Here is a 288,358-nt window from a genome sequence, read left to right on the forward strand (position 1 = left end):
GAGCTTAACTGTGGTTATAGAGCGCGCGCGCGCTCGAATTCATAAACCTTCCTACTGAGGGGACGTATACACCAATGGGGGGCACACAGCCTCTGGGTAGTACGCTCTCGTGCTCTTTCTCTAATTACAGCGCATTTCATCGGGGACACCCGGGGACGGGCGGTACATACCAGATAAATTCATCAATCGGCCACGCCACTAACACTTTGTAACGGCGGACCGGTTGGACGTTCACTGACGTGGCGCTGATGACGCGATTAATTGGTGGCTAGTAGCGGTGAGCTGTTGCTGGTACAACGGACAGGATGCAGACCGAAACACCCAGCAGGACATGCCACCCACGTTTTGACACACGGCGCGGTGATTTGGATCGAGCTTTGTTGGTGATCCTATGAAACATAACACGCACTGCTGTTCGCGATGACGAAAGGATACACGTGGTCAATCATTCTACGACGCCACATCTGTTTAACATTCCTGCTTTCCGACACCCGACACACACGCGCGTTCTCTTTTGGCACCGGATGGAAGGATCACACACCGCGAAAAACGGATCACTTTGTTGCAAATTATTGCGGTCGATATCTTCGTCTAAGCACACACACACACATATACGGCGTGGTATCGTAATTGAGTACCGTCGGGTTGATACTTCAGCTAATGCAAATACTTGTCTCGAGTTGTGTTGTCTGCAAAAAAAAAGAAAGAAACTTCAATTAGTTACACGACCCAACAGGATGATGTAGTACAACTATACTTAGCGCAGCAAAACACACAGATGGTACAAGGCCCATTCAAACAGTTGGTGTGTTTTTGGCACACTAGTCTTCAGTTCCGCTGTTGACTGGCGGGTGTTGTCTGTTATCGCACTTTTATGCGCACAACTTCCCTTACACCATTCACACAAACCCGATCACTCCACACTGCTTTATGATTTATGGGTCTGCTACCATCTTATCAGAACAACAACGTACGACATGCATCAGCTGCCGACGACTTCTCCGACAGGAATCACCAGGATGTGACGTCGGAAAGGTTCTATTTTTGGCCGACATGCAGACATAGACTTCAAGATATTACAACCAAATATGACCCACGCAATCAAAACCGGTGGGGCTTGCATATCGAGAGGCCTTCTCGCGAGTGTTGCTGCTTTCCCCGAGTTCTCCCCGTGAGCTATGACGTGTCGTGGTGATGATGTTTGCGGAACGTGGAGACGTGTTAACCGACACACAACATAATCGCCGATATCGCTTCGATGGCTTCGTTTTCCATCAATGAATTAAGCACACGTCACTACTTGTACACACATGTGCGTCATTGCGGCGGTCAAACGTGTTCTCTCCGGGAAGTGTTTGATTTTTGCGGGATTTCCAAACCTTTTCCTTTTTGCGCTTCTTCGAATCAACGCTGTTTACTTTCCAGAAACATATTGTTGCACATCGCCGGATCAAACTGTGGGTCAAGAAAGGTGGCAGCTTTAGTAGATTGGTTTTTAATTCTGGAATCTATCGTCCGCGGCCAGGCACCAGGCCACATAAACAATTAAACGTGGCTGTGTGTACTGTTCCCATTTTAAAAGCCTCCCTTATCTAATCACAATGACCGCAAAAACAAGCAATCTAAACGGTAGGTCCGAATGTGTGTGTTTTTTTAGGGGAAATACCCTCTGGCATCATTATCTGTCCATTTAATAAATAAACTATTGAGCACACCCGGAGCAAAATTCGTTTAATTCATAAGGGTTAGAGCAAAGGACAATAAAAGGATGTTACGAAATGTAAGAAGAGAGCGAAGGAACAAAATATAATTTATTCCACTAGCTGCGTATGCGATTCCGCTATTTACATATGTAAAGCAGACACATGCCATAGGAGTCAGTGGAGGGTCTAAGGATGATCTACCTTGAAATGTTAACACAGACGATTCTCCCTTAAGGCGAAAAATCTCTGGGAAGTCAATTTCAAGGATGCGTGCGATAATGAATATGCACGCGCGGCGTGTGAGAGAGAGAGGATGTGAGTGAAAAGGGGATTCGAACTCACAACCACCGGGTGGGTAAGAGCTATTTCTCATTCACTCTCTCGCTCTCTCTCATTTAAGTACAACCGATTCGGCTCACAGAGAGACACGAACGGATATATACACAAATACACGAAGCGTAGTGGCGCATCACATTACACCATCCGCTGTGTTACGATTCGGGGCCGCAATAATTGCAATATGAAGCTCACCACCCGGCGTACCAATCCGTTTGTGTGCTATATTTACCATTCTGGGTTAGGATTGAGGCAGCACATGATGCATGAAGAAAACCTACAAATATACAAACAAAATCGCGTACACTCGATACGGTAGGAGAGGAGATTAGTACTTATCCACGGCAAGGTATTAAGCTAATTTTCACCAATCGACATTCCATTTGGGAGTTCAAAATCCCCACGGCTATTACAGGCATTTTTGTACCCATTTATATCATACGCACCACCAACCGCGAAACCGTAGGAGGACCTTTGAGTAAATTTAATACCATTATTTATGTATCCAAATCTATGCCTATGCTCTCTTTCTCTCTCCTTCTCTCGGTGCTTTTTGGGCTCTTTGTCCCGATCGACATCGTTGTTCCTTCCTTGACGGTGGAACGATGATCTGGCGCGGATTTCTGCGACGCTATACGTCGTAATAGCGATAGCATATGGTAACGACACTGATTAATAATCCACACTTGGCCAATGCATTAGGGCTAGTCGAGCAGTTCTTCTGGTAGAGCTTGGATACAGTTTACAAAGAGGAGCAGAAAAACACGAGCAGGCCGGCATTAGCGCACTCAATCACGTTCCTTCCTGCTTTCGCATTCCATGCTCGTTACCGCCACTTAGTGTATTCGGTTCGGTGGAGTTCGGAATGGCACCCCGGAAAGTGTTGGAGAAATTCCGTGTTCCTCGCGAGCTGCAAGCTCCAAACTGTTCATGATTGATTAGGTTCGACCATCTTCAACGGTCCTGTCGCTGATACACTTCGTAACAGTTCATCATCTACTGCAGAGTACAGCCTTGGTAAAACAGAAAAGAAACAAAGCAGCCCCTGATTATCGTCCCTACAAACGAATGCGTTGCGGGTGTATTATATTGCGCATCGAGAACATCGCGATGCATCGAGAAAAACGGAGGGTGCGAAATCAGCTGGACACGAGCATCCCGCCGGCCTCGCGGAACCAGCTGCAACCGCCCTGCGTGTGGGCTGCGCACACTTTCGAATGCCTTGTCTAACAGCCCGTTTCTCCTCCTACGCCATACGCAGCATCACCTTCTTCACCGATTTTTGCTGGGCTCTCCGTGAGAGTTGCAGCCTTGACTCGGCCGCCTTGCACTTTTATGCAATTTATGTAACGCCCATCCACCAACCACCTCACTGGAAGCTGGATGCACCCTGAATGTCCGGTGAAAAAACTACACCATCAGCAACCGGAGGCTGCCATATGTCACGAGCTGCACTTCATCAAAGTGCGTCTTCCAGATGGTGGTTCCATGTATGAACCGGTGTGTGCACATGCACCGGCTGCTGTACAAGCTCTGCCAGCTAACATCCAAAGAATCAAAAAGCACACACAATTCCCACACTACCGTACACATAATCAGTACTCGCCGAAGGACATTTGTGAAACTATGGTAATCTTCACAGCTACTCTCGATTTATAGCAAAATTACGCGCACACACTCACTCACAAGAGGTTCAATTTCTTCTTTCTAAGCAGGCGTTGCGTTGCGTTCAGGTTCCGGAAATTCTTCGAATGACTCACGGTCACATCGGGAACCGCCGCGATATTGTACTGTAGGGACGGGTTTCTACTCGCATAGGCCACACACAACATCTATTTCCGAGATTGGAAAATCTGCTCGGCCCTTATTGCCACGCCAATATTGTCGTTCGCCGCACAGCCGCATAAACACAGTCAAACACATGCGCATCCCTTATCGTCTCCGAGCCGTGGTGCTTGGATCGGTACGGAATTCGCTCTTGCCACAGCCTCTTGCAATACGTTTTTTTATATATCGTTTCATGCTCTCCACACACACACACACGCACACAACTCTGGCACGCAATACTCTTGCGATTTCTCTGGCAGAAAGAAATAAATGCAAATAATTCCGGGAATGCCGCTGCTTTTGACAGATGGATGCTTTTGTTATTACAATTCGCGGAAGGACTTTTACTGACTGGTCCTGCTGGGTGGGGTACGTACGGCCGGGCAGGTGGGAAAGTGCATCTCCATCTGGTAGGACGATGATTAATAGTGGGCTTAAAGTTTGCAACGCTCCATCATGTTCGATTTCGGTTAGTAACCGTCCGATTCTTTGACTACAATATTCCACAAGGGAGACTATTTGATGGAAGACTCTGCGGACATCGAATTGAGGGCAAAGCAGCAAGTTTCCCGGTGGATAATAAAACTTTCCATCCGCAAAAAGATACACTCGCCCATAGATCGGTCGTGAGAAACGCCCTCGCGCACATATGGAACACATGCACATACACTGATACGTTGCGAATTTTCACAGGTGTAGCTCGGCAGGATGCACAACATGCATTCCCGTATCCTTTTTGCCTTCCAATTGCATCACATTATGATGTGCACTCCATTCGAAATGGGACACACCCGGGATATACGCGCAAGGTTGTCATCCATCACCGATTGCAACTTTGCAGTCCGAGTTTTCGCTCACCGCCGTACATACAAATGCCCGGTGCACATATCGTTTTGGCGTCCGCATGCACACCACATCCTGAATTTTCGTTACTCATATTTTCACCGCTTACTTACTTCAATTTACACAATCAACGCTCTACTGCTGGTTGCAAACACGGCCGCTCGACAGCTTGGCCATTTATTTAACACTCACTAAACACACACACGTACAGTTTATACGCCGAAATTTTCACCAATTTCCATCTATTTTTCTCGCATATTTTCTTCCCGACGCGTTTGACGCTCCCAACTAGCGAAATCGACACCGTTTGACATTTGGACTGTGCCTTCACCAGTGTTGCCAAACAGCACAGATATTCAAAATCACCGTACTTTTTCAGCCAATTCGTGTACAACCGATCGGCGAATCGGTGGCATTGTACGCTATTGTTTTAAATAATAAAAATCAAATTTTCTAAGGCCTAACTCAACCAATCTGTCCACAAAAGCAATAAATGTTACAATATAATCGAAATAAAATAACCACACAACGCCGTCGAGCGAGAACGTTGTCCACTGTGAATGTTATTATTTGACCAGTATGAATTATGTTTACATTACCATGTAGAGCGCTTCACACCAGATTGTAAACTCTGCGATATGAGGAATAACAGAATAACAGAACTAATTTAATCATAATTAATTATAAAACAGCACAATTTCAGTTCAATCGTAATCTTTATCCAATGCTTGTTTATTTTTTAAATTATAAATCAAAACTATAGACAATTCTGATAACCTACATTGGAAGTTCGCCTTTCGTGCACGCACCGTTAACGGTTTTTCCGCACATGTTTGACTTTTATTGATTTTGAAAATGTTCTTTTCCAGTGTTTTAATCATCTAGATTACCAGAAAAATTGTCTACGATAACAAGAATAATAATGCAGTAACGTCATATATAAGAGTTCCTTAGTTTGTGAGTTTAATATTCAGTGCCTGAACAGCTCCCTTCGATTCACTACGAGCAACATTTCTATTTCCATCTGAAATCTGAAGCAAGGATATTGCTGACAATCGAATGTTGCCGTTGTTCTGTTGGTGTCCTTGGTAGCCCTACTCGTACCGGGTACTACGGCAATCAAAGGCAAAAGATCCTGTCGCTGTCCAAAGAATTACGATTCCGTTTGTGGAACCGATGGAATAACATACGCAAACGCCTGTTTATTGAAGTGTGAAGCTGATAACGCTCATGGACAAAGGATTAAACTGCCATTAATACTTATCGCTTGTATAGTTCCACCAAAAACCATTAATACTTATCGCTTTGTATAGTTCAATCAGATATCAAGCTATTCAGATCAGATATTTTCAAAACTTATATACACGACTTCCAGCCTATTTTGATACATTTTCCAATAATATTTTTTATAACTTTGCAGTAAATTTCCTTGAATGTTGTCTTCTTCGTTATCGGTACAACTACCTCAGGTGGTCTAGGCCTGCCATTTCTGGCTTTCTACGACTTGACTACGGAGGATTGGTTCAGATGGAATTTTGGACCGGTCTATATTTTTCTTTATACTCAGAAGTTCCCCACTTATCCTAAGACTAAACAATTAATACAAAAAGCATTTACGCGTTTTATGCTCTAAAGAACCTGGGCTATTTGGTCTTGATCCTCGAATAACGATACGGAAATTGTATTCAGCCCGTAAATCTTGTTTAACGCAATTAATGTACTTAGTCTCCCTTAAACCCTTAACCATTACGTCCCATACGGCGCGCTTCGATCTCGTCTCGTTAATCCCTGTCAAAACACGGTACGTAGTTCGGCATCAACTTCGTTGTGGGTTTTCCTTGTTATTCCACGAGCAAGAAGTTGTAATTCGTGCCGGTACAATTTCCCAACAGAAATTTTTAAAAAAGGAACGAACATGCCTAGCTCTATTTGATATTCACCTTTTTCACACACAAAATCATTGTTTGTATACAATGCAATAGAGTTATGTGTAGCTAATGGGATACATCACACGTGTACGTTGGTCAAGATAACAAATACGATCGATGCAATACCATCAAGTATAAAAAGCTTCTAACTTAGAGCATTCCATAGTCAGTACTTGAAGGCCTTCCTAAGAATAACAAAGATCGACATTTGGCGCAGAGTGACCATCGTTTATTGATTCGTTATCTAAAAGCTGAAGCAAGGATATTGCTGAAAATCAGGATGCGCGTGATAACCGTTGCTGTTGTGCTGTTGGTGGCTTTGGTAGCCCTACTCGTACCGGGTACTACCGCAATCAAAGACAATGCATTGTGTGCCTGTTACGAACACATCGACCCCGTTTGTGGAACCGATGGGAAAACATACGAAAACATCTGTTTATTAGAGTGTGAAGCTAGGAAAGCCTCCGGTCAAGCTATTAACTTACGACTTCTGCATAAAGGGAAATGTGACGAAACGAAACTTAAAATGATCTAATCAAATTGTAGAAAACAACTCAATGACGTTCGATACGTAGCTAACGCATGCATCAAAACAAGATTTCGAAAAGTGATGGAAATAAACAAATTAAGATAAATAAACGCAAAGTAGCTTGCTAGTATCCTATGTTTAATAAGACTTCTAAAAAACACCTCCCTAGAAAAGGTAACCCAAAACATATATGTTACGCTTTAAGTTCAGCCTCTGGACACTTGAGTCACCGCTGACTTGACACCGCTTTTTGTTGGTCTCACTACATTGGTCATCATTGTTCATTAATTCGTCGATGGACCGATACGACCCTGTATTCAACGGTCAATTTGAATGCGACAGTTGGCTTCGACTGTTTGACGACAGAGGGCGCTACACCCGGCGGCGAAATCAAGCGAGCTGAAGATACACGAGCTAAGAGGATCAACGATCGGGGAAAATTCGTACTTAATAAAAAACCCGACGACCGGGGACGTGATTTGTTTTGGTCCCTCAAATAACAGGTTGGCTGATAAGTCCCCGGTCTAACAAAGAAAAACACATTTTTTTGTCAAAATTCGTTTTTATTATTCAACATAGTTCCCTTCAAGAGCGATACAACGATTATAAAGACCTTCCAATTTTTTGATACCATTTTGGTAGTACTCCTTCGGTTTTGCCTCAAAATAGGTCTCAGTTTCGGCGACCACCTCTTCATTGCAGCCAAATTTTTTCCCTGCGAGCATCCTTTTGAGGTCTGAGAACAAGAAAAAGTCGCTGGGGGCCAGATCTGGAGAATACGGTGGGTGGGGAAGCAATTCGAAGCCCAATTCATGAATTTTTGCCATCGTTCTCAATGACTTGTGGCACGGTGCGTTGTCTTGGTGGAACAACACTTTTTTTTTCTTCATATGGGTTGCTTCAAAAGTTGCTTGACAAAAGACGCTCTGTCTCACAAACTAATTGACATACAGACGTCAAATTTTGACACGAATCATTTGAAGGTTGGTACTATATAAAAATAATATGCATTTTATACTAGCGGCGCCATCTATGTGTCAGAACGGGGACTTATCAGCCAACCTGTTAGCCAAATCTGAGCCAACAACACGAAATCACAATTCTGTTCGGTAGAATTAACCATGGGGAAGAAGAAAATTAAGAAATTATCGGATTATGTCCAGCTTTAATTCAAATGCACAAACTCGGTATTTTTAATTCGATGCACTGTTTGCAATGTATCAGAGTTATGTATAGCGAATGTGATACATCCACGCGTTCGTTGTTGAACATAACAAGATCAATGATGCGATAACTTTGCATATAAAAGGTACTTTAGCTTGAGCGTTCAGTATTCAGCATTCAGCACGGAACAACGATCAACATTTGGCGAAAAGCTGATACAAACATATTGCCAGAAACAAGGATGCGTGTGCTAAGCATTTCTATTGTGCTGCTGGTGGTGTTGATAGTTCTACTCGCCCCCGGAACTACCGCAATCAAACACAACGATAAAATGGGACAACAAATATGTGTCTGTCCGCTGAACTACAGACCCGTTTGTGGATCCAATGGGGAAACATACCCAAACGTGTGTGAGTTCCAGTGCCAGTATTACAGTTCCTATGGAATAGCTGTAAATTTGCAACTCCTGTATGAAGGAGAATGTGACGATGCGAAAATCAAGTACTGGTAGTACTAACCACAAAATGAGTGATCTTAAAGACCTGTGGAATGCAACGCAAGAGCATATCATGTGATAATAAAGAATAAAAAGTTAATCTCTCTACTTGCTTTATTCAAACTTTGAAGCATCATTTCTATCGGATTTTCTTCAGTTACTGTGACACAATAGAGCATAATAATAAATAATAAATATAACATAATAGATAGCAGTTTTGCATTAATATTCCTGTAGTTCAATACGCAATAACTTTTTGTATGGTTTTTACGTTTAACTCAGTTTGATTTTAACTTGATTTGAGCTTCCTGCCCTGTGAAGACCGGCGTCGCAAACCAATACTGCACCTGATTTGTTAGATACTTAACGAGAGCCCTGTAACTGGACCTGATTAACTAGTGAACAATTGAAGCTCACAGTTAACAATTCCTGTACACGAAATTGCGATACTTGAATTCTAATGGTAGAATTTCTTTGTAGACAATACTTTGAAGAAATGATGGAATATGACCGACAGAAGATACCCCTGTGCGTAAAACCCCTTAGTTCTTCTGGTTTATAATTGCTTACATTTAAACTAATTGCAGTTCCCTTATTTCAAATTCGTGTCAAAAATACAAATTTGTTATTTGCATATACCAGAGCTGCCACATCAAACGTAATAACATTGTTGCTCAAATGTCTTGCACAATTTCAGAAGCATTACTTCATGTCTAAAAACTTCTGCTACGAAATTACACGACCATTAACCTTGCCTTGACTAATTCAATCCCATGCCTGATTGTATTGCTGCTGTGGTAATCATTTTATGCATTTCTTTGTGCACCAACAATGAACCAATGTCGTTGCGAGGTAAATTGCTACATCTTCCACTAATCAGGACTTGCGTCTAAAAAAAAAAAATATCAGATTATCTGAAAGGACATCTTCGTGCGAAAGTTCGTTATCACTTTTCCGCTTGTGAGATACAGTTTGCTTGAACAAGTTGCGCATTACATCCATAAAGTGCAACCCATGTTACATGCACGTTGTAACAATAAACCAACAGCAGTTTGCTTGCATTCAATGGGGATCCACACAGTGTTGGTGTGCGTAGCTCAAGAGACGCCATCGGCTATTCAAGAGTTCACTTATCGGTCTGTCAGATAGCAGGTTTGCTGGTGCGATAACGTCTTTAATAAAAAGCTCTTTACTTACAGCACTCTATGTTCAGTGCTTTAGAAGCCTTTCCTCCGAACAACAACGATCGACAGTCGTCCATCATCTCCCAGCTGAAACGAAAGATCAGCGCTAAACTTCAAGATGCGAGTGCTAAGCGTTGCTGTTGTGCTGTTGGTGGCGTTGGTAGCCCTGCTCGTCCCGGGTACTACCGCCATCAGAAGATACAAGGAACTGTGTGCCTGTCCGAAGATATACTGGCCCGTTTGTGCTTCCGATGGGGAAACATACGCCAATACCTGCGAGTTCCGGTGCAAAGCTAACAGTTCCTACGGCAAATCAGTGCAACTGCGGGTCCTGCACAAAGGAGTTTGTGACGTATAGAAGACCGCTGTAATACCCCAGATCGCCCAGCTGATGAAATGCTGTAAAATGAGAGACTGTGCTGCAAAAACAAATATAACGAAAGATCTTAAAACATTGTGCAATTTACCCCCTACAGAAACCGGTATGTTGTAGAATAAAAACGAACGGTGTACAAATGTGGATTTGTTGTGTGATTTTTAATACAATTACACAACCAATTGGTTAGAAAAACAGATTGTTGAGATTCTCTTATCGGCCACAATGGAGTCACAATGGGGTAATTAACAGTCGTTTAAGTGTTATTGAGTGTGATTCATTAGATTTGCTACACACCAAATGTGCCGTTGGCCGTTGTGGGACTAAATGTACTCCAGACCGGCGTGAGGGTTTGTTTTGTTTGCCATAAAGTAAGAATTTAAGGCTTATCAGGCCCATCACTAGGCGATTGGCGGAAAACGAATGCTTCTCGAGCAATTGTAGGACATAAATTCTCTATTTCTAATACGAATGTCTCATTGTTGCCTCTCATTCAAAACTCACTGTTATTACGCACCTAAAGCATACAGATTGCCACACCACAGAGCTACCACATGGTTGCATTTTAAAAATAGATTATTCCCAGAATGGACTCCACCAGCTCCCCACCGATCATGCTGGTAATCATAAACACTTGCCCATTGATAGTGTTTCGTGCGTTTCGCACGTCCCCACACAGCGGCTGAGCCCCAATTCCAGACCTCGATCCACCCGCAACCCATTAACCTTCGACACCATGACCTCATCACTGGCGGACCAAAATGGCGCAGTATGTTCCATCCTAAGTGCAACCCAGCATTTCACCACCGCAAAGTGACCTTGCTGTGTACGGGGGACGACATTTTCTACACGTTTTCATCCCACTCCCACTGCTCAACCCAGAGCCAGTGGGATGCTGCCGAGAGAAAGGTGCCCACTGTCTACTCCACACGAATGTTATCCGCCAAGCAAGCCCACGTGTCTTTATTTATGTATTGATTTTTCGCGAATTTTCCCCGGCGTACGTTGTGTCGTTGGCTGCTTGAGTTAATTCGTAAGGGCATTGTTAGACCATCCGCAAACGATTAAAGACTTTTAACCATATTCGTCTTTTCAACCATCTACTGTGTGCTAAATAAAAAAAAAGGAAGACCAAAACAACACAACACAAACGGCTGCCGGGTTCCGGCTGTTGATGAATTTTTAAATTGAAACGGCTAACGTTCGAGAAGGGGTGAGACCGTGCCGATTCGCTCACGTTCAAGTGCCCGTTTTTAAACGCACTCTCGATTCTCTCAACGACCAACGTTGGTTTATGAATCTATGCGTAAAGGGCAGGAAAGAGATGCACATTGTCACGAACTGGTGGGTTCGTTTTACTCCGACGGTGACAATGTGCAGTGTTCATGAGCAGCATAAGCGTCTGCGAACCCCTAGCGGGCAATGTTGAAAGTGCGGTTTACTGGAATACAAATTTTATATGCTAAAAAGTTGTGGAAGTAAATTTTAAACTTTGTATTAAAATTTTAAAATAATATTGTAAAGGAAAAATCGATAACAAAACTGATTGTAAAACTATGTCTTCTTGACAGAAAATGTAGTTCAAAGAAATGAGATAATGAAAGGACAAAATTGTGAAAAGAAGTTAGGAATTAAGTGTCAATAATAAAAAATCCTCAATGGTAAAAGTAAAATTATGAAAAAGTTCCATAAACATGAAATTATTTAAAACATTTTACAAAAACCAAAAAACAAAGATCATTACTAACACACTCCTAACAAAATGTTACAAAAACAGTACTAAATTATGAAAAGAAATTAAAAATTTAAAAGTTTAATACAGTACTCCTTAATTAAATAAGTTAACTTATAAAAATACTCCATTAATATACACATTTATTGAAATATTTCACAAAAACCAAAACCAACGATCACTACTAACACGTTACAAGAAAAAATAACAGTTGTAACACATTGCAACAGTTACAACATAATTCCACCCACTGTACCAGTTCCAGCAAAACAGAGAGAGAGAGAGAGAGAAGGAAAACCCAGCACGCTTACCGAGCTGCAACCCGATGAACCTTCCATGCGAACGTTTATTTCTCTCCCGTCGGGCATCGAAAACGGTCACGGCTTTGCTTGTTCGTTAACTTCCCCACAAAACAGTGTATTGTCGCAGGTCGAACCGATTGAGTGTTGGTAACGGTAACGCAAAGGGAAGGAAAAGGATATTAAAAGTTGTGCGACAACTACAAGCCTAACGAAAACAACACCTGCTGTAATTTGGTTGCGCAAACCCAAGTCCGGGAGTTCTTTACATCTGCCGCCTATTTACTTCGCAGTAAAAACGGTTCCATAGCGTCATTAGTCGCTACGACACAAAAGTCCTTGAAGGCGCTTGTTATTGATCTGTTACAGTGTGAGCTGGTGTTCGTTTATCCCTGCGCCACAAGAGAAGCTCCATTTGTGTTGTGCTTGTGTGGTGAGATAAAGTTAAAAACGCACTAAAAATGTCAGCCGATGCGGAACTATCGTCCATCCTGAACCGTCGCCAGCAGATCAACGAAGCATTGGACAATGGACAGGCGGTAAAGCCCACGTTCAAAGTGGTCAACATCTACACCGAGTTTCACGAGTTCTCGCGGAAGGAAATCAAGGACTACCAGGCCACCTTCAGCAAGTGAGTAGATTTGTGCCCGAACGTAACAAGAGGAAGAGAGAGAGAGTTTGAAAAAGGTTCATGGCCCACGTTCGTGGCAGTCGAAGTCACATGTGCAGAGGTCATCTGTGTGGCTATCGGTACACACCAGCCACCTTCGCCAGGCACGACGGCAGCCATGCTCGGATGCTGGGCTTAGAACAAATGGTACAACCCAGAACTGGTTTTCGGGCTTCCGAACCACACCACGCAAACAGCAAGGATGCCAGATTCCGATGCATTATTGCAGTTCGGTGTGCGAAACAAAGAGAGCATAACAAAGACTGCCGCCACCGCCGGGAGACTGGCGATGGTCCGTGGGACTGCTCTCGTAAAACTGCAACCGAATCGGTGCACAAAACCCAACCGGACGATAAAGCGCACAGTAAAAGAAAGACCTCAAAACCACACCGGACACAGCGAGCTTACAAACGGCGCATTACTATCGATAATGACGGCAAGACGCGATGGCCCTGTGCATGTCCCGCAGCCCCGGGGGAATGAGATTATTGTTTTTGTTTTCATCTCGCATTTCCTCCCTTGCCTGTGCGACGGAGCTCCCGTTTTCCATTCCATAATCAGCTCGATTATGCCGATAGGTCCCCGCGTTGCGTTTACCTTGCAGTGATGCCAGCCATGTATCACAGTTCAAAGCACCCAGCGATCCAAGCAACCACGTGGAGTGTCATTGAGTGTTGAATCGAAGGAAACATTGAAACAAAAACCTTTCGATTATGTTGCTCCGTCTCCCCAAGCTGCCCTTTTTCTCTTGGCTGAACTTGCCGCATTGCCTCCAGTAACCGAAGCTGCAGCCAGACATCTGCATACGAATCTCTCTTTTGCGTATCGCTGTGCAGGTCGGTTGAAAGGTTAACGACTTGCGCGCCAACGCACAATGTGACAATACGCGCGAGCTGTTGGAAGGGTTGGCGAAGCGGAGGGTTGGACAGCGAGGGAAAAATCACAATGTCTAGCAAACTGACAATGTCATGTGAAAATTAACCTACATTTTCGAGATCCCACCGTGTGGCACGTATCGATTGTACGGTGGAGTGAGTCCATTGAAGGGTTTGGTAGCCCCTGAAAGATGCATGGTCTAAAGAATGATCTACATTGCCTCGGGAAACATAATCTTCGTTATCTCATCCGCTTTAGTGGCGTGGTACACCATTTAAACCACTGCTCCATAAGATGGTCGTTAGAAAATGTTGAGATGGTACTTAAAGTGTGGACTCCTTTGATGGACTTACTGATGTCTTTTACCTCGACTCCAAATAGCTAAAGATGTGCAAAAAATGTGTTGAAACATTCTTAACTCATCAAGAATTCAACTCTTGTTGCGTCTCCCTTTGAAAGGTGTCAAAACGTTTCAGAACTGCTTTTTAACAATCATTGGACTAACTGACTGATTTTAGCTGGTTCTGATGTTGTAAATATAAGATACAATTCAGTAGGAAACCAATATCAATGACCAAACCAAAAGACATGGTTTGGTGACATTCCTATTTCTTGAGTTACTACAAAGACTTTTAACAATAGATTAGCGTAAGAAAATATAGTCGCAGTACAACAAGCCTGTCAAAAGTCTTTTCCTTGATAACTTAATTCGATTTAGTTATAGGTGTCTAATTCTAAGAGACTTACCAAAACTTCAAGAAATCCCAATTGCGATTAATACAGTCTAGGTATTTCAGTTGAGAATTTAACTCAAAACATATAAATTGTCTAGAAACCTTTCAACGACATTGCCCTCTTGAAATAACATTCCTAGAGTAACTAAAACTACAGTCAATCAGTCAATAATGCCCTCACACTACAGACATCGGTGACATAAGTTGATACCAGACAGTTGAAGGACGACATCAAGACACCCATCTATCTGTCTATAGCGATCTGCTACATAACTACTATCGCTTCACATAAATGCCTCAAAACATATTTCCAATTAAAACACAGTCTTATCACCTCACATCATACATCATCCGGAAGGTATGGTATGGTAGGCATGGAACACGGCGTAAACTTAATGCGGAGTGGTGGTATCTCACATCGTGGTAGCATTTTCTTCTCATCATTCCATGAGTCGTGTGAGACTATTTTCTACACCTTCTCACCCGAACGATCGCGCTGGTTTAAAGCAACCTCGGAAGCTGCCACTATCATCATCGTCCCGGTGCCCACCATGGTCGACCGCGGTGATCGATGGTTCCGGTGAAATCTGACCCTCATCGTTGGATCGCTACCGCACGGACCTGGTGCGGTCAATTTACTCCATTTACGTACGGTTCCACACCCGCTCAAATGCGGGTGGTGACCTTCAGCCAAATCTAGAACCACCTGAACATACAATCCACCCCTATACCGAGGCGGCACTTGTGTTTGTGCTGAATACCGCCACCAAAGTCAGGCCGCGTCCAATGCGTTGTCCAATCCACATTCTGTTGGACAAAAAAGTGGTAGCGTAGCACGCTGCTCTTGATCGTGTGACAATTAATACGCAGCATAAGTTTCGTTAGGTAGGGGGGCTCTCACTCGGTACGCTCGGTTTGTGGTACTTTGGGTGTATATTTATACCTCACGATCTCGACCGGTCTGGAGCGTTCTGTTTGGTTACGCTATCCAGCTGTAAACCGCACCGTATCTCTCTAAATTTCACTCTCATCTGGAACTGCAAAGATGGATCTTTCCACGAACGTAGCGTCTAAACGTTCTGTTTGTCGGATACGTGGATGGTTGTACGATAACAACGCCAACAAACGATAACTGCCCAGGAACGATGGGATGTTGTTTGACGTACAGAAACATACAGTAACGTACGCACAATGCGTCACTTTGTGTAACACACGCAGCAACGCACCGAAGGTGAGCAATTGTTTAAATGTTTACTTGAACAAACATGTCGCCCACGGAGGTAAATGGCCGACGGGGCCACGTGGCTACGCGAAATCTAATCTACTTCCCACTAGCGAGCGCTGCCCCTATTTGAGATCCCCAATATTAAAGAACAGCCCCCCAAAACACTTCCCGCACTCGTTCTGGTTACTGAGGTTACGATGTTGTTGCGACGACGTCCGCACACGTCCGAGTGACTAAAAAGCGTAGTTCGCCGCGTAACGCAACGGTGCGTTGCGTTACCCTCTTGAAGGCTTATGCGTTTTCGCGCTTGAATTGCATCAATTCTTCCCCTGGCGGTGTTATGGCTCGGATGCACTCGATAGAGGAAGGGAGCAGCAGCAAGGGAAACAGAAAAAACGCCAGCCATATAAATACGGTCATTTTCCATCAAAGTTCGGTCTTGGTTTTGTGCAATATCTGGAGCACGTACTTGAAACGTTTTGTCGATTCCGATACGATACGGTGCGTGTGTGTGTGTGTGTGTTTGTGTGCGCATATTACCCTGCAGCACTGCAAGCTAGTTTGGTTTGTGCGGTGATTCTTCACCCTCGTCATCCAAGACGCAATCGATTAACTAACAGATTGTGCATTGTGCATCGATCGTAGGAATGCCACGGCAAATGCACATATTGCGCAAACGCTAACCGCAAAACCACGATCTGTACTTGATGTTATTGCCACCCCATGTGCCCGGTCCACCGGGATGGGATCAACTAATGTGACCTGCACAATGAGTAATTCCCGCCCGGGTTCTAGCCGGTGCGCGCTTTCCAAAAGAGGCCACCGGCATGACCTCGAGGTGTGAAAACGTGACTGGACATTGGGGTGAGGTGCCAGTGTGTGCGTGCGTGTGTGTGTGTGGAGAGTTTTCACCACAACAATATAAGGGGGAAGCCTCGCTCGGACACACTTAATTAAATTTAAAAGGCGTCGCGCCGTCCGGGACCTTAGCCAGATTCTGGTTGTGGTTTTTATTGATCTGTTTTTTTTTCAACCCTCCTTGGTGTGAAGATCGATTTCTGCATTGCATAATAGGCCTCCCCGCGCCGCAGTAACGCACCGGAGGGATTGCAAAAGCGATCTGCTTCGCATTGATAGCTTCGTGTGGACTGTTTGCCTTCCTGCTAGGGCATGGTCGGTGTCTCCATAAAATGATCACTTTTCATTTTACACACCTCCCCCAGCATAGAGGCATGAAAAGTGCGCCATGAAGCAAGGTGAATTTAATGATTCCGTGCCGGATTTGCCCGCCCTCGCGGTAAATGTAGGTCGGCCAAGGGGATGAACGTGGAATGGTTTAGTTTTCGGGGGGTTTTTTTTTACTACTATCGATTTCTACAGACTGTCTAGCAAAGGAGGGTGGTTAATCCACTTGTCCATTGGCAGTGGTCGTCAAACACTTGAAATATTTCAGTTTAATACCTGCTAAAGGCGAACACTCGATCATGGCCTGCTAGGATGTCTGCTTTTGTCTGAAGATTATCACAAGTTATGTGAGAAATTTTGGTTGGAATTTGGTATGGAATGTCCATTCTATTTAATTCTAATACTTTTTGTACTTGATAATGGCTAGTAGATGGCTGTTACTATTTTCCATCATCGGATTTCTAGTTGATCTGTCAAATCGCTCATGTCCGAGAGATATTGAGAGGAACAGAAGTACACTAAGCCTAAGATACGTCATAAGGTGTTATAATAGCGTTGATATGCTCATTCGGTGTTATTCTTATTCTCTCAACTACCTCAAAGCCATTATTTTGAGCCACATAGACAGCCTAAGTGGAATGAGCTAAGCAAGTTTAATTACTCACAGTTTTATTCTTTAACTTTTTTGGAACAAAATTTGAAATGGCTTAGACACTTTTCAGAGCCAAATTCGGGCTTTAACACCCTGGTGTGAGAGGTACCGCCAAGAAATTAAAGAGCCTCAACGTGCTGACCACTGCACTAGACCATTAGAGCACTAACTAGTGGAGTCAATGCCATATGGTCTGGCATGGAAAGAGAAATTCGTATAGAGAAGGTCATGTACTAAAACCAACGTACAATAAAAAAAAAAACGTAAAAACCTCCAATCTATCATCCAGCACGAGAGAGTAATTTATGTACATTAGCAGGTCAACCTGTACTACCATTAGGGTTTTGGTGCACATACGCTCTCTAGTCGGACGAACTAACCAGACGAGCGAAGAGTGAGGCGTTTGCGAAGGCAGACAGTTCAAATCACTGGAAGCATCCGTTCCCTTGGACAACATAATTTCCCTTGAAAGTGAAAACCCTTTTGCCGAAATGGCCAGTGAACGGTAGCCTTCGTTTCGTTTCGTGGTTAAGGAAGTTAATCTCTACACCGCGGGCACATCATCGTGCGGTGCGTAATGTTCGTCTTCAACCAAATCTCATCTCTTTCGCTTTTTTTCCCCCGCTACGGATGAATGAAGTGACCACGGCTAATCGAAATATGATACCATAAACTGTTGCACCATGGGGAACCATTAAGTGCATTAGTGACGTTTCCGAAAAGCGTAACACACTCGACGGGGAATGACGTTTAACGGCTTCGCTCCAAGGTAAAACGAACACCTTCACGGGGGGAAGGGAAAGAGATGTTTAGTGCAGTCATTGGCCACATCATCGGGATCCCAACCGGAAGATCGTATGAGACAAATTTTATTGACACTTTCCAAGAACCGATCGATAAAAACCCCCTCAAGCGAGAGGATTATACAAAACCCCTACGACGAGAGAAGGTTCATTAGTGTTATGTTTAGAACAGTTAGTCAACGCACGTAGCGAATTGTTTGTCTCGCGGCAAATCAACAAAACACACATGTGACCACGCAGTAATCCTGGTCACGGCACCAAAACCGAAACGGCTCGAAGAGTGTCCGTACTAAAGCGAACGAGGGGTACGAGTGACTCGAAGGGGGGATATTTGTACGGATGAATCATACATTTGCATGCTACCTTTAATTAATGGTAGCTCGGTTGGCCGTTTACCTTCAGCTTTACAGCCGCGAACCGGGCGCTAGTCGAGGAAGTTTCAATATTCAATGCAACATAGCGAGCAGCAATTGCGAACCGTACTCCCCTTTTTTGTGTTTGTTATCACACAAACCGGACCAAATACAACGCGCGGGTGACGAATGCGTACGGTCGTACGGGAGGAAAGGACGCCCGCGTTTACGGCACCAACCAGGCTGCCGTAGTACACACGGTACGCACGGGTGTAACAGTCGGCCGTACAACAAAACAAGGAAAGCGACGCTGAATCATCCGACCAAGAAGCGTGGCGCGGCTACGCTTACATGCTTCCAAAGCACTCGAGGACAGAAGGAAATGAGTGATATCCCTGCGCAAGTTACGATTTCTGGGTCTTAAATCAGAATTGGCACCAACTCACCCCCTCTTCTTTGTGTTGCGAATGATAGCGCTAACGAATGGGGTTTGTGATGCAAGAAAAACACTTACTGGCGCTATTATTTCATTGACGGTTCCCTCCCTTCCCGGAGTGGCGATCGTGCAATATGCGTGACTCACATCGCATTTTCTAAACCATTTACTCAATTTGTTATTCCAGGCGTTATCCTTGATGATGGGACCGTTGCGACAAAACCCAACGGTCACAATTTGAAACTTTAGCCTGCCCGGTCGGTTGAAATCACCGAAAGCAAACCGGACCGTTTTTCTTCTTCCGCATTACCTTCTTGGGAGGGGGTGGTTGGTTTCGATTGGCCCAACCGGTGGCTTGAGAACTTGGTTGTGCGGAACCGGTTGTGGCGGCTCGGGGAACTCACCACGGCACACTCTGCCAGTCAATCTTAATTTTGTACCGATGGTTCGTTGTGCTGCTGCTACCGGCGCGATCGTGGACGTGTTTCACATGACAAGTGACGCGAGGTTCGGATCGGTCGATTACATATCCGAAACCCCCCCCCCCCCCCCCCCCCCCCCCCCCCCTTGAAGATGTCGTCCGCAATGGAGTGCGATTTGCAAATTGTGTAACACAGTTTGTCCTGGCTTGCCGGCGGGTGTGATGACATGAGTTGCTAGCACAAAAACAAACCCACCATCGCTCGATGTTCGATCACGATCTTAGTGACGGGCGGGTGATAAATGAAGGGATTGCAGTGGGTTCGTACCTCGAGCTACTGCCCTTTCCTTTCTTTCCGGTGCGGGAAAGGTTGATTGTTTCATTTGGGCGTGGGATCCAACAACCGAGGTAGGAAATTAGTTTTTTTTTCCCCAAGTCTGTTTTCAGGTTGCTTGCTTCCTGTCACCGCTGCGAACTTCACTTGTCATGGGAAATGCATGCGTTCGGTTTTGGTTGGCTTATGCGCTATCGGACCACTGCCCAACTGGGGCCCCGTGATTAGATACATGCAAGTGCTTTGTCGTGCGTTATGAGCAGCACGTACATTACGCCACTGTGCAGTGCTGCCCTTATGCTTTGTCGCTTCCTGCACATAATGTGCCATAAGAAATGCATGACCATTCGGTCAACGGTCACATCGCCGCTGTCTGTCCCTTTTTGTAGTGTTCGCGTGCGCTTTCTTTTCGAACTTTCTTCGTCTACGCTTCCGTTCCATCCATCGTGGAGTTTCGTTGTATTCAAATTGTCCAGCAACGTTTGCTGCGCTTCTTTCCGCTTGGGTCTGGCAAAGGCACACGCCGGCGGGACAATTATTCAATCGTCCAACGTTACAACCGAACCGGTCGGTCAAACGGTCGATCGATCGATCAACACTGATCGCTTGGGTAGCCGGTGTGTTTGGGGGTCGGCCCATTCCCATACGGCATACCAATTATGAAACCAACTGGACCGTTTCGTATCGTATGCCTTAAACGTCGATGTCGTCCTCCTGCTCTCCCGCCGGGCTATGGACCGATTGCGATTTTAAGGAATGGATGGCACTTCCAACCCCCCCGAATAGTGGCACTGTGATGACTTGTTTAACATTAATGCGTTTCTTATACCTCAGGATGGAAACGGGGGTCTTGGGCTTACGTTAGATGCATCTAATGCTTCATTTCTAATTCGAAATTCCCGACCCCGAGGCACACGCGGTACGGTGTGTGCAGATCGTTAGATTAGTTGCGTAAAAAATTTGCGTGCCTACTACCGATTTCCTTCCCAATTCGGCCCACAACCAACCAACCCATTCGTCGTGAAAGTTGTGGAAGGTTTTAGCGCATCATCACCACGGTCGAAATCGAACTGCGGAATTAGATTGACCATTTTCCACCGCACGCCGTATAAAACGTGCGTATGTGACTTTTTCGATCACACAAGCGTTTAGCAAATGCGCGTTCCGACCATGCCGAACCGATGTAGTGCGCGTAACTTATGTGTGACCGCGTGAAACGGACCTGCCGACGTTGCGGCTTTTGGGGTTTTTCTCACGACGAATTTCCATTAACCATCCACGAAAGGCAATCGATTGCGGGTCAATCCGATGTGGAAATCTTTTGGGAGGGGGTTTTGAATTGACTTTTCCATCTCGGTATAGTTTAGTGTGAAGTTCATCTTCCGTTGATTGAGCTTCGTGGGAAACTGATTTGAAATTTCATCGGATCTTTACCTTTAAACAATGGCTACAGTTTGGACGAATGTGAAAGTAGTATATCGTTGTGATTTAATACATTGGTGACTGTTCGAAGTTGTACACTAGCTGTCGAACTTTATCATTTTAGAGGAGATCTTCAATGAGAAGAAGTCTGTGTGGAGCACGAGCAAAGAGAAAACTTCAAGAATTGAGCGATCGGAGTTGTCGTCCATTAGAAACCTCATGAAATACTTACAAAACTCAGGAAGTTTTACGTTTTTCTGCTTCCAAAAGCGACCATGCCTCAGAGACTTACTTGAGTTCTTCAAGATATCATTGTCTTGTGTGTTTTCCAACATAAATTTCGATGTAGGAGTTGAGTTTTGATGTTTTAGATATCCCAAAAAATCGCTTCAAGTTTTGCTATGAAAGATCATCTTTCTCGCAGTTCTTCGAGCTGCATCTGATGCTGCTATGATTACACCTTAGCCGACTCACAATTTTTCTTTATCGGCACAACAACCTCAAGAGGTCTAGGCCTGGCATTTTTGGCCTTCTTTGGTGTCAGTTACCCGAAGCTTGATAGTCAGTCCTGCGTATGGAGGATCACTCTGGATGGAATTTTGGGCCGGACCTGTCATGTGAAGACCAAATGAACCACCTTTAGACCAACCAACATACAAAATATTATCTCAAACCTACTAATTTTGCCAATAGTAAATTGTTCAACTAATATTAAAATGTACCACTAATGAAACTAAAATGAGGAAAGTAGCAATTCAATACTATATCCTCTAAACGATGCAATTACCAAATGAATAAAAAACAAATATTCACTAACGCCATCTTACGTCAAAAGCTAGGAACCTTACATCTGTCACTAGTACTAGTATATAGGTTTCTATATGAAATGTCCATGTGAACTCATGCAAAGCTTTAAGATGCTAGATTATTGAAATGATTCATCCACTAATTTCGTCACCTGTTCGCAGAAGTTCGTAGAATTTACGACTTCCAATAAACCTCCTCAACACCTTCATACCGCACCAGCTGTGCAAACGCAAAGAAAACCTGTTACTCATCACAAAAATGAAGAAAAACAACTGCTCATCACAGATAAATTGCATTCAAAAACTGAACAGTAAACACATGAATGCCTCCTGCATACAGTCGCACACGCGCCAAAAAAAAAACGACGACGATAAAGCTCTTGCATGCGCGACTAACCAATGCCAACTACCAAAACGGTCACATGGGTGCGATCGCACGACTCGCAAGTTTATTGGTTCGCGATCGTCCGTCGTTTTGTCCGCACGAGTGTCACAAAAAGTGACCAACCGTGAAGCGGGAAGGAACTGCGCTCGGTAGCGACCCCACTGTAACGTTCGGTAAGCTGCGAACAATGTCGAATGCCGGGGTTAGTCGGGAAGTGGTGTGCTCATCCATAGTTCCGCCCAGGAGTTGAAGGGTAAAATGCATAATTGTACGGCGCGGGATCGCTGAATGTGGTGCCGACCATGCCGCCAACCAATCCAACCCAATGGATATCAGCACCAAACAGCCCTAAAAGTTTACCACTCGGAATTAGTCAAGGCCTTCTTGGGTGCGTTCAATTTAGATTATGTTCTGTCCAATTAATCGGTCCGATCGATACTACGATCGGCAAATGTCACATCATTAAAATTAGAAAACTGGTTTCGGATTTCGAACGTTGACATTCTGATGTCCAGAGGACCATGGCTTTGAAGATATGGATCTCCCAGGGCAAGGAATTCCTTTAGTAGTCTAGAGAAGTAGAGCCACTGTTAGACACGCAACAGGTTACAGGGAACATAAATAACGCTTAAGGCAAGGAAGGGAGAAACACCGAGTGCGTTTTATCACCTTCCACCGAGGTTCGCACTTTATTCCAGGCCCTCAGGCAAGGTTACTTCACTTACGGCGACATGAGTCAGCCGCTTGACATGAAGAAGTGAAGAAAAAAGGTGGTAAAAGCTCTGGCAAATACCACCGAGCAGGATTTACGGTTCATTCACGACATCCATCGGTTGGGGCCGTTGTTGAATGAGCACGATCACGATCGACGCACGCTTTTCTTCGGTTAGCAGATTTGTGTTTTCACACACTGCAAAACAAACACGGAATAAACATTTAAAAAAACCCAGGTGACACCACTGGCTTTTGCGGTTGATTGGGGCACACGCCTCACTGTAAACACAGTGCTGTATTTCATGCACAGGCGATAAATGGGTGAGGTGAAGAATTTCTTTCACAACAAAAAATAAAGCAAAGCAGGAAATTCCTCCCTGACATTCTATCACATCGGTACTGCTAGGGGAATTGTTACTGAACGAACGGCGACGCGAACAGTACAGTGATATCATGCGAACATGGTCGTCCATAAAACTTGCGGGCTTGTGGAACGTCGTTTTGATTTAATATTCAAATCTCGTGCTCGGTGCTGTAGACATTCGTTGAATAAATCTTGTAACTGAGTGTTCGTTTTAGTGTTGGGAATTCAATCCTTTCGACCGTTGAATTATGAACTTATGGTAGAAATATCGTAAAGTAACTAACCTCGTGGGTCGTGTTTTACGTTCTCTGCAGGTACGATGTCGGTAATGATGGATATCTCGATCTGGCCGAGTTGAAGATCATGATGGAAAAGCTGGGCGCTCCACAGACGCATCTCGGCCTGAAAGGCATGATCGCGGAGGTGGACGAAGACAAGGATGGGAAGATTTCGTTCCGCGAGTTTTTGCTCATCTACCGGTAAGTTGATTTCACTTCCCACATGTGTGACACACACACACGAAACTCCCACTATCGGTGGCTCGGAAGATTCATTCGGTTTCTTTTTCCCCCCCCCCCCTTTCGCACCACAGTAAGGCACATGCCGGTGAGCTCATTTCCGATTCCGGGCTCGGCCAGTTGGCCCGCCTGACGGAGATCAACGTGGACGAGGTGGGTGTCGGTGGGGCGAAGAGTTTCTTCGAGGCCAAGATCGAACAGCAGCTCCGGACGAACAAGTTCCACGACGAGATCCGGCAGGAGCAGGAAGAACGGCGCCGCATGGAGGAGGAGCGTATCGTGCGACGGCAACAGTTCCAACAGCGGGCGGCCGTTTTCCAGTAGAACCTATCGTTGATGAATTCAATGTTTTTAATACTTGTATGCATGTGTATGTGTGTGTATGTTTATTGTAAAAAAAAGTTTAATTTAGAATGTTGATAAGGGTGGAGAAAAGGATACCTCTTGAACCTGTTCTCCGGGAGGTATAGAATTTAAAGCCGTAAAAGTCACTTCACACAGAGAGAGAGAGAGTGTGTGTGTTATGATTTATGCATCAGACCTAGGGGTGTTTGCTTTAAACAAGAAAAGGAACCTGCTATTATCATCACAAAGGATGAGGTTTTAAGTTGCCACTACGATTAACTCTTTAGTTGCCACTGAAATAACGCCAACAACACAAGTGTCATTGTGGTTCCCTTGGTACAAAGGGAACACGCTTTTCAATGCACAGTAATGCACCTTCAGCATCTCCTTAGACATCCACCTTCAATATCCTGCCATATCGCAATCCTGAAGCAGTGACACCACAAAAGCAAATGCGAAGCATATTAGGAGCGATCGGTGATCCTACAGACAGCTCAAAGACCCACAAAAATAGGGGGGAGAAGATAGCACGAGGATTTGAAACAGATCAAAACCGCTCCGTAGTCAACCTTTAGCCGACTTTTGACCTAAAATTACACAGTAGAGACAGAGTTAGTAGATCAATCTAAAGCAGAACAGCAAAAATAGCATACTTATACAGAAGGACTTGATTATGCGGATCGTTGTGCGAGGTGACGGCACCGTTCGTTAACCAATCTCAGATGGAAGATATATTTTTGATAAAGTAGAGAATTTGTGGGATTCGTTGGGTTTTAAACGGGGAAAGGGGAGCAATGTTTAGGGTTTGCAGGAAGGTTTAGGATAGCGAACAATGGGTACGGCAAGGAACCTACAATATTTGCATAAATGTGTTTTAGATGTTACAAACAAAAACCTGTTACAAAACAAAGGTAGATTATACTGTAAAAAAAAAACAAATGTTCACCATTACCGTCGTTCCGCTTGTGTTGTGCCGAGACTGCATCCGTTTCTTTCAAATTGCATCCGAACACTTCTCTGCTTTTCAACGCTTCATTCCGGTCGTTTATTGTATGCGTTTTGACTAGCAACCCGAAACCATGCTCGGATCGTTCAACCGGGAATGTCTACATCGGGTCATGTCAGCCTTTAAGGCGTACTCATGGCCACAGGTTGGGCACTGGAACGGTTTAATCTTCATGTGGATAGCACGCACGTGCTGGCTGAGACCACACTTCCGTTTGAACACCTTCGGGCACTGTTTGCAGTTGTACTGGCGCAACTCCGAATGTGTGAGCTGGTGCTGCCACAGATGCGATGGGCCCGAAAAACATTTGCCACACTTTTCGCAAATGTACGCCTTCGTGCCTGTATGGACCGGTTCGTGCACCTTCAAACCGCTGTACGATTGGAACATTTTGTCACAGGTCGGACAAACGTACAGTAGATGATGGGAGGCAGCGGGTGGAGCGGAAGTTTCGATCGGTTTTATAATATCGCTCAGTGCGGGAAGATCGGCCTTCGGCACTTGCGCTTCCGTGCTTGAAACAGCCGACCCGGTACCATTGCCACAGGACGCAATCTGTAAATGTTTCTTCAAATCGAACAATTTGTCGAAGATGCGGAAGCATACGCCGCACTTGTGGTTCCACTGTTCCGGTGGCCGATGGGACGCGAGATGCCGCCGTAAGTTTGATGCATTCGCGTACGATCTATCACACATTGTGCAAGAATTCTTTTCTGTGACAACCGTACCCCGATTGGACTCTATCCGCTCCAGCCCCGTCTTATCCGTCTGCCGATGTTTTGCTCGGGCAAGATTCCTTTTCCATTTGAGACTCTTTGTTTTTAAGGCCCTTTTTGCGCACAAACACATATGTACGCGTGCTTTCGCCCTGCTGCTGAACTTACGACGACAAAATGTACAGCAAAAAGACTGCTTTTTTCGCCCGGTACTACAGTCCCACAGCCGGTGGCACAACATTCGTCGGTAGTGGGGAAATTGTCGCTCACAGTACCTACACGACCAGCAGGATATTTTTTTCGCCGGTAACGGTTCGTTCTTTTGTGGCGTTGGAATTTCCGTCGACACGAACCATTGCCCGCTTCCGACGGGCATATCGTGGAAAATCTCATCCTTATTATCATCCGCTTGGATTGGCAGCTTGGTATAGCTGTGTTCCTCCAGTGTGTTGAGGTAAAGAAACTTTTCCGGCAGATAAAAGTCTTCCGGTTCCGCATCCAATTCGGTTGTGTTTTCCACCTTCAAGCTGCTCACAAACTGTGCCGAACTGGCACTGGTAGTCGGTAAGGATGAGTATGTATCCGGCGCAGGGGTTGTGGTAACCGATGGCAGTGTAATTTCGTACGGTTGCACTTCCGTCACCGTTGTACTGGTAATGTCCACGATGGGTGGATAAAGGTTCACAATTTCAAGTATTTCGCAGTTCTTCGAAGATTCACGGGCCTGTTGTTTCATCAGTGAGGTAGCTGGGGTAGCTGGGACGCCCGTATTATCCTGACCGGTATTGTTAAACAGATACATTCTGTTTGGATCGCCAGATACTGCTTGATTCTTAATAATCACAGGTCTTTCGAACGTTTCCTCCGGCGGCACGAAATCCTTCTGCCGTGCGCTATTGATAGCGTTTTCAGTTTTTTCCTCCTTTATGTTCAAACTCGCAATAGGTTCCTGCTTAATGTTCATAGGTTTTCCCGCAACCATTTCCTGCTGGGTGTATGTTTCCGCAGGAAAATGATTCATCGGAATGAAAGGCGCAAAAGCTTGCTGTGCAAATCGATGCTCCAAATCGGACTGGGCCCGCAGCACACTGTCACTAAACTTGGAAAATCCATCTACCACCTTCGCGCAGTGTAGACATATTTTGCGCGGCAAATTCGGCAGGTCAAGGTTAACGAATGGCAGATACTTCCTTACCACGTCTTCCGAGTGTGCGAGATCGTTCAGTACGCTATCCACGGCGCGGCTGAAGATGACTCCACAGACCCGGCAGGTAATCTCAGCCAGTTGAATATCACTCTCATACTCCTCAACGCTTTCCGAAGCTATTACAGGGCAAAGAGTACCACTCAGCCCGGCATTGTCCAGATCTTCAGGAAGGTAATCCATCTCGTGACGCGCAGGTGCCACCTCGGACCAGACCGTTTCGTACGATATTACGGGCAGTGAGAGATCACCCGATTGGATCTTGCATGCTGAGGGACGAACAGAAGGAACAGCCGATGACAGTAGTATTTTTCGGGAAGCACATCCCTTAAAATCACTCGCCACAAAGTGTCTACTGCAAAGGGCACTCCACTTCGTCGGGTGCCAGTTCTCATCGCGTCCGGTAAACTGTATCCACTGCTTGAGAAGTTCCGGTGATCGGAGAGGAAATCTATAGGAAAAAGAAGTTACAATAAGCGAACTATTCTAACCACACGGATGACAAACTTACTTGTGGAATGAAACATCGTCGTTATGCGTGTATTTTAAGTCGCAATCGGGTATAACGCACGATGCAGGCATTGTGGATTGCTATCTGCCACTTTATACCATTCTGCACGATATCAAAACACTGACTAAAACCGTTCAATTTTCGGATTCCATAAAATCCCAAACCGGAAGCGCGTGCCTTTGAATTATACGACAACTATTTTCAGTGTTTCTTTCGATTTTAACTTAAATTTAATGAAATAAATATGATTTAACAAACACAAAAAGCTGCTTCTGTTTATGTTTTGTTTACGTTTGCACAGCACATCAGCTGTCAAGCGAACGCACACATCCACGATGTTGCTGCTGTCAAACTTCGTGCTGGTATAACAACCAGCTGTCATACTGTGTACCAGTTCAAATATCTCAACAAAACAGTTGGAAATCACAGGTAGCACTGGAAAATCGAACTTTTAACAAAATAATAACGCTTTCGCTAATATTCTCAAAAACGTCAATCAAAAACTTTATTTGGAGCATAAGGAACACTTTATTCTTGAAATTATTCTTCCATACAGAATAGAATAACACCGAAGGGAGGAATCCTGTTTTTTTTTTACAATTGGATACAGACTGTTTCGGAACAATGGTTAAGGAAGGTGAATCGTATTCGAACCATTCATAAACAGACACAGCTATCGATAAGATGTTCCAGAAGTCTGAATTACTGCATCCCCCCCCACAGTTGGTATATGCATCTTCGGAAACGGAAACAAACAATTCGTTTATTTAGAAGCTTCGATCACCGGTGAATGTAGCTTGCTATCTATAACGTCCACTTTCGTACCTTTCGTTCTGCAAAAATGTGCTCTACTAACAAACGCTATCAGCCGCACACCTATTCTCGTTCAAAAGTTTGTTCAACTTTACCAACAACAACTAGCACCAAGCTACCAAGTTTGCCAAAAATATATATCACCGCCACCTTGCTGTATTTGCTAGCATCTTCCGCTTGAAAACAACAAACCGAACCAAGCGTCCCTATCTACAATGGTTGTCGTTGAAGGCCGCACAAGTTAGGCTCAAAATGTTGTCGCAAAGAAAAAGCTTCTTCTCGCCCCGTAAAATACCTCATAAATTCCTCTTCTATCTCCTAGCACGCTGATTCTTCGCGTGGAGATCAAAACCTTTAAAACCCAATAGCGAAATAAGAATGAGTTACCGCTTTTCGATGTGTTTGTCGTTATACTGGCTACGTATATAATCCGTTGTCTGCATCAATTAATTGACGAGTTCGTCTTTCTCGTTTAAACACGCGTTAAATAGATTGCAAAGAGGAAAACAATAAGGTCTACACTACCATCTGTCTAAACCGGCCTCACGTAGGGTAAGGTATCCGCTTTGATTTCCTTTGGTTTTGTCTTATCACATTCGCATGCAGTTTGTGTGCCTTGGGTTTGTTGTTTTCATTTTCTTGGTTTGTCACCGGAACAGGTGCCGGAAAGGCCCGCGATGGATGGATGGATGTTACATGCCACACAGAAACACACTCATACACACACATACACACATGAAACACACATGCACATTCACGGGGGATTAAGGTACACTAGAGTGAAACACCAGAGAACCACCGTCCCATCCAGGAAAAAGTACGTTTTTGAAAGCTTTTCCACACGCACACACACACACACACATTGCACTGATTTTTACACGCTCACACCACAGTTGGTAGTGCGCGCTTCGATCCATCAGTCCGTCCACTCCTCGACCGTGTCCTCGTCCTCGAACAGCTCGCTATCCGTCGAGTCCGACCGTCAGCTGTGGCCGGCAATGCGTGCCTGTATGATGGCACCCTTCGGTGGACGGGGCACGCGGATGGTGGTCGTCTTCGCGGTGGACATGCTGGTGATGAGCGTGGTCTGACCGCTGCCGGGTCGATCCAGACACAAGCAGCACCAGGTATCGCACCGGATAAATAGGAACAGTCCTGTGGAAGAGCCCATGGTAGAGTGCAATGTACGCAAGACTTACGTGCTCCAGGCTGGAACACACACACACTAACCTGCCATAAACCACAACAGTAACGCTGGCCAGGACTGGGCAAAAGAGGCGGAGAATAGGATGAACGATCCTAGCACGGTTATGACGCAGGTCATCATGGCCGGCGCGGTCGGTGTGGAATTCGCTTGATCGTAGCGCGGAAATAGCAGCAGGATGGTCGCTGGAATGAAAACCACTGCGAAACGCCCGCATTAGTCATCACGCCAGGGAGCTCGGAGTTCAAAGCACAAACCATTTACACCGGCAACGATCATGATCGTGTCCCACAGCATTAATCCGGACGCTGTTATAACGCTTCCCAGCACGATCAGCACGATGAAAATGATCGCCAAGTACCAGCTGTTCGCGGTGGGCAGCCTTAACGTATCACCGTCGGATGTATAGCCTGCCGTCGAGACGGTCACCTTCTGCCGGTACTCGTCCACAATCGCATCGATGTCCGTGGAGCTATCCTCGCTGTCCATGTTCTCCGGTTTGGCCAACGCAATACACTCGATGTCGGAGATTTGGTCGGACAGTACGGTTGACTCGACCGCACTTCCCGGTGGACTGTGCGGTGGGCCCTTCGGGGAGGATGGTTCACCCAGCAGTAACCACTCCCGCTCGTGTTCCTCCCGGTTGGAGCCGTTCGAGTGTGCCATTGGGCCACGACTCCCGGGAAGCATGTGGTGCGCCAGGGCCGCCTTGGTCGTGGTACAAAAGTTGGACGATTTGAAGCACCACAGACGGTCGAGTCGGCGTCCAACACGAAGACCGTTGCTGGTGCCGTTGGACGACCCGGAGGTGGTGGAAGGTTTGCCCGTGTTCAACCGGCTGTATCCAAGGCTTGAGTCATCTGCAACCGATACAAGATGGATGGCTCTATTCGATCAGTGCCGGTTGCGATTAACCCGTGGTCCATCCACGACTACTTACTTTGCTGTTCGAGATAGTGTGGCCGGAACGGTAGGTAAAGGAAGTGGAACGATCTCAGCAACGTGGCCAGCACGTTGCTCGCCGCCAGTATGTACGTGAGATTCTCGAGCGGGCAGGCGAACGCCAGCATGGCACACAAACTGCCACCGGTAAAGATCGTCAACGTGGGGCTGCCACTGTCCCGATTTTCGTACCCGATCTGTTTCGCCAGTATGCGCCAGTCGGACGTTGTCAGCTGCACGATTTGGGTGTACATCTCGGGGAACAGCTCGAGCAGGGCGCCGGAACAGGTGAGCACGAGCAGACAGGCAACGGCCGGGATTAGCTTGTGAAAGTCCTTCAGCTCCAGGATGGACAGTATCGGGACGGCTTCGTAGTCGTGGCTAGAGCTACGGCAGACACGGACGGAAAGTCGGACGTTCACGGTTAATTGAAAGCAAGCGACACGAGCTTTGTCTTAATTTTGTGCAGCGTCACAAAATTTATCGCCTGTGCTTTCGGTGGGGGCCCGGGACGGGCCCAGCAAATCGGCACTAACCTGAATTTTATCAGCATCGTTAAGCACGCACCGACTAGTTCGCTCGATAGTAAAACTAGCAGGATAACGACCAATCCCAGAAGACGTTTGATGTAATTACCGTTTAGTAAATCGTTCGAGTAGGTGAACGTTGACAGAGCCGTCCCGGTAAGGAGCTAGGGCGCAACAAGAAAAAAAAAAACGAAATGGCCACAAACGGTAAGAAAAACTTCATTAGCCAGCCTTTTTTTTTTTGTTGTCTCTCTCGTCCATCGAGGCTTGCGGAACGTTTGCCTGCAGTTTACTTTAGCCTCACTTACCCCAACCACACCCTTCGGAAGGATCGGCTCGGTACGGAACAGGGCCGGATTGCCGCGCAGCCCCGTGATGATGACAATCAGTGTACCGACGAGCAGCACGCCCGCCATCATCAGCAAACCAAAGATTCGGGTGTTTTCCAACCCCAGCATAAACATCCCGGTCACGATGAAGATGACCACCACACCGATGACGTCCGGCCAGGGTTCGTTGGCGGGTGAGTTGCGGCCTGGTTCAAGGGTGAAAGGAAAAGGCAAATTAATATTGGTCCCTTTTGTACGTAGTTTTGTTTCCTTGCCATGTGGGTTGAAATGAAAATATCCCTGGAGTAATTAAAATTTCACACATTTGCTACTCAATATGCAAAAACAGGGCCATTGGTGCCAGGCCTATTGCAGTAAATTACCATGTTTAGAAGAGCTGGATACAAAATGGTTCAAATTAAAGAAGACTCGTTCAGTTTAAATTAAAAATACGCCTAAAGGTATGCAAGCCGAATAACAAAGTGTGATTATCTCATCGTTTTTGAGTTTATGGAGTTTCTGAACACTTAAGTGCGTTAAATTTAGATCGTCCAACCCCTTTTCTCTTTGTTCACTACTAGGAAACAACCATCTTACAAGCTAAAAGACTACTTAATCCATCACTGATTACCACTGTACGGTGATAAAAAACAAAACAAAACCGTTCGCAGAATTAATTGCCTCAATCAGTTTGAATGCTGCTGCTTATGGCTTTATCGTTCAACCTTGCCCTTCGCCGGCGGTAATTTTGTGTGAAGAGATTAACCCCCGTACCCATATCTGTTGTTGCAAATCTCCGGAGAATAAGCAAACCATTAAATGCTTGCTGCTTGCCGTTTTGCTTCCATGCTTTTGTGCCACTACAGTAACGGAGGATGGAACTTTCATGCCGCTGTTGTGTCGTATAAACAAAACACATCCCAGTGTGACAGGAGATGCTTTGCTGAAAGGGAATAAACGCACTGTTAACAAGGTAATTTGAACATACCGCAGGTAGAAATACGCCTGAAGGTATGCAATCCGCAGCACAAACCCTACAGAACCGGCAGGAGTTTGGGTGAAAGCTTGTTTTCCCACGTTTTAAGCACATTTTTAATTATTTAAAACAAACTGATGATGTTTGCTGTACCTTAAGACACATTTTGGGTATGCAAGTAACAAGTTTTCAAAGCTACACTTCTTCGCTATGATGTCACGAAATAAATTTCACCACTTTTCGTCACGACACGGTCCACAATCTGGCCAGGAATATGAAATATTTCTTCCCCTTCGCACGGCACACGACAAACATGCGGCTCATCTTGCTCCTTTTGCGCGTTATTTCATTATAACGCAATCATGGCTAAACCAACATTAAACCGTTTACCACTCATACGGCCGGGGTATCTTGTCTCGAACGTCTCGACACCGTTCGGCGGGCAATTTATCATGCGTCTTCGCTTGCTCCAATTTCTAGACGGCAATTTCTCAACGCTGTGTGGATATGGTTTTGACGCATAAGGACGCACACTTACCTAAAATATACATCCGCGCCAATCCACCGGTCATGGCATCCAGGCAGGAGCTTAACGTTCGCACCAGCACCGCACAGGCTGAGAACAGGGCCAATATGTCCATCCACTTGGCGAGAAACAGGCAGAAGAAGTCGACCCGGTGCGTGGTGCGAATGTAGGAGATCTGTAACGATTTGATGCCCGATTTGCACGTTCCTGGAAGGGATGAGGCATACGAAGCAGGCGTGGGAATGCAAGGCATACGATCATTGAAGCATGATTTGACAAGTGTGTGTGTGTGTGTGTGTGGATGTGTGCCTTGCTACTTACCGGCAAATGCGGCATACAGGGCAGCGAGAGCCATCCCTATCATCAGCCCAGGACCGCCCGACTCATTGTACGCTATCAAATGCGTGAGGATGAGCGTTCCCACCATCCACCGGCTGCCGGTTCCACTGACGACGCACTCGAGTACATTCACCATCGCAAAGCTGTGTTCCGCCTGCTGCGATGTGAAAGCAAGACGAATCACACCGTTAGAAGGAAATATGTTTTAAAGCATTTTCGAATGCTTCCCAGCCCCATCCACCACGGCGTTTGGACGATGCTTTAAGGTAGCATAAACGTGTAATGTTATGCGTGGACGTGAAATGTGATGACGGGCAGGTGTCGGGTTTTGCTCTTAGTGTCTCTCGCAAACACCGTTCGATTACCGTGCGGGCATGTTTTGCATGGTAAAGATTGTTGGAAAGCAAAAACCCGCGACATGGTGTGGCAATGGCGGAATGGTGCAAAAGAACAACAATTCCCCAGATCGGTAAACGAGCGGTATTGAATGTCACGCCGAGTCGTCAGGAGACTTTTTGAGTGTTCTGAAATAATGAATTCACCAGGTACGTTGGTTCAGGGCCCAAGTGATGGAAAATAAGGTCTTGCGTTGTTCAAGCGTACTTGTTGATTGACTGACAACAACCAGAACGCTCAATGTCACATTAATGTCGATAGAGGCAGGTGAGTGAATTTTGCGACCTTATACGGTTTTTGTATGGGGAATTCGTGTAACTAAAGTTTCACTTAACAGTTAGCCTGAAAGTATGCAATTCGTGGTACACATGATGCTTTTCAAACCATTTTAGCCGTAAAGCTTTTGATAATCTATTTTAAAATGGGACGGCAAAAAAAAAAAATGCTTTATGCTAAAATTGCGTTTCAAACTTTTCTTCAATGTGTTTGTGCAAAAAAATCACCTTTTTGGTTAGCTTAACTTTGGAATAGATTTTGTGCGATAGCGCCTAGAGGTATGCAATTTTTTAAAAGAACCCACTCTCAACTCACTATATCTGCTTGCGGTCTTAAGGCGCAAATAACTGAATAACTCGAATAGTGTAAAACAAGTGTTTTAAACCGAGTAGACAATCCTGACATGATCACTGCGAACGATTGCATACTATCAGGGGTGGCTTGTAGGTGCGGCACTAGAAGGATGTTATCGGGCAGCCCGATAAGGATGTTATCGGGGGGAGAGTAGAAGAGTTTTATAATTATCTACGAGGTATATAATGAAGGATCAAACAATTATCTCGAACTATCATGATCACTGGATTATTAAAAAAAGAGTACAGGTAAATCCGTTAGCAAGCAAGTATTTCCCCCAGTTCCTTATAAATTCATACAAATGTTGCGCTACCGGTGTTTTGCTCGTGCCTAACAACAAATTGCCCTGAAACAGTGCGAGCAGAAAATCGATCGACCCGGGGCAAAACCGTACAAAAAGCCACGATAAATCTGCGCAGCTTGTTTTTATTTCACGCAAAACGTATTGTATTGAAATTAGAGAGCTCGTAATTCGTGCCCCGAAAGGCAAAAAGGCAGTAATGCTTTTCTTTCGCTAATGAGCTCTAGCACGAAACCACTGTTCTACGCCGTTCCACGCAGCGGTCTCAGTGGCTGCCATGCATGCAAAAAGCTTTGTGTCCTTCGGCGAAGGAAACATTGTTTTCAAAACCATCCATCACCGGAACCCTCCACGGGTGTTGGTGTGTGTCCCGGGTGTGGAATGCAGCAATGGGGTTGGGAGGTGGTGGGAGGCGGGCCCCAGTGGCCGGAGGGTAAGGTTCCTTTTTCAGCACTCGATATTTTTACCGATCGTGTGGCTCGTCAGCAACATTGACAACATAATTAGAAATGTTTCTTTACGAAGGTGGAACAGGCCAGAGAACAAGAAGTACACTCGTCTCGTCTGAGCTCTGGCCGAGGATTTGAACAACAAGTGACGGTGTTGCACAGGTTGGCTGCACAATTCGGCAACAGTTTGGCCTTGCTTTTGAGGTTCCAGTTTTTGATGGTTCAATGACAGGCAATGTTGTAATGTAATGGTAACATCATACATCAGCGGAATGTGACGAGTGAAAGCATACACAGCAACAGCGATGTGTTTGTTTGGTGGTTTCGGAAAGAAAAACTCACAAGTAACGCTTCTGCACGTGACGATTGAATACTGCTTTGTGTGCCCTTTGACTGTGAAAGCCGTGACCCGAGATGGTACCGAAAAAACGAACACAGTATTTACAATATTTCAGAAAAAGTTGTGGTGGTTTAGTTAACACAGTTTTTTTTGCATGTATTTGCGTGTCAAAATAACACATAAAAATCGTAAAAGACTTCTTCCCGGCATTTAAGCAAAAAATAGGAAAATGTGCTGATTTCACTGCGAAATCTGACTTTTTTACCCAACAATGTTGAGCATTCAGTCATGAATAAATAAATTCAAAGATAAGGCAATAGCTTTGTTGGGTCTGGTGAACATTTCGCCCTAAACTATGCAAAACGGATGACAAAACCTTTTCCTTGGTATGGTACGTTTTTATCGGTGAGTGCGCCTGGAGGTATGCAATATATTTTGTTTAATCGCCAGCTACCCAGCGAGATCTTGGGAACATTCAGTGTCATTGACTGACCCTTTGGACTGCTAAAAGAAGTTATAACAATTATGATAGCATACCTTCGGGCGTTACAAAACGAACCTTGCTGAGGTGAGGAGATACTGCGAGGAAGCACCAATTGCTACATAAATGAAAGAAAACTAGCCTTTTTTAAAGAAAAAAAAACACCCGAGAAGTTTGATGGATGGCAAAATAAAAACAGCATTGAACAAAACATAACGCCTAAAGTCATGCAATCTGCATGACGCCATTTGCTTATTACGGCTCTGCGTGCTCTGTTTTAAGTTGCAATTTCAAATAAAGTAAAAGACCTCCATCCAATTTAGCCTGCCCGTTCTTAATGTGCTGAGAGAGCGCAAATTAGCTATCATAATACAATAACAACTAATCAACTTGACTGAGACCGACAGAGACCTCTAAGCGTGGCCGGATATATTCCTGCTGCTTCCCATCCACAACAGCGCTGATCACGTAACTCTTCGGCTAGGATGGAACGGGGAAGCTTTAACCAAAGACTATCCACAAGCACACACATAGTGTGTGCACACACAAAAAAAAAACACTCTACCATCTTCCTGCCTTGCCATGCCAAGGACCGTGGCCACATACGCCGAAAATCGATCGATAAAGATTATAGTAGTTTTCCGTACGGCAGCTTAGCCATTTTCCTGTGTGGGTAACTATTTCGCTGTTCGCATTTTTTTGTGCATGTACTTCAACAACAAGAAAATGCGATTCATTGTACTATTTTGTCGTGGTTTTTTTGTCTGTTTGTGTTGGGGATGGGTAACTTACTACCGGTTATTTACGTCGTCTAGTGGCATCTATGGATGTCCCACTAGTACGGCTCCAAGACAGACAAACAATTCTATTGCTCGCGGGTTTATCGCTTTGTGGAAATCGATTGTGAAAGGTGCTGTATCTATAAACAATAGGAAAAACATGCTCCCACACACACACACACACATACGATTAATTAATCATCGTTATTGAGGAGGGGTTTGCCGCACACTACACTATTGATCGTTCCGACTTATCATCCCCAGCGTTAATCTCTGGCAGCAAACTGAACTGATATCGTACAAAAGCACACGATACGGTGATTGCAGGCTGCTCCTTCTATCCCCGCACCGATGGACAGTCCGATTTTTCCCGTGCGCCGCCCGTCTACGGCCATAAATGACGACAAGCTGACGACACGGCAAAAATCACGTACCAATCACGCCCGATTGATGGGATTTTGTTGTTTTGCGTTCACACACTTCGGCTGTGCCACTGGCGTTTACCCACTCGCACACACTGTGTGGCCTAATTGTCGCTCGAACCCGTCCGCCCAAGGGTTGGCGAACGATCAAACACTTCTTGAGGACATATCGGGCCCCCCCCCCAAAAAAGGTGATGCACAATCAATATATCGTTCCCATTCCCGTTGGACCGTGAAACACTTCGAGCTATTTCGTTTTGTGATTTTTTTTTGTGTGCTTCGAGTTCTTTGTTGCCCACTTTTGGCCGTCACTTCACTCACCGTTTTCAGTTCGATTGCCTGGTGGCAAGGAAGCAGCCGAAAAGGACTCTCTGGACGTGGAGCGTCCGGTTTTAATGGTAGAACCCCACTGGTCGCGATGTTCGCGTTCTTTACGGATTGCAAAGCCCGCACGGGGTGGATTTTCTTTTTGTGTGTGCCCTAATGCACACCAGCCCCAGGGTGGAAATTCCGCACGGATTTCCCGGACGCGGTGACCACGGTACGCGCTGTCTCGATACGAACTGATGGATCACAGTGGGGATCACCGAATCGTGCCGAAGCCCTCAACCGAACCGACGCGGGGGACATTATCCTTCGTCCGTTTGTTATGAATTCACACAGTGCAAAACACATTAGGAACGGCGTTCGTATTCTGGTGTTCGGGTGCGGTTGCGCACATCGTGCAACGATGGAAATAGAGGCCGGAACACCGGAACACCCTTGCTGTGCCCTGCACGCCTAGTAATTGACCAAATTTTGTGCATGCTGGGGATAAACCGTAGCCTTTCCGTACAACGGGCGATTGTAATTACCACTGGACTTTTTGGTACGTGTCCTGATATCAATGTGTCCCTTGGGAATTCAATGTTTTCCACATGGAGGGAACATTTGGCTGCATGTCCGGTCGAACCTGCTGCTGTCGTCTGGGAGCCTAATAAAATGAATAAATTTTTGAAGCACGTTTGTTTTGTGGATGAGAAAGGTGATAAGATAATGGTGTATCCTTCCCACCGGCTGACACTTATGCGATTCTGTTCGTTTTTGCTGAATGGAGCTGTATGGGTAAAATGGTTTTGTGGCTGGTTTTACATAGAAAAGGCTCCATGGTTTCAATGTGTATTTTCATTGAACTTTTTTTTTTAATTTAGCGTTCACATGCGACCAAATTCCAGTGGACATAAGATTTTTTTCATGAATTTACAAACAATTATTAGTTAAGTTTTCATGCATCTGAAGCAATTGAATACTATTTCGATGTATTTAAATTATACCAAATTGCCCTAATAATAGACCAAGATTAGGAATCTTTGTTTCGTGGAAAAAACGGTTTTTTTAAACTGGATCTATCAACTGCATGGATTGAAACCCAGCTTGAAGCCAGCTTGAGTGTGTTTATACCTGATGGTTTACTTTGTCTCAGCGCTTTCAACGTGGATGTTGTCTACCCCATGGAATGACTTTATTATCATTTTAAATGAAAGTTTCAATGAAACCATTTCTAAACTTTTATTTTGTATAATAAATACCGTCCAAATGTAATAAATCGCATAAAAATCATTTCAAACGCAAATGACATTTACATTGTGATGGATCTTCCGTCGCGCTCTTGCAGTGACAATGTTTACAAACAAACCGGCATTCAAACAGTTGTGGCACACGTGCGGCACGGTGTAAAATGTTTAAATTTACCTTTCAAGTAGAACCGGACGAAGAAACATCATCGGTGGCATTAAAAGGTACCGTAATGTACGTTTAAAAATTGATCTAACTGTACGTAAAATACCAATCCACGTTACAGATGAGAAGACCAAGTCATCTGCCGAAACAAAAGGAAGCAGCACCACCACGGAAGAAACCCCAGATGTATATCCATGTGAGGAGCTTACCTTTGACACCAGCGTACTTCAAAATGCAGTTAGTCCGGACGTAACGAACACATTCATCCTGACACCCGATTGCTCGATAGAATATCTAAATCATCTTGCCCTGCTGGATGAAACGTTTACCGACGATATAGTGACGGCAGAATCCGACCATTCCGATCTGATCCCGAACCGGTACGAAGGTGGACTGAAGGTGTGGGAATGTACGTACGATTTGGGGCAGTTCCTAGCTGCATCCGGTGAACGGACGGCTGAACTTCACGGGAAGAAAGTGTTGGATCTTGGGTGCGGTGCGGGCATCCTTGGTATTGAGGCACTGCTGCTCGGGTCCAGCTGTGTACACTTCCAAGACTATGTGCGTCTCTTTGAAGGCTACTTGTACGGCTGTATGAAGCTCTCCAATAATAGAACCTTCTCATTATCCATAGAACAAAGATGTGCTGACGAAGCTAACGATGGTAAACTACGATCTAAACTGCCGCTCAAATGAGACCGACGAAGCAACCAAACAAAGTCCCACCGTGAATGTCAAGTTCTACTCAGGTGATTGGGGTTGTTTTACGGACAAATACCAACAGACATACGATCTCATACTTACCTCGGAGACGATCTACTCCACGCAGAACTACGCCAAACTGTTGGCACTGTTCGATCGGAAGCTGGAACCGGACGGTGTCGTGTATCCTTTTTGAATGTTTTGTACGCACATTTTCTTTCCATTTCACCCAATTTCTTCTTAACGCTTGCACTGCTTTAGATATTTAGCGGCAAAAACGTACTACTTCGGCGTTGGTGGTGGTGTCCGGTTGTTCGAACAAGCCATCGATAAGGATGGTCGATTTCGGTACGAGGTCGCGTGGAAGTGTGATACGGGCGTAAAGCGTGAGATCCTTCGAATCACCCGAAAATAATAGTAGCAAACAGGGTGGTACGCAATATTTCTGTTTTTGAAAGATATATTTAAAATATATACTCTACTAAAGTCGTAAATGTAAGTGTATTTTGTTTTGTTTTTTGTGTGTTTAGAAGTATCGTTTTCCTATCTCGTGTTTTTTTTTCACTCTTCTTCGCAATTTCCTTGTTCTCCCCTCTGGCCCCCCTGGCTGCGTTTCCTTTTCCTCATTTATTCACCCCGTAAAAATCGTAAAAGTAGAATCTTAACAGATTTATTAGCTCTCTTGGTAAGTTGTGTGTTTTTATCCGTCTCTTTGCTCTATTGTTGTAACTTCCATCGTCTTCCGTCGACGGTTATGCTTTATCGTTTTGGGATTTTCTATTTATACTCTTTCAAACAAACAGTTTATTACTTAAACGTATCTTTTCTCTCTCAGTGTCTCATTTTTCTAATAAACTTTGCCTTGCTGTTCCGTTACCCTTTGCCATGCCTTTGCCGTACTGGTGCAGTTTTGGTTTTTGTTTCTAGTGAATGCATTGTGATGCACTTGGGATAGGTAGGTTTATTTCCATTTACACATCAATTTTGCGTTAGCCAAAAACAGTTACAGATTTTCACACTACGTTGTTGGTTTGTATTGTTTGCTTTGCTGCACGCAACACACATCTAGCTATTGTTCGTGATTTATCCATTTACTAAGCTGCACCCCGTGACGAGGAGATTACTATTACCATTTAACACTGATAAGCCGTGTGTGTGCTGTGCCCTTAAATCTCTGCGTGTGATTGATAGTAATGCAATCCGTGTGCTTTTCGGTTGTAGCTTCTTTGCATCCCTTGTTAACAGGAGCGTCAACATAAAGCGACAAATACTGATTCAAGCGGGATGAGAGTTGTGGGGTGGTAACTGATAACACGCCTTGCTCTTGCAACGATTTTCGGCATTTTCACATACACACAGAGACACATATATTTGTAACATGCATTGCACAGGACATGGAATGGCCACACCTAGCAGAAGAAGCGCGTTGCTGGCGCCAGGGCAAGGAGCAAACAGATGAGAGCAAGTGTGAGAGATCGAATCGTCCTTGAATGTTCCGCTGTTGTTGTTGTTTTTAAACAGAACCACACATACTGTTTTTGTTTCTGTAAAAACAAAACACGAACGCAGCAATGGAACGTCGTACGTGCGTTACGTTGTGCAATCCAATAGCAAGAGCTTCAGTTATGCTTGGTATCTTTTGGGAATGTTGTTAACTTTGGTATCGATTTAACATTACTTTGCCCCTGTTTTTTTTTTGTTTTAATTTTAATTCGTCAGCAGGTAATTGGGACTGTCGGAGGTGAAGGTTTTCGTTTTGGGGTTGGTTGGTGGAAATAAAACAAACTAAAAGCTAAACCCTTACATTCTATTCTAAACTGTCCATATCAGTTGATTAGTTACGTTCATCCGTTCGTCCATGTGTTCCCCCCCCCCCCCATTGCACTTCACCTTCGGTTCACATACACGCAAGTGAGATAATTTTGTCCTAATGTAACCACTCTCGGTCTCTCAAATACAGGTTTCGGTATAGAGTTTTTCCCCCCCCCCCCCCCTTAAACACACCTAGACGCGAGTGGATAAATACGTTTTAGAAAGGCAGTTGAGGTTTGATTTGTTTTACGTTTCCGTTCATACTAACATCCATTTGAAAATACTATAATTCGTACCGCGGTGATCGCGTTCTTGTGGTTGGTTGCGTTGCCCTACTACAAAGAAGGTGCGAGTACGAGCAAAAAGTTTGTAAAGTCGAAAAATTCTTTTATCTCCCCGTAAAACGTTTGCCCATTTCGTATAGACTTGGGAAGGGCGGAGTTTCCATTTAGTCGCCATTTAGTCTTTCTTCAAAAAAAAAAAAAGAATCGTGTTTCCTCACTATTCTAAACTTAAAACCGAAAAGAGATAAATTGGATCGTAAGCGCGGGAGATGAAGCGACAATCAGTGGTTCGAGAGCGCAAAAATCGTATCATTTTCTTACCCTTGCGGGGTACCCTTAACATGCTTAAGTAGGTTTGAAGTAGGGATCACTAGCGCGCAAGGACAGCTAGCCCACACACTTTTCCGTGCTGTTTGCGCTGTGGATCAGTCCAGCTCATAGCGCATCCTGCCCCGAACGAACCCGTTTAAAGAGAACCTGCTTTTTAGTCGTTTGTTTTTGGTACACAAACACGGTGTGCTTCTGGCCTTTAGTTGACACCGCACTACTTCCGCTACTGCTATCCCTACCACATGACACTGCTACGTGTGTACGGCCTATTTCTACCAGCAGTAAACAGTGTTTTGTATGCCGTTAAGATTGCATTATTGCACATATGAAACATAGTGTGTGGGTGTGTTTTTAGTCGCTTCCCAGCATCTCCCAATTCCCATCGGATTTTGTCTCCGCTACGCCTACGGGCAGGGGATATCCCTGCACGGGCTTATCTCACATATACTTACACGCTAAGGACAATCATATTTATATTATCTTTTGCTTTGATTATTTGGTTTCGCTCTCTTTAGCAATAGCGCCGCACCTGCCCGGTTCCAGTCAGCACAATGTGCGCCCGTGTTGTAAAATGGGCATTTATCTGCTGCTGCATATTCTAAATGGTAATTGACACTTACACCACATAGCGTGTTTAGCTAACGTCTTGTAGACTTGTATTTGAAACGGACACTGAACGATCATACTTGAACGGGGGGCTGGGGCTGAGCGTGTATAGTACTGGTGCTTGCCACCCTGCCAGACACAGGACAGAATGTGCAGCATCAAAAGGCGTACAGCGACGTACACAATATTATCATTTATATACAACAGTCTTTACACACTCGCGGAAAGGAAAGGGGGGGCTACTAAGAAAACGACACGCTGTCCATTCGTCTAACCATCATACTGTTCACCTTATGCAACTATCAAGTAAATACTTTCGTTTTTTTTCTTTTATGCCTTTCCTTCCGTTCTGCTGCCTAAACTCATTGGTTTGGGGCGCTTAACTATTCACCTATCCGGTGATTGCATCCCGTCTAAAAGGTCCTCTAAAAGTAGACTGAAATAAATAGAACGATGTTAGACGGGCGTGTGCGTCCAACCATCCGCATGTTGAATAATGCCAACGTGCCGCACGAATCACTACACGGATCAACGTGTATTCGAGCGCGTATCGAACGATGCTTTAGCCTTGGCCACGCATTGACCACACGGAGACAGTAACAAACAATGTAGAAAACAAACAAAAAAAATAGACTGTACAGGAGAAAACGGCTTCTTACGCCGGTAAGGTAAGGAGGCTACGGCTAACTTAGTAGCTGTCGGTTGATTGCAAACAAAAAACAAACAACTGTTCCGAAGGTGCTTCGCTTCACGCATTCTTTCGGTTGGATTTAGATCGGGTCGGCCACCGCGGTCGGTAAGCATTCCTTCAGTAGGTCGCGTAATCGGAGGATCTCTTTGCCGGCGGCAGCCAGGTCACCTTGTAGCGATAATTCACGTTCACGTAGACGCTTGATGTCACGTTGGCAGGTCTAAAATGAGGAACAAAACAGCATGTGAAACGATCTCGTGTCGAGGTCTCGCGTACACCAGTCCACTGCTACTTACCACATTCTGCCGAAGGAGATCCAATTTATCACATTTCAGGCGCGTTATCTCTTGCCGCATGCCTTCCACCTGCTGGAGCGTTTCCTGCGCTAGCACACCCTGACCCTGCACACCACCGACCATACCGCCGCACCCGGCACTGGCCGTAGATCCCGTGCCAGAGCTCGCACTACCACCACTGTTCCGCAGCTCCCTAGTAGTGCCGCTGCCGTCGATCGTAACGCTTGCGCCACTGATGCTAACGCTAACGACGCTACCACCCCCGTTCGTGGAACCCGTACCGTCGAGACAGAGCGAACAGGCCTTCGTGGTGGCATCCGCCGATGACATGGATTCGAGACCCGTGTCGCTATCGATGTACGTCGCACCAGCATCTACCGTTGGGAGAAAAACTTTAAATCATAAATTGAAAACGCAACAAAAAAAATAACGCAACAGTAACGGAAAATTAAAAAAACAAAATGGGAAAAAGGACAAAATGGAAGTTGGTTAGTATGGTTGAGTTGCGTGGACTGCACTACTGTTACTACTACGGGGCGTAAAGGTTAGTTGCGCAGGAAGGTTTCACTACAAAAGACACCACACAACACACTTACCCATCGGATCGAGATCAACACTGTTCAGGCTGGAATCGTCACTGGTTTCGGACATGGCGACCGGGCCATTGTTGTTGTTGCCAGCGGCGTTGGCAGTACCGTTGCCGGCGCCATTGCTGTTCGCGTTACCGTTCGCGTGGGTCTTTCCGATCGTGTTGTTGTTGTTGTTGTTTGGAGCGTTACTGTTGTTGTTGTTGGTGAGCGTGGGATTGAGGGAGCATCGGGAGGTGATGTCCGGCGAGGATGCAACCGAATCGTTGGGCGATTTGCGCGATCCAGTAGTGCTGCTCTTTGACAGTGACCGTCCAATCTACAGAATTAAATGACTATTAGCAAAACCCGATCACAAACTCTGGTCGTAGTAGCCGCTCATACTTACATTGACCGCTCCTCCCGGACCGCATGGTATATCCGACACGAGGCTGGTACCGTCCTTGGACTTCTTCATGGAGTTGTGATGCTTGCTGGTGGTGTCGACACTACTCGCCCCGCTACCGTTGTTGGTGGGGTCCGAATTTTGGGAGCGTAACCTCGCGTTCAGCGCCTTCTTAACCGTGTCGATAAAGCGAGATCCCGTAAATCCACCCTCCGACTTGGGTGTCTCCGGTGTGGGAGATGTGGGCACACCGCCCGCACCACCAACCATATCCGCGCCGAGAAAATCGCGCGTCTTCTCCTTCAGCTCATCGACGAGATTCTGCAGCAGCGAGGACCTCGTGCGCAACTCGAGCTGCGCAAACTTGTCCGCCTTGTAGCAGGCGTTCTCCGCGTTGATCAGCTTCGTAAGGAGGAACTCCTTCAGCTCCGGACCCTTCTTGAAAACGGACGGTTGTGGTAGCGTTGGGCCAAAGAACGGCACATCATCCCGTGCGGTCACCGATATCTTGTACCGACAGTTCGGCGTGTTTGGTTCGATCGGTTGCACCACGATGAACGCGTGCAGGAAGTGGCTCGCGATCATGGCCGGCGAGAAGGGTGTGTTCTCCTCCTGGAACACGATCGCCACGATGTCGTTACCGATGTGGCGCTTGCGTTGCAGTTGCTGCGGGTCGGCCTCGGTGTACGGCAGCAGGGTCGAGACGTGGAACATGATCTCACGCTCCTTAAACACGTCGTACACCGCCGTATCGCCGGTGTGCCCGTTCTGGATGTCCAGCCCACCGCGGTAACCCTTGTGATCGCGCAGCCGAATGCGCTGACCGAGCACATCCAGGAACTCGTCAAAGGCCGATGTCGTCTCGCTGTTGCAGAACAGCTCCTCCTCCGTCGTCTGGCCGAAACGCTGGTACAGCACGCCGAACTTGAAGTTCGTCACCAGCACGTGTTCGTCGTAGCTCGCGATCAGTGCGGACGCTTTCGGGCACAGCACCGGCATGAACGTGTCCACGTTGATCTGTTCGTTCAGCAGCCGTGCCATCTTGATCGGGGACGGACTGCTGCCGAGACAGGACGCCGGGATCAGCTCATGCATCGTGCCGGTACGCAGCCGCAACAGTATCCGGATGTGTTCCTGGCTGGCGACGTTCTCCGACTTGATGGACAGCAGCACCGGCCCGAGCTGATCGTCATGCCCGACCAGGTTGGAGTGCTCGCGCGAGATGAAGAACCGTCGGTAGCATTTGGCCGTGTCGTCCGACTCGATCTTTCCCACGCGCCAGGTCGTATGGGCGGGCACCTCGTACGAAGCGTCATGATCCGTACCGTCCACCCAATACCCGCCACTGTTCGGCACGACGATCATCGGATGGGGTGCCGGTTTGCTGAGCGCATCCTCCAGCAGCCGCTGGACCGGCGGCACGGTCGAAATGATCGACGACGACTGCGAGCTCACCGATGACTGCGACTGATACTGTGGGTGCTGTTGCTGGTGGTGGTGCAGGCTCCCGACACCGTTGCTGTGATGCAGATGGACGCTGGAGCTGTTCGACAGCAGGTGCGGCGAGGCCGGTGTCGAGTTGGAGGTCGAGTGCGGATTCGACGACATGCTGTTCGAGTGGCGCAGCAGTGATCGCGTGTTGCCGCCACCCATCGACTGGGGTATTTGTACGGTAAGGTTGTTTGTCGACTCATTCGCGCTGTGCGGGTTCGCGATTCGTTCATCGGCACTCCGTGTGTTCTGGGTGGGACAAAAAAGCAAAAAGAAACATCGATCGATTAAACGGTTGTCCATGCAGGCTTTACCCGATGCAAAGCGTGAGTCAAAGTCCCTCTCCGTCGAACGCGCACCACCTCGTGAGATTTTACGCAAACCAGTTTACCACACTATTACATGGAGTGTAGGTGTGTACAGGGTGGCCTTATTTAAATATTATCGCACTCGTTTCGCCTAACAGGTGATCGGGATTGCAGCTTAACCACACTGCAAGAAGGCCAACTACCACTCCACTCGGTCCCATCCAATATTAACTTCCAATTACTTTTATCGATTCGTTACCGATCCACCCCACCGCCCGGGTTACCGTTTAAGCGGGTATGCCGAAATCAAATCGTGGCAAATGATCTTACGCCAACAGAGAACGTCACCACAGCGAAACTGTCAATCAAACTGGGCCTGACCATCAAGTCTCTTCTCGGTCATTTAATCGTCTCGCTAAAGACTTCCCATCACCAACAAACCTAAGCAATATGGAAAAGAGGGAGGGGGGGGGGGGGGGGGGGGGGAATTGGAAGCTGCTCCCAAAACTGACCAACCCCAGAGATCGACACGGTCGGATTTTTTTTTCCCGAATTAGTTGCGTGAGTATATTTACGATCGTCTTTGGGTGGTGTTATTAGCCACAAACCGCCACTAACAGGTTTCGCAAACAGTTTTAAAACCGCACAAAAAATACGGTCCCCAACCGCCAACTTTACGAATGTTGTCTTTAAATGGGGAAGAGACGGTAATTTTGCAAGATGCGTGAGTCTCGAAAGCAATTTCCTCGCCTCAGTTGACACCTCGTTTTTTTCTTGTCTTTTAAGGTGCAGAGACCCAAATGACATCGAAAATGGGACAGAGTGTGGAATTCTTTCAACCCTAATGGCATCCAGAAGGTGGCAACCGGAAGGTGCTAACTGAAACATATTATTACAACGCTGGAACTGGATCGTGCAAATTGTCCATAATGTCCATTCCCGGCCCGTCTGAACATCATCATCTTAACGAGAAAATGAAACAGGAAATGCACACAAACGGTCGTCTCGTCTTCTGTGCTGAGGTTGTGGCAGCATATATGCGGTGACAAATTTATGACCAGCGAACCAAAACTTCCCCTGCACCGTCGGGCGTCGGGGGCACTGCACAGAATGGCACATTCTACCCGGGTCGTACAAGGGTCATAACTACCGATGCACTCACCAACCAAGACGGTGACTACGCTTCCACGAACCTCTTAATGAGCTGCACACAGAGTGCGTAAGGCAGGCAACATGATACGGCAAACACTCGACTGGATGTCACGAACCCACTCAGCAGCAGGGTGATCTTTGGCAGGCCAACGAGCGATGCGAAAACGTACGATGCGCCCTACCGAAGAGAAAACCCATCGAAAGTCACGTCTTAGCATCCGCCAACGCCACACAACGTGGCGGTTTCGTGTTGCGCGTTGCACGGTAGTTAATTTCCAATCCCTGTGTGTCCCTGGTGGGGTAAAATAAACTTACGTAATCTGGCCTGGTGGATTCCACCCACGCGGCCCTATGACTAATCACAATTTTTCCTGCCCTCGCTGTGGGTTGAATTGGGGGCTTCGCGTTAGAACAAATGCAAAAAAAAAATGGCACCCCATGATGGGAAGGGTCGAGAGAATTTAAGCTCCAGAAAACCGTCGTGTTTCCTGTTTTATAGCGGGAGCAACCATTCGGATTTACGGGCCGAAGCGGTAGTGGCACACGACCGAAGAAAAAGAGGATGAAGGTACACACGCGATTCTGACCGGTCGTTGCGCGGTTCAAGGATTTTTAGCACACACGTACACACACACAATGATCCATCCAATGTAGGCCCCCGCGGGGGGAAGGGATACAACAATCCACCCCAAAACGATAAAGAAAATTATCGTGCGACAACACGGTCATCATTAGCGAACTCTTGAACTCTGCGCGCCTCGGTATCCTTCCGCTATTTTAAGGCCGTTAATCAGCTGCCGTAATGTCCGATAAGTACTGGCCGTGAGCTGTCCGGGCGCGGTGGTTCATCGATCAGGCGTTGTATGTCTCGGGTGCCCCGAAAACGGGGGTGAAGAAACAGCACCCGACTACTGACCATTGTGAATTCCCGGGCCACATTATCGACCTGGTTGGATGAGGGATGAATTATTCAGATCCGCAAGCTCGCAAGGTAATCGCCTCGTGGCACCGTGGTTCTCCAGCGCGAGGTGAGTCTCCAGCCCGGTTGGCGTCGTACACAAAACACACGTTGCGCTCGAAAGGCAGGAATTTTCCAGCCAGTGTATAATAATAAATCCATTAACAGAAAATACGATTGAGCCGCGGCAATGGGTGACATAAAACACAAAGTAAGCAAACCAGAACGACATCCGGCAGTGAGGAACGTAGGGCAGTACGCTGGGCAGGAGCGTTTTTCAGCTAGAAAAGTGGAACACCGAAACCCCGAAAATCCGTTCCAGGTGAAGGAAATAAAGGACTCCCCCGTTTAAACAAACAGTAGCGCCCATTCTAGTTGTTACCCGAAAGGCGGCCTGTCCGTTCGGTTGTGTTTTATTAGCCAGCGGTGGCGCATTCGTTTTCGGTGATCGCGGTACGCGCTGACATTTGTGCCGTGCCGCCGTGTGGTCCATAAAGCGAACTGGAAATCCCCATGGGGCACGCCATCCACCGATTATTATGATCGATGAATGGATGGTGGATAAAATGGCTTACAATTTATTCCGGATTAGTGACAACTGGCAGAAGTCTAGCTAAATCGCGGCAGGAGTTGTTAAATGCTAGCGGGATGCAGAGTTGTCAAACATCGGTTGTATTGTTGATAAAATGGGAAATCTTACTCAAAAATGGCACCGTTTCTGGCTTCCTTTCAATTTATTTACCCTTAGCTGGATAGTTAGCCCTGCGTACGGTGGATTGGACCGGACGGGATTATGTAGAAGTCCTTTCGAGGTTGCTACCAAATAAACCACCAAGCCGCCCCAAAAAAAGGTAAATAATGCAGTTTAAAAATAGTTTTTAAGAAGTGTCAACATTGTTTTTTTTTTAAGGAGAGTATAAATAACCTAAAGCTTAAGACTTAAATTCCCATTAAACCATTTTTCCGGAACGGTTCTCTCTGCGACACTCGTTTAGAGATAGTTCAAATTTCCATAGAAATTTAGCCAGAATAGCCAGAATTGATAGGCATCTAGGCGTCATGAGGTTGTAGTGCCACGATAGAAGAACAAGTCAATCCGTTAAAGCTAAATACAAAAAAAAGGCCAAGATAATGATCAAATAATTAACCAATAAAATACGCCAGATGTGTGATGTACAAGTTGCTATAGTTTGACCAGCAATAATAAGCCCCAAATTGATGTATTTCGAACCTCTCATTAGAGTTTGACAGCACTGTTTTGCCACTGAAAAATTAATTGAAGCGGAGAAAAAAAGGCAAACACGTTTTATACTGCAAAAAGCACTACCTTTCTTAGCCGCGTTCGTTTCGTTGCCGTGGGTCGGAAAACTCAACCCAACCGTAACTATCTGCCGACGGAGCTGATAGTGGTGTGTGTGTGCTTTGGGACGAGGTTTTGCAATTGTTTATGTAAATCGTAACATTCTCTTTTTTTGAGCGTTCCGAACGACAAAAAAAAACCTACCAGATTTACATGAGCAAAAGGAAAATATCACTCCATGCGGTGGAACATTATGAATGTCGCGCGAATCACAAATGTCCAACCACACTGTTGCCTGCTGATCGGTTGGTGTGTTTTGCCCGTTGTGTGATAAGTTTGAAATGGTGTGTGAAAATGTGTAACCAACGTGGTACTGTTCGTCATGCCCCGGTAAAATGGCACCTAGCACTCGATTAGCGAGCGACTCTCCAGGATGATACGCCCGAACGTGTTCAAAAAAGGTGTTCAAGAAAATGAAGAGAAAATGGAACCACTTCTGGTTCCGCTTCTGGACGGAACCCTTTGCGCGGGACCATGCCGTCCTGGTGGCAGGGGGACAGGATAGGAGAACAAATTAAAAGAATAGTCTCGACTGGTGTCTCAGGTGGTGGAAATGTTTTTTTTCGCTCTTACTGCAACCAGCCCCACTTGATTTTAAATGTCCGACTGTGTTGATTCTTTTGGGGGCCCCGGAACTCACCGGACCGTGGCAAGTGGTTTAAGAGAAGTAATTATAAAATCATACTCCTTCCCGTCCATCACCACACGGCGTTACGGCGAAGGGATGGGTTTTGCTTTCTGGACCGTGATATTGCAGGTTTTGCGCATTAAATTGTGCCGTTCCTGCATCGAGCCTGAGCCTGAATATGCAGTTTCCCTCCGGACGGTCCCGCGGGAGACCCAGTGGGCCGAATCTTCCATCCCTTTTCGTAAAGAAAGGGCTTGCACGGGAGGGAGATCCAACGCCTAACAAAAGGGATGGGTGCGTTGCGGTGCTAGCAATTAATCAGCAGCTAGAAGGCTAAACAACACCCGTCCCTACCGACCCAAACAGAAGACCAAGACGAGATCGGCCAAGCGCGATAGCACGTAAACTTCGGGGTTGCAGAAGTCGACGAAAGTTAAACCTTTTTTTTTCTTGAAGCCGCCCGTGAACCGTGACCACTGTGAAGGGCCCAAACCCGACCCGACCATCGGTCAAGCGGGGTGGGAAAATATTGCAACCGAACACAATTCCTACCGATCTGCATAATCATAATTGAATGTGGGAAAACGCCCGTCCAACGACCCAGCGATCGGATCGGCACCACAACCAGTGCGCCTCGGTTCAGTCGGTACAGAAATTAATGCGGATCTGTTCTTGTTCTCTGTTCCCGTCCCGAGAAGCCTTGCATGTTACGGGAGAAAAGTTATATTTTCGCTTCGCTGAGCAAAGCAAAGCAGCCGGCGACTTAGGGGTGTTTTGGAGGGAAGATGTATGTCTACCGCGTCTACCTTCAGCAGAACAGAACGGCACTGGACAGTCGGGCGAAATTCTAACAGGCGAATAAGCTTATCTCGCATACACTGCACACACTTTTTGCATTCTAAATGTAGTCTGCGTCCAGATGGCGGGGGGGTTGGTGTTTGCTTTTCCTTCTTCCGTTACCTAACGTCAGAATTGTCGTCACTGTGGCAACGGGCAAACAGCAGCACGTCGTGTCCATCGTAAACATGTTTTTTTTCCCAAAAATAACAACCATCAAATATCCAAGTTCGGTTGTGTCGGTGTGTCTGTTACAAGGTAACCACCGCTTGGTGGAATTGCACCTTTTTTTCCTGTCGCTATTTTTACACACGCCACACCGAACCGCTTTTCCTGGCGAGGGGGCAACAAACTCCAGAAATAAACAGCAAAACCTGCGATGTAAAATATGCACCAAATTTAACGGTTTGATGAAAAATGACAACCAAACACGCCTGGATCACCGAGATGCATTTGGGGGGGGGGGGGGGGGGTTTCCATTTTCCTGGTGGAATGCATACAAAATGGTTCCCTTTTTTGTCGCTCCCCACCTGTAATGTGTAATAATCCTTTACAAACGATCCGTTTAAGGAGTTTGTTAACATATCGACGGCTCTCTATGGGTGGAGCTGGTAAAGGTACAAAAACCTGCCACAACTTTCACAAAACTGGGTGTCAAACAAACAAACAAAAAAACTACACCAGACGACTGGGAACGGAAAAATGTTTGATTAATGGATTCCTTCCATTTGCCGTCCGTCGCCGTTAGAACAACCCCTGTGTGAAGGGTTGGTTTTGGGTTCGGCGAGCCTTGAAGTGCCTACGTTCCATTCCCGTGTGCTTCTCTGCCTAACGAGGCCAAACCATACAAACACACACACACGTACACCGTTAAGCACCCATGTCCTTCCCTGCCTGCATGCATATTCATCCTTCATCATGCATTTCTCCTTTTTCTTTTATGGCTCGTCCTTGTTTGCTGGGTGCTTCCCGTGCACCAAAACCCCTACCACCACATATTACCACTTCCGGCGACGGGCACGTCGAAGTTGTAGCGAAGGAATTAATTTCTCTATTCCCACGTCCACCAACGCGTCACATCCTGCTCGGTATGCAATCCACCACCGATCCCGTGTCTGTTTGAAGTGGTTTTGCAGGTCGGGATATTATTGCCAACATCCGGGGCATTTTTGCCACCGAACCGAACCGAGGGTATGGTAATGGTGGGCACACAATGAAGCGAGCGGGACAAAATTATACACAGGAGAGCCCTCCCTGGGTGCCTGGGGTGGCGTGTCATCTTTAGCATTGAACGATTCCCATGTGCGGATGAGCCGGTGGTAGGCTGCAGCCAACACATTTTCCGGTCCTCAAGCAATAAACTTCCACACGAAAAAATCACGAACGCTTGTGGTGCGGGAAGGTTCACACAATAGCAACGTGAACCCCGGGACCCGGTGGGGTGGACGGGTGGCCTACGGTACGTGACCGGTTTGCAGGATATAAGATCAAGCGTGCGATTCTGACGGGAGAGGCCTCGATGCAGTGATAGGCACACCCGCACCACCGAAAGTCCGGGGGAATACCGTGCCAAGGGGTAGCTTTTTGGCAAAAGAATTGTGGAATCAATATTAATGCAAAACCCCCCCCCCCCCCCCCCCCCCCCCCCCCCCCCGGCATGGTAGCTTTAGAGGGTGATTTGTTTTATTGGTAGATTTAAGGTTATTTAAAATGAACAAAAATGGGTGTCGCTGATGAAGATAGGACCGGCAGGAGCCATAATGGTTCCGGCTTGCGAAAGAGTTCTGCTGCCAATTTGTCCTTCCCTTCCCTAGTGATTACCAACCCAACAACCGATTAGATCATCGTTCTTTTCTTGTGTTTTCGTTGCAGTTTGGTTGCTGCTGCAACGCCATAAGTGCATAGGTGGTAATGGGACAGGCTTCACCAGAGGGCCGGTACGGTCTCTGGCCTGGATTGTGCAGAAATTAGGTCGACCAGAGCAATTTGTTCATTTACGATTTTCTTTTACCATCCATCCACCGACAAGCTTCTACGGGGTTTTTATGTAGCTATCCATTAGAAAAAAAAACGGTCCCACATTTCCCGCACAGTGACAACCACGACAGGCAAATGAGCAGACGCCCCCGGGGGGAGGATGGTGGTTGGACCCTTACTCAAACCAAGAAGTGCAACGTACAAGAAGATCGGGCTTTAGATTTATAGCGCACGGCCTGCATATGCCTGCCAGTGCAGACCCGTCCGCTGTTGCATACAGAAAGAGCAAAAAGACACCCACAACAGCTCAGCACAGCACAGATTCGACTGGGTCGTGTTTTTAGCCTCCCCACCCCATCTCCTGTGAGATATTAAAATGAAAAGAAGACGAAAACCGTCATAACGACGTACATTTGCATAAGGCAGCGAGAATGTGCAGCTCCTGCCTAAAGTGAAGCATCGTTCCAAGTTTGATGCGCCAACACGGGGAAAGCTATAGATGGGAGGAAAATTTACGACCCTAGATCAAAATCACCCAAGACCCAATGCTATTATCTGCACGACTTGGCACGACTAAAGCCACCGACTATCGCAAAACTAATTTATCATAATTTCCAACAAAACGAAACAATAGCAAACTAGTTTGTCGTTGGTGCAGAATGTATGTGATTAACGCTAAGGTCATCCCGGGACCTGGTTTTTTGTTTGTGAAGTCTTAGGTTTAAGACATGCGAGAGTGCAACATCAAGGCGGGACGGGTCATCAACGAAATTTTGCATTGTCTCTCTTCACTGCGAATGCAGCAACACGCCAGTCTGCACGGCACTGGGCAGGGAGGCTCAGGAAAACTGCAACACCGAATGTCGCAAGTTCCGAGAAGGGGTTGTAATTAAGTTATGTCAGATCGTCGACTCCACCCTTGAGAAGATGGCCGAGTACGAGCGTTGTGTGCCCTGTGTGTTCGTGGGCTAATAATTCTGCCTTCAGAAGTTTGAGGACTCGGCAGCGGTATCGTCATGCGTGGCCCTGAACACGGACAGAGTACCGCGCAAAGGTGATGTTTTTTGTTGGGTTCTTGGCGAAGACGCCGCTGGGTTGGGTGCAAGCACGCTACGTAGCCAACGAAGCGTACTTCCTTCGGGGTGGTGCGCCTGTCGTTAATCATCGTCGTTGGATGTCGTCTTTGAAGCGCGTACCCGGCCTGCTGCTGTACCAAACCGGGAGAGACATGGTCCGGTGGTGGGTGGTGAAGGTACATCAGCAGGTCGTCGTCATCCACGATCGGCGATCGGCAATGCGTCCTGACCGATGAGTGTGTATACCCCGCAGGATGCTTATTTATTACTACTTTTTTCAATCTACGACGAGGAGATGATTCGCCATATATTCAAGAGTTAGAAAACTGTTTCCTTTTTATGAGCAATTTTTCATGTCCATATATAGCAGAATAGGCGAATAACTTCAATGCTTAATTGAAATTTATCGCCCAAGGCCAGTGGTGGACAGAATTTTTGCCGACTAGTGACTCACCCTTGAGTTTATGTTGCAATATTTAAACATTTAGCTATTTTTTACAAGTTGTGTGAGAAGTAATAGATAAAGTAATAACACATTTTCGCACAGTGATAATTAACCAAAAAGGAGAAAACAAAACTTTTTTACTCACTCAAGAGTAAGTCACTGGTCGGCACTGAGTCACTAGTCGCCAATGAGTGAGTGTAAACACAAAACAGTAGTAAAAGGAGTCTGAAAAAATCTTCGTGCTGAGTCACATCCAGACATTCACTTTAACTTCAGGTCTTAACTCACTCAGACACTCTTACTCTTTGCTCACATCCCGACACCGAACGTCGTTGATAGAATCTCATCTGGACCGACGACCTCCAGCATTAAAAAAAAAAAATCCCAAATGTTTTCCTCATGTTTTTATCGTGTAATCAAATAAATACGACCTTGGTCCTATTTTATTATCAAATTTTTGAAAACATCTTCCCAAGTTAAGCTTGTCAAACCCTGTAGGTTCAGGGTGCCGCAAAAATACCCCCGACGACTGGTCATAATCATGGTCGCATGTAGAAGTAAAACACCGCTTCAATAGCAAATTTACGATCGCTTTTTCGCCGCTGGCCAGTTTGCCGGTGTGGATGCGCTTACATAAAAGCCGTCGGTGAACTTGAACGCATCGAACCGAAGCCGGGCGCACCGGTTGTGTTTGGACGCTTCGCTGCGGTGGAAACAGGAAAATCGAACTTCTCGTTTTCCGTTGCGTTGTTTGTTTCCAGGGTGGGTTTTTTTGTTGCTGTTGGTGTTGTTGTTTTGTTTTGGTTGTTGCTACACCGCCCAAAACAGACGAGTGTTCCTTGATGTACAACGAAAAAAAAAACCGCTCCCGTGGCCACATAAATTTGTCTACTTTTCCTGCAAGCTAAAGTTGGAAGCGCTTCGGGAAGTTTGTTAACGTACAGAAAATCAGGAAAAAAAAGAGGGAAAACATCAACAACCACAGCAAAATGCAACGGAGAGCACTTGCAGTCGGAAGGGAGAACGGAGAGAAAGCGCATACAGTTTTTTTCCGGTACGTCTGGAAAAGGAAATAAGGCAGTAGGGGGGAGGGGAGGGGTCTCGTCTGCGTTTGGCATAAGTTTATTTTCAACTTAAACACCACAAAGTAAGGTAACCACCCTCGATACGCTTCCCTCTTCGTCTCTGTTCGAGTGATGAATTTTCTAAAGGTAAACAAAAAAGCAAACAAAAAGTCCCCACAAAATGCAAACTGAACCGATTGCAGGGCGCGCATCGTTACTGTGAGGACAGGAAGAGTCCACGCGTGTTGCGCAATGTCTTTGGCGACGGAAGAACAAAAAGCAAAGCAACGCAAAGCCGGCTGATGATGGGCAAGGAGTTTTCGGGGACGATTTCAACCTGCCACAGCACGGCCAGGAAGCACTTGAAGAGGAATGGTTGTGGTTGCGCTTGATGCACCCATCCCGCTTACGAGAGTTCTGGAGGGATTTACACAAAACCGCAGCCCTAGTTTGCGGTAGGGCGAACCCTCGTAACAGGGCACCTTCTTCCGCACTAAACGGATTCAACTCCTTGCCGTGGAACATGCGGTCGAAACAAATGACCCGCCATGCCGCGCAGGTCCTTTGCCGGAGGTTCTCACGTTTGCAACAGTAACAGCCTCGTCCAGGACAGCTCGATGCGTTGACATTGATACGGTGTGACGCTGGTTTGGTGTGAACGGAAAGGGTTGGCCTCGGTGCATCCGCTCATTCGCCCGCTTTATCAACATGTCAACAAAGGCGATTGATTTATTGATGCATGCAGAACCCGACAAAACGCGATTCTTCCTATCACGCCCATATGTTTTGTCGTGTCTTTGCCACATGCGCGCCCCGCTTCAGGGGGTGCGGAAGACGAAGAAGTTCTCACTCGCCAGCACGGGTGTGTAAACAGTTTACACCGAGACCGGTTGGCACAAGCGTTAGGCAAACAGATTCGCACCGGTTCCATCCAGCTGGGGGTAATATCGGCGGGGTTGTCAGTATAGTGGGGTGAGGTGATACGGAAAAGCACCCTTCGGAAAAAAGGGTGGTCTTCGGTGGTAAGCGCAAAACCAGCATTTTCCCCCGATGACGACACATCGCGCTGTGGCCACTGTGGTGCATTCCCATTTTCCGCTAAATTAACGTGACACAGTTGCGGCCACAGCGTGATGCTCCGATTACCGTGCGTCGATCAGACATGATCGACAGGGACCCCCGCTGAAACGCTGCGAGGTGATACTCTATACAAAACCTCGCATCCGAAAAAATAGAATCGCCCTATTTCTGGGCCTGGGGAGGGTTTGATGATGGACACGTTTCAGAAATTTCCCACTTTTATACCAGCGTGTGGGAGAACGGGCCCTTTTAGAGGAACTAGAGGCGGCGCACGAGGTTACCCTTCGGGAACTCAGTTTATTGACTCGAAAGGAGTGTACACACCTTACCACCTCACTGGTTTGCGTTATTCACACCCGCTTGCCGTGTTTGATATACTTTCCATTTTTCTATAAATAACACGATATGTTCGCTCCGTTTTGCTGTCTTCCCGCGAGGACCTCTCGTGGTGAGATCGGTCGTCTTTTTTTCATTTTCTTTTAAGCTTGGTTCATGTCCGGTTTGGCAATGGGGCACACACACAACTGCCGCATTGCACGAGAGTTTCAACTCGTGCTGTTTTTTCCCGAAACAGCTGTGATTATGGAAGAACGGTGCTATAATTTTCACCTTTTCCTTCGGAGACATTTCACCCCCCTTAAAATCCTAATGCACTTTATGACACAGTTCGTGGCAGTGAGTGCTTTGGGAGCAGCTATTTTTATGATTCGGAAGCAAAACAAATTTAAAACAAAACTGTGATGGCATCATTAGTACATCCGCGCGGGGTGGGGTTGGGGGGTTTCGTGTCCTCGCATGCAAATAGTCACCGGCGCGCGCGGACCCGAACGGGTTTGCTTCATCGTCACAGCCAGCAGTAGACACAACATCAGACCTTACCTTACAAGACCATCACATCAGGATGATGGATTAATGGCGGCAACATTCAAACGCACCCGCAGGAGACAACCGAACCGAACCGACCAACCCACCACCACGCTGGGTGTTCTCCTCCATTTTACACGCATGTTACTACTGCGGGCCGATGGGCCCTTATTGCTCCCGAAGCGGTGTGATTGATTACGAACCACATTTCATCATCGGTGTTTTGTGTCCGTGTGTGCTGTATTTCTCCCGTCGTAACTCCCCAATGGCATGGTCGGGTCAGTCAAGCCAGCTAGGGAGTTTTTTGAGTGGTTCCACAGTAGGAATCGGTTCAAACTCATATCACCATCATTCAGCTGCTGTAATATTGCGGGTAGTGCACCATATGTCATCAGTTGTCCAATGGGGTGGGTGGTTCATCATCAGCGTTAAAAATAAAACATAACAAGTCGTATCTCGACTAACCCCTTTTCAGACCACCCCCGATACTGATTTAGAGAGCGAAAAGAGAATTAAACGGCAAACCCGAATGTGATAAGTTCCAATGCTCTTGTAGGCTTCGTATCTCTTATCACAAATTCCCGGTTGTGTATTTAATTCTTTGCAGTGGAGACTTAACATTTGTTTGCTATTTAAATTTACCTACGGATGTTCGACTTTTTATTAAATAAATAAGTGGCCATAAATTTATCAACAACAGATGCATTCAAATATTTTTTTGGGAGCTCTTTACCAACTTCTACCAGCAATGCTCAATGACCGAAAGGGCATGATATTTTGATAACCTTGGGCACGTAACACCGTCAGCGGAATCAGTCGAGAATTTGTCACGTGTTGTGCCGGCCATTCCAATAACGAAACCATCTGGGCGAACGGACATCGGAAGTCGGACCGATGTTTTGATTGCTCCAGCCAACTTCACTCAACCATATGGCACGGTTTCCCGCGAGGTAGTAGCATGTGTGTTTGCGCATCGAAAGGCGAAGGTCACACCCTGCAATGGTTGCATTACTCACAATTGCTTGCCAGTTTGCTACGCATTATAAGTTCATTAGTGGGAGGTTGTTGATTAGAAGCTGACATCATAAGCGTAAGGTACTTTAGTAAGTGCACCCATCAAAAAGGGTCATTAGCGGGAGGTAAGTAGTGGGTTTCGACTTGAATTTCTTAACTACTCCCATCGATAAGCACACCATAAAGCAATCCCACGGCCGAGGTTGACAAAATTACCCATACAAAGAAACACCAAGAACACCGAGGAGTTCTTGAAGGTGTTGTTGGGCCTATTAAAAGTCCACCCTACATAAGAACTACCCTGACAAGGTTAAGGGGAACAACAAGCCGAAGGTTCTCTTATCACACCTGCAGCTAAGCACCGCGAGCTTGGTGGGAGTTCTGGAAGTTCTGGGAGTTGCCAGTAACAGCAAACAAGGGTCATCAATGACAGTTATTCTACAGGCAATTCTGTCCCCCTTTGTTGGAATTCTACCCTTCCCGGGGGGTGAACACGAAACCATCGTTCATTGTTCCTGTCATTATCCGACGCTCTGTCACCTTCCGTTGCACGTGTTTCCTCAGTGGAATCGATTTTGTTGACCGAAAGCCAAGGCCAAAAATGGGATTCGAACAGCGCTTGTTTGGAGGGTTTTCGGTGGGTGTTCGTTAAAGTCATTTGCGGTCGTCAACATTACGTAATGTAACTATAATTACACCAACACCAACCATACTGTCCGGTGATGTTGTTTCGGTGTTTTCCTGTTGATGTTGATGGTCACGATTTGGGGGGTGGGTGAGGGTGGGGAGCTACTCCAAACCGCTGGAACACTTTCACAACTAATTGGAAACCCATACCGGTTGTCGCCCCGCTATATATGTGACACATCAAACACATCACACACATACACACTTGTTTGGACACAACTTGCCATCAAAAAATGGACGAGTTATTCCGCGGGACCATTCCGCAAACGATGAACGCACGGAGCACGGAGAGGCCATTGTTTGTTTGAGTTGCAATTAGCAACACGGGCCCCAACCCGACCCAACCAAGGAGGATATGCTTCTCACGACAATGTTACCCATGCGGCACAAGCGTCAACGAGCGTCAACCGGTGCGCGGTGCTCCTGTGTGAAATGGTGGCCGATTAGAGGATGATGGGCGCTGTGGCACTATTTTTAGACAAAAGAAGTGCACACCCATATCATCTTTCCTCTCCCCTCGTTTCGGTTAAGCTGCAGTTGGACAAGCCCAACCTGCCAACCAGCTAAAAACGTATGCTGCTGAACAACACAACAACAACGGAAAAAACCGTGATGGTGCCCGCGTGAAATGAATTTAATTGTTTCCAGCTATTCGCATGCAATGTTTTGGCTTTGGCGGGGAGCAGCTCCTTTCTCCGGAGTGGGCTGATGGACCTCGCACAGAGTAGTGTTCGCGCTGTTGTTCAGTTTTCCCATAGTGCACACCGCACAATGGAAAGTTGCTCCCTGGCCCCAACCCCGGGCCAACCGAACGGTGCGCGAAGGATGAAAAATGGCGAACAGTATTTAGCTCATCGATCCATTATGCTTTATTGCAGGTGATGCCACCCCTATGCCGGTGAAGACACACACGGACATGTACAGCCCCACTCTTGCTAACCATCATAACCATCATCATTAGCCGATCAAAACCAGTGCCTGCGACCGTATGCTAACCCCCCAACAACCGGGTGTACTCGTCTTCTTCCGCGCCGCTCATTAGGGGCACACATAATTAAGGGTGCGTTTATTTTGCCATATATGCACTACACGGTGGCCACTTATGCCATCCCCATCTTTTCCTTTCGTTCGCTTTCTCCCTCGACCCCCCCATCCCTGGGGGGGGATTATGTAAAGAAAAAGCTTTACAGTGGTTCATCTTCCTTTGCTCCCGCACTGCCAAGTGCGCAGACACGCAGCAGCAAACGGGAGCGATCACTTTCGGGCTCAGTGCATTGCGTGAAGCGATCCAAAGACTGGTATCACACGTGCGCAACAAAAAAAGCCCTGAGAGAAATGCACCTTTTTTTTTTTGGTTCGTTCATTCTGCACCGTGTGTCGTATCGTTTCATTTTCATTTGCTCCCAGTGAACTATTGCACCATTATCGTGTGCACCGAGCTGCATTACGGGTCCGAGAGTGCGATGCACTTTTTTTTCTCCCCCCTATTCAAAACGGAGTCTTTCACCACCTACCGGTGGGACCATCGTTCTCATGCGCGGGTTCTCATCTTTTCGCGGTGTAATTGCAAAATTGTGATGCATTAAGATGGGCGAGAAGGCAAAAAATCAGACCCATTTTAAGGGTGCGTATATACGGTTTTACCCTCTTCTCTCTCTCTCCCCCGAGTTGGAGATAAAGTCGCGCAATATACAATGCGCTTATTACGCGAAATGTTGGGACGGTTCTGCTTTTTGCTGTGGTTCTCTACTGACGGTTAAAGTTTTCAACTGACTTCTCGCTTAAACTTTTGCCAGATGGGAGTTTTTTAATGAATGTTGCGTGGTATTTATTTGTTTCACTTCTAGAAAGCGGAGAGAACCGGTAAAACTAGCAACAATTTAGCTCTGCTACTGACGATACTATTTCCGCATTGCTTTTTTTGCTTGCTCGAAGGAACCGGGGGGAAAAAACCAGATTAAGGCTTCAAAACTACTTCCATAATGTGTTATTTCTTTACCACCCCCCGGTCGCATGTAATAGTTGGCAAACTGCCAAACATTCGTACGCCGAGAATTTCGGGGGTATACATTAAGGGATGAAGAATGGAAGAGCCGAAAGAACATAAAACATATATCCTCCTGCCTGGGAAAACAAAAGTCACGTACTGGACATTGAGTCCTAGAAGGCTTCTGGACGACAATGTCCACCTTAAAAAACCACAGCCTGCAGTACAGCACCGAACCAATGAAGTGCATTTCGCTGTCGGCAAACTTATTGCCCTTTGCTGTCCGTATTCCATCCCTCCCGGAGTGGTCGTTGTTGAAGTTGGTCTGAAAAACTGATTTGAAATTGAATTTATTTTTCCAAATCCAATTTTTGGTACTTTCGGTCACAAGTGCCAGATGGGGGAGGGGGGCGGTGGGAGACATAAAGAATTGTGTGTTCTATCCCCAAAAACCCAACCGGAAATTGCCAAAAAGGCAAAAACAAAAATTTATTGCACCGTGGCGCAAAAATACACGATCACGCTACAGATGAATTGTTTTATTCATTGCAAAAACAAAACAAAGTTTTGTGTGGCGCAAAAAAAAAACACACACAACAAACGGAAGGCAATTCCGGGGACACTGGTACTGGTACAGCGTGGAAAAGCTGTTGCATAAATTAAGGGACATAATACCATTTGGCCATACTCCTTTCAGGTAGTGGTTTGGGACAACGGTGCGACCCTGCGGTGCGGGGGTTGGTTGGCCACGTTATACAAGAATATTTCCTGCAGAAGCATGGCCACTAGTGATACCTCTTCCGCGGGGGTACAATTCAGTTTGGACGGGGGGGTGGTGGCGAAAACAGCTACTTACAATGCAAACCATTCGAGTTTTTGTGCCCGTGCTCACGGTACGCACCTGTAACGAGAAGGAAACAGAGGCTTGTTTTAGTACACGACAGCGCAAAGGAACTTGCTTCACTTTCAAGCAACTATCATCCCCCCTCCAATTCGACGATAGGGGGGTGTTTTCGGAAAGAGCATTAATTTCATGTTCGTACGCATGTTTGGACATCGGCACGATTTTCACTGTCAGCAAATATAACGCTTCCTACAGCACGGAGAGCAACCCGAAGATGATGATTTGAGATGAGAGGGGGGTGTTGTTTTTTCTCGGATGATCGTTCAATGTAATCTTTTAGTTCATGCACGAAAAATTTAATTAGCCTACTTTCCGGAGCATGGAAAACACCCATACTACTCTCACCGCGCCATGGGTAATTTTCGAATCGTAACGTAAAAACCAAAATGCACCTCACTTTCTTCAAACTCATCAAACACCCCAGATCTAATCGTGTGGCCAAAATTACTCATCTTTTTCCCTTCCTCTCCAAACTCCTACTCTGGCTTCGTCAGCGAACGAAACGGTTGCCGTCAAAATGCGGGTCGAGATGTAAAACACAACAGTGTTGTAAAATTGAGGCAAAACTAATCACGTACCAAAGCGACTGAACTGGCGGCCCCGAAATCTCCGAAAGCTGTTCCCAGTGGGGAAAGCCAGTGCAAGCCCGAAATCCCTTGGCGGAATGGGTTTTTGGTTTAAAACAACCCTCAAGCCAATGCGCAATTTGGGCTTTCCTCCATGCATGCATCTTGACCGGGTTTTTGGGGTTTGAAATTGATTTCCGTCCTTTAAACGGTGTCAGGTGGAAAACGAAACTGGACCTGGACCCCATTAAGTTTGTGCGAAGGAATAAGGTGGTTAGGGAAGGGTGAAGGGAGAAGGATAAGTTTTAAAAACACTAAACCATCGCCATCTTTTGTCGACATAGTTCTCTGATAGATCGAATTTTCTGCGTCCATTTTCTAATGGCCACCATCACCACCATCTCCACCATAAAAGGGTCGATTTTATTGTTTGTTTTGCTGTGAATCACCCATGCCTTTGAAACGAGTTTGCAAAACAAGCATTAATGGTGATCAAACAGAGACCCTAGGCGAGTGTGTTGTGCCCCAGCAAAGCGCCAAGAGATGCGCTGCACATTTGCATCACCCATCGGCAGCTAACCATTTTGGTCGCCATTTAGACACCAGCATCAACGGAATGTTTCACAGGGTTTAATTAGAGGGTGAGCGCGGAACCGCCCGCTCGTTGTTCTGGGCCACAGTCTGTTGCAGTCTTTCCGCTGATGGTGCATTATTTTGTTGTGCAAACCGCTCGCCCCAAACGGACCATCGCCGAAAGTTGCATCGTTCATTTGGACCCCATTGTGTTTGGCGCACGTGTCCAAAAACGCGGCGTAAATGTTGTCTTGTTGTTATTGCTAAAAGGGTCTGTGATGATTGATTTTTCCAACGATTGACCAAAGAGCATGCACAACTATTTTTGTGTCCAACCCCTACCCAAATCTTCCTCACTCTTCCTTTCGGGCCTTTTCTGCCCAATGTTTACATTTGCGCATTGCGCTGGAAGGAAAGCAAAAAAACCCCGCGCAACAAGCGTGATGGATTTGTTTTTTCCCTCCGCACGAGAGCTGAGACCGAAAAATGGAAACCGATTTGGGCTTAAATCACTCGAATCGTTACTCGATTGATTGATTTGTTGTTTCTTTGGTTTGTGCCCGTTGAAGGTCAGAGCAGTTGCGTGAGCACTGTGCAAGTGAAAAGGAAAGCGTGTGTGACATCATACTGCTGCTGCATATTACCATAAAGTGCACGCAAAAACGTAGGGTGGGGGCGTATATGTTTTCCATGCTTTTGCTCACCATTTAATTCAAATACAGTGCAGTTGCCAGCGTTACACAGCCGATGTTCGTGATGATGCCATAAACCGTGCCCATCCTCTCGATTAAAACCCATTTGCATTGCAGAAGGATTTCTCACACTGGTTCCCTGGAACCGAACTGGAATCGTGAGAATGCACCGCTATACGCAGATGACACGGCACGATGACATGGGCGAGTTAATTGCCCATGAGTCCACGGTACCGAGCCACATGCAGCAGCAGCAGCGCACATATGGAGCAAACTATCTACTGCTAGGGCCCATCATGTTTTCTACATGCACGAGCAGCACAACGGCGAATAGATTCGATTCCATGCGGGAACAAAAAAAACGCCAACAACACGTTCGTCTCGCTGTCGTGTGATCGTTTGTTTGATGCTACACACAGGGGTGGTTATTGGGGGTTCGTTGTATTTGACGTGAATAAAATATCGCACCGGAGCGTCGTTTGAGTGTCGTATGTGTGTAGCGTAATGCATCATGGAAAAAGGTATGAAGGCACGGTCCTAACGCTTCATTCCTGTGGATACCCTTCGAAAAATGCAAAGGATTTAAAAGAAAAAAACACAAAACAAACGGAATAAATAAAACTCCAACTCACCAGCAAATCAATTTGCCCTCAACCTACTTCGGTGCATTTTTCCAACCCCCAAATGGGGTGGTATCCCACATATGGAGGAGGTGTATATATACAGTTTTTTTTAAAAGACTATTAAAAGCTGCACAACATTTCGGTACGACGCAACGGCGCGTGTGAGAGTGGGTGTAGACACACACATATATATATATATTTTCATTATAATTCAAATAAAATCGTGCCCCGAATGCTAACCGGCAGCTTGCTCGGTCGTGTCACATACGTGACGTCAATTGGGGCGGCATTGTTTTGGGCACGCAAAACCGTTGCCCAACGGGAGCCCAACAAAAAACCCACCATCACCATGCAGCCTTACTTTAAAGCGTACGCAAATCACACCGAATAATGGCGAAATGGGGGAATAGAAGCGGAGAGAACTCCAACACTCCAAGCTCCAACGAATCTCTAAATACTAATCCGATCATGTGTTCTTTGTGTTTCGCCAGACGAGGTTTCCTGTTCGGTGGAAGATTTCTCGTCTAAAATAACTAGGGGATTTAACTCCACATACTGCACACACACACACATGAGGAGTATACACGCAGCAGAGGTCTTCAATGCCTAATCTTTACGATCGAGGGCTTTGTGATGAAGTGTCCCATTCTAACCACCCCAAAAAATGAAACCAATTTCCCTAGATTGTCACGCACTCGAGACGCTTTTTTTCTTCTTCTTTGTTGGTTGGCCCTGATGCTTCTCTCTATCGAATTGACGAACGCCAAACGGTTCACCATAATGTAGCTGAGCACGCCGGAATGTTAATGTCTTTCGTACGTCTCGCAATGCCGAATTCTTAGCAGCAGGGTCCGGAAAAGATGGGGGAAAAAAAGGCATCGGCCCAGCACGCATCGGTTACCTCCCCCAATTCCAGAGTGACATTTCCTGCGTAATTGTAACACACAGAAACATGATTTAGTACCGGCGCAAATTAAATCGGCAAGATGAACATCACCATTACACGTTGGGGTTGGAAAACCGTTCTCACGCGACAGGCTTTTAACTTGTCGAACTCATCCCCGCACACACGTTCAAAACCCGGGGAAAAAAAAGCAAAATAAAACGGCAAATGAGAGTTAGCAGGAGCTTTTAAAGCAATAACAACACCAAAAAAAAAACCTTTCGTTTTTCACGCCCAGCACGCTAAAAGCTGGGTTGGAATTCGCGAACTCGTAAATTGCATGGTGAGCAGCAGCAGCAGCAGACGAATTGTCACTTTCTCGCCTAACCATGACGTCATGAAGACGCGCCACCCCGTGGGCGAAGAAAGTTTCACTTTTCTCGCCTTCACGGCTGAGCCAAAACGCTATCTTCGCGTGCTAAGATTCACTTCGCCATAATAATGAACTTTGGAGCGGGTGGAGTGAAGGGGTTGGGGAGCAATGGGGGAGGGCACGAAACGGTCACACTGTCACTTTCGATTTGTTTCGAACATAATTTCGCGATTGTCTAAAGGGGTGGTGTGGGGGGGGGATGATGATTTCCCTTCAACAATGGACAAATCGTCGTTTGTCGTGGTGTGCTCACTCTCTCTCTCCCTCTCAGACCATAATTCTGACCATTTGTTCATTAGACAAAAAAGAGGTTCGCGATTTATCCACCTTTTCCAACCCTGCGTCGCTTTGTGTCAATCGTATCAGATTTGTGTGGGTACCCTCGGCATACCGCCCTCACTCAAACCGACAACCCCCAATCGGGAGATTAATGAGCCACAATTAAAAAGTGAGATTTATTGGTGCAGATAAGCGCCATAATGCAAAGGCATTAAAAACAATACCGGGGGGCCACCAACGTACAAAGGTGGTCGGCTTAGAATGGGGTGAGCTTGCTACATAGTTTCAACCCTGGAACCCACCCTGCAATGGTCCAGGGGGGGGGGGGGGGGGTTTGTAGTGTGCCTGTGAACAATGGCGAAATGAAGGCGTAACTCGCGCGGTTGTCGGATTCGGTCGCGAAATGGAATGGCGAAATCGTGGAAAATTTAACCACCCCCTAGTGTCATTCGGTGGGTGCCCTTTGCGTACACCTTCCATTGCCTGTGTTGAAGGCCTTTTATCTGTCACTTTAAGCAAATAAAGATCGCGCACCCCAGTGGCGGCTTTTGTGCGGACACTCTCGTTTCAGGATGGTCAGTTTTCCCCTCAAAAAAAAAGGGAAGTGGATGTCTTTGTGAGTGATCGACCGAGAGTGATCAAGCAGAAATGGGGGAGAGGGATGAAGAGAAGAAAGCTATGCAAAGTCACGACTGTGAACATTTAAACAATATCAACAAACTAAATCGACCCATTGGGGGGGTTCGCCTTTGGTATGTGAGTGACTGCTTGGGAAAAGCCAGTGCGGAAAATTTATCTACATCACCGCATGCACCAACGCAGCGCGACTGCTCTTGACCGATCTTCAAGCAGGAGTGTTAAATTAAATCTTCCCCTGTAGCTTTTGTTTTCGCTTCTTTTTTTGCCCATAAGACGAAGTAAATATTTCAACGTCTACTCGATCGTCTCGATCGCGGTGGTTGCGGTAAGGAATTTCTCACCCAGGCGCCCCCAGTTGAGTGACGTTTACGGATGGGATGAACGCCTCTTGAACGTGCGCTAAATTGGCTGGTGGATGGATTTATCACGTAATCTAAAAGCAATAGATAATGAGCGTTTTGTTCCATTTAGATCCGTTTGGTACGGCGGCCTTACACGGGTGTAAATAAAAAATACGCGCCACGTGCATGCTAATTTTATATTAAAGAAAAAAAGTGAAATTCAAAACGCAACATCACAGCCGAATGCATTCCATTGTGCCGCACCTTGGATGATGGCGGATGACGAGAGCGAATGATGTGGCGGAATATAAATTACCCTTTGCTACCGATACCAACGTTTGTGCAAGTTTTTGCATATTAATCAGCGCGACATGTTGGCAGCAATGTGGACTGACGCAGATGGCGAGAAAAAAAAGGGCGCAACAGTTCTGGTAGACATTATTTAAAACAATCCTGCGCTTATTATATTAACCAAATGATCCAGTTCTTTAATGTAGCCGACAGAGGGTTTCTTTTTTACACCGACACCATTCCGATTAATCATGCCCCATTATCAACACCCCACCGAGCAAGATGGGGCGGACAAAAACATCTAGCAGAAAATGATAAGAAACTATATGCCACCCAACTGTAGTTTACCTTCACCCCCTGCTCCCTAGTGGGGTGGGGATTGATCGGTAGTGTGGCTTCAAACCGTTGACCGTGAGGAGGTCATTTTGAACTTACCGCGCGATGTCACTTACCCGTGACCGGTTGGCCGCATCATAAGCAATGATTCACAACGAATCGAGTATTCCGTCACGTTTGGAAGGATGGCAAAGCTCCACTAGTGGGAGCTGACGGGTAGCTGGATATAAAATATTTCTCAGTCCCCGACAGCTTTGCTGATGGCTTTTTCGCACCCGATTGCGCATCAAAACTGCATTAAAAGTGTTTGCTTCGTCCCAATCATTCCCTTCGGCAGGCGGTGTTAGTGGTGGTGGTGATAAAGTAGTTTAGAGCCTCACTTGCTTCCAAACCCATTTAACATGGAATAAAATGGAAACTCATCAATTCTATTGATTCCTCCCTCCCGCTTCGCCTGGCTTCGTGTTGCTCTAATGGGGGTAGGAGTGGTACAATTACTCATCCACTATGTTGGACACGTATGACAAAACAAGGTAACATCACACAAGTGCAAGAAGATGGATGTCTTTTCGGACAGTGAGTTTTTTGTTTTCTCTCTCACCTACCCGCGTTGAAAGGTGAATTTCATTTCAAGCTCATCAGCACCTCGATTTTGCTTTAGGAAAAACAAAACACGCAGTGAAGCGCAGAAAGACGGAAAAATATGGAAAACTGCGATGGAGTGGGCAAACGAGCGTGCAAATTTAACATTTTTATCGCGCCATTTTGTACATTATCAAATCGTTGTTATAAAACTAAAATGGAAGCCAATCGGGGCGAAAAAAAAAACCACTCTCCAATCAACAGAAAATGCCCCGGAGGAGCTCCTGCTTGTGTGTACTAATGGTGCTCAATAAAAAAAGGTCGAGAATGGGTTAAACTAGGCAGCAAGAACGAGTCGTCACGAAAAACGAAGCAGCTACTGTTATGCCTTCATAAAGTAGGCAATAAAAGTACGCCAATCCGCATCATCATAACGTTTCGCAAAATTTTATGGACAACTTTGAGAAGGATTTTTTTAAGTACAATCTCTTTGCCCGCTCTCTCTCTCTGTCTCCTCTTCAGAGCCATTGAACAGGGAAATTACTAGAAAGCTGCCGGGTTTCTTTCACCACTCGATAAGTGATTGTCGCGTTTTGATTACTTTGCATGAGCTCGTATGAATAAGACCATACATAAGCCCATCAAGCCATATCACATCTAATAACTCCCGCGCCTGCGTGGAATGCTTTCGTGAGCAAATTGCGCGCGCCCGCGACGGCTGATAATTTAATAAAATGCAACACCACCGTTTACGATAGAGCTTCGGTTGCCGGCTGTGTGTGAGCGCATCGTTCGCCAGCGCTCAAGATGTCTTATTAGTGTCTTCACTTCTCACTCTATTAACATTTCGTATAATTTCCAAGCTGGCAGACTTCCCCCGGGAGAAAGGGAACCGCGATTGTCGAACGTAATTTATTATCGCATCGCAACCGTGTACGGTTTCCCAGCCGGAACGCGAGGTGTGAAAGCGATCTTCCGATCGGTAAGTTTCCAGTTGGTTGAGCCGATCGATTGATTCCGGCCACCGGTGGAGTTGTATAGCAAATGGGAAAGAAAATCGTCATCAACAGCGGCGATGGTTGAAATTGTGCTGTGAGACAGCGAGAGAGAAAAACGATTATTCCAAGCTAAAAAGAAATGATTGTAATAACAAAGCCTCCCTTCCATCTTGCTGGCAGTAAAAAATGATGTTGGTTTACTTTCCGCTACTAACAAGCGATCGCACACAACCATCGATCGCATTCGCCTCGTTGGACATTTTATTACACACCCAATGCAGCATATACATTGTCGTGCAAGCTCAAATAAAATGTAGAGTAAATAAAATGCCACCACGGGGTGAAGACTGTTCGCCCCGGCCACGGGAACAAGAGGAAAACAAGCGGTTCTTTTCAGCAAAGGCGACCGCTGAGCTCGCGTCCGTGCAACCCTTGGCTGGGGATCTCGTGGCTCTAATACATTCGAACGGCGACGCACGGCGGTAGGCACATCGTACGGAAGAAATAAACGGTGTCTTTTCTTCAGCTTCCTCTTGGACTCAATAAACCCGCGTGTTTCCGAGATGTTCCCGTTGGCATTAGGTCAGTTTAACGGGGTTTTTTTCGAAACGAACTGCACAACCATCCAGCGGCTCCATCACATCAGGCCATGAGTTTCCGCGTTCGATTTTGTTGTTTTGTGAGCATCGAAAGCACCATAAAAACAACCCAAAAAGCGACAAAACAACGAAAGTATGTTTCGGTGGTTTAGGAGAAGCTCGTTACCGCAGGCGTTAGCGAAGTTAGCGCGAACCACCAGGAAGGGTCCAGGAAAAAGAAGTCTGCCCGCAAAAATTGATTACCTACCCCAATCGTGATTTTGCTGATTTTGCTTGTAAATTACGGCATCTCGTGGTGGATGGAGCACGGAACTGTTCTTTCCTGTTCTCTTTTTCACCGAGATCCCGGACAGTAACGCCAACGTTCCGAGTCCAGCTTCCGAAAATCTGTTTCACCGCAGCACAACCCGCGAGTGCTACCCGAGCATTCCTTCTGGTATTAGAGTGCAACGATGATTTGTGAGTTTGGCTTAGCGGAGGGGTTTGATGAGAATGGCTATTTTGCCTGGGTACACGAGGGGGTATTGCTTTCACCAAACCATCACGCTAAAATTACCGCGAAAGTACCTTTTCGATTTGCGGATTTACCGTTCCCTCCTGGGAGGGGAATGAGCCGTCTGTGGTGATCGTACAACCAGCAAGAAAGAAGATTAGCGGTGAAGATTTTCATCTGGCGAAGGTAATTCCCGCTTCTTCCGATAGCACAAGGGAGCGAAAGAGGGAGAGAAAGGAAAGCCTTTCCCTACTTACGATGAAATATCCATCCATCATGCGGTGGCTTATGATCGTAGCTTTAGAAAGAAAAGGCTACCAACCCCAAAGGGAAAACATAGTCATACACATGATCATTTTTCATCAACCACCGATCGTTCTCCGTTCTCGATGATGACGTTACCGTAAGGGTTGAAGGGGTGGAAAGATCCCTTGCGAGCTAAATGGGTGCTTAATCGATCAAGAAAATGTTTCCACGCATGTTGCAATAACATGCAACAGGCTACCCCACCCGGTACCGTTGTGCAGAATGGAGTAAGATTTTCTCCACCGCCAAAGCACCATTAGAAGACGCATCATACTTTCCTTTCTAGGCATGTCGACCGGTTTACGAGAATCCCCGAGTTTTAACGATTAGCACCCGTAATCGTGATAAGCTCGTTAGTTAAATAATCTAACCGATCTTTTCTTACTGCTGCTGCTCCATCCATTAGGCAACGAAATGGGGTCGGACGAGCTCGGAATCGTTTTTCTTTTCTTCATCATTGTAATTGGAAAATTTAACACACTTCAACCGCCCCAGGCGTACACGGCACACAATAAACAAAGTTCCGCATTGCTTTCGATCAAGCCACGGCGGTGGGTAAAGGGCTCAAACAGCCAATCGAACAGAAGCATACGAAAAAAAAGGCGCCTGTTACATCTAACACATTAGGCACACGGTGGGTAAGGTAACTTATGTTACGGCGCCTTCAAAAACCTCCCCCCCCCCATGTTGATGTAAAAGGTGCAGCAGACGGTGATCGTTTCCGATCACGTCGAACAAACAAGAAAAGATGGCATTCACCCTTTCCAGGGTGCAAAAATTAGTTGCGAACACAAAAAGCCTAGGCCGACCGATACACGCGCGCAATGCAATAATAATGTAAATATGCAGACAAATGGTCGCGCGTGTACGCCACACCATGCGCAACGGATGTCTCGGGTCTGCGCATTGTACATCCGACACACAACACGGCCCTGAAGAATGGTTTGATTTGTGGCTGGATTGGTTTGCTGGTGATTCCTGGTTTTTGGTGCTAATAAAACAATTGAATTACTTTAATCTTCTCCACGAGCGCGAGGGGTGCAACAGGTGGGGGAAGGTTCTTGCGCCTACATGTTGTTTTTTTCTTTTGTTTTTTTTTTTTGGCTTGCGGTCCCTCAACATGGAACGAAATCTAATGATAGTTATTTTCCCAAAGACTCGCTCATAATTTTAGTAACACCACCACCACCCAGTCACACTTTGATTGACACCAAATCCGGGGTAAAAGACACGGAGCATGTGTGTATGTGTGTGTGTTTTGGGGGGTTTTATGTGCTTATATTTATGATGATTACCACCGAGGAATAGCAATTGAGCCAGTGAGGGCTAGCGAGCGCTTGAACACTGCTTTATGGCGTACGCACCAAGTCACGTTGATCGATCGCGAGAAGAACAAACGACGCTATTCACCAGCAGGCTTCACGCACATCGAGGGTGCCGATTGCTCTAGGATTGCTTCGCGGGGTCTTTGGCGGGGTTGCATATGTATATTTCCGTGCAGTAAATATGTCAAAAGTATAAGGCCCTCATTTGTTCCAGCAGTGTTAATGCTCGCCAGCCCACACAACGCACGGGTTTATGCTCCGTAGAAGTGTGGCGCCTGTGGTACCAGCAAAGGTCCCAGACCACGGTTCCCGTGGGCCGTAAGTCAGCATTATACTACTTTCGAGCAGCGAAAAAATAGAGGGGAGCGTGAAACACAAAAAAAAATCCCTCAACTACTTCTTGCGGGTTGTATCTAGCTCGATCCATCTTGGGTAAAGTCGACTGCTCAATTTGTCGCCTCCACCAACATTTACACAATTGCATTGCCCTCACGCTGTTTGGAACTTTTTTTCCCCCCCTTCATTTCCAGAAGTGAAGAGTGAAGCGGAGACCCCATTTTTGTAGCATTTCCCTAAACGGTGCCGATTTCGGTAAATCTCGATTGCTAAACGCTAAACAAAACCGTCTACAAGATGCGCCACCAACACTCTCCACCGCACAATCATCAATGGAAATGATGTGGATAATAGAGGGACATAATAAAGGCAGCAAAAAAAAAGCCAGCAGCATCGTCAAAGCCCCAAATCGTGCAACGCGCGGGAGAAGCCTTCTAGATTTCGCTTTTAATGGTGCCCAATTAAGGCAAATTGCTCGACTTTCAGCCTTGTAAAACTATTGGACGTGGGGCGGGTTTTGTGGACTTTCGTGCACGACCCGGTGCTGGTGGTGGTGATGGTGTAAGTGGATCTCCAGAAACACTGATGCCTCCCGGGGTCGGGGCAAACATAAATCATGCAGAACATTCATTCAAATCGAATTGAGCAACGCGGAGGTATGGTGGCCCCAAGTCAGAAGGAGACGAATGGGAGCGAACGTAAAACAATCCAAGCCACAGGATGCACATTGTTTCATCGGAGACAATATGCCATTTTACCGGTCGGTCGTTATCGTTCGGATACGAGGGTGGCTCGGGGATGGCCAAGACCGAACGAGAGACACGTTCCAATTATTGGCAATGACTTTGACTTCCTTCTTTCTTCAGCATTCCTTTCGAGGTGAAGCTTTCTGCTGTAGACCGGCAAATCCTTGCATCGCTACATTTGCGTCCTGATGTCGCCAATATTTCACTGCCTCGTTGCGTCATTTTGCTGCTGCGTCGGAGAGGCCATCTGTTGCAGCTTCAACTCCTTCTCCTTCTCGATCAGATCTCGACCGTGAAGGAAGCGATCCAGCGGGGCGCAAAAAATTTACATTCATATTATTTTATTACGAACGCCCATGTGGTTAAATTTAGCGAGCATCGAACGAGCATTCAACGCTGCGGTGACCACGCATGCAACATATCCAATGATCGTGATGATATGTCTTCGGGGTGCGCTGTGATTTGTTTGAATTGATACTTTGAAGCTGATTAACGGGCGGCCGAAACAGCAGAGCCATTTTTTCCATCTCCTTTTCTTGCGTACTTTCCTTCTTCTCGGTACAAAACCCATGATTTCCCTGCATCATTTATGCACCCATTTATGCCCTTTGGCGAAGTTGCGAGTACTGTGTGTGTGTGTGCAGCATAGAACCGAGCCGGGACCCATAGGAAGGAGAAACGCGACATGAAGCAAAGTGGATTAAATGTTTCTGCATGAAATTCAAACCCACCCTTAGAACGGATCACATGAAACTACTCTGAAGGCGGAGATGCAAGTAAAAAACAGGAGCACAGCTTGGAAGGGAAGAAACAACGCCGGCCCCTTGCGTATGATGTGGTATCAGTTTGCAATCAGCGCCAGCCCAGTAGCACGTAGACCGGAAAAAAACGCACCCACCCACGTCACACAATTAACCATTGTTAGGAAAAAGCGACCGTGCGAGTGCGAGTAATGACGTGAGGCACAGAGAGAAAAAAAAAAACGTAACAACAGACAAACCCAGCTCGCTGCCCTACCACAATTACCACCGGGCGTTTGCGTGATTCGCAAATCGCGCCAGCAGTAAACGCACAAAAACTGGCGACCGTCGAAGCCGAATGTCGATTTGGTCGCACTTAACACGTGTTTGTGTCCTGTGGGGGGGGGTTGGCTCTGCTGCGATGCTGGAGCTACCGTGTGTAAAGCTACCGTCGCACACAATTACAAATTAATAGGCATTCTTTGGGTAGAATGGCACCCCGAACGAGTTAACCTTACCCATTTAGTTGCCCCCAAACCGGACCGGCTGGTGTTTGTGGTGGTACGCGGGAACACACACGTTCCGAGGTGGTTTTATTTACATTTACAGCTTGTCCGAGCGGGCGTGTGGGGGGGGAGGGGGAAAAAGGAAGGTACGTGCGATACAACCCCACACCGTTTTACGTGCGTGTACGTGTGGGGTGGTGATCGCGATCGCGAGAGTTGATCCAACATATACACCAACCAGGGGGTTGTTTCCAGCGGGTTCCGTTTGCTTGCGCTGGTGTTGGTTCAATCGGAATTACTAACGCCCGATCGCACCCCACAGCAGCCACGCTCGCGTCACATTTGCATCGCACGACACAACGAGCGCAGGAATGTGTGACTGTGCAAAATGATAACTGCGAGCGTAAATAATGCTAGGAAACAACTTCAATAACAGCTTTTGTTCGTACCGAGTGGTAAATCGTTCGAACAGACTCGATAGATTTCTCAACCACATCCCAACGGAGCAATGCGCATTACATCGGAAAGAAGCACTACATAAGAGCAACAAAAAAAAAATGCATGAACTCGATTGATTGCCCTGTGGATAACAATTACTGTATCCGCCCACGGTGCAGCGGCTCTGGGAAAAGTGTGGCCATAAAAATATCATCCATAAACAAGCAAAGCAGGATCGGTTTTCCTTATCCGGCGTTCTACGCAGTCACCGTATCCGGGGGTTTATTCTTCCTTCCCATCCCTCCTACAACCATAGAAAAATGACAAGGATTCGTTTTCCCTGCGGGGTTGTCGCTCGTCTTCAATGTTGCATCGACCCATCTGTTTCCTTCCTCAACGACGAAACGAAAAAACGAAAGAAATCCCATATGGAAGTTGTAAAGAGTGCGCCCACATACCGGAGGCGCATATACAAATCAAACATCGTAAAACATCGCCTCTCTTTCACTGCACTTTCCCATGTCTCAAGGACCAACAGCGATGGTGTTGATCCCAAGGATAATGGCGCCAAGGGTGAAGAAAAAGGGCACGACTTCAGCGCACAGGCAAAAAGATTGCAAAGAACGTAGCCGATTCGTGAGGCTGATATGGACAAGAAGAATCTTTCCCGCACACAGCCACACTCCAGGCGAATGGCGGAATGGCTGCTCGGCTTACCAGGATCAGCACACGGCGAAGGCATCGACATCACCCCTTCGGGATAGATAAAACAGGCGTTCGAATAGCGAAAATGGTGACCGAAGAAGGGGGGCCCGGTATGGCTACGATGGCTCCATAAAAAGAGTTAATCTTGGCCATCATCAACGGCCAAGGGAAGGCTCATATGCTGTGTCTGGACGATGGTTCCACAAGCAAGCACAAGCGCCATCTTTACTGCTTTGCTACGCACACGAACGTGCCAAATCGAGCGGGTCGAATGTAGGCTAAACGTCATTGCCATTTTCGGCCGCAAAAGCCTACAGTCTCGGTGCGGTGTCGGCAGTCTCGTTGGCCTCGACACTCGGCTGAAGGAAGAAATTGTTTCGCCGACGAAGGCGGACGGAAGACGAGGACTGGGAAGCGGTTTCTGCCAGACGCTGGCTGCGGGTTCATGAAATTGAAAACCAAAAAAAAAAAAAGGTGTCCGAGACACATTCGTTCCCTCGCGCGAACAGCAGCAGCAAGATCGGGGCTTAGAAATAAAGACTCCTTTAGGAGGTCAGAAACTTCAAGGGGGGTTGTAACGAGAGTGCGGTGGCAGAACGACTCAACAAAACCCTTTGCCCACATAACCGTGCTGTGATCTACGCCTCGCAAACATCTACACACAGCCAACGAGGTACAAGCCGCAGTCACGATCCGCCGAATCCGTCCGAAAGGCGTGCGCAACCGGTTCTTGCTTCGAGCCGTACTGTGCGATGACATTTTGGCGCTGTCGCCGTATTCGTTTGTGACAAGCAAATGCAAGACACCGATGCGAGGAGCGGTCGTACGAATGGAAGAGAACTCAAATACTGCACCGCACGGGAAGAAACTTCTTCACAACAACAATACAAAAAAAAAAAAACACACCTGATCGTGGTAAACACCGATGTTCCACGGCATGGTTTGATGACCACGATCGCATAATGAGCGGCTACGGATGTGGATAAAGTTTTGACATAGATACGAAGTTTGTGAAGTGTTGTGGTGGTGCACAGGAAACCACCATCCAACCCGATTGACATAAAACCACGCAGAGACGCCGATGATGGTATGTCTGGGTTGTCGGTATGCTTTTGAGTCTTCTCTCTCCCCCCCAAAAAAAAGGCCAGGAAGTGAAAGCCAGGAACTGGTATTGCACACACCAGCCTCAAACCTTAAGCCTTCCCGTACGAGCTTTCTTTGTGTCACATACCGACAACAGAAGGGCATCAATCAGATCAACTCCGGTTGGAGGAAGCTCGGCAGACGCACTTTCCGTTACCGACCCAAATTTGCATGCTCCGGAGGTGGTTCCTTCTTTTGAAAAAAATAGGGAAGCAAGACCAAAACCTCAATTTCCAACACGCATCAAGACATTAAGATATGCTGAGAAACTTTTCACTTCGCCTTCCCCATATCCGTTGACAAACCAATTAGGAAAGCTACCACGGAACATGCCTCACGTGTGGACTGAAGCACAAAAGTAACATTAACCAACCGACTCCTGAGAAAATGGACAAAGTTCTAACAGCTGGTGACGTTACGCCCCGGGGGAAAGGAAAGGTTGAAACGACTTCGGTACTGGAAAAAAAGTTTTGCCACTACCTTCTGTCGGCACTGTCCGCTCGCGGTGCTGTCTGGCTATTTCTCTTTTTTTGTATGGCAATAGCTGCATACCGGGGGAAGTCACACGACCGGAAAGGCGTACTCCATTGGCAGGTGTGATGCGATGACATGAACGGAACGGAAGTGTGGAAATATTTGTTGTTCTTGGCGGTGGGAGTCTTCCTTCCACAATAATGCTGAACAAACAGAGATACCGGCGGACAACGGCGGTACGGGGCACAAGGACCCGTAGAAACACCAACCAAAACATCTGCCACATATCTGCTGGTTACCGACGCAAATGCGCTATGGGACGCTTGTTGAATTTGCCTTGCTGTAAGGATACAGCGTGAGACATCCCAAGAAAAGCAACGAAGTGCAGGGCCCGTATGTAGTTCCTTCTAGCCGGTTAGTTCCCACATTCTTAAAACTCCTGTTCCTGTTCTCGTCTCGTTCTTCCTGGAAGTATGATCGCCTCTTTATCATTTAACGCCTCAGCTATCACCGCGTCGTAATCTTTGTTGACGCCACTTTAAGCACATTTCTTCGAGGGTTTGCTGCTTTGATGGACGAATTAGCATCAGCAGAAGGTGTCTCCGAAAGCAGCAAGCATGAACGCATTATCGCTCTCCCGTTGATAAGCATGCCCGTTTACGGGACGGCTTAAAAGCGCCACAAAAGGAGCGTTCTGTTATGCTGTGCTTCCATTGCCAAATGTACCGTCCACAGTAGACAGCACACCATTTTTGTCACCTTCTCTTGATGTTTTTTTTTTTTTTTTTGGTTGGCACACTTCCGTCATCGCGAATGTTGGCCCACGTCCATCGCAACATTGGAGGTCCGCCACTCACCACTCGAAGGCCTCACGAAAGAGGATGGGTGGGCAAATTAAATGAAAATTTGCTAAACATCATCAGCTCGTCAAGCGCGCTGGTTCAGTTCGACATCGGAGGGTTGTTGGGTTTTTTTGTTTTGTTTTTGGTGGCAGATTTTTTGGCACGCTCCTTTGGTGTGCGCACACCAAGACGTCTTCGTCAGCGCATCTGCTTCGATCGGGATTTATGAAAATGAAGCAACCAGAGAAGACGCAAAAAAAGACACTCCCCCCCCCCCCCACATCCCACTACCGACCGGCTTGGCTTTTAAAGTGTACGAGGTCGCGTGCTTCTCGACCGCTTCTTCACATGCCTAATGGAATACCACATCACCCCCGGCGTAAGCGTCTTCATCCTACATCCTTCAACAGTCGACCGTCGCCGTCATCATTAGGCGAGTTAATTGCGTGTACGATGCAACGATTAACGCATGAGAGTTCGGCAATTCGTTCGGCTTTTTTTGGCGCTGTTGGCCATCTCTCTAACCTATCAACATATGAAGAAAGTCCTTCGGTGCGCATCGCACCCGTACCTTACCTCGATTCGTCCACCATGGTGGTGATGCAGTTGGTTGTTGTTGCCATTGGTACTGCTGCTACCACCGCTCGCACTTATGCTGCCGGTTATGTTGCCATTGTTGTTATTGTTGTTGTTATTGTTGTTGTTGCTGCTGCTCGTAATGGAACTTCTGCTCCCGGGCAGATCGCGCCACCGTAGGACCCCCATGACAGCCTGTCGCACCCACCGGCGCTCACCGCCCTCGCTTTGGAAGGCCACCGTGTTTCGCTGAGGGAGAGTTGCGCTGTTGGGCCGGGGATGGCTTATTTCGGTTCTTTCACAACTCCTCAATATGCCCTATATGTGTCCCCGTATGCAACACATCGGATCACAGAGGGTTTGAACTTTTCGGGGCACTTGGATGTATTTTTTTTTCTTCTGTGTTAAACTGATCACTTCAAAGTCACAGCGAACAAAATTGTATCACCCAGAGGTTGTAACGTGTGTTTTTTTGTTGTTTACTTCCCCACTTCCAAACACACTTTGCACCTTGAAATTGTTGAGTTCGTAACGTAACTTACTCAAGCACCAACAGCCCCAAATTTCCTGAAGGTGGTGGTCCAAACACGCTTTGGTGTGACCGGTTCAATCAGCACCAGCCCCAGAGGTGAACTCTTTTGGCCACAGAAGAAAACAACAACAAAAAACCATACACTTCACCTTTACACAAGCTTTAACCTACGAGAGGAGAGATCAATTTTGATGTAATTACAAACATTCATTGCCACAATTTGTTTGCTGCTGCCAGCTCCAGCTCTCTCTGTGTGTGTTCATTTGCTTTCAAAATTCCAAATGCTCTCAAAACACTTTAAGATGGCGAAAAACACACACGGAATGGAGGAAGGTCAACCACGAGGGTTGCAGCTGAAAGACTAAAAAATTCGAATTACATTTATATGCTCCTACACATCAAACACACTGACAAACTGGCTGAATGCTGAAGTAAGTTCCAAAACATAAAAAAACGCTACAGGCTTTCAGGCAGTCTCGGGTCGCTCTCTACTCGTAAAGTGAATAACTATGTACGTGGGTTTGTTTCCTTCGGGGTTCCGGGATCCCTTCGTTTGTTTTGCAAGGATTCCGAAGCAATCAACCGACCGAGCAATGGCGGGCAGTTCGAACGATGACTCATCGCCACTTTGCTGTGAAGGAGGTAGGGCCTCCTGTCGGTATCCTCCAGCAGTTCACTTTCCCCCTTTTTTTGCGAGACAATCCATCAGCCAACTCACCCCATTGGAACGGGAACCGAACAGGATAATACCCACCGGAATGGGAGTCGCTTTCCCTTTCGGCACAAAACCACCCAAAGCCAAACAGTCGCTCGGTGTAGGAGACATTTGCTTTCGAGCTGTTTGCGATAAATGTTTGCCTGTGCGAAATGCGTTGCTCTTAGCCAGCGTTCACTGCCGACTTTCACGCCGGGTGGACACTGGGTGGATGGGCGGCAAGGGTTTATTTGGTTGCTCGTTGCGCCCGGTACGTATATGGTGCACATTAAGCACATTAAGCTAAACAAATCCACTTTCACTGGTCACGAGTCTGGAAGCACGCGTTTAGCGAACAATCTATTTTTGGCACTTTTATAATTTAATTACCATTTTATTACAAAAATACAGCGTAATTACATTACTGTTTCATTTCTTGATGTTAATAGAAAAAAAATTCCCTCCACAATTTACACACATTGCGAAAAAGAATAAAAGCTTTCCCCAAAAAAAAAAAACAATTAATGTTCATCTTTTGTTGGAAGTTCGTCCGAGTGCCTGGAATGCCTATTGCGTTTGGGGGTTTTTGAGGCGGAAAAAGAGAACTCTACAACAGAAAGCAATGATCACACACATGAATACGACAGAATCATCACCGAGCGGACCGGTTGACACACTGACCGCATCGTTCGGTATCATTATCTGCTTAACGACACAAAATTAATCACTGGTCCACTTTTTCCCGGCCCGAACACAAAACCTTTCCATGGTTGGGTTTTTGGACGCAACAAATGGCTCGTTTCTTTCGCTCACGAAACGGTATTCGGGCGGGGGGAGGCTTTCAGGAAGATGAGATGGGACATGCCATCCAAATGCCGCGCCTAATAACGGACAGGTGAAGTTTTGTGGCGAAAGGTCGGGGTCTTGGTCATGGAGACTTCCACCGAACACAAACAAAAATTACAAACACACACACTCAGAAAATCCACTCCACCGACAATCACTTTCAATTACACTTTCTTCTTCTCCGGCTTAGTGGGGTCACTGCCGAGGAGGTGGAGGTTGAGACCGGCATCATAACGACGCACATTATCTTGTCATTCCACCAGCAACCAAGAGATGGCGGTAAGCTGATCTCCGTCCAAAGCGCACCAAGATCTTGTTGGTTCTCATTAACCACACTGAACCAGACGAGCAAAACCGTCGTGTTTTTCTTTTTGTGTGCTGTGTTGTACACTGTTGTTTGATTTTCAGCTGTTTCTGCTGTACGGATTAGTGCGTGGAGCACGCCGTGTGTTTGGAGCACGTCGCGGATGTTGCCCGCGCTGTCGGCATGTAAAGCGGCTCCAACACACCTTCACAGCCGCCACAGATATTCGCATACGAACGCACGGTGGGCGAGAAGCGCAAACAAAACAGCAAACAAAAATACACACCACAAGGTGGAGAGCGCGATTGCACTGGCAGTGATCGCTGTGATCGAGTGCTTTCCACCCCCAGCCACACGCACCATCCGATCCGATGTATGTTTGCCTTGCCTTGCTTCAACGCGTAAAAATAACACTGGGACAACTACACGCAACCGTCACGACGTACGCACGTTTTTTGGACGAGCGAGCGCCAACACGAGACGCGAAAAAGCACACACGTCCGCTTGCTTCGGGGGATGAAAGAGAATTGAGCGTGGAGAGTGCGTTTCAACCAGGCTTATGCTTCGCTGAGCTATGCTACCGATTGGCACAGTGGGTTAAATTGAAAATAAGCAGTGGGAAAAATTAAGTTCAATGCAGTTAAGACCTAACACAACTCCTTACAAGGAAGTCTTATTAATAATTTTTAGAATTTATAAAAAACATAAAACGTAACATAAATTAAAATGATTAGAATCTACATTATAAGTATTTATTTTTTATCGAACCAAATTAAAAGATCGTGATGGGCAAAAGCTATTCTTTTATATTTTCCCATTTTAATCTTAACTTTTGTGCTGCGAAGCGATATACTCATCTATATTTTTTAATATACAAAAAAGAAAAACAAGAATGAATCTATTTTTCCTTAAAAAAATATTTTTTATTAGTTATAGTTGATTTTTATTAACAAAAATTATTACTTATAAGGGTTAAGGTAAGACAAACAAAAAGATTCAAACTGCAGCACAAACTGCTTTTCAACTGAACTGATTCTTATTATGGTACGTTGGCTTCAAAGCGTTTTAATGGATTATTAGGTTAATTTTTTTTCATTCTTACCGTGTTTATACACTTTAAATTTTAAAGTATATAATTGACTTAATGCATTTGGTACGACAAGTATATAATAACTTATAGATAATTTATGCCAAAGATAGCTAAATTTTAGAACTAATCACTTATGATTGATGGGTTTTATGAGTCTTTTCCCGATTTACATGAAGTTGACATATTTGACAGTTTGTAGAGTTTTGTGCGTTGATTTCAATGTGTGAATTTTTGTATATTTATAAAAACACTTAATATACCATCATTAAGATTACTTTTGGTAAAATATGACTCGAATTCTGTACTACAATTTTTGTACTATTGTATTTTTTGTACGATTTTTTGACACTCAGACGGGTTACTCGGGAAATGACGGTGGGTTGTGGTGTGTTTTTTTTACCGAAAGTGAATAACTATTGTCTATAGTGCACTTTTGCTTCAGCTCTTTAAAGAGATCGGGTTTCTCTCCTACTTATTTTCCTGCTCTTGCTCTCTCACCCGTGCCAAGTTCGCATCGAATGCAACTCGTGAGAGCAAGGAGAATAATATACTAAACATTTTCGAAATCGTTGCCAAACATTCGCTATAATATTCCATCCATTGGCATTCGAATTGATTTTTTTTTTAAATAATCCCACCCATTCGTCAGTGATATCATCCTCTAAAACATCAGCTGCTAAATAGTTAATACCCTGCAGAGACAGCGAGAGTTTGTTTGTATGGATGGATGGATGGGCCGGCGTTAGCTAATGCGGGTTCGTGTGTGCAGCACACGCGATGCACTTGCACCCCCCCCGTTGCACAAACCAACCCAACCGTACACCTTGTTTCCGCGTACCATTGCCCCTTTGCGCAATGTACATTTCCCCAAATGAAGCATGTCTCGGGCAAAAAGCAAGCGGCCGGTAAAAGAGTTGCGAATAAACGTGTGCCGACACACAGTACACATTTCGCCCTTCGTGGGTTTATTTTTTACTGCTGCTTCTCCGTTCTTTTAGCAGTAGAAACTCTTGTCAAAATGTTCCAGCAAACCACTGACGGTGGCTTTTGTGTGCAAGGTGTGCTTTTAAAGCGGGGTAAAGTAAAAAAAAGAAGCTTTCATCCTGCAAAGGTTCTTCCCTACCGGGTTGTGGAACAGAAGGAGATTAATGTACTTCCAGCCGAAAACCACGGCAAACACCCGCTGCACAGATGGATGGATTGAGTTGCATGTGTGCATGCAGCGCGAACATGCAGTGCCAGTGCCCTGTTCTCGGCTCCAACCGGAACATGTGGCCAGAGCAAGCAATCCATCCTCCAGCACATGATCGAAGAAGCCTTTTGCTAATGACAGGCGCATTATTGCCCCTTCCCACCTGCGGCAAACAGCAAGCACACCGGATACGAGGACGGTATGTCCGGGTCCTCGTGACGATGACGGCATCACAGTCTGGCAACAAACTCCACACGTAGGCCCGACCGTGTCTCGGCGGAAGCACACACACGCAAGGAGCGAAAGTACATAAAGTGAATGAATTATTGAAATGAAGCACACCAAACACACACACACACACGGTCCCGTTTTGAGGGTGAGTTCCTGAGACCAACGTGACGGGGGCGGGTATGCAAAATGGAAGACGTCACGTACTTATACGCAAAAACGGCGACATATGTACGGTTTGCCCGTGAGCGTCATATACGCGACGGGATGCATCCATTTCCTGCCGGGGGGACAAGGAATTGGGGGTGCGAAAAGAAATTCCAACAGAAATGGAAATGGTAGACAGTTTTATCTGATAACCCTATATTATTGCACCTTTCCGGGATGGATAGGATGTGGTTGCCGTTCGTGGGAGAACGTTCTCTGCAGGAATGATTTAACAACTTACCCACAACTTGCCGTTGTTCCGTGTCTCGGCGGCGTAATAACAGAAACAAAAAAAACCCCACACACCATTCCCCAAGAACTTTGGCTCACCTGGAAGAAGCAATCAGAAAGAGAAGAAGAACAAACAAACATTAAGCATTAGTTTCGAATTCATCTAGCACATTAAAAAATCGAATAAAACCCAAGCAACTCAAGTTTTGTTAAATAATTCATAACGATCCACAAATCCGACGACTCGCGGCTGCTAGTGGCGTGTCGGTGAAGTGGCTGATGAATCATCGATCAGCAGTTCCGTCAGTTGGATTGAACAATCCCCCCTCCCCCCTATCGTCTTTTACTAATCTCTTCCTTGACTTTAACTCATGCGAAAAAACGACACTCATCCCTTCCTGACACACTTGCACACGTCGCGTACGCCACGCCGCAGTACCTCCAGAAAAGGAAAGACAGCTGTCAAACTGTTTAATACAACAAAAAAAAACTCAAGAATAATGTGAAAGCAACGACGCTCAACGACACGGTAGTTTGAACCGCGTAGAACGTTCATCAAGCTATTGAAGGAGACGACTAGCAAAAAAAAAGAAAGACAGACACTAACACGTTAAAGGTGTGGTACCGTGTGGCCTACTAGCCACCAGTCGAGTGCTCAATGCACAATCGTGCTATTCGATTGGAGAAGCGAACCGTGGTTCTTGGGTGATGAAGAAAATCAAATAAAATTATAACCCCCCTTTTCGGTCGGTGATGGACAGCTGGCACCGAGCCCACGGTAGTTACGGTGGGCGTCGACGACCCGAGGGCAGCTATACACTTGGGAAATAAAAGGGGTTGGTAAGTTTCCATTAACCTCCGCCTGGGGACAACATCATTTCTTTCGGTACCTTCTCATCAGCCTCATCTCGGGAGACAATAAGAATGGAGAATATTAGGCCGGTGGTCCCGGTCGATGTCATGGTGTGGCAAATCTCTTCCGAGGTCTAAAATTGAAACGCGACCCAACAAATGTCAAAAGGGCAACTTTAAACACCAGCCTAAAGTAATCTTCCTCACCTAGGAAGCAAGCGAGGCGGAAGTGTTAAAACACTGCCACGATAGAAATTTAGTAGCTCGTGCAATAATCCACCTCATTCATGTACGTAGCCATGGGTACGGTGTCCGTTGGCTGTTGGCACGTATTAATCTCGTTTGTAAAGAACATGTACGCACTAGAAGTGGTGTAGTTTTTTTTACGCATGTTTGCTGTGTGGCGACATTGGCCTCCACCAGTTTTTGGGCGTGTGGGATACAACACGGTTCCCGTAGGAAGTTATTGCCGCCCGACGACAGCAAACACCGAAAAGGTTATATGCCACGATCATCTAGATCACGAGGAGGAGGAGGAGGAGGAGGGCGGTTTATTTGACGATGTACCGCATGGAGGAGATATGGTGAGAAATTTGGTCCAATTTTTACACCAGCTCTGAAAGAGTTGCCCTCGTATCGTACTAACTGTAACGCCTCGATCTCTGATATCTGTTCTGGAATTAGATGGGAGTGTATAAACATTGCATCCGCCATAAGACAAGAAAGAGTTCCGCGTTCTTCTCTACCCCGGACGACCGAAATGACGTAAGCGTTAGTGTCAACTTTGGCCTCTTCCAAACCGAACCCCGGCGCTTGTTCTAGATTCCATTCCACACTCATCAGTATGGGAGGGGGCGAGAGTCTAGAGCGATCTCCTCCAACGGTCCAAGGGAACGACTGTACCACCGAGAATGTAGCCAGCAAAGTTGTACGGCAAATATGAAAAATACGATCCGGAGACGGCGCTCTATGTCGATTTGGAAGTCGTCGTGATCTTTGTTAAAAATAGCTCGACTGCTTTGGAGCACGAAGAACACCACGGACTGCACCAGCGTCACTCCCAGTGTCTTCCTTATATCGAGTCGCAATGATTTCTTAGTGCAAGAGTTTTCAAAAACGGGTGTTGCGAAACGTGTTTGTTGGTCGGTTCTTAACAACAAGCGCACGAAAACCCCCGTGTCCAACTGGGTACATACCTCGCAGTGCCGCATCAACACTGTCCTCAATACGTGTGATTTAAGTGACGTGATCTACTCGCGGGCTGGAAGTGGAATCGATGCACTACGAGTCGTGTCGATCGACAGCAGCTCGCACAAGTGCTATATTTACTTCCAATTTGTTGTTGCCCGCTAGGAATGAGCGTGGTGCCGTGAATCATCATGGTATCTCGTTCGTAACTCGGCCATCAGTACACGAGCGACTCCAAAGCACCACCACTCACACCAACTGCCATCGATTATTTTAATTAAAAAGTATCAAATTTGTTTTGCTGCGCTGCTCCCTGGAATCGTTTGCACCATCCAAAGTGCGTCTAGACGCACATACCGAAGCTTACCCTTTGGCTCGTGCCAAAGAAGTCTCGCCAGTTGGTACACGAGGAACGCCCGCGATGAAGAGACACAACCACCCCCCTGTCAATACATCCCCAACCGTCCGAATGACAAGAGTGGAGGAAACCAGTGGCCACAGCATGACACACTCGGGAGGGATCAAATATCGAGCAAATGAATCATCCCAGCAGGCAACCATCGGGCACCGGAGCGGAAGCTCCAGAAAGGGACCAGCTGACACTAACCCACCCGGTGTCCAGTGGCCTAGCCTACAACCCACCGCACAACCTACCTGCTGCGGTACCGTTGTACGACTTCTATTTCCACCAAACCACTTGCCGTATGGTGGACGGTTGGGATCACATTTCCAGCCCTTTTTCCGGCGCCAGTAACGCCACTCCAAACGATGATGTTAGCCGACCAGATGTGTGGCTTTTGGATAGAATCTTCACTATTCTAATAACACCGTTTTGTTTCACCGTCAGGCCACTCATCGGATATTCTACCGTTCCTTTTGTCAGTTACTCGCTGTCTGACCAGCAATCAAACACATCTCTGTTTGGTGTTTTTTTTTTTTTGCTGCAGGATGTTCTTCAACGAATGAAACCTCATCTCAACAATCACCTCTAGAGTTAGCAATAGAAAAAGCGCTCCCATCCGGTGTTTGTTTGCTAGCGGTGGAGCAATCATAATGCTCTGCTACGTACACTCGCACAAAACATTTACTGTACACCTGGATCTATTTAACAAAAAAATCCATCTCTCTTGGCTGATGTTCGATCGAGTAAAAACTTGAATTCAGTCAAGAATAAAATTCATTCATTGATTTCTTAGACTTCGACTTTTATGTCTAGGATATGCTTAAAATTGAAGCTTACTTTAGTGAATTATTTATTAAAAATTGTATAGTAAGACAAAATGTGCTTCCTAAAGAAACCACAAATTTCCCAAGTTTGAAACTCGCTGAGAGATCATAGGAGATCTTTTATTATTGATCTTGATCAGGAGCATAGTAATCGTAGACATTCTCTTCAAAATTCTTGTTGTAGAAAAATAAAATCTTGGTTCACAGTTGCTTCCCATATGTGACGTTTATGGGCACAATGTGCCATAAAGTCTGATGGAGAGTCTTTGGAAAAAAACCTTGGAAAATATTGATCATACTAGTGTAGTGGATGAATCTTTTGAGCGGAGTCATTCCTATAATCCTTAACGAGGAGTCATTCAATTATGAATAAGAAGACTCTGAGATTAAAAGATTGATGAATCCTCAGAGCAGTGCCGGATCAAGCATTTTGGAGGCACTAAGCGAAATGGTTGTTTGGCTTCAGATTTCTGGGGTTGGAGGCCATAGCTGACAAGCTCCTTGGAGGTCATTAATCCTGAATGATTCATGAATCTGAATCTGATTTTTCCAATATTAGATCATGCCGATCGTTTTGCTGAATACTTATTATGAAATGGTATTTGTTGCCTACAATTGTTGCTAATGTAGCTGAATTAAATCGAAAATCCTAAAGTTAAAATCATGGCTCCCGTTAAACTGTATTAACAATTATTTTAGCCACTGTACGGCCGAAAAATAGGAATATCGATGATATCCACAAAAAACACTGCAAAACCCAATCTTCGCTCTTGTTGGAAACAGCATCTGTTAGCTCCGTGTGGCCAACACCGGAAAATAACGAGGAAGTATGCACCGAAAAATGGTGTTTCTGCAAATGGTATGGCGTGGTGGGGTATTTTCTTTCGCGTGCCTATGTTTTATGCTCGTTTTTTTTTTTTTGGCCAACACATTACACGCTGGTATGGGCGGCAAACGTCCGGTGCCGGTGATCCAAAATCTACCGTTTCCATGGACACGGACACGGAAGGAAGGTGGTGGTGGTGGTGTTTTTTGTGTGTGTGTGTTATTATAGACCTAACCAATAGGAAAATACCAGCACCAATTTATGCAATCAACCCACCGGTAGCATACTCGTAGCAAGTAAAAGAAGACAGGACGGGCGGCCCCGTAAGCCCAAGACGGTGGTACACACAGGTGGTTCTCGATCGGATACTACGGGCAAGCCATTATGACGTAAGATCACTTACACGGGCGGGTGTGGTGGTGCGGGTGTGTGCGGCAAACAGGAAAAACCAATTCAACCGATGCAATACCAGTTCGAATTTTCTTTTCCCCCCAATCATCATCAACATCATCAGCCGCCGTCAGCACCGGGCGGAACAGAAGTATGAAAGGCATTGTTCGAAGGCAACTTTTAAAGTAAATAGATACACTCACACAACCAAAAGATGGATTGGTTGATGAAGAGGAAAATAATTTGCCTTTTCATGTGTCTCGGGGTTTGCCGTACCGTTGAGATTCAAATCGTGATCGCCGACAAACCGATGCGGGTTCGAGCAACTTATCTCCCCGTTGGGCAATGTGCGGTCGGGCATCATCTTCGCTTGATCAACATATAAAATATCAAACCAATTTCGCTAGCGAAACTACGTTCGATCGAAAATGATGCACGTTTGATACTGGTGCGGTCCCGGAACGGAAAGTGGGCAATTGAAGGTCTTCAAACCTTTCTCCAGCAGCAGCGTTGCGAACATTAAAGGGAACGACGGGGTCCGTCTCCTCCGTTTGGGGGCCATTAACACCACCAACAAACGGGCAAGCAACTCAACCGTACGTCCGGGGCTTTTTTGTTCCGAACTTGATTCATGAAAATTTTCGTTGCCATTTTGGTCTGGCGCAATCACGCGGCCCGGCCCCGTAGGTTCGGCGTTCCGTGTTCTGATTCTTCAAGGCGACACAAAACCCTTAAGATCCCCCGGCACATTGTTCTTACGCATTCATCCGGTGTATGTTTCGGCCGAATAGGGGTGGTTTCTTTGAGGGGGGTTATTGTTTCATGCGTGGAAGACAAAGATTAGAAGACGTTCTGTTTCCACCAGCGGTGCCACCTGTAGCTGATCCGATTCCTCTTTGGCAAAAAAAGAGAAAACAATGTTCTCGACTTATGCTAAGAAAAAAACGACAAAACACAGGGTGTTAAGTTGCTATAAACCTCTTCTAGGGGATGATCTTCAACAGGTGGCTAGTAAAGGGTGGGAGGAGAAAAAAAAACAGATTCACTGTAATGTAATTCTCATCCTCCGTTGTAATCTTTTGCTCCCTTATTCCGATGGGATTGGTACTGTTTGATTTCACAACCTCGTTTGAAAACCTTCGATGCTTCGCTCAATGCTTCCATTTCGAAAGGGGCTTAGATTTTCAGAGGATAAACCGAACCCTTGTGTAACACACTTTGCCTTTCATATCGCACCACAATACCAGCCAACAAGCGCTTCAAAAGGAAATGTGACCCACTTTTAGTTTACAACTCTCAATTTCTTTTCGATTCACTGATTGCTACTAATGCCAACCGGCCAGTAGTGCTGCCGTGATCGCATGGGGGGGCATTTCTCTTTTCTTCCTTTGGGGGTTAGTTGTATTTATCTCACCGAAAGTAAACGAGACCCCCTTTTACTAAGTGTAAAATGCCAAACAGCAACAAAACCAAAACGCTACTTTGTTGCTTTTATCCGCTTCGCAACAATATTGTTTATTGCAGTTTTTTTGTTTGTTTGCTCTAATGTTTGCCTTTTTCCACTATATCATTACGACCGGCAAATGCTGTGAAACAACAGTGAAAAATGAAGAAATTTATCAACATCAGACGAGCTTACCAACACACCGCCTGGTAGTGGCGAATCACAAAAGCAAACAACCGGCAGGGTATGTAAAACAGCAACATTAGAAGCAATTAAGCAGGGCGAAATGAAGAAGAAACATATGAAAAAAACAACATACTAATCAAAGGAGAGAAGAGAAGAAAAAAAACGTAATGATGGAAGCAGAAGAAAGAAGAGCAAAAACCGAGTTGAGAAAAAAAACAAACGGTACGATGAGCAAATTAAAAGTTTTCTGCAGAAAATGAAAACATCCGCAGCTGAAGGAAAATCGAACCAAGAACAAAAGAAACCGGAGCGGTGGTTTTCCCCCATGATCGAAAGATCTGATCGTACTCCGATACCGGCAAACAGGAAATGAAGATGGAAAACTTTTCTTACACATTTGCTTCGTAGCTTAAAGGAAAGATTTTTATTATATGTTTGAGCTTAAATTTACTAATTTGGCGATCTGCCAAAATGTAGCTTCATAATTTTCTAATAACACGCATTGAGTAAAGACAATGGTTAAAAAGTGCCCTTTCTGGGCGCGATAACTTTTACCCTAAATGGTGATAAATTTAATCACAACAAGCCATTCCCGGTTTATGCGCCATAATGTGATGGCATTTTATGGCCGTTGATTTTGCATAAATATGGTCCATAAAAGGGTGAACTCTGACCAGCCTAGCACGACCCAGCAGATGGTTGGAGGTGGTTGTCCATCATCTTCTTGCGGGCGGAGATCAAAAAGGCTAAATTCATTTCCCGGATTTGTCTTTTGCCGCTTGCCTAGTGCCGGTTGGAATTTTTCTCCGTCGTCCGAAAGTGGGGGATAGAAATTTAATCTTCATTTCTTCAAGCTTAACCAAGAAAAACAAAACGCTTCCAGTTTTCGTACCAAGGCGAAACGTGGAAGGTGGTGTGGTAATTATGAGTAACAGCCAAAAAGCAAAAAGGTGAACAAATGTATTCGAATGTCCCGGCGAGGTTAAAGGGAAGATGACACTCAACAACACAAAAAAAAGCTCACATTGCGAAGTCTTCAAAAAACTGAATTCAATTCCCTTAAGAAACAAGCAAAAAAAACACAAAACGGTGAGTGAAACAAATAGCCAGATAGGGGGAAAAGGCAACCAAACACCAGACCGCAAAAGGTGGGTACCATCTATTTAATTCAATTAACATAGATTTTTCTTCTTTCCCACCATTTTCCGGAAGGTGCGCTGCCGAACGGTGGAAGAAATTTGGCCGGTCCACTTCAGTTCGGTGCCATGGTGCGGTTGGACGAATGCAACCAACCGTCCTCCCCCCCTGGGGGGAGGGCCGCAAAGCAGCATTGTCCGCAATGGCGTCGTAGTTTTGTGCATTCCGAACGCGCCATAGCTCTACTGCGCGAAAATCGGGAAAGAAATAGCAGCAATAACAGCATGTTTGGGCCCTAGCTGTCTTGAAGGTTTGGCCGGGGCAAGGGGGTAAGTATGCAAATTGATCTTACGCGGTGGGGTTTTCCTTCGTGAAAGTCTGCATCAAAGCCTTGCAGAACCTTTTTTCTTTTCCTCCATTTTCCTGTCGAATGTTTCGATGCGGTTCCTTTCCTAGCGGACGAGACCGTGGTCCGGTGGAAAGCTTGGGCCGTATAAATATATACCATATCACATGTAGGTGATGAGTCGTTCGTGCTCGTGCTAGTGTTCTCCCGAATAATTGACGTTTCATGCCGATGCACACAGACACACCGAAAGCTTCACACTTCGATAGGTTCATTTGTTTGCCGCAGTGTCTGACTAAAAAACCCCCCCGTCCGCCCTTTTCCCTTATCACAATGGAGGGCCACTTTCGGTTTATGGTTTTCATGGTGGTGCCTTTACTGCTCCTCCTGGGGGGAAGTAGGGGGGTTGTGTGAAGGAAAGGAAGCCCATAATTAGCTCGGTGCAGTTGAAGGTAACAGTTCTGGAGCTTCGCTTTCCGTGACACGGTACCCGATTTTCCACGTGAGGCGTGAGCCGTTTTTCCACGAGGAAGAGGAAGTGACCATGGATTTATTGCAGCCAGCGAGCCAGTATGTGTGTTTACCACTCCGAACCGAACCATCGAAGTACTCAACCCTCTAACGTGCATAAAAGACTGTCGGAAGGGCGTTGCAATTAAAGCAAAAACAAAAAGAAACAAACCCAACACCCGAGACAAGGGGTCCCAATTCTGCCCAGTTTATGTTCCATTCCCACCACAACAGCAACGAAAACAGCCTCATACAAACTTCTCGAGACGGGGGCGCACTTGTCTTACGGCGTTCTTATGTGGATAGGGGTTGCGAGGTGCCTGTTTTGAACCGGTTCCGGTACATTTCCTTCTCACCTAAGCAAGGGCCCAACCGTCGCGCGCTGAGTGCTGATAAGCTTCTCGTTTTAACGCCAACTCACCGCTGCTCGGAACCCTTCCCCGTGGGTTCTTGCGGCCAAGCAAATGCAAGGGTCACCCTTTCATTATTCAAATTCAAACGTAACCGTTACTGCGGAGCAATGCAGATAGTGTAATGGCATTTCGGGCACGGAAAACAAAGAATAATGGTGGCTTTATTTAAGCGGCGGCACAAGGTTAGGAACTGAACAAAAGGAAACATGTTGAAGGACAGTGGGGGAAAATTATGTTTGCTTCGAAGGTGCTTTTACGAAAGAAACTGTATTATTTAACCAATTTTATATCGAAAAAGTTTTAAAATTTTTTGAAAAAAGTTGAGCATTTGAACGTTGGCATGTATCCGTATACATGCATTCCGAGTATGAAACATAAGCTCTTCTTTCACTTGATTTTTGTAGCCAAATTGCAGAGCAGAGATTTTCTTCCCTATCATCAATGGCGATGCGGAAAGCTGATATTGAAGTTAAGCAAATTCATTGTTCATACGGAAGAGAAGATGTGCCGCAATCAGCGGTATTGGAGAAAATCATTCATTCATTCGTATTGATCATAATTTGCAGCTACCGAGCCGTTGAAAATTTGATGGCAAAAATAAAAGTTGAACGTGTTTCGGCGATTAATTTCTAAGCATTTGAAACAAAAAACTGAATCCACGTGCTGAAATATGAACGGACCATAAAACATTCGCAAATTATGTTTAAGGCATTTATGCATTCGTATGATAATAAAAAAAGTCCAATTAATTCGTTAAGACGTTAGAATAGTTTGCTAACGTTAGAACCACCATGGCAATCGCTTGTTCCTCGAAACAATACCAACCAGATTGAGCGTTTTTTCTCATATTCAGAAAAAAAGAATTGCAAACACAAGTGGTGGCATTCGGCTCCCCTAGGGGAAGCAGAGAGAACTTCATTGGCTGCAACGGTTTTTAACCCCTCTGGACGGTTTTAAAACTTAACCCTGCCCTGTATGGCAGGTGCATGATGAATGTTTTTGTGTCGGAACGACAAAGAAAGCAGCATACGATGGGAAAACAATGGTTTATATGCTGGAAGTCAAACATTAAGCACAGCAGAAGGTGTGTGTGTGTCTAAAGGCTACATTACGATTGTAAAACGATGATAAGATTGGAGAAGAAAAATTACCCTCCACCCCCCCTCATTCGGATGGTGCTGATGGGTGTAGATAAACTAAGTTTAAAGCTTGCTGTTCTCGCTGAGTGAAACAAAAAAAAAAACACACACACGCACAAACAGAAACACAAAGCATAGTCTGTTGGGATTTGGGACCAAAGTGTAAAAGTGTATGATTTTCGATTGGACGAGGTTACATTTTATGAGGCGAACACACCCGCGATGTTTATCTGACGCGCAATTTGAGTGCAAAATTTATACTGCGAACGAAAAAGGGTTTCGTTTTGTGTGCTGTTGGTGTGAATGAACTCATGTATATTTTGTTTTCATTAATTTATCAGCAGGAAGATTACATAAATTGCATTAAGTGGTAAGAGAAATTGCACATAAAAATGAGTCACCGGAAAAGTGGTGAGAAGAAAATAAAGCTCTGAGAGCTTTCAGCTCGTATCGAAACTCGTGTTTTTATAACTCGCCAAGAGGTGGCGCTGTTGCAGGGAGTTTCAGCTTTCAATTCCCGCTAAGCGTGGCGCTAGGTTACGATGCTATATGTTTTCCTGAAGGTATGCAATGTTGAAAGCACGTTCGAATGGCTGCTGTTCCTGATGGTATGCAATGCGCATTACTTCAGGTATTGAAGCATATTTCTATGAAGATTACGAAGTCATTAGAAGAAGGACCTTTTTGGTTTTGATTTATACGCCTCAATTATACGGCGAAGTATCCTTTTAATGCTCAAATAGTTCAACTTCTAGATAAAATAGTTGAGATAAAAATCATAATGTTGTAATGATTAATTAAAACAATAATCTCTCATGTCAAATACATTGCACGAGATCATCAAGGGATTTTGTAGAGTACTTCAGGGAATAAATTCAATTTAAAATGTTTGTCACATTTTTATAGCTATCAAATAGGAACTGATGGAAAACTGTACCAGCCATGACCACAACCAATATCTTTTTTGATCAGCATTTTTTTTCTTTAGCTTTCCAGCTGTGTCATTTGTCGGTTTGGTTGCGCCGTTTAAGCGTGAGCGATGATTTGTCAAACGTTCTCAAACGGGGGCCAAAAAGGACAAAAAATAGATGTACACTCCGATTCTGTTGCATCATGGCCATCATCATTTTGATATCAAATATTGAACGGACGTTCAGTTGAAGTTCAATCAACTGACAGCACACCAAGAGGCGGGGGGTCGAATGGGAGGAAACGACCTCCGACCGTGCGGCGAAAGAAAACCACTATGAAAAAAGCCGAAACAGCGAGAAAAACTAACCACACCACCACGTGGAGTAAGGGAAGAAAAATCGCCACATCACGCTTATTTACCCGCGTGTGATGGCAAAAGTCCATCGTTCATTGCCCATGGTAATTAAATATATTAACACACAAAAATCATTTGCCACAAAAGGGCACAGCGCGCCACACAGAGACGGAGGGTGTTTAAGGGTTTTTGGCTCTCTCTCTCTCTCTTTTTCTCTCGTTGCGTTTGATGGTGTGCGTGTGTGTAGTCAAAGTTCGTTTGGCGTTTCATTAAACTTATCATCGCAAAAAGGGACACGAGTTCGGTGCCCGGTGGCTGAAAAGTTTGAAATGTGATATCGAAAGGTGGTCGGGAGGATGTCTTCCCCTGCTGCGTGTTACCCTGCACGGCGTCCGTCACCGTTCGGACAAGGAAAATTATGATGGACACTTTTGAATTTTCTCTACCAAAAAAAAACAACAAAACAACATCCAGTGAAGGTGGTGAACACAGTAGTGTACAATATACACAACGACCAAAAAAAAAGGGGGTTGGGGGTTAAATTTGAGCGCTTTTCGTTTCGCACAGACCGGTGAAAAGGCTCGCACGAAAGAAAATCCCATTAACCGTGTATCATCATTTTCATTACCCTTCTCCGGTTTTCCCTCGTTTGTTCAATCCCTGCCGTAGGAACAAAACGGGAAGCTGATGTTAAAGGATATCGAGGAAAATTGTTTACCCCCTTTTTTGCCGGCACGTGGTGGCGGTGGGTCTCTCATGCACATACCATTTTTTTCCTTTCTCGCCTCAATCGGATCGGTTTTTTTTGCGCAAAACAAAAAACTATCGAACTGTGTCAAAGGATTGTATTTTATGTACCGAGGACAGCACAACAGGGGTAGGAGCATGTGTGCGCTCCAGTTGCAAATGAAACACAAGACGGTTTCTTCAAAACTTTTGCTCCTGTTGCAGTGATGTTTACCGTGTGATTTGTCCCACTGTTGGTCGTGTGAGCCATTTTTTCACCCCCCCCCCTCGGTACTCAAAAGCCATCCCAATTATCAGCTCACGTCCAAACATTTCGACTGAGCCGCTGTTCGTGGCGGTACACAGATCCCGTTCCCGAATTTGATCCCCTAAATGAGGCCCGAACGAACCACGGTGAATGAATGAACCTTTTCCAAATAGATTTTTATATTTATTAAAAGGTACACGGTTGTTTTTTTTTTGTTCATTCTTACCGAGAAGGTAGAGCAACAAAAGTGGACAGATTTTTCTATTTGCTTTCAAATGCCACAACGCGTGTACTTGAGCGTTCGATGACGCAAAACGCCACCGCCGTACGAAGCTACACTTCCGGTGCAGGAGGAAAGGGTTGTAAAAAAAATAGGTGGCAGTAGGGGCAAGGGAAAATTATTGTAAAAAGCGAAAAAAAAATATCCAGGTCCAGTTTTTTTTTTGGCATTGTCGATTGGTGGAAGCAGCCATGATTTACAGGCAAGCCCTTTTGGGTTTTGTTATTAGGCAAACTATTGTTTTGGAAGCAATTCATTTGACGCTCACGACTAAAAAGTTGTACATCACGCGGAAGAGATTGTTTACGAGTTTTTCGTCATTGTTTTGTTCCTGTGCCTGTGCGCACCGGTTCGATTGTAATTAATTCCGGTTTTGATAACGGATGGGAAAAGTCCAGGCGCATTGAGGGTAATAATAAAGTCAATTCTAACTGACATCTGCTACGAGCAGGGTTTTGCGTTTGATAAGGCCACATGCTGAAAGTTACCGTTGGAGGATTTTAAATTTTTCAATTCGATAGATAAATGTGTTTGGATCGACTGTTAAGCTGGGTATTATAATTTAGGCTGTCAATTCAAATACTCAACTATGGCCGTTTATGACTACTAGTTGTGTACTTATCTGTCATATTTCATAGTTAAGGTAAATTATTGTGGGATGTTCTAGGGACTATTTGGGCATGTTATTATTAATTATTTGTAATTTATGAAAATTAAAGAAAATCAAATTTTAATTCCCTTGTAAAATCCTCATGCTTAATAAATCAAACAATAAACATTTAAACGAAGTAAATGCTAACAATACAATGCAGAATGCATAATCGAGACAAAGCGTGTACCCAATTGATGGCTACTGCCACTTGTCATGACACTCAAATTACCCCAAAGCTCCATAAACGTAACGCAGTAATGTGTGCTCTGCTCGCATTTATGATCTACCCGGCGATCGAGTTTTAAGCTTTATCCCCCATAAAACGCTCGAGTTTATCGGAGAATCTCGTAATCCGCACGAGTTATTGAACGATCATCTTCCAACGCAGAATTGCCGTGCGCTTCCTTGCTTGAGAGCACCACCGTCTCATCTTCGCGCACCTACCAGATTCATCTCCGGTGACATCCATAAAAGTAACAGTGCGCCCGGATATGCCGCCGGCTACACGATACTGCACCGAAATTACAAAATTAAAACACACAAAATTCCCCCATTTTGGGACAGTGGCGTATCGGGTATCTTGGGACGGCACGACAGCAAAACACAGAAGTCGACAACGACGACCAAACACGGTAAAGAGTGTCAAGGTGTGCACAATACTGTGTGGCGTGGCGAAGAGGCTTCCTCCTTTCGGGGTGTGTGTTTTTGTTTTTTAACGACACGCGAGTCCAAACACAGACAGACCCCAACTATCCCGCACGATGGTGGCCCACGGGTGCAAATGGCAAGGACACAGTGGTTTGTTATGGTATTTATGGTTCGTGGAGGAGGGTTTATTTTGTATTATGTGGTGTTTTTTTTCCCCTGCCGTTGCAAAACTCGCAATGAATGCGAACCGTAGGATCTTACCCCTGTGCGAATGCCGATATGAATATGAAATTCATCTTGATTACTGTTCCTATAAAAGATCCTTTCTTTCTGTTGTGTGTGCACCGGACATACTGAACCATATATACGCAGCGTCTACGCGGTAATCGTAATGTTGGCCTGCACAAATGGAAGGAAACACTCAGCCGGTGAACAACCGATGGCCCATTAGGGCAATTGAAATTTTACAATCCAATAAGTGCAATCAAGGAGTCACATTTGGAACGGTTAAGAACCGGATGGGACAACCCGGTTGTAAAGTAATCCCCATCCCAAAGTCCCAGGGACAGTGCAGTCCGTTTTCAGGTGCTTGCTTTCCGACCGGTTCCGATGCAGATGACGACGACGACGGCACTCACTCGTCGTGGTTTGACCTCGGACACTGTCGACCCTGTTTGCGACGTCACCGTGCGGCAAAGGGACGACACGTACGGCACGAGCCACAGAGCCTCCCCCCGGAGGGCTAAGGTCGGGACGGGGAATGGTAAGCCCCGGACGGGAGCTGAAGGCACCGGGCAAAAGGTAGTAAATCTTTTGCCTGAAACAATAAATCTTAGGTCTTCGCATTTCGAGGACACACCGAAGGCACCGGCAAACAGGGGGACTCCATGAAATCAGACGCGTGTGGGTAATTTAAGAGATTAACCAACCGAAGGCGACGCCTTCTGGTGGCTCTCCAGTCGGAAGAATACGAACGGAAATAAGCGATGGTAATTATAAAATAGATTGCACCGATGGCTTTTTACACGTTGCGTTCCACGGAGCAACGGCACGACGACCTGCCGACCTGAATGATAACGAACCCAAGCAATATGATTATCCTTTTTTTTCGATTACTGTTTGATGGAAATTATTTTTCTATCACCTCTTCCGCCTCGGAACCGCTCACCCAACCAACCTTTCTTTTTCGTTTTATCTGATGCTTATGATTTGTTAGTTTTGTGCGTGGAAAGTGTCCCTGGCGTTTCTCCATCGATCATTCCGTTTCGATTCGATTCGTCCGGGACGGAACGATGATGAAGCCATTATTCATGCGATGCGAGTGTCCACCCTTGTTTGTAATGGCGCACGGGCAACCGGCAATAGGGAGGAATGCACGTGATGAACTGACCTCGGACCGGTCCGTGACCGTGATAATGAATTCGTATTAGAATTATCGCATCACCTTACCCTGCCGATTGGCATTGGCCGTGCCTTTCGGTGCATTCGTTGCCTAACGCCAACGATGGCGTACGGGACATTACCCTGAATACTCCCGATAGGGGGAGGGATTCGAGAACAATCAAAAAACATATCCACAAATCCACTCAATTGATTGTTTGAACGGTTTTTCATTTATTGCAAACGGGACCCTCTCGCTTTCCCTTTCGTACAGCTTTCCAGCAATAGTTTGTAATCCCCGCGATAGGAGGATGTGGTCAATAGTGGAAAGTTTGCGAAAAAGGACGAGCAACCAACATAACGGGGACAATTAAATCGATCATCTGGCCGTCGGTTTGTCGACGGGTGTGCGATGGAAGAGGATGAAACAGATGCGTTAAACTCGAAAGCTGTTAATTGTCCCAAAGTTTGAACCACGTCCGGTAGAAGCCAAACACAAAAGCACACACAGAAACGACGATTGGACATTATTGCCTTGTCCTTCGGACGCTAATGGACGCTACGGTTTGTTTGGAGGGATGTGTCATAAATTGTACCACTGCCACTGCCGCTGCTTTGGGCTCGCCGGACACAATTATGTTTGTCTATGGCTTTGCTACTGTAGTGGGCAGTTTAAATCCTTCTCATTAAAAGCTGAACAGCACGAGGACTTAACGGAAGGACTTGCTAGGAAAATGCATCAGAACGGCCTGAAAGGAAGTGGAAATTAACGCAACAGAAAGAAAGGTGATCACGGTGTGTTTTACGGATCGTTGTCTTGCGTTAATCGGTTCCAGCGATAGATAAACAGATCACAGATCAATTAAAGCGTCATCAGCGTACGCGATCGGGAGGACACTCGAAGGGGACATTCGGGATCAACCATTGGAACCAATAAAAGACACTGACGTGTGCATCTTTTCGGTGGCAAAGGTCTCGGCTGTAATTATTATCCACTTTTCTTTTTCAAAAAAAATTAAACAACAAACAGGGGCCCATATCGATCCGACGTACGCAACGGTGGATCTTCAGATTGAGACACTTATCACCTCATCAAGGAAGGTTACAGCAGCGACACAAACGGTACCCTAAAGATAGGATGTCTATCTTATGGCCCGATACATCACACCCGTCCTTTGGGATCCTTTTTCCTTAATAACGGTAGCGGCAGCACACACACACACGGGGCCACGTGTGGTGATCATCGTTTGACACTTCATTTCACTCAACGTCAAAGACGACAAACTGAACCGCGCGAACCGAACCAACAACAAAAACCCCGCAAAGCAAAAAAAGCAAGCATTTTGACGGGAGTCAATCGGGACTAGCAGCACAACAACACCATAATGGCCTTCGCCTTGTGGCCGTAAGTGGCCGTTTTTTCCTTTTGGTTCGGCCCTTAAAGTGTGAGTTCCGGAGCACCCGGAGGCAATGAAGTGTCGACGTGTCGCTTTCTGTTTGCCAGATGTTAGAGAGGAGTGTCACCCCCGGTTGCTCTATTGCGACCGTGTGTGTGTATGTGCGTATCGATCTACCAAACTGATGGGTGGCATATTGTTTGCGTGCACACGCACTATGTGTTTTTTTCTCTCTTAACACTCCTTCTTAAGTTATTTCTTCGAGACGCTGAGCACACTTCCCCCTGGTGGTGTGGCTTTAAGGACGGGTTTGTGGTACCTCCTGCCGGAAGATTATGAGTTTTTGATCGTTTTGAATCGTTGTTGTATGCAGCTTTTTCAGCTTGTTCTTGCTATTGAGGTGTGACCAAAGCCGCCGCAGCTTATGTGGCGAGGCTTAAAGGAAGGAGGGCCTACGGCCTACGAGGTGTTACCTTTTTCTATTATTCTTGTCTCAAGGCCAATGAACATTAGTTCCACAAAACAAACCCAAAATTGGAGCACTTTTTATCCTAAAGGCATTTATTTTGACATCTGTTTTTGGGTGCGTTGGAATGTTTTTATCACCATTTTCATTTCGCGTTTTGTTTATCCCATCGACAGTTACCACTGTTTTCGAATGCATGAAGTGATAATTTTTCAAAAAAAAGGCCACTTCTCCTTGTTTGTTCCCGAATTTTAACCACCTTTTTTTCTCGAGTGGGATTCTCCTGCCATCCAGCAATCGGCGCTCCGAAGCTCGTGCCGTCAAACCTCACCACCGAAGCAACGCAAACACAGTTTGTAACGGATTTTTCACTCCCCATAAAAGCGGACCCGAACGCGAGCGCTAAATCCGGCCAGATAGGTGTCGCTCTCGAAACAAAAACCGAACGCACACTGGAGTGGGAACACCCTTTAAATTGGTTGCTGCATCCGAGCAAACTGCAGCTAAACGGTTTGGTGGTTCATGGCACGGCTGCGGATGAGGAATTTGGGACAAAAATCGACACATCGAGGATCGTAAAATTTTATGACTCCTTTTTTTTTTGAAAAACAACACTCCAACGAGACGATGTTCTTCTAGAGGGGTTGGAACACTTTCAATCAGTTCCTCCGACTTGTGAATTGGTCCGGATGGTAGTTTATCAATCTGCACGAGCTCGCAATCCACCACCACCACGATGGGTTTTCGGTCAATTTAGAAATATGAAAACAATTTCGAAAAGTTTTAATCCTTCACCGTGCACACGGACAACGTCAGGGTTTGTGTGTGTGTGACGAGAGTTTATGACTTTTGATGACACGCGGGACGACAAAAACAACAGCTGTTGCCGTTGTGTGTCACGTTCTGTTCGCTACGAGTGGTTTGCTTCCACGCCAACTAGATGCAATTGAAAACGCATCACAAATCAACGTGCGTGTATGCGTGTGTGTGTGTGTTGCTGTGGGATTGCATATGCGTGTTGAGCACGAAATGAACACAAATTATCCAAAGTTCCAAAAACCGACATTCCCCTACGGGGGTTTTTGCAGGGTGCGATGTCGTACGCGAAAGGTTAAACCGTTTCGAGAAAATTTATTTCCACTCGCCGGGTTAGCGTGCGCCGTTGCTAGGGCAACGCGGCTTCCACGCTCAGCTGCAAGGTTTTTCCGGGACCCGTTGAGCGGATTTATGAATTTATGGAGCCCAAACGGCTCTGCTTACGGCTTACGAGTACACCCAACCCACACGCGGCCGATTATGCTTGGCAGCGGGGATGGACGAGCATACGCGGTGGTCCACATTGCATGACCGTCGAGTGTGGCTTCCGATCCATCTTCCGGAACAGGTGGGAACATATTTTGCTACGTTCCTCCTCCAAATTCCCTCTAACCTAATTCCGTTTCTTCTGCTGCAGACGGTACCCTAACCACTCCATTCGAGTGGCAGCAATTCAATCAAAAATGATAAACGGCACCACGAGTAAACCTAGCAATTGGTGTTAGCGTGTTTTTTTTTTATTTCCTTTCCACCTTCGAGACATCCCATCCAGATGACCGTGCTTGATAACAGCGGCAAAGAAGCTGTTAAACAGACACTTTAGATAATTTTGTTATACTATTGTATACATTTGGGCGTTTTCGTGATGCAAAGGAAAACCAAATGGCTTGTTCCTGAAGTTATGCAATTCAATTTTTAAAAGATCAATTTTAACAAGGCTGTCGTTTGTGTTACCTTGCGAAACCAAAAGCACGTCCTCATTCTGGTCCCTTACAATAAGAAAAGCACATACGGGCGATTATGGGTTGGTAAGGCGATTTCCACGGCAACAGACCGCCGTTGTTGTGTGTTCGGCGACGGTTCGGTTGCCGTGAAAAATTGGAAAAACGTGAACGTTTATATTCTCATCACCGTGTCGCCGAGAAGCTTACACCGCGTTCGGCATGCTTGCACTCGTTTTCTTTTTGTTCACCCTATCATTTATCATTTTCCATCGTCTATCTACGACCGCATGCACACATCCCCTAAAGATTGTGTGTTCAATCGGCTATTGAATTTTCCGTCAAATAAATACATTGCAGTCAAATAGGAAACAGGGCTACACATGTACAGGTAGGAGAAAAACAAACGCCGGTAAAGCTAAAATACCCAACAACAATCGACCACATCCTCCAAAAAAACAAAACGAGAAAAGCACTTTCCAATGCTTAGTCATGAAGAAAATTGAAGATTCCTTGGATTCCTTGGTCTCCGCCACGGGGCAGAAGGATAGTTACGCTGGTCTAAAAGCGAATTATTCAACTTTCGTTTTCAATTCTCTTGCCACCTCTTTATTTCCAGAAGGACCATTTTGCCAAAGCCCCATAGTACGCACTTCACCCGCAGCTCGGTGGTACAAGTGGCCACAAAACCACATCAAATATAGAGCAAATCCACACAAACGGTTCGGATCGGTGTGCTTCCGCCGGAGCACTTAATCCGATTTTTTGCTCAGCTAATCACCGCTAAACTTACCTCCACTTGGGAACTTCGAAAAAAAATCCTTTTTCTATCGCTGGCCGGGTGCTATCGATTTCGGAAGTTGACAAGCGCTCGGCTGAGGTGTTCCGGTTCCGGCTACACGACAGATTGTCCGACCACGGGGTTTTGAAAAGAGAACGTCACGCCGACACGAAACGGAAGCTGCACCGAAATGGGGTTAGCGAACCGTTTTATCCTGCCCGCTCAAGGTGGGTAAAAGTTTTTTGGGGCTACGTTTCGATTGACATTGAAATATAATCGAGCACATCTCATTGGGCACGCGCGCGCGCGCGTGTAGAAATAAAAGCTTGGCCAAAATGGGTGCGACCTTGTTCACGCCATATTCCCGGGCCCGGGCGTTTTGCCCTGAGCTATAAAACAAAAAAAAAACAATGTTACCGATCGTTCCGGTCAGGTGTGAAGTTTGGTGGAAGAGAGACCAAACCGAAAAAAAAATCTATTATAAAACTAAATCGGTTTCCTTCTCTTTTTTTCGCATTGGAATCTTTTCACGCATCGACTCCTGCAGCCGTTTTGAAGACATTGAACTGTGGAAGCGTTGCAGCCGTTGCTAACTTTCAATCAATGTCAAACAAATGTACATGGCTAAATGAAACTATCAGTGTACAACACGCAACTTTAACCGGCTTTATAGTTTATCACTTTATGACGGTACATGCGCATAAACCCCACCCCCGGGGGGAGGGTGGGTTTTATGGCGCACAGCGTGCAGGAGAGCATACGGCCAACTAGTTCCGCGTAAGGAAACGATCTATCGATCATGACTAGGAGTGGTTTTTGAAGCGCACCAGGCAAATGTGCAACCATTGCTGCTCAAGGTTATACTTTCAGCGACAGTTACGAATGGACAAACATTTAACGTCTTTAAGCGTTGCTGTGCTAGTCCTCGTTAGCGAGCAAAAAAAAAACACCGTATAATCGCACGACAAGCCTCAGTAAAACAGACACCCGACCGATAAGAGGGCACACGAAAGGTGAGACACTTTTACGGTCCTGCACAAACCAATAATGAGACAACACGGCCGCATCTTATGCGGATGATTTGTTAAACAGTTCCAGCAAGCGCACTGAACCGAAACCGTTCAGAAGCAAACACCACCGCTGAAGGTCGCAAAACACTTGCGACACCCTCTTTCGGAAATTCGGTGACTAATTCCGAGTTGGCTCGTGCGCCTTGATCGCGTGCGCACACAACTCTTTGCGCAAGAAGAAAGTGGAAGTAAACCGCTTGCCGGTGCGGATCGAGTAGTAATAAACCGTCAAATTGGTGCATCGCTACATTCATAAACGAATTGCAAGCTGCAACACGCTATACACGGTTGCATAAAGCATCTTCTAGCTGTCCGTTATTTCCCCGTTCAAGTGGCCGTGTGTGTGGCACGTGAGTGAATAAATTAAAGACTTCCTTTTTCCCTCGTGTGTTTTTTTTTGCTGTTGTGCTCCTTCTTCCGATCCGAAAAATAATTAAAAACGTATAACGTTTCAAGTGGCGGGGCAAGGCTTAAAACTAATAATAGTAATAATGGTACCGACGATACGCACCTGTGTGAAGTACGATGGTAGAACGCAGCGCTGATCGTCCAGACGCGAGCATTGGACGCGTTCGAGCAGCTCGAACAGATCGTGCGTTGCGCCGCGCAACCGATCCGGGCTCGTGGTGGCGCTCTTGCTGCTCGGTGCGTTCGACGCCGCGGACAGACCATTCTGTTTCGCGTTTGCCGCTGCCGTTGTCCACCCGCCCATATGTTGACGCCTGCCGAAATAGGAGAAAGAGAAAAAAAAAACAACAAAACGAGGAGTCAATTACAGCGTACAGTTTAATGTGATATTAATTAGGTTTTATCTACGATGGTCACAACTCGAATCCACCACCTCCGTTACCGAAACGGGTGCGTACGGGGCCGGCTTACACTGCTAACAAATTCGAGTCCCACAACGCTGGCCCGGATCAATGTCAACCAGCCGGCAAACCCGGGGCTGGCCATCCTTCACATTTTCAGCTAGGGGTTTTTAAACTGGCAATGATTGATCGTGTTACTTTAGTTTTGTTCTCCTCACGAGACACCAACCAACACCCAGCCCTGGCTGACTAATTGCATCGGGTGCGAGTGTTTGTGGTGATGCAGTTTGCAGAAACTGGTTCCAAGCTGTACCGGCCGCTTCTGGTCGGGTTCATTACATCTTTACATCAAACCCACCCAAAAACCAGCGCTCGGTGTATCGGATTAGAACAAATTAATTTAATCGCATCCAAACACACACACCTCCTTTTTTTGGGGGGGGTTGGACCCCATTTCTGTGCGTCATTATCCGTTGACAGCCTTAAGTGAATCGGTGGCCGAACGACCGAAATGCAGTGGGTGACGCACACGATTAATGACCATTTACCGATGCTGATTAATTGTTACAAACACCCCGCACCACTCGCCGGTTTTGGGGTGATTATATCGACAAACAAAACAACTTGAAGTCACTCAAACTTCACGTAACCACCCCCGGACGAGATGCGGAGCAAATGAGCTGCAGCAGTAATCGAACCCAACATGGACAACTGCAACTGGTTGCAAAACGGTGCCCACCATCGGTAGCGCCGCCACACAGCGCAGTGTAGCAAAATGTGACTTTAATTGGACGATGATGATGTACGGGTGGCGTTGGCGGTTGGTTTTCATTGTTGGGAGCCCTCCTAACTAGCCGCCTGATTGATGGGGTTTTGATAAGGACGAACACGGTAGCAAGACCAGCATTCCGTGTAGGACATTAATTTTAATAAAAGCAAGCATTAATACAGTGAATGATTAATTTAATACTATTTTGGGTTTTGAGATGTTTTAGTTTCAAAGCTGGCATACGATCAGATATACGATCACGCAATAGAGTACGCAAATGAGGGTGTTATTGCAATGTCCACGATACGATTTATTTACACCCCACGAGGTGACCACTTGAAAGGGAACAGTCAGGAAAATCCGTTAATCCCTCTTAAGCATTCATTATCGAAGGTGTAATAAAGTTCAAAACTCGATCCTTGATACCACCCTTCGCTTCGGCAGGACATGCAAACGCTGAGCATCATCGGGTAAATCCCGTTCAAATGAAGTCCAGTGCAGTGTACCAGAACTTGACAATATCCCTAAATTATAGCAAAAAAAAAAACCGGAAGAAGAGACCACTCGAACAGTGAACAGCAACAAAACGGGCCTGTTTGTTATTGTTGATGCTGTTGCTGTCAGTTGCTGCTTTGAGTGTATGCGTGTAAGTGTGTGTGATTTATTCATAATCAACATAAGAGCAATGATGACAAGATGATTTATGCACGCATGCACGCAGCACTACCCCGTCCAGGCTTTGTCTCGGACACCCTTCAACCGTGCACGTCCGGCTGTGACGGAAGGGAAGCTGCTGAAGGACATTCGTCCGAGAGGCGTCCGATGTGCTGGTGGTTGTAAGCCAGTTGTAATGCAAGTCGTAAGTGAGCATCCCCCTCTTTTAAAGGGGTCGAGAGCATGAGCATCGCAGACAGAAGTAAAAAAAAACCCAATGTTGTCCCTTTTTAAAAAACTCAAAACCCTACCGGGAGGGGGTTGGCACAGACCGATGCAAATAGATCATTTCGTGTTTGAAAGCAAACAGAAGAGCAATTTTCATAATCACCAACACACCACGCCGCTATGCTGCATCCTTTTTATTTTCGTTTGCTCCATACGTAAACCCACCGTTATGCCCCGAGTTTTGGTCAAAATATGGCGAATGCGCGACCTACTGCTGTGTGCGGCGTCGACAGAACAAAAAAGTGAACATCGCTCACAGTGGAAATACGATCCCGGGCTGCGTGTCCTTCAGGTGCAGGGAAAAAATTGCCAGCACAACAAAATGGCTAATGAAATTCAATTCATGCCGAACGAAATCACAACCCTATCCACCCATTACGCTGGCCCCGGACCAGCCGACAAAAAAAGGAGAATATTTTATTTCTGTTTCGTCTTGCGTCCTTTTCGAAGGCCTCAGCCTCACATAGTATAACCTAAGGTAACTGATAACTTTCCGCGAATTTTTCATAACGTTTTTTTTTGGTTGTTCTCGTTCGAATTTTCCGACCGGTCACTCCGGACGCTGAAGTGGGGGCATATTTGGAACGGGTCGAGCATCCATTCTTCGGACAGGTCGGTCTGGGTCGGTTTGATGTTGGTTTATGTTTGGTGAGTGTTCCCGTTTTTTTTTTTTGTACGCCGCATCCACTGCCGGTCTCCACGTCCGTCCAGATATTCATGATGCACTCTGGCGAGATCATCTGCATAGTTTGAAGTGCACTCGTGGTGTAGACTTGTGGAGTATGCAACTCTCCCGCTATCATTTTGCTTCATCGCTTTTCACCGTGACCGGTTGGGTCGGTGGATTCTTCAAGGAGCGTGGCATGCTGGAGTTCCCGGGTGGAATTTTGCCGGATTCTCTTCGCTCCATTCATTCATACGCACTGCGAACGAGGACCACGGGGGTGAGAAGGAAGAACCGGGACGTTTTGTGTTCGTTGTGCACTGTTGCATAACAACCGGGTCAGTGCTTGGGGATTTAACCGATTTATCAGCCCGTCCGACTCCGGATCCAATGGCCTCGAATGGGAGCTCCAATGGGCACTTGGGAATATTCAAATATGTTTCCCATTGCCTGACTGACGCAGCGGTTAGCATCACCCCCGACACTGCCAGACCAACGACCGGGAGAAGCGATGCAACTGACAGCACCACATTCGGAGGTAAATACGAACGGACAGCCCTGTTCTACCATCTTTCCAAACCCCTATTTTCCCCCTTCATTCGGTGCATTGGCACACCGGAAGTGTAGTGTACTTGCTCACTTGCTGAATTGTGCAAAATTTATCTCAACCCTTCAAGAGGGTTTTTGTTTCGCCTCCTGCCGGGTGTTGACTGAGTCGACTGGGCTTTGACATTATCCTCATCTAAATCGCAATTCCTGTCCCTGTGTCGCTGTGTTTTGCTTGGAAGGTGTGTTACGCCCCTGGTAGCATTGGTGGCAAACAAAACCAAATATTTTCCCCAAATAGAATTGTTTTGCTGAAGTGATTCCTAATAGTTGCGTATTTAAGCTTGTAAATTGCCGTTGCCTTTTGATCGCTTTGCGCATGAGTACGTTTTGTGTGCATTACAGGCAATGCGACCGACTGCACCTTTTGAAATCGATTCCATGTGCTCATAAAATATAAAATATGTTCAAATTTTAGCATAAATTACTAATTTAAAAGGTATAAATTAAGGCGTACTACCCCCTAGGCGAGACTTTTTCATGCCACTCTCGATGGCACTCTTGACATAATAGGACTCCCTTAAGTTTGTGCTATTCCGTCAAACGGGTCCGATACGTGCACAATCGGCAACAACCCAATTCGGGATGTGCGTCATACCTATTTGGCTGATGATTTGCATTTGATGTACGTTTGAAATGAACTTTTTAATTTCCACTGATCCAATCTAAACACCATCTCGGTCTGTCTGGATGATACGACCCAACCTCTCGACCCCTCTTCGGGGTAGGATCGGAGGGATAATTGTTGTCCCGTTTGCTGACTGTTTTGCATAAATGCAATGCGACTGGGACGGTTTCGTTTCGGGGTAAGTGCAGCAACGCAGTAACCCGTAACAATGGTGAAAGAATGCATGAAATGTTTTTTCCGATATTTTGGCAGCTTAATTTACCAACATTCAGTGCAATGGGTTTGTGCTTAAACAAATAAAAAGCAAGCGCATCGATGTCACCGTTTTGGTTGTGGATCGAACTAGGATTTAATAGCGAAGACAAAAAAAACAGGAAAGGTGCCACAGATCAATTGCTGGATAAACAAACCGAGTAGCATTAAATTAACTAACCGCACTGGGAGGAATAACATGATTTGACTTTTAATTATACTCTTTTTTGATGCTTTTTTTTTCCTTTTTACCTTTAGTAAAAGCAAAACTTAATTAAAAGGAATGCAGACCAATTGTCTTTAACTCAAAATAAAAGAATTTTTTTTTTATTCTCTACTCTCCTCCAACCAAATTGCGTTCAATTTGTCTAATCCGGCTTATCTATTATCCGGCACAACCATATTTTTTGTTTCGTCTGTGGTCAGCTTTAGGTCGCTTAGAACTCTCAGCTACCTGGTGGGAGGTGTGATGAAATTTTCCCAATCCGAATCCGAGATAATCTCTTCATTCTATCTATTCTTTGACCGTCACCGGGTGGCAGGAGTTCACCCCGACACCCCGGCGTTTCGATGTTACGGGATGTGATGCAGGGTTGTTTTTTTTTGTGTATGTATATCAACTCACACGCAAGCATTAGGATTTATACCCATCACCGACACAAGGACTTCGTTGTAAAGGGGCATGCAGCGTCGGTTTGCGTTCGCCCTCGAACCGTTGAATGAGTTCAGCCGTTACGGTTGGGTGCACTGATTGAAACGTAACGCGCGTTACGACATGATCACGCTGCACGGCTGTACGAATGACGCGCACCAGAGCCGGCCGTGGCCTCGAAGATGATGCGAGGTTATGCGCGTACGCGCGGTTCTACGCTGGCATCGATTGTTTGCAGTTTGATTTTAATTTAATTATTTTTACGCTACACCAACGGTGTACTTGTTGAACCGGTTCTAGTAGTAGTTGTGTCTCTGAGATGCAACTCATAAAAGGTAGACTTCCGTTTCGTTTTCCGCTCGTGATGTGAGTATATCCCCATAAGAATCACATGAACTGAGGAATAAATGTTTCAATCTCACCCCACTTCGTTCGCGACCAACAAGTTTATCTTACAGGGGGTTTTGAGTTTAACAGGCAAAATCAGAACTATCTTTGAGCTCTTTTTCAAATTAACAAAGATTTGTCGGAGGAGATCTATAATTCTTCGCACATTCTGGAGCTTGTTCAAAATTAACTCAACCCTCAACTCGAACGGAATCCAACCAAGATCTCAAAACCCCTGTAATCTCCCCGATCCTTATGTCCATACGCTACCACACAAACAGAGCAAAGAAAAATCCATAATTCAACCCTTGTTTGTCGATCGATACGCGCCAAAGGTTACACCGGTATATGAAGCATCTGACCTGGTTAAACGCATCAACGTACCAAGCGCAATTAAACACACAAATACAAACACTAAATCCTCATCAGTGGCAAATTATTTGACCTTCGGTGTCGATCGTGGCAGAGATGCAATGTGAAATTTAAATAAAAGTATCATAAACCAGCAAACGGGTATTTACCATCCGGGAATGGGCAAGGAAATATTCCACACTCCAAAGGATAACAATTAAAACCATACGCCAATGCCATAAACATTCCACAGGGGTCATCATGAGCGGAGCTTAAACTCCGCAGGGCGGTTGTAAATTTTTCGTTGCCGCGCACAAGCATAAGAAAATATTTGCAACCACGGCTAGCGAGTTGCAACTGATTAGCGGCGAACGGTTACGACTGGAAGGAATGATTATTTATTTCTCGAAGGTTTTATGTTACATTTGCTGTGTGTGTGTGTGGTTACCTTCCCATGCTGATGTCCCTTTTTGTTCCCACTGTTTGGGTTGGTTGTATGTAAACTTTTGCAGTACGGAAATCGATTTACCATTAACTATCGGTGTGGTGATGCGATCAAAGGAACGGATACAGATCATGTAAACAAATCTTGCGGTTTGTCTATTTTTCCTGATTTTCCCACCGTTTCAACCAGACCCTAGGTGATATCTTACCGCATCATAAGCACTAAATACGCACCAGTTCCTTTCTGCAATCCATGTGCAACGAAAGATGCATCATTATCGAGCTGTTGCATCTTGCCAGCTCATTCTTCCGAAACCTATCCCGGCGGGAGGTGTGTGTGGTTCGTGTTATTTTTTTTTGCATAATAGTTCATAAACCTCACGATAAAAACAATAAAATTCGACACAACATATCGATCGTAACATCGGCTTACGAGCGCGGCAACCGTCAAAAGCAAATTGGTGGTTCCCGTTCTCTCGGCATTCCCGATTAATGATGTACATCTTACGTCACCATTTCGTCAACGGCAGGGTAAAGGGAAGAATCCGCAAAAGAGGTAAGAAAGGAACGAGCAGGGAGAAATGATCCGAAAATAAAGGAACCAAAGCTGGAACCATATTTTCAACCACCGTTTATATTTCGCTTCGTGCGAATTCGGGCCGGCCCAATGGAACAGAGTGTTCATGCTACTCCATCATTTATCACCTGCAAAGCTCAAATCATAATCATTAGCTTCATCATCTACTTCATCATTGACGGGGACGCAAATCGCATCAGAATAAACGTTGAAGGAACCGATTCAAATAATAAGCCTCTCCTCGGAATCCTTTTTTTTTTTGGTCCCGCACGGTTCTGCGCATGCAAAACAACAATCATGTCCTTATTGTTTGTGTGTGTGTGTGTGTGCTTTCTCTTGCGCTGAGTTTTCCCTTTGACGACGACGGGGTTTCTAAGGCGTTAAGGGCATAGAAATGTGGGCATGGAGATGCAAGTAGCGAAAGCATAATTGTTTCACATTTTGTGATACAAAGCCGGGCAAGAACAGTGCCATTGTTCCGACACGGGAAATGCTGCCTGGCTTGTTTCCTTTGCAGTACACGGGGTTAGGTTAGACGGAGCGCACAAAAAGGGTGATCATCGTCCATAATCTTGGGTAACGATTTGCCTGTTAAATCTTCACCATTTTGGCTCGACTAATAATAGCGCATGCATGATTTGTGTTGCGAGCTCGCGGAATAGGTTGGCAATAAAGTATGAAGCCGTTCGGGAGCATATTACCCATGCTCGTCACATAAAGTTTATATTTTTATGTTCGAACATTGTTCAAACTGTCTGGCAAGGTGGTCTTACAAAACCAAGGAAAAAAAACTGCAAAAATTAAATATTTCACACCAATAAAATCATCGCTGGCATTGCTATGTTTCTTTAATGTGCGGAGCAGACTTTACGACTCTCACCTGTTCTGTTCCGCGTCTGGTTTCTGTTGTCCAGTTCTAAACCCAAGTGCTAAACGTTGGTTGCAAATTTGTTCCGTCTTCCGGGTTGTACAATCACATCAAACCATCCGTCCAAGACCAGAATTCCTACACCCTGCAGGAATGCTGTGGCTCTTCCTGGAGTCCAACATTCTTCCGCCATTCCCTGGTAACACACAACAGATACCGTTTCTGGAGCTGCCCAATTATGAGTGTGCCAAAACGGAGTGTGTCCAGTGAGAAGGCTTTTCGGACAAACGTAAACCCCACAACAAAAACCGCTGGAAGGCAGAGGAAAACAAGCAAACCGAGCCAAATCATAAATCAAGATCTTTTAATAGCTCTGTAATAACAATGACTACGCGCATATCTATCCTACTCTCAGTCAGTTTTCGCCTCCCTTTTTCACCGGCTCACACAAGAGGAGTAGGAAAAAAACGGGCCAAACCCGTTTCCACCAAATTTCCACCACCCGTTCCCACTGCGTGTGCAACAATTTCACGGTACGACGCTACCCGACAAGGTAAACCTTGGCTAAAGAACGCTCCCAAGATTTAAGACAATTCTCGCGTCCATTCTACACTGCACGCGAGATATTTGAATATGGCACCGGCATACACACACAATAGCCCAAAAGAAAGCCGTAAGAAACAACTTTCACTTACCGATTTGTTTGGTGGGGTTTTTTTTTTATTGTTGGGAAGAAAATTTCCTTCCCCTTTTTCTCCCTTTCTACGCTTTCTTCGCGGCTCTTTTGTGTCACGTTTATCGCGCATTTTTCACGGCCCTTTTAAATACGTGCCGAGAGGGTTGGTTTCTTTCCTTTTCCTCCCTTCTAAAACAGGAAACCAGAAATGCGCGCGCGTCTTGTCAACGCAGCGCGATTTGCATTGTTTAGGGCTGAAAAATTGTTTCGTTCAATACGAAAATTGCTGCAAGAAGGGTTCGGTACAGTGTAGTTCCTCCTGATAAGGGTGATTCTTGCGGCATCGAATGGGAAAGAAAACCCGTGGGGAGGCCCACGTTTTATTTCTTCCGTTCGCGACACTAATCGCGGAACAAGTTCTTTACTGTACGGCACAAAAAAGAATGAAAGAATGTTTAAAAAAAACCGTCCGTCCGCGGCAAATGGTTTCGTCAATCAACCACTTACATCGACTGGTCATGGTGTAAGTTCCGTTGTCCACATGCTCGACTCCCTCCTTGCGCTTATTTTCCTTCAAAATTTTCCCTACCAGCAAAACGCGCAAATGCGGGGAGGGAAAGTTGTTCCAGCGGCGTTCGGCAAACTGTCCGTTGCTACTATTCGATGGGAAATTTTGTTTTTCTTGACCGGATTGCATTTTTTTTTGTCTTGCTTCAAGTACCATCAATCGTGGTTCTTTTTCCCTTTTGCGTGCCGCGTCAACTGTTCGATGGTTTGTCCGGTTTTATGCTGTAACCCCGAGGGGAAGGTTGTTGCATTTCCGTCTTCAATCTGCTATGCTGCTGCAGCACAGTAAGATGACCAGCATTCTGATGCGCGTCTGCTTCACGGGACATATTTCTCAAGCACAAGACGACGAAGACCGGATAAAAAGAGCCCTCGATAAAATACTTTTTGACAGAATAAATGAATCGAGCTACCGAACAAATCGATAAGTCACCACACGCGACATTGTAAATGGGATTTCGTTGATTTTTTTTTTGTGACTGTGTGTGTACGACGAAAATCCATTTTTCTTTTCGCCGTCCGGTCTCTCTTCTTGACAAGCAACTTCGATCGAAAGGCAAAAGTCAAGTGTCACACTTAAAAAAAAACAACATTGCGCCATGGTTGCACGCGGTACGTACATCTTTTGCAACCAGCATAATTTGCGTGAGAAACGAAACGATCGAAGAAAATAAAACAGGGAAATCTTCTCAAGATCGGTTTTACGTAGTACGGCGCCCTGTCTCACGCACGATTATTTTTATGATTTTTGTTCAAATGTTATGAATTTTTCGCTCTCCTTTCAGAAGAGCCAAAAAGGACGAACAAATGCGACCATCTAAGGAAGCCGAGAAGAAAGTTTGACGTTTTGCATGATGTTCTCAAGAGGATTGCGCCAATCGTAAAACATACTGCTGATTTGCTCTTTGTTATTTCGAGTTGAGTAACTTAACGATTGCTTCTTGCAAAAAACACTTTGTCAATCAATTTTTATGATTTTCTTCCCACAATTAAAGCAAAAAACTCGTATAGTTTTCTTCGTCCCGACATCCTTCCGAAAGCGTTCGCGTTCACACGTTCGAAGCATAACAGCAACAAATTAAAACTTCACATTAAGCTACTTCCTACGTTGAAAATGTTAACCGATTTACATTTCAACAGTCCCACATTAAAAACCCACCCCCCGCAAAGTGTCTATTATTGGCCGGAAATCAATTTTCCCTCGGCTTTCCGGGGCTAACTTCGGGTATCCTTTGCCTTTCCTTTTTGGATGGTTTGGCGTAAACCCCTTTTCTTAAGAAGATGGTTCCATTTCTTCAAGTTCCAACCCCACTTTTTGTGCCTTCCCTCCTTTTTTCTTCCCAGGCGTGAAGATCCCTTGCGCTGGTGGCGGTGATAGCATAAGCGAAAACCATTCACAAACGGTAATTTCGATTTGTGGAGAACATTTCTGGTAGCGTAATTGCAAGTTTCGCTTATGTCGTAAGGGTGTGCGTGGCGAGCAGAAATAACACAACTGCGAGAAGTGACGAAAAAAGGATTACTGTTTGCGCCGTTGGACCCACCACCCCGGGCCAGGGTAGGAGAAGCGGAACAAAGTCAACGCTCGAAGAAACGGCAACGACGACGATTTCGTTTCGTTCACCGCAGGATAACTTTTTTTTTGTCGAAAGTTTGCCGGAAGGGTTTTTTAATCGTCCTCTGGGGTGGTGGGTTTCGGTGCTACTGCATCCTGTTGTTTTTTTTCCCTCGCACTCTATCGCAAGTCGGAAGAAAGTCTCTTGAAGGCGGTTACCCCAATCGATACTGCACTTCCTTTCCGGTAGTCGCTTTTCCGTTCACGGTGATGGAAAAATAATGATCGATTTTTTTGTTTGTGCGGCTCTCTGTGTGCCGGTGCCTCCCTTAAATGTGATGCGTTTCTCATTTTCTTTAATGAGGTTTCGATGTGTTTTTATTTCCGAAGGAACTCGTTCGAGTGTTTTTTTTTGCGTCCGGTGTCCTTACGATATTGCTAAGTTTTTTTTCTTTTATCAATCCAATATCCACGCGGGGCAACCGATATATCCCATGCTGATTCCAGTTTGGTTCCCACCGGGTGGGAAAATAAACACAAAAACGCATAGTTTATCCTAAAACCCCGCGAAGGTATCCTTTTGCCTTTTATTCATGAAAATGTGCTTTTGATTACTTCTCCGTTGTGGCCGGTGGCGTGGGAATCATCAGGGCGCTTTGTGGTTTGAGTTCTAAAAATGGCTAAACCAAACCTCCCCAGTAGCCCCGGTAACATTCTATTCGAGCAAAAACAAACCTTCAAAGCAAACAGAAAACTCCGTTCTAGAACCTTTGGCAACACACACACACACTCTGTTCCATTTGCGGAAAGTTTTTCCGGTTCTATGTGGTCATCGTGTTTTGTTTGTCTCCTGTGCTGTCCGTGTCCGTGTTCTATCCGTTTTCCTTCTCCTAACCCTGCAATTGAATAGATTTCCGCCACAACTACGCATAGCCTGAGCGCGCGCACCTACTTTGCCTGTTGCATTGCCCGGCTAAAAAAGGTTTTACGATACTCGGGCCTCGGGTGGTCACCATTCTTGGTGAGCAATTTGAGTGAATGCTGATTAGTTTGCTTCCGGTTTGGGTTCGCAGCAACACCATAACGGCGAGATTTGTGTCGGCGTTGGTTCTGTACCGTTACAAAGGCATTAGCATCGGGCAAGCACCATTTTTGGACAATCGCAACCCAACTACTGACCACTCAATCCACAACCGATCGAACGAGGGAGAGAAAAATAAATAGAAGAAAGGCATCGAATAAATCGCCAAACACTGCCTGTTTGCCAATTGTGCACACAATACTGTGCGGCGACTTCACTGACCGCCTCCTGCTGCTGGATGAACAATGTTCCTTTATTGGGAAATGTTTCATCTCATCCCTCCACCCGGACAGCAATAACCATTATAATTACCGGCAGTGTGGAATCATGCTCGTTAGAGCTTTAATTAAACCATCTATTCATAAGCGCACCAGTGTTCCACACTGTTGGGCGATGAAAATTTGACATCGAAATGGCACAATTCGAATGATAACCGCACACCGCTCGTGCCATGCGGTTTGCCCGATTTGGTCCAAATCGAACAGTTCGATCGCGCAATTTCCATCGGAGAAAGGTATCGAATTCGTTGTCGTTTCGCTTAGGGAAGGTTGCGAGCTTTCCTCAAAGGTTGGTGTGGTTCTGTTCCGTATGACTACAAACAATGTAACCACATGCATCTACATTGTATCACATTTGGGCCAGACAATACGAGAACACGCTGGTTTGCAAGTCGCTTCCGTAGGGGACGTTCCCTGCACCGGGTTGTGGATGGACGGTTGCACCAAACGACACTCGATGCCTTGAAGCCAACGTCGAACTTCCGTGTGGAATTGAATTCGTGTTCTGGCGTTGCGTTTTTTGGAGTCAAGTTGCCGTTGGCATGGCTTAGAGATAAGACAATTCTGTAGCAAAGGCAAGAGGAAAGTCACCTTTCGTTTGAGGCTTTGATCTCACGCAACTCCCAACACGACGTTGGAAAGTTGCTGCCCAGAGCCATCCTTCCCGTAGCGTAAATGTAATCAATAGAAGCCAAAAACTCCTGTTTTGGGATGCTCATATTCAATACTCCACAGTGAGGCACGGTGTTCCGTTAAATGATATGTGTTCATCCCAATGTCCCAAACAAGGCTCAACTTCCAACGGGGGTTTTGGTTTGCTCTCGGTATCACCTCAAGCGATTTCATGAGGGCTTTCGGAATAGGCACTGCCATCGGAAAGGGAACGAATGCATCTAGATTAGCTTACGCGTGGGTTCCCAACACAACGGGTGTAGGTTGTAACGATGCCACTCGGCTGAAATTTGATTCCAAGCGCGTTCCGAATCGAGTCGCCGACGGGACGCCGATCATCAACCGCGACGCCATTAGTGCGCACGCACGCATGGCCCACCACTTCAATCCTCCTCTTTGTAGCTGCCACCAAACATTGAGACGGTATTAGGATGGCAACCGTTTAGTGGCCACCTACAACCATCCCACGGCTGACAGGCAAGCGCCAATAGCAGCCTCCCCTATTTCTGCTTCCACGTGATCGCGAAGAATTAGAATTTTTAATTTAGATTCTAGAACGATTCCACACGCGGCAAGGTCCCCAAAGACAAAGGATACCCTTCCATTCTGTTGCGTCTCATTTGCTAATTTTGGGAATAAATAGCAGAAGGGTACAACAGCTACTGGAGCTTAAGCTCTTTGCGCACGCGCACTGCCAACACTTTCACCAGTGGGAGTCTTCAGGTTTTTGGAGGACTTTTGGTTGAAGTATTAGCTACCTAGGAACCGCGCGGCAAACCCACGGTCACAAAATTCCCCCGGCCATTGAATGGGGCCTCTCTTTCGGCAGCAAGAAATTAAGACATCGAACGGCGGGTTTTCTTCTCCACGAGCACGCTCCGGAATCGGTCGGTGTTCCCGCTCGCTTAGCATACTAATTGGATGGTAATTAGTGTCTCCGTGTTTCACCGTGGACTGTGCGGATGGTAAATTGTTTTACCTTAATTAGCTCCGAACAAAAGGTGACGCGATGGAACCCGCGCGCGAATCAAAACCGTTTGTGTCTTCTAGGAAATTGGTAGCGTGTATATAAAAAAAACACGAGCTCCAGCGGCTACAACATTACGCGCCGAAGGAAAGATGGGTGCTACTTGCTAGTGATTAATTCTTCCTCGTCCGGGACACGTTCTCTCTCCATTCGGGACCGTAAGAAGAGCCATTGTTTCGGGAGTCGTTTGGTTTGGAAGTAGAATTTGCTTTTTTTGGCAATTGAATTCCAGAACTGCCACTGCCACCAACAGACTCGGGGGTGGCCATCATGAGGATGAATTCCACGAAGTGTTTATTTGCATTCTCGCGCGCAAAATGGTGAGTGTGGTGGCGCGTTGCCGACAGGAGGTCTCCAGTATCTCAGCGCATCGTGGTCACTTAATCGCGCGCCATAAATCATGATGTATCCCGCGATGCAACCGAATCCAACGGACATTCGAGGTTGGTTTTCCTTCCCTTTATTTCCTGTCCAAAAGCCGGATTTGCCGTACTTTCTTTGCAGCTTCCCGCGACGTTGCTGTGTGTTTTTCTTTATCCGAGGGTGAAATACTTTCAGCCGCGAATGGTTAAACTGATCTTTTGCGGCAACCAAAAACGTGAAGCGATGTGCAAGGGCTTTTACCAACGGACGGGCAAGAAAAGCTGAGAATGACCATAATCCTCTTCAAGTCTTTTTTTTACCGACTCATTCATGCAACGATCTTTTTCGTTGCCGGGTCCGAGAACCTTTCTGGCGCACGGAACGATGGCACACAAACAAAGACAGCAAGGATGCATGCGCCCATTTGTTTCAATTACAACTGAAATTTGTACCTCGTTTGCGTTTGCGGATAGTCGTTTCTTGACCCAGTGGGGTCTGTGGTCAGAATGACCCTTTCCTAATCCCATCCCGACCGGGTTCATGTTGACCGTGCAACCGCACACACTCACAGCCGGCCCGTTTTTTCCCACCGCAATGCAGTTTTGGTTTGCACGCAACGGCTGCAGAAACGGGTGTGTGATCGTCGATCCGTACAGCGCCTGTGTGTATGCAACCCCGCACAGCAAAAGAGCACTTTTTTGGATTACGTTTAGTTGTGCGGGGGAACGAAAGAGAATTTTAATTTACACTAACTAAAAACAAACGCTAAGCACACTAAAGCAACGAAGCGCACGATACATCTTCACACCCCGGTCGCGGGTTCAGCGCGTATCGCCTGATTGTGTATGCAGCGCCCCCGGCCGGGTTGATTGCGGCAGATCGGAACGGATTTGGAACGGAACGAAGCAAACCAACGTAACGCTTCGTTTGTAAATCAACCGGTTATTTGTTTATGATTGTCACGTGTGTAAAGTGATCCAAAGAAACCTACTCCAGCGGATTTAGTACGTTCAACCATCTCATTCTTTGTTTTCTGGTTTTATTTTAAGTCATCCATTGCATCCGTAATGCGAACAGGGGTGTAATACTTACGGGCGGCTCTTTCCGTGCAAATGCTTTCGAATTGAGTTCTACCTACCACAACCAACAACAAAAAATCGCCCGCAACAAGCCCTGGTTCGGTTTGGGGTGTTAAAAACTCGAGCAACAGCAAGCGATACATGATCGAAACCGAGAACCAAAAAAAAAGGTTCTTTTCCACCAGAATTGTCCACTGCAGTTCGGGTAACGCTGGTAGCATTTCCATTGCAAACCGTCCCAATCGGTAACATCGGTAACAGCCGAAAATAAATCCCCAGCAAAGGGTAATGCGATATGTTTGCTTTCAATTATTTTCTATTATTTCAATAAACACGTTCCTTTTTTTTTCTCTGTTGTTGTTAAAGGATTTACCTTTCTCTTGGCGCCACCCGTCCTTCGGGGTGTTTTGCAGTTGTTTTATTTGGCTTTTTTTAACATATCCCTTTCATTCCTGGCGATTCCTTTATCCGGTTGTCAATATTTATACGATTTGTAGCAGGAGGCACCCGACAGTCGTGAGTTTTTGTGGAAAAACTTACATCCAAACCGCTCAGGAAAAAGCTTTTCTCCCAAAATGTATCATTTCGCCCCGTATCAGACAGCGCTGGGATGCGCGTTTGTCTTCCCATTTTCACGGTCACAACCATTCAAACGCCACTACAACGTGCCCGGGAATGCATGCCTGAGTGTGTGCGAAACGAAACCAAAATAAAACAACTCTGGCTCTGGCTGGTGGCGGAAAATCCTCTTTCAAGCTTCGTTGGCAATGGCTTTGGGTTTCCTTCTATTTTTTTTCCCCCAACTGCCGGAACCGTACGAAGAGGGGAACGAAAATATGCAAATTGAAAGCGATACTCTGTGTATCGACCCTGCCCGGCCAGGGCGAGCGCAGACTTTGATCAGCTTGATGAAGTTGTCCGAGGTGCACTGTTGTGTGCTGCGAATCTGAACGGTACCGCAGAAGTGCAGCAAAAGTGCAGCTGGTCCGTGGCACACGCGGTTCACCCTACCACACCGACACACATACAAAACGCCCAACGCTGCCTGGCACGTGTGGTAGGGAGAGGGTGGTCCACTGTTGCAGAGGGATACCAATGTTTACGAAAATCGTGTAGTTCAAGTAGTAGTTTCCGCCTGCCACTGCAGGTTAGGATGCACTCGAGAGCGCCATGAATTAAGCGCCAATTATAGTTTAATAAAGAGGTTGCGCGCCGCTCGTCCGTTATTCCACACCAGCCCAAATGCATCCGAAAAAGGGTCTAACGGGATGGCAAAGGCATCGGAAATCTATCGAAACGAAAGAAACCTCGAAGTCGAAAATTATAGGGCAAATAAATCAATAGCCCCGAGTGCATTCTGCACGAACCGGGACGGTCCTCTGCGCCATGCTGCTGGAGAGCCAGCTACTCACTCACGAACGTATTTCACCGATCGCGAAGGACAAACACACACTCCAAACACACTCGAAACGCAATTGGTTCGCGATTTCCATTCCCTTTGGCCAGCTTGATGCAGGGGCAAAGCGCGACGTCGGAAAGCGATGCCGTCTGCTGTTGCGCAAAGTCTCATCTTGCGCATTAAATTTGTGCACGGATTCGATGGGATTTTGTTGTTGTTTTGTTAACTGCAAAATCTTACCCCAAAAAAAAGCGAAATGTCTTGCTGAGGAACGCTCATCTTTCTTTTGGAGCGGAACGGCCTTTTTTTTTTGTTTTGCTATACTCAGAAAAAGAAATGATTAAATAAAAACACATCGATGCCAATCTTCTCGGGAACAATACAAATCGCTTCAAAAAAAACTAAACAGTTAATCGCACAAAACTAGCGCTTAATAGGTGTTGTTGGTACTTTATTTTTAGTACTGTTTGTCGGAGTCGTCCCGTAAAATAAAAAAAACCGGCGAAGGTGTCAATCACTTTACGCGCCACCGTTACCATCGGGACACGCTGTTTTCGCTAGCACAACAAACGAGAAGTGCACGATTTGCCTAAAGCTAGTTAAATAATTGATTTTTTTTCGTGTGCGGTCGTCACCACCATTGGCGATCTCCTCCATGGGTGACCTCTGCAGGTGAGCGCCGAACAAAATAGACAAAACGGTCATGTGGAAAAGGTGCGTGAGAGAGTGATTGCCTGGTTGTCGACTTTTACGATGACGAAATTAAACGCGAATCCCGTGCGAACAAATTCGTGGAAGTGTTTTCACAGTCACCAACCGCCGTGGATGAGGACATCAATTACGGATTTTGTTTGCACACGCAAACACAAGCGTAAGGGAAAGATCATCGTCGATCAATGCACCCAGCACACGTTCTTCCGTGGGCATCTTAATCATCGGCCATAGCAATGTGTCATAAAGCCATAAAACGACTTCATTTATCTAAACAAGGCAACACAATAGAATGATGCACCTAAAAGCAAAACAAAAGAAAAAAAAACTTAACTACCTCTAACCGTTTTCTTATTAATCACCATCAATTACCATCCCAAACGAGCGTTTCTCGATCGGCTCAAAGCCGGAACACGTTTGGTCGCGGTAAGATGTGTGTTCTGGCTTTCGTTCATGTTTTATGTCCGCTAATGTCCGATCGTTTGACAGTTTTTGAGCGATCTAATGAATGGCCAAGAAAGACATCAACAGCCGGTGAAACACGAAACACACGGTGTCACATATTAAACCGTTCCACCTTACTAATCCCCTGGCCCGGTACCAGAAGGAGAGGACACACCTGAAGACGCGTTTGTAAGGGCTGCGATGGGAGGCGCGGTAGCTCTATCACTTCCAGTGACCGTACCACCTGAGAAGGAAAAAAAGCGACGAACCTTTTTTGGAAGTTCTTTTTCCCTCGATCTTGCATCGATCCCGCACGGTTCCGATCGGAATTTATTTATTGCCTCTCGTCGCCCATTTAATAACGGAAAATATTGACTACCGTGGTGCAGAGACATTTTCGGGACGAAAAGGTTTTCCAATTAATAACCGCAATTAAAATAGTTTCCCTACAGCCAAGGCGCATGTGTTGCTGCAGATTGGGCTACAACCATTTAAGTCCTATGAGAAAATTTATTTGTCTATCGCTCTATCCCCCGTGCCGGTGATAAGTTAACATCAAAATGGTCTAGCAAACGAAAAGAAAATAACAACAGAACGGAGCTAAAATATATCCATCCATGCCAAACGGGCACGGTGGTTACGATAGGCCGGCCATGATACTAAAAAAGCGTAGCAGAAGGAGGAAAAAAAAACACTATAACAACCGTAACGATAATTATCGTAGAATAAAAACCACGTAATTACTCCGCTACGCAAATCATTTCTGCGGTCACGTTTCGGGGCGCGTATTCGCGCCCGGTTCGCGGTAGTGGTTAGCTTTCGCCCGGGCTGAAAACACACACCCTCCTCCTTCCTTGCGTCCATCCAACATCGCGCACCGGTGTTGTGGTTCCGGTTCCGATTTTGCCGTTATCGAAATTAGAATTATGTGCACTATTCCCGCGCCCCAGCTCGCACGGTGCATTACCGATTTCCCTCCTGTAGGTATGGCGGTTTCCGATGCCCGCGCAATGGCAGGATAATTGTCGATAATGGGGTTTGAATTCAAATGATATGACATTTGATATCGGCACGAACGCCCCTTTGCTTTTATCGGTGGCCGGTTTCGGTGCGATACACCGAGGAGAGGCTCGGTTTTTTAGATGGGTTGGTGCGCACGCCGATACCCGAGACATCCAAATGACACACTCGAACAATAATTTAAAAAAAATACTGAAACACCCATACGGACACTCGATACCTTACACCGATGCACGGGCACGGCGAATGGAGGGCCGTTTATTGGGATGGGATAAGCGCGATCACGATCCCAACAATTACCATTCCAACCAGCGGGGCCGCTGATGGCTGGAACGCGGATCGTAACCAAATCAAGCCAGCAAAACGCGTCCAATCGTACATGGAATATTCGATACGCCGATTTGCATCGCGGGCCCGGGAAATGATCAATATTCATTGACGGGTGTGCATACGGAAGCAAACCCACCACATGCCTGCACCCCGTACGTTCGTGTGACAATGCAACGGAAGAACCCATTACGGAAGCTGGATGACGGAGCATCATGTTGCTCAATTGACTGATGGGTTTTCTAGGCGCGCGCGCGCTCACACATCGTTCGCATTTTCACGGTCCGGGGTGTGAACGGAACGGGTTGGCCGGATGGGGTTTTGAAAAATTATGCAAACGGGATGCGCACCATGCTACGGCAACAACAACAAAAAAACTAGAGGCGCGCAAAATCACACACCGTCCCATGAGATTCAAAGCGGTCGGTGACGGTGAAGCACAAGCACACGAATAACATGTGTAATCGGTTTATTGATAATTCGGCCACACGAAGGTACGGTCCCCACAGGGAACCAAGGGAAGAAGGAAATGAACGTGTGTGTGTGTGTGTGGTTGAGATTGGCTCGGATGTTATTTTGGGGTAGATTTCGATTTTTCCTTCCACACCGTGCCAATCATTTGTTGCTGATGACTTTGACAAGTGATCCATGGAAGATGTTTAATTGATCGTTTGTCGGCTTTAGGCATCGGAAAACGTTTCATGCCAATTTTTTTTTTCGAACTCTTTAGAGCTTTCAGAAATAGGCTCACAAAGGTTCCACTAGGGTTAGGTGTTTACGTAAGAGATTGGATGACGCTTATAGACGCTTTGTTTTTTTCATAAATGGCGCTCGTTTCATAGGTTTCCCTGTTTTGGCGTTTATGCGAAGAAGAGAACAAGCTGCAACTCATGCTATCTACAAACAAAGCGTCAATGCAACGGATTTATGATCGATTGAATTTTATAATGTCATTTTTAGTAGGATATCGACGGGAAGGGGATTGAAATGTAGCAAAATTGATGAAGAATTTTGTTTGCTTTTCTTTTGTACCGCAACATATTTACTTCTATTCCTACCACGCGTACGTTATCGGGAACCATCGGCTCTTATCAGCTAAATTTGCCAACGGAAAAGAAAACTTTGCAGCGGCCAGAGTGATGATTTATTTTGACATGAAATATAAACCAGCAACATTTATTGATAACGAGTTTGCTAACGTGATGCATACTTATTTAGTTGCCTCTTTGCTGTTGCTGTTCGCATGTCCTGCGCTCAGCTCATCGGGGCATGACGGAAGATTATTCTTAAATGCACTCAACCGTTTCTGGATTGAATCAATCTCATGCCGAGCTGCATAAGCAATGGAAAACATTAAGAAGGTAGCAAGAAAAGGTGCTTGCAGTCACATAAAAAAAAACGGCTCACATTCATGCCTCGATGCGAGCGCATCAACACAACATTGCGAGAATGATTCTCACCCGTGCCGAGTTGATAGCAGCAATGCGCAAAGAAGAGCTATGGTCGAATATTACAATTTCACCCGTCACTGGCACTCCTGGCACACCTTCCTGGTCGGTGAGTATGGCGATGGTGAGCAAAATAAAATTAATAATAAAAAAAAAGGAAATGAAAGGCTACAAATATTCAAGGAATGCCATTGCGATTATTTTCTCCATCCCTTCCCATTTGCCGTGTCACTTTTATTTAAACCCCGCAAGGCGAAATCGGTAGGGACAGCGGGAAACTGGAATCTCCAATCCCGAACCCGAACAACCCAGCGTCATAACAGGCCCGATCGTCATCATATCGAATCGAAACCTGTTCCTCAAGAAAGATGACACACTAATAGGGGTTTTGGGCAAAAGGAGCGTGAACAGACGGACAGTGGTTTTGCCCCTGTTCCAGGTCTTGCCAGTGGTGGACAATTTCGGTTGAAATGTTTTCCAAGACACAAATGCAGAGAAGACAACAACAAAAATAGTAATACCATTTTTTAGAAAGATGTTGGGCATGTTGAGGGCTATTTTCGTGATCTAATTTCGTTCGATACATCATCATTATTTTTATGCCTGTTAGCAAAAACTGTGTCTAAGTGGGGGAAAGAAACAAAAAAAACAACGCATACACCCAAGCGAAAGAATCCGTTGGAATACGTTTACGAGAATGGTTTAATTGGACTAGTTTCGATGTGGTCTGTCCTGACCGCGAGCGATCGATACGATCGAACACCCGAATGTAGGTCCGCATCATAATATTACCTACTACCAATAAAAACGCGATCGAAAAGATTTTCCTTCCCCCCCCCAAAAAAAAGGTAACAACGACCCTCAACTCCCCAGAAAGCAGGCAAAACAACAAAACATCACACCACACGCAACAGGATGGTACTGTTATGTTGTAAAGTTTGTTTTTCTTTTGCGTTCCGCCCGATCACACGATTCCGGGTGCGATCGATTCGATACCGAGATCATTACGATCATTAATGACAGTTAGCTCCCCCTCGCTGGCAATCGTCTAATGGCGATCAAAGCAATCCGCGTCAGACGTACATCGATACCCATTTGCTTCCTTCGTCCGTGCGTCACTACACACTTGTGGAGCACTCATTCTTAAGCGCGCCTTAAAGCAAGCGTGCACAAGTGCATCGATTTATTGAACGGTTTCCGGAGTGCGTGGAGAGGTTCAACTTTTCTGCTTTTTTGTTTTTGTTTTCGGGACTATTTTTACCACCACTAGCCGGGTGGGTGGGTCGTTATGTAGGTTAGCTTCTTAACCTCCATACGGGTACGAGCGGTAAAACACTTACGCGGGGTCTCTTTTTATTTCCGAACCTCTTCCTGTCTTATTTTTGCTTTTCAAGAGCACCCGAAAGGAATGGAGCTCCCGAAATTACGGCCAAACCAAACGAAGAAATTTAGATCCACTGAAGAGCCTTTTGACCAGGTTTTACGAGTGGACCCAAACTCCACGAGCAACCGTTGCTTACACACATTGAGTGGCGAAGATCATAATTCTTTACCAACACTTCATTTTATCATTTCCGTCCTTCCTCTCCGGCCGTCCGGAAAGCGGAAATGCTTGCTTGTAAACAAACGGTGCACACTGTACGGCCAACGCACGCACTCCCAGTACCCCGCGGGGTGGGCGCGCGCGTAACAGCTGGGCTGGTCGGTTCCGACAAACCGCTAATCCGACAATGATCTCCCACCGGAGCGTGCTGCTTCAACCACGAGTGGCACAACACATCATGCACACCGAGGCATGTGCACAGATTCCCAAAGCAATGATCCTGAGCAGTTATGTTGCTTGGCTCACGTTATGAGCACACTTCGTTCACGATCGTGTAGATTTGTTGAGCATTTGCTTCAAATTCCCCAGACATGGTCGGTAAGCGTAACGATGGCTTCCCTGGAAGTCATCTTTGCTCCGTACCTGACTCATCATTAGCAAACGATCGTTTCGGACACTTGACTGACTTGCTGACTTGGCGCGGTTTGAAGTGTGCCTCTGGAACTTCCCCGTAAAACGATGCATAAAGCATCTAGCCGGCCAAAATAACTTCCAACGCTGCTATTTGTTACCACCTCGACGATGCGATCGGGCAGCAAAAAATTGAGGGAGAATAAAAGACTGCCTTTGTATGCACGCGCCTCCCGGACCCTGACGAAACGCTCTAATTATAACCTCCAAAACAAACTACACCACACGCTGGACACCAAGTGGGTGCACTGCAGCAAATGTCCAATACTGTCCCAGGGCGGTAATGTCAACGGTTTTCCCTACTTTCGGCGATTCTTGGCCGGAAACGACAAAATTATGTGTCTTGCGGCGCATCGCTTCAGTTCCTTCGGTTGTTACTGACGCACTTTCTTCTACGCTGGAAGCGTCACCGAGGTCAGCGAGATAGCTGTATGGTCGTGATATATGCCGGGTGAGTAATGCAAGCAGAACAGTCTTGCAAAGGGGACGGTGGGGGAAAAAAAGGTGTAATACAACTCTTTTTTGACGCTCGGTTCCCCTGGATGGCGGATACACAGAAAAGAAGGTTTCTTCATTGTTCCAATGAATAATTTCTAGCTTCACGCTCGGACTCCGTACATACCCGGGGAGCACCCGGGAGTGTCCGAAAGGGTAATTATAACGAGCAAAAAGGGAAAAAAGGTACGCTAGATGCGCCCTGCATTCGAAATCTTTCCATGCGACCATTTAACCTGACCGGATGCACGTTTTGGAAGATGTCAGTTCTCGTACGACACAGCAACCCGTCCTGCCCCATAACTCATCACACCGGTTAATCAAAGTCGGTCCCAAAAATGACACTATCGATCGGTTCAATCTGTTCCGTCTCCTGAAGTGGTTGAACAAGACATCGTTGCGTGAAAGTTTCCCTTATCCCTACGTCATCCCGATGGCGCACGCGATAAGCGTCAGAACAGGTCGGAGTCCCTCTTACCAACGAAAGCCGGCGCGATGCGACTTCTTTGCAAACCTCGTATCTCGACATCCATTACACAGTACGTTTAGAGTTTTTTTTTGTTCTTTCACGGAAACTCCTTTCAAGCTCACCCTTACGCAATCGGCCGGATCTGTATTGTATGCAGTTGGGGTTGCATTAGCATTGTTAGCAGGCAAACCAAATTTATGGCCAGTTTCTTCTCACCTCTTGCGGAGGTCCAGCATAAAAAAAATACTTCTAAGCATGTTGCTTGCTGCACCGGAGCAGGGAGCAACATTTGAGAAAAAGATTGTCTCGCTCGTCTGGGCAACAACAAAAAAAAAACTGAAGCTAGAACTGACTTCCAGCGGGTTTGATTCGCCACCGTTCGCACTTAGCGCGTCTTGGCGTGTACGATTACCACATCGACCGGTTGTGAATGGTTTCCGGATTTCGTACTCGTATCCATTTCACATGTGCCCGCGCACGACGGCATACATTTGCTACAGTCGATTATCATCTTTAAAATATATTTATTCCAGCCTTACCAGAGGGCCAGCACTAGTAGTTACATGTTTTTTTTTATTCTTTAGAATTGTTTTTTGTTACTAAAAATGCGTTAATTTTTAAATCCCAGCTTGGTTGAGGGAAAAAGATGGTTATGAATGTTTATTGTGCACCATTATGAAGAATATGTTTTAGAGACTAAACCAAACAAAGAAAAAAAAACTTGTCCAAAAATACATTCAAACCTCAAGGAACAGTGCAGGTCTTGGTTGCAGACTGGATAAGCATATTTATTAGATTACATCCCATTTTCGTTAAACTAACATGTTGCGTTGTTGCTTCCAAGAAGAACACAAAAAAAACACCAACCCCCTTTTACGCGTCCAAAACCCCTTATTGTGTTTCTGGATCTTGTTCGCTTGCCTCATTCCTATGTTTCATTTCCATTCTAACGAGCTTCTTGTTTGTGTAGCAAAAACCCAGTGGAAAACGTACAACCATTAAACACCACAATAAACGACCGAGCTGTGAAGGGGAATGTTGTCACGGGAATGGTACTTGCCGTATCAAAAACCACCAAAAAATGTGGCATACAACAAAAAAAAAACCAGCCACCCCACAGAAGGTGGTCCATTCCAGCAGACGCTGGTCGCAGGGAAGAGAAAGTCCGCGAACCGTTATCGCGGTCTTCACATACCAGCGTGTTCGGGTACGTCTGTGAATACGATTGCGAGATATTTCGTTTTCGTCTTTGGTTCTATTTCTTTACACTTTCTTGCGTTCGGTTCCAGACACCACACACACGAGACATCACTTCATTATCATATGCATTCGTCTCGTACATTATCAAACTCAAACACTGTGCGCTTTTCCTGGTGAAATGGAGAATTTATGACGCGGCACAAAACGGTTTTGGCTTTACAGTCGTCTTTTGCAGTGCCGTAGATTTTATTTGACTCATGACGGTAATATTGCCACATGACTGTTCTCGGTCCGGAAGGAAAACACTCGCGACTGCACCCCCAACTAGCGAGATATGTACCTTCGTTTATTCTACACCCGATTCATGTTTATTCACACCAATGCACGCCTGTTCATTCATTGCCAGCCAGAAGCACGGCCTGAAGCATCTTGGCTACACGTGTTCGCGTAAGTTCTCTGTGACGATGAAACTATTGAATGAAGTCAAACTCGCCCATTTCCGTTATCGATTAAGTGGTTTCGGTGAGGAAGGGGGGGTGGAAAGGGATGTGGGGAGAGGGTGGCGCGGGAGGCACAGACACTTCAAGCGGTACTGCTGTTTTGCTAGCTCATCCGCTCAGTTTTTGCGACGCAAGTACAACAAATGCAATGCAGATGTGTCAGACACGGCAAATGCACCGATGCATGCATGGTGGAGATGCTATAACGTTCGCTTTGATATGCTACCGTTTGCGTAGCGCGATGGGATAGAATAAAAGTGAATGCAGCATCCGGTACTTTCTGGTCCGGTGCGGAGCTAGGGGGAACCCGAGGGGCAGTCTGAATCATCATCATCACCATCGGCAGCAAATGGGCGAAAAAAGCATCCATTATACGCCCTTTACGTGAGAACCTTGGTACATAATCGTCACAGCAATAGCAACGCGTCGAAACATTAAAATCACGAATAGATTCACGCAACATGCCCCCGGGATCGGTATGTCGTTCAAATGTCGCTTTGATGTAATACCGCCGCAGTGAAGCACACACCAACCAGGTCGAATGACAATTAAAAAGAAAAAAAAAACATACCCCAAAATGTCCAATGCGTGAGGGTATGGGCGTGTTTTTTTTTTTTCGAAGCGATCACACAACCACACGCAACCGTATGAGGAACGCCAAAATATTTACTGATAATTATAACAATTTTGTGATTGCCAGTGTGACCTCGCGTTATTTCATCTGGGTTTGTGGTGACACATCGGGGCAATCTCGCACGCATACTACCCACCCACCAACGCGGGGTGTGGAGAATGGGGCCTTCCATCACCTAACCACCCCACACCGATGACATCATCATCATCGTCAACCATTTTGAGTAACTTGCGACAGTTGCAGTGGCCAGCAAAGCAAATGGCCCCCGCCATTGCCGCCCCATTCGATTAACGATTCGAAGGCGATTGAGTTAATCATTGCATTTAATGAATCTCTGCACTCTGCATCCGCCATTCGGCTGTGACGGGGGGAGGGGGCAAGTGTTTTGTGGGCAACCATCTGTGCGAGGTGGGAAATGATCTACTGGCGTTTGTACGTCGCGTTACGCTTCTAAGCCATCCCGCCAACGGGTGCTCGGGGAGGAATTTTCATTACAACCTCCCCAGCTCCACCAGAGCCACGGGTCGGCTGGATTTTGTATTTAATGAATCGAAGGTCTAATTATCGTCGGAGGCATTTACATTATCCGTGGTTGCTCTGGTGGTACCATTTTGCACCAAATTGTTTGTACCGTTGCTTCTGCCCGATAGTGTGCGGATGGAAATTTAAGAACACAACAAGTGTGAGATAATTTGAGGAATAACAAAACACCACAACTTCAATTGCCAAGCCACGTACGAACGCAACGACTTAGAAGTGAGGGAAAAGATCCAAAGCTCCCCATAAACCCGCTAGAATCATTTCCGTGCCTGCGTGTGCCGAGTGTACGAGTGCGCGAATATTTTATTCGGAACATCCAGCAAACCCACCTACATTACATTCCACCAGTGCGCGGCTCGATGCGAATGCTAATGCAGCCCGGCAGGTCCGTTACGTGTACGGTGCAATGCTCGTAAAAGATTGTGTGCATTAATTAGCACCTCCGTTCCCTCCCACCCCGATCACCGCCACCGATCAACGGGATTACGAAGGTGAGCAGTGAGCGAAGGACGAAGCAATTACGCTACCTTAATCCCGATCCAATCACAAGCGCTCCGGTGCCGGTACTACAAATCGGTCACACCATCAGGTGAGTACCCGGCCAGGATGTGATCGGAATGAAGCACCAGGACGCGACACGAAAAGGAGGAAAACTAATGTAACGCACAGCGTGCGCTCCCGTATCCTGCCAGGAAAGCGGGAAATGGGGTGCTTTTGTTTAGTGCAATTTTTGCCCTTTTTGTACTCCCCACCGGCGAGCGCTACTGTCTCGGGCGGAAGCCCCACTGGGAACGTTGGGTTGCGGCAAGTGAGCAAAGGAGCGCTAATTTTTTTTCCCATTACCATTCCCTATGGCAGGAAGAGGAAACTTTCCACTACTTTCGCACCTAAACTGCACTAAAGGACGACAAAAAAGGACCCTTGCCGGAACGGAAATAATAAACACCGAACCGATCGGTTCAAAAGCGACAGGGGCCCGCAACGGTGGAAAAAAGAAGTCCCTTACGGCTGGGTAAGGTCGAGCGAGCGAGAGAGAAATTTCCATGTCGATCGTAAATTTCGACCCATCGATGCATGTAAAAAGTGTCCGCCCGGTAGGCGATAAAAATCTATTCATTTGCACCATTGCATCCTGACCGGGCCCGTGCTAAAAACACCGGTATTGTCACCCTAAGAAAGGCACAGCACGGCTTTTACGGTGGAGAAATGGGAAGCCCTCTTCTATGCATGCCTGATAGGCACGATCATTACACACATTTTATGCCTCTAGCTTCCGTGCCGTGCGCGGCCAAACGGTCGGTGTGAGATACAGGCGAGAACAAGCTAGAAACAGCGTATTTGCTATTCCTTCCCTTCCGGACCGTTTCTAGGGCAAACGTTCGAACAAAACGACACTAAAAAGGAATTTTGTTACCGATTTCCATACACCAGCCGGGAGCCGGGAACCGATAGCAATTAGTCAAATATGAATGCACGCGCTATGCCGACTGAGTGGTCGCTTTGTTGACTTTTATTTCGCTTTACGCGGTGTGCGTGGTGGTCCTGGCCGCACTGCGTTGCGACGGAAAAAAAAACAAACGGAAATCCGTGAAAATGGAATTCGTGACTGAGTGATGCTTGATAAGCTAGGTACTCGACGCTAAAACACTGTGTCCCGTCCGAAACATTCGTGCCTTGCGTTCGGTGGAAGGGGTTCTCCGATTTATGAAGTGTTGATTACTTCGAGCATAATTAATTACTCCACCATGCGGGCGGATAGCGGGACCGGAGGGAGAGTTCCGACAGGGCGAAACGCTACTAATGTACTTTTTCGTTCCCGACCAGAGAGTGTAATCGATTAATGAAGTTGACAGAAACACTTCACACGGTTGACTTTGAGCGTTCGGCATTTGATTAATGATCTTCAGCTTGATTTGGGCTGTAACTCAACTTCCGACCCGTGATTCCAAAAACCCGTTTCCCACACTGTCCCAAAAGCCTCCGGTACGTTATGTCCACACCGGGACCACTATGCCACAAATGGACACAACTGCTGGAGTGGTGACAAATTTATTATGCTACCAGATAATGTACGACACTTTGCTCCGTTCCCTCCGCTTCGCCACCGTATTCCTGGGGTAGGTCAGGAACTGTCACTGTACCGCAATGTGCACAGGGAGAAGAAATGCGGCAACCGAATGAGCAATAGGCGTTACACATTAAGGTTTGCGCTTCTGTTCGGTTCTCGCCAACCTGTCTGGTTCGGTTCGGGCAATCGATCGGGTATGTGCGCAATAGACGTCCGTATTCTAACCGTCCCCGCATGGTCTCACTGGCCTCGGTGTGCCTACGAGATCACGCAGTCCCATTCTTCGGTCGGCGCACGAACAATGACGTCTTGTTGCGTGGGAAGGCTCCGAGACGGTTTGCAGTTGCATCTGCATGCAGTTGGTTGAGTGGCAATGGTAAGAAATGCACAAAGCCAACCCTGCGCGATCGGTGCGACAGAGAGTGTGGTGTGGGGGGAGAGTTTGAATGGGTATGAAAAATGGCGCTGTAGATAAGTTTTCATAAATTATAAGCTAAATCACACACGAGAAGCTTGCAAACGGACCGCGACCGGACGCACTCAACTGGCAAGCACTCGCCCAGTTCGCCTTCCCCTCCCTGCCCATACACACGCGTGTGTGGGTGTTTGGTAATGTTGCATATTGCAGCGGGGCGCAATTCTTGACACCTTCCATCTCGCATTGACTCAACCGTAGGGACCATTTTCCTGCCGAAGTGAAAGGAGATTGCGTGGCGCTCAGCCCGGAAAGGAGGACATTAATTGGAACCGACCGGCAGAAGAGGTCTCTTTGAAATGTGTGTTTTATTGACCGATAAACACAAACCAGCATGCCACCGGTTTAATACGATCGGCCCACCACGACACCTGGTGGCCTCCAGGTTGATTGAGGTTTTTGTTTTCTTCTTCAATTAGAGTAGAGTCCCCCCATTATTGTAGGTGATTGCACTTGCCCGCACTGATAAGACCTCGTTAGGATATTGATGTCCTCATCAGCGTTTCATACAGAAGTTAAATCGACCGTTTCCTCTGTTTGGAAAAGAAAACACACAACCAATACTTATGCTGTATATGACGTGAATATACGTTTTATAATTATCTTCCTTCCATTTCTTTTCTTTCCCTCTTTCCACGACAAATTTTCGTTGCAACGCGTACGCCCATACCGCAAGTTCAACAATCGCCAAATGTGTCTACCATCTTCGGTTCGCTGATTTGGCCCATAGCGCTCATAATCACTCCGGAGGAAAAGCGATGAAACCGCGGCTGGTGTAAATCTTGCGAAATGTGTTTTTTGGCTGCCCATTATTTTGCTTGAGCTTTGCCGAATGATCGGTAGTAGCGCAGTGCACAGCCAAACGGCATCCATTTGCACACACCCCACTCCAACAAAATGCCACCCCTGTTAAAACCACCCGATGAAAGATAATGATCTCGCCCGGCCAAAGAGCCATACGTTATTTGTAATGGTAGTACATTTTTTTTTCGCGTTTTCTGTTATATATACACTCTTCAACAGCTGGAGGTGTTGTTAAAAACCAAAAAAAAACTGCTCTTTTTATCTGCTTTCATCGACGCGCGGCTATGCACCAGTTTTGTTTTGGTTTTGGGGCGGTCAATTTAACGCAACGCTTCGAACACTGTGGCTTTAACTTCCCCAAAACCAAAGCGCACACCGAAATTACTTCACTCCATCGCGCTAGAAAGTGAACGCAAAACGGGGGGGTTGAATGAGTACGGTGCAACCACCATCCCTTACTGATCACTCGCCCATCAAGGTTCGTTCGGAATGATCACGAATTCCAAAAAAAGATCATGAAAAAATGAGGTAGCAACAACAAAAATGCGAAAACCCCCAGAAAAATGACAAAATAAATGTCAAACTTGCGAAGGAACTGCCAAAAATGCTTCTTTAATGATCAATTAGATCCAATAAAATATACCAAAATAAGGAATCTTCCCGGACAGAAAGCGGACAACGATAAATGGGTAGTTATTTGAGAACAATTTTGTACCAACAAGTTGTAAAAACAAGTTACAGAATGCAGGCAACAACTAATTTACAATGTGACCCTAACAGAAGGTCTTGGAAGTGCTACTAGACAGACGAAGAATCACTGAATAATGCAATTCTTCCTCTGAAATATCATACAACGTCTAATTTACATTGTGGACCCAACTGAATTCTCCAAGGTATCGGAAGTTCTACTGGATAGGCGAAGAATCACTACAGGATGTTGTCTTTCTTCAAGCATACCAGACAACGTCTACTTTACAATCTGAATTCTACTGAATTCTCCAAGATCTTGGAGACGTTCTACTGGACAGACGAAGAATCACTACAGGATATTGTCCTTTTTCCATTACGTAGTACGAGGGCTGGGATATGAACAACTCTCAACATCTCTACGGAAGGCGTGTCATTCTTGTAGGACGAAAAGTGTTAATGTACATACAGCATTCGTTTCATGTACCTCTTGCGAGCGACCAGGGTGTAGGACTCCCGGTGCCCAGCCGTGAGGTATTTCATTTTGTCGTCCACGGACGGTGGTACCGGGCTGTAATAATGGTGGTGATGCTGCTGCTGCTGCTGCTGTTGCGGTCCTGCGTTAGCCCTTCCTGCCTCTCGCAGTCGACGGCGCCAGCGACGCTGACCAAGGCTGGTCGGTGCTGGCGGTCCTCCGGAGGGCGTCGGAAGGGTAACCAGTCCGATCGTGACGTCGCTAATGATGATGCTGGTGATGACGCTCTGGGACCGTAGGCTCGTCGTTCCCGAGCCTTCCCCCAGCAACGTGGTGAAGAAAAAGATAAGCGACGAGCGCGGCCGCAGACACTGACACAGGTGTGGTCTCTCACCTCAAGATGTGAAAGTGAGAAGATCGGTTGTCGAGTGTTACTTTCGTTTGATCCCCTAGCGATCGGATCGCAAGTTCGATACTGGTTTGTAGTTCGTTTAATTATTTAATCCCACAAAAGGGATCGTTTTCAGATGGCCCTTTCGATTAGGAGTAAGGCACGGACACACACACACACATTGCACTGGATGAATTGCGGAGTCAAGCAGAATGTCGGTAAGCGCCATTGCTCGGACGCGGTGAGTCAATGAGGAGTTAGTAATAAAGCGGGAAGCAGTTGCACAAAAGCGAAAGCCCCAAACTGGCAGGATGAATCAATGAGCAAATGAGCGAACGATGGCTAGAGCTAGCTTATCAACCCAAGGAATAATGGCCACTTCCGTGGTGAATTATACACACAATCAATAGTAACACTCACTGCAGAGAAACGCACTGACCGGTTGCTTTCGTCCCAAAACGTTCGCCGAAGATCGTTGATCGCCGGATCGAGTTCTACCCCCAATCCGTCACTTTGCAAACGTTTTTTTCGCTCGCTCTCTCTCTCGCTCTCCCTCTTCCTCTCTCGCTCACTCTCTTCTGCAAATCCTCCCTTATTCGTTTGACTGCACTTGTTGCTTCGTCGGCAAAGGGAAGGTTGAGATGGCAGCCGTTCTTTGCTCTGGATTCTGTTGCTGTTGGTGCACGGTTTCATAAGTCACCGCTTGCAATCGAACGACGTGTTGCTTCACCTGTCGTGGTCGTCGTCGTCGTCCGGTGCACACACACAAACATATTCACACTTGGTCTCGGCGACGCGTTTAGCGTGTTGATGGTGATCGCAAAAGCAACGCCAAATCGCAATCGTCTCACGCGCGCACGGTGAGACGGTATCGATTTTATCGACCGAGAGGCTTTTTAAATGCTTACGCGAATTGTGGCCACGAATGGGAACGTCGTGCACGTGGTGAAGGTGGCGCACATACGAAAACACACTCGGTTACACATGTACACACCGCAGGTACAACGCTTTTCGCACCCACAACACACTAAGCGAGCGTTTTTGGAGGAGCGCACAGGTTGGCCGCGATGACGAGACGCTGCATTAAAACACGCACTCTCCCGATGTGGCTTTAGTTAGTTTGCGGTTTACGCGGTGGAGGGCTAGGGTGTTGTTACCTTATTTCGACAACAAAATCGACTAAAGAGGGTAGCAGCAAATCACCACCCAAAATAAGAGACGAAGCGCGCGCTCACTACCACGCAGATCCACGGTGAGGTTTTTCGCGGCCCACAAGCCGGGTGGACAAAATAGCCGCGTATCACTGCACACAGATACACTCCATACACAGAGCTGGCCGTACGCAAGTGCTTCTTGCGTTGCGCAGTTTGCTCTGCGCCACCCCTTTCGGCGGGGGTTTCGTACGTGATCTCGATGGTAACGAATACGGTGCAGAAGTATGTTACGAACTCAACTGAACATATTCACTACGGGCACCAAGTGGATACCGACTTGCCACTTGTAACAGAACTGTGCGATTATCAACCCCGAGCTGCATTAGTCACACGCGACACGTTCTTCTGTTGCGCTTATCTGGCCCGTACAAAGCCGTAGCGAACAATACAAATGCCGGTAAAAATGACCTACACACAAACTTCGTAGCCTGCGCACAATGCGACGAAACGATAACCAACCATTCCCGCTCGGAGGGAAAACACGATTGCGCACAGCGCGGTTGGCTCAAAAACACGCACGCACTCCGCACCCTTCGACGTTTGCAATACGAATGAACGGACTGGAAAGAATCGAACAGCCGAGCGGTACAGCCAAACTGCAGCTCAAGCGTATCGAACACGCCGTGCGAGAGGGAGAAAGACAGAGCGAGAAAGAGAGACCTCATCTCATGAACCCGGCAGAGGAACAGAAATACGAGTGAATTTATTTGTGGAGTTTTTTTTTCATAAAAGGTACAAAACACTTTTGTTTTAGAAAAATCCACACAGCTGCCATAATAATTTACGAAAAATATATTTGAATATTTAAAAATATTATAAATAATTTAAATTTTAATATTTTTTTAAAATAAAATACATATAATTTCATTAGGGTACGACTTACAAAAACAAAACAAAAACATTATGTTTGTAAAATGTTTTTACACGTATTTCGAAACACTGCTTTAGCTTTACTCACACTGAAAAGCAGCAAACCCTAAAGCAATTGTCCCTCGCAAACTGCGTGGTTCGACACCTTTGGCGTAGTTCGACCCGAGGCATGAACACGCAAGTGCATCGAATGAATACGCAACCGGTTTTTTGTCGGATGCGATCGAATGTTTTGATACGATTATTTGATTGTGTGCGATGATACAAACTTTTAGTTATATTTTAATTATGTTTTAATTCGTTTTTTTTTCGTTGGCTTGATTTTATTGCAGATGTTTGAGATAAAATGATGGTGTCAAATTAACGATTTCTGTGATACTTGGAGAAAAGAGACTTGCTAACACATATGAATGAAAAAAATTTTGTTCTAAATTTCCGTCTTCAAAGAAATATTGAATTCAAGACCTTAAGACTTAAGTTTGAAAACATTTTTTTTAAAGCTTCTATCATCAACATCAAATATATCTTTCCTAAGACTATCTATTTCACTTCGCATCTCTAGTTCTCTCACCCTGCCATGTGATCTATTGCTTGCTCAAAAAACACAACATAATTCTAATATTGCTGAACTTATCGTGAAATAAATCAAGGAAATAGTAATTATAGAACGACGCACTAGAACATTCCGGCTTTCATCCGGTTTCCAGGTAACAAATTACCAATCGGCGTGTGGCAATCAGTGCTGCCCATGCCGGTGGTTTATCCCCGGGGAAATCAAGTTGCACTCGTTAGAATCGAAAATTAATCTTTTCTGGTTTGCTTTCTTTTTTTTGCTGCAAAAATTCCCTTTTTAACCCAAAAACGTTCCCTAACCCTTACCCTACAGCACACCCTTGGTCGGAAAACTCTCCTCGGCATCATTCCTCCCTGCCCGCTGTGCGATCAAGCGTGCCGAGAGCAAAACAATTGCTTCCAAATTATCATCCAATCCAAATATGACAAAACCAACAAATCAACAGCAAATCGTCGTTCTGCCAGAAAACTGATGTATAAAAAAAAAAACCACCCGAATGCAATGCGCTTGCCGGTGAACCACGTGCTGAGGAGTGAAAGCCCACAATCCGCTTTACCATCCCTTTTAACTCTCGAAAGTGCGTGTGCACCCCATCCTGTCGCATTGCGTGTGTGATGTTCGCGCACGATTAAGTGTTCGTGGGGCGGCTTTTTCGATCGATTAGGAGATTTTTTTTTCGGTGCAGAAAAATCGAGAAAAACACAGGAATTAATCGTTGCCAGAGAGCAACAAAAAAAAAGAAACAAACTACCCCACATGAAATGGGTGAAGCACCGGGTTGCAATCGGAAGTAGAAATAAAGACCCCGGACGAAAAACGTACCACATGATCTGTCGATATTTTCCACTGAGTGATGGTTTTTCAGCGGACGATCCGATTTTCTGGGGGCCGTCATTTGTTTGGTGGAAAAGTGAAACGATCATCAGATTCATAAATAGCAATTTTCGATCACCGGTCATAGGGAGGGCCACCATCACCAGCAGACCGACACACTTTGCGGAAGATCACTCCACCCCGCGGTCCCGGTATGATCGTGATGCGTTGATGGAAATCTTCGCATGGGTCGAAATGGACAATAAGGCGGCAGACGGACACGTGTTGCATCTTGATCATGATCGCAGCGGGTGGGCGCCTGGATGTGTTGGGCCGGCAGGTAAGTGAGAGTGAATGATGAAAGATCGACCACTTGCGATGCGAAAGTAAGAGTGCCGGCCGTGCGGACATTAAATGTCCGAGCCATCAGCCCGAACATCAACAGCGATCAGAAGCCTCGAACGGTGATGGTGGACGTGTCAAGTGTCGGAAGATGCTTTCTACTCGATTGGAAAATGAATCAATCCGGTTCATGATGCGTATGTAAAACGGTTGGCGGTCGGCCCGTTTTGCGTGCGATTCAAGTTTACCCCTGCCTAACGGGGGCATTTAAGGGGAGTTAGGAAAAAAAATAAAAAAAATATAATTACACCCAGGGAAAATGAGGAAAAGCTGGTCATATGCTGCTGGGAGTTGACCCGTCTGCTTCACACTCGGGTAAAGTAGTTTAGGGGTATACACAAAATATTGTAAAAAAATGAATAAAGCTGCATATTGCGCACATCAAAAACAATGTTTTGAAACCACTTTAATCTAATCTAAGCCCAAGTATATCACAGTCTTACTCTCCAAGGTCATTCTAAAAACTTTTAACATTCCCTCGAATGGATTTAACATCTTTTTAACCTTCAACGTATTGTAAGCTTTCCTTCCATTATCCACGAAAATAAAAAAGAATAATGAAGAAAAAACTTTTCGCACATACATTGTAGTCCCATCACGGGCAGAATGGAGCAGACATCGAGATTGAACCCAAATGGCCCAAGTTCAATCGCCCTCCACCTCCAACAGCCTGGGCTGTGTGATGGAGAAGAAAGTTGAGCAATTATCATAAATTTACTGCTCCGATCTTCTTCTGCTTTGGTGGAGTGCAAAAAAAAAATAGTTGGACCGCATTTTGCGTACATCGGGCCATCGCACAGCAATCCATTGGTGCACATTATTGCTGCGAAAAATCCATCATCAAACATTAATCCTCCACCTTTTCTTCCTCGTCTTGGGCATTGGGAGTGCGGTGTATCTGCTGCACCCCGTGTGCTTGCGTCTGAAGACCACTTGTCACGGTTGTTTGGTGATGCAGTGCTGGTGAAGATGACGTGTTTGTTATTATCGCTCTCCTACCGCACATACCCACCCAGCTGTCTGGGACATGTCGTGCACAGCAGCAACAACCGCATAAAGTGTACGACGACCTCATCAATCGCGCTCTAATCACGGCACACACGTTGACGGTAGTCGCTGCCCTTAAGCGATGCCCTCGAAATGGACTTAAATTAATTTCTGACGAAGAGATTCGCTTCACCACGGTTGATGTTTTCCATGGGGCGAAGATTTTCATCATCACACCCAAAATAGGCAGGATCGTACCAAATGTGGAGGACTTCACGGAATAAATGGGAAATAAACATTTGTCACGATGATCTCCTCGCTTGCTCTGGGTAATTCTTGCGGTGAAACGTTGCCCTACCGGAAGCACCAGCCAAAAATCAACAACTGGGTTGTGCGCTGAACAAACTCGGGAACTTCCTTGCGGCTCTCGTTTTATATGATGTCACGGACCGATCGGGAAGATCGCGTGATAGCACCTGCATGTATGTTGTCTATTTGTTTTCACGGCATTGCAATGTACGGCCGGGAATGGAAATCAAACTTTTTCTCTACCGGCTGTGTGCTTTAGAACGATAGAACCTTCCACAGCCTAACAAACAACGCTCGTAGCGGCAAAAGCAAAGCAAAATCCACCACCATATAAACAATGCGCAATGGCTGAACCGGAACCAGAACAAGAATTCCAATTTAGAAGAAACAGTCAAAAGAAAGAAACATTCACCAACAAACGTGTTGCCCAAGCGGGCACGTCATCATAGGTCGCGGTTGACCATATTTTCCGTCCAACTTCCACGTTTTTGTCGTGGTTTTACGGGAAGGCGAAATAAAATGAGAAAAACCTTGCCACACTGTACACTGTGGATACCGCTTAAAGGGGTAGTTTATGGTACATGTATGGAAATTGCACGTAGCTCGTGGTTAGTACGTTGATTGCTATGCGGTAGACATGTTTGTGTTTGGTGCACTCTCAAATTATTCATCCTCTTTGGTTGAATAACCTCTGTGAGTGTTGGCAAAATTGAAATCGAAAATAGAAAATATTTTCGTCTATCAATGTACCAGAATTAAGCACCAATAGACTATCTAGAAAAGGTTAGAATTGCATTAATCAAAAACTTCCACCTGGTGGTTTTTATGATGCGTTTAATTAATTAGAAGCAAACCTCATTAAACGTTCCGTCCGTGTCCCGGCACATTAACACCCGCGTAAAAGGTAATAAATAATAAAAAGCTTTACTCACGTACTTACACTCCACGAAGTTGCCGGTGTCGGTGGGTATTGCTCACGCGTTCACCAAAGAGTTCTCCCCGCCATAGGGCAAGTTGCGTTGTGTCTTTCCGCCGCACCCGACCAAAGCACGGTAGAAATTTGTTACGAAACTTCATCAAACCACAATTGGCCGGAACGGCAGCCTAAGACATAGGTAGCAGCCGTTTCGCTTCCAACACTGTCCTCATAGCTTTGCTAGCGACAGTTTGCCGGTAGGAAAGTTCCAGCCAAGACATTCTTGTTCGCCTTTCCTGCCACAGGAAACTACTGCCAGAGAGATCAGAGAGATGGGTTTAAGGAAGTTCGACCACCAGTAGCAGTGGATGTTGTTAATAACTTTTAATGATCCAAAGATGGTTGATCGTTTGGTTTTTCGATTCTGCGTGCGGAAAGTTTTAAGCTCCGCACTCGTAACAGCTGGATCTACTTTTAGCAAAGGATATTGGATTGGATAATGGTTTATTTAGACACTTCATACCGTTGCATGTTATGACGCAACTTGGCAGGGTAAAATTAACAAAACATGCTATATCTGGCCTTTAAAGGCCATCAATGCGCTATTACCGTAAGATTATTTGCGCAGCAATCTTGACTGTGGGTAGATAACATAGTATTACCAAGGTGCCACATGTCAACCCATAAAAAACCCACATAAAACCCAAAAACTATAAAAGACTAAAATACACACGAGAGCACCCTCGAAAACATTACGCTTGGTCGTAAAACATTAGGACCAACTCAGGCTCAGGCATTTGTTGTTTTATTTATTTTTTTTTTCTTTACGCATCCCTGTTTTTTGTCGAGAGGATAAAGATTACCTTACCAGACAAACAGAACGGAAACAACAGTGGACAAAAAAAATGGAAAATGATTTAGTGCGAAAAATGCTTTCACCCCTGCAAAAACGTTCCCTTTTCAGAACCGGCGAAAGCTCGTTGTTTGCTTGCACTTACTTTCGACCAACTCGGCAGAACTGTTTCATTCGTTGCCCAAAAGTTGCTTCCTACGGATGGTTTTGGGCAAATTTTGGATAATGCCATTATTACACGCTACTTTTCCGGATGTCCCGAGCGAAAAGTGTGGAACCGAGGGAAAAGCGTAACAAAAATCAAGCTAAAACAGTGTAACGTTTTTGCGCGATGCTTCTAACTAGAATCCACGATTCGAATAGGTGCCTTGAGAGATACCAACAAAAAAAAAAACCAGACACATAATCAATAAATTACTATTCATCGATTTCATGAAGCGTGTTACGACTGCGTATTGCCAACACAACTAGCACCGATGTCACGTTTGCCGTCCACCAAAACGCACGACTTTTCCCGTTGATTCCTCCCGATCGTTTCTGGTGTGCAGCTTTCCCTGTTAATTTGCTCCTGTTTTATACACCCCTCGAGGGCTTAGCAAACACGGGTTTGCCCCGCGTTTGGTGAGGTTTGGGTCGCACAGGGAATCTCACTCACGGCGCAAAAATTTGTCCCGCATTCTCTCGCCTGTCCTAAAACAAACGTCATGCCCGGGTGTTCGATAACGGGATGCGATTCTTGTTTTATTTCCTCCTCGGTTCGTTTTTTTATGCTTTTGGGACTTCACCTTGCCCTTGGCAAGTACCGGGTACCAATCAGCCCGGTATGGCCACCGGGTTTGTTTGGCTGCTAACAAGACGAAAAGCCAGCCGCGGCATGTCCGATAATGAAGCGTGATGAGCGCATCCCTCTCTACGGTCGGCCGGGGTCACCACCGTTTTGATCTTCCAAGGTCTAGTGTTTTTCGTACCCTAATCCAATTGTTTTGCTGGCAAATAGACGATGGGTTCTTCCGTTTTTTTTTGCGTGCGTAGTTGATGGTAGTTATTTTCCTCCTTTCGCTATATTTCACCGTTTTCTAGCAATTAATGCGCACTATTGTTTTGCTATTTCATGCCCGACCACACATTCGACCATTCGGGTGTTTTCCTCCCATCGAGGGAGGCCATGCTCGAGGGGGGAGGGAGGTTTATCACTTGCTCCGGGGGAAGACAAACAACAAACACCGGTCAGCACCAACCGACCACATATCGATCTGAAGGGTCAGGGTCTAGTGTCTTGTTCGGACTGCTCGAGTCCGATTCCGATCCGTTTTATGGTCATTTGCAACAGTTGATTGAATATTGCGTACGGTTACGCAAATGTACGATGTTTCGAGCGAACAAACAACCCCCCTCCACGTCGTACCGAGGCAGTTAATAATGAGCACAATCAAGCCGATGCGCAACCGTGTAGGGAGAGGATTTATAGTTCGGTTCTTTGGGCATTCTTTGGACACCGAATCCACTCAGCTAAATCCAAAATCTATCAACGAAGAAGACGGTTGGTCGGTGTAGTTAATGGCGATTACGTGTGCAGGACGTCATTCTTGTGCAGAAATTCTATGCACACATTCTATGCGAGGCGGCAAAACCTGGGACACGGTAATTTATAAAATTAATTTGGTTAAACTAAATGAATGAGCATTGTTTTGCGCCTGGTGCTGACTCCGTACCATGGACGATATTTATTAGTCGATTAGCACCGTACAAGGGAAGGTACGGTTCTGCGCTTCATTCGCTGATTAACCTTTTTCCGGCTAACAATCAACCCGTTTAGCGGGCATTGTTCCATGAAACATTTGTCAGGAAATTGAATTTCTGCAACCGATAATCGTTGCGTACCGGGGTTTGGTGTTTGTGCAATTGAACCAAAGTTCAAACACTAAAAGATGCTCAGTATTTTTGGAACACAAACGACCCCTATTTCTGGCCATCCCCCTCGGGGAGGAGTTTTATTTTACTTGAGCCACTGCGAAACAACTCTGTTCTCCCAGAACGGAAGCTGCAGAGATAAATCAAAACAATGCTTATTTCCGTGCAACCGACCGAAAGCTGAAGGACTAACTTTATCTTCGTTCGACCGATGCCCTCCGGGGGGTTTGGTGTCAAGACAACTTTCGCATCGGAAACAGCTCAATGCGATTCGATATTCGATTTGAAAGTCCCGGTTGCGCTTTAACGACAATGCTTGCCTTCGCCGAACGAAAACACGAAAACCCCCGGGGATTCCTGGAGAAAAGTTGCATGAAAACAGGCATGCAGTTTCGATTGGTTTCACTTCTTACCATCAACTTCATGCCCGTGTACACAACAGCGAGCTCGCAGCGCGCATGCACCCGGAACCCCGGGACCTGTTGCGCATTCTTTGGGGCACTCAAGAAGTTACTTACCCTTGTCTCGGAAGGAGCCGTACAGAATTCCCACCGAAAAAAGGGGAAACAAACTTTGAGGACTTGATGCACTTTCCATCACCGAGTGGTGCGGTCTTGAAAACCTCCCACCGCGGCAAGCATGCACTGAGAGCACAAGAGGAAACCATTCTCTTGCGGATGAATTATTAGAAACTTTAAATAGAAAATGCGTAACATTTCTCGTTTTTTTTTTGCTTTCCGACGCGGAACCCTTTTGTCAACAAAGTGTTTAATCTGCGTTCGGGGGGGATAAAATGGCGACGACAACTTTGTACACAACTCAAAGAGTTTTGGGAAGAATTGAGAATCATTTAACCAGACGGTTTATTCCATTGAAATAAACATCGCTCCTCCAAGTCACGCCGGTCTTTGTCGTTTCCATATGGTGGTGTGGAAATTCTACTGGCAAGAAGAATAAACTTGCACCGGTTGGGTACTTTTCTGTAAAAGTTTTTCCCCATTTTCCTACTTCGAAGAAAGGAACGCTGATAAGCGTTACAGTTCAAGTAATTTTCCCGGCACTGTCTTGTCCTTTATAACTTTATTTCGATGAAAAGCATCCGAAAGGGTTTTTTTTTCGGGGGAAAAACTTGTTTGCTTCGTTAGTGAACGAGAGTGAAGAACTTTTCCAAATAGGAAAGGGCATAAATTATGTAACCGTGATGTTGTAACGATAATTTTTGACGAAGCATCTTATACAGATCAAAGAGACCCTGCACAGCCGTGTCTTATTTTAGTCAGCTAACGTTATACCAGCAATCTAAGATCTCATTCGATCTGTTTCTTACCACAAAACATTCCTTTTTTTCCTCTTTTGCTTGTGTTGCAGATTTCATCAAAACTAGGCTTTCAGATAAAGATGTTCCACGCCAATTTTACTCGTTTTCTTCGCTGACAACATCCATTACTAACAAGTTTCCTTCCGGCATATCAGTCTTCACCGTTTTTAGAATCGGGGTTTTTTTTTGTCAAGGTACGGGACCGCTTTTGCCGGTATCCTCATTCTCATTTTTTTTGTTTGCGTGAACACCATCATCGTCATCATTGTTGGTAATGGTTTCCATCCTTCATTCCATCCTTAAAACTTCAGGCATCGCGTCTGGGCGTAGTTCTGCTCCTCATTTCCATACACTCCTTAACCGTTTTACGTTCGCCCTAACTCTCACCCGGCGGTACCGGGGGATTTTTTTTCGCCTCCGGTGTCATTGCCGTGTCTACTGTTTTGTCCTTCCGTTTGGCCGGGTGAATGGCGAAAAAGGATCTCGAGCCGGTGAACGCTTTTCCACAAACCTCACAGACCGACAGCAGGATGGTTCCTTTCTTTTTTCTTCGCTTCAGTGTCCTTTCATCGAGCAAAAAAAAGGACCACGGTGACGTATGCCTCCTATTCAACTCGCAAGATACGGAAATGGTTGAGATGTGTGAGCCAAACCAAAAAAGGAACCCAGCACGAGAGACGATGAACTATTTGCACTGGAAGAAGCCGGGCTGTCCAGACGGATAGAACAACCCTTAAGGAGGGCCCTGATGTTGAGGGGTACGCAGACGAATCCGAGTCAGTTGGGTGAGTCGTTTAATGACGATTTAAGTTTGTGTAGCATACACATTTTTTCTCCCATGCTTGTCCCCTCCTTGTTACCACTCCATTATCCACTTCACCAGTGGCCCTTATGTGTCCGACACCCGTGATAACTGTGGTTTAGTGTATGGCACCTTTTTTTATCGTACGAAAATCATTTCCTTCATGCCACGAGAAATGGCATAAATCTTGAGCGCTCCCACGGAAGGCATCGTAGACATGCACCAAAAACAACAAAAAAAAAGATAACCGTGCCATCATAAAACTAGTCTAAGGATTTTTTTTGTGCACTGGAAAACACACCGGTGGCGCACAGGCCTATAAGCAAACACTGCAAGGCGCATGGCGAGAATATACAACACAAAAAAAAAACACTATTATGCTTTACAAGACAAACGTTAAATGAGTCCCCAAAGTGTCATTAGCGAGTGGTTGTTTTTCGTTTTTTTTCACGTATTTCTTTTCATTTTTTGATAATGTTTATTACTTTCCATCTGCCCAGCACCGTGTTCCTCTACGCCAAGTACTTGAATATTTAATAATGTTGCGCCAATGCAGCATTAATTTCCCGTAGTTGCGCATGCTATGAAAATATTGAGTATATTATTTCTTCACGAGGCGCTTTTCTCCGCTAACGACATGCAAATATGAATGTCTAGTGAAAATGGAAAAAAAACTAATAAAAACATTAGGCCTTCAGGTCCAAAACGATGGTTCCCATAGCCGCGAAAGGAGAACGCGAACAATGAACATAAAATTTGAACGGCGCTTACTATTTTCGGCTCCAGAACACATACGTGGCACCAACTCTCGGACGGAATATTATGCTTCATTAAAATAAACCATTTCGTAATGACATTTGATGCACGTTTGGTGTATCAGAGAAGCATGGAAGAAAATATTCGGCCTCTTCAAAGGACATTAAAATTATGCTCCCGGAGACTCTTCCCGTGCCACGCAAATGTGTATTATTCAAATAGGTAACAGATACTTTTACATCACTGTGTTCTCATAACCGCACGCTACGGACGATTTTGTTGCTGCGCTTGCACAACGGAACGATCCTTCCCTCGGCTCGTCGAGGAGCATCATATCTCGTGCAACCATGCGTATATCCTTTCACGCAGCGGAAGTACAGTGCTGGGATCCACCCATACCGTATGTTACACTTTCGCCGGGGATGAAAACCACGCCAACCTATCGACACCAAAGCCAGCGAAAATAAAAATATGTTAATGCCACCGACGAAAGGGTTACCGGGTTATTAAGTGAGAAGTACCTTTCCGGTCGAGCATAAATCGGAACGGTGATTGTTTTGGGCCGTGATGCCTCACACTGCCATACCCACTCGAGTACAACGGCCGATAGCAGCAACAACAAAAATGAAACTACCTCCTTCAATCCTGTTTGCGTCTATCAAAACACCAAACAGAACGTTTTATCAAAGCGTTTTCGATCCTCCTTGAAACGGGTAACATTTGTTGCAACAGAAGAAAGCAAACATTTGTTCTGATTGCTTCGGGGCGTGCCGTACATACTTTCCCGTGTGGCGCAAGGGTACATCCGACGCGGCAGAATGATGACACGCGGATTGTGTCCTTGGACGATCGCATGCCGATCCCGAACAGGGGGAGAACGGTTCGGTAAAGGTGAAATGTAACAAATTTTTATTGACGGTGTTTAATTTCATTGCAGTAGCATCCTATCCTTTCGCGGAATGGGGTACTGTACGCATCGGTACGGATGATCAGGCCAAATTGTATCCTTTTTGTGCGGCTGGTCCGTGGCGCATGGTACACAACCAGGGATGATCAACCTAGTTATCGACACGGGGGGAAAAATAACTATGTAGATTGGTAGAATTACAATTACAAAGCTTTTTACTCCAAAATCCCTATAAGATTGAAGCAATGAAACATTTGAGTTCACTAGTTGTGATTGAGAAATTGATGAAGTTCAACAACAATGTTAGTAAAACGGCTGCAATGACATGTTTTAAACGGAGAAACGAAAAAGAAAGGAGTAGCGAGGCTGAAAAATGGGATAGTTTTTTGAATTAGAAAACTCTCCGAATATTGGAGTAAATGATGTCTTTGGTTTGAAAGCCACACTTTCGATCTGCGATTTGCTGATTGTTAAACAAACGTAATGGACATATGTCCTGAAGAATTTCCATTAAAATATCAAAAAACTCAGCTATTTTTAAATTAAACAAAAAATAAAAGATCATTTTGAAATTTTTCATAAATAAATTTTCAAAAAAACAATGATTTACATTTTAGGAATGCGTGATTATATTCTTGTAAACGACACAATCATTTCGCCCAATTTTGCGTTTTAAACAACAATAAAATTTAATTTCAACTGTTATCTAGCTTTATCTAGCTCTAATTAGCAATATCAAATCTGTTCTTCTCCATCGGCACAACAACCTCAAGAGGTCCAGAGACATGCCATTTCTGACTTTCTGTGAGTTTATTTACCCGTAGCTGGAGAGTCAGTCCTGCGTACAGGAGATTGGGTCCAGGTGGGATTTTGGTCCACTCCGTTCGTGTGAAGACCGGCGCCACCATTACATCATCATGCTACTAGGCCGCCCCAGCAATATCAAATAATCCATCTAAGTCATACATTCATTGCCCGTTTGCTCATCCCTGGCTTAACCCTTTAACTTTATGGACCATGTGTTTCGGTTTGCCTACCGCTCGGGGGCTTATATCCCACATCAACCCGAAAACCGCGTGCATATCTAGCGCAAATAGTTGGCGGTTAGAAGGTGTACACACGCATTGTAACGGTGCCTTACTGCTGTTGTCGGCGTTACGGGTTTGCGATTCATCGCCAACACCGCTTTAAATTTTACGTTATACCCGCGAGCGCTTGGCACTGCGTGTTGCCGCCCATCAGGCGCATAACGCGAGCGCACCGCGAGATAGCTCCGCACCGCTAATGAGGGAAAACACGCTGTTCGCGTTGGTTTTCTTCAAGCTGCGGCGAAAAACCACACCGTGGAACGGACGGCCGAATGGAAAACGGCCTTCGGGCGAATTGTTGCCGGTACACACAGGTGTACAGATCAGCGTGGCGAATGACACGAGACGGCGCGAAACTACTGCAAATGATTACATTGCTGTTGTTGATTTTTTTTGTTTCTCACTTCATTTCCTCTTTTGCTGTAGCCGTTCTGTTTTTGGTCAGCTTGGGTCGCCGCTACCTAGCACCACTCTTTTGGGTTGGAATTTATTTGCCCTTCCGCTTGTTCCCCGACAACGGGTGCTGCCAAAATTGTCCCGGCCGTTCCGTCGATTAGTGCGTAAGCATCGAGTATTACGCCTTCTTACGGTGTTTTGTTCCGTTCTTCCACTTCCATCAAGACGCTACTCAGCAATGTAAATTCTTGTGCGTGGTTTGTTTTTGTGCTTCTCTCTTTTACGCACGATTCGCAGCGATATTTCTAGCCGAGATGGAATCAACAGACGGTGCGCGCGTGTTCCGCTAGAGTGGTCCCCGGAAGGCATGGAATGACAGTACCGTTCGTGAGTACCCATTGACCACAATGCTCCATCACCTTCGCCGTTCGATACTTCGGTAGCAAAAGAAACGCTTCTAAATACGTGCTGGCTGGTGCACATTAGTAGGTCAGAACTGGTCACTACTTTGCCTTTATGATGTCATAAATTGGACTTTGCACTGGGACTGCTTGACTCGCTTATGTGAGCTTGGTTATAACTCGTACTCATAATGAAGGAAATTACAATAAGTACATGTAGTGATGTTTCGTTTGCCGACGGCAGTTGATCCCAATCATCAACTATACCCAGTGCTGATGTAAATTAGCTGCAAGATATACTTTTCACAACACGCCTGGTTAGAGTTCAACCCTCGACTGGACCGTGCCTTCGTAGGACCCAATTTTAATGAAGTTATAGAAGTCATGCATGAAAAAGATGAAACATACCTGTAACGAAAAAAAAAAGCAAAAACCACATTGTTAGTGAAATTTACTCAGTACTTATGGGCGATTGATGGAAGTAGCAGTGGTGCTTTATAGAGATACATTTATTTTCACATTTCTCCCCCTGGTTAAATAACATACCGTTTAATGGAAACTGGCTACAGCTCTTTCGCTGTTAATACATCTACCGAAACGTGTGCTTTAAATTTCGTGATCGACCGTAAGCCTTCCTGTACGTGAATGCGTTAAAAATAACGATCATTCAACTAACGAACATTTGGCCAAAACGGGCCCAAACTGAAGGATTTCGGAACGGGTGCTAATGCAGCTCCATCAACGATCACGAAACTTTCATTCCGTTCGTCGTCTGCACCGTAGGCGCATTGCTTCGGTGTGCCGATGCGTTTTGTTTCGAAACATAATTTAATAGAAAACGCGAACCATCGCGCGACTTCGTACTACGCCACCTTGGGCTAAACCCGTAAAGGCCTCCCGTAAAGTGCTCCATTGGACGTGAAAAGTTCACCCTGCCCGGGGGTGTACCTCACACAAATTGGTTTTACATTTAGGCCATTATGGAAATTGGGGTTACATCAAACGGGCGGTATACTCCCTCACCGGACCAGTAGCACAAATGCTATTTGCAAGTGGCAAGATCTTCTTAATAAAGTGACCCCTATACCAGTGGCTCATCCTCCCGCGTATCATGGCGAGTAAAAGGCGGTGGCTAATTAAGCATACGATCGAAAAGCCTCGATCGAAGACCTCGATATCATTTCCGACGCTGGCTTCGAATAGCGAATAAACAAACAAACAAAAAAAAAGGAAAGCATTTCCAAACAATGGTCAATGCCAATGTCAATGCAGAATACTAATGGTTCATTCTGTGTTTTGTGTGGTGTTGGCACTACCATCCTTCACTTGGACGAAATTCCTAACACACGTGCTTTCTTTTCGCGCCACTTTCGCAAACAAATTGTGAGCGTGCATCATTGTTTGTTGCGCCGCGGCGTTTGTTTGTTTCACATTTTCAAGCGAGAAAACAAGTTTTTTTAAAGATATTTGTTGTTATTGCGAATATCTTTTCATATGCATGAGATCAAACCTTCCACAGCAAAATATAACACGGCTAATGTATAAAGCAATTTCTATACAATGGCCGATTGTTTCCTCCAATAAGAGTTGTTTTTAATCAAAGAAGCTATTCTGTCTTTATTGCCTAATGTGCAAAAATTTCATTCTTTGTTTCTGCAAACGGCTTTTTTTATTGAGGAGAAATTGTGTCCCTTATTATTAACACAACCGGATATACATCCGTGTCAATGTGTTATCCCATCTCAACCAGTTGTAAATACCCTTCGTATATGAATTCATAATCATTCGCAGAGAACAGCCAGCGTGTTTGTTGTTAATTTTAAAGGCAAAAACAACCCTCCTTCTTCCACAAAAACAACCACAACCTCTAGGAAAGGACACTTAACCATCTGTATGTGCTGCGAGCGGTGACAAAATGCGTTCCTGAATTCGCGCATACATATGTGTCCCATTTGACGCGTACGTCAATCTGGCCGTGGGGTGTGCGCGTCAAGCGAACCTATTTCCACCTTGATCGGGCACGAAATTTGCATACGAATCCGGCCCGACGCTGCCAAACAATGCCAATGACACATAGCTAAGTGCATTAGCGAGTGGGGGTTTTTGCGTCGGCCTGTGGCGGAGTGTTGGTAGGGTTTTACTTGGGCAAGAAAGGAGACGCAACACGTCAAATGGCGAAAGTGTTGCAAAACAGAAAAATAAAACAAAACACGCGAGAAAATCGAGAAGAGCCACAAACCGTTGCGAGGTTTTCAACTTTTTTCCTTGTGTTTTCGCCAAAGTTCGCCAATGTAACAACGCCACTTTTGATCCGATTTAACATCTGATCAGGAGGCAACAACAACAAAAAAATACTATGAGGGTTACATCGGCAACCCCCGGAAGGAAGGGATCTTCCGGACCATTTCCACACACGTAAAGGGTGGACGGATGCCGAAATATCAATCATAACTGGAGTACACAAAAAACTAGTATCCTGAACCGTGACAAATGGGGACCGGGATTGATGTGGCGAATTTCGTGCAGGATTTCAATCCTTTCTTTCCGGCTACCCGGTTTGGCATCCTGCGTCGCTACAAAAAAGGATCCCCCCTCGTTCCTCGATCTGCGACCGTCACCGGGTCTGCTATATCAGCCAAAATAGGGGTTGAACATTCTGTTTGACATGACGCTTATATGAATAACAATCGCGAGAAGCAACAGCAATCGGGAACTGATGGAAAAGGAAGTGATCAATCTAATACGTGCCTGATTTCGATTAGGTAAAATCGTTTCGTACTTTTGTTGGAGAAAAGATACCGCATGTTTCATGCGCACAAAAAGACGAGGATCACACAAATGTACCATTATCACAACTCCCGCTGCAACAGAGAGTGTTTCATGAAGGAAATTACTTAAACATCTATTTGTTACCAAAAAAAAACAAAACAGACAAGATTCGTTTGTTGCCATTAGATTGGACATTTTGTGTCATTTACACCGCGGCACCCAACAATCTAGTCTTCTGTGTCTTCACGACATTCACATTCACGTTTGGCGCTGGAAAAATTCCACGAAACCTTGAAAGTTTAACGCATGCACCATTGTACCAAAACAGTACCATTTTTTTTGTTTCGGGCGGAAATCGATGCTTTTGGGGAGGAGGACTGTGTTTTTAAAATTGCTTGTACGAAGACAGTTAAAAAAACCATCCCCAAAAACTAACCACCCCAACTGTGGTGTGGTTGTTTTTTTTTTGTTTAATAGCACAATCGAAAACATTGTTGTCTGTTTGGTTGCGATGGCGGAGATGGAGTTTCGCTGACAGTAAATTTAACACCCTCCAGCACGGTTATGGACGCCCTTCACATGGTGCCGTACCGTCCTGGGGCGTATCGGTTGAATGAGATCTAATTTGGGTAAAATCGGTCTTTTGCCGGAGTGTTGAAAGAGTCGGCTCCCGAAAGAAGCGCGCCGAAGATCGGTTGCTAATGTATAGTGCGTTTTGCTCGTGACTGCTGGTACGGCTCAAAAACCCATGAATGAAATCCCTTTGCCCTTTTTCCACTCTATCATCGCTCGTTCGCACACACAAAACACCCATCTTTAATCATAAAAGCGTTTCAATGCTCACCCAGCTCAATGTTGTGATGCTTCCCGGTAGAGTGATTGACGTAATGAGCGACTGAAACGACAAACGGCGTGATAACGATGCCTTCCAGATTGTGTTTTTTCCTTTTTTTTTTTTGTTACTTAAGAACATATGTGTGTTCCAAGTTTCATCACAACGCGAAACTTGTTGATTTGCTTTCCGATTGACAGTGAAACTACTGTCTCGAGAGCAGACGAAAGAGAGTGCGAGACTGTTGCGCAATGTTGCCGCAATTAAACTTTCCTTCCCAATTTCCAAAACAGCTTAAATTAATTCTCCGTTTTATTAAGCTCAGTCATACACACCTCGCTACCCGCAAGGCATTCGGCTCACATACTCGGAAGCAAAAGTGAACCTGCAGCTGCAATCAACGGCCTTCACAAATCTCCCCCCGCAGTTCGCATTTCAACTAACACGATGACGGAAATATGGCGACTTTATGAGTGATTTATACACTTTTATGTCTTTTCTCCACTTATGCCATCCCGCGGTGTGCGCCTGAGGTGAACATAAACAGAAACCATAAGCTGGTGGTTCGAATAAATTACTTTAAAATCCTCTCCACAAACGATCAAGCCATTGCCGATCGATGGGTCGTTCAATTTTTGGACGAACGAAAACGACCAAACAATGCGACCGGTCTCACTCACTCCAACTAAAGCCGCTTGCCACTGGGTACAAATTGGGAAGAAAACGCATTATTTCACATTTTATTGCGTTACGGTTGGGCTAAGCTACCGCACGGTCGATCACGTTCACGCTCCGATCATTGCGATATAAATCCCAATCCAATAGCAAAAAAACTCCCTTCCTTTTCGTACTTGGGAGCTTCTATCACGTCGTTGTCCCTATTCCTAGCACAGAGCTGTTGACGCGTTTTTTTTTTTGATTGCGGATTGAGGTAAAAAAACAGTATCTACGCCGATCAACAAATCGACAATGATGCCAGTTCGCTCGCTGCTTCCTCTGCTGGCATCAATCACCATAATCACACGCTAACCATATTGGCGCAACGGGACAACATTAAATTTATCGATGATCGTAAATAGCAATGCGAATTGGTGAAACGTTTTCGTATGTAGCGCGAAGCTTTTCTTTCCCAAAACAAAACCTCGAAAAATAAGACTTCAATGTAAGATAGACTTTAGACAACTCTATCGCACTGCATCCCAAACGCCTCCGGATTGGGACGTCGGAGATACGCCGGAGATACGCCGGAGATTGGGAAAACCATTTAACAAGAATGGTCGGAATGGCGCTAAACAAAGTGGAGGGCAATGCAATTTCCAAACACCCCAATTTAGAGACGAAACTGGCCAGATTGCTAACTGTCTATTCTTAACCCCAATTGGCTGGCAAAGATTCTTCCATCCACCAGGTACAGTTGCACAGATGATTGGTACAATATGTTCATGCTGCTTCCCACCTCGCCGTGCCTCTGGCGATTGATCGCTCGTTAAAACCCGGTCCATTGAGAAACGTAATGACGTTTGCAAAAGCGACTCAATATAATTACGTTTGTTAGACGTAAATAAAAGCAGCCCCCCCCCCCCCCCCCCCCCCACTCCCGTATGCCCTGGAGGGAAAAACGCTTTTCAAAAGATGAAAAAGCACCCACATCCCCAGCGGGTGTTTGGGTTCTTCGAACCACCGCGTATGTGTGGCTGTGTGTACGCTTTTTAACAAAAATGGATTCTACTTAAAGAAACATTGGACATGGGATTTGAGAAAAACGGAAAATTCGGTGCGCATTATGAAAGCTATATTCCCTACGCAAGTAGAATGGTGCTGATTTTTCCTGCCTCTCGACCCGCTTGGGTAAGAAGTTATGCGCGTTGAGACGGCATTTTTCACATGATAGCATCACCTGTTTTCCGTCCTCCTGCTATTTCCTTCAGGGACCCGGACCAGCAAGAACATGCCGAGACCGTTGGTTGCGCTGTGAAACAACTCACCGCTCAGTCTTTGGTGGCGATTTTCCGACAGGGATTTAAATTATTCATAGGTCCTTTATGGATTTTACCTTGTCCAAAACGCCGGGCCTGGTATGTCCGGAAGATCCGGTGGATTTAAAATACAAACATTTCGTCCTGTTGGACGAGTCGCACTCGATGGGAGAGTGCCTGCCCGACTGCTGAACAGAATGTCCTGCGGGAACTCTGATGGAATTCCGAGATTAGCCGAGGGTTTGATATGCAAATTTTAGGGTACTTCCGGTGTGTGAGATTGAAAACGCGGCTGCACAAATGATACGGTCGGTGATCCATATTCTCATCTCCGGATGATGGTTTGGGTCCGACTGTGCCGGAAGTTGAAACATATGAACGCCACCTTAAAGCCACCGAACGTATCCAGTTTCAAGCTCCGTACAACCCGTTACAGCAGTATGAACTCGTGTGGACAAGGGCTCAGGACGTGACGGTTTCTTTGCGCTTTTCGTTTGGTTAACAAACCGGACATGAGTTTTGCATGCTGATCGTGTTTTGGCACGGATGCACGCCTCCTTAAAGGATGCGTCCTTCAACGGTTTTTATGCAAAAATGAACGCTTCATTTCGCGATCGCATCCGTTCGGCAGCTAATCCCACGGGAAACACAACGTTTCCCTGTTTGTTAGAAACATTTAACTGCTATTATTCGTGTTGTTGCTGATAGTGTAAGAGCAGATTCTCCACTTGTATATCGTGTATATCGGGCTGTGGAAGAGTGCTCCCATAGGGTGTCAAGTGGGTAAATGTAGTTTTCAGCACCGAACATAATTGTGAACCCCTTTGTGCGTTTACTTCATTCTTTTCTATTTTCCTCCAGACTGGAAACACTTCCTTTCTTCCCTTTTTTTTTTGTTTCGCTACCCATGTAGCTCTATAATGACACTGATTATTGTCGAGTGTCCATCGTTTCATACTGTGCCAGGAGCGCACTGGAAAACCGTTTGCCGAGCGACTAGAACAACCGTCCCTCTTCCCACCGGGTACCGACAGTATTCTCCGTGCTTGATAGCGATTCTACAACCGCAAAAAAAAATATGTACGTCTGCGTGTGCTTCTGCCATCCATTCACGGTGTTACCTCGCTACCAGCGCTCCAGGACTCGGCTGGCGGCACCGGGCACGGGACAGCTATTTGAAACGTGAAAAATTGTGTATTAAATATTCAAGTGGAGCGCTGAAGTGCAATCCAAATTGCACCGACCAATCCGTCAACCGGATGGCTTTCGGTTCGTTGCACGAGAACTTTCAACCCCCAATGGACGGTTGGCAAGGTAAGAACGCTTTGCCATACAATCACCCCGTGTGTCCCGACTCATGCTTTATGAATTGTTTGACAACATTTATCGGCTTCATGCAGCTTTAAATTGCAAAGCGTTTGGGCTAGTAGTCACGATGATTTCCCAACAGAACCGAAGCAGCAGAGGTGTGGAACAAACGGCTAAAAAGGCTCTTATCAACAAGGTATCCCTTACTTATCGGCTGTACGGCACAACAAACAGGATCGTTCCGTTCCGCAACAACGTACAACATACGTTAGCATGTGCTTCCATCAATATTTTTGATGCCAATATTGGTCAAGTAAATTGCATTTTACGGTCACGTTTTTTTCCATACCGTGCTGCCAGCCAAGAAGGCTCCTCGTGTTAAGCAGCTTTGCGAGGCAGAAAACATTTTCCGCTCCAATTGCGTCGCCGGTCGGAGAAGTTCAAAACGTCCGGGTTATTTACCGATCGGATCGGTTTAAAATTTCACTTCGTACTTGTTTTTCCGCAAAGGTCAGCACCTTGCAAGAACCTTACAACAAGCTAGCGGTAGAATTGCGGTCAAATATTTCCTTTTTGGAAAATCTATCGCAACACGTGACTAATTGTGCAGGGTATGCTTTCGTTGCCATGAAGCTCGCTCGCATACGCCACAGCACGCACAGACCACTTAAAAGCCCTACTTTATCGCCGTGTACAACGATAAGGTGCAGGTGCAGACATGTGTGTGCATTTCTTCACTTTCCTTATGCATGTACCTGTGGGGAGGGACGAGCCATTTTCGTCTGATGTTTTGTTCCATTTTGCTTTTCTTTCCCTCCCCCGGGTGCACCGGCGGCATAAATATTGCACCCGTTTGATCGAACGGGCGCAACACCAGAAGCACAACCCTTCGGTTTCGTTTCGCAGCCAACCACACCCAAGTGCACTGTTCCGGACACGCGTGTGCAACGACTGCTGGATGTGTACCTTTTTAATTCAATTACAACTTGTTTAACGTTGCCCGATCTCGCCCAAGTATCCCAGAGAGGAAACACAATGCTTTAATCCGAGTATTAACATCAGTTTTGCCCACTTTTGCCCACCCTACCGACGCGCCTCCCTCCGTTTTTTTTGCGTCCCGCGTGCGTTGGCGCGAACCGTTTATCTTGAGATGCGATAGCTGTAGCAAATATGCTGCTTTTTTATGTTGGTCCTGCTGCACGCACGCGATATCGTGATTTGTAAGCTTGTTGCCTATATTTTTCTTCTCCCTACACGCATGCTATGGGGTGGGTTTATTGGACGAGTTCACACATCAAGCGAATCGATGTTGTCGGATGCATTTTGCTTAACCGATTTGATTAATTACTTCCGTTCACTTGGGTTTTCTGCAAGCAAAAAATGGGCTAAAGAAATGGTACCAGTATCGAAAGTGTTTACGCATAATTTGCAATTTGTTATTACACATTCTGTGCAACATGAAAATACGTCGGAAAAGAGTGAAAATTTAGAACGATACGCAATAGTTCCGGAAAACCCCTTAAAACATCTCGAAAACTCAGCGTGCAACCGTAAGACCACTCTTCCAAAAACCGTAAATTTTCTTATCGCAAACAAAATCTCTCCAGTGAAGCGTAACCTTTTGAATCACTCCAAAAAGATCGCCAAACCTTCCAAAATTCGAGACCGACGGGCTATTAATTGTGTTCGAGATAAGACACCGCAATACCCGAAGGGTGTTCACGGCGTCTAATGCAACCAAATCCGGCACGAGCCTTGTTTGTTCTGCGCTAGCCTCCAGTGCAAACCCCGATTGGATGTTGTAGATAATTGATTTATCTAGTTTTTCCAATCCCTCCCAATCCGGACCCTGTTGGGATGGAAAAGGGAAAGGTGACACTGCCGGGGTACGATGATTTCGTTGTGTTTGCCCATTATGTTCCCCCTTCCAATAGGTCGCTACACTTTTTGCATATGCGAAATAAGTTGGCAAAGTGCATCCCTTCTGCCAAAAACTGATGTTTGCTGTGTGTGTTTTTCCCGTGCCTCAACTACAAGCGAGATGATAATTATCGATCTTACGCAATGTACGGCCGGCACTGCACTGGTGATCGATCAATAAGCGAATCGATAACGAACCATTTTGGGGTAGGGAAAATTTAGCAGAAGGTTCTTCTATTATTATTTCCACACATAAATCCCCTCCACATATTGATCTAGCGTATGTTGCGAAACTGCTCTATCATTGAGCGACAATCAATTGTGCGGATTATTTTGCATCGACTTTTTTGGCACAATGAATAACAGACAGCATTTGTTTATGCGTAGCACTGATAGTTCCACCCTATAGCAAAATAGGAAAGAAAAAAGATGTTCAAAACAACTGAAATATCTATGCAGGAACGGAATACATTTTGGGTTGCAAAATTATGCCATCATTTTGTCTAGGGGGGGGGGGGGGTGATAAAAAGCCAAGTTTTTTTATCAGTACAATTAACAGCATAATTTACTGCTTTTTCAAAAGTGTTGCAATAAATTGCAATTCACGATGGAAGCCACTAGTATAAAATCAGTTAATGATTACCAGGAACTTGTCACTGTTATAACGATGACGTGACCAATTTATCATGCTGACAGGTGCTTTTATTTACAATTACTTTATCTCGGAGTTGCAAATGGATTCTGGAGATATTATTTACACATCTAAGGCACGTATCACAGCACATAATAGTACATTTTAAATAGTACAATCACTTTAAAATACCTTCAAATTCAAGATCTTCGCCTACCTGGAAGAAAATTACGGTTAAACTTCTCAATGAACCTTGCTTCACTAACTAATGTATTGCAAATAATTCATTGATTAGCAACGTATGGGTGGTACCTTTTTCGACCTTTTCTCAATGGTTAACGTACAGTTTTCCTAATTTTTCCTCTTGTTGGCTACCGGTGATAATTGCCAAACGGAATAAGATGAAAGCACCGGGTGCGGATATCACCGGTAGGATCAAGACCGACGCTATACCCACAAACCGAGAATCGACCATTAAGACGAATCTCGATAATTAGATTTGCTACCAAAACTTTTGCTCCCTTCGCACTGGTACTCCAAACTCACCTTCTACCGTACGGACCTCTGCAAAAAGGGTGACGACGCAATGAACCAAATAAAAACTAACCCCCGAAGCTCGTCAAAACTTTGGGCTACTCTAGCGAACGGATAACGACCATCGATGTTAAAGTTGGGATAAGTATGTTAGGTTTTCGATTGGTTTCGGAAAAGCACTTGGCTACGCTCGCTCTTCAATCATCGATAGTTGAGTGATGTTGGAAACTTGCCGTTTGACGATGCTGACGTTGAAAGTTGAATGGAAAAGAAAAACATTCAGCTATTTGATAAGCGCAGTTGTCTATCTGCGTGTGGCAAAAGCTCGTGCTGCACACATATTTACTTTATCTAACACCCGACTGCTGTATGGCGGCTAAACGGAAACATTATCACAACGATCCGAGTCACATTCCATTCGGCTAGCAAAGTTTTTACTTTCCAAAAGCCATTTCAAGTAGTTTATCGAGGCAATAAAAGTTCACCGTCAGAGCACAATAGAGTACCGCACCCCTTCTCTCTTAAATCTATTTCGAACCTACCCACCCCCTTCAACTTGCAGCAACACTCTTGCCATAAGCCGTGATAGAAACAGAGAGCAAGTACGTTTGCTTCAAAACCGCGCAACAAACAATAATCAAAGTTAATTAAAATTCTACTTCATCACCAACCGTCAGCTACCCGGTCACACTAGCCACCGCAATACAAGGGGTGCAATAAATGCATTGAATGCGTTACGATCAACACACCCCGGACGAAACGGGCAACTAACTATTCTTTCCTGCATCTTAAACGAATCGCGATCGCCATCTAATACACCACCACCCCGGGGCTTTGTTCACCCGCCCCGTCCCGACCGGTGACCGATGGAAGGTGGTCAAGCTCCGCAAGTGTTTCCTGGGAGGCCTTTGTGTTTGGTGGTGAGATACCCACATGACTGCAAAGCTATGACATCGCTGACGGCATGATCGCACGCCGCTAGCTTTCGAACGAGAGGGTTGGAACAATTGGTTTGGCATTCTTTTCCTTGGTCGGAGGGGGGCCGCATTTGTGGAATGTCTGGGACCGTTTTCCTTTCTTTGGGTGCAACTCACCCTTGTGGAATACGCGAGTGATCGATTGTGCATTCTTACAACGCCAATTACGGAACGGTGTACGGATAGACTGGTGGGTAAGGGTGCCATAAGACAAATGAAAGTTTTTTTCTGACTCGATCTTTAAAAAGTCGATACATCGAGAATACGGAACCAACCGACAGGGTGGAAATGGATGGATTGTTTTTCTTCTCCCCCCGAAAAGCCCCATCTTTTGATGCTGATCGACTTCAAAATCATCGCATAAAACCATCGATCATTAGCCAGGATGCAAAAACACCTCGCACGTAAATTTACATCAAAAGCAGGTCAACGTGGAGAAATTATGAGAGCATCGCTAATACTGTAACCACCCTATAAATCATTATCGAGCGATTTTGATGAGACCGGTTGATCAGCCACTATTCGAATGGAGAGGAGATGTTTAGCATTTAACCGCCGTTGAATGGTCTATAATTTCCACGTGCTATTTTTCGCGGGTAATCCGTTGTTTGTGCGAAAGGGTGGCAGCCGATTGCACCGGTACGAAGCATAATGCACCCGCCGTGTGCTAGGGGGGGGGGGGGGGGGGGGGGGGGGGCTATGGGGTCCGGTTTCATCCTCGCAAACACGCGCCAAAACGGTAATGAAAGGTTTCCGTTGTTGTTTGCTGCAGAATTCCTAATGTGCCTAATTATAGACGCACGTAATCGTTGCGGTAAACGACTTTCGTCTGTACGCACACGAAGGTACGTAAGCATATAAACATCTCCGGGGGGAAAATGTTTGCACTCCTGCACTGAAATGAAACGTTTTGCCCGACAATGAAAATTCGAGGAAATATCATTTTGGCAGGTCTCATTGGTGATTTAATCTATTTCCTTCCTGCAGATCCGGACCACCTTCCGGCAGGTTGTCTAACGTCTGAGCTGTTCAATGATCAAGTTTACACACACCAAAATCACCTCTTTACGTTGCTAAATGCAGAAATTACAGTTTCTAAACGCCATGGAGGAAAAATACAACTGAAAAACCGCAACGAACTCCACCCCTCAAAAGAGCTCAGTAATTACAGAAATGACTCCAGACATGACCTGAGTAATTGCACTGTATGATTCGACTGGCAAGCAATTAATGCTTCACTACAACTCGTCCGGATCAATGGACCAATGTTTATAACACAAATGTCAATCAACTAGTTAACCACCCCTCTACTGGCCCATAGCGCAGGAAGGTCACCTGTATCTTTCGTCGCACAAGGACATCAACAACGTGGACGTCAGTAAACAACGCTTTACAGACGATTGCTTCTCCGTGCGAGGGTGGACATTCGAAACAAAATTTACACTTCTGCAAATTCAATCAACACTAATCCATCTGCCATTTCCTCTTGGAATTCCTATTCCATCACCCCACCTGATTCAGGAGAGTTATCGCTCCAGACCTTCACATTGGATACAAACGAGAGTACCTGATAGCCTTCAACCTTGCTACACGTCCCAATGCGACACGTTCAATCCTAGCCTTGATTGATGTAAAAGCCCCCTCAGTTCTTCTTATCCTTTCTATCCATGTTTCTCTTTGAGATTTGCAGAATGGTGCAAATCTAATCGCATCTGTCGTCCAACACCGATCTGCTACAACCAACCGTCGACGCCAGCACTCAACGTGGACGAACACTGCGCTGGGTCAGCGGCTCGGCAACGAGCGCACAGACAGTACCGACCCAGCATGACCCACATTGCGAACCGTCCGGCATTAATCCGACCCCATCGTATGCATGTCGTTTGTTAGGAATCATTTAATTTTTGTTCCATATTTTAAATAATCCATAGCGCTTGGCAGATGGAATCCGTACGACACCGACTGCAAACTCCCATGCACTTAGTGCCGGCTGGACAAATGTAATTGGAAAAGCAATTGAATGTGTCTGGCACGTCCCACCTTACCACGCACCGTACCTTTTCCGATCTTTCCCTCCAAGTTATCCAACCGGCACATACTTGGGGGAAGTTGTGCGACCCAACATGGCGCTTGTACGGATGCAGATTCTCCCCGCATCGGATGGGAAATCGCGGAATGGGATTGGAAATTGATTTGATTGCTCGATAGATTCTTCCTTTTTGCCTACGATCACCCCAAACCAACAACGGTGCATGACTTTTGCCGGCTCCCAATCGGAATCCCAATCAAGCACAGGGCACGGCTTTGACGCATCCGGTCATCCGTTTGAATCTGGCCGGCACTTGCCCTGTGTGTGTGATCTTCGGTGAGTGATTTCATAATCCGGAATTAATTCAATTGCAATCGAGAGCATCGTCGCATCGTGCCCGAGTAGCGCGGGTCAAAAATTTCAAAGAAGCAAAATCAATTCTTCCCTTTCGAGGGAGAAATGGGAAAACTGGCAGGAAAATGCTTTGATGATGCATCGGTGCTCCATATAAATTAATCCAACAGAAGGCAAAACGGCACCCGAAAGATCAGACATAATTTAAATTAAAAATCATTTTAAAACCACGGCCCGGGATTTCTCGCCCGTGTAAGCGCACCATTTCTCGTGACACCTGGGTTTATAATTGTACCTTTGTGTCGAGCATTCGGCGAAAAGGAAAAATAATTATCGTACTGCAGGAAATATGCGAGCCTGCTTCATTAATTACACGATTTTTCATTGCTACAACATACAATTCGTTTCCAATTTCGCAAACAGCAATGATTAATGAGCAGGGATGAATTTTTCCGCAATTCAATTTGATACCACACTTGCACGCAATTCTCCTGCAAAACCAATCGACGACACTGATAATGATGCTGCTGATGCCGGCGACGCCACCAAGGCGTCATCAGACGGGGAGGGGAGGGGGGGGATTTTTTCCAAGGTCGGACGATTCATTTGTCGCCGAAGCTGCTGTCCGTTGCGCTTGGCAGAAGATTAATGGGTTCGCGATGGAGTCAAATGAAAAATAGACTTTGTTGACGGTTTTTTTCGGTACCCCCTAACCGGCGTGCTGTTTGTCACCCAGAGCGCAATCAAATGTCGTCAGCAACTACACAAACGGGTGTGTTTATACCACTAGAAATGGCATTAGCAAGAATTTTTGGACGTCAAATAATTATTTTACGTCAGAAAAAGTAACCGTACGGTGGTGTGATATAACAGCGAGCAATAGAAGGTGTTGCGTCATAAATATTTATGCTAATATTTCCCTGTTGTCTCCCGTTCGGTCTTCGTGATGCACGATTAGACATAGTCAAAAAAAATGATAACCCAAAAAATCGACCGTTGATAATGATTTCTATGTTTTATTGACACACACTCGTGCAAGCACGCGCGCTCACAATTTGTGTGCATGCTTGCGGTATGCTATTTGGTACATTAAATTATGCGCAGCCTCTTAATGAAATAATGAGCGACATAAAACCGTCACATCAACCTGGAACCGGCGGTGCGACGGCTCATCAACGCACCGCCGGCCGGGAAGCAACACAATAGACATTCATTTGCATATGAAACCATACACCCGGAGTATCGGAGTAACAGCAATGGAAAAAAAAGAACAGGGTGGAGTATGTTTATGTCGATGGACAGGCGAGCGAGGCAGGCAAAAAGGATACAAACCGACGGGCGTGTGCCTTCGATTTGTCGCGTATTGTGGTGCTAACGATAAAGGGATGCCGATTGTGCCCGTGCGCCACAATGCAGATGCATAATGGGAAACAACCAAAAAAAACTCATGCATCCATGTTTGAAGCATATTTATGCGCGGTGCATCGGGCACAATCCTCCTCGCATCCCGCGTGTGGAACACCGGAAAGGACATCCGACGCCGAAAGGGGTGAATGAGTTTGGTGGCAAAGGCGCGATACGGATGAACCACCCGGACGAACATGTGTGTGAGTGAGTGCGATATTAAAATCAAATTCGTCATATCACTCACATGACGTGAGCAAAAGGGGAAAATCCAAGGAAAAGTCTGGTATGGAGGAAGGATAGGAACAACAACAACAAAAAAATCAAACCGAAAAACAATTGAGATTGATTTAACTTTAACGAATTCCGTAATCAATCAAACTGTACATCCAGTTTTAAAATTTTCAACGTCTCACCAAGACTCGTTTCACATTCAGGCAAACATAAACCAATCTGTACGCAACGAACGAAAGGAAAAGCGGCGAGCAAAACAACAACCATACAAAAAAAAAACCCGGTCAATGGCACACGACCGGACCGGTGAATGTCACAGAAAAGGGTCGTTTTGGAGACAACGAGCATAAAATTGTTTGCTTCCGCAATCGCTCATTGCCGGGCCGCAACTGTTCATTCTTCATTCCATCCGTACCGAATGTGGCACGATTCAAATGTCAACTACTTCAGGGATATTTCCACTTCATTATGGATCTACCCGGAGTCACTACTAGGGCGAAGGTTGGCAGACCAGATAGAGAATTGAGTGTACGAAAGGTTTGCGCGTTGCAGCATTTTACACGCCACTTTTAGCGTTCTTGCCAGGGAAACCGTGTGGAAAAACGCACAAAAACTAGACAAACTCCACCCAAAGTTGTCCAAAAGCGGCGTGGAAAACAATCGTTTTTTAACTTGTTTTTTTTGTGTTTGGGTTCATCCTGAACGAATTCTCGAGTGCTCTGCTTCTCATCTTTCACATTGTCAGATCGTAAATTTATCAATTTGATACCGGAACCAACAGGAAATTGTGGAAAAAACGCGCTTGTTCCCCCTGGGGGCATTCGTACCAACGACAGGACAAACGATGATGTATCGAGTCGGACCGTACCAACCGGGAACATGCTTCTTTCGTGAGCACGTGTCAATTTTACATCCATTTATGACAGTTGTGTTTCCCCTCGGCAACGGAGGGAAACGCCCGTACAAGACATCGACACCGCACAGTTCGAGCCCGGACCGAACGGAAACCGTCCATTCCGTAAGCGCGGACGGAACAAACCATTCGTTCCATTTTATGCGTTCCACACGCATTTGCTAACGCAGCGCAAATGCATTTCGCATCCGATGCAGTGAGTGCATGCATCATCTTGCACTCTATCTCTCTAGTTTTGTACATCCAGCGCCTGTGTGATGTGTGATGTACTTGTGGACCATGTTCAATAGCCAATTTGACCCGAAATTTGCCTTTGTTTTGCCTACTGCCCGTAGGAACAGGGCATCGGAAAAGCAGATCCAGGGCATCACCGGACCGCAATCCATTTTGGGGTTACAGGGTCTGCCATTTTCCGACAGGTCTGCCGTTGACGTATTTCAATCTGGTACGATGCGGTGTATGAAGCGTAGACAGTTAGGCTTTATTCGCGGAGACGTTTTGAAGACGGCTTGGACCAATCAAACTTCCCCACAAAAACAATTCCAGACCTTTCGCCTCTACATAAAGGAGCAGGACGACACAGTGCTCGGTGAACGAATTGTTTGTAAAACTTCACCATCACTTCACCGCCAAAAACTCAAGGCCGCCAGTGCTATCGTTACCACCGAAAAGAACAAGTTTTATCAACATCAACAGCATCACCATTCCTACTGTCTAACCGGTTCCGGTGCTAATTTCACGCCTAGTATCATAAAAGCTTGAGTTTTGCGGGCCACAGCAGAGTGCTGTTGACCGATGGAGTTGATTCGAAAAGTTTTTGAATTTATTTCCAGCGGAGCAGTTGCACATTTCTGCCACTCCTTTCGGATGGGTGGAGGTAACAAGATGGGACTGGCTGGAATGAAATAGCTGCGTGCCGTGCTGGAGTTGCCGGCGATGGGAAGTGACAGTAAATTAACACCAATACTCATCAGCATTCGTCGCCATATAATCGGGAGAGTGTGCAAACAAACGGAAGAGCGCTTGATGTCGTGTCCGATATGGAATGTTTGTCGAAGAGCCACGCCAGAAGTCTGATGAAATTTCAAGCCACCAATATAAAATTACGATCAGCAAGTTTACTTTGGTGTTTGAAGGGGTTTAGATTCTAAAATAAAATTCAAATTCCACGAAAAAATGCAGTACGGAAACTTACAGTAATAAGTCAACAAAAAAATTATATATCTGGCTTAAAGCACAACGGCTTAAACAAAACTTAAAGTAGACAAGATGCTTTTAAATAATTTGCTTTTTGCTTTTTAATAAATAATAACATACAAGTACATTTACAATGAGAATAGATAGATTTAATAAATGTTGTTAGCTGCAATGCATACTATGTGCATTACATATTTGCCTGAAAGTATGCAATCCACCACACAAAAACATCCAAAATACAATTTTGCATGACAAAAAATCCAAATAACAAACAATAATTCATTGAGATCTCACTCAGAAATAGGTAAAGAGGTGAGGTGAGATATAGGTGAGAGGTAAAATATGCAAGTGCAATAAGATGCCTAATGTAATGTATAATCCATTTCAATTACTGTACAATATCATTATCCCTTGTTGACTTGACTGTACGGTTAACACAAAGTCTGGACCAATTCCCATCCTATTTCCCAAATACGTGCCTTTGCCTTTGCTATTTAACAGCTCCTGTGGTGTCTCGTGTTTTATTGCTCAGCTTGCGAAATACTCTTCTTCTAAAAATCCCCCATAAAAACTCTAATTAATTCCAAAATTATTGCATCTTGCACTTGCCCTTTTCATATTACTCCCGAAGGTAGAAATTATTTATTTGGGCCAGTGCAAACACACCAATCTAGGCAAAACCATTCCTATTCAGTGCCGCGTCGCGCAGTAAATTAGCGTGCCACCACTTCAGACATTATTAACCTTCTCCTCCCGCTTGCCCTTTGGTCGAGGCGAAAGGTAGTAAACAAATTAATTTTCATAACCCTGCCACTAAGCTAGCGCGCAGTCTGCTTCATTTCACAGCCATCGTAAAGCACGACGAATGTTTAATTCTCACGCCGGCGGGGCAGAAGCAGAAAAAAAACTGGTGCGAAAGCCACCAGCCATGGTCTGTCGATGGGGAATTATGGTAACCGTTTCGTTGCGCTTTTCGTTGGCCAGCCAGGAAGAAATCTATGCTAATCGTGTGGCATGTAATGTCTTGTTTTCATTTTGGCGCTCGCTCATAGACACCACCTTTCGGGCGACTTCCTTCCGGTAGTAGCCGTTGTATCTGCGTACGTTCATTCGATCTGATTCGAGGCCAGTTGATCAGCAGCGAAAACACTATCAGCGCAACCCCCTGGCGTGAAGATTTCCACCCCGGGGCGAGCTGCCGCGCGTGCACACAGTATGCCCTCGGGGGTTGTTTTGGCCTGCATTTGTGATGGATTTTTTTGCGTTTCCTTTTCTCTCTCTCTCTTTCATTCGTTGGGACACTTGCGTGCTTTGCGCCATGTGGACAATGCGGACTGACAATCGGCGAGGGCTAAACGTTTCCTGTCATCGGTGTCAGCGGCACGTCAATTCGCACACACCGCATGTGGTCTATGAATTATCTGAAATTTTATTTCTCATCATGCTAGCAGTTTTCTACCATTGGCTCCAGGGGTGAGCACATCATTTAGCGCAGTTTTTTTTCCACGACAATTCCCAGTGTGAATGATGCGCTCGTTTGGCAGAAAGTGCAGCGCCATTGCCATTGGGTTTGGTGGGTAAAAACGGGAACAAATGTTTCTCTCCACCATATCAACTGAAACGATTCGCTCGGATGCAACCATCGCGTCCAATTACAATTATTCGCATTTGTTCACATTTGTAAAAAAAGTAATAATCTCGTCCCTTTTTGCAGGTCAATGGATGATAGCTGCAGAACCGCATAATGCAAACGGCGAGGCGAAAACTGTCCCATGTACGTCTGTGCGCTTATTCACGTTCAACATGGCGTGAAAAATGAGTCAGCCTCATCGCCCACCATATCAGTGATCCGCCCCGGGGTAGGGAAGCACGGGAAGCTTCTTTGCTGAAGTGCATTTTGCTAACCGACATCAGAAAGTAACTCTCGGCATCGGACACGCCAGAATGGTAAAAGCACACACCGCAAAGGCTGTGCAAATGCACTCGACGCAAATGCATTCGCTTGTTCCAAACACACACGCACGTATGATGCACTCGACCATTGTCGCATTGTCTGAAGGACGCAGCAGTTTAATCATCATTAGGACCATATGGCTAAACAACGTCAATGCATTAGAAAGCGCAACAGCGTAATTGAGTAATTGGGCTTATTTTACCGCCTCAACTCGAATGAATGAAAGTGCACAACAAAACAAAAAGCCCCGAACCTCGGATGCATTTAGTTAGTCAACCGAACATTTTGTAACAATCAACCAGTTAGTTCGGTGCTTTATTTCACTTTAAAAGGATGTTTTCTTCCCTTCCTGCTTAAGACGAATCAGACCTATTCAAATATGGCCCTTCTCCGCATCTCACCTGGCGTAACCGGAAACGCATATTCGTTTAACAGCTTTCCAATAATGCACGCCTCATCAAATATCGATTCCAGTAAATATTGCGTCCTATACAAAAAAAAAAAACCTCTTCCTTAAACCGTGCCATATTGCACAACATAATTTAATGTGAGAAGCCCTACGGCGCTCGTAAAAGGAAACGTTCTTTACAAACCAAAAACCCCTTTAATATGGTGACCCCTTCAGTAAAGCACCCTTTAGAGAAGGATTCTTAATTGTGTGCAAAGGGTTTCACGCCTAGGATATCTTCAACGGTGCCGAGTGGTCAAAGACGAATAATTCTTAATTTCCTTCGGGAGTATTCAGCAAAAAAAAAGGGACAAACACACCCCGGAACCACAACCATTTGACGACGGCAATCGTGCGCCAAGGAGTCACAGCATGGTACGCCACCCGTTTACTCCACATTCACCACAAACAACAAAAAAAAGACTCGACGACGGAGGGTAATGAAAATTTACGACAGTGTGGCACTGTTAAAAAAAACCCATCACAGCATGGTCTCGGTAAGTGTCTTCGCACCGTATGGGCCCCCGTCCGCAAACGGTGGTTAATGAGAAAGTATCTTCCTTAAGACAATGCACCAATCGGCCAATCCCGGGGTTTGGGCAAGCAACTTCTGGAGCGTGTTAATAACGCTAGTCAAGTGGAACGAAGGTGGCCGTATCGCTGGTCGCCACTTCTTACAGCACCAGCCGCACGGGCAGTCGATCGGTTACGGTTCACCAAGCACGGTGACGAGCCAATGTCACATTAGTGTTTGGCCGCCCCAGCCGCCCCTAGCGCAAGCGGATGTCGATAATAATAACGTACTGCGAAGGAACTCTTTGGCCGTATACGTGAGCCGTGCGATGGACCGAATCGTTGTGCCAATTAAGGAACACATCCCACCCTGTGTTCGCAATTTCTTAGACATCGGGAAATAAGTAACTCCACACGTGCCATTCAGCTGGGAGAGGAATGTCGAAAGGATATTCGAGTTCTGTGGAAAAAATAGGTGATCCAAATCAATATGTTCATTACCCGGTGATGAGTGATGATACCTTAAGAATTCCTGAGCAATATAGACCACCGTCTAAGTGTCCATGATTCAATCAATTTTTTCTGCAAGATGCACACCGCACACCACGAAATTAATCTATCATATTGTTTTGTTTGTGCTGTATTCGTTTGCCGAACCACTTTTGCATCGTTGAACTCCCGAACACACTAATCACAATTATTCACGCTGTCCGGTGTGTCTAATCTTCCCGAAATACGGGTATGACCTTGATTATCTCCTGTGTTGCTTCTTTTCCACTTCCACTGGTGTTTACTGCTGTGGTGTACTTGTTAGCATCGGACATCGCAATTTAATGATCTCCATGACCCAAAAGCTCTATCAAACTCAAAGGTTCCGATGCTGGTAGCTATATTTACGTTCAGTAAACAATGTCCAAGTACCTGAGCTCCATACACACGCCATCACTGTCACTGTGCCGCGTCAGAAAGGAAAGTGTATTTTGCTGTGCTAATACACCTTACGGTTTTATGAGCTCATCTCGAATTCTAATTACTACCAACGTGTAGATTGTGCTGCAACATGAACGTTTGTTGAATTTCCGTTCCCCAAACTTCCGCAATCGTGGGAGTCTCTGCTCCCAAGTGATTGAACCGCTACGGCGTACGGCCAACACCTCTTGGAAAAAAAAACGCCATCAACCCGGAATCAACTTCCGATCGACAGTCGAAAAAAGTGTAGCGTTTATGGCGGCACACTCATACAACAACGGTAGCCATGGTAAAACCGTGGAACGAACTTTCCTTTTCGAGCCTTACCTTAAACAGAGCTTAATCTATACCCGGTAATGACACATGCCCTTCTTTCTGTGTGTGAGTTTTAGCGTCCAAAACAGCTACCGTCGTGCCGTTATGTGTTCCTTTCGGGCTAATCGATGGCGATGGCATACAGCAAAAAAGCAAACCACCTCCAGCGAGTAACGAATTTGATGACGAAATGACGTACCTCTGTGCTCCGTTCCGTCGTGCCGGAGCATAACCACTTATCAACCCCCCATTACGATCGTGATTGTGAATGTCTTTGGTGTTCGTTCTTCTGTTTGCTTTCTTCGCGCATAAAAATGAACGCCCCCCCCTCAAAAGGGTTGTAATTAAACAAAATCCAAGCACGACTTCACTAAAAAGGCCAAGATCCTCTTCTGGGACTGCAAGACACACGGACACGGCTGTGTTCCGGAAAGGTGAACGCAAAAATCAAGCACTCCCAGCAATGCTCCAATCGCTCCACTATGCACACCGAAAGAAAGTGAAGCACTTTCTTCACCGTGCAAGCTTAAAATTGCTTGCCTGCAGAAGGGATGTACCGATGCGGGAAGCCTTCGTCTTCCAAAAACATTATTCCCACCGTTCGTCTTCTAATCGACGCTGATCGGTTATTTTGGTTGGCATGGTTTTTCCTGCAAGCAAAGTGTATCGAAGGCAAGTTTTTTCTTCCCTTAAACCTTCCACCCTTCGCGTATGATCGTGACTAATCGATCGAGCTGCACAAAAACGTGCACCCCACACGCAAGACCACTACTCACAGCGCCCGCGGGAAGATGAAGCGGGCAAACGTAAAATCTATGCTACGAAATTGAAATTGGTTTACTCACGAGGAAAAAAAAAGGGCAAACCGATTTCGTTTTCGATCACACCGAAACATCCCCACATACGGAACGATTGCTTGGGGTACGGAGCGAATGCAAACGCACCCTGAAACGCGTGGAAAATTTATTTTCTTTATACGCTTTTACACCGAATTGTGATGCGAAGCTTGCAAGCTAAATTTTATCTGAATGATTGTGTTTTTTTGTATGTGTGTCTAACCAAACGTGCAACATGAAATGATAAGTTTTCTACCGCCCGTCGAGGCGTGTTCTCGTTTTCCCAAATTTCGCAAACACTGACTTTATCGGGTCAATCGATGAACGAAAGGCGTACCACAGTTGAAAACCACATCAAAACCCACATTATCCTACGTTCGATCTACAGCTTTCGATTATTGATCTAAAATCACTCACATACACACGCGAGCGCGATTCCCGCAAATAATGCATCGATTATGGTTCGGAGCGAGGCAGAAACTGGAGCACACGGAAACGTGAGGCTGATGGGCAAAACGGGGGAAAAACAAAGCAAAACAGGGAGATTTGACATTTTTCCTTTGCATTTCTTGCTTTATATGACGTTAGGAATCCCCTGTGGAATCTTGCGATGACTAACAAACGAGGTTGACCGCAACGACCACCAAATCACCGCAACCCGTGATGGAACACCTGACTTTTCCAATCCACCTCCTTGGTGGCTCATCGCAACACTTAACTGAGTACGTAAACGCGCTCAAGTGGCGTTTCCTCACAAACATTGCAAAACCCTACAACATGCGATGCGCCTGATATGGAAAGCAGGCGCGCGCAACACCTTCCAGCCTGTAAACGGAAAGAAATATTTGAATCAATTACCGATAATGATCTTCCAAACCGCCTCTTTTACCGAGCGACACTTTTGACTAATTGTGCCCTACTGGTGACCGTTTTATAAGCGCTAAAGGGCCATCGAGTGACGTTGATTGTGTAATTGAGATGTGTTCGAATGCGGTCCACCATGTGCGGTTTGTCAGTAAAAAAAGCTTACCATAAGCGAAAGATCCATCATATCGTTTGGTTTTTAAGAGCGCCAGCAAGATAAGATTGCCGTGCCCCGCCGTGTGGTGTCAAAACCGGGGTGAAGTAAGACGGTCACATCGATTTAGTAACCAGGCCAGCGCGACCAGCGCGCGGGGTCGGGGCCCACGAAAAGTAGAACGCACGATAAAAGCAAACGAGTGTGTGCGACTTCCCACCGGAAAACACCGACCCGCAACACTCGTCCGATACCGGGTAGGGAAATGAGGCAGACAATTTCACCCCATCAACCATCATCATCATTATTATGGGCTTTCCACCGGGTTTATTGGCATGGACGCGTGGGGAAGCCATTCAGCTCCGTCGTCCAGGTGGGATGATTTGGTCTGAACCGTTTCGCATAAAGCTCGTGACATTCAAATCCCAACCCTTGTTTGGGATCCAGCTCATGCTTTTACTGCCTACTTTTTTTTGCGAAACGTTGAATTACGGTAAGGTAAAAGAATTTTATGGCACACGAAATCTACCCTGTGACGCAAGTCGGGGAAATAGGGACACACCCGGCAGAAAGAAGGAGCTTTGTGGAGCTTTGTGCTTTTAAAACACGGATTATGTTGTATAATGGAACAGCAGTTGATTGTTGCAGTCATGTGAACGGACAATCGTTTTTGCAGTCGGTCAATTCGCGCATTACAGCACACACCGGAGAAGCGCAATTTCGTGTCGCATATATATTAAACGGTCGTACCGTTTATGATCCGTCCGTCCACCGCCGTAGCGTCTGCTGTAATGCAGTGGATGCAGTCCGTTACGTGGGGGGAACGTAACTGTTGGGAAGTTACCATTATGCTAAGCGTCAATTTACATTATTGTCTGTATTTCGGTACATTCAACCATGATGCTCCCATTGAAAATGATTCTTCCAATCTTACGGTGCGACAAAGACTTATGGTGGGCTTACCATAAATCATGCAAAAACACGCCGGCTTACCTTCCAAAGACCCTGGCGTGATAGATTGATCTGTCACTCGGTTCTTGCCCGGGCATTCTTAGACACTTATTACCCAGCTGACCCCAATTCTTTCCCGCAGCCATTACCACACCGCCGGTGGGTATGATTTTCCCAGCACAAGAAACAAAACTGATACCACGGTGCGACATAATGAATTCCGGGCGTTAAAATGTGTGAACTATTTGTGTGGATTGCGCTGGATTGTTTAAGTGACAGCCATCGAAACTATTCGCTCTTGGTTGGTGTAAAATGGCCATCGTGGGGTTCCTTTGGTGTTTGGTTGGCGGATGAAAAGTGAAACTTTCAAACGACAAACGCCAAAAAATGCAACCACTCCATATCGTCCGCGGGCGTACCGAAAGAATTGGATACCATAAACCGAGCGAACGTATTGAGCTCTGTTTGCAATTACTCGCTACTCGCTCGCTTTCATAATCGGGCTAAACTCGTCGAAACCCACTGTGTACCAACGCGATACACAACGAACACAAGGCGTATCGTGCGCCACCATCAAATTTGGTGTGTCCATCATTGAGCGTCGTCACGTCCGTGGTGCCGACCGTCGGTTTTGTGTCCCGTTTTCCACATCAAATTTGAAGTTTCTTCCACCAACGAAACCACCCCGTCAGCGTTCAGCCACCCGTTTGCCATTGTAGTTTAAATGAAAACAAACAACTGAGAGTTCGCTTTTTTGTCTGCTCGTTAACGCAATGCACGTCCAAACGTTTAGTGTCCTTTAAAGAGCGTTGGCTTCTGTGTGCATCTTCATTATGGATGCTAGTTATTGCCGAGTTTCCCTGAACTGATTTTCCAGATTCGAGAAAAAACCTCAATTTGTTGCAAATTTGCAAATATTTCAGAATTTATTAAAAAAACATCAAATACATTGCGATTCTTTCATTTGCTTGTTTCTAAGTCATTCCACTTGACAATCGACGTCCCTCCCACAAGCAGAACTTCTTGGTCCAAAGACAAAATTGTTTATCACTTCAACTAGAATTTTCCTCCTCCTTCATTTTCATGAATTTCCAGGCTGCGGAGGGTCGTGGGGTCATTAATGCCAATTGAATTCTCAATATCTCCTTCACTTTTTTCACTTAAATGATTTTTTAATATTCACGAAGAGCGCAAAGAGCTAAATCTATTGAAATCTTAATCTAAGCTACAATCCACATTATTTTGGACACATTTCCTTCTCCGAACAGTGATAGGGTACCGTGTCTCGCATCTTACTTTAAAGAATTCAAGAGACTACTTAAAATATTTTAAGTAATGTTTCGAAATTAAATCACTCCCCACACACAGCTAAATTAACGAGTTGAACTCCCAGTACAAGATGCGATCGTACGATCGTCTGTTGAGCCAATTTTCTCATTTACCGTGGCTGGGAAAATCGATGGTTTCTAATAAATTGGGTGTGTGTGTGTGTTAGAAACACAAATAAATAAGACGCAAAGCGTGAGTTCACTGTGACGCTAAACTCGAAATCGAATGCTGCTAGGCTAATGGATGGCGGAAGGGGAGGGAGAGGGCAAGGAGGGGCAACACTTTAACCGAAATGCATTTACTCCACTGCAGCTTGAGCCGTTCCACTTCATCTCTAACGCAACGGGAGAAAAGAATTTACAAAAGTGCACTAAGCGCGGGTATTTTTTTTTTCTTCAATTTTTCTCTCCTCCCCAAAACTCTCGACGATTGGAGGAGCAAGTTCAGTTGGAGTGTAATCACCCCATCATCCCATTAGAATGTTGGGAAGTTCTATTTTCTGCCGCTGTAACTGTTCCACACCACGTTTTCTTCCAAGTGACCGTGAGTGACCGTTATCGTTCGCTGAAGTACTTTCTTTCCAATGCTGCTTCCAGGGGGCCGCATCAAAATACCCACACCACCCACAGCAAAACAGTGAAAATGTATGCCAAGCAACAGTTTGGAAAATGTATTCCATACCCAAAACCCAGACAAGATGCAAGAAACTCTTCTTGATGGGGCTGCTTACCATGAAGCTATCAACAACAGCCCAACGTCTCGTCTTTTCCTCGCCTTTTCATATACCCTTTGCTTCTCACCTTCCCCACATTCTCGCTGGCTGGACGGCAATATGAAGCGTAAATGATGATGGGAGAAAAAATAAATAAATTTTCCTGCCTTTCGACGGGGTCTCATGGCATCGAAAATCAATGCTCGTTTTCAGTGTTGTTTTGGAAGAAGACACGGCCATAATATAGAACTCTCCAGCCCAACATCGGCGGGGTCCGAAAAGGGGTCGATAATGCGGAGGTGGAAACACGATAACAAAAACATACTCGCTATCTTGCTTATACCCTTATTTTTTGGGGGAGGTTGGAAGCCTCAATATGATCATAATAAACACACACGCAAAGGAATTTCCACGCACTTCCACAGTCCAGACGCCGGCAGCGCCAGAAACTTCCGATATGCCATACAAACATGTGTTTGCTGTTATCTTCGTTTCTTTCCAAATAAAGTTTTCCCTCTTCGTTCGCTTCATCGTCCAAGAGAAACAAAATTCCCACACCAGGGGAAAACAAATCCGCCTCCTTGCTTCTACTTTTACTTCAAACACACAACATACAGAATGCATTCAAACTTCAGAAAGAGGTATTCAGTGTAATCCTTTTAGAATCCTATATTTCTGTTCTATTTTTTCAATTTTATGCGCCACACGTCCTTCAATGAAGTCCATTATCTTTGTCTTATATGTGTGCGCATAACATACCTTTCTGCTTCCGGTGCTGCCTTACGAAACTGAACACACTTCCCACACACGCACGCACTACCATCTCATGTGGTTTTTTTTTCGGGTAAGTTGTTGCTAACCGAAACACACTGGATTCCCTGCCATTATGTGCGCCTTAATTGCTAACATGTGAGAATACACTGACATAAGGAGGACATAAATATTTAGCTTGACCAAATGCGTACGGTTGCTCTGTCTCCGATGCACCCAAACTGCACTGCACCGACGATGCAGTGCGATCGCTTTTGTTTGTTGTTCGGAAGGAAGATAAAGGCAGACCAGTGTGCATAAAACCTATCGCAGCGGGAGGTACTTCAGCATCGTTACACCATGCTCACCGCTGCAGGATTCGTAGGATAAACGCACACCAAACGAACCCACAAGCACACATCTCCACTCGAAAAGAGTTGGAATTTTCGCAGGCAATGCAGGCCAGAAGGTCTGCCCTTGCACTACATCTGTATGTTTTTCTTATCTTGAAAAGTAAATAAATTGAACTTTCATCAGGGTACGGGTCAGAAATTCCCGTCCATTTGCCGATAAACAACCTTCTCGTTGGCCGCATTCGAGCATTCGAGTAGGCAAATTTTCAACTGTTTACAATATCTCTTACAACACCCCCCCCCTCCCTCCCCCCCCCCGTGGCCAAGGTTTTTCATTTACGCAAGCCGTTGCAAACGCTCGGATATCGGCACAAGTTGCGAGTACTGCACATACTGCACACACACTCGATGGACAAGGAAGCTAATAAAAATCGATTCAAGATATACCCTCCCGGTTCAATGACGTCGCGGTTTCAATTGGGGACGGCAGCAAAAGGAAGGACGAACGGTTTGTTGTGTCGTTCCATTGCGTGAATAAATATTGTTGTAAACCGAAAGACATTCCGGGTGAAATTTCTCATTCCTCCGCAGAAAAACCAAACCTATACGTGCTTCCTGAACCACACGTTATCGAAATTTTATATTTTTTTGGACCCAGTTTTGTGACTGGCTTTTAGGGGAGTCAGAACAGCTCGAATCCGATGACGTCAATGTGGTGTGGCTTACTACAGAATTTGATGAATTATCCGGTCACTCATTGTTTGGCAATATTTGACAAGGGTACAATCAAAACTAGCTCCAGTTCTTTCCAAACCGCACCATAGTTGAAGGACAGCCGGGTGGATCAACTAATCTGGAAACTGCCGGTGTAGAGAAGAAAAACCCACCCGTGTGATGGATTGAACAATGCTGCGGTCAAAAAAAAACTCCGCTTTAGATGCCCCTTTAAAATGCCCCAATGCCTTTTCGCTAATCCACGTTTATCGAACGGAGAGACGGTTGAAAGATCGAAGAACCATCCCGCCCGTACCTAAAACGGAAGCTTCAAAACTTCCAACCCCGGATTAAGTATCACACCAAGGCGACGGTGGCAGCAGGACGTTTTGTTGTGTGGAAAAAGCGGGTGCTTTTCCATCCACCTTTCGCCCTAAACGATAAGCGAAGCGAGAAGCAAACCCTGAATGCTGATTCTAACACGGGCAAAGAAAATTCTTGCTCCCTCGCACGTAGAGTGCACAAAGCAAAGGCACCAGCAAACCCAACCAATTCGCCTCTTTGCTTATGCTGATTCGTCGGTGAATAATAAATAATGTTGCCGGTGGAACGTTGGCTGCAGTAAGCAAAACAACACGGGGAAAGGTTCCTGCTTGCTGGGGCGTTGGGAAAAAAGCTATAAAAATCAACGAAGATGTTGTCGTAGGTGGTGGTTTCGGCACACAGTTTCGGAGGCGAGCATGCCGAAGGGTTGCAAGCGGACAACCATCGAATCTTTAATCATGGGAATATAATGCTATTTTGGGAGAAGGAAGGATTTTTCTTCCTCACAGGAAAACGTCTACAGCGTGTGGGCGACCGGGGTTGGAAAAGCACATAATGGGTTAAATAATTATGAGCTAATAAATTTCACCCACAGCAGCGGTTCAGTACTTTTTGAAGAAATAATCATTAAAATCCCCTAACTACAATTGGGATTACTTCCCGCGGAGTTTCGGGGTGTTTTATTTGCTCCATTTGTATGCCTGTTATAGCCGCTCACTCTAAGGTGGTCAATTAGTGCAGAGGGTAAGGCGCGATCGATTAAACATGCCCATTCTGGGTTCAAATCTCGAAACAGCAGGGTTTACTTTGGATTTAAATATTCAGTCAGGCCCGCAAGAACGAAAATGTTTTCGTTATGTCGAGTAAACAGCCAGAAGAGTGACTTCTCTCATCCACGTTTAACAAACTAATGATGATATGAGCGAAAATAAAATTAAAGCCACAAAAACCCAAAAAGGTATTTGACGAACGCACCCCAGCCCCCAATAATCTAGCCGAGAATCGCACACACATCATCACCATCAAACATTATTTGCCACCACCTGCTGCGTGTGATTGAAACATTTCCCTAGTTTTTGCTTGTGCTGTTGTTTTTGTTTTTCAACTTTCTTTACCAGCCTGTCAAAAAATAATGTTCATCAGCACGCTTTTATCCTGCCATCTGATCGAATATCCGAAGCTTGGGAGGGAGGATGCCACGGAGTTGGGCCCACCCGGTGAAAACGGGGCGGTGAAATTGATTTTTGGCACCGCTGTGCCAATAAGTCTGATTCGGTTGGCGGTTGGGACAAACTGACGAGAAGAGAGACGATGAAATAAAAAAAAAAACAAGTTAAATAAAACACAACAGATAAACACTTCCAGCGGGCCAGCTGCTGTTGATGCTGCGGAATCTCGCTCGGGGGCCTCCCATCTTGACACTTGTTGTGTCGGGAGCCATTTTTTTGCCTGCTTGGTGGTTTTTTTTCTGTAGTTTGCAGAATATGGAGGCAATATTCAAACGGTAAAATAATGAAATGCCGAGCACCAGAGGTGTGTGGAGGGGTCGGTTGGTGATACATGTTGTTTCTGGCTGCCCCGTGCTGTGGACAACAAATAAACACCCCGATGGTCCGTATGTGTGCGTCACTTTTCGGTCCGACAACCTCCGGATTATGTTTATTTTCCATCATTCTTCATGTGTGATGCGTGATGTTGCGGCAGGGAGCTTCAGGGTGGCAAGGATGCGTTTGCTTTGCGTGATTGAAACGATCATAGAGCGGCGGCACAACTACCCGGAGTTGGCAGTCACCTGATGATCGTGCCACGATTGGGTGGAATCAAGACAACAACCAACGAAAAAAAAAGAGGAGATGACCTAATCCATCGCTAATACGAAAAACATCGCGATATTCGGTAGCTGACAGGTTGACCGTCAGAAACCCATCTTGTCAATCAACACAATCGGAATGTTGCTGCCACGGCAGATCCACGGTCAATGTAAAGGCACTTGACGCTTGTCGTAGTTTCGGAAGTTTTGGCTATCGAACAGAATCGAAGCTAATGGACTAATCTCGTCAAACCACTATGTTTAACGCCTCGTATGGCGAACCGCCCCTATCTGTGTGTAGCAGAAGAAGTGTTAGCAGATTCCACAGCCATCAGTGATTTGATCAAAAGCGAACCGAGATTCCCAGTTCTCTTGAGCAACCCCTCAACCTGGTGCCAGGATTTGAACATAGCCACTAGACATTGTTTTAAGAATGCACATCAACAGCCTTACATTACCCTAAGCGAGGATTTATTTTGCGAAATTGCCAAACGAAACATGGCGGACGTACGATCGGGCGACGGTTGGTTCATTACTCCCCAACACCCGGCCGGGTTGATTGAGGTACCGTGCCGTAAAATGGGTGTAGATTAAAATAACTAGCGGCAATAATTATGTATTTAACTGCCTGCCTGGGGGCCTGGCGGCCGGTTAAAACCATACTCTTCTACACCTTGCCAGATCATTACCCGAGGCCTCTGCTTTCTATTTCCACAACACACAACCGCATTGCACCGACCGGAGATTATTTCTCATATTATAGGCACGAAATTTGCCATCGGTTTCGGTTATTGCACCGCGAAAGAGTGCGAAACTCTGGCAGATGAGAGAGAGAGAGCGAAAACTATCGCCATAACAATATTATTTTCGAACTCCAAAGAAGCAAAAAAGCCATTACCACCGATGGATTGATTTACATCCAAAATAATGTGTACATATATATATGGGGGTTGGAGAATGGGGGGTTGGAAAATACAAAAGACAAACCTACCCTTGTGGTGATAAGCGTGCGCTACGATTCAGGCTGCGCGTTTCATCGTCCGGTCCGGAACCACCACGGTCCGGCGAAGTTTTGATGCCGATCGGGCTGAGGTTGGCACTGCCGGGTGTGGAACTGGCTGCTAGCTGTCCACCAGGTGACAGGGCACCGGCACCACCACCACCACCCCTGACCGCACCGTTCCCACCGTGCCGCTGCTGATCGTCATCGTCGATTACGTTCTCGTTCGTCACGATCTGTTCGAGCATTTGAATTTTCAACATTTTCACAGCGTGGATTTTTTTTTTCTTCACAGACTTCAGTGCAGACTTTGCCTCCCGGACAACACTGGATTTTTGTTTTGTTATCTAACTAGAGATGAACTTCTTATCCATGTGTGATCACTTCAAGCGATCATTGGTAGTATTTTGAAGCATGAAAGATTCAAGATGCTGCGGCTCGTTTTCACTTGGACACTGCCGAACAATAATGAACTTTGAATTGATTTTTCACACACTTGTCACACCACTCTTCGATTTTTCTCCCCCATCGGGGGTACATACATACACATCGATACTAACAAACAAAACTCATACAGACGCGCACGTGCCTGAGAAGATGAACAAGAAAGCATAGATTAGTAATACGGGGTTTTGGGTCGCACGGGGCCGCACCCCCAAAACAAAGGGATCGCGGAGGCGGGTGGCTAGTAAACTACAAGCGGTAAATTTCACGAGTCACCTCTACGCACACGCACGCGCTCACGTCGAGTGCCGGTAATACATCAATTTTAAGTAATTTTCTCGCACTTAACTACGGTTCGAGCTGATTTTTGGAATTTTTCCAACCTTGCCGCTTACCCCACACACCCCCCCATACAGCCCACCTGAATTAAGATCGTCAGCGGCAACAGTAAGCGACACAGAACGACGACACCTTGGATGTTTCGAAGGGGTGGTTGTTTATTTTTTTTGCTTTACTCCTTCACGTCTCACCATTCACATTCCGGCACGTGTGTGTTTCACCTGCCATCCAATAAGTGGCGCCGCCTTTGGGTTTTTTGGATCGACTTTTCCAGACTCGTTCGATACGAGCCGCATCCGTTTCACATTCGTCTTCGCGTCTCATAGGGGGGAAGGTGTGTTTGTGTGCATTAATTATTGTAATTGCACTTTCAGTTCGCTACTTCCACCGCAATGCCACCAACTTTGTGTAACGCGATGTGCAGTTGCGTATTGTGCGCTACAGCGCTGATTGCGTTACGCAGTACAGTTCCCGCACCACGAAGGACACACCACCGCTTATGATGATGATGATGGTTAGAGAATGATGAATGGATAATTTTCCACCATATTTTACTCTCTCAATTCAGTGACCTTTCCTCGAGATGTAGAGAGTCCCTCGAAAACCGGAAGCTGGCAATCCTTTCGATGTGTGCACTCTTGGCAGATTGTCCTCGGAGTATTCACTAAAAATAAAGAATGAGCACAGAAAAAAAACCATGTACTATTAAACTGACAATTTACCACTTATTGTGACGGGTGCTTATGTTGGCAGTGAAATCAGGTTACAAAATTACGGCAAATTGAACCATAAATTTCATTTAAACACAACCGCACAAACGCGATGAATCAGACTGTGATGGAGCGATACATTAATCGGCCAAATCAATGGTGGCGGCCCATGATCAGGGGGTGGGAAATGAGATAAATGTGTGTGGTTCATCAGCACCGCTTGCCTTCTGGTCGATGGGTTTTGATTTGGTTCATTACTTGGTTTGGAACTTTCCTTCAAAACTTGCATCTACGATACAAGTGTGTCGGTTTTCGTCTCTTTAGATAATAAAAAAAAACAACACACCCCTAGACGATACAATTTGGACCTCGAGCTGTAACTTTCTAACGCCGGCTAAGGTCCATTCGGCCCATTAATCCTCTTCATACCGTGTGCTTGACCACGTGTGCTCGAGACGCGCTCGAAACGTTGACGATATGGCATGGGTGTATATTAACAATGGTGTCTCTTCTGCCGCCAAACAGGAGGATCATCGATTTCACACCCTTTCGCGGTGGACAATCAATATGTTCGCATCGCGCGTGTTGGAGGTTTCGGTGGTAGATTTTGTTGGTGTGCCGCTAGCGATCCATCATATCTGGTTCATTTAGTTCCGCCTCGTTCACGACTGGGGTGGGGGTGTATGTGTGGGTTCATAGACAGACGCTTCGGTTGGCATCACGCGGAACTCCTTCTTTAAAGGTGCGGCGTTGGTCAATACATTTCAACTTTCGGCAGACGCACCCACACGCCCGGCTGGCAGGAAAACAAGTTTCACGCATCGGCAGTATCGAAAGTAACGCTCATAAATTATCTGCTTGTTGTTACAAATACTTCCTCTAGCCATCTTCTTTGCCGATACGATCTTTGCGAGTGGGGATCTGCACACCGGCAAAGATAGGGTGTCGATCGTGTCTTAAAGAAAAACGACACAAAACCTTCATTAAAAAAACATAGGAAAAAAACAATCGGCAAGGCCTTGACAGTATGTTGCACAAGACGCTCAATTTGATAAGCCGTCATTCTAATTCATCTGCAAACCATTCGCACACTGTCGCCGCTGGATTATGAACCTTGTCGTCTAATCTAATTTGCGCAAAAAGGTTTGTCTGTTTGTTTTAAACAGATTTGTGGTGGTACACCGGTGGGAGGGGGGCGGGGGAAGCTTTTATTATTGCTTCGTTTCTTTTATTAACGCCCGCCATTAATTCCCAAGCAAAATAAACACAATTTAACAAATCACCATCATTCGCACGGGTGCTTGATTTGCTTGACCATCTCCTTCCCATACGGAGGTGGTGGAGGCTGTTGTTATTCTTCTGCCCGACTCTATCGCATCTCATAAAACCCACGCCTTCTAAACACCTCGTGTTTTTCATCTGTCGTTCATCTCCTTCCCAACGGTGAGATCTATTTTATGCCATCACCGATGGCACCCCGGACCAACCGGACCCTGCAGTTTTTGCTGCAAAGCGTTTGTCGTGGGAGAATAAACGATCTGTTGCAAACACAGCATTACAACGATCATGCCAGCATCCACATCTGATTAGTGTGTTCGGTTGTTATGTTTTACATGAACGGAGGATCACCTAAATAAAACGAAACCCACCAACAATCCACCCACCCTACTTATGTTTCTGTGCGGCATTTTTTCTCAAGGTGTGACTTCTTTCTTTTCCCCTCCCCATTCGACGGTGATTTACCACCCTCTTTTCGTACCTTTTCCTATCTAATTTCAAACACAAACAAATCTAGCGCCAAAAAGCATCGTACGATCCAGCATGACTCAATGTCACGATGATGGAGTTTTTTTTAGGGGTAGCGCGCTTTTAGACGAGCATCATCAACCCAACAACAGAAAGCCAAAAATTAGCACTCAAAAAGAGATCGACCGATCGATGGTATGCAATAATCGCGAGCGCGAGCGCAACAAAAAAAAAATCAGACACTCACCAAATGGACAGTGTGCCAACAAGAAAACCCCCCACACCGGCTTTCTGTTTTCATTATTGCGTTACGCGATCGCGGATCCATCACCGATCTAGCTCGGGGTTTTTCTTCGACATCTTCGACGGGCATGGAGATTTGACGCATTGTTGACGTTGGATCTGGAACCGTTTGCTTTGACCCGGTCGGCGGTGAAGCTGCTCTGTTTACCGCTTCGAGAGGCAATATTATGTTTTATGGGAATTCGGGCAGGGCCTTGATTTACCCAAGGCAAGGTTTAGTGAAGACCAAATCGGTCTACCAAGATCGCGATAAAATGGGTCAAGGTTTTTATTTTTCTTCTCCTGCCGATGTTGTGTATTTATCTGATGCATTATTATACTTTTTTTTCCTGATGATCAAAGAACCGATTTCTCAAGAGTCATTTTTCATCAGCAGCGAGAAACATGAGTTCGTGGAATCGGGAAGGAAGGAGCAGTACAATTCAAGGAACCTATTTCCCGTAGTAAACTCATGAAAAATGTTTCTGATTTGTAAACGCATGGTTGGGAAAGCAAGCTGAAATCAATTCTCGGAAACTCTGGCCATGAAGCATGCAACGCACACCTTGATCCTAACGCACGACGTACTTCATTAGAATTAGCAAATTGTGAAGCTCTGTGAGGCTCTGTTTCCATGTTGTTTCAACTCGTTTGTTTTTAAATTCCCTTTTTTTTCGCTCCCCTTTAACCATCCCTAACTCACATTCCCCTCCTGCTTTCCATTTAATCCGCATCAAACGAAACAGAGTGTTCTGTTTTCCACCGTAAACGTACAACGGGATGAGCTGGGAGCGTGCGGATTTTAGCTGTTGTGGTGTCCGTACCGTACCGAAAGCGAACTTGACTGCCCAATCAGCCTGCTACCGACAGCGAATAAAATTTCCTTTTACTCCTGCGTGAAAAGCTTCCGCTTCCGCTTTAATCTCAATGTTTTTTTTTATTATTTTCAGCCTCTTCTTTTTCCCCCGGTTTTCTTACTCACACCCAATCTCCCACTGAGCTTATCATCTAAAAACAATTGCTAAACTCCAGCCACCTGTCAAGTATTTGCCATTTTAGTCCCGTGTACCAGAGCCAACCAGTCGCTCCGCTTCCGGCCGGTTCTTCCCGGTGCTGGGTGCGGGCCCTACCTTTGCGCTTGTTTCTCGACGGGATCTAATTTAAAATTAATTAAGCAATCCATCCTCCATTTGTACCGCACCCCCACCACGCCATCCGGGCCCTTGTGTTTTGTGGGACGTGAGGTTTGATGCCGATGGGGCAAAGGTCACATCCTGTCGCAATTCTCCCGAACGTCCGCTACTCCACCCTAGTGCCATCAACCCCCAAAATCCATTCACATTAACGCCATTTCTGTTGCTGCGGTACAGGACACGCGCACGGGGGTTGGGGTTGCCGGGGCTGATGTTTTTTGTCCAAAGGTTTTGCGCAATGAATACGGCCTTGAGCTGCACCAAGCAGCATACCCAAACACCCACAGAATGACGTGCACTGCTGCAACTATGAACGTAGCGCAGCATTAACACAGCAACAGACAGAGACAAGCAACAAAAAAAACAGCCCAACCACCCATCCCAACAACTAACAACATTACATTGTGTCCGACTGTTCGCGATGTCACTGGCGATGTTCTAACTGTCCGGTACGGGCGTAACCACACTGGCACAATGATTACCATCGGCAGCAGTGGCGCGAACCGTACCAGAATTGCTCGACTCTCAGCCACGCACCAAGTACCGGGTCCGGCACTCAACTAACGCAAATTACCGTTGATTTATGCTCCAATTGTCTAAACCGCAAAAATAAAACTTTTGCTACCGGATCTGGGTGGAACGATGAACCTAAGCACGGCCCGCTTTATGACATTTTCTCACACATCAAGCTGTAAAAAAGTGATCTAAAGGAAAGAAGTGGACGGCATGTACGCCTAAAGTCAAAAGGGTTCAATTTTGGCCCAAAAATATGGATACAATCTACAGTCCATTCCGAAATAGTGTAGCCACTATTATGTGAATTACATATCTCGAAATATTATGCAAAAAATTGGGAAAGCAAAGGAGTTTTAAAGTTGTGCTTCCATATCGTTTGGAGTAATGAAGAACATCTAATAAAGGAGATGTCTGAAGAGTGATTGCGTAAAACACTTATTTAAGCTGTTGTATCGCACAGTTTTTAATAATAAATCATGTTCAAAGGTTATGAAAAATTATGTCTAGCCTCATCTAGAAGTACTTATATTTCATTCGCTAGTGAATACTATCAAATGAATGCGGGTGTATGCTATCAAGAATTATCTTAGATTGTTTTGAGTACAACGTTGTTTGATCGATGCCTGTATCTTTACAAAACAAAATCACGAAAATAATTTGTGAAAATACGGACAAAATCGCCTGAACACAGGATGCTGACGAAGCCTCAGTGTCTCGGAGCAACATCATTCAACGATTGCACAATAGTTTTGCCGAACATGCCAACGCCATCTTCTATCTTCTATCGCCATAACTTGCCGAACAAGTCAATTGTATGACCGAACTAAACATCATCTCGCTGAACTTGTCAATATAATCTGCGAAAACCCTGTAAGAGCAATACTTTGAATAGATTACTGTTTAGCAACTTACCCACCAATGAGTAATGAGTAGTTCATAAGTTACAATTCTCCTGGTGACCATTAATTCACTCTTCAGTTGATATCAACAGGTGGTTCGGTGATGTTTCTCTCCATCGATGTACTGACATTTGAGCAACATATATAATTCCATGTATTATCTGCTTGACATCCAATTTAACAAAAATTCAATTTAAAATTACTGAAGTATTTCAATACCTTCAATATGTTTTACCCAAAATCCCCAAATGGTTCTTACATTTTGAAAAGGACTGCATTACTTATGGAGCTACCGAAACAAAAGGTTAACTAATCGATTTATGTTCCTATGCTCGAGAAAACACCTCAGGCAGCCTTTTAAATAGCTCCCATCAACATGTCGTTTTTGTGATTTAATGTTGAGAGCGATCAAATTAAACACCTATCCGTCGGTGACGGGCCATTAAACTATTACAACCCTTGCCCACACGCCCCAAAACAGGGCCATTTCCAGCGGTGACATTTCGGTACTGTAGAGGAATCCTTGGAAGAAACCCTTCCAATCTGGGTGTGTTGTTAACGAACCGTACGATCGGTACGTGTGACAATTTTCACACATTCCCGCTCACTGTGCCGAACGGAGTCACTCTGGTCAACAGGAATCCATCAATTTGAACGATCGCAGTCGGAAACACTGCACCCCTCGTATACGCCCCGTACAAGGACGTCTGATCGATCGATCGATCGAATTGAAATTGTAAAACCTGCACAAATTAGTGGTACTGTTCGGTGTTGACGTTGCCACCGACGAGTTGGTAGAATGCCATTATTTTCAATCATACGAACCACAATGTCTACGTACACTTCGGACGAATTAATGATGTGCATTAGGCCCCACAGCGATTTTACTGTTTTTCTAATGGTATTTCAAGCGCTGCTGTATGGCGGATTGTGGGTGGTTCGAATTTTCTTGAGCTTTAGTTTTCGAAATCCAAATTACTTCTTGCCAATCGCTCGGTGCTACTGCATTTCGAAGCGGCGTAGTGGTACAGGGCATGGCGTACATTTCATCGACAAAAGAAGGCGCAAGCCGAACCAAATTCATCCGTGGCCATCGTTCGAAATCGTGCCAGACCCAAACCGACCTTACTAACAACCGTCCAACTCCACCTCCCCATCGACACTTTGGTCCGTGTGTGAAGGCATTGCGTTCTTGTTTCTCTTTTTGTTGCTGTGGCCCCATCCACCCTGGTTCCGTACCGTGTTTTTGGTGCGCATGCAGAATAGCAACGGGCCATATCGCGCGGCTCGCGAACGTGCGTGCTTTTTTAAGGTGAGCACCGGTGGGCGAACGAATGGTACCGGGCGCGGGTCCAAGTTTAAAGCGTTGCCTCCCCAATACGCGTTTCGCGCAGCAACAAGTTGGCGTACCGTTTGCGGCATGGCTATGCGTCCGCGGGACTGTTAAAACTCAAACAAAAACCCCCAACGGAATGAAGACGTTATGGAGTGTTTGTGGTGGGCAGGAAGAAAGAAGGGGACGGGAGGGTAGTTGAGCAGCAGTTGCTTAAAGAAAAAAGTAACAAAAAGAGCATTAGCTTGAGGTGTTGGAAACTTTGGTGAAACTTTTGTTTATAATCATCTGCCTGCCGCTCCTCCGGCCTACCATCCCAACAACAGCTACCCCGTCTATGTTTCGTCTCGATAACCGAAAAATGTACCTTTTCGCATTACGGTACCGGCCGAACGATGCATACTCCGTACTGTACTCGTCTAGCGCGGCTCCACGGATCAACATAAAAGGCACGAATGGACAGTGCGCGTGATAGTGCAAATAATTAAAAGTGATTATATATAAATCAATAGCCCAAGCTAACGATACGCACAAATCAATCCAGTTGAAACGCAATCAAAATAGCGGATAGTTCATGATTGTTAGCGGGATGTCGAACACATTACGCGGGGAGTACACGTTTCTCGGCTGCAAAAGGTTCGCCTGAAGCCGCAACAGTGTTCGAGTGGCAAATTTAGCATCGAAAGCCATATGCTTTTCCAGCCATTTTATTAGAAGTGGAGAAAACATGTTGAGCAACTTAACAAGATCATCAGTTGATATTCCAAATACATCTCATGACACGGCAAAGTCATCGTTAATTAATTTACAGTACATCCGTTAAAATAAAATGAAAAAGCAAGACAATTACTAATAAAATATACTATTTGCAATTAGTATTACATATGAAAAGGTCATACTTCCTCTTAGTGTTGGGTGAATATGTTTCAGATTAATGAATCTGATTGATTCTTTGAGTTGAATAAATCCGAATATCTATTTCAAAGATTCATGAATCCTCAAAGATTTTCCCAGACTCGAAGGAGCTTGTCCGTCATGTATCACCTCCCCTTCCCTCCTCGAGTCAATTCTTGAGTGAGTCAACTCCGACTCTACCGTGTTAAATGCGATGAAGAGTTAAATCCGGAATTTTCTCCTGACTTAAATCATGAGTTGATGGTCCCGCCCCGTCTCCATTCGCTTACTTTAAATTGTGGAAATCTTTTTGAGTGAGTTAAAGAGTTTAAGCTTTATTCTAACTCTGTGACTCAAATTTAAATCATTCCCTTCTCTTCTTCTTCTTTTTTATCGGCACAACATCCTCAAGAGGTCCAGAGGCCTGCCATTTCTGGCATTCTGTGACTTTATTCACCCGTAGAAGAAGAGTCAGTCCTGCGTACGGGTGATTGGTACGGATGGGATTTTGTTCCAGTCCGTCCGTGTGAAGACCGGCGCCGCTACCATCATGCCAACGGGCCGCCCCATTCCATCTCCCATTTCTAATTCATATAAACGACTCTTCACAACAGATTCATTAAACACAACACAACTTTTAAGCAAGTATTTTATAACTCAAAACATTTAGTAGCTATGGTAAGATTGAAATTTGGAATATCTAACGAGGTTTTTGTCAAACGTACCGATCAATCAATCGCAATACATTTAAAATTCCAGCAAGATGGATGGTTGTTAAATTGGATTGTAAGAACTGCACGTCGACGAAGCTTCTAGATCAACCCCAAAAAAAGTCTAGCATCTTCTAAATTGGTGCAAATACAATATTGGATCGATAAGACGATTTCCCAAAACCTGGCCGAAATTTCGCAACGATCCGTTTTCCACCACAAATGCTATCCAAGCGGTGCACGATTTCCAAGAATTGTCCGGAAAAGCATTTTCCCACCCGAGCCCAGAACACCCAGCAGATATTAAAGCCGAATGTTCTTTTCATTCGCATCCCGGCGCCAAGAAATGGGACGCTCACTTTCTTCTTGCCAGGGGTTGCGAAATTCGTTAACGACGTTAGCACGGTGCGAAAGCGAATGATGTAGCACACAAATTGAAAGTGAACTTTCAGCCGACCTGCCTTACCAACCGGTGCGCTACACCATCATGCCTAGGCCCGAAATCGATCCGACACCTGGGCCAAACCGGAAAGGAAAAACTAAATTGCGCACGACAGTTTCTAGAATAATGCAGCAACGCCACCGGGAACTACCGGGCAATCGACCCAGCAGCGGGGCCGGGTTTAAAATTTCCAATCAATTTTTCCATCATGATGCTGTCGCTGTTGCCTTTTTTTTCATATCAGGTTTGTTTCATTCCTTCCTGCACCGTAAAGAAGCTTTATCTTCCTGCATCGGGGTTTTTAATCATTCAAACTTACGGTTGTGTTTCTGCCCGAGCTATCCGTCGGGAACCTCGCCAGAGACACAGCAGACGCAAACCTCCCACTTCGTAACGACAGCCTCATAAAATGCCTTCATTTACTCGCTTTCAATAACAGGCTGGTATTTCGTTGCAAATATTGTGCGTTTAATGAGTGTCTCGTCGCGTCTCGGCAAAACAACGCCCCGAGAAGAAAATGTACTGTTGTTGCCTTGCCTTGTCCACTGTCCCCTCCATCTGCCCACACTCCCCTCGGGATGGAAATGTGGGACAACAATTGTGGTAACGGGGTGAGTTTGCTGACGAAAAAGTGACACCGCTGTACGCCGGGCAGAAATGATGGCGAAAAGTTGAGGAAAGTAGAAAAACGAGACCATAACCGATGAGTCGTTGCGTCGTGTGTACTTGGTCGAGAGTTGACGCATGGAATTCAGGACGCAAAATATGGAAAACAATCATGTTTACAAACAATTTAACACGCACCCACATTGCTCAAACTCCGGATCCGAACCGTACCAGTCAGTGAAACAAGGTGGTACGGTTGAAAGCTTGCGGAGGAAAGTTGCGTTCGTCTGACGTTATCCCAAGGGATTGTCAACATCTCATGAATGGCCAAAATGCAGTTTTATGCATCTCTTCCTACACAACGTTTTACGGATGCACCCGGACGCATCCACTTGTCAACCCAACCTCCACTCTTTTCAAACTGCGAGCGCTACGATTCAAGGCTGCATTCAACCTTCCATGGAAGCTCGTGTGGAAGCAACCCGGGAAAGAGCGCTGGATGATAATAAACCTTCAGCCATAATGCACACTACGTAGACATCCCGGTCCCGGTAAAGGCATCCCTGCGTTCCCTTTTTTATATCCCACAAGAGCGTACGAATGCCAACGCATTACATCGAATATCTCTACCGTCACCGCTGACTTTTATTAAACAAACACCGATAGATACCACCACCAGATCATTCTTCAATCGTTCCCTGGTTGCTGCGCGGGACATATGCACAGCAACAGGAAGGAGCGCATAAAAACGGTGCCCGCTCTTCATAAACTCCAGCACGCAAGTGATGGCTTTATGCTAAAAGGCCACCCGATCGGTTACCGGAAATGAAATCGTCAAATGCTTCTCGTCTGCTTGCAGCTTCTTTCCGTCCCTGTTCGTATTCGATGTTCAGAAAGGATGTTCAGCAGACAACCCAACGATTTCTCTCGCTTCCGAAAGCACTGACGAACCCTATCAATGGGCGCATAAACATATATATTGATGTTGTGCAGTGCCACTCTTTGACTTGTTGACACGAACGGGGCAAAAATCGGGGCGTTTCAATTTCGAAACTCATGAACTTCATGACAACATCAAAAAAAAAATCCAGAAAAAAGGGACCCAACTATCAGCTCGAAAAACAAGAGCAGTAGCAGATAGCGCCCGATGGTGGATGATCGTTTATTACATCAGGAAAAGGAACCGTACTTGTGTAATCGCACCGAAGCGTTCAAACCCAATCAGTGATCGTAAAACAATAATCTCACCAAACGAACAAAATAAAACAAAAAAAAAATCACGCTCCACTGGTTTGTCTTGACAATTATGTAAAAGCCGAAGGAGAAAGAAACAGACCGATCCTTACCGGAGTGCTCCGTGGACGCGTAAGGCAAACTGTGGCTGCAGCAAACAAACCCAACGACACCAAATTGTGCAAACGGACGACACTGGTTGCAGCGAGGGCAATGAATTATTTACTCCCAACGATTGGCCAGAGCCAGAGCCAATCTAGAATAGACGAGACGAGACACTGCGGCGGGAGAAAGTGTTCGCGAAGCCATTCTGGTATGGGTGCATCGGTTGGGAAGCAGCATCGCGTAAGAATGTCCGCGTTCAATTCCCTTTTCAAGCAGTAAACCGCATCAAAAAGTGGCTTGCGGTAGCTACTCGCAACCTCTTATCATGCAACATGAGTCAATGTAAAACAGCAGCTGCTTGAGACAAAAATGACCCGACAAGAGTCCACTAATGGGGCAAAGATTAACAGAGGCAAAGAAGTCCCATTGCCTTCATAAACGGACTTGCCTAAGATAGATATGCTTCCAGAATGTTCTTATTGCTACACCGTACCGTTACTCCCAATCGTTTAATAAATCCCAAATCAATGCGCACATTAAACCGTTCCCGCATAACGCTTATTAAATCCGCAACGAGGGCCGTTACTCGCACTCGATTATAGCCACAAGCTGGCCACGTTTTAATTGCTTATCGAGTTGCCCTTTTTACGAGAACTTCTTACTGACCTTCCGGGCAGGGCGCGTGCCACCACACCCATCGCCCACGGTACGAAAACGTCCCTTCTTGCCGTGAAACGTGCAGCGCAAGGGAACATCAAAAAGTGTGGCATAACTGGCTCGGCGTTTCTGTTTTTTTTTGTGCACACCACTAAGACGCTTTTCATTTCATTTTTTAATGACCTGTACGAAACAAGGAAACTCTTGACGGCTTCTTCGGTCACTGTATCGCCTGCCCTTCCGACGTGGGACGTGCTCGTTAGCGTGTTCCACCGAATGGGCAAATTTCGCACGCAATCGTTACTTCATTTACCTTAAAAGCAACGATTTTCCTTGAATTGAACGTTTTGGTACTCTGCACGCCCCGGAACGCAATAGAACTCGTCCATCTCCTTCTGGATGGTGTTTGGGGTGGGGGACATAAGACAACAAAAAATCATGTCTACATTTTTCAACAACTTGACAGCGCTGGGCCCTAGTGTCCTCACTCCCTTGCCTGAAACCGGCGCAAGTGTAAAGTAAAAAAGCGATCGTCTGCCTTCTGGAAACCATATGCTTCGCTTGTGCCACTCCCGATGTAAATGTGTTCATTCGCATAAATTAATACCCAAACGGAATCGAAATCTGAAAACATGTTCCCGCCTGACGAACTGCTTACTTCCTGCAAAGCAACACCACACCAAAAAAAAACCAACTCCTCAAGTAGCGAGTTGGCCAGCTTTTCATCTACTGCTTCACACGGCACGCTATCAATGTCAATAGCCGACCATCCCCTGCCGTTGAACGCTTTCCAACTGACTTGAATTAATTTTTGACACTTGACTGCACCACCGCTCCGGCATCGTTTCATGCAAATTGACTGGCGCAAGTGAGTGGTAGCACTTTCAACTGCAACGTGACGACGTCGGCCGAGGGTTTTCGACCGCACCGGCTTTGAGTGGATGTGTGTCCGATTGAAGTGAAAGGACTTGTGAAGGAAAGCAGCACACTTTGTCGTCCACTCCTGTGCCGCAACCGTTTGACCCTTCTGGAGTATTGGTCTGTTCCAAGTGTCATCCGCTAAACAGCACACAGCAAATGGGAATGCTTCGGAAGTGAAGACATTTTGGGAACCAACCGCACCAACACCGAAGCTGTTGAATCTCCTAAAAGCAGCAAGCAAAGAAAAGATCGTAATAAAAACATGATACTTTATCGCTTCCGAAGCCACCGTTGGCCGCTCGGTTTCATGTCAGCGGTGTGTCCGACCCGGGGGTCAACTATGTCGGGACATCTTCATCTACTTACACCGCCATCTATCCGATACACAGGGCCGATACGACACAGAAAAGTTCGAAAAATGTGTCAAATATCGTACTGACCTCGTTTTTTTTTCTGTGTGTGTGTGTAAAAGGGACGTCCGTTTCGCTTTTCGGGTGAAAACGAAAACCACCGGCGAGAGATCTCCAAAACTCAAAACGGTGTATTTCCGACCGGTGCCTTTTTGAAAAAACGGCCAAATCAAACAAAAACGGCAACGCTAGCCGGCGTGAGTGCCGCGCCGAAAGCCGTACCGGAATGAGGTTGCTTTTAGCGCTAATCAATTATTCACAATCGAACGCTTAAATCACGGCGACCGCTAAGGCCTGTCCGGGGCCGGTACGCGTTCGACGCGACGATACGCAACTTCCGCTATTCTACGGTTCAGTGGAAATTTCAACGCGGGTCCCCACCAACCGGCAGCATCCCAGTACCGGGTCCCGTTCTGCTGGCTGTGCTGGGTGCTGTGCGGTTCCCGCGATTGATAACAGGCACCCGAGCCATGAATACCGCACGCGTCATCAGTTGCCAGTGAGTTTACTATATTCGAACCGGTGGTGATGCTGCGTCCCATCTCGGGCACGTTGGATTAACGGGTTATCATCATCTTTGTCCGAGCGTTCGCGGGTATGCGTATCATCTCATCATCGAGCCATCGTTTCCGCTGCCGGCCCGCTTCAAGAAGTCCCCCACACCCCCCCTTGAAGCTGACCATCACCGGCAAACCCCGTTCGAAGAGTAGTGAGAGTGAGCGGTCCATCCGCGGGCGTACGGAAACTTCATCTCGCGCAATTGCCCCGATCGGACGGCCCAAATCCGACTCCGACGGTGCCACCGACACGGAAGACGGAAGAGAGATTATTGATTTTTGAAGGCAATTTAATTATATCTCTTCATTCTCCTGGTAGTTTGGCGTCTTTTTTTTTTGGCCATGGTCATCGCGCTGCTCATCCGCAACTGGAAATGGGTTTCGCGCCATCAGGAGGAAACTTGGGCAGGAAGCGAGCTGAAGATGCTCGCAGCAGTTTCTTCCGTTTCATTCCAAGCTCAATCAGCTCCATCCGGTTTTCGACGCTCCCGATGAAATAATTATCGCCCGAATTTCGGACACAATATCACACATGCGTCAAACCGCGATCGCGATCAGTACAAGGAACTTTTCTGTTGCCAATGGAGACATCGAGTCGAGGCTGTTTCTCAGGAAAGCAGTATTGACTAGTGTTGGATAAATTTGATTTGAATTTATGAATCTGAAAGAGTCCCCGCTCCCCTCCATAGGGCTTGAACCGCCACTGCTCTGAGGATTTTGAGAGCCAATTGCTGATTTTAATAACTCCTCGCGAAAGATTCATATGAATGACTCTTCTCAAAAGATTCAATAAGCACAACACTAGTTTGAACCTACTTTGACCAAATTCACACTAACCGCGCAGTTTGACACACGTAGGCACATCGGTTTTTTTAGTGTAAGTAACATATTTAACAAATCCAGCCAGTAACACAAACATTATCACCAGCGAGCGGCAATGTTTTGGTGCCTTTACCTTGGAATTTGAAGACTAACTGGTCACCACCTTTAAGGTTTGCAGGCCCTTTGAAACTGCACCACCGAAAAAACGCGCTGATTGAAGCTGGAACGTTATGTTGTCGGTGCTGCTCGTGTCCCAGCAAACCCTATTTCGGCACACACACACCGAGGTCACCGTCACCGCGGTTACACATACGCGCTGCACTGTTTGCAGGCACGGGGCATACCCGATGACAAGACTGGGCCCGTGTCGTATCGTCCTTCGGCACGGTGGTCCCGGAACGCACTGACAGCATCACACACAGCAACCTATCAACACCTTGCGAGGCCAGCTGAGCATACCCCCAGAGCACAACACGAAGATAATACGGCCGCGAGAGATTCTTTTCGCACGGTAAGCACACCACTGATAAACCACCAGAGCACACGGCGTGTGGAAACGCATACCAGCGCGCATTTCACCTACACTTTCCCGCGGGATACTCTTGAAAATACACGCATTGTGTCACTGCCTCGGTATTAGACCATGGAACGGATGGGTTTTATTTTTTTTACTTTACACAAACACACACTCGCACGCCGTGTTTTTCGATTGGTTTTAGTTGCGGAAAGATCAGCGCACACTTGGATTACATCGGCTGATAGCACACAGAACGCACACGGGGTAACGAACTGGAAGGCAAGAACAAAAGCTGCACGGTAGTACGAGGGATGCGGCAACCAACTGTTGCCTTCTACTTTACTTCATCTAGGCTGTAAGTACAGCACGGTTTACTGCACTTCCACACAATCACACACAACAGTACACTACTTGCCTCGATTATCCTTTGCGAAACAGACACTAGCACTTTTTGTGTAACAAATGAGGACGTTTGTTTTGTGTTTTTCTTCCTCTGCACATTATCACTAAAGCACCACCATATCACGGCCGTCGTGATAGTAAAGACGTCGCCGACCGAAAGCAGCAGCCTTTCGCGCCAAGACCCTTGGCAAGCAACGTGCTCACTCCTACGCTATTGTTTAGAAAATGTGCGTGAATTTGCTCTGCGGATTGCTTGGCACGCTGTGATTTCTCCGCGTGCAGTGGTCGGCAAGCTGTTTCCAGCAGTCGAAGAGCGAGTTTTTCTTTCGCTTGAATAAAAAGAAAGAACGCATAATTCATTCGTTATGATCAATATTGGCTTACATTTTCCTGTAATATCATTAAATTTATTGGTTGCTTAATCATCTCCTATTGGGGGTATTTGCTGTATCAACAGGGTGTAAATACAACAATATCCTTTTCTAAGCAAATCTTAAAATAAATCATGTATATTTATTCGATTTTGAACTACACTATACGGCTTTATATGAATCACAAACCAAAATGAAAACATTCCCACATTTCGACAAGAGTTTCACAAGCACTGCTACAACGAACCCGTACGCACAAGTGTTGCCACCGGCGGTCTCCCTCACTCTCGCATCGAAACTGACCGTCGGCATTAAAACGGTCGCCCTTCTCGCTCTAGCACACGCGAGCGCTTGTTGCTTTTCAAGGGAATTCCTTCGCTCAGCTGAGAGTGTTTTCTTTCGCTGCACTTTCGGGTGTTGCATGCACCGAACACCCCAGATCGGTTGGATGTATATGTGTGTGTGAGCAGCTGTACGTGTGCCACAAAATGTTGCTCTCTGTCGATGATCTTTCGCTCAACTCTCCCCGTACTGGTGCGAATCCGGCGGGGGGACATATTCAAAATAAACATAACCTAAAACGTGCGCACGGGTGCCACAGCCGTTACCAGTAATTTACTGGCATGGGATAAAGTGGTAATTTTAAAGCTATATTTTATCTGTTGTACTAACAATTTTATTATGGTTTTACCTCAGTTGTATTTCACTTTTTTACGTGCAAAGACCACTAAAATTACAACCATCATGGTTATTATCGACAGTAATAAGAAGACATTTAAAAGAAGATTCTTTATGAAGTTGGATGTGAAATTATCAAAAAGTGTGCATTAACAATAAAAATAATATAAAGAAAAACTAGTAAGTAAAACAATAAATCAACAAAAAACAACACGTCACACGTAACACGTAAAAATATCCCCTAACAACTACAAAACAGCATAATATCTTTGTCAATGTTAATTACTTATGTTATTCTTATGGGGAGATAAACAGTCGACAAGTTCAAAACCCAAACAAATACATCCAAAAATCGCCTTTCAGCTTTAATCGTCTGTCACATTGTAATTATTTTGTATTTGCCCACATCTGCTACGGCAAACACTAAACCTTCGTTCTGAATATTTTGTAAAATTTATAGATTGCAGTGCTTTTCGAGTAAAGCGCAAACTATTTTTTTTATGGTTTGTTTTTAACTCTACTTTATTCGTTTGATTGTGCATCCAATATATGAAATAATTTTTCTGCTTTCTTCCTTTCTTTGCTTTACAACAAAATGTTCTATTATTTTATTTTATTTTATTTTTTTATTATGTTACGGATGTTTAGTTGTCTTTGATAATGATTGATAATAAACCCATTATTATCTCAGCAAATTGAACTTCTTCATCTTTGAACTATAGTCTTCTACAAAACCCCTTTCGATCTTTATCTAAACATTTCTAATTTTCCCACCATCCCTTTATAAATCTCTCAATAACTTTAATACGCACCGGCCGAGTACACCCGGGATAAGGTTCACTGTTCGGGAAAGGATATTTCTCCAAACTAATGTGAATTGTCTTGGGGCGACCCGGTGGTGTATTTGATAACGACCGTGCGGTCCCAAATCCCACCTGGATCAATCCTCCTGACTATCCAACTATGGGTAAAGTAAGTCAAAGTAGGCCAGAAATTGGAGGTATAGATCTCTGAGGTTGTTAGTAGGAAAAGTGCAGTCCATCTATTTCGAATGCAATTCCTCTCACGATTAATGTTTCTATTACCTAAAGAACCCATGCCATCACTAGATGCATCATGTAAAACACCTCTCGTTCCAAACCTGCCCAACGCGTGTCGTGATTAACTAGACCTCCAGCCGCACCTGCAAACCAGACACCTCAAACCATCCTTTGCGATCGTCTGTAAGCCAGTTACGCGACAGATTCCAGCACGTGTACGCTTCCCTTCGGTGCTGTTTAGCATAATTCCCATGCGTCTGTTTTATCTCTTCGCTTGCGAAACCGAACAAAATCGCACAAGTGTTACCCCGTGCGGTGGCTAAGTGGGATATGAGATATGAGACTTCAGCATGAGAATCTAACCCCTTTTCGGTAATTTCTTTTGTTGGTGGGCCGTGTAGGAATGCGTGCCATGCCCAAATAAACACCCATCCATACGGTACACGCTGGTGTTACGATTGATGCCCGCACCGTCGCGAGCGTTTGATGAGACAAGCAGCGGCGTGTGGTCGCGATCTCACTTGTGTGTGTATGTTTTTTATGCAACCAAATTGACACCCTCTCGCCAAACTGCGGAAGGGGATGGGGGACGATAACGATGAGCCGCTGCGCATTGGAAAGTGTTGCGATCTGTGCGATGGTTCATCAACGCTATCGCCGCTTTTGGCCGGCCGCGAGTGCCAAAACGGTTAATGAAGCGATCGGTGCCAGTTAATTACCCTTTCGCTCTCGGTGCGATGGCGACGAACGGAAACGATGCACGCGATCGTGTTGGTTGAAACGGACCGGGTGTGTCTGGGGTGGTTTATTACATTCCGGCAGCAGCAGCAGCAACAGCATCCTTAACGAGCCTCGGTCAGCTAACCGGACGTCGGAAAACACACCGTCACATTAGCACATTTGGGTGCATTTCATTGACGGTGGCGTTAAGCAATAGCGCATTCATATTCAGCTGGGCTCAGACGGGGTTTTTTTTCCTACCACACCATTATGTCAATCGAAAACGCATTAGAAATCCAATTCGTTGTGTGTATATGGAACGCGTGTGAAATGATGGTGACATACAGCGCCTTCCCTGAAAAGAAAAAAAACTTTCCTCAATCATGCAAACGGTTGGCTTCAATCATCTTTCATTTCCGTACTGCTGCAATAGGAATTTATCACGCATATTAAGTAAGGAAGACAGCAAAAAATTCTCTCGTGCGTTAGGATTTAGAAAATTAAACTGAAAAACGAAAGAGAACACGATAAAAAAAAATCCTTATGACATCCTTCATCAAATTATGATTTTCCGATGAACTGTCTTCCATTTTATTCTACTTTTTTTTTATATGTTTTGGATGACATGTTTGGTCTTCCTTTCTTTTTACTTGCATTTGTGTGATCACAATATTTTCGTACCCCCCCCAATTGCTCGATCATCCCTTGTCATTTCGGAAAGCGATGCCCACCCCTGGAAGATTTCCACGCGGGACGAAGTTTGTTTTTTTTTCCCCTACACGCACTCCAATCGAACCCGACTACCTGTGGAATGGGAAGAGGAAGAAAAAAAATGGAAACACACACACATACCCGTATCGTTCCGGAAGCGAGCGATAATGAAAACTGGGACAATGCGATAAACATCTGTCGCCACACTTTCCCGTGCGCCATGGGCACGGCATTATTGTTACGGGAGCACACGATATATGTTGCCATCAGGCACACACACACAGCCAACCGGGACTTATGCTACACAGAGAGGTACGGAACGCCATCTAAAGGGGGGAGGTTACAGTAAAAATTGTAGCTCACCAAACCAAATGGTCCAAATGGTCGGTTTGCCCACCAGGGAGCGCAATGAGGCAATGATACAACATAAATCATAACTCTCGTAACTCCCCGGCACGAACTAAAGGGGCACACGCGGCTCATTTCGGGAATTGACAAAAGCACAAACACGCACGCATCCTAACGCCGAGCTTGATAAAAGAACGTGTCCGAGGTTCATCCCCGCACTGCGAAAGGATTCATATCAAAAGGAAAACAAGGAACAGAAACGAAGCGAGATAATTTTCTTTTAAACGCTCATTTTACTTTTGCATTTATTTGCGATAAGAAGATCTTTTCAAAGAGAGGAATTGCTTGTTGTTGTGTGTGTGTGTTTTTTTTTGTATTTTAATTTTAACAATGTATTAAATTCTCAAACATGGTGTCATATTGGCGCTTGGTAATTAGCTGCTTTTTTTTAGTTTTAGTTTATTTAGGAAAAAACATTCACGCGGGATGCTAAAGTGTTTGCGAGTTTCTTCAGTTAGCTCACTCCATACTTTTCCTTTTTTCATTATTTTCCTTTTCTCTTTGTTTTTTTGTTTTGTTAAATCTTGCTACGAAGGAATTATATAAACACTTGCAGTGCTTTAATCTGTATAGTATTTCGTTACTTTTATAGTAATGATAATTATTATTTGCATCTTTTATGTCCTTGTTTTTTGTCCCGCACCGCTATTTGGTTAGGTTACACAGCATTTTGGTAATTGTATCCCTTTTGTTGGGGTTTTGTTGTTGTTGTTGTTGTTAACTAGCCTCTAAAATGGTGATAATGGCGTAATTCATACCGCACAGCCATTACCGGCCTGCTTCATATGTTTGTCTGATAGTAGCAATAGTGCCTCCACCGTGTTTCGTGTTTGCCGGGCGCTCTTAGCCGCAAACCGGGCCGCCCTTAATTGGTTCCGAGGGCCAGTGCCCAGTGATTGACTTAAATTAGTTCCGTACGCACCGCACGAAACCGCGCAAGCGAAACACGTGACACGAACGTGGCTTGGCGTTCCCGCTTGGCATATCCGGGTTCTACTCCGGCGGGGGGGTGGAAAGGGGGGCAGTAAAAGGGAATTGGCAATGTGGCCCCTCTATCTCACAGCGAAAATGCAGTAACAAAACAGTAACACATCTTGCCCCAATTTGGACAAGCGTTACAGTTCCGAGAAGGAAGGGAACACGTGGAACGGCAGCTGCACAGTTTAGCAACCCTGCTTGATCATCAGGTTGGCAAAGCGGAAAACCTTCAGCCAGCTGAAACAACCGTAGAATCCTCTCTCCCGGATGGACTGCACGGTGGCGGATACGACCGCCTGCACACCGGCACCGCCACCGTCCGCCGACGTTGGCGAGTCCGCGGCCGTCTCAGCGCCTCCCTGTTGATGTTTCGGAGTGGCCGCATTGCTGTCGGTTGTTTTGTCCGCGGATATTTTTGGCGATGTCATGCTGATTGGCCGCTCTGCCTTTAAGTGTCCTTTGGGGTTTTTTTTTTGTTGTTGCCGTGTACGCTTATGTAAGCTGGAACGTCTTCTGGCAGGCACGAATCGACCGCACGCAAGGACACCACTGGCAGTTGTCCCGGTTTCCTGTTGGGAGCGGGCGAAGAGAAACGAAACAGGGGAATATTAATCAATATTTTTATCCTTTTTTATCCTGTTTTGGGTTGAGGTTGTAGTTCAAGGACGTGAATAGCACATCGAATCGGATATTGTTGCGTAAAGAATAGCGTTTACTGGAAGTACACTCTTACACTGTAGACAACTAGGGGTTCGATACACCGTCACCGTCCGGAAGTTACTGGCAAACCATCAAAACGTACCTGCGATGCTCAACAAAAAGTTCCCCAAAAGGGCAATGTTGTGTTTTGTTGTTGAATGGTGCTAATCTGCCACTTCCACCACACTTATGTAACCGAACGCGAATGCCGCTCTGCGACGGGGCTGCACTTGTCGCCTTAGATAAGACTCGACAATTGGTTCCTTTGCTGGTAGAAAATAGTTTCCTTCCTCTCTTCCCGACGGCCAACACTTTGAGATGGAAACTAGAGCTGTGCGTTCCTGTAATGCGGAAAAAGTCCCCCGAAAAACCGTAGCGATGATGTTTTTCTTGTTGAATCCGGTCGAAAACTGACGCGATAGACCAACGCAACCAAGCGCTCCAACAAACAGAGATCACCGAGCGTCGAGAGTCAAGAACAACACGGCGTTCAGCAATGAGGGGGGAAAACGTCCTCACTAGCAAACAAGACTATAGGGCCAAACAAGATACGCGAGTTGAGCGCGAGAGCGAGCGTGTTTGCCCTTTAGAACTGGGCCAGTTACGCGTGTCGAGTTCGTGCTCGCGAAAAGCGCACAAGAAAGTGAGAGAGGTCAAGGTTTTACTGGGTACTCGGGCTGTCCACCATTAACATTCGTCCGATTGCGTTAGTCGCTCGTGTGCTTTGGTACAACAAAATCCAAACAACCACCACACCCCCCGTTCGACAACGGGAGGATAATCGGGCAAAACAAACCCACTCCGTGTTGCTCCGAGGTGCATTACCGCGGAATTAATGCCATGTGCGCGCTTGCGTACCACGTGCTGACCCATCATCGCGGGTAACGACGAATTTACGAAGTTACCGGAGATGATGATGTAAGAGCGGGGATCTCTCATTGCAAACAAGTGTTCTATAAATAATTGACAAAATTCCAGCTGATTCCAGCAAAAATACAATCCCTAAAATCCCTCAAGCTACATAACGACGCGCTGATGTATGAAACGTTCCCAGACACCGCGTGCTAATTGATAATGGCTAAATATACGTTTATTCAATTGCAGTATAACTTGCTGCCATGTTACAGCGTTAGCTCAATTAAGGCCAATCGAAGAGATTGCCAAAAAAGGGAAAACACAGACTTCTAACTGCCACACGGTCCCTAAACGGCTAAAATATCGTTTTGTGTTTGTGTAATAATTTAACGCGCTGTCGCGTAATACGCTTGACCCACGAAATGAGTTCAAAATTTAAACGGACCTTAGTAAGCTATTCTTTTCTAAAGAAACGCATACGCCTTAATCACAAGAGGGGAAAGCTTCAGACTAGCCAGGAATAGATGTGTATAAGTAGATTGCTTTCCCCGTTTTTAACCTTCCGCAATTTCCGTCTTTAGCTTTTCAATTTTAAGCGGTAGCAGCGTTATTATCTCCTTGCATACGCCCAGCTCTTGGCCGAACAGTGCTCGCATCTGCTCGTCCCGGCAGCACTCGACGAAGCGGTTGTAGTAGAACAGACTGTTTTCCGTGTTTTTCAGCTTTAGCCGCTTGTCCGGTGTGATTGTACGGTAGTACAGCCGGCCGATATGGAACATCGCGTACAGTATCGGTTGAATTTCATCTTCGCCAACGCTTTCCGGCAGCTCCAGCATTTCCAGATCGATTTTGTATGATTCAATGAACTTTTTAAAGTTTCTAATGCTCCGCTCGCAGAGATGGTTAATTTTGTTCAGTGCGTGCGGTGTGGGCCGATCTTTCGACTGCATTTCATCCAGCTGGCCCAACTTCACGTTCAGCATGTTGGAGTAGGTCAGTCCCAGTTCGTACCATGCTTCCCTAGAAAGTAAAAGATGCGAGCGTTAGCTGATTCCTTTTGTCCGTCCCACAGTGCGACATACATACCGGCAAATCGTTTGGTAGTAGGTTGCGTTCAATATCTCCACAATCTCCTCAAGCTGATCCGCACCGCGTTTGTAAAGCTTGCACTGGTTGCTGTCGTCTTCCTCGAAGAACGCCAAATGTTTGTACAGTGAGGCAACGTCCTGCAAGATTTTCGCGTACTGTGACGCTTCCGTTTCCTTCGTGTAGTATTCTTTCGCTTTGTTTAACCACGAAAGCGAGTTCAGCATTACGAGCTTCGCATCGTCAAACGTCAGGCAGAACTCATCCGTCACCTGGCCCTCGTACGCGGCTAGATCGAGCCCACGAAAACGGTTCACTTTGCGTACCGGTGTCAACAGTGGCTTGGCCGTGCCATCTTCATTCGGTTCATCGTCCGCGCTTAGACGCTCCTTCGAGGTGGTAAGAATGTGTAGTCCGTACTTTGCCCAGCAGCGTCCAACGTCCGCCATGCGGTACCTAAGCGTTTCTTCCTTTTCAGCCCGTTCCGTTGCATTCGTTATCTTTTCGACCACTTCCGTTTCGTAGCGATTCAACATGAACGTGCTGGCGGCGAGCAGATGCCTTGCTTGGGAGAGATGATTTTGCGGGAAATAAAACTGGGACAGTGTGACCGCATTCAGGGCCCAATCGACGTGCTCGTACTCGTTGTACTCGAGCTGGCGCTGCAGTGTCATGTGGCAGTACTGTGCCGAGTCTGCCAAGTTGTCCAGAAATCCAAACACTTGCGCCAAGTAGTACAGCGTCAACGTGTGGTTCGATTCTAGCAGCTTCAAGCCTTTTCCTTTCTCTACCTCCTCTTTGGTACCGAACAGATCGGCCATCGTGAGCGGCTCACGGTCCAGCTCTTTCGTCTCAAAATAGATATCCTTAGCCTGCTCCAGATACTGTTTCGATTCGGCAAAATTTGACTGATTGCATGCCATTATGCCGAGTTGGTTCAGTATCTCAATGCGCACATTTATGGCCGGTTCCTTTTCGCAGTCGGCCTCAATCAATTCGAGAGCCTCCTTCAGCAGCTCCTCACCGCGTGGTTCCTCAACAAAGATAGTAATCTTGGCGATATCCTTCAGGATGTTACCATGAATGCACCGCACGGTTGTGGCCACATCGCTTTGCGTGTCGAGCGCCTCGGAGAGGGTCCTCACTTTTCGCAACGCACTGTTTAGGATGTCGCGGGCGATATAATGCGAACGGAACGGTTCCGTTGGGGGATCATTTTTACTTTCCTCGTCGATGTAACGATGCGCCTTTTCATACTCTTCCCTGATGTCGGATAGATTTTCTTTGGTAACTTTCATCGCCCTGAAATGGGTTGATTGTGTACGAGGGAGAAAATTTGTCGGTTTTGCAGCGAAAAGAAACAAACATTGATTTTGTTGGGGCCGTTTTGGCTGACAGCTCCGGTGCACAGTGGCACAGCCGGTTAACGGCTCTGGACTTTGTTTAGCTGTGCTAAAATTTAGAAGCGGTCTTTTGAGAAATATTTGTTGGCCTTCATGCATTGGAATTGAAGAATACCGTGTAGTATTTAATAAGAGTTTTATACGCCCAAAACTTCCATCGAAAACTCTCCTCATTGTTTGGCACGTCATTTCATCCGCAGCTACGTGTAAATACCGCTTGATAGCAGAAAGCTTTTCAGCTGTCAAAAGCAGTGGCCTACCGGCCGTTTCCGTTGTGCGCCGAATCATTTGTGCGCTGTCAAATCTTCCCTCGTGCCATTTCGCTTTTGTTCTTTTTCGAAATCCTGTGGCGATTGCACGCGTTTGCCCCTTCGCTTGGGTGGAAAATTTTCCTTGCCTAGCCGCGCATTTTTCGTAAGTATCTGTGAATTTGGGCGTATTTTTAGAATTTCTACTCAGCGCAAACCAAAGAAAGCAAGAAGGACAATTGTTTTGATGCGGTCTAGTGAGTTTTATTGTGGGTTGTGCTGAGCTGCGGCCGAATCCAAAGCAATCATTAGTACTCGAGCCACGGTGGTTAGCGTTTTCAAGCACTACAGAGGTACGGCTGGTTTAATGAATCAGGATACGGGTAGAGCAATATCGGGGCCACAGTTTCGCGCCGTGGCAAATTTCGATACCGAGTGCAGTGATCGCAAATGCGAATCCAATCATTTTCACCCAGCAGTGACCTAGTTCTGGGTGCAGGTGGTTTTTCGCAGCGTTTGCTACGATTGAGTGATTTTTTTTCGCCAACTTACGTAATGCGCGCCATGCGAGGGGGTTTTCTCAGAAATCCCTGTGTCAATGTGATGTGATCTTGGTCGACTGTTGGCAAGCACGAGCACGAGATAACGGAAAGTCCTTGAAACTACTTGTCGCTATGGAGACAAGGTTTTTGGGTTGGAAAACGAGAATACAGAATCACAATTACATCACACGTGAAAGGTCATTACGTCACGTTGATTAAAAGAACCACAATGCGCGTGGAGCAAAGGGGGGTGGGTGACCTTGGTTTCGCGGTCTCGGTCTCGGGAAGGAATTAACACTTCGGCATCTCGGAAGTGATATTGATAACGAACTCGCTAACCCCTTCGATAATCACCTGATTATCGTCGTGGTGAAATGTTGTCCTACTCAGTTGCATAATGTGTTGCAATGTTCACGTGATTCGATTGCAATTTAGTTATTGTGTTTTGTTTGTCGCGTTTCTCTCCCACAGTTAAACCTTTTTGATCAACAATGGGTGTCCCAGCTGGTGATGTTGAGAAGGGCAAGAAGCTGTTCGTTCAGCGATGCGCTCAGTGCCACACCGTGGAGGCTGGCGGTAAGCACAAGGTAGGCCCGAACCTGCACGGACTGTTCGGTCGCAAGACCGGCCAGGCTGCCGGGTTCAGCTACACCGATGCCAACAAGGCCAAGGGAATCACCTGGAACGAGGACACGCTGTTCGAGTATCTGGAAAACCCGAAGAAGTACATCCCCGGCACGAAGATGGTGTTCGCTGGTCTGAAGAAGCCACAGGAGCGTGGCGATCTGATCGCCTACCTGAAGTCTGCTACCAAGTAAAGTGGCTCCACATTGGGTGTACTGTACGACGGGTATCGGTGTCCTAGATTCAGCCAAAACACTGCTACGAATAGAAAAACACACAGACAGACACACAAACTTTACAGCGAATGGCTGTAAAAAGCGCATGATTGATTATTTGGCCATCAGAACCGCGAACGCAAAATAGACAGAGAGATAGAGTAATAACATGGTCGAGGCGTCACAGCAGCATCCTTCGGCGAGAAGGTTCCCCACTCCCCCCACGATTAGGACAAATGTCTATGTAAATCTATTTAATTTAATTTATGCTAGAATTAAAATAGTCTGACAAATTCGTTTTAATCGATCGCCGGGAAACTATGTATCGAGACACAGCGATTGTGCTATAGGTTGGACGCGCTTCGGTCGAATATTTCAGAGATCGTTCAGTTCAGTTGGGAATCGGTGCGTTGGTTGGTGCGGTTCATTTAACGTGGATCCGTTTAAGTTCAATTCAGAAATCGAACGTGTAGTATTATCACTATCAAAGAGGAATGTCTTTAACCCAACGGCTAAGGTGGTGTGACGCTGAATAAAAAAACACGGAAACCAAGATAAAGGTTCTAGGGGTTTGAATGTGGAAAGAAAGCGGTGGATGGAGTGATGTAAATAGAAATTTGCAATAGGTCAGTAGGACGGAAAGATTTTAACCTTGTTTCTTTGAAAATAGAAGGACAAATATCGTGCACGGATAATCGAGTACCGTGGACCATTTTTCTCATTCACTACCCTGTGCCGGAATTTGCACTTGATTTACGTTATAGCCCGGAAGGGATATTTTGCCAATATTTTAATGGTTGAATTAGAACATATCGAGTGCTGGTGGAAAAAATATTGTTTTACTATTTTATTGGACCGTTATTTCAAGAACTTGTTCGATCTTATACTATAAACTTGATTTAAATAAGTTGACACACTATGCACACAGGGTAACGATCGTTTCGATTTTTTCTTCTACGATATTTTTTTTATTTAAAATTTGATATTAAGCTTAATTGCGCTGCCCAATACCTCCTCAGCTGTTCGAACAAATTTTGCATACTTTTTTGAGATTAGCTCTAAAACACCGGTACTTTAATAAATTTACTTGACGGATCAGAATTGTTTTTATTTTTAATCAATTTGCACCAGTTGTCACGCAAGCGGACCCGTGGCTATCCCGCTGTGTGCCAGTGAGAGTGCAGAAGCAGCGGAAAATCGATTTTTATCCTTAATCTAAACGGCAGAAAAACGATTTGCGTAAGAAAAGCAGCAGCTAGCAGAGAGTACCACCGTTGGAAAACAACACCCAGAAAGCAAACAAACCACCTTTGGTACGGGTTTTTCACGGGCGAGGTGCATCTGGGTTTTCAATAGAGCGGTAAGAGCGAGTGGATAGTTCGTCATCATAGATTCGTACACCACGAAAAGCGTCATCATCGTCACCAGTGCACCACCACCACACACCAACCAGCAGTAGCAGCCACGGCAAACGGCAAAAGTAGGCGGCGAATTTGTCCGTTTTCGTTCGTCGGTCATCGGCTCATCGATTCATTGGTGATGAAGAAAATGTAGAAAGAGAAAATTTACTGGGCGTCAATCGCGCGAGTGATAGTAATTATGGTGTGGTGTAACGGGCGTTGTTGACGGGCGGAACATAATTTGCATTCGCGAAGTGAAACTCCCAGTTGGGAGTTGTATGCCTTTTGGTCGATGGTCCCTCGGGTGCCACTGTTATCTTGCATGGTTGTCCGTGGATTGGTCGCCTGATTGAAACATTTTTCCACTTTTACTTTCGTCGCACCGCAAACTGAGAGGATCGTAAGCTTAAGAAAAGTGCGTGAAGAAAGGCGGACGGTGTGCGTTAATTGAGCGGAGCAGAGGGTGTGTAGTGTGGAAAAAGACAGAGCGGTGAACGCATGTATGAGGAAGAAAGGCACCGTAAAGGCACCAGCTTCAATGGCGGTGTCCGTGGCAACGTTCTTTCCTACGCACATCCGACCGCTTTCGTTCTGTGGAGAGTCTGCACCAGAGTGTGTTATTGTTATCAGATAATTGAATTAAATTCTTCTCCGGGCGGCTCTGCTGGAAGTTTGCTTGTTAACTACAGCGCTTGCTGTGGAATTAACGAGAGTGAGAGAACGAGGCGCGGACCCCGAGAGTAGAATACGTAAGACGTGATTGATATGATGGTGTAGCGGCGCGCATACACACTTTGGAACGACGATAACTAACCGCAGGATGGTTGTACAGTGATGTGGAAAACAGCCACCAGCCAGTGTGTAGTGGCTGATAAATCATAATTTCTGTTAATGCTCTGTTGCACTTTTTTTTGTTATTAACCGTATGCATTATTTTCTTGCTTTCTATTAGGAGGAGGCTGTGTGTTGCTAAGCAATCACCTATGCATTCGTTGGTGGCTGGCTGGTCGAACCGCTTTACATAAAACAAAGCCTCCTAGTGTAAGGGCCTCCAATCGCATCTCGGTTCATAAGTGACGACACATACAGCACAGCATTCGCCGACGTGGTCGTTTCCGGTCGCATAGCAAAGACAAGAGTGATTGTGTGGTTCGAAAAGCGGGTGGTATTTCAGTGCGGCAAACGATACCTACTTGAAAGGGCGAACCGTGTGTGTGTGTGAGAGTGGTGAGGAACAGTGCTATTTGCATCATCTGCATCCAAGATGGCACCGGTACGTGGGGATGGTATGCGCGGACTGGCGGTGTTTATATCGGACATCAGAAACTGTAAGTAGAGTTGTGCTGTAGCTGTTCCATCAAACTTGGTCACTATTGGTTTTGCATTTGCAGGCAAAAGCAAAGAGGCGGAAATCAAGCGCATTAACAAGGAGCTGGCCAACATTAGGAGCAAATTCAAAGGGGACAAAACGCTGGACGGTTATCAGAAGAAGAAGTACGTCTGTAAGCTGCTGTTTATCTTTCTGCTTGGCCATGACATCGATTTCGGTCACATGGAGGCGGTTAATCTGCTTTCCTCCAACAAATACTCGGAGAAACAAATCGTGAGTAGAGAGAGAGATAGAGAGAGAACACCGAAAATATTTGGTTGGGTGTTAATTGTTGTACTTTCTTTGCCTTCAGGGTTATCTGTTCATTTCGGTGCTGGTGAACACGAACAGCGATCTGATTAAGCTCATCATCCAAAGCATCAAGAATGATCTGCAGTCGCGGAACCCGATCCACGTGAATCTGGCATTGCAGTGCATTGCGAATATCGGTAGCCGGGATATGGCGGAAGCGTTCTCGAACGAGATCCCGAAGCTGCTCGTTTCGGGCGATACGATGGATGTGGTGAAGCAATCGGCTGCCCTGTGTCTGTTGCGTTTGTTCCGCACCTGTCCGGATATCATCCCGGGTGGTGAATGGACCAGCCGCATCATTCATCTGCTGAACGATCAACATATGGGTGTGGTAACGGCGGCGACCAGCTTGATAGATGCGCTGGTAAAGAAAAACCCGGAGGAGTATAAGGGATGCGTCAGCTTGGCCGTATCGCGCCTTTCACGTATCGTGACCGCGTCCTACACAGATCTGCAGGACTACACGTACTACTTTGTGCCGGCTCCGTGGCTGTCGGTGAAGCTGTTGCGCTTGCTGCAGAACTATAACCCACCGACGGAGGATCCGGGTGTGCGTGGCCGGTTGAACGAGTGCTTGGAGACGATCCTGAACAAGGCGCAGGAACCACCGAAAAGCAAGAAGGTGCAGCACTCGAACGCGAAGAATGCGGTCCTGTTTGAGGCGATCAATCTGATCATTCACAATGACAGCGAGCCAAGTTTGCTGGTGCGCGCCTGCAACCAGCTCGGCCAGTTCCTGAGCAACCGTGAAACGAACCTACGCTATCTGGCGCTGGAATCGATGTGCCATCTGGCGACGTCCGAATTTTCGCACGAAGCCGTCAAGAAGCACCAGGAGGTGGTGATTCTGTCGATGAAGATGGAGAAGGATGTGTCGGTGCGCCAGCAGGCGGTCGATCTACTGTACGCGATGTGCGATCGCTCGAACGCGGAAGAGATCGTGCAGGAGATGCTGAACTATCTGGAGACGGCGGATTATTCGATCCGCGAGGAGATGGTACTGAAGGTGGCTATACTGGCGGAAAAGTATGCTACGGACTACACTTGGTACGTGGACGTGATCCTGAACCTGATCCGAATTGCGGGCGATTACGTGTCGGAGGAGGTCTGGTACCGTGTGATCCAGATCGTGATTAACCGCGAGGAGGTACAGGGTTACGCGGCAAAGACCGTGTTCGAAGCACTGCAGGCACCGGCCTGTCACGAGAATATGGTCAAGGTGGGAGGCTACATTTTGGGCGAGTTTGGAAATTTGATCGCGGGCGATTCACGCTCGGCACCGATGGTACAGTTTAAGCTGCTGCACTCGAAATATCATCTGTGCTCGTCGATGACGCGCGCTCTGCTGCTGTCGACGTACATTAAGTTCATCAATCTGTTTCCGGAGATTCGCGGCACCATACAGGACGTGTTTCGGCAGCACAGCAATCTGCGTTCGGCCGATGCCGAATTACAGCAGCGTGCCAGTGAGTACTTGCAGCTGAGTATTGTCGCTTCCACCGACGTGTTGGCGACCGTGCTGGAGGAGATGCCATCGTTCCCGGAGCGCGAAAGCTCCATACTGGCGGTGTTGAAGAAGAAAAAACCGGGTCGTGTGCCGGAGAATGCGGAAATCCGTGACAACAAGAGCCCGGTACCGAACAGTCATAATGCTCACAACAATGCTCAAACTAATCACACTTCCAGGTACGTGCGCCGGTTTTTGTGTTAAAGCAGATAATAAAATATTTCCCTTTTACAGTGCGAACAACGCAAATGCTAGTTCAGATTTGCTCGGACTAAGCACACCACCGGCCAGCCAGTCTGGCACACTGATCGATGTGCTGGGTGACATCTACAGCACAACCAACGGCAACAGCAGTGTGGTTAATAATTCCAAAAAGTAAGTCCTGCGTCGGTTGCCGATCGTTGTAAACGCAAACGTATTCATTACTATTGCTACTTTTAGATTCGTTTTCAAAAACAATGGTGTCCTGTTCGAAAACGATCTGCTACAGATCGGTGTAAAGAGTGAGTTCCGTCAGAATCTGGGCCGGTTGGGTCTGTACTATGGTAACAAAACGCAGACGGCACTGCAAAACTTCGTACCCACGCTGCAGTGGTCGGCTGAGGATGCGCTTAAGCTGAACGTACAGATAAAGGCCGTGGAGCCGACGCTTGAAGCGGGCGCCCAGATTCAACAGCTGCTTACGGCGGAATGTATCGATCACTATCTCGGTGCCCCGTCGATCCTTATTTCGTTCCGAGTGAGTGGCGGCGCGCAGCAAAAGATTACGGTTAATCTTCCACTTACGATCAACAAATTCTTCGAACCGACGGAGATGAATGCGGAATCGTTCTTTGCCCGGTGGAGAAATCTTGGCGGGTATGTTCGTGGGAAGAATGTAATCGAAAAGAGTGCTTTCACACAATTATTTATCCCACTTCCTGGTATTGCAGCGAGCAACAAAGAGCGCAACGTGTATTTAAGGCAATGCAACCGCTCGATTTGCCGGGTGCGCGCAATAAACTGACCGGATTCGGAATGCAGCTGCTCGACAGCATTGATCCAAACCCGGACAATATGGTTTGTGCCGGCATCATCCACACGCAGGCCCATAAAGTGGGATGTTTGCTTCGTTTGGAACCGAACAAGCAGGCCCAGGTAAGTGTCGATAGCAATATCTTCTCCAATGCGCCATTGTGTATCATTGTTGGCTAACGCTTGTTCTGTTTTGCAGATGTTCCGTCTGACCATACGATCCAGCTTAGAAGCGGTGACGTCAGAAATATGCGATCTGTTGGTGGATCAGTTTTAAATGTAATTCCGCCCCCCCATTATCGCATAATCGCAAACCTATGGTAAGAGCATCAACATCGCACTGTCGAGATATGTTGCAGCTGTCGTGAAAGCCTTGCTGCCGTATCGTTGTGCGATACTACCGTTGCATAAATTAATCACAGAAGAATGAAATAGAGTACAGACTTGAGATATAATGGTGCCCAAGGCAAAGTTGCATCGATGTGTAAAAGTATATATACATATATATACATCTGATGATGGTGGTCAGTATGCGAGAGGAGAATAATGCCATAAGAGCACTAGTTGAATCTGGTTTGGCAGTTGGTGGTTGACAACACCATGACAAGATCCAATGAGCGTTAACTCTACCTGTCCAAGGTTTTGCTGAGATGTCCTGAGCGAGATGTGTTGCGCAACGAATAAGTTATCTTGTTCATTATATGTTTAATCGTACTGGGTGTAACACGATCTGTGTGGTACATAGCAACGTTATATGTACGACTCAAGGCAGATACGCTCTATCTCTAGCGGACTGGAGTAATTCGAAAGCCAAAGCTTCCGTGCAAGTAAGATAATAGGGAAATTGACATTAAAATTGCATGTTAGGTGGATCAATGGTTGTAAAGGTAATCGACATCACGGATATGATCAATCGTCTCTTTACTGCCGTATTGGTGACCCAATCCTTCCCCATCAAAAACGTATCATTCGACCATTAGAATGGCGGTTAGACAACGAGACAGAGCGGAAAGCGAAATTAAACTATTAAATCAAACTATATAATTATCTATTTGAACTTAAACTGAAAACAGCAAAAGTGTTGTTTGCAAAGCTGGAACAGATTTGCTTTCGCTGGATTTCCAGTGCTCCCACTGACTTCTGGTGTTCGTATTCGAGACGATGACAAAAGGAGACATAAGAAGTAATCTCAAAGGATAAAGGGCGAATAAATGACAAACGCTAGTTTATGAATCGTTCCACGGACGGATATGTGTGCCCACGGGGGTTTAGAAGGAACGCACCATCTTTCAACAATATTTGCGAAACCGCTAGTAAGACGTCTACATCGAAATTGTGTGAGAAGGACCAGATCGCGAAAATAGTATCAATCAGATGTAGTGGAAACGAAAACAAAACAAGCACGACACTGACACGAGTTAAATCAATGTAGATAAATCTTCCTGAGAAAATGGGCGAACGCTTGCATGTGTTTGATGTAATTTACGTGAAGCATCATTAGCCAGCATATACTACGAAAGCTAAACTATTAGTGTGCAAGGAAGGAAAAATTGCGATGGTGAGCACTATTGCCAGTAGTGAGTGAACCGTTTTATTTTGTTCATAATATTCTTATCTCAACATTTTCCAGTATCATTCCCTGTTTCGTAAACACGCGAATGCCGGAATGGAACAGGGGATGCTATAATTTACATAACAATAGATTGCCGTTGGGATGAAACAAAGAGACAGAGAGACGAAAAGAGAAGCCACTAAAAGGCGCATCATGGCACTGTTAGGCTGCACAAAAGAAGAAACTCGGTACTTTTTTCCGTTTCCGCGATCCGTTTGTGTTACTGTAGGATTTGCTTTCGGCGATGAGCATCTTTCAGGCAGAACGTCTCTATACAAAGTGTATGTATGGTTTGCAAATTTTCTTATTGTTTGTTCGCGTATACGATTTCCCCCGGCCAGAGCCGGGGGAAGAAGTATAAATGGCCGTGCAATAGAGAAGGATCGTTTACGTTGTGAACGTGACCGATTAATGTGTTTGTGACGCGAAATGAAATGAAAAATGGTAAGGAAATTATGTTTTTATCGTTGCAAATATACATATAATGCACTAAGCAAAGCTGTACATTGTAGAAAGTTGTATTTAAAAAAAAACACAAAACAAAACAAAACAAGTAAAGCACAGTTAAAATAAGCTGCTGCTGCACACTATTACGCTGAAGGTGGGACATATGTTGGCGACGAAAGGTAGAAAGGGAACTTAGTAATCTAAATTATAGCGGAAAAGAATCATACACTCTTCGTTCATCCTCATGCTTCGATGCACATACCACTTCTTCAAACTTCAAACGCTGTAAGAGAATGACGACAAATGGATTTTCATTCATTCGCGAATTGAACGCGCCAGTAACTCTTCATTCGTAACCGTTTTCATCTTTTCCTTTTCCTAGTAGCAGATCGCCTAGTCTACCGAACAAGATAATATATTTAGCTTAATATACGCAGGCATATTATTGGCTGGAGGACATTCCAAAAAGAAAGGAAGGCAAAGGAGTAAAACAGAAGAAATACATAAAAAAAAAACATAAGCAATCGACCATTTAAAGAAAAATAAACCCCGCTGTTCAGGAAAAGGTGTGTGGAGCTTAATATGAATAGTAAAAAACAAACAAAAACATTGTTATTTGATGAAAAGGAAAGCGGATACTAAATAATCGTAAGCTCCTCTTTATCTCCGCACTGAGAAACGTCTCGTGACGTGATGCGAAGGACCAGTAAGACATCTCTCGCCCCGACGACCCGGCATGGGCGTCGTGATCAAACGGATCGTAAGCTGATCAATTTGAGGACCGTTTCGCACTGTTGCGATCCTGTCAGTAAAAACAACATGCATAACGCTAGACTAGCATTAACGAGTTATAGGAATCTGTCGGTGACAAACAGCAGGAAAGGGATGATAATCGTATAAATACTATACCAAGATACCGGTGGGAAGCGATACAAACAAACAAAATCCATTAACTGCTGCAGATGTGCAGAGGAAGCTAGGAGAGGGTGGATGGATGAAAGAAAAAAATAATATATTGAAAATATACACATGTTATTGAATCTGAACCGTGTAGATGATGATGTTCTGTGCTGATAGTGTGCAACTAGTTTAGGGTACATACCTTTGAACAAATCCTCAACAACACCGGAAAGGAAAAAAACCCCGTGGAATCAGAATTAAAATCCACGCAACGGAACAATTTTAATGATCTTAAAGTCAGGACATGGAAGTTGAAATGTCTAGAAGTAACTGAGCTATTTTTGCTCAAGTCCATGGACCCGCGACTTCTAGAGTACCTCCATCTTTTGCTTTTTTGTACGCCTTTTTTTTATCTCAGGAGATCTTGACCTGTTGCAGAAGTTCTTTAAATCGTGCAAGGCCTGTTGGATGTCGGATGCAGGACGTGTATAACTAAAGAAGAATAACGAGCAGTTCTTTTATCATAATTAATTGGAATTTCTGTTTCTGGAACTGAACAAAAAACACGAAAATATGCCAGTAGTTTTCCACACTTATATATCGGGATAAGAAAGCTGAAGCTTAACGTTAATGTTCATTGCCGACAGTTGCGATACGAGGAATTTGAAGATGTACGGAATTTCCACATGTCCAATCTCCTTATCGTCCTCGCACAGCCTACACGAGGCCGGTGTATGCTGCAGCTCGTTCGAATTCACCGCCAGCCGCTTGGTAACACTGTCCATCGGCCCAAGCATTGTACCACAGCGTCGGCAAACGAGCGTCACCACCTTGTCCGATCCGTGCATCAGACGATCCTGCAGCAGGAAGGACGCTCCGTGTGAAATGAGTCCATCACGCTCCATCTCACCGAACCGCACACCGCCGCCCTTCGAACGTCCCTTGTTCGGTTGGTGCGTCACCTGATCGATCGGTCCGGTCGAGCGTACCTGCCACTTGTCGCTAACCATGTGGCGTAACCGCTGGTAGTGCACCACACCGAAGAAGATATCGACCTTCATTTCACGCCCATCCACACCGCTGTACATTCGCTCCGTGCCGTAGTAATCGTACCCGGATTGTTCCAGCAACCGACCGAAGTAATCGATCGCGGTGTTGTCCTCATCGTACCGGAACGGTGTCGCATCGTGCACCAGCCCATGACAGGCACCCGTCTTACCGGCCATCGTTTCGATCATCATCGCAATGGTCATACGCGACGGGAACCCGTGCGGGTTGAAAATGATGTCCGGTATCATGCCCGACTCGGTAAACGGTAGATCGATCGCGGGCCACTGCTGCGAACAGATGCCCTTCTGTCCCGCTCGGGAAGCGAACTTATCGCCAACGTTCGGATTTCGCGGCACACGGTAGGTGAGTATTAGCTGCTTCCCTACGACCGCCATGCTTCCTCGGCCCACGCCACGTCCACTGTCCTGTAGTGGGCAGCCCAGCTTCACATTGTCCACGATACCATCTTCGGAGCTCTTGTAGCGCATCACATGATACCTATGATCGTTGTAGTCGAAGTAGCAGTAAAGTGGCGTGTTTTTCGTCAGTTGTGCACCTTTGAACGGTAGCCCATCGTTATCGAGGTGCACATTGAGCGTCATATCTTTGGGATCGCGAGCAAAGAAATTTTCGCCCGTTAGCTCAACGTACTCGGTTTTGTAAATGTTGCCCGCAGCGAAACCACGCTCGTACGCCGATTTGTTGATGATCATCGCATCTTCCATGTCGTACCCGGTGTACGAAATCACGGCCACGATCGCGTTCGTCCCCATGGCGTAGTTGTCCAGGTTGATGTTATCGTAATGCGCTGGCCGGAAAAGTGGCGTCGCCGGTGTTTGCAAACGGTACATCTTCGCAATGCACTGCTTGTCCCAGTTGTGGCACGGTGTTCCCATCGTTTGCTTGCCCATCTGGCACTGGTACATGTTGCGCGGCGATTGATTGCAGTCCGGCATTGGAATCAGCTGTGCCAAGTTGCTCAGGAAGGACGTTTTGGACAGCTCCATGTGGGTGGTAAGGTTTGGGTACGCTTCGTCCGGCGTGACACAGACATCCATGTACACCTGCTCGAACGAACCGATCAGTTCCGTCTTGTTGCAGAGCAAATTCTTCACCGGGCGCATCATACGGGCGGGACCAACGAACAGGAACAATCCCGGACATTGACCACCTTCACGTTCCGGGACAAACGCAATTTCCGTCTGGTCAGGAATAATTTCACCATCAATTTTAAGCAAGCGCAACTTTTGTACCACCTGTCTGGCGATGGCACGTGGCAACATACCCAACATCTTTCCCTCCAGTAACACCACGTAGCACTGGTCGTGCGGTACGGTTCCCACACCTTTGGGTGCCTCGATCGGTTGCATCCCGAGCGACACTAGCGTACTAGCAATGTTGTCCACCTTGTCCGGATTTTGCGTAACCGATACGGTACAGTCCGAGGTCAGATGGTTGAGCAATCCGCACGGTTCCCCGTCCGGTGTGTGCACGGGACAGATGAAACCCCACGCATCCGGCAGCAGCTGACGTGTCTCGGTGGTTCGCATCGTCAGGAAGTACGAACCACGATGCACGGCCCGGAAATGGGACATGTAGCGCATGCGGTTAATGTTTTCCGCTATGATCACCAACCCACTGTTTTGCATCAGACCGATTTCGGAGGCTTTCGCCAAATTGCCCGTGGCAAGAAACATCGTGAGCGGATGTTGAAAACTGGCGACGTTCTTCAGCGCCAACATGACTTCGTTCGAGGATACATTCGGTGAGCACGATTCCGGACATAGCTTGCCCAGGTTCAAGCGCACGTAACCCATCGTCGATAGGCACAGCTCGCGGAGAAACTTCTGATACATGTGGCCACCGAGCATTATCTCCTGCATCATCGCACTGTCGAGCGTTTCTGCTGCGTAGCGACCCTGCACGACTGCGAACAGCTTCTGTACCATGTACACGAGGAGATTAAATTTGTCCGCGTTACTGTCGAGATGAATCAGCACACAGTTGTCCAGAATGTAGCTGCCGGCTTGCTCGTTTGTGTACCACTTGGGCATATTGGTTAGGTTCAGAACATATCTCAGCAAGGTGCCCATGGATGCACGACAATCCTGCGTGCTGTGCATGTTAACGTCGTGTAGCTCCCGCAGCATGTTCATGATGCACCTGTAAAGAATGGACGGGCAGGCGGTTTAGTACGGTTGGACGGTGTAACACGAAGCCTTATCGGTCTGTACCGTTTGTAGTATTGATCATTTTCAAAGCCAACAATTAGCTTCCGATAAATTTCATTATCCGACAGGTTGACGAGCGCTTTCAGCAGCATCATGACCGGTATGTACGATAGCGCTTTCCGTATGTTGATCATCATCTTCGCGGTACCATTCGTAAGAAAGTGGAGCACATTGTTCTGTAAAACATGCACATAGAAAAGCAAAGCGTTATCTTCGTTCCACGGGACATTATTGCCCAACCTACCGTTGAATGTTGATCGTTGCGAACGCAACGGACTAATACACCGGTGCTGCTAAAATCTTTGCCCCGATCGCGCCACGTATTTCGGTTGACCACGATCGGATAGTTTCTTCGCGTCATCACCAACATACGTATCAGCTTCTCGTTACCGCGCACTATAAAATAGCCGCCCCATTCGTCCTCGTGTTCACCCCGTGCGACCAGTTCCTCCGGCGACAGGCCGTCGAGATTGCAGGCCTTCGATTGGAGCATGATCGGTATGCGGCCCATCTCGCGTGTTAACGGTGGCTGTGGCATACTGTTCAACTCCCATGCGAGCGTTATCGTACACATGCCGGCGTACGTGTCCGCCTTCTGGCGACATTCGCTCGGGAATACGCGCCGTTCCGCCACATCCACCATCATCATCGGTACGGTTGGTTGCGCGATATTGATATCGGTAATCCGTAGTGTGATGCGATTTTGGTTCGCAAGCTCGAAAACGACCGGTTCCAACCGATGCAGCACATCTTCGATTCCTTCGTTCAGCATATAGTTGAACGAATCGATATGGGGACGACCCAAGTTCGCCAGGATCTAGCCAAACGAATGCGTAGAGAAATCACTAGCTGTTGTCACATGTTATCCGGCACGAGCACACTTACCTCATTTTGTTTTGTAGGTATTTCTTTAAATTCTGGCCTTAAATTCGTTAGCTCTGGTAATAGCTTCATTTTTGTAGATAATTTCCGAACTACAAGCGGAATTCCACACACCCGTACCGGCTACACGTGTTGTTTGTTATGATGGGTGACAGTTCGGCAAACGAGCTGGAACGGCGGTGTCGGGTCTATATCGTAGAGTTGAGTTCTTCGTTTGTTTTGTTGATTATCACTCGGTCTTGTTCTAATTTTGCGTATTCTCTCTCCCTCGCTCTAGCGGGACAACACAATACAGGGTGGAAAGAAACTATGGGATTCGGAGTAGGTCATAATATGTGTTAACTCCCAACACGTGGTTACATTTTTAAATTCAAATTCTGTTCCCTTCCACGTGTTTCAATAATTAAAAAACGTTCAATTACAAATTTTAAAAGTTTCACTACGAGGTGTTATTGTTTTTTCTAAAAATTTGGAACTGAATTGGGTTTAATATTAAAAAAAAAAAACACATTTTAATTTGTCCTTCGTCACAAATTTATTGTATTTTTCATACCGTCGCATGCTTTCCCTTCATAATAAACAATTATGAAGTAAATGTACATTTCATACGTTCATTTTTCATTGGCCCGATGCCTTTCACTTATACTTTCACAGTGCAATTATACTGACAACAGAGAATCGGCACAGAGAACCACCGGGAATGGATATCATAAATTGTGCGAAATAATGCTCGCTTTATGGCTGGCGGCGGCGGCATGCTTTCGAGCGCGTACCAATAATAATAAACGAAATTAATAAAATATTATTATTCCATGTAATGAGCAAGAATCGTCGTATTGCGTTACACCAGTGGCCTTGTTTGCGATCGTTTCGCTTTTTACCAACGTACACCCTTTGCTGGAATGAAATCAAAATTGCTCAAGGCTAATATTGAAATCATCGCACCGTTGTGCCCAAGTGTCGATGAAACAAAATCCTTTTCTCGGGCCATAGCCACTCGCCACATTATCGAAGGGAGAAAAGCAGGGAAAAGAAACCAACTTCTGCCACAAGCAAACGGAAGGAAAAATTACGATGGAAATTCCACCATACCAGGTACCTCATTTCCGTAGCGGAGAAATAATTGCTCGGAGGCGTTAAAAAGAAAATGATCACAATGATGATATCCAATCCCTCGAGCAGGCGGTAGGTAAATGGGAGATAAAAAAAACAACAACAACTCAAAATCACCGGAGGATCCGCGTGCGCATGAAATTATAAATTAACCTTTTTAGCTTTCTCGCGTCACATTTAACTGCTTTATTATGGAATTAAAATCATCCAACCACCGAGCGTGCTCCGGTGCGGCCGGTTACTACAAATGGACGCTTTTTTGGGGGGGAGGGGTGCAAAAATGGTTCAGAAAGGCATGTTTACAGAACATGTCTTAGGAACGGAATGGTTAAATGGCTAAAAAAGCTGGGACCTGCAGAAAGAAACAACCCCCCACTAGACGCCGGTTGGAAAAGGGCGAAGAAATAAATTCCGCTAACGAACAACCCCACTTTCGAGCCATATTGACGACGTCGGTGGCAGTAGTGATGATGGGTGGAGGCTATTTTCTTTATGGAATCTCTCATTTCATTCAATCCCGAAGACAGCGACAATCGCTCGAGGGCGAAAACAAAACAACCGGGCCGTAAACGTAAAGCAAAAAAAAAGAAGCATATCAAAACTTGGCTATAATTAAGCGCAAAAATCGCGGCATTATTTTTCGAAACCGAGCCCGTCAGCCCATTCCTACCTTTAATTAGAATGTTTGCCATCATATCTTCCTTCTGCTTCAGGGTGCAAGAATCGCTGTGCGGCGTTCCACTTTGGATGTTGATGTGGGAGCTTTTTTTTTTGTTTTGGAGTGCTTACATTACCACCCCACTGTTTGCCTTGTTACTTGCTAATCAAATAAATCCATGCGCTGGATATGAGGCGTCGACACAATGGGGTCTGGTCTAGGCAAAAAACCGAATGCGAATGGCTTAAGATTTTCACCCTGATTCATGCCCCCCCTCCTTTAGGAAAGGGGGTTCCTCCGGTACGGTTGTTTTTCGCAAGGCGATCAAAAACGTGTGTTCTGTTCGCGATAATCTGGATGAGAGTATGTATGGTGGAGAAAGAAAAGAAAAGGGCGAAAAGAACACCCGCACCAAACATAAATCGATCCAATGCTGTTGTGCCGTTTGCCCTTGCCTCTGTTACACGCACAGGGTTTTACTGACCCCGGGAGAGGGGGCTAGTGCCAAGTAAGGCGATGGTGGGTGAACAACGGACTGGTACACAGTAATCCTATTAAACACTGATATCGATTCGTTATTTATGAAATTAATTATTATCATTTCCTTCCGAGCCGGCCATACGAAACCGTACATATGGAGGAGACCGTTTCTTTGGGCCGGTCGGACGCCCCCGTTGTAATAGGATCGTATCGTACCGTGTGTGTATGTACCCGTGCGGGATTTAGTGTCCAAGCTTGGTTGTGTGGTTGTGTGTTAACTGCTCATCAACTAAGGATGGGGTACAAGGACGCGTTCAACACTCAGTGTCTCTATTGTTTCTTTTTTTTGTTGTTGGCTTGTAGTTGTGTGAAGGACTGCTAAAGAACGGACTTGTATCATCCAACACCCAACCACCATCAATCGTTTGTTTGATTTTTGTTTTGTTTTCGGTTTGCCACAAACGAAGAGTCGCTGATATCCGTCCGGGGGGAAAAAAAGAATCTTGCGACGTGCTTAAGGATTTCACTTCAATTAGTCGATGAGCGTCGTTGGCTTCCTTATCAATTTTCTACCCCAAATTAAACATTTTTTCTAAGAAGCACTTTTTCCCCCTGAATAAGTTTTCTTTTTGGTTATTCTTTTCATACCAAGCCGTGGTTATACTAAGCAAGAAAAATAGTAATAACAGAGAGGGTCTTAAGTTATTGCAGATCGTGCGATAATTAACACAAAACAATGTTTCAATCTATAGCTCACGGATGCATCTTATGGCCGTAGACGTAAGAGGAGATCACTGCAACTGTGATGATATGGGTTCGAATCTTGATTGGATCATCATCATAGTATGCGTTGTTATGGGGTTTTTCCTCAAGAAATCCTTTTTTATTTTGTATGTTGACTAAATTCTTGACATGACTAAGTTCTATAAACGATAAGCAGAAGGTTTTGATGCTCTCCTATATCTTCTCCTTTTTTTAAATACAGCTACCATGCAAATGTACACTACACTCAAATAAATCACTCACAATTCCTCCGCGTTTGCATCGGAGAACATGTGCCTAACTATTGATCCGGTACTATGGATGGGAAATCCTACAAGTTCCCGATTTGAAAGACATCATCACCACGATCGTCCGGTGTCCGGTCCTCACAAAAGGACCCACCCCTTCGCGTGGTACACACCACCATCTTTTTTTTATGGCGTCTTTCTCATTATTTATTCATAATACGGATTGTAAGTGGTCGATAGTTGGAGTTGGGGTAGTGCAGTGTGGTCCCTTTCCTTCCCGGTTACCACTACCATTCGGACAGTTTGAGTGGCCTATCAATATCAAATTACTCCGTTCCTGCTTTCGTAGTAGACGGTCCGTAGAGGAACTAGCGATTTCTTTCGGCTCGATTAATGTCCTTACTTGCTGTCGTAACACTTAGTGGAACTCCACCTCCCCGCACAGGGGATTGCTGGGCTGTGGGCATGTGTGCAAGGTCCTGGTAAAAGCGAAATGAAACTAATGAACGCATTTGCCTCGTCCACCGTTGTCAGGCTCTGCTGGGGCCAGACTTTTGTGTGCGATTGTTCATTAGCGGGCACTAATTTAGGTTCTCTCCGGCATCGGTGTCCTCGGTGACATCTCGTTCGGATGGGCAACGGGAAGTTCGAACGGAGCCGGAGTCCGGACAGCTTCGGTGTAGTTTGAGGTGTGATTTGATTGGCGGGCGAACAGCAACTACGCATTTGCGTAGTTTTCCCGGTTCGATTTCGGCATCGGCAGCAAACGTTTCGGGAAGAATAAGGGATGGAAATGAGTAAATTTACCGCTACGGAAAAGCATTACCAGTTAGTGGAATAGTTGAACAGTTTGCTAGGGCTTGCACGGATCACCACTCCTTGGAGGGATGGTGTGGTCTAGTTGGACGGGCAGTTTGATAGCCTTGACAGACGGCAGAAGCAGCAAACGGCAACCGCCTTATAAATTCCGCGCTACACCGATAAGAACCCTTGTGAAATCCCTCAATTAATGAAATTTGATCCATCCGAACTATAAGCACATCCCGGGGGAGTATCGGTAGCATCGCAAAAGGCTCGAAAGGTTGAACACTTTTGAGGAATGTTTTCGCCCCCGATCGCTGTATCGCCAGGCCGTACATTCCACTGGTGAGATTCTGGGGAATAAAATCAGTGCATTCTCACATATATCTTATTAGGGTTTTTTGTGTTGGAAGCCCAATAAGCTATCCCCCAGAATCTGTCAAGATTAGGGCATCAATATTCTCAATATTGAACAACGATGCGAACCTCTGGGACTGTTTGATAGCATAACAGCAATAGCAACAATGATTGTGTGATTTAAACAGTGAAATAAAGTAGGATTTTTTCAAACACGTTGCAATATGAGACGAGAATTAGTTTAAGGTCCAGAACACGATGTGTTAATTGATATTTATTTGGTGTTTATTTAAATTTTTCAATGTTTTTTATATTTAATTGAATTGCAATTGCTTTCGTTACTGTCAATAGTTAGCATGGAGAAAACGCTTTGGCAGCAGTGGGTTGAAACATGGGTTGTGTTTTGGAGACAGCCGCCTGAAGGTATGCAATATTTAATTCATCTGCTCGATCGTCTCCTAACGAGGCCTGTTGGGATGAAGGTTTATTGTAGAACAGTTTTTAAAAGTTAAAACTAATTGCAAAATCGCTGTATACTATAGGATAGATATATAATGTATAACAATTGCATACTTTTAGGCGTTTAGGGTTGCTTTCTTAAAAACGGTTTAAAACACGAGTAAGAGAGCTTTTTTATTTTGTGTAATTAAAAGTACGTGCAAATCGATAGCAGTCTTTCTGTTCGTGCACATTATGAAAGGGTCCTTGTAAAATGGCTCTTCGGCTCATTCGAATAATCGGAAGCTGCATCCATTCCTTCCCGTTTTCCTTTCCATCAAAACCTAACGAGATGATGCCCATCGGATATTGGGAAAATATGGAACTGCCTTTTGAAAAATTCACGCTCACCATTCACATTCCCCGGATGGTTCGGAACAGGAACAGAGGCGTGGTGGCATTCGTTTGTCGTACAATTAAAATCGAGATAAAGGTTTAATTTAAATAAAGAAGCTCCAACCGTTCAGGAATGGCCGGAACACGAATGACGATCTGTGATTTTTACCATCGTTCGAACGTTTGGGAGCATTTTGGAGTGCTCTTCCCTCTGTTGCATTGTGGACGCCCGATACCTATTTATGCATGTCCGTCTGGCTTGGTCTGGGTTGGCAGTTGGTCCGGCCATCGCCGTTCGGATTCGGGCAATCAAGATTCCACCGTTGTGGTGAAACAAAGCAAATTTATTAAATTTTCTGTTTCGAATAACTAATTATGCCCGCTGCGGTCGTTGTTTGCACCGTTCCACGACTTTCGGTTCGGTTATGCGCACAAGGTGCACAACGCTTCTGTTCTGTTTTGCATCCACACTGCATGTTCTGCTTGGCTCATGGTTCCCAGACGAGAAAGATGGCCGGTAACTAAAGAATCCTCGAACGGGTGAACTGATTCGGCGAGACAGATTGCGATTCCGCATACGGAGCGAAGAAGGTGAGTCGGTGTCTGGGGGGAGCGAAATGGGAAGAGAACAGCATAAAAGGGAAAGAATGATGAGAAAGGGCCGTGGGATTTGGAGAAGCGTGACATAATCCTAAATTAAATATCATCTCTCCGAACTTCGCGAATCAGTCCGGCGATTGAACTGCTTGTTCGCAATCGCCACAGTCAAATAAAAGCAAAAAAAAAAAATGCTGCCGAAAAGTGCATAAAATGCAACGAGACAACCGGCAATCCTTGTGGGCACGGATACGGACGCACGTGAAAGAACGTGACGGTACAGCAAAGTACAAAAAGGATCCACACAAGAAAGGGAACGAAAAATGCCAAATAACATGCAGCCGATTATTCTCCATTGCCATTTGGAGTGCGTTTAATGGTGACGATCGGGGATGCAGGGGAAAGAAAATCGAAACGGCAGCATAATGTCGATAAAGTACACAGAAGCCATGTTAGTGGCGAAAAACATGAGCCAGGCCGGGTATAGTTTGCAAGTGGTAAGTTCGATTGGGAAGCGGGGCACGGATAAGGATCCTTGATTATGGACGATCAATTTTAAGATTTTTTGAAATGTTCGTAATTAAATAAAACAACCTTACATGAGTATAGTTTATATGGAGAAATATAACATCGATATTAAAACAGACGTCACTAAAATAAGGTATAAAAAAGTATTATTAAGCTGAAGACACTCGTTCAATTAGCCATTTAATCGATTTAAAGGGTTTGTCACATCACATTAAGCATGAATCATTACTTGTTTAATTTTTACTTAATTGACGACGGGTATCAATTTCATGACATGATTAATTGTTGTTGCATTGTTGCAATACGGATAAAAAAAGCTCTTGTATTTTCTTTACATTAAACATGAATAATCTAAATTACTCACGATTATACTGATTACTAGTACTCTTTCAATCAAAAATATCAATTCGGATATGACTTATCGTTTGAAAGCGAAAAGTTTCCTTAGACGACAAACCCTGTAATACCTCAATCATGAACGCCATTCATTTCGGCCGATGCCGAGTTGTATTTCTTCTGGTACCAATCAGCATAAGCAAGTCGCCGCCTCGTTTGGTTTGCACTGGTTGTGGCCGTGATGTGGCGATGCACTTTTTCCAATGCCTACCTTGTGCGCTTCCACCATTGTAGCCATATTTACTGCACACCGCACAGGATCATTCCTTTCGATTCCCTGTGGTGCCGCTGTCCACCACAAAACCGTTCCGCCGCTTCGCTTGTTTATTAAATAAAGTTACAACGTACACAGTTTCATATTGGAAGCCCTTAAATTGGAACTTATTGCAAATATCATCGATTTGTTTTGCTTTAATATTTGCATTGGCGTTTCGGCTTTTGTTTCTCTCCGTGGCCCGTGTGCTTGTGGTGGTTTGTTCTGCAGCATCGGGGCAGCAATTTTGCGCTTGTTCCGCGCAGCGTCGCGGTGCCCTTCTGCTTCGTTCTGCGTACGGTGCACACGGTGTACGGCCTTCTGAAGGAGCTTTGCTTGCGGAGGTTTGCCGGTTGCAAACAGGAACAGCGTATGCATTTCATCTTGGTGTGTACTTGGTTGTGTATCTGTTCGTGCAGTGGCCTTGTTTTTCACCACCATTACCTACGCTTCTGCCTCCGTACCCACACCTTTCGCCCGGGAAGAATATGCACTTTACACCCATGTGTGTCGTTCCGATACGATCCCGGATCAGCTAGCAACGGGATGATCATCATGTGGATGATGATGGCCGCCTTTCTGGTGTGCTCTTTTGTTTATTTATTTTTTTTTCGTTTTGCAAACCCATTCCGATGTGTGCCTCCCACAATCCCCAGTAGGAATGGCGGCGAAGGGGCTGCCCGTTTCGTATGCTATTTGGTTGCTTTCTTTCTGCAGCAAACGGCATACCTTGTGCGCACCGTTAACATGTGGAACTCGATCGAGTACTGGTTCAGGTGGTTTGTTTTTCTTCTTCCTGAGAGAGTACAAGGGGGTTTAACTTTGAGTACCGATGAGCTTGAGGAGGGAGGGGGGACTTAGGGTTTTCGAGGGAAATGCCGAAGGGTGCCGCAAGGGCGGGCACGATGAAACATTGAAAGCGGATCGGAAAGACTTTTCGCATAAGTTAACTAATAAAGCAAATGCACTTATCGCAAAGTTGTGTAGTTTGTGTGCTTTGTTTTAGGTGCTCCAATTCCCTGCGTTGTTCGATGTCGTTATTCTTACACGCTTGAATCTATCTTCAGTGGGGTGTTGGAGTTGTGTATATGTTAGAGTTAGTTGTGAAAACAACAAGGAACTATTTAAATTCTTAAATCTAAAAACTAGACATTTCTTATATATAAAACTTATAAACGAAGTCAAAATCGAAGATACATTAACCTTAAAATAAACACGCCATAACAGATCAATTAACGTGTCATCAGCACTGTATATGTTGCCACTTTTATCTGCGAGGTAGGATACGATGATTAGCCATTTCGTTTCTTACAAGTTATTCCACCTGCTCCAGTTTTCACGACGAACTAGCTCCCCTTTTGCTTCCCCACACCAAGTGCCCTTCACCAATTCGGGGTCATCCCGTGCTCTGCTCGAGTTGGTTGGAGTTCTTCGCATCCGTAGCTACTGAAGCACCCTTTTGCTTCCCACTGGTATGAACGGATAAATCTTTCCCGTTGTCCGATGGGTGGTGGTGGTGGGAGGGATCGGGAGAGTATGTTGTGGGAGCGCCGGGGAGGGTGAGTTCTTTTCCACCCATTTTCAACCATGCTCGCCTAGTGTCTACACATATATTACCGCTATATTATTGTGCTTTATCGCATTTATTTATATTATTCGCTTTTATTTATTTGCAACTTCGCTTCTTCGGGTTCCGGGGCTCGCCTCGTTTTGGCGTAACAGAGCATGGTTGTGTGTGCCTGTACGTTCTTATTTGTTACAATTACTTATTATTTCTGCTGCCCATTGTCTGCCCATCCCAGACCCCCGGAGTCCCAGGGAAAACTGTGCGGGAAAAACTTCAAACCGTGGTATACGAACGCTCCGTCCGAATAGCCGGGTCGATGTAATCGTGGGAGGAACTTTGGGGCCGTAATCCCGGCGGCCCGAACAGTGTGGGAAGGAAGGAAAAAAATGTAAGGAAAACTGCAGCAAAACAAAAGGACTTCCATAACCGTGCCGCCCGCCCGTTACCCGCTTTACTTCCGACCTTCGAGATCATTTCTCACTCTTGCTCTTGCTCACTGGGAAAATGGACTTGCTGTTTGCTCCCAATCAGTCCGCATGTTGGATGGCTGTGGATGGTGCAAGTGGGATGGGTTAGGAAAGTAGCCCCAACTTGCAATGGATGATGATAAAGCCAGAACAATGCAAAGAGACCATTCACATTTTACCATTTGGCGTTGTCTGGTCGGGAAGTTTTACGCCAACAAATACGTTACGATGTCCGGACGCGAACACTCGTTTTGGAAAGGGGCACAATTGCCCCTTCAACCGGACGCATCCCAACCCGCCCCGAGGAAGGTCTCTACTCTTCCATGCCTTAACGATATTAACCCCAGGCAGCCCTGCCTTTGGTACGGGTGGGGGAGGGGGCAAGCATGCGAACATCTTTATAAGATAGCATTTGCGACATTCACCTTTCCCGCAGTACGTGGTACAGAGTGCCACAGCCCGGAGGGCACGAATGGACACGGCGCGGCACCGGTTTCGTTACATGTCAGCGCTTGGTGCACATATAAGGTCATCTCTATAATCGATTAAAGTGTTATTAGCATTAAAATGGGTTTTACTCCCTTTTGGCACATTAGCTTCGATCGTGGGCCTCGATGAGAAATAATAACATAATTTGCGTCCTCCGTGCGACCCGGTGACGGCCCGAAGGGGGAAGTGGGATTTCCTTATTTCGAATGGAACGATCGAACTGTTGCACTAATCGGTTGCACTGTTTATCTACCGAATGGGGATGGCCTCATTTGGCCGATGGTGGACATTTGTTACATTGTGATTTAGATTTCGCCACAAACAATTGCATTCTTAGTAAGGGACCTGCTTAAAGAATCAATTAACCGGGGGAAGAATGCTTACCCGAGCGCCATGTACGGTGCCTGGCCACACCAAAATATGTGTGTTTTTGTGTCAATTATAACTCGCGCTAGGTTGCGTGTCCCGTCGTAGGTAAATTGTGATTCATCGGTCGATTAAAAATGCGCCCTTAAAGCCACAAACAATCAAACAAACAATGTTATAAAACGGTTCGGTAATGGTCAGCTCCGGACCACGGCGGTACGGGTCCTGGACAAAGTAATCCTCAGCAACCATGCTGCGTGTGTCGCCGTGGCCGTTTTTTAACGATCCGGCACACACACTATCACACTGTCCCATCTATAACGAAAACTGTTATGACTTATAAACGTTTTTCCTATAATCATAAAAATGACCAGCGGGCAATAAAACAACCACTGCGCGCTTCAAACCTCCCGTTCCGTTTCGTCGATTATCGAATCGAGCTCACTGCTAACTGTCGCGACTACCAACTTCCTTCCTGTGGCGGTTTCGGACTGGCCACCGAAGGGTTTTCGGCGAAGGGTACGGATGGATTTCTTGTGGTTCTTTTGTGGGTTTTTGCTATTTGAGCACCCGGACAGATTCCGCGTGCAAGAAGGAAGAAAACGTCAGCCCGCCTTACCGGGGCTGTGGAATTCCGGATAATTGCTCCCGCCCGATGGCAAAAACAGAACCATAAACTCAAAACAAAAAATGTTTACTACCCATTAATGTAAAGGGGGAGAAAATATTTCAGACTTCACACTTATCAGGTTTTTTGCTCACAGGATGCCTCGGCCGGGGGGGCATTTTATGAACCACCGGCGACCGGGAAGTTGGAAATTTTTATGCACGATAATGTATCGAATTACCGGAATCCCGGAATGGGGCTATTGATCGCGTAAAAATGTTGCTTATCATTGTAATTATATTCAAAGCAGGCCGTGCCTCTTCCCGCCCGGCAGTATGCAATTTTTCATCGTTCATCGAGTTTTGATGCAATGTTTCGTGCTTTTATGATCGGTGTTTTATTTGTGTGTGTGTGTGTATTTTTTTTTATTAATCAGCGTTACGTTCCGCAAATTTATAATTGTACGGCGCGTTACTCGCTGTGCCTTGGGAGGATCTCGAATTTCTCACCTAGGGCCATGTTTTAATTAGCCATAAAAGAAAACGGATCACGAACGGTACTCGGTGCGGTGCTGGGCTGTGCTTCATATTTCGCGTGCTAAGGCTTCGTGTCAATGTTGACGGTGGGCGATGGTTTTGTTGCAACAAAATTTGCTCTTTTGTATGATGGTATAAAATTACCCGCGCTGAATCGCATCTTGGGCTTATTATAATGATTTTTAAGATGTTTTAAAATGGTTAGAAATTTTGTTGAAAAAAGTTATTTGTTCCATTGGAAAAAAAAGATTGAAAAAAAAACGATTGAAAGAAGTTTTTTTTGTATGAAAAAGCCTACTTGATTGGTTTTGTCACCAAATTAAAACTGACAGTTTAATCATCCTCGTGACCGAAAACGCCTAAAGTAATGCAATTCGCATAGCAAAACAAATTTAATTGATTGATTAATAATGTCTACAACATTATGAAGTTTAAGTTTTTATTCGACTTTGGATAAATTTTAGGCACATTAATAAATATCTTAGTATAGGTTTCGAAACGCAAATGATTCATCTTTTCAAACAAAATAAAATCACAAAACAAAAGGACACAGAAAGCAGTTAAATTATCATTACCGGTCGGTGAGACTTTATGACAACTGATTACACCCGGATTGGGTGGAGTATGGCTGGTCGAACTGCTGCTAGCACATTGCCCGACGCCCCGGTATCGACGACCTCAGGCGACGGGTTCACGATAATCCATGCCGGCCACCCCTTGCTTCGTGGCCTTTTGGAGAGACCTCTAGCAGCAAGCACAACACGACGAATATGAATGTTTTATACTACCCCTGTAGAAGCGGCACGGTCTCAGTGATTTAGATATTCGTTTATTTATGTTGAGATAGCAGTTTGTTTTAATACAGTTCGTAAATTTAATGACTTATTTACGATTACCATAATAATTTTAAGACTTAATAATAAGCGACGCTCGGGTTCCCGGCGAGAGGTTACGATCGTATGGCTTTATTGAAATTTTATTTGATTCCAGGGAATCAAGTCGGGATTATTGGACGGGTACACGCGAGTGCAGCAGAGAGCGGGTTGGATTGTGCACGGATCCAATAAATTTATGGTTCGATATGTCGAGATGTGCGACTCGGTATCCACACCTGGGTCCGGCGTTCGAAGGAAAGCCTGAAAGCCTGTCGGGCATGGCGTAGTAGATAATGGCGATGATGATGCATTGGAACTGGTCTTTGTGGCGCCAGAATGTAGCGTTTTTTTATTATTAGTGCGATGCACATCTACCAATAATACGGTAGATGAAATTAGCATTTACCATTGGAAAGCGCATCCTAATTGCAGATCAACAATTTATTGGTGAAAGGTTTCCTAACAATAACACTAGTAATAAGAGTGGTTGCGAAAGTACACTTCCACCGGCAAAGCGTAATCGCATTTGGAATGTGCATTTGCTGGCCACGGCACAGTGGAACGTCATGAGCCTTATGAGCCGTTTACCTCCCGCGGTGGGGTTAGACCATTAGGTCGCATCCGAATGTCGTTCCGTAGAGGCAGACAGAATATGGTTAGAAATTTCGCGAACGTTCGAAGGTGTGTAATATGATGGTGCTCGAAATGGCAAAATGCTCACATTTTGTACACCCCATCCCTTCGATTTGCCGACGAATGTATAGGCAGCAGGAAGGAGCAACGCGCATAGGGTTGGTGATGATGGGAACACCGCTAGACCGAAGCCGTTGTCGTTAGAGACGAAGCGCGTGACGAACCAAATCCCATTAAAATTGAAGTACTTTAGAAAATTTGCCTCGAAATCGAACACCCGAAATTCGGACGACGGGCGGCAAGGATACGCTAGACATCGATGAATAGGACCCGGGACATGCGTTACCATACTGGCGCTGTACGGGGGTGACAGTACGGATTAGATAGTGACCCGGGAAGTTGTGACCAATGACCACTAGGGTACCATCATCGGACGTAGGGCGTAGATCGTACGTCCGTTATAAGCGCTCATAAATATAAATAAAACCGTTCGATTCACATTTGCTGTAATGTGTGCGTGCGTTTGGTTATCCTTTCTTCCACTTTCGATGGCACTGCCTCCGGCCATCGTATCATCATCATCATCATTAACCGTACTGTACGCTTTAGAGTACGTACTGTTTAGAGCTGGCGTCCTAAATCAAAGGGAATAGCAGCCGTAAGTAAATGCGATACCATGACAAACACTGTGCCCGACATAACTGTCAAACTAAATCACTAGATGTCTGTTTGTAGCGAGTGAATTTAGTTATTCCGATACTCAGAAACTGTAAACAAACTGTTTCAAATCACACTTTATGTAGATGACTCGGAAATGGTTATTAAATTAGTTGAAAAATGTTTAACACATAAACTGTTTATAACTGAGCAGCGGACTACTGTTTAGCCATGAATGTTCTTTTAATTGCATAAATCAGGGCGGATTGTGATGCGGATTGCATACTTCATTGTTAAAATATCGCTATCTTTAGAATTTGGCTACTCTCAGTGATTAAAAACGTTAAATTAGCGTATTCGAACCTCATTATTAAATTCAGTAGCAGATTTTAAGCAGCTTTTTGAGTTATTCTGACAAATTTTAAACAACACGTTGAAAGTTTAACATACAAATACAATTCCCTGTACCGCCAGCAGTCAAACTAACGAGTGACTATAGTAAACGATCACGCAACGATTCGGCGTATTGTGTTTCCCAACGGTTCGTACTTTCATTTCCCACCATGGCACACGGTGCGAGGGATACGGACATCAAACTGCAATAAGATAATTATTGTCCATCGATGAAGGACATTAGTTCGTTTTTCGGACAATCGTCACCCCGAATTGGCAGGTCAAGAGAGCGAGAGAGTGCAAGATCCTTTCGGTGCAGGAACACCGGGGAACAATCCGAGGGGGGAAAAAACGCGTTCAATAGCAGCCCGGCAAATGGGCCCTGTCCGCCCACCCATTCCGACAACGATGACGGTCGTTTGTGTGAGGCGCTTTTATAAATTGCACACATCCTTCGTTAATGATTTCACCGTCCAGTCCAATCGGACGAAATAGGGCACCGAACAACTGTCCGCAGTCCGATGCCCGATGGAATGGTCAAATGCGAACGGAAGAACATTGTACGCTTCGCCATCGAGTACTTCGGACGGGCGACATTTGGCCCCGAATGGTCACTGGTTGGGATTTTTGGGCACGTGCTCGAACAACGGAAAGGAAAACGGGACCGGACCCGCTATCTGCCATGTGGGTGCATGCGTACATGTGTGTGTGTGTGTTGATCTTCAATCAATGCCCCTGAATGCTTGACACGCGGAATTGGCAGAAGGGTCGGTCGAAATTTAAAACCGGGCCGGATTTTGTATGAAGCGAATTGTTGAAAGAGTAACAACTTTGAAGCGGGAAGCTTTGGGTCGAGGGGTTGCATTTTCCATTTTCCGTAACTGTCATCAAGATGCTTGATCGATGATGAAACAATTTCCGGGCCCGGGTTTGCTTTGGCGATTCGTACAGGCGATGGTAAGGACTCGCTACTGTTTGGTAGGATTATGGTTTTTGGAATTGTTTTCTTTGTATTTTGCACCGTCGCTGCATTGTGGTGCATTTTGTGCCGTTTTGTGTGGGCGATTGTTAGCCATTGTACTGTAGTGATTTCATCATGAACGATCGGGATGGTCGTGGGTACAGATGAGGAAACGTTATGGTAAAGCTTGTGGATTATTTATATGAAAATATGCATTACTGCAGTTATTCATCCATTGAAAGTAGATTCTCTTTTACATAACTCAATACAAGAAATAGAACTAACAAAATACAAGTACAACTCCATAATAAGCAACGTAATCGTAATAATATTCACGTAATCAATTAGAGTTCACATATTCACGTATTCAACTAGAGAGAGCCGGTCCTGTCACACGACAGGACTGGTCCAAAAATTCATCCGGACCTAAACCCTTCTAAGCAGGACTTGACTATCCAGCTAAGGGTAGTAATTAAGTTATAGAAAACCAGATAAAGCTGATGTTATTCTAGTCCTCTTGAATTAATTGTGTCGATAATTAAGAAGAACATCAACTCATCATATCATTTTGTTCATTTTTCTTTTATTATCGCTTTCATATTTATGTTGGTGAACATTGGCTCTTTGTGTTACTTTAATTAAATCCGATTTTATTAAAAACAACTCTCGCTTTATTTTTTAATTGTAGAGGGTCGACATTTTTATAACTCTTTTAAGAATATAATTAAGCAAGTGTTTAAGAATATTTTTGTAACTTCCATTTCCATTAATCAATTTTACGTGTTTAATTGAGTTTTTCCCTTGTTAAGTCCAAAGTGTTTCTGATGTATATTTGTTAGATATTTTTAGTAGTTGAATTAAGCTACTAAAATTATATTCGTATTGACCTTTGCCACTGACCTATCGTTCATTGATGCCGATTTATTGTCAAGGATTATTGACTCTTTTTCTAATGAGCCAGATAGAGCATACTGTAACACATGTTCCATGTTTGTTCCCTACGATAACCTACTTATACTACAATAAAGCTCATTTAGGGGCACACTTTAACGCCATTAACTTAAGGCAGTGGTTGTAGTGGCGAAAAAGACGATAACATCTTCCTGCACACTGCTTTAAACTCCTCTGATTGGACACTCATTTGCTCGATCTCGCATAAATGAAGGAATAATTTTGGCTATATTCCCACACCGCGCCAGAGCATATCTTATTCAGCGCGATATGCTATTTCAATCGATGCCGCACCAGGACCACTTTCGCCGCCACCCTAACCAAAAGCTACCCGAGTTCGGTTACACACAAGTTTGCATGCATAATTCCTCGCATTCTCTCCACCCAGTGTGATGGGCCCAGTTTTGGATGCACCAAAAGGTGCATCCGCACCTTGGCCGAAGGGCTTCGGGGTCTTTCTTTTCCTGCGTACCGCGTACCAGGCGGGAAAATGGTCGGATTCCCGGATTATCTTCCATTGCAATGGAGTTTTGCATGCCACTCCTTCGCCGGTTGCTCTCGTGCTTACGCTTACCGCTTACTCAAACGCTTCCATCGATCGACCGTTGGCGTGGAATAAAAAAAAACACGGGAAGCAAAAAGGTACGAGATCATGCCGAATCATGGAAACTGCTTCGGATATACAACGTACACGTACGCGTACTGCGCTGATGTTGATGATGATGCCCGCCAAAGCCACCCCACGGCACGGTGGAAAGGTACATAAACGGTTCGCCCACTCGCACAGTGCGGGGAGGAAGCACAACCCGTAGGGAAGTGGGGGGACCGGTGGAGACCGTACAAGAGAGAAAGAGAGAGGGAGAGAGAGAAAAGGAAAAAAACGAAACGAAAAACGAAGGAATATTTCATTTTAATTTATTGTTAAATGTTGGATGGGAAAATAAATTTAAAGCATTTTCTTCGCTTCGCTTTTGGGCCTAGGCTCGGTTTGACTTCGGTATGGTATGTACATTTTTCTTTGCCGGTTTGCTTGTTTGTTTGCTTGCCCGTTTGCTTTTTTTTGTAGTTCTTCTCGGTCTTTTTGCTTTGGTTCTGTGTCTTTTTTTTTTTTTCGTTTTGGGGAGGTTGGGCCACAGGGTGAATCCCGTTCATGTTCCAATGTCGATGATTCGTCGGTTCCGCCGATGTTGGGCGTACTGGGTGAAAGAAGGGCGGTAGCGTGCTCCACGGTGCCGTGGAGGAACTTAAGAACGAATAAATTTTACCATAAATATGTATATTAGACACATATAAACGGCCATTATTTAATTTCTGTCCCGGTTAGCCCCGTCCGGCTACGGCGTTGTTGTGGCCATGTCCGACACAAATATGACCGGGCAGCAAAACAAACGCCGGAAGATGAAGAACATCAGCACCGTTTTTGTTTGAACATCAAAAACACACACACACAAAGACGGATGGTTAAGAACAGGGCGAAAAGGAAGTAAACGGCTAACACTGCCCCGGACCAAGAATGGAGAATTTATTCATAAACCCATCACGAGAGGCATCACGGAAATGGAAGGATTAGAGCGCGTTCCATCATTTGCCGCCATTCTGCCCTTCCCCGGGGGTACGTATTTCATCGTCGTGCGGTCAGGCCGGCGCATTTTGCGTTGCGTTGGTTGCACTAGAGAAGGGCGGATTCCCGAAAGGCTGGCCCGAATTTGGTGTACGTCCTAGACGAACAAAACAGTAACAAAAACCCCGAGAAAATAGAAACAATGCGTGTACGAAAGGAACGCGCCTGCCGATGTGTCGATTATTGATTGTTTATGCATGAGGTACAGCACGCGGCGCTAGGAGGATCCCCCGCTCGTGTACTGCATAAATATTTATGATCACTTATGCTGGTACTAAAAAACAAAAAAACGAAGGTAAAAAGGTTCGCTTCTAGTGGGCCGCATCGGACTTATGACTACGTCACTTCATCAGCTTCAAATGCGCTTACCGATTTTATTCAGTGCCACGATGATCGAGTACCGAACGGGGCCACATTAATGAACCTCACAACGATGGAATGGCATCTGGAACGTGGTGGTAGTACACCCTTTTTCGGTAAAAAGGGTTAATTGAGCAAAACAAAGCGACGGAGAAAAAACAAAAAGGTGCGACGACTACATTTCGGCTTAAAGCGTGTGTTTTGGGTTTTCACACGTCATAACTTATGTCGCATCCCGGTCGCATCCCCCGGGCGCAAAGAAAAGGGTGCTTATGCTGGGGCGTGTTTTATGGCTACCTTTTGCCCCATGGCTGGGCCTTTCCCCCCGTTATCCTCATTCCAAATGTCACGCCTAAACTGTTGACCCGCGCGAGTGTTGCTTGCGGTTGGGGCGTTTAATGTTGTGTTATGTTTCGCCTCGCTTGGTGGCGAACGAACGCGGAATGGGGGAAGATGTCCAATGGGTTGGCGTCCAATGACACGTGAAGGTGTGAAGTTTTCCGGGCCATCTGGATACCCGCGCGCACGATCATTTACGATCTTGCGATCGTACGTTTCTCTTTGGATCATTACTCGATCCTCGCGTCAGGGGGGATGGAAAAAAAACTGTCACCGATCTCTTACTTTCTGTGTCCCGGGTGATCGTAACAGCGAAAGTAACGAGCTGTTGATAAGGGAAGCGAACAGTACACGACAATTGAGCTGTCACAAGTGCTTAATTGTGTGGATAGGGTTGTAGAAAGTACTAACCACCAGCACCTGAAGGCGTAGAGTAATTATACGCGGAAGGGAATTAGTTATTACCGTCATTCATTATGGCGTTGGGACGGGGATGAACTACAGCAAGAAACCACCAACATTATGATGAAGCTTTTATTTACAGAGCACAATTTCTCAGCATTTTATGTCTCCAAAAAAAACGCTTGAACACAGCTTTATTACATCCCAAAATGGCATTTAATGCAATATGTCGCGTCAGGTGCAGGGAGAATCTTGACCGCTAGAAAGTTTCTTTCGTTAATACTCCAACACGTTTGTAAGGGTTGGGGAAGCAACATTGCTAAAGACACTCTGCCTCCCGGGCAAGGACAATTCTTCGAAACTCGCTGCATGTAACCTTCGCTGCGCTTCCCGGGAATATCTCATCGATCCAATTATGAGCACCCCAGGTTTGTTCGGTTTCGCCTCGTACCCGAACTGTCATCGTAGCAAATGATGCGCAATGAAAGCCGTTTGTTAAGCTGCATTCAAGAACCCGTTCCGCGTGTTCCACCCGAGCGACGATTGCAATCGTAAAACATTGATACAGCGATCCGATAAACATCATCCACGGTTATGGATGGCGGCAGAACATGGGACCCCCGAACGGAGCAGCCGAAGAAGCAGGAGGGGGGGAGAGGGGGGGGGGAAAGCACACCGAGCGAGTTCTGCATCCATAAACAAATGTATTTTAAATATTGCTCTGATCTATATCTTTCTGGTCGTTCCTGTGTGCGATTCCTACGGGGTGGAGCAGGCGATGGAGAAGGGTGGTCTGTGTCCTTTCCGTTTTCCTTTTATGAGCAGAAGCTCGTGGACACCGTGGGGTATGCAAATCCGTGTCCGAGAAATGAAAATTTGCGTTATTCTCTTTGGTTCTATCTGCTGGGGATGATTCTTTTTTTTTGCATCCCCCATGCGTATGGAAGGAGGATGTGTTTTTTTGATGGTTTTGATGGTCCACCTCTAAAACTGTGCTAAGCGATGGCGCGATGGGGGGGGGGGGGGGGAATAAGTAATAAGGGTTGGAAAAATAAAATCATCATTATAATATATCGCCGAATTCATAAATCTTGCGGACATTAGATTCAATTTCATAAGGAACTACCACGGGAGGAGCCGGGAAAAAGAACACCACCAGAACACTGCAAGTATAAATATCGAAGAAAACTAAAGAACCTCCCGAGAGAGGGAAAAAGTGGAGATGCCTTCGCACTACCAAGAATTGGGGATTGTTGTGAGGAATAAAAATGATAATGATGACGAAGAGTCGCCCAGTGTGTTTTTGCTGACCATATTTTGTCCCTTCATCAGTTTTGCCATGGGTTTCAGTTGTCTTCGTTGGTTGGAGTTTTGTTGTGTATCGTCAAAAACAAAACAAAAAAACCCACCTTCTCCACAACCTTCAAGTACGTCGACGACAGGTTTCGGTGACCGGATCAGGAAGGAAGGAAGTGGATGTTTTGCGGGAAGAGCGAACAAACTCTTGATCCCAAACCATTGCAAACGGTGCGTTTTGTTGATCGCCTGTTTTTGCTGTTGTTTGGCGTTCCGTCGCTACCGAAACCATTCCGAGGCGACTGTTTGATTTATCGTGCATTCCCGCGTATCTACGCCCCGGGGACAATGGATATCAATTTAGTGTCCAAGTGCAGCATTTCGGATTGTTTTTTTTTTTCGCTCCTGACTTGGTCTGACGCTCAAGATGTCCTCTTGATATGTTTGCAATTTGGTTGATTATCGATCGAGAATAAAAAAAAAAATATCAGAAGCTAAGCCCAAAGACAGCGTAGATGCAGATGATGATGACGATGATTCGGGCGGCACGTCCGCACGTCCTGGCTTTTCCCGCCGAGACCCATTGAGACCTCATCCTTCAGCCAAAGGCAACTGGCAGGCAACCTTCCGGCAGGGCATTGCCTCTTTTTTTGCGCCAGCGATTCAATTATGTACAAGGATAAAAATATAAATATGTCAACTAAACGTCAAACGGTCTCGGGGTGGGAAATAAATTTGGCCTAAGCAAGTGATTTTCCAGAATTCCGAGATGTCTTGCGCTGGTTGTGAGGTGCGTGACACAGTGCAGTTTTATGATTTCTCTCCACCGAAAGTGGATCGCTGCGCTGTGGTTGCACATTCTTTGCCTTCCCTTGGCAAGAGAGGTGACATTGTTGATCCGTGCACATAAATTTTCCGCCTGTCGTCTTTTTTTTTGTTTTCTTGCTCTCCGTTGCTATTGCTGGAGTTCCCCCCCCCCACCCCGGTGAACGGTTTGTGAGCAGTATGCAGAAAACCAATTTAATTAGCCAATGAATAAATATGGGAGCACCACATTGACAGCCTCGGTTGGGTCGGGTGCGAGACACTCCCTGGCCGGGCAAGCCGCAACCGACGGGACGGGAATTCTGATTGGAATGATTTATGGGCGCTTTATGCGAGATGGCTCATAAATTTCGATTCATCGATCCGATCGTCATCTCCGATTTCGTTAGTGCGCCTTGCGATCGTGCGATCGAGAGCAACTCATAAATATTGCGAAATATTAGCCCGGTGGATTTATCGTGTGGCACCAAGGACGGTCGGCGGGCCGGATTTATGAGTGAATGTAAAAGCCAAACGAAGCGAAAAGCGCTCCACATGATGGATGTGAATGGGATAGAAAACCTTAAACACACCCCACTTTTGATGCGAATGTCCTTCATGACACCTTCGCTTTCGCGAGGTGGATGTCAGCGTAAGGGGTATAAGTTTACCTACCAGGTTACTTTCGAATCCTTGCCTCGTATGGTCCATTTCACACACGGATGTCAAACCTCCAAATCGGTAAGGCACTCCGCTCGGGCAGCCCATTAATCCTTGCCACCGCTCGCAGATTAATTTCTGACAGACGAACAAAACGCTCCATAATTGACGTTGATTGTCCGCCGGAAGCGACACGAGCGACATCCGCACAAGGAAAAACGAACAAAGGTAGATAGCAAAATTAGCACACTTTCCACATCGATTCCACAGTTTTTCCATCGCTTTGATTCCACAGCACAACCTGCATCTGTTCGATGGTCATATTTTGTGAACGCTCATCGGAAAAGAATCGCTAAATTGATGAATCATGTCCAAGCGTCCGTTACTCTCTCTCTCTCTCTATCTCTTCGCAGTGTCGTAGGTGGACAGTGGCGCCCCTACCCAAACCCGACCCACAAAGTACACAGCAACGGCCGGCAGTAATAAAATTCTTGTATTACAGGTTTCAATTTCACGTACTGGACGTTCGGAACTGGAACAGCTGCAGCCACCAGGCTGCAAGTGGTCACGGTGGAAGTGCACACCATAACAAAACAGCCGAGAAGAAACCGGACCAGATGGTCACGTCCACGCATCGCATCAAACGTGTTTTTGGCGAGTGAAAAGAAAAAGGCGGCGGACACGAGGCGGAAGAAAACGGGGGGGGAGGAAATCATCCTTTTTTCCGGGGTTTTTCCCATTCCCGATAAAGTGGTGGCTCAAGGTCATTGTACAATCAGGCGAACCGGTGACCACCCTCGCAAATCGCGTGGCACAACAATATCAATTGAAAATGGTAAGAAATTATAAATTATCTCCATTTGTTTGGCACATTGCCATTGAATGTTCGGTAGATGGAATGGAAGGAACAGGAATGTTTATACATTGAAAAGGTGCGAAGTTGACGCGAAGCGGATGTGATTCGTTACGTTGCTTTTACGATTAAACGGGTCTAGTTTTGAGTATGTTGATGGTCCTACGTGAGCAAAATTTATGGTTTGATGGCTTCATTTCATTGCACATTTTGTGTCTGGTTGAGGAACTTGAGGAAAAAGGCTTAACGTTTGAGGGAGAGCGATAGCCAGGATGTGACTTACCGTTTGATCATACTCATGAATTCTCATATTTCTGTAATACTTATATAATTTTGTTTAGATTGAACATGTATAAGATACGCCTAAGTGGTCGAAAAAAAGTGGCCCGAAACCGATCCGAAGAGACTGATATTATGGACTTCGATTTAATATATCGAATAACTTGCACATATACTGGTGATGATATAGTTTAACGTAAATTCTCGGTAAATGAGTAAACTTAATACTTCATTTTGCAGGTATTAATCTCAATATATTGCTGAGAAAAGAAGAGACAAATAGAGACTCCGGATCTAGCACCAGATTGTTCAAAATAAGGCACATTGTTTAAGCACCTTAAAACCTTACCCTACACCGAATGCTTAAAAGTCATGAAAACATCGGCTTGTTTCGGTAGAAGTCTTCAGAGAGAACCAACTTCAGATATAATTCCCTCTGTACTTTTAAATGTGATTTTTTTTATTAACTACTTGTCCGTAGATTCCAAGATTTCTTTCCGACATTCTCTCCAGGACATCTAAGTTTGTTGACACGTGCTGTAGGCTTATGTAAAGCGCAGTTTAATTTAATTTTATAATAATTATTTCCGAATAAAACGTATGCTTTGTAAACTAACACTAAATGAGGCTTACAAAACGTGAACATTTTTCTTCACGTCCATTCCTATCCAAGTAGGTCAAAGAGTTCTGAATACAAGCTACAGCATAGGACGCTGCCCAAGACAAACTGATAACCAGCGGTTTCCTTCCGCTTTACACATTGCAACTCGCTCGTAAGCCAGACAATTCCATGCTACGTCATAACGTTTCGATTGGCGGCACGGCATTCGTTGGCAAACAGTGAGAGAACAAAACATATCGAGCAACAACAACAACAAAAAAATCCCCCGCCACTGGTCAAGAAATATATGTCAGAAACGTAATCCCTATAGAATAGAGTAGATTTATTGATATTTGCTACTTTATGATATTTCTATCAAACATTTACGATAATGGTCATGGTTCACCGGGCCGGGTGTCGGTGTGTCCCCTTCCGATGCACGGGGCCCAGCACTGACCAGCACCAGCACAGAATGGTGTCACGTGTGAAATGATACCGTCAGTGTCCCGACTGTGTGTGTGTGTGAACGTTTTTTTTTTTGCAATTTCGCCCACTCCTGGTAAGGAAATATTCACATCAACGGTTGCAACCGTTTCGCTTACGTTGCATCAAGCGGGGATGGTAGAAAGGGACAGGCAAGTCCCTTCTGACAGCAAAAGGGCACAACGTGGACGGTATAAGAAAAGCGATATCGATAACTCAAAACTGTAATCCAACACCGGAGCATACCGGGGCAGTGATTCCATTCGTGACATCGTGGAGTGTGAGTGGCCCCGGGTGGCTGGAGGATAAGGGACAGAGATGACCAATTGGAGGGTTAAAAAGTTCCTGGCTGTATCGGAAAAGCTTTCGCGTGCTCAGAAATCAGAACACATACACACGGATAAAGGTAATCCCTTTGCCGGACTGCCTGTTATGACCGAAGGTGGATTAGGTTGCCTATTGCACACAAAAGCCACCGGCCACAATCGGGGATGGAATATGGTTTTATGAATTTCATAATTCCCCCGGATAACCGGGGGGTTAAGGATGGCGCACTGAGCAATAAATGTATGATTTCCTTTTTTGTACGTACGAGATTTGGTATCCCGAAGATCGAATGGTAGCGCCCAGAGGGGATAATAATTTTTCCAAACCGATCGATCGATGCACGGCGAGTCCAGGTGTGAGACGGCGTTGGCGTGGTAGGGTGGTTCAAGGGTTTGTTTGATTGGTTGGCCGGCCAGCCAGTGTACCCGTGGTTGGGAATTTTATTGATGCCTCGGGATGTGGTGACCACCAGCGGGAACGGAGCGGGGCCATGGCGAGGCGGGAACGTGCCCGGAAGGGAATAAAATGATAGAGATGTTTGCCGGCCAGTGACCGGTCTGGTTGTGTCGTGGTTAGCGCCTGAATGGGAAAGGAAAATATATATTTTTTATTATTATTGATATAAATTGCGAGGGATCATCATCATCATCATCTGTGGCAAACAGTCCTGAACCGATGACCCGGGCGGCGGCAGACAAGCGGTGGAAGATGAGAGGTGGGACACGGTCCCATCGTACGCTTGGAACAGGTTCTGATTTATGGCGTCTTGATTTTTCGGGCGGTATGATAGACAATAATTTGTAAAATATTATACGGAAAGCCACTCCGGAGTGGCATTCCTGGCCGGGAAAAACTGGCTAGCTGGGTGTAACGGGCGGTGGGCAATAAAAAGATGACCGAAGGTATTTTTCTTGCCGGTTCTCCGATGCACGATGTCTCTTTCGAAAGCCTTCGGGGCTGTTGATCGGAAGGTTATTAATGGTGCAGGCTTTCAATATTGATGCGATATCGAATGGGTGGATGGGTGGATGTATTCTAAACTCCTTGCGGAAAGGCAAAAAAAAACTGAACACTCACACCGAATAGTGTAAGCGAACACGTACGCCACACACAGATAGTGTTTGCGTTACGATCCAAGCTACCGTCGAACGGGACGGATGCTCGTTTACTTCGGTTTTCTCGGTTCCGGTCGGACGAGCATCCGTATATACCATCGTACGCGATACGTGGCGCAGCGTTAAACGAAACTCTCGCTTTGCTTCGAATTACACATGTATGAGGCTACAATTCGTGTACTGACACGGTTGTATAAAATTTCACCGAGGGATGTTCCTTTAAAAAAAAAAACACACACAGACATAACAACATATTTTACAACACTTATCATTACCGTTTTACGAAAGCATTTTACACGAAACAAACACGGGGTGAAGCAAATCGTTTATGGCTTTTAAAGAATTCGATATGTGTGTTTTTTTTCTTCCTTTTTCGCGTGGTTCCCTGAGTGTATTTTATTTTTTTTCTTGCTGGGGGAAAGTTTGGAGGGCAATCGAAAAATTGAAACTTAATAATAGAGCATATGTCATAAAGGTTGGCTCGTTTATCAATGTTTACCCCCAGTGTTCCGGGGTTTCGTGTGGGGGTGTGGATTTCAATTATTTGATGATAGTTCAAAATTCCGGGCAGGTTTATTATGGCAGCAATGGATGCCTCTTTATTCCCTCTCTAGCAGGAGGGTATCAATTTTATGTGTGTAATTTTTGGAACATTTTTCCAGGGATTTTTAACTACTTTAGCGAGAGCGAAACCTTTTGAAATTTAATTTTTTTTAAATTAAATAGCAATTTTGTTATGCAGCAGATGTTAAAACAAATACCATTCATGTTAAAGTTATTAGTGTACTACTCAAAAACCACGGGTACAATTTACGACAAGAAAGTTTGTAGCTCAGCTTTATAAACGCATGCAGAGATTTTGACAGCTCATTTAGTACATTGGGTTTAAGTTTGTACACAAACTTATAATGCGGCGCTTTTAATTGTTTAATCAATTACAAAATATACTGAAAAACTATAAAAAAAGAAAAATCCGCAAATGTTGTCCTAATCAATTAATAAAACAAATATATAAAAGGTAACTATTATAAAACAATTCTAGTCTATTAATATTGAAACTGAAACTCATTAGTACACACTATCATGGGAAATTAAATTCAATTTCTCTTTATTTGTGTTATTGAATATTTAGTGTTCCCAATTCCGACCAGGAGTAGAATTTCTTATTTCGAATTATTCTCCACACCTTTTTTTATTAAAATGAGTGTTTACTTCTAAGTGTTTTACTTATGCAATAATAAATTTTCTCAAACGAACCGAAAGTTGATATAAACACCTCTGTCTGGGTTTTAGATTTTTTACCCGACAAACAATTTATAACGAAATATCTTGGTAGCAATATTTGCTTTGATGGTCTTTTTTGTTTTGTTAGTTACTTTCTCAACCCTTCCATCACAGTTCCTCGATACTCCTACATTCACAGAAGCGATATGACATACATATTCATTTTCTTCACCGGAAAACCCTGATAAAAAAAAGCCCCCCCATTTGCTTTGCTGGGTTCGCTTTTGCTACACAGGAAACGTGCTGGCCAATGTTTGCATTTCGGCTGTGACTTTCCACATGCATAGAGAGCGCCAGTAAAGCAAGAAAAGGAACATGCTACAGAAACCCTTGCAGCGGTACAATCCTTTGCCGGAAGTTCAATGTGGCGTGAATAAAGGCATAAAATCCTTTAATAAATAAAAAGTAATATCCCTTTGCGATGCGACGGCGACGACGACCAGGCTGTGCCAGCAAAAGTGCAGCGCTGTTTGCGTTCGTTCGGTTCGGTTCCGAGCCTTAACCCCTCCGGCCTGCCAGTAGTGGTGGAGGATTTTTGTGGGAAGGAGTTTTTTTTTATTCCTGCTACTCTTCCCGAGTAACGGTGGGGGCAAAGACTGGCAAAGCAATATTGCCTGTCGATGCTGTAACGACGTGCCGCGGGGTGGTAGTAGTCGAGTCGCCAACAAAAGGTCACCGAGGTATTTCACGTGCCTGTCTACTGGATCAACCATAAACGGATCTGTGAACATCAATATTCAGTGCACTGTATGTCCTGTTTCTGGTATGGTAAATTCGGCCGTAATCCCGGCTGTACAACGGGGGACTGGTTATGTTTTGTTGTAAATTTTTCAATTTTTCCCCGCGTGTAGCCAGCGGAAAACCTCGAAAGATTTTGATCCGATGACAAATTGCAGTACGTGGATACGTGTGCGCGCTGTGTTGTGCGAAGTTGTCATATTGGAGTAATAGGATTGTGATTTACGATAACGGCTCCCGGAAGAGTTTGCACCGAATCGAAAACCCGAAAACCCCGTTCACTGTTTGTCGATATGTTGACATATGGTCGAATGTATTGAAGAAGAAACATCCACCCAACCGGGGGATTTCGCACCGGCACAACCCTCCCATGCGGGACATACCGTAATGGGTTGTCGATATTGAGGTTGTCGTAAATATGAACCTCATATTGTGAGTGACCGTAGCATGTGTACGTATTTTATTGATGGCCTTTTATTTGATGTCTTAATTGGTACGGTGGACCAGCCAGGCGAACAGAAACGAGCCCTCCGAGTTTTTGCCCTTTTCATTTCTTTTATTTCCGCACCAAGAAATGGGAAGGTCACGAAGAAGTCATAAATGTTTGGCCCTTCGATCGATCGAGCTGGCCGCCATAAGTCTTACTAAACCGGACAGATATGATAAGATACCTTTAGCCTTTGCTGGTGTGTCGTGCTTTCCGATCATTACACTATATCGCGGATGGAATCGTTGCATTTTTCACACCTTTTTTTTCACCCCCCAAGCAAGAGGCTCCATTTAGCCTTATGCGTCTGATTAAATTGTAACGTAAAAAAGCAATAGAATGGGTGTCGGCCATATACGAGACCATCGGGTGTCAGAATGGAGACATTAGCTAGTGGAACAAAATTACGATACGAATAAATTACCTCGCCGGGAGTGTTGAAAGTGTGAAGGAAAAGGGAAATTTAGCGGAACCCCAAAAAATTGTAAATAAATATTTGGTCTCACCTTCACGCCGTGTCGAACGGTGTCCGAAGGTGAGGAAACGTCCATGTCCATTTGCTTGAATATTTATGGTACATTCATTTATCATCACTACCCGCTGCCCAGTGGGTAAAACGCGCGGATCTGTCAGGTGGAAAGAAAAATGGCAGGCAGCTAAGCGGTTCTGTTGATGCCCCTCGTCTTCGCTGCGTATGATAATAGTTGTAATTGATCGTAATACATAACAATCGTCACAGTTTGCTTGCGACGACGAATGGTTGATGGAAACCATACCAACAAAGAAAAAAAAAAAGAGTAAGTGGCAATAGAATAAACACACTCCATGGGGATAAGAAAATGAGATGGAAATGGACGAGAAAATATCAAAAGAATGACCAGTAACACAGCCATAACAGTAGAAAATGAAATGAGAAGGGAAAAAATGAAAATGATCTTCTCGCGATCGCAAACATGTCAAAAACAAGGAAGAAGAAAGACGAAAAAAAAACACAGGGGGAAAATACACCCCAAAAGCAACACCAACCGCACATAGTTTAGCATGAAATAGTTTAACATTTTAATTTCAGCTCGCACATTTCTGAATTAATTATCCAAAATAGTAGGAATATTTCTGTGCATTCTTCCCCGTTTTTTTTTTGTTCTGTTCTGTTGTTGGTGGTGGACAAAAAATGGATAAAATTTGTTGCCAGCCCACGTCAACCAATGAAGCCACCTAGACAAGGTAAGGTAAACCTTGCCTTTACTGATGCTTCTAGGCATGGGGAATCCCATCCCCGTTTGGAGGGTGTGAGTATGATAAATTAATTTAGTCACGCTTTATAATCATTCCGATGATGGTGATGGCGATGATGATGATGATGACGATGTTGAGCCCCCGTCCCCAGGGTTCAGTGGTGGCGGTTGTTTAGCCAAGCGCATCGTCGACCGTGCGTCCTTTATTACGGCCGCGGTCCGTCATTTGCCTGTGTAGATTTTCCATGCCACGCTGCCAAAGTGTTATGCCGAGCGATGGTTCTTTGCATGTACTTTATTGCGCTAAGAGATCATCCTTCTCGAAAGATTCCATCCCCCGTTTTGACCGGCTTTCCACCGGCGTTGATTCCGCGCAACCAGCCGTGGAATGTATACGTGAAGTTTTGCATTCGACATAGTCCAAAGAAAACGTCGGTCGTCTAAGCCCGCGGGGTTGTGTACGTGTTTTGGGGAGGTCTTGCTTGGTGGTGGTGGTACGGTTTTCCTACGCCACACAAAAGGTAATTGCGGGAACCATACCGCAACACCCGGGATTGTCTGGGTTCTGTGGGTGCGAAAGATAAATGTCATCTCATAATGCGCCGCCGATGGTATAAAGTCGTCGCGGTTTTGTTTCGCCGTCGCAAAACGCTACCTTTTGGAGCTAGGAAGCGATTGTGGCGGATTGGGTATCGTTTTGCTTACATAGTTTCAATAGCTGCGTTTGGGTTCATGCCTTTTTGCTGTACAGGTTGAAGTTAAACGCTTCGGTAGGGTGTCTGGGGAGTAGTGTTGATTGTTGATTTTGACTGAGTGGTTGAGAGACAAGTGAGATGTTATGGATAGAAGGACATGAAATTGTCCGACGATTTGGACCTTTGGTGCAGACATTGTTATGAAAGGTAATGAGAAACACCTTTTGCCGGGTCTAATGATGTTGGAACGCGGAATATGATGAAAAGGTGTTAAGTGATAAACGGTAAGGTGTTGCGTGTTGTTATAAGTGATTTAGAATGATTTATTGTACATCATGGAACCAAGTTTAATTGCATAATAATTGTTGAGTGCAATGGTCTAACATAGTAGGTTGATTATTGTTGTTTTGTTTTTTGTTAATTTGATATACATTGAATACACTGCACATCTCTTTATGGAATTAATTTCTAAGCGCGATCTCTGTTAACTCGTAGTTGTGGTCTATTTCTGTCCATATTTTTTATGTTTAATGACTTCTAAAAAAATCAACTAGAACAAGTTACTTAAATACCACAGACTATTAAAAAGATTTGGACATCAGAGACAAAAATAACCATCAGTCGAAACTAAGCACTTTGCCTTGCAAATAACCTTATACAATTCTTTTTACTGGGTTGATTTTCCGTTTGTCCAGAATATTCTTCAAATTCTTCATAAACCCATTAGTTGATTAAGTTGATTACTCCAGCATCTTCCAGTTTGTCTTACCGAAAAATTGTTCTAAATATCATCAACAGTTTAAAATACGATTATTTTTGCTAGTTTGCCTTTAGAAACTCCTGGTTCTAAATGTGTTGTAAATAGTCACAGTTAATGCAATTGCAATAATGTTTTAATTCTTAACAGTTTCAATCTTAATTTGTAAGAACAATTTTTATACATTATTTTTCTATGTTAAGATTTCTTTAGAATTTCATGAATCTCTTCAGTTTTATTATTAATTTATTGTTAACTAAAAAATTCGCACTTTTATCATTATATTCATTATAAATACTCAAGTTCTGGGTAGTATTCTTTCTGGCTACTAACAATCTTAACTCGGGCAGAATACCTTAGACAGTTGCATTTACATTTTCTACTAGTTTACAACTATAAAGTCACTATAGAAATAATAATCAAACCCCCGAAATTAGATAGCAAATAGAATAATGTGTAATTCAAGAAATGAACAAATACAATCCATAAAATAAGTACACAATAAGCTAAATAATAATAATAATAATAATCAATTGTGATTTGTTTGCTAGTTTTTCCATCATAAAACATGCTTTAAAGCTTCAATTCTTATTTATGATTTCTTTCTTCTTTTTCACATACTTTCCATACGACATAAACATAACGAAACGCACCGAAAAGATGCCATCGACCGTTTACGAGCAGGCAAACGAACAAAAAAAAAGGGGGAAACAACAAAACGACAATAGCAATAATCGGGAATGATGATGACGATGGCGTTGAGTCCGTATCTCCGGGTTTTGTAAAATCTCATTACTAAATCGAAATTTTCCGTGATTTAGCGCATCGAGGAAATAAAGGGGTGACCGCGCTACCGTCACCGCGCGGAACTGCTGCGTCGACGATTTCCACCGACGAGTATTGCAGTGCTGACAGTTGTTCACTGCTAACCTTTTTCGGTACGAATAATAAAATTGTTATACACGTCAGCACGTTTCATTCATTTTTCGCCAGGCCAACACTACTGCTTGTCCTGATCTTCTGCACAGCACTCCACCCATTCGGTTGGGTGGTGCACCCCATCACTATTCACTAGACATATTCATTCACTCTGCCGCATTCGCCATTGACGCAATCCCGAGCACGGAAGTCCTTTTTCTTTAGATTTTATTTAATCAATCGTCTCACCGAGAGTGTGTGTGTGTTTGTTTCCAGAAGTTTCCTTCCCGGGAAAGGGCAAAAAGGATTGTGGAGAAAGCACACCGTGGCGGCGCACAATTGTAGATTGTTGGAAAATGATAAATGAGTCGTCCGTCTCCATCCATCGTCGGGAAGGACAGCCGGGGCGGGGTGTGGTGAAAGGTGATGAAGCTGAACTGATGTCGTCTTTTAATTGCTACCGTTAAAGGACCTCAACTCTTCCGAATGGGGGTTGGTGGTGATCACAGGAAGACATTAGGACGTGCAAAAAATGGCACCCCTCGTTTTGGTGGGTGCCAAATCGGTCCAAAAAGGTGAGAGCGAGGTTCGTGCTTTGGAAAAATTTTGGTTACGGAAAATTAAATTTTTAACTCCAATAAGTGTAATATGATAATCGACAAAGTTTTTCAATTAATATGTTCCGTAAGAAAGTGTGCAAAGGGAGACGCGTTTCCGTTCCGGGGCGATTCGGCCCTCGCCCCCAGTAACACTCCAGCCCCAGCAGAGCGGGGAAAAGTCAATTCAATTGTCATAATTACTACGGCTATTCATAGTGTTCCGTTCCGGTTCCGGAACTTTGTCTAGAAATGGGTTTTATTTGCTGTGTTATTTGGTGTTTTTTTTTTTTGCACTGCGCTTTGGACTTTGGCACACCCGGCACGCTTTGCTGGCGCTAATGGAGAATGCCGACGCGGCGCACACTTTACACCTTACGGATTTTGCCTTTCGCCGGAGGATGAAGCGAATTTGACAAATTATCAGCACCGGACGAGGTGCTGCGATGGCGTGACAAGTGGCATTTTCCGGTACGAACAACCGGGAAAAGTCATCGAAAGAGTAATTTAAAATTTTGAGTTACAATTCACACCCCCGCACGCGGACCCCCCCTTCGGGCAGGTCTGGTTGTTTTGGGAAGGATTATGTGGGCTGTTTCTTTTTGTGTTGTTTCCATCCGACTGATGAAGAGCTTAGATAAGGTTGTTTGCACACGAAGAAGTGTTAAGAATTTAGAATTGAATTTTTAAATGACTCCAAGCGAGACCGGAGGACGAGTTTTGGAAGTATAATCGATTAAAACAGACAGCCAGCTACCTGGGAATGTGTGGCGTATGAAGCTCAAAATGGGAATTTTTCTCATCAAAAGTCGAAACCCAAGGAAACAAACCATGAGAAAACCGATTCATCGATAAAATGGTAACATATCTTTCTGAAAAAAAAGTAAACGGTAGTTTGTTTGTTTATGTATTTAGTCTGAAAGCCGTTCTTTTTCTCTCTCTCTCTCTCGGTTGTCCACCGTCCACAAAACTTTAACCAAAACACCTCACCCGGATTCCGATCGAATCGTTCGTGATCGTCGCGGGTCGCGCTGTACGGTTTGTCGCATGGATGGCTATAAATTTTTAATTGCCACCATCTGTCATGGAAGGACGGATCTTTTTCGGCGACTTGAAACTCCTTAAACCGAACCGAATGTGTGTTGGGTCGAGCATTTTGCCTTTCGCTTTGTCTTCAAACGTTAATGCCATTCGGTGCCCGGGCGGATTCATTCAAATCAGCGACGAGTTTTCCGCGCCACGACAATAGATCAGCTACCTTTTTTGGCGGCTTATTAGCGGCCGTTGCGGGGTTAGCGGTGGGGCACAGGTTTGCGAGGCACCGAGGCACTGTTGTTAGTTTTTAATGTCAAATTTGTCTTATCTAAAACACAGGAAAGGCACACCGAACGGAACCGAATTCGATTCCGATGACGAATAGCGCCCCGGCGACGGGGGCCGGCCCTGTTTCCCATGGAGTCTTCATCAGAGCTTCACTATCGAATCGGAGGCATCATCACCGTTTCAGACGTGGCGTGGAATCGTGGTGACGATCGCGTTTGATGTTGCGTTTTTTTTTTTCGTTTGTTTTCCAAAGTTTATTTTGAAGTGAACCGAAAATGTCAAACCAAAAATCAGCCTTAAAAAAGCACAGAATCAAACCAAAAAAAAAATAAAACAGCCATCATAAACATTGGGACACGGTGTCTCATTAGTCGCACGATCTGTCGGCCGGCCGGTTTTACTCGGATTTTTGTTTCGGTTTTTTTTTTGTTTTATTTGTCGCATTACAATCGGTTGAGCATTCCGGTGGCGTCGGTGCTATTAAAATGAAACAACATACGCAACATAAGAATGCCGCCACCGGCTGAGCTGCCGCTCGGGTAAAAAACCTACACGGCGGCCACCAAAACCCCCTGAAATGGAAAGAAGAGAGAGAGAGAGGGAAAAAATGACTCCACCTGTGTAATAACCGCGTACCGATCCACTACTAGGCTACGGGGCGACAAGTGAATTGATCATTTTAATCCACTTAAAATTAAACATGCATCCTTTGCTCCCTTGCGTTCGGTTGCAGGGACGGGACCGCCGGTTGTGGCGATGCCGTTTTCCTGTTGGCGGAAGGGTATAAAGTTGATAAATTCAACCGAACTCGGTAGGTGTTTTAATAGTTGCCGAGAATGGGCGGCAATTTTGTACCGAAAAACGTATAATTTTCCCAGCCGAACCGAAAGCCTACCGTTGGGACATCGACGTTCGGGCGAATCATTTCATTTCGGTGTACCGCGACGTTATCGATGAAAAGATGAAGAATTTCAGTTCTTCTTTCTCGTACTGATTTTATGTTTGTGTGTGTGTGTGGCTCGTAAAAACGTAAAACCACCCAAAAAAAAAAATCTCAAAATGCTAACGATGAACCGGTTCCATTCCCACACACTGGCATTGGTTAAGGTTATGAGTTCTTTGCCGGAGTGCGTGGATTTTTCTTCTTCTCCTGCGCCATTTGTTATGATTTATAATTTTTAATTAATCAACAAAAATGATAACCGACAGTGCCCATGTGAAGGTTGAAAGATTAATACGATGATAAAGACGATCATGCTGATGATGATGAAGTTGGCATGAGCTTGCTGCGATCAACAGCGGGGCGCCCTGTATGTCCAGGTGTCTGTCAACGAGTCTGTCGAAGAGCCTGGGAATTTCTGTCGCTTTTATGACTCCCCCATCGACGGGGTGTTCATCAGCAAAGAAATAACCGGGTCGACCCCCAGTATTTGGTGGGGGATTAGTATCCCAAAAACAAAAAAAAAACGGGCAAAATAGCACAACAACACATGTCCGCATATTCGTAATCCGTAAATCTGTAAGACAAATGATTTATGCCAATTAAATGCCCATTCTAGACGCATTATGTTCCGATCCGTCTAGCTTTATTCGGTGGATGCTGATGTGTGTCGTTCAAAACCGTGGAATAAACATACTTAGGCGATGAGATCCCTCCCGAAACCCTAATGGTGGGATGAGTTATGAAATGGAGACAAACAAATAAACATAATTCGAGGAAAGTGTTCGTGGAACGGACACGACAGACGACTCATCACGTCGAATCAAACGGCCACCATAAAATGTTTATTTTTAACGAGTATGGCAAACGGAGTGGTGATGAACTGAACGATTTAACCCCGGTGGGTCATAAATAGTGTGGTGTGCCATGGGAACGCATAGAGACTGGGAACGCTCGGTGCTCGGGGAGCGGTGTCGGACGGCGTTCTAGTTGAATCGTAGTCTTTTTTTGTTGTGTGTTTTAACACATAAACCGTTGTTGTTAGGGGGCGGTTAAAGGAGACTAATAAATAGTGCTACATTTACCAGACTCCCCACTCCTATGGTGGTGAGGTTGGAGTTGGACGTTTGGAGATGAGTAATTTTGTGTCTTTTACTCGTCCGGCATTACCCAAAAGGAAGCAGTCAGATTCTTTAAATACCGACCTCGAAACGGGTGGTGCGGAAGCGGGGAAGTGGGGATAAAGTGGTGCTTATTAAAAATAAACAAACCACCCAGTAACCCAGACCGAGTCTGGGCTGGCGGCGTCTGCCGATCGGCTCCACCATGCTCCAAGAAAGGTCGTCTGTGGCAGGTGCCGACACTTGGCTTGTCGCTTGACTACCAGACACAACTTGTCGCTCATCCTCCCCTCTCCGCAAGCAAGGCTTACGCATTGGGATTGTGTATGAAATATGTCTAGCGTGGATTATGCGTGGTAGCAGACGTACGTGAAGTCCAGATGGAGATGGAGCAATAATTAGTCAGCTAATTTAGCACGGCCGGAATGTGCGGCCTGTGAGTCAGAATGTGAAGCGTCTTGTCATAACAGAAGTGAGATGTTTCTGCAAGCGGATCATCTTCATTATGACTCTGGCTGGGATGCTGTCTGTCTTGCGTGCTGGTGTGGCTGGTGGTCATTCTTATCTTAAAATATACGCACCCACCAGAGACAAACAAACAACCGGTATGCTCTTCGCACCCTCGGCAGGAAGTCGTTAGCCTTGACATTCGTATTGATTTTTCACCTTTCCGTACGTACTGCAGTGCAACCCCGTTTCAAGAAGCGTTCCAGTTCAGTACCATCAACACCGGCAAAGCCGGGAAGGAAGGACACCCGGCACCCGGGGTGGACGTAGCAGGACGAAGATGTGAAAGTGATATCACAACTCCCGTACAACAATTAGGGTCAATACACTTCGACTGATCTCCGGTCGAGCGTGAAATAATAGAACGAAGGAAGGGAACGAATAGCGTGCGGGCGGTGGGAGAACGAAGTCGAACAAGTGGCCGACGACGGCCGTGTTTGGCATATCGAATTTCACCGGATTGTGCGCTTTTGAACATATCTAGCTGGAACATCCGAGGGGTCGGAAATGGAAAGAATCCGCACCACCGTATCGTTAGTTGGGGATGAAGTATCCTTTGTAGACCAAAATAAAAAAAATTGCTAGAGCGAACTGTCCCGTAGCAGTTTCGGAAGTACGAAGCGATTTTGTCGGTGTAGAATTTCCAAGCCAAAGTCTATGACTAATTAAATTGGGATTAACGCTACACACGCACGCACGCCCGTTGTACAAATGCAGCTGCAGAAGAAGCGGCCGTGGGTTAAAAGAGACACGCGGCTAAGTGAAACGGGCAAGGTCAACCGATGACTTCCCGTCCGGTAGTCGTACTGCTAGGTGTGAAACCCATGTCCGACGACTCGTTTGTTTGTTTTGTTGTGCACTGTGTTTTCTTGCATCTGGTTTTTTTTTAACACCAGTCGAGCTATCTTTCGTTGGACACTCATGCAAGCTACTTATTATGACAGGTGTGATGAGGTGGAGAAGCATACTTATAATGTTAATTATTATCCTGACAGGGTATTTAAGCAATTGGTTTTAATTATGATAGACGATTTATTTTTCGTTTTGTTATTGTTTGTTTATTTCTTACTGTGCGGTGTTCCTCTTTGTTAAATATCGTTAATTATTATGTCTTGTGATGCGTTTTATGAGCTTCATGTATTGTTGTATAAAAACACAATTAATTTTAACTAAATACGACTTTTAATTTAGTAGATCTTTATAATTTTATCGTCATTTCTAAATACTATTTGAAGGCTTAAAGAAAAATTACAAACCTGAAAAAAATATGGAAAAATTAAGATCTTAAGTAGAAATAGCAAAACCGTAATGGAAAACTTAAGAAACATAACTGAAATTAGAAAATAAAAATACTAGAACTATATACATAAAATAATATGAAAAATAAAAATAGAAGTGAAATGTAATGTGAAGAAAAATCAACAGCAGAATAAAAAAAATCAGTAATAATAGTATGAAAAATAGTAAAATAGGTATCATGTGTAGGTGAATTTGAATAGAAAATCTAATACCATTTATTGTCAAATAGTGAATAGAACATTATCTGATTTATATTTTGCACATTATGCGGTATTTAGTGCCAAAAGAAAAGAAAGAGAAGAAAACTCGCTTCTAAAATTATGCATTCAACGATGCAATGAAGGTATTCTTAAATTATGCAACAAACTTTTAAATTATTTCAATGATTCATTCTCCTTAAAAAGTGCATAAAAACCAGCAGAACATTTGGCTGTTTGCTTCGTAATAAATCCCTCAACGCTAGAATATTGTGTCCGCATGAATTGTTTATTGTTTTCGGTTCATGGCGCGTATCATGGCGCCCGTTTGTTTGGTATCGTCGCCGAGATTTGTGAAATAATCAATTTAGCATTTTTGCATATTGGTTCACCCATTTGTAGTGGATGGCATAAAGGATCGCCTCTTCCCCCCCCCCCCCTCCCCAAGCCCGACCGTTTTTGAAAACAATGGTTTACCATACCGATGTTTGCTTCTGTGAGACAGTTTTCCTCCTTGCCAAAATGTGCACGAGCAGGATAAACGGTGCCTTCTTATGCTCCAATCGGTCTCGTTCACTCATCCTCCCGGCCATGGCGAAACTTAAGTAATGGGGGATGGAGAAAAGAGGGGGTTTTGATTTTCATTTCTTACGCTCCAGTAAGCTCCATTTCCATTCCGGAAAGGATTGCAGATCCCATCGCTTCATCCATCCTGCCCACACCAGCGCCACCACCGGTTTCTGTTTCGTATCGAATAAAGAATTTTCCAAACGGCAAAAACGGAAAAACAAACCATGGCATGGTGGCACGGGTTTCATTCCGGCCCAAGTCCCACCAATTCCATAAGCCATTCCGTAAAAGCGTCAGCACCAGCACATTTTCCTTCGGGGCCCGCTTTTTATCTCGCCCGTCCATCGCTTCGCGCACGTTTTCTTGGAGCGCCATCGCTAGCGTTTTCTTTCCATATTTCCACACTCCCATACTGCTACGTACGTTTCTCATTTCTTGTCTAGTGTCCTTTTTTTTACCCTTGTGTTTGTGTGTTTGCGCTGTGTCTGTTTATGCAAAGTTTTAAATCTACCCTTTTGCTGGTGCGGGCAAGGAAAACCGGGCGATGTCCCGTTTGTACCCCGGGTGAGTGAACGAGAGAACCCGGTTTGGAGTTTCGGGCGTTTTCTTGGCCCGCTGGTCTTCCTGTTCTTATGAATGATATGGAAATATCGCATTATTTCCATAAATTTAGAACAATGGCAAACGGGAAGGGGGTTGGGTTTGGTCGGACGGATGAGATGGATGGATGGGAAGGCATGGTTCGCTGAAGATTGGTTTTCTTCGTTTCGGGTGGGCTTCCTTTTTTCCAGCCGGGGTTGCTGAAGGGGGAGGAAAAGCGGCAGCAAGTGAAGACGGTGGCGGTTTATGTGCTTCTTTTATATTTTCTGATTTTGATTGGCTAGGATAAGATTATCCATTTTTATGCATATGCGCAACATCAACATCAGCACGAACGTGCTGGTGAGCTGCTCTTCTAGCGGCACTGATGACGAAAAGGGCGGAATCCACCGTTCGGATTCCGGGATGAAACGGAAAGGGTGCGGGTGTGTACGCGCGCGCACGGGGTAAAGACATTTGCATGTTCGCCTGAGAACCGGAACGGAAGCTCCCCTTTACAAGGAGAGGGGGGGGGGTGAGAAGACCGAGGCATACACAAAGAAACGTTGGGAAATAAAAAATAACACTCACATACACGAGCGCACTCAATTTTGAGCGAAGTTAAAGAAAGGAAAAAATATGGCTTAAACGAAATGCTAGTTTTCATAAAATGGAAGTTATTTTCCTCAGCAAACCCACAAAGCCCTTACGGTGGGGTTTCCTCCGTGGGGTGGAGTAGTACAGCGTTGTGCAGAGGAAGGGAAAAATTGTGCTTTGCTAGCGAAATAGAAAGAAAAGATAAGCACGAAATTCAACGCTATCCATGGCTGGGAGCCGGGTGGAGCAAGCAACAGTAGCAGCAATATGCTGCTACCTACCCTAGCCCGGCCAAGGAAAGAGATGAACGTAATAAAAAGGATTTTAGCGTCAGCAGGGTGGGATGGCCGGGTGTATATCATGAGGGGAACAAAGCAGCAGCAACAAAAAAAAAAGCGGAATAAATTGTATTATAAAATATTCCGCCCTTTTACCAGTGCTTTTGTTGGCGGTCTGGACCAAGCCAAGCTTGGTTGGTTTGCATCGGTTTGAGGGAGAACAACAAAAAAAAAACACACACACACATAACAAGGTAGAACAGTGTTTTGGTTTGAACTGTAGCAGCTGCGTCGTTGCTCGCTGGTTGGTTACCTTCGCCATTTTCATTTTGTTTTTGAATTATACATATGAAAAACCGAAACCTACCGGAACCAGGAGAAATAAGCAAAAAAAAATAAAGGTGACTTCCATCCCCCCCCCCCCTCCAGGGGGAAGTCTAAAGGCCCCAGTTCTGGTCCGGGTGTTCCAATCCCGGTGTACCCACGGCACGGAAGGCTTATGATGTACGGTCATTTATCATTCGACTGACGGTTGGATTTTTAGCTGACCCCTAGCTGTGTGGGGTTGGGAGCTGGGTGGGTTTTGATAGCGTGAGAGAGTAGCATGGAACACTTTAAATCCCCGGACCCCCCTCTGGATGACTACAAGGTGGTATTGGATGACTGTAAAGAACACCACTCACATGCGCTAACCAGGCAGTAAGAATAATTCCACCAAAGCAGCCAAGGCCGGTACGGCAAGACAGCTTTGCATTGGAAGCAAAGGTGGAACAAAATGGCACCAACCACGGAAGCTTCTTGAGCGTACAACGCTCCCCCCCCCTCTTACACACATATATTCAAATGCAGGGTCTCGAATTTATGTGAATAATTTATTACTAATAAGATAAAATATTGTAAAAATGGTTAAGCTGCGGAAAATTTCATTCCGACGCCATTGTTATTGCCCTTCGCTTCGGTGGGGTAGGTCACCCTTTTCCGACTGGTTGACTGGTTGGTTGACTACCGCTCCAAATGGGCGGTAGCAAAATCATTCACGGAAACAGTTCATATTTCACTTCCCAATTTCTTGCCCGCTCTTTTTCCCGGGTGGTGGAAAACTACCCTTATTTCTGTTTGCTTTTTTGGGTTGTTTTTTTTCTGTTCTCACAGTTGCACTTCTGGTCTGGTTGCATGTGAGCTGTTGTGCCATGTTTTGGTTTTTATTCAACCGTTCAGCTTAAAGTCTGCACCGAACAAGCCAAGCATTGTGGAAATATTTCCCCGCTTTTCCTCCCCGGAATGGGCCGAATGGTGCTTGAAGGTGATCGAAACTGATAAGAAAATGATTTTGAAAATAGAATCAAAGTGGTGGTACGCTTTTGGAAGAGAAACACTTGAAACGTGTAACGGAATCAGAAGTTTGGATGATCCATCTCGTTTAAGGTCTCTTAAATTGATGGAGTGGTTGTGATAATCTTACAATACGCATCGTTGCAATGTGTGAAGGTTTTTTTTATGTCCTTGTTTTAGGAAGAAAAATCACATATCATTTCCTTTTTTTGTGCCAGTTGGGTTTGCCCATCATGACGTCTCCTGCCATCAAACTACATTGTCACCCTGTCCATGCTGCATTATGTCGATCTCGGGAGGTACTCGCTTTTACGTGTGTGTGTATGTGAATAGACAACTTAAGTAGTCTTAAATGATGACTGATTGTTATCTACTCGCAAACAAAACCAACGAAAAAAAAAAGCTGCCAAACAGCTCAAGGACCTTCTGGACGCATCCCCGGCCAACAGTGCAGACACACCCTAATCCATCAATCGAATGAAAGCACATCATCGTCCTATCCGTCGCGTATCAGGGTGCAGTGTGTTGCATGTTGCTCATCATCCGTCATTTGGCACCTTCATTGTGCAGGACGATTCAGACTCGTCCGAATCGGATGCTTATCCATTCAATGCAACAAAAGATCGGTCCACTCGAGCGCCTCCCTCGGGGAACTCACCGGGCGAAGGTGGGCTGGACCGGCACAGCAAATTCAATCAACGGGTACCCCAAAACATAATAAGTTGATAAGTTTATTACGCTTTCACCGACACCCCACCCGGTCTTCGGGCTTGCTGTTGCGTGACGTAATGCCACCCTCCGGTATGGTTAGCGACAGGAAGTCGCATTCGGTTTCGCCCTCAGCGCGGAAAGTCACTCTAGTGGCTTCGTGTTTCGCGTGTTATTTTCCCGTTCTGTAAGGTGGGTGAGCTAACCCTCCCCATTCTTTTTTTTATGGACGGGAAGTGTCGGTTTTGTTTCTCGGTTGGTCCTGCTGTGCAAACATATTTTTCAGTTATAAAATATTGCCCACGGGGAAAAATAGCATATTTTACACTTGCCGAGAGGGAACATCATCCCCCTATCATTCCACCTTATCATCCTCTTCATCATTATCATCATCATCATCGTCGTTGTCGGCGTCGTCATCATTCCCTTTGGAGGCAGTGCGTTTTTTTTTTACTCGCGTGTTTGTCTCCCTGCAGCCTGAAAACGATTATCATTCCGGTTTACAATTTTCTGTTTTCAGCGGCAGGCAAAGCGTGAACACGAGCTCAGGGGTGGTGCATTTTCACAGTGTGAAAAGCCCGGATCTCGTGCTGGTTTTGAAGTTTTATTGTGCTGGTCACATTTCGCCATAGGGAGGATCAACGCTTAATCACATTTAAAGTGAAGATGGGCAACGACAGGGGGATTAGTAGCAATTGGTCGTTATGTGATAAATTTGTTAAGGATTTCCTTTTCGACTAGTGTCCAAAGGAGAGGAAGTATTTTACAATATTAAAAGGAAACAATAAACTGTAATAGGGAGAGCAAATGATCTTTTCCCGATTTTTGGCGTTTGTTTTCTTCATTTCGATAAATACTTCCACCAGTAGAAGCTACCTTGTTTGAGCAGAGTTCCTGTACGCCTGTGCAGTTTAGCATTCGTCCCATGCACGACCGTGAAGTGAGTCAAATGTGCGAAATGCATACCGTTAGCATGCACAGCATTGCGCACACGATGTTTGGCAAAGTAGAACAATAATATCGCTACCATGCTATCTCCTGCCGGACGCCGACGTCACCGGCGCATGTGTTGTGTGTATTTAAATTAAAATATGATGTTTCATGTTTTGGATGTAATATGAAAATTGAACGCGACGTGCCTGTGCATGCAAATCGCTGTTCCCCGCTGATGGCCAATGACAAATGTATGCTGGCGCTATAAGTACACCGGGTATGGTGGATCACTTTCACGCGCACACACGACGGTTGCAGGTGAAGGTTAACTGGGGACACGTTTGATTTGTGCAGCCAAGCATGCAGGTGAGGATGTTGCCGGATGACACACTGTAGCGTTTGGGATGAGAATGGGGCTTGCTTTGTTCGATTTGTAAATGGCCTCTTTTTTAGCTGTTCTTCAGTTTATTTCATTATAAATTTAATGTTAAGCCCGGAGACTTCATTACAAACTTAATGTAAGGCCGGCCTGATGGTGTATCGTATCCCATACGACAGGACCGAGACAAAATCCCATCTGGACTGTTCCACCGCAGCAAGACTGAGTATCCGGTTAGGTAGTAAAATATGTCTAGTAAGCCATAAATGACAGGCATGATTTAATAATGTTGCGAAGAAGAAGAATGTTGATTCTATACTCAGATCAAGTTTGAGTTCGGTTCGGATTCCCAAATTAGTATAAAGATAGGTTCGTCTAGATAAAACATACCGAATATTATACATTTTTCTTTATTATCTGTTAATATTTTTCTATTTTCCATTAACTTCTTATGTTTTAACCAGGTGCCGTCTTGCCCCCAAGCACCGAAAAGCTCGTTTTTTCAACCATTTTGCCTAAAAAATAAAGCCCTAAAAATATTTTTCAGTTCCTTTCTTTCCTCGGGAACTCATTAATGAGTGTACAAATAAGTGTTAAATTATAATATAAGTGAGTCTGACATTTTAAAAACATATTTTAGACAGTTAGAAGATGAATTGCTGAAGGTAGCACACTACACAAATTTCTATAGCTGGTAATAACCAGGAAAAAAATATTCAATCAAAGTAGGCAAAAAAATAAAATCATTTCGAGAGACACTGATTTACAATAAAACTGCACATATCCCCAGCATCTGTTGTATAATCCTGTACTTTAAGCATGTTGAGTAAAGTGTTTGAAGTGCAATTTGTTTTATACTTTATTCTTTAAAGTGTACAGATCAGTTTTGCGTTTTAAAGGTCATGTTTTTATATTTCTATTAGATACATTTAAAAATATTAGAAATTTACAGCTAAAAAAATAATGAAAGCTGTCAGTAATACATACATATTGTTTTGCTTCTTTAAACAACAGTATAAAAGGTATTCTGTTTAGAAGGGCCAGCTATAATTATAAATGAAATGATACTCCTATTCCTGTCAATCTCTAATATTGTTTAACCTAAGGAATAATAAATTTATAAGTGCTTGTACAATAATTAGTAGTTGTTTGCCTGATATGGCACATGCACTCAAACCGTAATTTGTGTGCTGAGAACGTTGCACATTAACTTTAAATGAAGCATTCGCTAATCTTTATAACATCTTAAACATTTCCAGCTTATTTATGTTTAAGTATCATACGTATTCCAAAATGATCCTCATCACGGTAGCTGATCGCTAAATCGATATTGTTTAATCGACCCCCACCGGCATTGCGAAGTCAAAACAACAAGCCAATAACAAAAAAAAACACATCACATAAAACACTTGTCCGCCCCGTTAGATCAGTATCTTATTCACTTTCCACAAACGTCTCCGACATGGCACGTCAAGCTGTCTAAATGCTTGCAAAAATGTTGACGGAAATCAGCAAACCAGCGGTCGCACTGAGTGACAGGCCGTGGCGGCCACGAACCATTTCTCCGAGCTGCGCGTTGTACCGGCAGCACCAATAAAAAAAAGTAACGCGTTTGGTATTTGCTACGCGTCATCTCCGCGTAGTGTACTATAATCTTATGTATTTATATCAATTGCGATTTGCGTTCGGAATCGATAATTTACTGCACTGTCTGCTGTCCATCATTTTCCTTCCCTCCTTCGGTGTAGCTCCAGGTAGGCGAGTGAGAGCAGCCCGTGATATGTACAACAGCTACGCAACATTAATCTCGCGCTAGTCACTCACACACACACACACACACACACACACACACACACACACACCGGGGGTTTGCTTTTTAGATGTTTTGATTTATCACCCACTGTTGAGCAAACGCATCACGTATTTAGCTGTCGGAATTATTGAGGCATGGGCCACTGCCAGTGCGTATAGCAGTAGTAGCGGTACCGTGCCGCTTAAACATGGCATGGCATTTTCTCTAAGCTCCGGTTTGCGAGATCTACCTAAAAGTGGGTCTGCATGGAAGGTGAATAAATTTTGCATAGAAGCGTGCTAACGGGCTTTCGATAATGCGTACTCACCTCACCGTGGAAGGAACAGAACATGGAATAGAGCACAAGCAAAAAAAATAAATCGAATGGTGTGCCCGGTACTGGAATTGCATACGGGATCGGGATGAACTTGAAGTAGGTTTCTATGGTTGGCGCTTAGCATGGGCAATGAGATCACTTGCACATTTCTCCCGTAAGGTGGTGTCGCAAAACTGCGAAAGCCATAATTCTTCAAACTTTTTTTGAGATCCATAAATTCCAACCCCGAAGAAAAATTCCCCACGCCCACGGGAGGGCGGGATTCCGACAGCGCGATTTAGTGACAGTTTTAGCAATTCCTGTAACGCAAGTTACGGCGCGGGCCGTATGTTGTTGCCGCGCTACATTTAGCGACCGGGTCATACGAACAGGTCATAAAGCATGGGCTCAGGGGGGAGGGAAAATTACCATTTTTCAATCACGCTTCGCAACATTATGCTCAATCGTCGTCAAGCTTTGTGCCGGCGTAAGTGTGCCACATAATGTGACATTATGAAGGTGAGCATCGGGAAGGGCTCCCGACTGGGGTGTCGATGATTAATGGTGGTTCGAGTGGGTTTGTCCGATCGATAAAATGGTTGACTCTGTATGGTGTAAATTGTAAATGTCTCACTCACTAGAGTGAGCCGAGTGCCGGAAGGATCTGCTGTGGTGGATGAAAAATGGTTCTACCGCATGCAACGCAGTGCAGCTTACCGTATGTGCATGTACCGTGTGCCGGAGAAGATCTGCATTTTTTACGGGTTATTGAAGAATGGTTTGAGCACACAGACGGAAGGCACACACAAAGGAAGAATGGCACAGTAAGGCAACAAAGCCCGGAGAGCCTGCACAGGAACAATCAACAAATCAGGCTGGCCTTTCTCGGTTGATGAACCGACATCTCGTTCCACATCGTTCCACAGCGATCCCGATACGGATCCGTTTGTGCATCATGGTGGAAATTTATTGTCATATCACAATAAATCACCGACCGACCGATGGAAGGTATTTTCCACTCGTTTTCCGACAAACGAACCCCAAAACAGACTGCTAGAATGGAGCCGGGAATGGGGGGAGTAAGGGTAAGTTTTTCGGGGAAGGGCGGGTTGAGATGAGTTCATGCGTTCTGTCCTGCTGCATCTTATGCTCCAATCTCGAACCCGGTCCTTCCTTCTTCCTTCCATAAATGCCAGCAAAAACAGGGATTCATCATTCTAAATCTGGCCCATTACCTCGATTGTTCGTCTCGAGGTTTCCCTTTTCGCTTTTTCCCGGGGATTCCCTTTTCCCTGCGGAACCCCAGTAATGTTGCGTCTGGAATTTAGGAGACCCTTTTTCTTCTCCGCTTGTGTCGGAAATATTTCACACCATTTAGCCCGGCAGTGTGCCGGCCCGAACCGACCCGGTTCAAATTGGCCGTTCGAGTCGATTTTCCACCGCACGCAGCAAATGGAAGGCGACTATTGTGTGTGTGTGTGTGGTGCTAGCCAGCCGCAGCCGGTTGCATTTGTGCGACACGTACCCAAAATAAGAAATAAATACGTTTTCGGGCGAGACATGCGCCTCGTGTCGCCTAATGCGCATTGTTTAGCCCTTTCGTTGTGCGAGCGAAATGTAAATGAGTCGAAATGAGCAGACCCCGATGCGTTTGCATAAATCAATCCCGACAACAGGGATTGAGTGTTTGATGTTAGCACCGAATGGGTGAAAATATTTAATAAAATAAGGCACTATATATTACAGTAAAATATTAATCCGTTCACGGGTTCGTGCTGGGCGGGGGGTCGTTAATAGCTGTCCAATTTATTGTCACCATCTAAATCGGGAGCAATTTGCTCGCTTTTGCACTTCCGACGCGACAATGCGTGTACAATCGCTATTACACACGGGGCGCGAAGGATTAGCCAAATCCGTGGGCAGCTAATAATGCCACAGCTTGCCAGACTAATAAAACCATACGCGCACACGATCTGCTGCGTATGATCGGCCGCGTTATGGGGAGCCACGTTACGGGAGAACGCGACGGTTTGTCTAGCAAATAGTGCGCAGAATATAATAATAAACGCCACCGGCAGCGGTGCGGTTCCATCGGCGGAGTGCATATTGCAACGGCATCGCAAGACACTACCCGTGGCTGTGGGAAATTATGGATGTCGGAGCAGCGGGTCGTTTCACCAGCACCGAACGGGAGTAGGCTGGGCTGTACCGTCTGGGCCCGGTCGGTCCCATCTGTGTCCGTGGGAATATTCCGCAGACGGTACGACGATGTAGCGCTTAATCCAGAAACAAGTGGGCCGATATGACGGATGCACTTGGCAAACGAACCGCTCTGCACAGTTTGCTGCACAGTCTGGCAGTAGTGCGTTCAGGAAACAAAACGAATCATTGAGTATCGGAGTACTGCGCGGCGAGCGACTCGGTTTTCGGAGCGACGGTTCCGCCTGTCTGCCGTTTTACAATGCGCGATCGTGCGGTACACTCACCACACATCTGGACGGAAATGCCGAGCGTTCGCGTTTCGCAAACACGGGACGATCGGGGTTAGGGGAGACTTTATTTAGCACGATCAACCTGCAAACAAGACAAGGGATCTGGGCACGCGTTGCAACATATGATTTTAACCGTAGGCAACGGCAGACGGTCGGACCAGTCGGATGTTTCATCTTTATGTCGCCAAGCCGCCAAACATCCAGGTGGGCAGCAACGCGGTGGGTACGTTTCGCTAGGTGTTTGATTTGTTTTCCAACACGTTAATAATTGTGCATCGTTTTGCTTTTGTTTTGAAAGAGGGAGATGAAAGGGATATCTTTACATTTATTAGCAATTAAAATCTTCTCCGTGCTCGCGTTGGGGACGATGCGGATATAATTCAGTCTCATTAGAGAGTATCGCACTATGGGGCGATGCAGGGGCAAATAGCCAATAACAAACTTATTATACTTGTTTCTTTTTAGAGTTTGAAGCTGCGTCTGCGAATTCAGACTTTTTGCAAAATAAGTAAGGTTTATTAACAAAATCTTAATGCTGATTGAAATGTAAACTCTCGAAAATACCATTTGTTTGATGATGTGTGTCTGACTCTTATTTACAAAAAGGAAGGAGACTCTTGCGTGTGCAATCTATTACAATCGTAGCTGTTGCAATAGATCTTGGAGATCAATTTAGAGGTACTTTGCTTAGGCTTAATATAATAATTTTGAATTTTTTTGTTGATATCCCAGTTATTATTACATAGGGTAAGTGACCCAACTATGGCTGTAACATCTGTAACTGCTCTATGTTGTTTTCAAGCCTGAAGTCGCTAGAACTCGAAAATATTTTTTTTTTATTTTGGTGATACTTTATGAGGATCGAGGATTTAATAATTGCATCGAAATTTTCACTCCGAACACCTGAAGCTCATGTGAACTTCATACAAGGGATGTTATGTTCGCATACTTCAATAATTGGATCAACGAACTTCTATTGTACTAATTATGGACGTTCGGAAAAGTGCTCTTTTTTTGAAGAAAAAGTATATTTTTTACGAGAAATGGTATAAAATAGAGTTATTTTACGACCTACTGTTCTTATTTACTTGAAATAATGATCAAACGCTTTAAAATAGTTGAATATTAAAGTTCTTTTTATCAAAACGTTAAGAATTGTCAATCATGTTTTCGACATACTTTAAAGCTGGATTGGAAACTGGAGATCAGTTATAGTTTTCGTTTTATACTGTTACCTGTAAAACACTCAAAATAGGCATAGAAAAGCCATATGGGTATCAGAGTATTTGAACAAATTTAAGAAATTCGATTAAAAAGAACTATTCTTATGTCCGACCGCAGCCCGATAGTGCACCGTCAGGATACCGCACCGGGAACCGATGGAGAATGGAATGGTGCTGTTGAATTGTTCTCTCGTCACGTTTTACTCCACGTCAAGCGACAACGCGGTGCGAACGACTGTGTTTCACCATGCCGGGTGCCTTCAAATGGGAATATCGGTGTCGGTGCCGGGCGGCATCGTGACTTCCAATGGGAATAAGTCGGTGTCGGTTATGTTGCAGTGCATCATCACCATCATGATCCTGATCGGTCATGTCATGTTGGGTGATGGGTTAAAATTAAACACAGGCACCGAGAGGTTCAACAATTATGAGTTTTTTTTAACGAATTCCAAGGATGGTAAGGTTCAAAGTGATACATGAAATAAAGTTTTATGAGATGGTTCCTTCGGTGAGGTCACCTTTGAACCGATCGGTACGATCTAAATTTCCGAGCAAAAGGTGACACATGATCAAGCGAAAGCATATCTTTACCACACGGACGTGAAATAAATATTCAAAGCCTGATCTTGTGTCCCTGGTTAGCCAGCCCGGTTCGAAAGGGTTATGCTAATTTCGACCCATCCTTACTCGATTCCGTTCCGGTTTGTGCACGAACAGGCGCTTCCGGGCACACATATTTAAAGCGCGATCACAAACGCTCCGCGAGTTTATAAAAATGACCCGACAGCACATTTATAATACGAACGGATGGTTTCTGTTCGGTTCAATTTACGGAACGCACAAGGACTTCTGCGGCACACATCGCCCCCATCGCCCGAAGCTCCCTAATTGAGCATGCACGGCACAGTGCGCTAGTAGCGGGTGTTGTTCAGCAATAATAACCACACCAAAAATCCTTAAACTAACTCGAACCGAACTGCTGTGCCGAACCCCTCGCTACAAACGTCCCGCCGCCGGCGAAAGGATTATTAAAACCCAAACCGGACCTAAGCTTAAAGGGAAAGACATTATCACCTCACCCTCGCGGTCGTTTATTTTCACATTTTCACGTTCAATTTTTCACGTCTCCCGCGCACCGGTTTGACTCTGCCGGTTGTTTATGAGGCTTTATCGGGCGTTATCGATCGGCCATCGCGGTTTGCCGGTCTTTGCCCTATTTGCACCTTTTCGCTAGGGTCGAGTTGAACGGTTTGAGGGCCAGGTTATCGCTTCCAGGGGTTTTTAGGTTTCGGAAAAGCCGGGAAAAAGAGGCACCGGGTTTTATCAAGGCGTTTGAGCATTAATTTCAGTTTCCCTTTGCCCTCCAGCTCGTGGTGGACGGGCGTTAGTGAAGGAAACAAAAAAACAAGGTGCAGATCAGAATGAAACAATCGATCGAGGGCGGTTTACCCGAACCGGCCTGGTCGGCCGGTACTGAAGATAAGGTTTTTATTTTTATGAATTTTAACGGCTTTCTGAAGGGTCCATTCGTTCGGGGCCCTTGTTTGTGTGATGGTTTTTGAGACTTTTTCTACCACTGCAGTTCTGTCGTTGCGTGATAAATGTGGGTACGGGAAACAGCCAATCGACTGCGCAGGCTGGATACTTTGAATGCAAAACAACACCATCGATCAACAAAACAGGATCGGTTCGATCTCCTATTACGTGTCCGTCCGCGTGCACACGTCAACGACCGTCCGGGAATGCATAAGAAAAAGTATCTACGCGATCAATTAAGGAACGGCGTGCGTTTTTGTGTTGTTTTGTTTTGTTTTAATGTGTGTGTGTGTGTGTGTGTGTGTGTGAATAGCTCAGTTTTTCTATAATTATCAGCAAAACGGCATCTCACACGGGGAGGGGGTTTAGACGTCGCGCGCCCGTGATCGGAACCCGGTAGCCATCGCGCGTTCACCGGCGGATGACGGATCGCGAAGGGAAGGCCTGGGAGAGCACAGCGGACCACGGATCGAAGCGGATCCTATTTACATCGAATTGAAAAATATCAAAAACCGATCAACATTCCCGTAGTGCGTTATTTTTATCCGTGCGCTACAAGAAGGATGCACCGAACGCGCAAAGGGACGCGAGCGCACGAGTGCATTTAATTTGTCATTCGATCGTACATTGTACCGGGTTGTGGGATGCAGGGAGGAGGCGAAAAAGAGCGAGAAAAACGATTCACTTCCCTTTGCCGAGTGCCCCTCACCGGGCATGTGTGTATGTGCCGGGAATGCAGCTGGGGTCGGGAAAATATGCGCTCAAGGCGTATCGTGCGCCATGTACGGATGCGGTACGGTTGTTTCTAAATTTCTTTATTTTCTTCCCCACCCAAAACCAATGCAAAGCAATTTTTTATTGCACTACTCTACCCAGGTGGGGGACCGGTGGTCCCGGGAGGGAGGAAAAAAAAAAACAGGGAACCATTACAGCGCAACATTAATTCGTGATCAATCGTATGTGTGGCTCATTGTCGCCAGCAAACCGTCGGCAACCGGATCGGACGCCTCTTGTACACGCGGATGGCAATTAATGAGTGTGCAGTTGTGTCGTTTGGTAGCGTCTTCTGTGCGAGCTACTGCGATCGATGGGACAGCACTGGTGGTGCGCTGTAATCACGATGCCTGAACGAGATGGGGTCGAAGTTTTGCAATCCTTTTACTGCAACCACGATCATATTCCTTTTATTATTATTTTTTTTCGGGGTACATTTCCATTTCATCCGGTCAGTAAGAGTTGAACTTAGTTTAAAAAAACATAATTAGCCATGTGTTTTAATTCCGAGAACCGGAGGATTCCGATCAATAAAGCACTCAGCAAAGCGAACGCTTAATTTTTCCCTCACAGTCGTTGGTTCCCATTGGGCTGCGAGGGCTTGTTGATGTTGTTATTTTCGGTACCGCAACATGCATCACGTTTACGTTTCGGATTTATGTTCCTGTACACCGGTGCCATACCAAGTAGAACCTTCTGCTGCCTCAGTCGCTCCACAATCGTAGGAACACGGTGCCAATGAAATATGTTTTATGAGAAGCTACTGTCTGGGAAAACTGGGCAATGAGCGCATGGTGGCCGCGTTTGAAGTGGTTCCCCTTTGATGCTCCCGCGAGACTCATAAAAAGTGGCACTATGCATATCGCGCTTAGGTTTAATTTTACCGGCTCTATGAGGTGCGTACGGCCATGTGAGCGACAGCGACCCCATCTAGACGCTCGTCCATTCCCGTTCTATAACAGCTTGGCGTGGTTAACAAAGATATCAATTTAATTAATCATAACTTTTATACGAATTTTGTTTGGAAGACCGTCCTTTGAAAGAGTTGTATTATTCTGTAATCAACAGCGTTAAAGGGAACGGACGGTTCACCTGTTCCTACACGGTGGGACCGAAACGAACGCCAGTGTTCACCGCAATGAATAACCGCAGGCGACAGACTCGGGAACGGAAACTGCTACAAACAGCGGACGGTGATAAATTTGAGGGTGTTAAATATTAATAATTGCTGCACAAAGATGGCTGCCCCCGGGGCAACGTGTGCAGGCGAATGCATTTCTTCGCCGGTGCATCCGCATACGGGGGATCGTACGCGTGCATTCGTGTATTTGCACCCGGCTGGCGTCACAAATGCTTTGTTATGGTAATTTTGTTCCACGATCCACACGGTGCTGGGTTTGTTGGCCGTAGTGGCGCTTTAATGGGGTGGATCCTTTTTTTGAATATAATGGAAAGATTAAATGGTGTTTATTTTTCATCGGCTTGTTGTGGGGGTTGGGTTTTATTTGAGGAAGGAACACGAAGGAGGTTTTTGGGTAGTTTTGTTTGTTGGTCTCGGACGATTATTGACGCCTATTTTTTGGGCCAATTTAGAATGTGTGTAATTAAATTAAATTTAAAGCTTAATATTTATAGAAGTGAGGTTTTATTAAACCGATTAAACGTTTGATTCCGATTGTATCACGATCAGTATAAAGCTCAATATCAATTTGTTAGTTTGCAGGTGAATGTTTGTTTTCTGACATTTATTAATTTTTATTTGGTGTGTTGGAAAAGGTGAAGCATTCGAGATGGCCGTAGATGAATATGGATGTTACCGATGTTTGCTATTCTCGTAAGACTTTATATTGTAATTTAATTTCTGTTTTTGACATAATCAATAACTTTTTTTTCTGCCATTGACCGTCAAATAATATTTTAACCATAATATACCGTGATGAGTGTTATATTCAAATAGGTGCTTTTTAAGAAAACGCTTATGATGCGAAAACTGGAGTGGATTCACTCCGACTTCGAGACCGAAAATCCGGATTTAACTTCGAAAAGAATTCGGAACCAACTTCGGAACTGACCCCGGAGTTTACGATGTTTATTCCGAGTAAACCCCGTTGGTTACTGTAATTCGTGAGTATTCTGGAGTCGAATCCTGTTGCTGTAGAAACTGCAATCAAAGATGACGTAAGCACCGGATTTTTTGAACAGTGTTCCTCGGGATTTCAACCAGTGTTTAAATGAGATTTTATCAGTTTTCCCAAGGGTTTATAGTATTTTTTCAAAGATTGTGCCACATTTCTCTTAGCATTTAACATAGCTTTCCAACGAGTTATCTACAAGCTACTCTTAAGTGTTTTATTATTTTCATTTATAGATTTTTCCAGTCTAGCAGCACTGGTAAAAACGAGGATTATATAGGTACGTTGCGTGGGTATTTTCTATAAGAATGAGGATTTTTTTATAAGTTTCATAGTATTCATGAGAGCAAAGTGATTTTGAGTATTTGGTGGAATGATCTACAGTTTGTTCATTATGATCTCGGATAGTTCAAAAATAAAAATAATTTATCGTTCTCACCTACATAAAGAGCACTGCTCCACGACAATGGTTTTGATAGCATTTACATAGCAACCATTCCTACCAGACCAAGCTGGAAACCGATGGATTAACACCCCATAACGGAGCATTATAAGCTATTATCCTTCTCGTTTGACCAACACCCGGCTAGGATTCGTACACGATCAGCACAAAAGATCTCACCTTATGATCGGTATTGTTCCTCTCGGTGTTCCAGTATGTCCAGTAGCAAATTAGGTTATGATCTACATACCGTTGCCAAAACCATCCTCCGTTATGCCACAAAATCCCTTCCAATGCGACCTTTGCTTTTGTCTAAGCGGCTCACTCCGGTTCCCGGGGGTTATTGTGTGTCGTTAATTAGCAGAAATATTGTCGTGCTCATAATATTTATGAAACCAATCGCTCTTAAGCCGCTTTTCCTTTCGAATCGGTTCATTTCTTGTGAGGTAAGGATTGGGCTTAAACTGTTGCTTTCGGTAAAACGGTTGATCGTTCATACGGCACAAAACGGGAACAAAAACTATCCCCTTCAAGAGAGTGATCATTCGCTTGTGCGCTTAGGGGTTTCACGTGTTCATTGTGAAAAAAAAAATGTCACAAATACGCAGACGATTGTTGAGCACCGAATTTGCTGCAGGGAAATGCATGTCTCTTCAGCTGGAACCGTACACAATGGGTAATGGTTTGCTATGCAGGCCAATGCAAAAATCCTTCGCCAGGATTAAACAATTACCATCCGCTGGTTTATTATTTGCTTTCCATTTTGTCACCGCAATAAGGCGACGTCTCCCGAGCAGACGATACTGCTGCCGGGCGAATGGATTTGTCGTTTTGCCCTCACTTTGGCGGAAATGAAAAAATAATAAACTCACCCAAAAGATTACAACTATTAATTCAAGCAGTACACACAAACACGGCACCAGGGGGATGGGATGAAGCACCCGAAGTAGCCGATGATGGCATTAAAAAATGTCATCTCCGCTTTAAACAAACAGTTCCCGGGTAGGGGTTTCCAATTCGGTCACGTTCCGGTTGATTGAAGAGCCGCCCTTGGAAGTGAGTACGGGCAGGGGCGCTAGAAGTAATTTTCCGTCCTTTCTTTCGCACGCCGATGACATATGCCGATGAGTGCCGTCCGAAATTCGGGTTCCCTTTGCCCCGACGCACAGCTTCAATTGGAACGCAAACGTCGCAGTAGGGAAGAAAAATGTACCGGAAGATTGTCTCGATCTTGCGGTGGTGGTTTGCTTTCACCTTCCCTGTTTCATCCACGGTGACATAATTTCTTCACTCGCCGTCTTCGTCTTGCGTTATGGACCCTAATGGCGACAGATGGAAGGCCATCGCCGGCAGAGAGGATTAATTTGGGTTTTGTTCTTGTGCACTGATTGTTTGCACTGGAGGGTTTTCCGAGGTTGTTTCGGAATTGCTGGGGACGCATTTAACCTGGCCCCGAGGCTGGAGTTTTCCGATCAACCGAAAGTTAGTGAACCGCGTCGTGGACTGCACGGGGAAAGTTCTTGCTGGTTGTCCCTCTTTCCGGTGCGGTGTAAAGCAATGTGTGATTCATACAGGAGACGATATCGATCTATCGTCTCGTCGGGTCTAGTCGAGCTGCGTTCAATTTGTGAAAGACAGCCCTGTACAGTTGCATATATGGTCGTCCGGAAAGCCGCTCGGTAAACATTAAAATAAATTTAGGAAATAATCTGTCGACGACACATCCGCTTCTGGCTGCCCAGGGATAGCGGTTGTATTTAATGACATAAATTTACACACACTCACACACTTGCACACTGCTTCTTCTGACGACCCCGGAACTAACCTTGATGATTACCGAGAAGCCAGCCAGAAAAGGCAAAAACCACGACGGGTAAGGGGAAAGAAACCTTCGCTTATTTTCCGGTCCCGTAGGCAACCAACCACCTGAAGGGTCTGGCATCTCGATTACGCGCATCATTTAACGGGTTTTTCGGGATGTTCCGGGGGGGCGGAGGTGCGGCTTTCGGGACAATGTTCCGCCACTGATTATCTTTGTGGAGGTGACAGTTTTGCCTAAACCAGCACATTACGGGTGTGTCCTTTTTAACCCCCACGCCCGGAAAAGATCATTCATATCAGCTCATCCATCGAATCGCTTTTTAAAGCGTTTCAAGCACAAACCTCAAGTGGTATCAAGTCGTGCCACTGCCTTTTACCTTTTCTTTGCTGGTACGCCACGCGAAGGAATAACGAAACAGGTCCGGGGAAACTGGAGCACATTTTTCCAAGAAATCCCTGTAACGCAACGACAAAGGAGGAAGCTGACTGAATGGAATTCGGTACCGTGAGCGTAACGAAATCGAAAGCCTCCTACCGGTCACGGTATACTGTCCGGCGGGAAGATATTGCGAATGGTCAGCATTCTTCATAAATCATTTCCAATTAATTTGTCCCCACCGAAAGGTTAGTTTCTAATCATGTTTTCCCTTTTTCAGCGCGTACAGGTTCCCGGTAGTACATATTTATTGAATGATTATCCCATCAAATGGCGCTTCCATATCGGTTTTTACGAGAGTTTGCCGCCAAAGTTCCGCTTTTTTTTATCAGCAAACATCAGGTGCCTTGATTGATCGGAGGGCCGGGGAGGGAAGGACATTCATTGAGATAAACATCCAAAGAATTCATAAGCCCGCCAGGCGCCCTGGCTCCAAAACTGCAGGGAAGCAATCCGCAAAAATTAAGTGCAGTAGCCACAAAAAAAAACGAAATGGCCTCGTAATGTATTGGTTCTGATATTTTGTGCGGTTCATTTCATGTCGTGTCTTGTTTCCAGGGAAAAATGTCTTCCCGCTTCCATCTGATCGATGGAAGATGATGATGATCGTTTGATTTGTTGGCGAAATTATTGGGCTCTGTAAGAGTACAAAAACCTACTCTTTCAGCGTCAGCACATTCTGGACCGAATTTTTGCTGCATTTCAAAGCCATAGTGCTACGCCATACGTCATAATTGACGAATATGATGAACCACACACTGGCGCGTTTCGTTCTCGAGTTCGGGAAGAAGTTAGAATCGCAGTTCCTGGAAATTTGCCACTGTACGCGTTTAGACCCTGTCCATGTCCAAGACCGTCGGGGATGCTTAGGTCTGATTGATTGCAGATCGATGTACTGACCGAGCGACATCCTGCGGCGGCGCCATCGTTGACCGGCAGCAGCAGTCATGCGGTTTGTGGTTGGGAAAATATGACATCACAGCATGACATGGTCCGGCGACCCGCTCGAGACACACGGACCCACGGGCTCCTCCATTGATTATTATGGGAATGACAATCAAAATGCTTATGGTTTTTGCCCCGCTGGAATCCCATCGGATCATGACACAAAAGGGGACATTGCGGACCTACAACGACCATCAGACCGTCGACGGTTTTGCGCTAACCGGCCCTGATGACGTGCGTCGTCATCCACGTCAGTCAGCGAGACGAGCGAGTGAGTCCCGCAGGCCACCAGCCGTGTGGCGATGGGCGGTATGAGAAATGTGGCCAACTCCGCAGCATAACGCATGCAGCAATGTCTTGGGCATCGGGCGATGCAATTTCGTTGAGCCGTACGACCCCCGAAGTGTAGACAGGATGGTCCAGTTTTTTGCTGTTCATCTGCTGTGCGCGAATGCTTGATTGATGGATAATATTTCGAATTCGCTCAAAAACCGGTACGATACTCACTCACGAACCCGGCCCGGCACTGCCGTAGGACATTAATTAAAAACGATTCCGAGAGCAAATGTGCTCGGTTTCGGAAAACTCGTTGTTGTTTATTACCGTTGTACTTAGTACTAACGAGACTAAGCATGATTGGGAAGGTATCAAATCGAAAGCGAGGACACATTTAAATCATTGCCACCGTTTCGGTCTGATGGTTTTCCCGCCATAAGAAAGAATGATTTGAGAAAAGATTGTTTGAAGGTTTCCACCGCACAGCAACACGCGGGTCAAAACAAATGAACCCAATTTCCAACAGTTCCAACCCAATTTGCCATCCTTTCCGTCGCTGTCAGGTTGTACATGAGCGAAATGGGAAAAATGTCTGAAAAATTCCCTTCTCATGAGGGATTCGTCGTCGTCGTCCGTGGCACGGTAGCTGCGTTCCCCGTGGACATTTTTCCTTTCCCCGTAACACCCCGTATGGTGGAGCCGACAACGGGGACAGATTTTTCATCGTCCCCTTCAAATTATTCATCTTCACCGTGCTGTCTGGGCGGGAAGTGAGTGAGGATGGGAGGAATTCGAGTATTGTTTAAGGCGACACTGTATGTAGCAGCGGTAATTTTGCTACTTCGTTGATGAATGCTCGACATAATCATAAGCAATAGCCGTTTGCAGACGGCGCACGGTGCAGCCCAGCGAGGCAGACAAGCGTGAGATGAGTACCGGCACCAAGAAGAATAGGCCGACGAATGTGTCGGGTGTTGCTGTTGTTGCCGGTGCATTATAAATATAAAATCTGATTATTTTGCCACAACCGTTGCATGAGCGTTTTTGCCATAGAGATACGATTTTTCGGAAGCCAAAAGCTGAAACGCATTGTTATGGTGATGGTTTGTGCATGATGTACGCACCCTTCGTCGCATGGTCGGAGTGAAGAGAATAATGCATAAAGTTGAACGATGGCACGGTGGGACATTTGGGCAATTTTTGCATCTATTAATACATGCAGGATGCATGCGCATCCCGTTGCGTTCCGATGCAGATTAACCGTAGCCGGTAAGGTGGGCAACAGCTAGACAATGCACCGAATGCACTGCAAGAATGCCTGCGGGTTGAAAATCAAAAACCTCCACCTCCCCCCGCATGGTTTACTCAACATTAATTTGACGCTCATGTCAGGCCGCCCTGAAAGTACAAATGGAAAAGTAAGGCGGGAGTCTCGGTAACAAACAACAACCTGTATATTAATTGTCACATTAGATCATATCTGCACGCCATGCCGGACAAATTTGTACGGTTTAATGCAGCATAAATATGTACAACTTGTCCACACGTCCACGCCGGGCTTTCGCTTGCACACCCGTTTCAGCCGCCCATTTCTATCCGGAGGGCATCCCCGAGACACGGAAACCGAGCCAAGACACCCATGGCGAGAGAGAAAGCAATCGGCGATAAGCCGTACGGGAAGAATGGGAGATCGCTGGGAAGGGCTGGTTGTAAATTGGGAACGGGCAGTGTAAAGCCTTCCCGCTACGGTTAGCGCTACTGCGGGATCGTGTGCATTAAGGGTGCTCATACTGCATGCACCCAAGTGCAGCGCAGTTGTGGTTGGGGCTTGAACCTTTTTTTTGTTGTACCTCCCGCATCTGCGCACACCCTGGACAATTGCAAAACGAAAGAAGATTAGCGCAAGATATGGGTTATGTTTGTGGATGCGTGTGTGTGTGCATGCGCCAATGCGCCAGTAGTGACACAGAAGGAACGATTAATGGTTCCAGCTGCAATCGTACAGAGAGAGGGAGAGAAAGAAAAAAAAAATTGCATACAAATTCGGTTCCCAAAGGGCCACCAACGCCACCGCACGTAGGACACCGGAGCGCCTCGGTAAAACTTATTATGCTGCCAGCACATTCCCATACCTCATATCGTGGAGCATGATGGGGCTGTTTTGTTTTGTTTTTGTGTCCATGGTTTTTGGTGGAGCAACGAGGGCAATGCATCCCGACTATGTATGCCGGTATGGTCGCGAGTTGAAAGATGGTTGCTACCGTATCAGTGGAAACGAGGCAAACAATTCTCGAATAATAAAAGTAATAATAAGCCTGCCGATTGTACGAGGACCCCCTCGATCCGACACGAGGCCAACTCAACTTCCTGGGTACGATAAATCAAACAACGAAATGCAACCGAACCGAACAAAAGGATGCAAGCGTGGCGGAGTTTGGGAGGGTGTTGGGGGGAATTGGTAGTGGGATGTATGTTTTATGCCATTTTTGTACCGTTTGGTGCAATTGTAGTGCATACGGTACATCTCGGGATGCGATTGCATCGCGACAGCAATGCACGTTCGGTATTGAGATGTTTGCTTTGTTTGGTCGAGGGGTTTTGCTGTTGCTGCTGGGGTGGCACACGGAGTGGAATCAATTCTTCCGAATCAATTTCGCGGAATAATGTCGTCTGTAACGAGCGTTATTACATCTCCATCTTCGGTTGGATGATGCTGATGATGATGAGGTTCGCAGGCATGGATGCAGCGGGAATGAATGTTTCACGTACGGGAGCTTATTGGTACATGATCTTCAAGATGCGATCACGTTTGCGTATTCTTTTGTGGAAATCGTCGGACGGTATATTTACTTTCAATTTGAGGTTGATCGTAAAATAGGTCTATTGGAAGGATAGGGAAAGAGAACTAACGAGCTTCTCTATCATTGCGGCGTATCATGGCCTACTAAACGTTCGAGACCTGAGGTGTCTGTCAAAGAATAAATGTTAAAGAACAGTAGAATTGGTAATTGTCGGACTCCAAATTATACAATTTTGGCTGTTGAGGTCTTGGCTCAAACTTCACTGAGTCTTCGTTAATTATTAAGTCACAAACAGTCGAATTATGTTCATGAAAGCACTAATGCATGGTGCGAAGAACAGTAATACAGGGGAAATACATTTGAGTAATACATTTGAGGGGCTATACTTCTAAATTCGTTAGAAGGAAATTCAGTGATAGAAGAATGCTCAATAGATCGATGCAATGATCGATTTGTATAGAACGAGAAGAAAAGGCAAACTCCTCATTCGTGTGATACTTCCTGATGAAGACGATAACTTCCTAAAGACACTTGGTACTCAACACCCAGGTCAACTTCAATCATAGAAGGTACTTCAGGAATTCGGTGATGGGGCCACCAATACATATCGTCTTGATTTCGGTACAACAACCTCAAGAGGTCTAGCCTGTCATTTCTGACCTTCTTTTACTTCATTTACCAGGAGGATTGATCCAGATGGGATTTTGGACTGGTCCTGTCGTGTGAAGACCAGCGCCGTTACCAATACACCACCGGACGCTCTTCAGATAGTCGTTGCTATCCAGTGTCTTCTAATGCCACTCATTCTCGAAGATCCCGAAGTCGAGCTTTATAGGCAGGAAGTTTCTCACTTTCATCTCCAGATGGTAGCTGACTAGTTTCGCAATAAAATATTGCTTATATAAAATATTGTTGAAATAAACGGAAAAGATCTTCAAAGGTTTGTCTTTGCTTTCTAAGATATTTGCATCGGACCATGCATAAATCTCCTATGTAAAATCATAAATTAATCTCTTCTTTTTAATGCAAAGAATTAATTCGTGGTAATAAATTTTTCTAACGTAACCCGTTTACATCTGGCGATATCCTAGCCAGCCACATTTTTAACACCGTCTTTTTCAAGTCTCTCTCATTGTAATTTTTTTAATGTTTAAATATTTTGTTCAATATGCGACTAAATCTTGAGCAAAACCCTAGCATAACAGATCAATTCACGAATTATACATGCTATCGGTAGCGACTAAACATGTGGAACAAGTTTTTTTGTATTCAAATGGTCGGTTTTGTATTCGGTTTTCAGATAACCATTTACATAAAACATGTCTTATCCATATTAAATAACTGTGCAGCAGTGTTTCGCTAAACCTTGTCTAAAGTGCAGACAATATACTAGCAATTTAATTAATAAACATGCCAGACAAAACATTATCATACGGTGAATATCCTTGCGGAGGAAAAAAGATGAACAAAAATGCTAGTATTTTCTAAGATAATCTCGGTACATAAAAAAGGCAACTATTGCAAAATATTCAAATGAGTCTGCGGCAAATGTTACTGATGCTTCCGAAACAGTATTCGCTTACGCGGGATGTTGCAACGATCGCTAAAGCGCGTTTTTGCTTTACGCCCATTCCAAAGCGGCGATATCACGGAATGTTCCACACTCTTATCGGTCGGTCCGTTTCAAGAATGCGTGTCATCTTCCGATTCCGAGCGATTTGGTGGGATAGCGGTGTCAATGGTCCGCCGATCCGGCTGGGTTGGGATTTCATCAGTTTCTCACCGTCGCGCATAAAGCATAAAAATCCCACACTCTCATCCTGGCGGCCAAGGTGGTACCGATGGCATTCTGTCACTCTTCTCACGCCTCGCACACCGATCGTGGGCCGCGTTTGTAATGATGGTCCGGGTTTTGTCAGGCCCGGGCAGTATAAGACAAAAGCTCGAACGGATTTCACATCCCCAAAAAATAAATAAAAAGCCAGGGAAATATTCCACCACCCGAAACACGCACCGGGAGGTTAAATAATGCGCTTCCTATAAAAATGTGACAACAGCTCTATCTCACTCGCGTTCGAAAAGGCCCCGAAGATCTTACCATGATCCCGAGAGCGTTTATTGAATTTCATAAAGGCATGCCGATTCCGGCATATATTACCACCTCGTTTACGGTGCACGCAGCGGGTCACGGGCCGGTGGGGTGAGGGGGTAAGGGGAAGAGGGATGGTTTCCGAAATTATACGTTTATAATTTCCTCATTATATATTCAATTTTTGGTCTCTATCGCGCTAGCGGTGCTGGAGCGCTTCTCTTTCACCGGTCCAGTGTTGGGGAGTTTTCGATTTTGGTTCGAAAGACCATTTCGGTTGAATATTTCGGAATATTGTTTTAAACCACCGATGGGGTGGCCATTTTTTCTCAGGGCGGCCAAGTAGTAAGCGCGGGGGAGCGGTTGAAGAAACAGAGCTCAACCGGATCGGTCCGGGACGACCAATTAAGCGGGAAGATCATCCCGCACTTACCGAGTGGGCAACACCACGGTGTGCACGCGTGTGTGTAAGCATGTTGCGATCTGTGTGACTTGGCTGCTGAAACGATGAACCAAATATTAGTGACGTTGTTTTTCGGGGCTGTTGGGCTCCGTGCCGGGTGATTCGGTGAAACATTTGAATAAATTTTTAAAAACGCTCATTAATAAACCAAGAACCGAGAACCGGGCGCTACGGTGGACATGGGGGCGGGGGGAGGGCTTTCGGATGACCGGGATGGTGGCGATCATCAATTCATCCCGACCGACCGATATCCGATCCGATCTTTGTTTTTTTTTTTGTTTTTCATCCCCCAGTGCGTGCCGCCTGCAATGGTCGCGTGATGACGCGTGAATGGTTTATGCTTATATTTATTCTCTTGGATTTCCTTTTTTTTGCCTTTTCTTTTGGCCTCCGGCCATAATGAGCGTCACCGAACGGGTTGACAGCAGCACGCAGACCGCCTTTTAAAGGTGAGAATGGGCTTTCCGCGGGAATGCTTTATTAAATTCGTTAATAATCAGAAGTCCGTCCACGGGTTGCGTATCGAGCCGGAAGGATCAAATGAGTAATGCGGAGGTTATTAGTTTTCTAGGGAGAGAAGTATGCCTAGCTATCATTCCATTTGCGAAATATGGTCTTGCGAAATGGGTTTTCCCATTTTGAGGCCTAACTAACTAAGTCACCGAATCCGACGATCAGCTTATAATGGTCGAAAGTCATTAAAAGCACTTTACACATATTATACATCCTCGCTAGCACGATCCAGCCCGAATCGATTGCAGCAGCTTACGGGATCATTATGAGGCAGTTCCTACAGTAACACTCCGCTCTTGCCGTTAGAGGCACTTCTTCCTCCCCCCGAAAGGGTTTCCGTCCGGGCGGTGAAATGTTTGTTTTCTTCCCTTCTCGCTTCACATCGTTTGTCTCATCGGTGAAGGTGATACCCGGAGTTGGAGCAATATATTCCCGAATCTTACACTAATCTAACCGTCCCGTTTCGTGCCATCCTTTCCGCTTCATTCCATTCCATGGCCCCGTGGCTTGAGTGGTTGAAATGGTTTATAAAATATTTTTATTAATATTTTCGTCGACCTGAACACCCTGCACGTTCACGGCCCCGCGGTGTGCAGCAAGAATCTGGGTAATGAGGCAGACAGACAACAGCGAGCCGGCCACTTTATGGAACCGAGCCGTTTTCGGGATTATTTATGCATATTCAACGAGGTTATAATTTAATTTAACTCTTTTATCGTCCGTGTTGGTGTTTTTTTTTCTCTCTCTCTTCTTCTGTTTGTTTGTGGTTTCCTCCCATCCGCCTGTTACGGAGAACACTTAGCGGGTCTCGAAAGCGTACCCCTTGGGTGGTGATTTTTGATGAGAGGAAGCTGTGGAGCGATAGAGCCATAGATAAAAAAAATACTCCAACTCGGAACGTGAAGGAACAAGCCGTCGTCGCTTCGTCTAGGGATCACCCCCATTTGTGGCATTTTGGGAGGGGGAAGGTGGGGAGATATGGGGCAACACCGAGAACACAGGGAATATCGACCAGAAAAAGGGAGACCAATGAAAACAGAAAACAAACACATGTTAGAAGGATGGTTTATGATGGTTTGTTAATCGTAAGATAAGAGTGTTGAACAAAAAACCTCACCGTAACGCAACGAAACAAACCGGTGTACGTGGAGTGTTGGAGAAGAAAAGAAAACGGCGACCGAATCACCTATCGTGGTCGTATTTTGAACCTGTACAGGGCCTGTCATCGAGCGTTGCAACGGATGAAAAAGAAACAAAATAAAAAGAAAAAAACTCGTCCAACCCTTAACGGAGCCGGGAAATGGGCGGGAAACGGGGTGTCCGAAACGGGAAGGGATTCTTGGTAAAAAAAATGTGTCCCCTCGTGGATGCATCGCAATGCAGCAAAGTGTCGGCTAATGGGGATATATATATATTTTTTTTTTTGGTGGAAGAAGGTGCAGTTGCAGTTTCAAAAAATGTCGATCGACAGAAACATCCTGAATATGCCCAAAAAAAAAACAAACCAAACCAGAAAAAAAACCGTCATCGATGATCTTTGCTTTTCTTGTCTCGCCGTTCCTTAACGAAAGGGTAAAGCACCTTTCCTTGAAGTGAGGAGTTGAGTCAACAAAAAAAGCGAAAAGAACAGGTGAAGAAAGAGGGTAAAAAACTGGAAGGAAATATTTTTATCCCCCATTGTGCGAATGCCGCAACCGTTCCGGGAGCCAGCATGAGCGCGGCAACATAACGCGGCAGAGAGAACCAAAAAAAAAAAACAAAAAGAAAGGACGCATAAAAAGCGCCCACGAACAGTCTCCCGCGGGAGATGGAACTCGGTAGCCCGGTTCGCGCAGTGGGAGATTAGTCTTAATCGGGCCGTTATTATCAAACATATTTTATATACATACAGATATATAAACCGTATCACCCTTGCCGGCGGACCATCCCTTCCGACACCGGGGGATGGATCGCCCGATATATTGTCGCATCGGTTTTTCGCAGGTAATAGATAGCCACCGATCGCACTGCGGGTGATCGAAATCTTCGCAAACTGATCGGACCCGGAGCGAAGAAGATACGGGTTATTTTGTTGTTTTTTTTTCTTTTCTTTTCGGTGTCCACCCCAGGATTTGTCTTATGATGTGAAGCCGGCCGCCGTGGATGGCAGCGAATGGATATTTGTCGTTATAATTTCATTATAAATATGGGCTCACCGTTTGCGGTTGCGTATCCATGGCAACGCACCGAAGGTGCAGATGAGCAGCCAGTGAGGAACGGAAAAAACGGAACGATGGCAGGAGTATTAGTAATGTGGTCGTTGAAAGCCCGGATCGTTATTAATCGATCGGGAGCTGTTGCATCGAAATGCTCTTTGGGGACGGCAAAATGGAAGCAAAAATGCATCTGTTTCGCATGCCCGCATATGTGTGCGGGGAATGGGGAGACATATTTTATTTAATGCAGCGAAATCGATCATTAAACATGGGAAACATATTTGTTATCATTCTAAAGATCTACTGTCTGTTTCTCACGAATAAAACAATCATATAACGAGCATTTTATGAAAGGTAGCATATACATTGTTGTACGTTCATAATTAACTCCTCCGAAACACTAATAAAAGATCAGTTTGAAGCTGTCGGAAAAGATGGGCCAGCCTGTGTCTGTTGTGAAGAATGAATTGTTATAATATATAAATTTAAAGTCAAATAATAATAGATCAGATATTGATGCTTCCTGAACGTGTTTCTTCGAGCGGTTCAATGGTTTATTGGTAATGAAGCTGATCTCCATACGAAGGATCTGGATTTAAATCCCATCTGGACCGTTTGCTCTTTCATAAATACTTAAACAAATAGATACTTAAGGTATTTATATGGGCGCACTAAGAACCATTAGGCGATCAGGTGTTTTGTATTTTAAACATATTGAGGATGTGGTTAGACATATTGACAGTTTTAGATATCTTGAGGATGTGGTGCCGATAAAGAAGAACTGAACGACCAATGTTTATGGGAGTATCTACTCACATTGCAGGATCTGTATTTTTTATCAGTGATATATTCCCATAAATATCTAACGCAAATGCATTTACCTAACGGTTGTTTATTTTTGTGTAGTAGCAATAACAAGTTGCCTTCTTGTATTGAAAACGAAACCTACAATATTGCATTGCACTACTCAGAGCTGCACCGGTTTGTGCTGCAATTAATTTGTACGCCCTTTTTGCCATTCCACACCGATCGATCGACAGATCGATCGATTGAGTTTGGTGATTTTCTTATAGTTTTTTTGCAACCATCGTTACTGCTGGTATCTGTTTCGCACCGTCCACTCCCTTACCTTAGCGACACTCTGCTAAATGTTACGTTGCGATAATTGCTCTGAGTGCTTGTCGCGGGGTTTCTTGCGCGACCCAACCGAGCGAAGAGCGAAACTGTCGCCGAGTAGCATGCGGCCCTTTAATAAATGGACGTATGTTTGTCGCTTGTTTAATTCGGCCATTTACCTAAATTGGCGATAATTTGATATTATGACAGGTTAACTTATCATAATAATAATATTAATTAATTTTTATTTCTCGTTTCCCCGTGCGTTCCATTCGCGGCATCCGACGACAGCGCACAAGCGGAACGCGTTGTGACGGAATGCGGTTCTATGTGGTTGTATGTTTCACTTACTACTTTTTTTTTCTACCCTTCCCGCCTGCAATAGGCACGACGATCGTGGAGTGTAATGCTGATCTAGGCGTTGTTTTCTATCTTTCTTATGGTACGGTTTGTGGTAATTAAGCATAGCAGCGCGTGGTACAGTAAGATCGCAACACCGATCCTGCTGAAAGGTTGATCATCTGTCGAAGAACTAGTTCCGCGGATGGGGATGGGGATGCAACCGCGCGATCGGGCGCAGTTTCACCCGGCGTTATCTTTACGCTTTGGTGCGCACGATAAAGAACGGGGAAACAAAGCAAAAAAAAAAAAGCCGTCCAACTACGGTTGCGACTAATCCTTATGTGTTGTCGGTCCCGGGACAGGTTTGCCACTACGGGGTGGGTTCGGATGGACATGGATCAAGCTTTCGGTGTCCATGTCATATGGGTGAGGTGTGAAAAACGGTTCACCTTTCATGCTTTCCCGTCCACCTTCATCACCTTCACCGGCATCCAGAACGGGACGGCACGATGAGCATTGATGTTTATTTTCTTCTGTCGGGTTTTACGGGCACTCGCTGATATGAGCACATTAAGAAATCTTATCAACCTGCACGCATCGGTGCACCGTTTCCTTCTGCCATCGGTTAGGTGTGTGTGTGTGTGCGTGTGAGTGAGCCACATTCCAAACGCTGGTAGCCTCGGAGACGGTGTGAGGATAAGCCTCCGTTTGTTCGGATAGTATCCGACTGTTAATGAGCAAAACCCGAACGCATGGGACGCCCCTCGTGCCAGGGACGACAGCGAACCGCCCGGTGACATGGTAATGTAATTAATGGACTAGTTAAAAGGGAATATTATATTGTTTCACGTTCGCATTTTTATTTTATTGTTATTGTTTTTCGGAGCCGTAATGGAACGTCGGGCGGCAGGAAAAGTCACTGGAGCCCCACGCCGGGGGCCGCTGAACAATTTGATAAAATTGTTGTCGAAATATGGACAGAGCGTCATTCCTTGGCCGGTAAGGTTTTACGAGCGCATTAAAGTGGTACAACCCGTCAGAAATTGTGCTATTAAGTGCTGTTTTAATCTATCGCTATGGGATTGTTTAATTTTTTCCACGAAGAATAATCAACACAGGTGGATATCGGTGGTTGGTGCAGGTTTGGGTTGGTTTCCAGACTCGAAGTGTAGTGGCGTTTAAATGAATTTATAAGATAGCGAAGGGATAATTGAAAATGAAGGATTGATGTTGCGCTATCGGTATTATGCAATGCTTTATGTTTAAGTCGTTAGGTAAAATAAGAAAGTATGATAGCATATGATGGTACAATCACATTTTATTTTTAATTTATAAATCAATTTAAAATTGATTTCATTTCAAACTTATGAATCTATTTGTTTCTATTTGATAATTTTTTTAATTGGAGAATATTTTATATATTTTTTTAAATTAAAAAAGTAATTTTTTTAAGCTGAATGTAAATGGAATCCACAAGACCGATCAAAATGTCTGCTCCAGTAATACAAATGTTTAATACCAGTTTTGTCTCTTATATTTGCTGCCAGTTTTCGAACATGCAAAAACAACTGAAATGCTCAAACACACAGACACGTGCAA

At 45.4% G+C, this 288,358-nt stretch overlaps 9 protein-coding genes across 9 annotated transcripts; 4 read left to right on the top strand and 5 right to left on the bottom strand.

The window, feature by feature from the left end:
- Window positions 1-12,878: 12,878 nt before the first annotated feature.
- LOC128711709 (EF-hand domain-containing protein D2 homolog) lies at window positions 12,879-24,639 on the top strand. Its single transcript, XM_053806592.1, has 3 exons — window positions 12,879-13,048; window positions 24,112-24,276; window positions 24,390-24,639. Exons 1-3 carry the CDS (start codon window positions 12,879-12,881, stop codon window positions 24,637-24,639), a joined length of 585 nt encoding a protein of 194 aa, XP_053662567.1.
- A 1,084-nt stretch (window positions 24,640-25,723) lies between these two features.
- LOC128714067 (uncharacterized) lies at window positions 25,724-28,168 on the bottom strand. The gene is made up of 2 exons (XM_053808944.1): window positions 28,098-28,168; window positions 25,724-28,037 (listed from the first exon to the last, which is right to left on the bottom strand). Exons 1-2 carry the CDS (start codon window positions 28,166-28,168, stop codon window positions 25,724-25,726), a joined length of 2,385 nt encoding a protein of 794 aa, XP_053664919.1.
- A 1,724-nt stretch (window positions 28,169-29,892) lies between these two features.
- LOC128713465 (probable cationic amino acid transporter) lies at window positions 29,893-33,889 on the bottom strand. Its single transcript, XM_053808326.1, has 8 exons — window positions 33,736-33,889; window positions 33,427-33,621; window positions 31,892-32,118; window positions 31,593-31,747; window positions 31,055-31,443; window positions 30,372-30,974; window positions 30,141-30,314; window positions 29,893-30,065 (listed from the first exon to the last, which is right to left on the bottom strand). Exons 1-8 carry the CDS (start codon window positions 33,887-33,889, stop codon window positions 29,893-29,895), a joined length of 2,070 nt encoding a protein of 689 aa, XP_053664301.1.
- A 5,379-nt stretch (window positions 33,890-39,268) lies between these two features.
- LOC128714093 (histidine protein methyltransferase 1 homolog) lies at window positions 39,269-40,387 on the top strand. The gene is made up of 4 exons (XM_053808969.1): window positions 39,269-39,329; window positions 39,392-39,831; window positions 39,905-40,155; window positions 40,234-40,387. Exons 1-4 carry the CDS (start codon window positions 39,269-39,271, stop codon window positions 40,385-40,387), a joined length of 906 nt encoding a protein of 301 aa, XP_053664944.1.
- Window positions 40,388-43,772: 3,385 nt separating this feature from the next.
- Window positions 43,773-182,136, bottom strand: LOC128716312 (rap1 GTPase-activating protein 1). The gene is made up of 7 exons (XM_053811232.1): window positions 181,865-182,136; window positions 105,446-105,656; window positions 62,748-62,792; window positions 44,967-46,703; window positions 44,588-44,897; window positions 43,992-44,383; window positions 43,773-43,915 (listed from the first exon to the last, which is right to left on the bottom strand). The coding sequence occupies exons 1-7, from the start codon at window positions 182,134-182,136 to the stop codon at window positions 43,775-43,777; spliced, it is 3,108 nt and encodes a 1,035-aa protein (XP_053667207.1). The 3' UTR covers window positions 43,773-43,774.
- Window positions 182,137-204,625: 22,489 nt separating this feature from the next.
- LOC128714540 (KIF-binding protein) lies at window positions 204,626-206,455 on the bottom strand. Its single transcript, XM_053809415.1, has 2 exons — window positions 205,158-206,455; window positions 204,626-205,091 (listed from the first exon to the last, which is right to left on the bottom strand). The coding sequence occupies exons 1-2, from the start codon at window positions 206,453-206,455 to the stop codon at window positions 204,626-204,628; spliced, it is 1,764 nt and encodes a 587-aa protein (XP_053665390.1).
- Window positions 206,456-207,839: 1,384 nt separating this feature from the next.
- LOC128715757 (cytochrome c-2) lies at window positions 207,840-208,168 on the top strand. Its single transcript, XM_053810672.1, has one exon. The coding sequence runs from the start codon at window positions 207,842-207,844 to the stop codon at window positions 208,166-208,168; it is 327 nt and encodes a 108-aa protein (XP_053666647.1). The 5' UTR covers window positions 207,840-207,841.
- Window positions 208,169-210,853: 2,685 nt separating this feature from the next.
- LOC128716069 (AP-2 complex subunit alpha) lies at window positions 210,854-214,068 on the top strand. Its single transcript, XM_053810991.1, has 7 exons — window positions 210,854-210,917; window positions 210,981-211,192; window positions 211,272-212,956; window positions 213,012-213,152; window positions 213,219-213,635; window positions 213,710-213,914; window positions 213,991-214,068. Exons 1-7 carry the CDS (start codon window positions 210,854-210,856, stop codon window positions 214,066-214,068), a joined length of 2,802 nt encoding a protein of 933 aa, XP_053666966.1.
- A 3,275-nt stretch (window positions 214,069-217,343) lies between these two features.
- LOC128713806 (DNA-directed RNA polymerase I subunit RPA2) lies at window positions 217,344-220,985 on the bottom strand. Its single transcript, XM_053808674.1, has 4 exons — window positions 220,917-220,985; window positions 220,276-220,848; window positions 220,035-220,207; window positions 217,344-219,963 (listed from the first exon to the last, which is right to left on the bottom strand). The coding sequence occupies exons 1-4, from the start codon at window positions 220,983-220,985 to the stop codon at window positions 217,344-217,346; spliced, it is 3,435 nt and encodes a 1,144-aa protein (XP_053664649.1).
- Between the last annotated feature and the right edge of the window lie 67,373 nt (window positions 220,986-288,358).

This window comes from Anopheles marshallii, chromosome 3 (genome assembly GCF_943734725.1).
Source record: "Anopheles marshallii chromosome 3, idAnoMarsDA_429_01, whole genome shotgun sequence".
Classification (NCBI taxonomy): domain Eukaryota; kingdom Metazoa; phylum Arthropoda; class Insecta; order Diptera; family Culicidae; genus Anopheles; species Anopheles marshallii.

Excerpts from the sequence above, each read along its gene's own strand:
- LOC128713806 (XM_053808674.1), bottom strand. The coding sequence starts at position 220,985 with ATGAAGCTATTACCAGAGCTAACGAATTTAAGGCCAGAATTTAAAGAA. Across the intron at positions 220,208-220,275 it reads GCAACGATCAACATTCAACG|AACAATGTGCTCCACTTTCT; the intron begins GTAGGTTGGGCA and ends CATGTTTTACAG. Across the intron at positions 219,964-220,034 it reads AATGATCAATACTACAAACG|GTGCATCATGAACATGCTGC; the intron begins GTACAGACCGAT and ends CATTCTTTACAG.
- LOC128714540 (XM_053809415.1), bottom strand. The coding sequence starts at position 206,455 with ATGAAAGTTACCAAAGAAAATCTATCCGACATCAGGGAAGAGTATGAA. Across the intron at positions 205,092-205,157 it reads TACTACCAAACGATTTGCCG|GGAAGCATGGTACGAACTGG; the intron begins GTATGTATGTCG and ends TTTACTTTCTAG.
- LOC128714093 (XM_053808969.1), top strand. The coding sequence starts at position 39,269 with ATGTTTAAATTTACCTTTCAAGTAGAACCGGACGAAGAAACATCATCG. Across the intron at positions 39,330-39,391 it reads ATCATCGGTGGCATTAAAAG|ATGAGAAGACCAAGTCATCT; the intron begins GTACCGTAATGT and ends TCCACGTTACAG. Across the intron at positions 40,156-40,233 it reads CTGGAACCGGACGGTGTCGT|ATATTTAGCGGCAAAAACGT; the intron begins GTATCCTTTTTG and ends GCACTGCTTTAG.
- LOC128714067 (XM_053808944.1), bottom strand. The coding sequence starts at position 28,168 with ATGCCTGCATCGTGCGTTATACCCGATTGCGACTTAAAATACACGCAT. Across the intron at positions 28,038-28,097 it reads GACGATGTTTCATTCCACAA|ATTTCCTCTCCGATCACCGG; the intron begins GTAAGTTTGTCA and ends TTTTTCCTATAG.
- LOC128713465 (XM_053808326.1), bottom strand. The coding sequence starts at position 33,889 with ATGGTGAATGTACTCGAGTGCGTCGTCAGTGGAACCGGCAGCCGGTGG. Across the intron at positions 31,748-31,891 it reads TTCCGAAGGGTGTGGTTGGG|CTCCTTACCGGGACGGCTCT; the intron begins GTAAGTGAGGCT and ends GTTGCGCCCTAG. Across the intron at positions 30,315-30,371 it reads GATCGTTGCCGGTGTAAATG|TGGTTTTCATTCCAGCGACC; the intron begins GTTTGTGCTTTG and ends GGCGTTTCGCAG.
- LOC128716312 (XM_053811232.1), bottom strand. The coding sequence starts at position 182,136 with ATGTTGAAAATTCAAATGCTCGAACAGATCGTGACGAACGAGAACGTA. Across the intron at positions 62,793-105,445 it reads TACCATCGTACTTCACACAG|GTGCGTACCGTGAGCACGGG; the intron begins GTGCGTATCGTC and ends TTCTCGTTACAG. Across the intron at positions 46,704-62,747 it reads AAACTCGAATGGTTTGCATT|AACACACGGAGTGCCGATGA; the intron begins GTAAGTAGCTGT and ends TGTCCCACCCAG.
- LOC128711709 (XM_053806592.1), top strand. The coding sequence starts at position 12,879 with ATGTCAGCCGATGCGGAACTATCGTCCATCCTGAACCGTCGCCAGCAG. Across the intron at positions 13,049-24,111 it reads TACCAGGCCACCTTCAGCAA|GTACGATGTCGGTAATGATG; the intron begins GTGAGTAGATTT and ends CGTTCTCTGCAG. Across the intron at positions 24,277-24,389 it reads GAGTTTTTGCTCATCTACCG|TAAGGCACATGCCGGTGAGC; the intron begins GTAAGTTGATTT and ends TTCGCACCACAG.
- LOC128715757 (XM_053810672.1), top strand. The coding sequence starts at position 207,842 with ATGGGTGTCCCAGCTGGTGATGTTGAGAAGGGCAAGAAGCTGTTCGTT.
- LOC128716069 (XM_053810991.1), top strand. The coding sequence starts at position 210,854 with ATGGCACCGGTACGTGGGGATGGTATGCGCGGACTGGCGGTGTTTATA. Across the intron at positions 211,193-211,271 it reads AATACTCGGAGAAACAAATC|GGTTATCTGTTCATTTCGGT; the intron begins GTGAGTAGAGAG and ends CTTTGCCTTCAG. Across the intron at positions 212,957-213,011 it reads CAAACTAATCACACTTCCAG|TGCGAACAACGCAAATGCTA; the intron begins GTACGTGCGCCG and ends TCCCTTTTACAG.